Below are 244,445 nucleotides of genomic sequence, written 5' to 3' on the forward strand. Positions count from 1 at the left end.
AACCTCCAGAGCTTGTTTTTGCTGAATGCAAAGGCAAAACTGTAAAATACAACTAAAAGGGTCGTATGAGAGAATACCTCAGATAGCACAGGATGGGCTTTTCTCTCAGCTGAGTGCAGACGCAAAATACAGGGCACTGGAACCTGTAGGTAGATGTAGATCACACAGTTCTTGTCTCCAAAGCAAAAAACAAGCAGAAGGGAACCAAAAACCTTTGCAGAGTTTTACCCAAAAGGCAGCAGGAGCACATCTGAATTTTCTGTTTCATTTGAATGACCTTTTATTTAATTTGAGAGAAAACATATTAGAGATTTAATGTAACAAGAATAAACAGAATACTATTGCATGAAAGCTAGAGAAGAAAACATTCAAAGACCAAGTTTAAATTAATTAGCAAAAATTATCATCTTCAAACCTTCTTTCACTTAGTTCTTGATTCCATAAATAAGTTTTTTCACTTGATTACAAATAAACAAAGTTGTTAGAGAGGTAGAAATCAAGCAAATGCATCTCTTAGCACATTCATAACACTTTGAAAACCACATGTTTTGAACTGAGGAAATTTTTGTCAGGAGCTGCCAGGTAAGCCAGAAGTTATAGCAAACAGCACTAGCAAAAAAAATATCCATAACCTAAGTGGAAAGTAAGATAATGCTTTTAGATGCTAAAGTGTGAAATAACTCTGTGACTTCATATTTAATTTCCATCTACTGACCTTTTCCTGTGAAGGGAATACAATCCAGTTTCTCTTTATCTCAGGAACTATCTTCAGACACTCTATTTTTAGCGTCTGTCTTGTAGAGATCTTTTCCGATTGGAATAATTTCATTAGAGAGGACGTTCAGCTTATAGCCAGGAAACCAAAACGCTACGCCTTAACTTCAGTTTGGTCTTTGGCAAATAATGAAAACTTGACAGCTTCAGTTATCCAGCTGTAAAAAAGAAATTTTTTTTGAGGCCTTAGAGGAGAAGTGCAAGACATTGATTGTGTATATTGATTTACATCAGCCAAAGATAGGATTAGAACCTCTCCATTGAGCAAAATAGCTTGTTTCCCCTACCTACTGAAAGGACCATTACCTTCTCTCCATCAATTCTTTCTTTCCCTCCTTTACCTCTTCATCATCTGGAGCACTCATCCTTTCTCAGTTTTGCTCATTCTTCTGCCCTCCTTTCTGTAATAGTGAACAGTGATGATGACATTTGCCTCTTGAAATGAGTAGCACAGGAAGGTGCCTGCTGGGAATAATCTAGTCCTTGTCTGCATGCATCGTAGTTGTGCCCTCAGTTTTCATCTAAAAATTATTTTGTCTGAAAACTCAGTCATCTTCCAGAGGTGCTGCTGACATTTGTGCCTTCCTCCAGAGCAGAAATATTTATTTTCAAGATACTCAGGCAAACTCATGAAACAACTTGGAACCTGTCATATTTCATAACACAAGACAAATGTATTTTCACTAACTATATGGGAATCTCTGCTTATGGTGCTTGGAGTGAGCCTTCCTAAGGCAAATAGAAAGTGTTGTGGAAAATTAACAAACTGACCTTTAAAATCATATTTAGAAAACAAGACAGCTTTTGAAATAAATTCAGTCTAGTTACACTGTGATTTATTTAGCTGTATAGCCTTGCAGTACTGCTCTCTATCCGCTAGAATTGTCTATATCTTTTCAGATGTAATTGATAGGACATTTCCTTCTCTTCACTGATGAATGTCCACTTTACAGCAGCTCTGCACTAATGCCTTATTGACATAAATCGGGTGGCCTTTTTTTTTTTTAAATAAAATTTTCAAATTCCAGACAACTTTTCTGTAAAAATAGTTGCAAAACAAAGCAAGTTCTCTTATACAAGTCATCTAACATGACTCAGGCTCTCTTAAGTATCTTCAGGTCACCTTCCATAATCCATTCTCCCGAAGTCTGTTTGGCCTCATCCATTGTTTTCACTGTGCCCAGAAATACAGTGGACAGTCAGAGGACTGTCTATTGAAAAAATCTCACCAAAGTTCCCTTTACTCTCAAAACATTACACCACTTCTCTTTTCCTCCAGTCTCAGGCACAAAGCAATGGGAGGAAGCACAACAGCAAAGCCTCCTCAACGGCACAGTGTAAGAATTTGCACTTTGGTATTTGTTGTTCACATAGGTTTTCTGTCATTGTAAAGATGAGCAGGTGTCAGTCAAGAGAGCAGGTGAAGAAAGGGTGGAGCCTCAGAGAAGTGATGTTTTTCCCTTAAACCAAAGATGCTACGGAAATCCTCAGGTTCCATTTCTTTCTACTACTTGTGAAGTAAACTGGAGATGCTGTGGCAGAAACCAGTCCTTCCAGGCTTCACCCAGCTGTAAAGTATGTGGTACTTAAACACCTCTGCAAGCAGCGAAGCACAACAGGTGATACAAAGAGAGAATTAATCTCCACCACTCCTAAAAATGTCCTGTCTTTGTTGCTATGGTTTTAATGCCTCCTCACCTTCTCTAGGAACAGATTTGCCATTATGTATAGTACAGCACTTTTAGTTGTGAGTACAGACTACCTGATTCTTCCACAGTACAGACGTGGTTTCCATACAACAGAGTTAGAGCTGCTGTCTGACCTGTGCTGCAGCTGTGACCTGGTATGCTGTGCAAAGCAAAACTCTCTTCCTAGGCACCCAACCACCATATCAACTCTTCCAAACTCATTGCACTAAGCTCCCCACAGTTTTTGACTTGGACAGTATTGTCTATCAAACTTGTGCATATATGAACAGCAGAAAAATAACCTAATGACCTCAGTAAAATTTCCATTGCTTTTAGAGAGCAAGAGACTGTGCATGTGAGACAGAATAAGCACATTTACAATAATATGTTAAAATATAAGGTGTTTTTGAGAATAGAACTAAAAATACAGATCAGTCAATAAGCTGCAAAAACACCACAGACAGAAGAAATTCCCTAAAAGTCACGATTAATAATAATTGTAATACTTAGTATTTGTAAGACTTCCCTCAAGATCTGAGAGAATTTTAAAATAAGAATTTAGTTTCATTTCATATTGTTATTCCTAAGTGGCAGAGAAATAGGCACCGTATAGATTATCAAATAGGATATAATTAGCAGAGGTAGAAACCTAGTACCACGCCTCAAAATCAAGCTCAGTGGAAACAGTTCACATAAAATTAAGTTGCTTCCCATAATCAAAACCACATTTTACTTCTAACTGATAGGAAAGTTAAGTTTATTTCTGAATTATTTTCTTCAGCCCTACTGACAGAGCCTCTGTGGTAACTGCTGTAAACAGATAATCACATAACATAATCCTATTCATAAATTCAGACTCTGTCTCCACAGTTGGTCCCCATATTCCTGCTCTGGAACCTCAGTCAATGTCTCATTGATTATCTACCTCCCACCATCCCTGTGCCCAGGAGGAGATTTCAGCCATCTCTTCCAGCAGGGTTTTTTTTATTTTGTTTCAGCTGTTCTCCCATCCTGGAACTGAAACTGTTCTGAAACTCTTGAACAGAGCAGTCATAGCCCCACTTCATCCTCACTTGCTATCTAAACAACTTGAAGTCTTTTAGTATAACTCATCAAATACTATCTCTTTTCCTGTAATCCAGTCCCAGTCTGAATGAATCTTTCTTAAGCAACAATTATAAAAGCAGCAGATGTCATTATTATGTATTAACGGACATGTACAACAAACTTCAATATTTCCTTGCCTTCACCAGTAATACTTGCCTTGATATTTCCAAGAAAGACTTGCTTTTTCATGGCTGTATTACATTCTTGGTTGAGTAACTTCATGAGTGAGGAATAGTCAACTTTTCCTTTTCCTCTACCATGAGTGTGTCTGGCTATTCCCACTTTATAGAGGACAATCAAGTACACAAAATTTGCTTTGCTCTATTAGATTTCTTTCTGTCTTTATTATCTCCATGCTAAAGGACAACCAGTTCTTTCATAATATTAGTGCTCTCGTATACATCTTTTATCTCTTTCTGACTTCTCTTGGCTTTCAAAAACAATTTTGAGACATGCATTAAAATAACAGAAATGTGGCAGTAGTTGTCTTAGGCACTTTCTATCTTTCTAGACCACAGTTCATACCTTTGCTATATTTTAGTTCTAGTTTAGCAGATTTATTTGAGAACCAGCAGATGTGCACCTTAACATGCCAGTTTTTCCCGTGTGCTGGGGAAGAGCTGGAATCACTATGCCTTTCCTATAAATGAGCCTAAGATTAGGGTTGGGAGAAAGAGAATATGTAGTTAGAGAGTACAACTCAAAGCAAGCTAAGGGATGATGCTACTATTTCCTCTGAGCACTATTTAATCTCTCAGCAGAATGTGGTCCCTGGCCTGTAAATCAGCTTAGATTTCAGGCTGAAAAAAAAAGGAAAGTCCAGAGCTACATTTGTAATTGGGCATGGAAATGTGCTGCAAAATGAAACTGAGCTGCAAAAGTAATATTGCGAAAAGAGACTGTCTGTTCCCTTTGAATGCATTAGCTCTGTATATCAAATTTATACCTTGCTTCCAGCTGCAGCAGCATCTGTGCTCTTATTTTTGTCTTTCTCAACAACCGCATTCACCCTTTCAGCAGGGCTAAAGTAACTATCCCATCTTTATGAATTATGACCATGCCTAAGTATTAAGTCCCTTAGTCACATCCTAAGTGGATTCAAACAATGCAATTTACTTGGGCATAAAGCCATCACTGTTAGCAAACTCTAGCTAGTACAGGACGCTGCAGCTGATCTCCTCAACAACTGAAGCAATAGCAATCTATTCTTCACAATCTACACTCATTTGTCATAGAACAGAGACACAAATTCTAGACCTGAGCTCTTCTACTCCAGGCACTCGGTTTCCCAAAACAGCACAATTAAAATATCGCTAAATATCTCTGAAAAGATTTTTGAAAACTGTTACTCCAGCTCCTCATTTTAAGATATTCCTTAGAAATAAATGACCCTTTCCTAAGGCCAGTCCGTACCTGGAACCAAAAGCTGTCACAAACCTCACCGTTCCTTACTCCAGTGCAAAGTATACATCTCCAACTCACATTCTCTAAAAAATACTCAGCAAATTTATATTAAAAAACTATAGATATTATCCCTCAAGGGACGGCAGGAGAGAAAGAAAAAATCTACGCAACAGCTTAGCCATTTCATTTAACAAGCTACCAGAAGTATTTGTTTACAGTGGTAGACACCTAATTAGTTACACAGCTAAAGAGAGTCATTGTTCTTCCTCAAAAGGATGTAGCCAAATTTAAGTGCATATGCACAAAATTAGCTTCATCTTTTTGAACAGCAATGGTCCAGTCCAAATCCTTTAAAGCCAATGGAAAGGCTCCCACTCACTTCAGTCAATTTAACTTGTCCCTGGACTTCTCTTCCAGTTTGTAAGTGAGTGGAAAAGAAAAATAGATGAATACAAATCACATGGTTGAACTAAGTAGACTTCCAAGTCTAAAAAAAAAAGCTGTCTGTAATTAAAGAAAAGCAACAGATAAACTGGAACTTTTTTGGAGTGTGGAAGCTCCAAAATAGCAGGACAAAAATGCCTGGGGCATTAGAGAAAGAACAGCCTAAACAGACTTAGGGAAACTGTTCTTTCTGGACCAAGAATACTAGACAGTTTATAAACCTGTCCATGTCATTTTCTCATAGGACTACCAGTGCAGGCTAGGAGTTTTGGTTCGGTTTGGTTTTTTTTTCAACTGCAGGCAGATTAAGAAAAAAGCTTTCTCTCAGTATATTTTATTGAAGAAAAATTAAACAATTCTTCTTAATGCACTAACTTATGGCATTTCATAAACAAATGAGTAATTTTAGAAATAAAGTGAGAAATCTTAGGTCATATTAAAAAAATTCAGAGTAATAAAACTGTGCAGAAGTTCTGGGATACGGTCTTCGTAAAGCCACCTGCTTTCAGAAGCGACTCAACCACAGTGATGTGCTGAATAGATTTTTGTCTCCAGAAACAATCTTGCACAACACAGGTTAAACCCATCCCTTGCCCTAGCCCGTTTCCCCTTCTCGTACCTCCATGTATGACATTATTAATACAGTTACCAAACAACTCGGGCAAGGCAGTGCCCAAATGTTTTGTTTGGATTAGGCAATGGTAAGGTCTGAAAGTTTCAAATATCACGCAGGTTCTCTGCTGGTAATCACGAAAGACTTAAAAATGGACACACAGCACTTTATCCAACTGAGAATTCAGACATGTTAGTTTGCATTTAATCTTCAGAACATGTTTGTTAACAGAAACCTCAAGACAGAAATCAGCCGAGAGCATTGCAAGGAAATCAGGAAACACGAAGTATAGATGTGAAAGAGAACATAGACACAAGTGTGTTATGCTGGATGTTACTGTAACTTACTTCTTCTTTACTTCAGTTAGATTTACTGGAAAGAACCCTGAACTTCATTCAGATAAACATCTGCTGTACCATAATTATCTTCCTTCTTAGGTGACAATAGTAGAGGAGCTGTACACAAAGAAAAAACATTACTGAGCTTGCAAAGCCAACTTCTCAAAAGTTAAGAAATGCCAGATTTAAGGTTGCCTAATGCAGCTTCTGTATTATGATACAAGCTTTAACTATGCAATTCCTTTTTTTTTTTTTTCCAGATTTCATGCACTGCAAAGGAAGGATAGCTCTTCTGTCAGAATTTCTTCAATATTATGTTTTATACATATTTTTTCCAACATCTTACCTCATGACTTTACTTGATTATGAGGCCTTCAAATGTTTCATGAAATAAATAGCCTTTACTGCACTCTAAAAAGAGGTCATTTTACAATGACAGACACATTAAGAAAGGCAAGCAGAAAGGTTAAACAGCAAGAGCCAGACCTGCAAAGTGATTTCACTCATTTAAATAAACTGGAATTTAAGCAAGTAAAGTAGGCAACTCAAAATTAAATTAAGAAATTATTCATTTAAAAAAAAAAACAACCCCCAAAAAATCAGAATATTTGGGGACTTAAAAAATTAAAGTTGAAATCTATGCTGTTACTTAAGGTGATTTATTCTAGCACAGTTCTGGAAGAGAAACCACATTATCTTGTTTTTGAAAGAGGCGTATAAGAGTTGCCTTCCCAGTGCAATTCAGTGCACAGGAGTAACATCATTAGTTTTGTCTGTGGCCTGTCTCTGAGGGCTACTTCCCCTCTGTTTTGTCAGAAAAGTGACAGGTCTGAAGTATCAGGCAAGTTTAACAAGTGTTTTTCAGGCAGACCAAATGGCCCTGTGATAGAAAAGAAATGATGCTACTTTTTAGTTGAGATTTTGAATTTCATTTCTTTCTTTTTCCAATGGTCGAATGTAGCCGTATCTTGAACAATGCTTCGTACCTTCAACATTTAAATCTTTGTGGCCTCTAAAGACAAAGCCCAACGAGGCAGGAAGGGAGTCAGTATTAGCCATTTGTTGATCTAGTGCTTCTGGCTGAGAACAGTCCAGCTGATCAAATGCTGCAGAAAGTGGAGCTAGAGTGAGTGAGGATGAAGCAGCAATACATTTGTCTCCTGAAAAAGCACATTAGACCCTGTCTCCATCCATCATTTTGAGATCCATCTTACTTTTCACTTAAAAAAGCTTATCGGAAGCAATTAAATACTATTATGTTAAGCATTTACGGTGAAAAAAATAAGCCTTCAGAAAGTTATGCCCCCTGCCAAGTTCTGATCTTTTCACTGGTCATGCGAGGTGAAACAATGAAAGAAGTTGGTGTTCTTGGGAAGGTAAACAGTTCATTTGCCTTCTGCAGTAGAGGCTCCCAAGGTAACCACATCTGAATTTTTGCTTTCAGTTCTAAAAGCTTTATATCTTATCAATAAATCAAGGGAATGGAATTAAGCAAGAAAATGTAACTGGGAAAATTCTAACTTGGAAGCATATCAGACAATAATTTGTGGGTATGCTCTGCTCTTCCAGGAATAAAATCAGAGGTAGTTCTGCCATTGCCGTACTGCATGCATGGGGAAAAAAACGAGAAAAATGCCTTCTGTTCTAAACGGTCAGCAGCTCTATTGGTTACTGATTTATATTGACTGATCCGTCCATTGACCGTAAATGAGAGCCAAGAGGGGCTAGAAGGATGCTGCAGCACTGTGCCTGCATACGGCAAGCAATGTACTTTTCAGTCAGAGGTCACAGGGCAGGACAGCAGGCTGTTGACAGCTTTTTCCAGGGTCTGAAGTGTGGTGGGTTGTAATGACCACAGCTCCAGAGGGAAGGAGAAAGATCCACTGAGGATGGGGGGATATTAAACGGCTGTTATACAAAGCATTCTCAAAGCATTCAGGTCCCACCATTTCTACCAAGCTACTGAGATTTTTGATCTGGACTATGGGCAACCTCGACGCCAGAGGTCACTCTTCTTTCTCTACTGCCATATACAGTGATAGTAAAGTAAGACCTTTTTCTTCAACCCAATATTAACCATACTACTAAGCACCACGGTGAAAAGAAAGGCTATCCCAGCCTTCGTTCTGCAGAGCTCCTCCCCACCCATGCAAGCACACTCCGTGCCTTCTCAAGTTCATCGACAAATTCTGCAACGTCTTTCAACCGCCTTATGCTGAAGAACTGGAAGAGGGTTTCCTGAGGGTAATACATCTCCTTAGCGGTCCCACCTCAGTCCCCACCCAGCCGCCCGAAGAGGGGGAGCCGGTGCTGCCGGGGAGCTGCCAGGGCGAGCGCACTCGGTGCTGCGCGCTAGGGCTGCCTGCAGCAGCAGCAGCTCCTCCGGGACGCTGCGGGAGCGAAACGCAGGTGTATCGCAAACATGGCCAAACGGAGACCTTGGCTCTTCCAAGTAAATGAGTTAATCTCATGATAATGATTTCTCACTCTGTACGGGTAAAGACAGATATGAAAACAAATAGCCTGCCTTACACAGACAATGTTGCTTGTCAGTTCATACTGTTTAGAGGGCTAAATGTGACAGCCATTTAGCTTGACTAATTAGCAAAGAGATCTTACCTGAGTACCAAGCTGGAGATTTGCGTGGCCTTGTGCTGCCTTGGAAAAGTTTCAAAACCGTATCTTCATAAAATGCCACGATAACCACCAGTGCAAAGACGATGCTTTTCATCTTTTCTGGTAGCAAAAATAATTTAAAACCATTGAAGCAATGAAGAAAAATAATGTGGTTTTGCCAAGTCTCAGCTAAAAAATAAGAAACCCACTGATAAAAATCCCATTGAAGTAAAGCCCATCCAGTGAGGGCAAGAGGGCCTCAAAGACCTATAAAATAAAATTTTATAACCCTCAATTTACATCCCTCCATTTAGAAATGATCTTCCTGCTGATTGTAGTGAGTCAGCCTATGTACCTCTCTGTGTCACTTTATATTATTTATATTATAAATAATTCTCTTCTTTGCTCTTCAGATAAGTATATTTGCACACCTGACTAAATAGGAAGGTCTGATTTATTGACTTTCTTGCAACATGAATATGTAGCACCATTAGAAGAAGGAACTAAGTTAAGGAAAAAAGAGCTGTAATAAGACCAAGAAAGTTTCAGAGATATAAGCAAGGCCATTTTCTTTATACTAGCAAATTTTGTGCTGTATTTAAAGGATGTGACACCATGATTCAATATCATTGCCAAATTGGAATGATTATGCCTGTGAATCACCCATTGCAAAACATAATTCCTACTTACCTTGAAATGGAAAGAATGGAAAAGCTAAACAAATAAGGGCATGTGGTTTCCTGGTATTTTTCCATAACATGCAATGCATTGGCAAAGACATGACAAAGCACAGGGACACAGAATTTAACACTGCCTAAGAGCACTAAATTTCAAATGAGCGTGGAGGGTGCAGAGTCTGCCGGCTATAACCACTTGGGAGAACACACGTCCTTCACACAAGGCCTCCGCGACCCTGATGTAACGGGATAACAACAAACTATAAGAAAACTCTCTTGCTCTGCAACAGAATAGGCTGTTGTTCAGAGGGAAGGAAAGGCTGATTGTTGTATTACTCAGAAGAGATGGACTAACAGCTTGTAGAGGACTACTTTAAAACAACACCTCTACAGTTGTTGTAAGAATTGTGGAAGTCACCCTGAGACTGTTTCTGCTTTTGCTTAGCAGACCTAACGATGTTGCTCAGCCTGGTGTCAAAAAAAAAAAAAAAAAATCTGCACAGCAAGAGTGGTTGGTTCATCATACATTTCCTCTGACTCTGCTTGGATGTTTTTTAATTATTACTTTATCTACTGGATGTCCAATTTGAAATTTATAAATAGTCCTAGAAGATAAGCCATGACTCCTACTTTCCCCTTGTCAACATCCCTAATCACTGCTGAGATAGACTCTCCTTTTTTTTCCTTAAAATTTGAGAAAAAAATTAATTCAACAATTTTTTTCATAAAACAAGTCACCTTCTAACATAAAAAAAGATTTCTTCAGAAAAAAGAATCCACTCAAAAGAAAAATACATTGAGAGTAACTTTAAGAGACTTGACTTCATTTTTTAAAGACTAATTTCTGCATCTCCTTGATGCACCAGGATGAAATGTTTCATGCTTTTTCAACTTCTTTTTCCACAGTTAACTTTCCATAAGTTACCCTTATATCCACTTGAAAATTCACTTTCAATGCCTTCATGTAATTGAAAATCAACAAGGGGTGGGGGGGGTGGTGGTTGGTTTTGTTTTGTTTTTTTTTTAAAGTTAACTGTAAAAAAATCATGTATCTGGTGCCAGAAGGAAAATCTGCTCAAAACTTCTATTATACCAAAATAAAAAAATTTTGCAAAAATTATTTCTGCTAAATCGAAGCACAGCTGAAGAGAGGGGCAACATGAAGACAAATGAAAGTCAATAATGGTAAATGCAAAGAGCTGTAGGTGAGGAGGAATTCTCCCAATTAGTTCTGCATGTTGTTGAGTTCCACACTGGTCATAAGTGCACAGGCAGATGAGGTAGTCACTGTGCACAGATGAAAACATCTGCTCAGCTTGTACAGGTATAGAAGGCAAAAAAAGTGGGGTTTATAAGAAATGAGATAACAAATACTGTTTTTAATATTATAGTACTGTTATATAAACCCTCTATATTCATTATATACACCACTATGTGAAATAATAGGAGGCATTGTCATCTAGCATCCAAGCTGGGTTGCTCAGATTAGAAGATCAGGTCCTCTAAGTCAGTTCTCTGTTTCAAATAGGTCTGAATAGAAATGAATAGAAATGAATTCTTTCTGTCCAGAAAGAATAGATGTTTACCAAGAGCACAGGAACATACAGAGTAATATAAGACAGGATGGAAAACAGAAAAGATAACAATCCCTCGCATCTTGTTCAAATTGCAGTGAAAGTAATGAACAAAGTTCTTTCTATTTCAGTGACATTGGGACCAAGATGCAAAGCATAGATGACTCGCCACTAATTGACAGAGGACAGGAAGAACACCCCTGACTTGCCCCCAGCCCTGCCTAAAACCAAAGTCACCTGTTGTATATTATTACTTTCTTGTACAAAAGTTATGCATAGCTTTTAAAAAAAAACAAACACAGGGTAAATTATGGGATTTTTCTGATCCAGTAAATCAATACTGTGTTTGACACGACTGATTCTGTCTACTAATAAATAAAAACTTCAACCCCTACTCAAGACTACCTCTTTTATTTGAGCTTGTGGTTAACTAACCATGTTGTTCAGTCTGTCTTTATGTCCTGGGTCTACCCAGAAATAATCTGCAGAAATGCTGTAATAAAGGTTATTCCCATTGATTATCTTTCAATCTAGTTGGTGGAAAATGCAATGTTCTAAGGGGAAAAAAAAAAAAACCAAAACCACCAACCTCTAAGGATTGCCATTTAAAGAATTTCAGTCAAATGTTGACTGCTGCTCCACACCCCCAAAAGAAAGTATATACCCAGGACACATTCACATAGCAGAGCCTCTGCCAGTGTGGTCATGTCAGAAAGTTACCTGGGAAAGACAGAGCATACATGGCCATACCATCTCCCTTAGTGAGCCAAAAATAAAAATCTGAATAACTGCAGCTCCAGCACAAGCAGCAATAACAAAAGATTTCAACCTGATCTTTTCAGTTCTGAACATTATCTGATTGCAGATTGAAATAATTTTTCAGTACCATATAAATCTGCAATGAATATCATGCAATTTTCTTCAAATTTTTGTTCTATCAAAGGTATGAAGTCTGAAAAGGACCAATATGCAGAACTTAAATATTGTGACTCTGGCCTGCTCCATCTAGAAAAAACAAGCAAACCCCAAATCTCCCAAATGAAATCTCCACTCCAGTTAAGAAAAAATTATAATCTGTAAGAAACATAAATGAAATCCAACATTCCTTAATAACTTGTGAACAAATTACTGAGAACAATTTTACTGAACTCTTTCATCTTCCCATGTTTTCTTTTGTTTGTTTTAATGCCTAACATCTTCTATTAAATTCACCTCTGACTGCTGCGCTTTTCATGATAGCATTTGTTTTCACTTGGAGCTAGCTTAAATGAAATCAGCAAATATTAAGTATTTCTAAGCAAACCACATGTGTGACAATCACACTTACTAAGCAAAGGGCCAAGTGGCAGATCCTATAGTCTGGTGCCATTAAAACAGTGACTCAGACATGCTGATCCAGTCTAATTCCAGAACATTTTGCTTTCTAAAATTAGGGATGTTCAATCCACATTTCAGATTGCATCAGCTCACTAAGGAGGCATACAATCATTTTTATTGACTATAAAACTTTCTAAAAGAGGTCAGTAATTGCTTTTTCCTTCTTATTGCCACATAATTGCCTTAAGATGTATGTGCAACATTAAAAAACATTATTATCTGTTGGATTTATTAACTAATTCACATGAACCATGATTTCTAGAAGTCTAAGTCAGGGTTCCTTCTGCTTTTCATTATGAAAACTAGTCACAGTTTGAAGACAGTTCAAAAGATCCATGTTAAAACTTACATACCTTATGTCTGCTAAATAAACTACTTCATTAGATCTACCAGAGACCAGTTGCAAAGCAATCTCTATAAAGGGACAAGAAGATGTCTCTGCACTTATTCTTGTTTGACCCAGAATATTTCTTTTAAAACGTTGGTTTTAAAATCCAATCTTGATTTTAGAATGTAGAAGGGAGAATCCACCAATGTTTTTTATGTCATAAGTGGTTAATTAACTTCAAAACTGCCAAGGTACGTTTTTCTTTGAATCTGAATTGACTTTGATTAACTATTCTTCTCTCATTAAAAATTTTTATGTATGTTTTATCAAAACTAGACCAGCAAATCTCTGTTTTCTTTGGGATCAAATTAAAGGGTCTTCACTTCCTCTTTGATCTGCAGAGTAGGAGTTCCTAAACCTTTTAAACAGAGTAATGGAAGACAGACGCTCTCTTCTCTTCTCAGATATTTGCCAATCTCTAAAGTATTGAGAAAAGTAAACATGTATTCCATGAATAATTTAACATTTCTTTTCAAAAGCTGCTAAAGATTACCTAAATAGAAATAAATTATTCAATGAAAAATTCCTTATAGCCAGCAATTGCAGATATCGCAAACCTACAGCATGTGCAGGCATTTGGTTCTCAGAAAACCTGTGAATTTATGATAACATGAACAGTTAGATCAAAATAGGCAGCATTATACTAAACTCATGAAAAACACACCTCTCGAAGGCCCTCACACTCTGTAGTCTTTATAGGTCATGGATTTACAAGCAACTAGTATAACAACAATCTAAAATCTGTGTGCATTTCATATCACATAAAATGGAAACAACTCGAGCAGTATCATATTTTGTGTGATTCCAGTGTACACAGCAGTTACTTCTGTTGCTTAATTAGGACAGACAAAATGTAAGGGGGAGGTGGGTACTCCAGCACTGGAAGAGGACATCCAGAGGAGCTAGGCAGTTTCAGTGTTACACCGCGCCTGACTTCACAGAACACCACAGGACTGATCTCTCAACCCAGTTCAATAAAATGAAACTGAGACACTGGATGAAAAGTTAATGAAGAGTACGGTCACATAGTCTGCTCTAGGTATGTCAGCACCCAGGGTTAGTAGTCTGCCTCTTTATTTAGGGAGTACGGGCTCCAAGCTTTGGTGTGTACCAAAATTAGCTATGTAAAGCTGCACAATCAAACCAATGACCCCATAAGAAGCAGGCATGGAATAGCTGGACTGTTACATAGTCACGTCTGAGATTATTCCTATATTCTTTACAAGATGTTTATGTTTACATCTAAATAAATGTTACAAAAGAAAATGAGCAGGTAGGGAATGTACCTAATCAAGGATAAAGCCTGTAGTCAGGAATAAAGAAACAGAGCATCTAGTTGCAATAAAACAGAAAGCAGCTGCAGGAAAAAGTAATCTTCATCCGAAGGAATTCAAGGGTGCAGAGAAGACAACAGTCTTCTGGTACTAAAACTGCAAAACAGTGAGCAGGAAGGAAACGGTTTTCTTGCGGGGGGGGAAGAGAATTCCCTCTAGTTTTGAAATGCCTGGCGGCAATGTCTCCTGCACACTGAAACATGTCTAATTCAGAAAGTCTAAGAATAAGCAACTGAGAGTCATTAAGATTAAATATTAGTTCTTAAGGATAAAAATCTTAAGGATATTAGTTCTTAAGGGTAGTTAAGCAGGATAATGCTAATCTTTAAGGATTGCACTACACTGCGCTTGGAGTATCAAATGGAAGATATTTCAAGTAACTAAATTATGTGTATTTTTAACCATTAATTAACCGGTTCTAAATGACATTTCTCCAGTTAAATTGTTTTTAACATTTATTTAGCATAACTGTCTCTTTTCCAAATTTGCCATGGTTTTCTCAGTTTTGAGGAAGTTTCTCTTAATATCATCTTCATTTGAACTCTGCGACTGCATAGCTTTTCTTCTAGTAGCGATCTAGTTTTTATATTCCAATAGAGCAGAGGAATCAAGCAGAGAGGAGCAACAATGCATTAACGAACGGTGAAATATTGTGTACATTTGCATTCTGCTAGATAACCCACAGCAGCAACCTATGCTTTCCCTATGACTTAGCAGTACCTGGAGGTAGTTTGTGCAGGAAGAGCTCACAGCCCAGCAGTTACCATTACTCAGAAATCAGCTGTGTGAAGCTACGCTTGTATTGCCTCGAGTCAAAAAGCGCAATAATCCCACTGACGTGGATTTTCAAAATTGCAAAATTAATCTAGTTATTGCCTTTTTCATTATTGCCTCATACTTGCTCAAGATATATGAGCAACATTAAACACATTATCAGCTCTTAGCCTTACTAACCAATGCAATGCAATAAAATCAAAACGGTTAGGGCCACCATCCCTTTTAGTACAAAAGCTAGAATCACAAAAGAGGACTTGAGAGCTCTCTGTTAAATTGATATGCTTTGGCTCTGCTAAAGAAATAATCCTTTCATGTGACGAAAGTGCACAGACCAACTACTGAGCAATTTTTTGCACAATAGAAGGATAGAACGGATCGCCACAGTCTTCTAGTCTCACCTCCTGAATAAATTGGGCCATAAGACTTTTATGTATTCATCTTGTTTGAATTGGAGCATTTCCTTCAGAAAAACATCCAGTTCAGATGTTAAAATGTCCATTAAGGGGGAATTTATTACAATCTTTATTAAATCATTCCACTGGCAAATCATTCACACTGTTTAATATGTGCCTGCTTGGAATCTAAATCGCCTAGACTTAAGTTTAATTGCACGGATCTCATTATACCTCTCCCAGCCAGACAGGAGAGCTGCTGTTATCAAATGTCTGCTTCACATATGGTCAAGCTGCTCCTTTATCTTCTCCTTAATAAACTTTGCTGGATCCCACTGCAAAGAAAGGTTTCCAAATCTCAGAGTTCCTGTCTTAGACCTCCCTGATTAATAAACTTCCAGACCTGCATCTGATATTCTGGTTACCACTGTACTGCGGGTAATTACAGGTTGAACAATTTCCTATTCCTCTTCTCAGACAGCAAAAAAATCACCTTTATAATGTTGCACCGGGAGTTCCCTCTCCCCCAGAGTCCTTTTCTGAGTCATTGCTTCCCAAGAGAGCCTTCCCTCGTAGAGAAAAAACCCTTCCCTGTTTTGCTTCCAGCTGCACGATTTTAGCTCTAACAGTATTAAAACACATACTGTTTGGCTATACCCAGGGCAAAATGCAATCATCACGTGGCTGTGAGGTAGCAATAGGCCCGGCTGTACAGCCACATACACATCACCCCATATCTGGGAGCACACGTCATGTTGTGCTGTGGAGAAGCTTCCCGGGGAAGCCATGCAAGGACAAAAGCCATGTCACCAAACAGTCCTCACCATCCCAAACACCCGCCTCTTCAGTATTCGTCGCGCTTTCAATCTTTGTGTAACCCCTGCTCAGTATTTGTAATGTTTTCTACCTAATCGCTCCTGAAATGTTAGAACCGAGGACTACGAAGCATCTTTGGACTCAGGCAGCCGCTCGCTGGCAGTAGCCCACCACCAAGCACACGCTGAGAGCAACCAGCCAGCTCTTCGTCTCCCAGTCCGCGCTGTGCTGATTTGTCCTCTTGCTCCTACGGAAGCGTATATTACGTCAATTAGTTTTCCCTTGATCAGATTTAGAGATGTAAATCCACTGCGCAAGAAAAGCAAGGAATGCACCAAAAATGACTTGAGAAGCGTGTCTTCAGCGTGCTGATCCCACCCCGGGTCGGGCTCTGCACCCCGGTGCCCAGCAGCGCGCTCGGGAGAAGCGGGGACTGTAATTCATGACTGAAAACAGTATCTTATACAGCGTTTCCTAAGCAGAATTTATTGTCCTGACAATGTTGTACTGATACAAGATGATTTGGAAACAGCTGCAAAGCATTTACCAAAGATAAAGCCAAAACAAATAGTTAACTAAAGCATGAGCTTACCAAGCTTTGTCTTCACAGTTACAATCTTTAAATTGTAGCAGTCAACCGAAATACATTTGTGCAAATATGGGAAAATTTAGCGGGGGGTGAGAGGAAGGATTTGGAAAGAAATTGAGGTTTCTACAGTACATACTGGCTGGCGTATTTGTTAATTACTTACTAAATCTCAGTTTAACTTACTTATTTCAGAGTTTCGAATGTGTTCTGATTAATGAATTAGCACAAAGAACATAGTCCTGATGCATTTATGAAATAGCTAAATACCCAGTCTTTCCATGTAATTAATGGACAGTATACCCGCTGTTAAAGGTAAAGCTGCACTGCATGTTAATGTATTTATATGTAGTTTTGCCTATTAAGAGATCTTTAAAAAAAGAAGAGGAAAAAAGATTGAAAATAGAAAATACGAGATTTAATGTCTTTAAACATAAAGGAGATATATATAAAACGGGCTTAAGAAGTAATCAGAAATTTCTGCACATTAAAATGCCTGGAACATGAAGAGACTCTCACTCTCCACTGCCATTTAAATTAGCTTTTATATATATTCATTGTGTTGTAGATATCCACAACTTAATTTTAAGGCCTGACAAATACTGAGACCTAAACCACTCTTCATAAGTAATGGAAATCGTTCTGTGGAACAAAAATACAGCTCTAATCATATTTGCAATGTTCTTCAAATTCCTTAAGTGTTGATTCTGAGAGAAATATTTAAAATATTTTAAAAGATTTAAAACCTTTGATCTTTCAAATAATTTCCAGCTTTCACATATATAGTCTTGGGAAAAAAAAACAGGGATATGCATATCTGTGAGTATTTCTTGTGAAGACAGGGAGGGGGGTTCATATCAATAGTAAACAACAGCTATGGCCTCAAAAGGATCACGTGAAAATGTACATCAGGACATACATCCTCCAGCAAAAGACTCTCCGGGTCACAAGGAGGCCGTGCAATAGCTAAGCAGCGCCGTGTTCAAGCGTGCCGCTCTCCAGCTCTCCGCGCTCTCCCTGTGCGCGTCCCCCAGAGGCAGAGCACCGTTTTGGCCCTCCTGCTTTCCTCAGTGCCAGGGGAATAAAGGGGAACATCCAGAATGAGCATCAGTCATTTTTCCCAAGTATAATCTCACAGCCAGCACAAGAGAAGATGAGACCCATTCCCTTTAACTCTTCACAGACATAAACCCTATTTTGCCAGAGAAATGTATTGACTTACAACTATAAACAGAGAGGATCTGAATTTACTCAAGGTAAACTGCTGTTTAGCAGCCACACCGGAGTCAAGATCTTACTCTAAGAATCACTTGGCCGGTTTCCTTCTGATTTTTTTTATTTAGATTGGGATTGTTTTGAGTCGTACATCTGATCTTGTTTTATTTAAACAAGGCCAAGAGCAAAGGCATAATAAAACCATCACAGATGTAGTTAGAAACGTTCATGTCACATGTTCTGTTGAACACAGTTGTAGTTATACTTCTGGGATACACGAACAGGTATACAGAAATGTAAGGCACCACAATAGAAGCACTATTTCCTTTAAATCATGAGACTTACACAAGCTTACGTATGAAGGTCAAGCTGGGGAAGACATTTCTCATAATAGAAAGTGCCAGAAGGAAGCTTACAGTTAGGTCAAGAAATGGCACTTTTGTTTGAGGGTTTTTTTAACTGACGAGAATTGACCCATTAGAGCACCTTACCTGGCAACATAGTAGATCCTTCATCTCCTGAAGCCCTTTATATCACTATTCATACCTTTCAGAAATATGCTAAGAGCTCAGACAGAAATTATGAGAGGGATGCGAGAATTACCGGATCAGTACTAAGGTGTTATGCAAGAGGCTAGAATTGCCCAGCTTTCAAAAATGACTGAAAGCCATTTTATTGCCCTTACTGGATCCTTGATAGTATTTCTGTTAAATTGGCACATTCAACAAACCAAACTGGAAAAACGGACTTTTTTTTTTTCCCATTTCTTTTTTCTTTACATTTTGGTAAGCTCTCTGCTTTAATAAAAACCACACCTTTTTACAAACATTTTTCTATCAGAGGCTAATACAGATTACTCTGTATGGCAGTTGTTCAACTTATCCAGCCCTCTTATTAAATTTGTATGTGGTTCACTTTCACACATTTGGCAGATTGTCCTTTTTCCAGATCATATTTTTCTAATCATGCTTTGTGCTTTTGATGCTTCATATCTTTCTAATCTTTCTCCTATTTTCCTTTCCCTTTGTCAATGGTTTGGATCCAGGCCTTTGTTCCCAAAAGCTGTTTCTCGGAAGATATCCTGATATACTCCTGGGCTTTTGCCCATATAGTCTGCTCACATGGCTTTATAACAAGAGCTGAGTATGAAACCGTCCAAAAAAAGAGAAAGAAAACCAAAATTTTAACAGTATTTCTACTCTAAATTGAAACAACCCCAAGGTCTTATATGGGAGACAATCACATATTCTACCAACTTGCTAGGGGGTATTTGCCAAGGATATGACCAACCTGCCTCCGGACCCTCTTTTCAACGATTATGATTAGGGAACTGAACCTTATTTCTCCACTTCGGTTAAGTGCACATCTTAAGTCATCATGCCTTCTAGGCAGATTGAGCTATTCTGCTTTTTATAAGTAATAAAATATTTATTTCATCAGCTTGACTGTGCACCTTGCAATGAAGTGATTGGCTGTTCCCTGGCTGAAGGAGTGCATAACTCCCTGTACAAACAGAATATCTTCAGCTATCAAACTGAACCAAATGTTTTTAGAAAAAGTTTTGATTCTGACAAATCAGATTTTTCAGCTCAAAAACAAAGAGTCCATCAAGCCAGATTTATCAAAAGAATAAATCTAGGTTACCTGTAACCATCTCAACCGTTACCATTTCAGATAGGGCGTACTGTAGCACTGAAGCATGTTTCAGATAACTCTCTAAATAGGCGTTGCCCCGTCAGAATATGGGGAATTCCACTTACAGTACACAGTAGTTATCTACATGCATTTTAAATATTCTGCTGCCTTAACATTTATAATCCACTTATAACTCCTCTTGTTTTCCTATTTCTAGCAATATATTAATAATTTGGCAGTAAAAATTCATGTTTTACGTGCATAGAGTAAAAGTGGCTTTGCCTCTTGTTCAGTCTGATTGCCTCTGAGATTGTTAATAGGCCATTTACTCCATCACTGTCTCAGCTGCATGATGTGTAGAATAATTATAGTATATACCAAGATTTTATTGCGGGCATCGTTGATGGTTGGACTTCATGATCTTGAAGGTCTTTTCCAACCTAAATGATTCTATGATTCTATAAAAGGACTTTAAGATTTAATAGAGGAAACATTTTAGATGACAAATTGTATGGGGTATGAATTTACATAACCCAATGTTAAATGATGCATTTCTATACAGCATGTAAAATATTTGATTGACACTGCATTCATTCAATGATAAGAGGTGGGTGAGAAAGCATTCCCCACCACAGCAAAAAATGCTTTTTTGAACCCGAGTTGAAAAATCCTGTTCCTCTACTGCTACGCGGCACTGCCAGAGAGCGGACTGCACCAGAAAAGACCGACACGAAGGAGACAGGGAGTACCTCAGCCTTTCCCGCATCCTCCGTCAGCAGGCACTCCCCGCGGCCCTGCCCTCCCTCAGGAGCAAGTGCAAGCCGGCCACTCCAGCGGCACAAGGTACCGTCTCCTGGAGCTCACCATCACCACCGCTGCGCTGAGGCCATCGGCGGGAGGCGCGCTCCCAGCGTGCCTTTTCACATCAGCTGCTGCATTAGCTGCCTAGTCCCCGTTTGCACGCCCCGTGCGCAGCTCTCCGGTGCTGGTGAATAGTAAGGACGCGAGCCTCCTCTCTACCGGTCCCACACCCTGATTGCCTTCCCAGCTGGCTTTCGGTTCCCAGATGCAATAGACTCACCACACGAACGGTGATTTGGCCGCACGCTCCTTCGGCCGGCGCCCTGCCGCTCCAAGCAGGAAATCTAGGCAGAAGCCCCGCGTGGATGCAAAAGACCAACATTCACCCTGGTTTTGCTACATTCACTTTTTCATTCAAAAACATCAAGGAGAATCAAACACATTAAATCTTTTTATCAGAAGCTGGCCCTCCTTGCAGCTCCTCTAAGATCCTTGCAAGAGAGACTGCTTGAATTCACCAAAACAGGAGTTTCTGAAAAAATGCAGACAGCTGCTGTACATATACCCCACCTGCACAACAGCACCTTTCCACAAGTGCTCTGGACAAGACCTCATGCTTCTCAGGCCATGCGACAGCTGAAACCACGTCATTTGGGAGTTTCCTTGCGAAAAAGGAAAAAAGTACTCCAAAAGATCTCCGTTGTGTAGATCAACCTAGTATAGAAGAATCGACTTCTTTTTTTCCCCTCCAGAAAAACAGATGTCATGAAAGACGGCTTTTCAGTTTCATCAGCTATTTTTAAAATAGATTCAGGCAAAGAGGTAAAAAAGTTTTACTCTTGTGAGCATGAACTCTTAAAGAATAAATCCACAGAGAAACTAGGAGCAGGTCTGGTCTCTACAAAAGGCAAGTAAGTGTGAATCAGGACACTGTGGAAGACACTGACGCCTCTTGCACTGAGACTAAAGCTCAGAGGAGACACTCACACGGTGCCATATCTTATTTTAGCCATTTTTGTACTTTGTTGTACAGGCTTGCTTAAACAAGAAAGGCCCACATTTTTTATTTTTTTTATTTGCTTTTAATAATGTTGTTTCACTCCTTTGCTTTGCCTGCAAGCAAGACGGATATTCCACTGTGAAAAAAAGGACCTTAAAAAAAAAAAAAGAGGTGAGATACCAGATCGAGGTTAAAATAAATGAGGCCCAGCGATGTCAGTGGAGATATTAGCCAAGTGATAACTGCAGATCAGCTCTAATGAGCTGAGATTTTTTCCTGCAGGGTATGAGTTACTCTGTGAGTCAAAGGAATATTTTTAAGTGACAAATAAAATGCCACAGAGGAATTAATTGTTGCATTGTTAACTACTGATTACTCATACATATCACAATATGTGGCTGAGTGATGTCATCTTTTAAACTCCCATCCCACATGAACATAATGAGGAGGTAATTACAAGAAGCTGGCTGGAAGTAATCTGAGGGAAGAGGCACAAAGCAGAAACTGCTGAAAAGGTTGGTTTAATCTCGACAGAGAAGGAAATGTCATTCCACTTTTTCCAGGAGAACTTATCTTACCTGCACCTCCGTGAACTCTGACAAAGCAGAGCTCATTTCTTTTTTTCTAGATGTTTGTAAGCAAATATAACGCTTTTTTTCTTATAAGTCATACTGACTAAGAGTTGATCATACAGAGCTGAGGGAAAACAGAGTCTAGGGGAAAAACCACTCAGGGTGAAGGCAGATGTGAGTCGTGCAGCTCGCTCTGTCCAACATGTTCTGTGAGACACAGGCAAAATGTTGAAAATCCTCATTCCCTGAGGCATTTGGAAAAAATCTACCATTAATCTCTAGTTTTCATTTCCCTAGTTATTTTGCATTCTGCTTTTGTCTATACATAGCTAGTCTTGGCTTAGATTATATGCTTTTCAGAACAGATGCTTGAGAGTAGATTTATGTATTTCCTCAGACAGTGGAAACCTGATATGAAAATCCAGGTTTACTACACTACAAACAATAAAGAAGAATTCTTTTGCCAAATAAAGGAAATACATTCCTGTTCCATAAATTGAAGTGTTTAAATAGAAATATTTTTTCTGCTTACTTAACCCTGTCATCTATCATCACCCCTTTACAAATAATTGACAGTGATGGGCTATAGCAAATAAACTTCTCAAATTCATAAAATCTGCATTGTCTGTCCACTTAAATGTATCACAGGACCTGTTTTCTATCTGCACAGTGGCCGTATCAGGTATAAATAATTTCAGTTTGTTTTTTAATGCTTTTGAGCCAGTTGCCATGGATTCTAAAGTACTTTCTGTGATGATTTTCAAGGGTAATGTTTTGAGAACTATTTATGACAGACAAGGATATCTTGCAACAATTCAACACTCCGGTCTAGCTTATTTTTTTGGCAATTTTTTTCAACATGATGAGATTTAAGAAGATAACAATTTCAGAAGATGCATAAAGAAATGGTATGAAATCCTAATTGATTATAATAAACAAATTTCTGTTACCCGCCTCTGTTTCTGTGTAAACTAGCAAACACCTATTTGGTAAACAGGACAGCCAAGAGATCTTGGATGTGAGATCACGGGAGATGGAATGGCAATAGGAAGAAAGAAGATTGCAATCCTGCTATCAAGTTCACAGTCCAAATGGTTCAAGGTTATTCATTGTTTTATTCATTCATTTATTCAAGTGTTCTCAGTAATAGAAGACTCAATTATTTCTGCAGTAAAACAATTCAATAAAAGGAGTCTAGTGCTAAGAGTAAAATGACTGAATTACGCACATAACACTATCTGCCTCATACTAACCTAGCGGGCTTTTTTGCTATTAGGCCTTATTACTTACTCTGGATATGGGAATGAAGATTTAATAAGACTTCCCAAACTCCTGCTTGCCTTAGAGCTGAAGCAGTTAATATAGCAGGATGGTAATTATTTTTTTAATCAGCCAACTTCCATGCTCCAGTATCGAGATGACTTCTGCCGTTGCGTTCGTTATGGTGGAAATATTAATAGATATCAGGCAGTCTATCCTTCACATACAAGGAATAACATCTGTAAAAATAGTGTGATAAGACCATTCTTTCAGACTCATCGGCAGGAACACTGAGGCCCCAAATGCAAGATACGGCTGGAAAGAATAGAAAAAACAAGCTGTAGTGCAAAGTCTGACAAAAGCTAAGCTGGGTGGAATAAGTGACTCCCTTATTGTTCAGTGTTGTCTGGCAAGCTCAGAGGCACAAAGGAGAAGAATGAAAGCTGTAAGCAACCGAAACTGTCAAAGGCATGATTCTGACATGGAGCAGAGATGAAGAAAATAAAGCATGTTGGAGAAAGCTGTTTAGAAACAATGAGCAAAGCAATTACCTCCTGCCCTCAAACCATTGAAATAAACCAGGAATTTACACACTTCACTCATGCCATCAACGTTTCTTTTAAAAATAATGCAGCAAAGCTGTAAATACGCATTCAGGCCCTTCTGTGAACATTAACCACCTTCTTACTAAAACCATCACTGACTACAGACTTGTTCATTTAGCTTATAAAGCCATGTTTTTATGCAATTAAAATTGTCATCATTAAGAAATATTGCAAAGTGGTCAGGCTGATTATCACACATTCCACCTGCAAGTAATAAAGCAGCATGCCTGCAACTCCACTCTCACATTTCCAAATGCCATATAAGAAAGACGTAATAATGATTTACAACAAATCTTGAAAAATATTCTTCCCTATAAATACTATTGAGACGGGCTATTTTCTTGCATATGTATTAATGCATTTAATTGAAAACCCAAGGCAGCTGTTACACTGCTATTCATTTTATTATAGCCATAAAAATAATGGAAGTTCAACACAGAGCTGAATACAGATTACAGCCAAAGCTATTTACTAATTCCTTTTCCCCTGATCATTCAAGAGACTAACCACAAATTTGAAAGACCAGAAATACAGGGGAAGAGCACGCTGTAGTGAGTTTAGCAGGGTACAAATCTCAGACATTTTTGTATTTACTAGGGACTAGAAATGCAGACAATGGAGAAAACAGCATCCTGAGCAACAGCCTACAGCATAACTAATGGACACTGTGTGGTCTGCATCCTTTCTTCATTCAACCATAGCTAGAAGCTAAGCAGAGCTTAGTTCTTCCCCCTCATATGTCCTGGACAATTCAGTGCCTACACCTGAATATTGCTGAAGACCAGAACTTCTCTCAGCTGTTCCTGGGGATAGGCTGAAACATTGCAGGCCCCTTCTCTGCACTCAGAAGTTGTAGTGCTGGCTTTAAGCATAGGTCTAGGACAGCAAAATAACTGTAGTGCACCAAATCCCTACAAAAATCGGGATCCAGCTGCTAACACTGAAGGAAAAGTCAATATGACCAGTAGCTATTGGTGGAAGTGATTCATCCGGAGCCCCAGCAGGAGTAGCAAGCCCAACACTCCAGAGACATCTCCTTCCCTTCCCTGACACTGCTCCCCTTCTTCTGGCACACAGTAGGAAAGCCTTGGCTTAGCCATCTCCCTCCACACCTTCGGAGCAGCAAAATCCAAAATCACCTACCCTGCTGAGAGACCTCAAGCGGACTTTGGCATTGTACTTCTCTTAGAAAGGCAAGTTCCTTCACTCCAGTCTTGAAAGACTCTCTATAATCCTACCTGCCTTTTCTAAATCTGTCCATGTTTAAATGAGCCTGGGAAAGCTCAAAACACCTTGTATTTCAACACAGCCAAAACAATTCTTGTGACTGGAAGGAACCTACTGGAGGATCACATCTTGGTTGCTGGTACTCCAGCAACTACATCATATAACCTCTCTTCATAATGGTTAAAGTTGTGCCCCAAAACCAGCCTGGTTTTTGTACCCGTACTCTTCCATTGCACTGTTCCATTTGCGGTTAGAAATCGTCCTCAGTGTTTCCAGACCGAAGGCAGTTCATGGCCACGTAATATGCACCTGTATTTTTGGCAATGCAGTTGGTTAGCTTGAAGAACTCTTCTCTCCAACATTTTTGCCACCCTAACACACTTTTCTGATGTTTTTACTGTGCCAAAGAATGCAGGTTCTTCAGTGGGATCTTTAAAGATTCTCATGATCACCTTATTAGGCCCTTTTTCTAAATCTGTCCGACGTTTAAACAAAGAAGGGAAGCCTGCACTGAGCACATTGTGGTGGATAAAAATCTCACCATTGCCCTGGCTAACAACATTACCTCCCAGCTTCTCCTGGATTTCCTCCCTGTGATGCACACCACAGTCATTTTTTCCCCAGATGCAGCCCTCTAGTGGCTTACAGTCATTCCATGAATGACTAGTGCATCAAGGTATTTTTCATCTATCATCTTAAATGAAGAACTTCCCTCAGTTATTAGTCCCTGAAGTTATGACCTTTCATTTTAAACTATTAAAATTCTATTAGTCAAGTTTTAAAGGCCATCTTCTTGGATAATATTCCACTATTCTTTTTAGTCCTGTCGTCTTTCCCAGTTTGTGTCATCAGCAATCTCATTAACCTAAGCCTATTCTTTGTGCCAAAGTCTTTTTTTTTTTTTTCTTTTAAAAAAAGAAATCAGTCCCAAGATCAATTCTTGAGAAGGTCTTCAGGTAAACTCTCTAGCTTAATAGTTTGATGATTAGCACAACTCAAGAGAAGACTTGTTTCCCTCTCAGGCAATGCTTTAGCTGCCTCAGGCCTTATGGACCAATGTGAGCTGAGTTTCATGAATCTTCCTTTAGTGGCAATTCACTCCAGCCAAGAACCCTGCCAAGAAAGTTGCACATTCAATAGATAGTACACGGTTCACTATATTTGAACAGGTAAGTAACAATAAAGTTATATTCACTTATCTGTGATATTGAAAGGTAAGTATTACCTTATTCTTTACCAAATGAGAAAGCATTTGTACTGGTATCGTATTTATCTAGAGCTTCACCTCAATTCACAATGCTTCTGGTCCTGAAAAGAGGTCATACTTGTAACTTTATAACATTTGTTTTGATCACAGTTGGTCCCTTTCTTTCCTGGTTCACTTTATAGATAATGAAAACATATCAACCATAAAACAAGATGCTGGTTTTTTTCTGTTAACATAGAAAGGACAAGGTCAACCTCTACTTTTGTAGTCCTACAATTAGAATTTGTTCACTACCAAGTTTGTTCATGCTAATGACAAACATTCATTGAGTACTTCAGGTATTCTTACCAACAGAGCTGAAATTTATGTCATCCTGTTGATCAGTTTCTGTATCTGATAATCAAAAATTTAGCTTACCTAGAGATACTTCAAAAAAGGCTTACTGGTTTCAAAACTTAAGCTCAGCAATTCCAACTATGTGTGTCTGAAGGGTTTTGATAGAGATTTCAGTATTATGAATGCCTGGAGAATATGACTTGAAATGGATTTACCATGCTTTCTTTCCCGTTTCAAGCCAGGAAGAGTTTATATGTATGAACTACAAATTGGTGCCTTTACTGGAAGAGTTGTCAAGTGAAAGGATTAGACAAATCGTTGTTAAATCATCTGTGTTACAAGCACAACTTGTAACTGTAAGTCTGTCATTAAAAGCTTTTTCCACTAAACTAAAAGTTTTCCTCCCTGGCTGTTCACCATTCTGTAAACTTATTTCCTTTTCAAAAGGACAAAGAAAAAGATTTGGGAATACTTAATAAAACAATCTTTTAGTAAGCAGAAACTGCATTCTTAGATACTGCCAAGTTTTGTGGTGCAATATGTTTCTCCAATTAGAACTCATCTGAAATTCAAATACCTTATTTCTTTTAAGTAGTTAATTAAGGCAGTTCATGCTCCAAAAAGAAACATTAATAATAAAATATTTAACTATTCATCCCAAAAGAAGACAGGAAAAAACAAGTCATTATGAAGCATATTTAGTAATCAAAAATTTGAATATTATAGTGAATCTTGTTTTCATTCTCTCTGCCTCCATGAAAAGTTCAGACATGCAATGGCTAGAGAAGCACAACAGAAAAGCTTTGGGGACTGTTGTTTGTAACCTTTAGCTTCAGACAAACCTATCTCCCTCCAAAGAGAAAAAAATTACAGTTAATTTCCAAGATAAAACACCTAGGCTTACAAAACTCATTAGGCATTAATTTATATGCTACATTCACGTGCCTACATTCCTAGTAAACATTAACAGGGCAGGACAGTGGGTGCACCTTGGCAAGCAGTCAAGGAACAACAGAAGCCGGTCTGCTGACCAAAACTGTTGGGGCCACATACCGAACACCCACACAAAACCTGCGTCAGGGCTTTAAACTAGTTCTAGTCCGACCCATAGGCTCAACCCCCCCTCAGCAGTTGGAAAGGTTAGAAACTGAAGTATCCAGCCAGTGCCCTCCCATCTTTACTCACTCATTTATACCCCAGCCAGTCTGGTGGGTGTGTTAGGAAACTGGGGAGAAGGAAGATAGGACCAGTTCCTCACGTGTACCAACAAAGGATTATCGTCGTAACTGCAGTGGCGCAGCACTTGATCCTGTGTGAAGAAGCTCCCTTTCCTTTTCTGATCCGCTACGCTGTCTGCCCTGCTGTGAGCTCCTGTGCTTTGCACGTACTTTTATGTATCAATTTCCAGAGACCGCACTCAGCAAACATGACTAGGATAGCAAGATTAAAGAAAGTGTGGTGAAGATTTGGGAAGAAAAGTTTGGATTTGTTTCCATGGTCAGTCATGCTCTTCAGCCGAGCTTTTGGAAAACTTCTAGCTTATGCCACCAGCAGCGGTTACCTGTTGAGCTTTTGAATACCAGTTACTCTTCTTCCCACAGGATGATTTCCTAATAATTTAGAAAGCATTCTTACTACCTTTTGATTGTTTTGGCATGATTTTCAGACAAAAGATTTTACCAAGTATCATCTTCCCTGTTCCTCTTCAGCATCCCCCACATAGGTCACTGCAGCAGAAGTACTGCAGTAATGACTCTAAAAAGTGGAACTGCCAGATACCCTTTCATTTCAAAGAAAAGTAGACATTTATTTCTTCATGATTTTTTCCTCTTTCAAATACTATATAGTAAAATTAAGTTTACGACAACTTGAAAATCTGCATTAGTTCTCAGGGAACTGGAGTACCCCACAGACTAATGATTCAGCTACAAAACCAACAGCTACGTTTTTCTGAAAGAGCACTGACATAGCAATAGAGATTTAGGTAAGGACTGCCATTATTTAAAGAAAACTGAAAAAGCTGTTCACAACCTCTCTGTTTACAAGCAACAAGAGCTGAAAGACAGGGCAGCCTAAACACATCAGGAGGTTGCTTCTGTTCAATCCACAGACCTTGTGTTGTTCTATTTAAAGCCAGTGCATGTGTTTCAATTAAAAAAAAGATATTTTTCTTTACATTTATGCTGTCTCAATCTTTTTCTTCTTTTTAGTTGTCATTCCCTGAATCTCACACATTGACTATACCTTTTCTGAGGACAAAGTCTGTACTGGAGGCAGCACATTTTTTAATCAGACTGTTACTATGTACAAGTATCTTTAAGAAATGCTGAGGATTTTCCCTATCTTTGACTTCTAAGCCTGTAAATTTGTTCATATTTTCATAAACTAAATCACAGATCTTTCAAAATATAACAACATCTAAAGGCAAAATGCCTTGCAAACATAGGGAGTCAGAGAATTGGAAAAGAAAACAATACTGAATATAAATTTCAGATCAAGCTCCTATTGCCAGAGTTGAGTTCTGAAGTTCATGGCAAACATGCATTTGATTTCAAAAGGGCAAACAGTCAACACCCTGACTTCTAATTGTTCTGAAATATCTCCTGGCAGAAAGAAAACTAAGAGTAATGTATCATTTTACTACAATATTCAGACTTTGGAATAAAAATTCTCTGAGCTGTTTTCATGAAAAACAATATGCAATTTGAAAAGTAGCAAAGTTCACATTAAAAAGCAGGAAAAAAAAATCTACAATTTGCTCTTCTGTCATCACAGATGGCACTTTAAAAACTTTATAACCTGCTTTACATCTTGCCTGATAGCTTTTTCTTAACAAAATATTTTAAATTAGCTCAACTTTAATACTTCAGTCTCAAATACAAAGAACAAGATTTTCAAAGCTTTATATTACATTTATCTCAAAAAAAAAAGAAAAAGGTCATAGACAAATTGTGAAGAAAATCATATACAGAAGTATGAATATATGCAATATTCAAATCAAGGTGCAAATCTGAATAGCAGACGAGATTTTTCCCAAATACACTTGTTATATTAATAGCTATTTGAATAACAACTGCATTATGAATAGGGTTGCATAAAGCCAAATTTAACTGAAGCAACATCTGGCATACTAAAGGTGTCACAAAAGATATATCTGTAATTTGCAAAATTAGTTCCTTTAAAAGTGTGAAATATTCATCGCTCATCATATTTTTAAGATTATGAGCTCAGAACTTTATGAACACCAGATTTCATTAAATCCCCTTGTTGCGTCTAATGACTATTGCTTACAGAGAAAAATAGTGGTGTATTTTCCATCGTCTTGAATATAGCAGTAAGTCTGGAAGTAAAGGCACAAACAATTGCATATACCTGCCAGCTCCTTTCAAACTGTGCACCAAATTATAAGCATATGGAATCAGTTACTTTTAGAATAGCATTCAGGCTGAGTTACTATCTTGTCTCATTCCACCTCAGATTTTGAGAGCACTATTCACCAACATTCACCTCCACCTGCAACACACACTAACAAGATGTTTATAGTCCTACTCTGATCAGCGCTTATATTAACTAGAACTAGTACTTCAGAGGAATTTGGGAGATTTTTGTAGTGATATTTAATGACATTTTCATCCTACAAAGCACGGAAAGGCTGTAGTGTCATTACTGACAAGGTTTTAAAGGGATCTGCAGGCTGTATTTCATTAATAAAACAACATTAATTTACTACGCAAATCATTACAAAGAGTGAGAAGTGTTTATCATACTTTATAAGGTAGTGTGATTTTCATGTGACAAATTATTCATGCATAGCTGGAAAATGTGAATAATCTACTAAATTGGGTAGTGGTACCATTATGTCTTATGTGCTGGAAATAGTGTACGCATAAATGAGAACTCAGAAAAATTATTAAGATATATCAACATACTTTATTGCAGTAAATGCTAGTAAAATTGCAATCACTATTTAAATCGTAGTTCTGAAATAAACTCCACAAAGATAGGCCACTATGACAAGAGACAGCTCTATGCAGAATTAGCTTCAGAGATTATTTTTATCTCCCTATTTTATCAGTGTAATGAGACAAATTATCCTCTGAGGATAAATGATTGAACAACATTAATTTCTCAAAATAAAATGAACAGACAAAACACATGAGTGATTATCTGCTACAGGTAACATTTCATGTAATATTTTACAATAGGACTCTTCCATAGTACTTTTTTTTTTTTTTTTTTGCTGTTTAAGAAGGAATTTTTAACTTCAATTGATTTTATAATCAGTGGCTTGTTGATTACTAACATTAGTGTACATAAACATTTCCACAAAACTTGACATTTAATTTTTATATAAAACAATGTAAACCTGACAGGGAATTCTTGACATTTCATTTTTCCTTTTCACCTAAAAGAAATTTAAAGAATAAATTATATGGCCCACAATACTTTAACTCTTTGTTACCAAGAGTACATTAGTTAAAGTAGCCCTGTGCAAGACAGAGAGTGTGCTCAACGGCAACAGAAGATTGTGGGCTCAGACTTGCAATTATTAAATACAGAGAAACACTATCCACCTTGTGCTCTCTGTCCTAAAATTACACTCCTTTCTCAAAATAATACATCCTCATGGCCCCAGTTGAGCAATGGGATGTATACCACCTCCTTACAAAGTTTCTTTAATTTTATTCTCAAGTTTTACTAAAATTCAGATTTTCTTGTAAAATTATATATTTTTACTTCTCATAACTTGAGAATAGCCTAAGTTTTTGTATCTATATGTATTTCTACGTAGATAAATTGATAATGATCACACCTGTCTATATGAAGATACATATAGATTTCATGCCACACTGGTGATATGAGGCACTAGTACAATTAAGAGAAATTTTGACACTTTTGAACTTCTTAAATACAATAAAATGTATGACCTCCATACCACACTGTACTACTTATTTCATAAAAAGGAATACCTATATTATGTGAAAGCTTGTCCTTAAATCAGAGATATAAGAGCAAAATATTCACAACAGCATTTATAAAATTGGAAATTATCCCCATTGAAAGACCACTGAACAGTATTTATAAGACTTCATGCAATATTTCATAAGTAGAAAAAATATTCACTTATTGTAACATGCAAAAGACTGAAGCGGAGTTTAGGAGCCTTCCTAAATAACATAGTAAAGAGAATGAGGACCTGTTCTCTCAATGATACTTCAAAGCGTCATGGTTTTAGACAAAAAAAATCATTGACATAGAACATGTAAACTTATTGGCATAGTCATTATTTTAAAGACATCTCTGCAAGACAGTGAAAGACACTTTCATCTGAAGTAACTAGGTAGTGATTTAGGAACAACTTTTGCAGTACCTATTATTTTATATGCATATGCAAATATAAAAATACTAAAAAGCTATGACACCTTCCCAGGTCAGGCCCCACATTCTTGTTCAATTTCATTTTCAAGGACACGTATGACGTGTTATTTGGCTATAAAAATCACTTGAAAGTAGCTTTTTCTAAACAAACGAGCAAGTATCTGTCTCGATTAAAACCAAGCACAGTAAAAACTGATAAAGAGTCTCGTTATGAGTAAAAACAAAACTTATTGCATTACTCTTCATTAAATACAGAGCAAACAGGAAGATAAATGCAGGCATAGCAGATGTAGTGAAAGAGACAGTTCATTTTTAATAATCTGAGATTTGTTAGTAAAATATTATCAGTTAAAATAAATGTTTATGTACAATATAATTAGAAATCCTAACATCTAAAATTAGTTTAATGTATTTTTCAGTGTTTAGGCATGCATTTTCATCCAAACTGCAATTGTTTGTGACTTTACAATAATATCTTCCAGGTTTGAACACCTTCAATGTCTCTCCTATGTTGCCATGTTGAGAAAAAAAAAAAAAGATGAGGGGAACTCCATAGGATCTCAGCAGATCATTTAGCATATGCAAAAATCATGTAAGCACTTAGTCATAAACTATAGTCTCCAGTGCCAGATCACAGGTGTTATTTGAATATATGAACAGTAATCAAAATTAATATTTGTTTCTTCCTATGCAGTTCCTATTGCAATAATATGGCACCTGAATAAAGCTGCAGCTTCGTGGTTTAAGCTTTTCTACTACACTTACTCATCTCAGAAATACCCAGACAGTGTGTATTATGACTCAAATGAAAGCAAGTCTTTTTCATTTGAAGATCCTAGTTCTCATGTTTCAGAGGAGTACTTTTTTTCCTGAACGCAGGTTCTTCAGAAACATGGTACCTTCTTCCCAGCTCTGTCTACAGAAAAGACTACGTTCAGGCCAAACTGTAAGAAAACCTAAAGCCTTAGGTTTTCCACAGCTCTTTGTGTATGTAAATACATAAGGACAACAGAAGTCCAGGGAACTGCAGCATGTAGCTAGGTAGTTTTTCAACAAGTTTATAAACCTTTCTAAAGAAGAGATAAAATAATCCAAACTCTTTGTTGCATATGTCTAACACTCTTCAGAATATTGATATCAAAGTGTATGTACAATAAAAAATACCTAATTTTCATAAAATGTCTGTATAAATATAACTCCTTGACACACTCCTCACAGTGACTTCCACATGTAAATTGTTTGTTTTAAATGTGCAGCTGTCAGAACTTCATATTTCTATTAGAAACCTTCCTTTGCAAAAGAAAGTCTCCAGTAAGACTACTTATACAGAGTGCCCTGGATTCATATCAATAAAAGTATTAAAATTCCGATGTACGTATTTGAAAATCATTTTGTATTTTCAAATAGGGATTGATAAACTGCACAGTTCTCATTCCAGTCGTCCTTGCTTAGCATCACCTATTGCTCCCCATACATCAAAGACAAACTCATCTGGAAATGCAAAGTCCCCAAGAGTTTCATCCAATGCCACTGCAAATTCGTCTGGGTTTTTCTTGTCTCTTCCAGCTTCCACCATTGTTGCAGCTAAAAAGCAACAAAACAAAATAATGTAATTACCATGAAAATGACAGCTAACATTTCAGGCCAAGATAGTTTTTGAATGTCTATTTTCAAAATGAAATAAGGTCAGCTTAGGGAGACATAAAGCTTACCTACTGAATTTAGGTTTCAATAGGAATATGTACTTAAATCCCCCCACACTAGCTACATTCTGCTCTGATAAACAGGACAGCTTCCTTGGAGTGCTTGTTATATATTCTTCTATTTGTTTGGCAGAGGTTTAGTTTTTAATTCAACAAACCTTTGTTTTACTTTGATTAAATTATATTCTGTATTCATTACTGAAGGCAGATGAAGCATGGGTCTAACAAGGTTAAGCACAACTCTTCTGCAGTAACAAGACCCATGCCAGTCCATCACCAACTTCAGTGAGTTTGATAGGAGCTCACTGATCTAAACCAGAAGATCAAAAGGCAAACCTGAATGTTTTTCTCCTCTAAACAATGAAGAAAAGATCTCAGCAAGTCAGAGTTTAAAGTGGCCAAGTTCTTCACAGAAAGACAAAAGGCACAGGGTTTGAACATAGAAAACAACATACAGTCTGCATAATAGATACACGCAACCAAGCTAGTATGGGTTTCCTAGCAACAACCCATGTTTTATGAGTTTAAATGTTGAGCATGACCTGCATTTAGAAAGAAGTAATGATAATCGGGCCTAGAGAAAACACTTGAATACCCTACTTCAGGAAACAAGAATTCAAATACTAGGCTCAACTAATGTGTTGTGTAAAATACAGAGAAAATTAAAATTTAGGTTGTTAAGTATTGGACACAGTGTGTTTGCAACTGCCTGAAAGAAGTCGTGTTCTCAAGAAACTACCGTATGACTTCAAACAGATTTGCTTAATTTTTCAGCTTAATTTTATTCAATTTTAATTAACTTTAGCTTAATTTTTTAACCCAAAAAACACCTGCGAGTAGTAAAGGGACTGAGGCATTTATTGTAAGCCACATTATTCTTCTGCTTGGATCTACATTTTTTTTCATACCATCCAAACTAAAGAGTAACTGATTTCAGTGCATGAGTTTGCTTCAGTTATTATTACCTCCAGCTCTGAAAAGCAAATCTTTGATTTATAGGACCCTCAAGGCTGGGAAAGTTTGTGCTTATGCCACTAGGAAGTGAAAAAGATCAAAGTTATTTCTGGAAGTCTCAGCCAGGTGGTTCAAACTGTGCAAAAGCAAAGGAAAGGCCTTGCTGCTGTGCACAATAAACCGGACCCACCAAAGACTAGGAACATCTTGGTACCCAGGAAAGTTAAAGCAGAGAGGTCTGATACAACAGAGGTAGACTGTGATATCTTGTATACCCATGCTGTCTGGCATTTTCTCTTATTTAACACCCAAGTATCAGAATTTACCAAGTTTTAGACTTTAGTTTGGAAATGACTACACTGGGGTCACTGCTTGGGACTCAGTCCTTAGCTGCTGTGCTCATTCCTCACCTTTAGCCACTGCACAGTTTCTCAGATTCTGGAACAAATTACAAGTCTATCCCAAACAACACTGGATGCTGGCAACCCAGGGATATTAGAGCAAATCAAAACTGCGAGGTCTCAAACCTCTCTCGGTCATGGCACCCGCACCTCCATGAAGGATGAAAAATGTCAGCATAGGAGCTTCTTCTGGCTAAGCTAGGCCAGAAGAACTACCAGCAGCAGGCTGTCACGGTTTGAGGGATGCAGAAAACTCTGTAAAGCAGACTCAGCACAAACAGCACTGCTGAATGCAGTTTATTTTATGAGCTATATCTCTGCTCCACAGCCTCTGTTCATATTCACAAGAAATGATGGTATTGTACAATAGATGAAACCCTCAAAGTCTGCTTCGTTTTGTGATTACTTTACACACCTGCCTTAAACAGCAAGACGTCCTCCATTTTTTGTTATACATCAAGTAACCACCACTTTCTTCTTGAGCATATCAAATTCAGGTGTCACACTGAAGGATTTGATAGCTTCTAGCCCTTTCTCAGAGGGATATCTGAGTGGAAAACATGTATTACAGTGCCTGAGAAAGGGATAGAAGTTCCGAAGCCACAGAAGACCATCTTCACTGGGACAGTCTGCCATCTACTGCATGCACTGTGTTATATTGACATGGCAAAATCTCTCTGATAAAAAGGAAAAGAAACTTTCCCTGCTCTTAAGTTTTATTAAATGTATTTATTTTGTTGACCTGAAACTCAGCTCAAGTTTATTGACAGTTATGAACTTCTGGCAAACAGTGTTTGCTGCTATGCAAACTTGTAAGAAGCTGTGAGCAAACTTAAGCCATATTCCACATTGTGGACGTCAGCAACAGTAATTCTGAAGAAATTTGACGTTTTGGTTTTAGCTATGTTCAGACGCAAGGCTCCAAAGAGAATCGCAGTGTGCCAAACTACACAAAGCAGTCCAAGATCTTGACAAACAGACTGCTGTGATTGAGACACTTCAAGTGTAACCCAGCTTCCCGGGCACCACTAGTGGTTCTCAAGGACTCTCAAGATCTGTTTCCCTGTCAGCAGAAACCCTATCCCTGCTGTGTTGATCCTTTCTGTGTCCCCTGTGAAGTTCCTGGGATGCTGACTCAGAGGAGTCTGGATGGGAAACAGGCATTAAATAAAGGACTCTTGTTCCTGACAAGCGGAAGACAAATATTTGTCCTATCAATGCCAGCCTATATCCCCTGACAACGTGGCATAAGAAAGTACTTACAGAGGAACAACCCTGGAGGTAACGACATGAAGGCTGTAATTTAAACTTCACAGATTTCTGGATATGAACCAGGATATGAAGTTTCTCTATATAGACACTGGGAGAGGGTTGGAGGGAGAAGAGCTGTGCAAGGTGACACAAGAGCAAATGTGTCTAGATATAGTTACTCAAGATATTAAAAAAAGTTCCCATCAATGGAGTGAGGATCTAGACAAGTATTCCAGGAGAAAGAGTAGGAGCAAGGAATTCAGCCAGTTTTAAGATAAATTGGTCAAGATATACAAGAGCCATATGACACAGAGTGATAAAACAACACAGCATTGTATCACAGTCCAACTGTCCTTGCTGAAACCTCAGAATTACGCAGTAATAAACTCTGTCATTAACAGAAAATGCTATGTCAAACACAATTTTCTTCAAAGGCTGAGCTTCCCAAATTATGAAATAGAACCTTAAAAATAGTTTATTATAGGTTTACCAAACTTGAAAACAAAATCCATTAAACTTAGATAATCAAGAAAACCTTCAACCCAGTCAAGCAGGAGTCAGAATGTTACCACCGTGCGAAAGCAGCAGCCTCAAAAAAAAGTGTTTTCATCTGTCTTGAGCAACTGTAATCAGCACTACCAGGGCGCATTTAATGTACTCTATTTATTAAAGCACATTCCCCTTCCCAGATTCACCTAAGGTAATGAAATACGCTTCGGTGGGAAGAGTGCCGGATCGTCACTGCTGGGGTGTCCCTTTTCGGTAGCTTGGTGCTGACCTCTGGTGCCCGCAGGCTGGTATTACCGTACAGCAAACCCCAAGGCACGATGCAAGCCATCATCCTTCCTCATTTTCACAAACAACTTGTACCACCGATGTCTACGAATGCGCAAGGCTGAACCCTGCCTCCTTAGTGTCATACTTACAGAAACGCCAAAGCTGACCAGTCTCCTCTGCCACCCAATGTACAAATTCTTATTTCCCCAAGCAGTAAACACAGACATGGGATGGCACCCCCTGGGCGGCACAGCTGTGCAGAACATGCATGTTTACACAATGACATTTGCAATGCGTAATTCCCAAGGCAAATAACAAACTACTGATTGCCAAGGCATTTAGCAGATACTTGCCAACTTGAAGAAAACTTTGCTGGTTCTCAGAGGGTGACAGCTCTGGGCCAAATTGCCTCCACTCCCCTCCCTTTCTCCCACTGCTTCTTGTAACAGCTGCACAATAAGTGATTACAGGAATTTTATTCCAATAGAATATTTTTCCACACTCCAGATAGCCCCAATTGTTTTCACATTTTTATTTTTTTTAAATCTCACTTCAGGCAACACTCATACCTGAGAAATTTTTACATAAAACGTGAAAAGTTCTGCAAACTTAAAACTGATGAAAGGAATTCGACGTCTTCTCAACTTCAACTGAGAAGCTCCACGTCAGGCTTCCCAGATTATGAACAAAGAGGTTTGTTGGCTTTTAAAACCTAGACCCTTTAAAATAACTTCAAAGATCTTTCATAAAAATCCTTATTTTCACTTTTGATAGACACATGTGGCACAAGTCACTAAAGGTACAATCTGGCTGCCATTGTTATTATCTACCTTACATAATGGTTTTGCTACCTGTATCGTACCTTGTAATGTCTAAAAAAACTTCTTCAGAAGTCTTAACAGAAGCTTCAATATTTATTTAGCTGTAATGCTATCAGAAGCTTTGCCTTCATCAAAAGGTAACAAATATTATTATTCTGGCATGACACTTTAAAAGAGCTAAAATTCGCATTCAGCTTCCTTACATCACAGAAAATGAAGCATGTCATTGCAGTTTCCAGTGTTTAACATTACTTGGCTTTAGTTTCATGTTGAACGTCGTCAGATCTAGCACTCAAGAAACCGTTAGAAATATCCTTTTTTCTTGTTTCTTTTTATTCTCATTCTCCTTGAAGTGGAGAAGTTTTCTTGTTTAACCAGACTTGCTACCTTTCCCTTTTTCACAAAACTCCCATTATTCTCCCAGAGTAAATGAACAGTCATAAACAATATACCCCAGTGTGTATACAATAAAATCCTTTGGGAAAGGAAGTCTGGTGACAGAAGAGGCAGAAAACAACAGATTCAGGGAGAGTATCATTTTAGTCAAAGTGTTTCAAGATAAAAACATCTTTCCAATATTACTGGGTTGGATTAGTGAGCCAAGAGAAGAAGCTTGGGTGACAAAAAGTTTAAAACTGTTAGGACATTCTGACTAGATGGTGTGTGGATTGTCCGGCTCATCGTTCACAAACGAGTTTCACCATGACTAGTGCACAGAGGCGACTCATGGGGGGTTACAAAAGTGACCCAGCCTTGGGTTGCCTTGAGGCCCTGTCTCTCTGCAGAGACAACTCACGGGGAGCTGTGTAGACAGCTTAGCCCTGGGTTGTCTGATAAACCCTAAAGTAAACAGGGCAGTGGCTGCACCATTCAAAGAACCAAAACCTGAACTGAGCCTTGAAATCCCTTAACAGATAGTATGCCCTGAGTCTCAATCCAACCACTATCCAGTTGCTGAGGAAGCAAGGTAAAAAAAAAAAACAAAACCTGGAGGGTTTCAGCTTCAGTTTCAAATGACAACCTTGTGTATTCAAACAATCACAGACCAATGAAGGAAAGATAAGGGGAAACTCCACTCAGATATACATAATCTATTTAGGCATATATCATAATCCACTCAGACATAGTCATACACACCATTCCACAAGTCAGGAGATAAAAACCTCTAAGATTCAGGTTGGAAATGGGGGGAGTCACTTCTCTAACCATGCAGTTGGCTTGCAAAGGAAACCCTTCCCCCCCCTTGATCGGGATGCCGGTCAAGGTAACTTCCCTGGGATTGAGAGCCCTTACCTGGAGGGGTAAGTGAATATTGTTTATGCTTTAAGTTTGTAAATGCATTTGTGGTTGTCTGTGAATCACTTGTGGTTGTAATAATGTACTACTCTTGCCTTAAAAAATTGCAATAGTGCATTCCTCCATTGTATCTGTAAAACCTGCAATAGTGGCATGTTAAGTCTGTAAGTGAAGTTCAAATAAGTTGTTTGCTTGAACCTCGCAGTTAAGTCTGCGAGTGAAGTTCAAGTCGTTTGCTTGAACCTCGCAGCTAAGTCCTTTTCCATCACAGATGGTAAGTTTGAAAAATAAAGTCAAGAGTGGAGAAGAAGATTTGAAATTCTTCTAAACAGAGATAGAGAATATGCAAAGATACGTAATGTCTGACAATATTACAGGGAACAACAAAAAGGAAATAATCATCCAAAAGCATAAACACAGAACAAAATATCAGTGGATGAAGAGGTAGCCAAAAGATACTGACAGAAAAAATTTGGACGGGAAGCCCTTTTTGCCATCATTTTTCTATCAGTACCATTCTGGGGTTGGATCCCAGAGATCCAGGCTTCCTCCCACCCAGAATCTTTGGGATCAAATACAGTCCATAACAGTTCAAGCCTCCCTGATTTAAAAAATAAATGCTACCAGTATTTTTTCACTAACACTGCTTCCTGAGCCCCTCCTATTAATCAACTGTTCACATTCCCTTACCAGAAAGCTCTGACAGGATTTAAAATAACCTGAATTATCTCTCAATGGTGCACTTATGTTTTAAAGAAGGCTGAAGTCAAGCCTTGGCCCAATTTCTAATGTGCTCATAAAATGGCTGAGTAATACATTGCCAAAGCCAAATGTCCCTTCTGCAGATTAAGTCCAGTTTTCAGTAAAATAAAGAGGTAAAAAGGTAAAAGTGCATTCAAAAGGCAGGCATGTAAATCTCAACATCATCTAGATCTCTGAAAATAAAAAACTGTGCCAAAAAAAAAAAAAAGTGTATGCATTTCCATTAAATGATTTCCAAGCATTTTGCTGCAACTTAGGGATTTGTGTGTAGATTTAGTCAGCCATTCTTGAAACTGTCAAGATACTTAACTATGCAAAAATTAAGGGCTTTATCTCATCTTTAATTCTGTCTGTAATTTTACATTATTTTTTTCTTTCCTTTCTTTCTAACTTCTGGCTTGAAACTGGGGCACTGTTTTAGAATTCAATCACACCATGGAAGTGTCATTTTAATGGAGCTGAAAGAGCAATATTAACTGACAACCAAAGCTTCTGACAAACAGAACTGCATGGGAATGAGCAATGATTGAGATCTTAATCACTTGTCGGCTGTCGCATTGTGATGACTTGCATTTTCAACTAATCTGGCTTGAGTAATGAGTGAAATTTCTAGCTGAGTGGTGATTGGCATTCTCTGAATGAATCCTTTCCTCATATTTCATTTTCATGGGTGACTGATCACATCCAGTATATGAAAAACTGACATGTGTTAATTGAACAGATTTGTGACAGGTGATTAGCTCTCCTTTCCTAAAGAGTCCTAGAGCTGTTTAATTGTTTAAAAATGATAAAACTTTTTTTTTTTTCATTACCGTTGGCTCTCAACTCTAAGATTTGAACTTTAGGAAATGGCTTCAAAGGTGCAAACTAAAGCTACATGAACCCTGTAGTCTTTGATTCCTGACAGTTTCTCTTTGTTTCACTGCCTTTTTGGGAGGAAGAGAAGGAAGAGGCGAAGGGCAAAACAACAAACCAGTTGGGAAGAAGAGACTGTCTCTGAGGACAAAGACTTCTTCCTTCTTTGAGTATTCTTTTAAGGCATTCTTTGAAACTTTCCACACTATATACTGAAAGATGTAAGATCTTTTTTTTTTTTTGGGGGGGGGGATCAAGGAATTAAAGGGAAAACTCTACCAGGTGCTTGGCAATCAGCTCAGCCATATGTGCTGAAAGCTGAATTCCTCAGTCTACTATACAAGACCCATCCTGTTATGGGACTGAGAGCCAAAAAACACAGGGAACACCAGTTCCCATGGGAACTTTCTGCCCTGCCCCAGAGCAGAGCATAGCACACCTCAACATCCCAAGAAACGATGCTCTAGCCTAGGATCTCAGGGTTCTGGGCTATGGACACCAAAACCAGAACACCTATAGCTGCTTATTCCTGTAGGGCCAGGAGCCTGGGGACCTTGGAGGTAACCTGCAAGGACAACAGTCTCCAGGAGCCCAGCCTGAGCCGGGACTGCAACAGCTGCAGGACAAAAACATCTCCCAGACGGATGGCTGGCACGAGACTCAGAGCTTTGAAGCCTGAGCCAGAGATGGAACAAGCAGTGGAGGCTGCAGGACAGCGACAGGACATGGGATCCTCCCCAACCTAAACAGAGGGTCAGCACTACACATGGCTCCTGGGAGCATATTACATGGCAGGGGCACCACATATCAGAGTTGCTGGGAACAGAATTTTTGATACTTTTTAGTTTTCTGGGAAATGGAAAGTTTGGATATTACCTACAAAACAGAATTCACAAGTTTTGGGCAGCTTTGCTCTCTATTCTATGCCAGGAAGTCCACCTCTACCTTAGGCTGGGGGACAAATAATACTTTACCTACAATTTTTCCTGTGATTAAACTAGTAGAAGCAGCCAATCAAATGCTTCCTGGTAGGAGCAGCCAACAAAAGACTTTTGGCTATTCAGATAATCTCCTATTGTTCTCATTCCGCCCTGCTAACTGCTGCCTGTCCAAGCCTTCTGCTTTGCCCTTAGCTTCATGCCAGACCTACTTTCTCTTCTGCTTTGCCTCCTCCACTTCCCTCTCATGAAAGCTTTCTTTTCAAGATTGCTTTCTGTTTAGCTTATCCTTTCCTAATTCTTGAGTGATTTTTTTAGATATTACCATAACAATAAATACCTTCCTCTTTGTCTTAGTATTAGAAGTTCCACAAGATTATATGAGGACTACACCAGCCACAGCTGGCTACACCAGCACTTCTTACTCAGGCCACAGCTTCTTCCCATAAAAACAGAAGTTCCTATTTAGTTGTTGTCAGATTAACAGAGAGAAGCAACAGCTGCAAGGACAAGTTTGGTGTAGTTTGAAAGAACTCATGACACTGGGGTTGAATAGTTTCTTTCATTACAAACTGATGATTGTGATGGCTAGTAAACATTCTGGAAAATTTCCCCATGTTTTTCAGAACACAGGCTTTAGAGAACTTGATACATTTGTAAAATTACTCTGTCAGTTCCCTTGCTAAATAGCTGCCCTTTCACTGATGAACATCTCAGATTCAAACTTTAGTGATCAACTTTGATGTGTCTAAGCCAAGGGACAAAAGAGCAAAAAAGCAAATAGATATGCTTACCCTTAACAATCCTTAAATGTGGTACACACAAGCTCCACTAGAAAATACATGCCAGAAAGAATACAGTGATGAAAGTTAACAGCAAACAACTAAATAATTCATGCAATAGTGTATAGATAATGTGCAGGAAGAATAGAGGATTAATTAATTACATCATAAGGCCTGTAGTGAGCGATTCTTTCTTTTATCAGACACATATTTGCAGAAATACAAGCAAGCTTTTGAGACTGCATACTGGACAAATTTTGCTTTGCTTACAACCATAGACTAAAGTACTCAAAAAATTTTAGACTACAGAAAATGAGAAATTATTTAATCTTGTATCTGTTAAAAACTCACCTAATTCAATATCTCTTATCCCCATGTATGTTTCAAGAAGCTCATCCACTTTTTTAATTGCTTTTTCTTCAACTTCAGTTGGCTTTGTTGAAATAAAGGGAAAAAAAGAGCAAAAGTATGATTACATCCATGCAGATTTCAAAATAACCAGCAATTCACCGCCGATTATCCTTACTCCCATCATGGCCACCTAGACGTACAAAACCTACAAGTAAAACACATTATTCCACTCTCTCTCTTCTTACAAACCTGAGCCTTCCTCCTAACGTCAAGCCACACAGTTCTCACATTCAGACTAAACAGGGGCCTTACGTCTCCTGACAATACAGATCTTCACCAAATCTACATCAGCTTTAGATGAACCCAGAATAAATAACATTTCTTCTTCCAAACCCTAATCCTGGTTTTACACATATTCATGTCAACATGTTATTAGCCTCTCCTAACAACCACCCTTACACCAGCCCAGTACACTTTGCAGTGTCAAAACAGAACCAACTCTTCAACCACCCCCTCCCCTCTTTTCAACACTCCTTGGTCTAATCTACCTTAAATTCATCCATGTACTCCATGACATCTAAATATAGGCTCTCTGTTTCCAGATTCCTCAGCCCCATTCTATCCCTGTTAGTCTTCAACTTTATATAAGCATTTCTCCCTGCAGAAGGCAGTCATCATCTTAAGTCTTGCAAGCTTTGTAACATCCAGACTTTTCCTTCCTACTTTATCAGCCTTGGGGAAGAACAAATCAGGTGCTAGAGGATTAAACTACTGAAGAGCCCCAAGATAACCATACCATCTCCTCCACAGTAGCAGGGCCTTTGGTTCTCAGCCGAAGTGTCTCTCTCCCTCTGGAGATTTTAGCCTCTGGCAGAGTTCCACCTTTGGACCTTGGTTCCAGCTTTTCTAAAGGCAAAACAAACAACAACAACAAGAAAAGAACACCAAAGGGAACTAAGTATATGGCATGTCAGAACATGATGTATCTGCTTTGGCTGTTACATTACCTTCACTTTTTATTCTAATCAAGATCTAGACATATGTAAAAATTTAATTATAAATTAACTGTATTCTAAGTATAGCTTTGCTGACAATTTCTTGTCCTCAAACTTTAATATCTGCTTGACTGCACTGAAACTAGGACTTCCTTGACCAATATATCTACGCAGGCCTATTGTGCTCGACTTCATATATGTACTTTGTATAATTTTATTCCCCTGTTCTACAGAACAGTAGAAGTATTTATTACTTAATATTAGATAATGGCTGAATTCATCAACCAAATGCTGACTTATCCTGGTCTTTACAGGCAGACTATGTAGCAGGTTTAGTATTGCAACATTTCCATCTTTCACTGATGCAATGGTGCAAACACTATTGCTAAACAGGTCATGATGAGCCACATTGAGCTGAGCTAACGATTACTAGCAGTCACACAGGTGAAATGTTTCTAAGTAGATCTGCAGGAGTTTTTCCACTGGTTTCACTGAGGTAATGATTTCACACCTGATAAATCTCTACCAAGAATATCTGGGTTTACCCAAAGTTTTCTTTACCTGAATTCAGCTTTCCTTGTTTAATCTTGGGTAAGGGCACCCCAGGATAGTAAATGGAGTACAGAATGATTTAAGATTTGGCTTTCTTGTTCTAGGACATAATTTTACATTCAAGAGTGGCAAGGCTTTCATTTACTTACATGGGAGTCACATAGTTAATCTGGAAAATACTAGAAGAAAGGAGATAATTTTGCAGAACTGTTTTTAACTGTGCTGTTTTCTCTACCATATTATTCCTCCTCTTAACAGCAGGCCTTTCTAATAAGCTCTCCTTAAAGGCAAGACTTCAACATGCTATGTTAATTTTGCCCAGGTAGATTCCAACTCGTCATTCTTGCATAAATAGACAAAAATCCAGATTATTCTGCTGAACAAATATTGAAAAGTAAATTTTAATTGCTTTTATTTTAACAAATAGATATGGCACAGTCTCTTACATATATACTTAGGATCAACACTTTTCCTTAAATCCTTTTATAGCTTCAAGGACAGTTTAAAACATCCTTAAGATTGTCATCATTTCTGCTAGACTTGTTTCAAAAAGTCGTTCCTGGTACAACATACATCTTTTTCTAGTTCTGTCACCATTAGCAACTTAAAACTCATGATTTGACATAACCTTTATTTGCAATACTTCAGACCAAAGCTCTCTGGCCATCACAGAAACTATTTTTCATATTCACATAATTTAAATTTAGAGTTTGTGTTAAGCTGCCTTTACTTTGTTTCTATTAATTTTTCACCACTTCACAGAGGACCAGCTTGTGACTGGTAAGGACCAATCTTATTCAGACAAGTCTTTCATTCTGTGCTACAAGCCTTGCCTAGAGTAGCTGAGACAGCCTGTGTGCACGTGGTAGAAAGACATCCAACCAGTAAATTATACTTATTTCACATTCTGCTGAGAGGAAGAAAAATAAAAGTAATTTCACACTGAGGCTTGTCTCTTATTTCTATACCCTCACAAACTTGTGTTGAAACTAACAGGAATTCAGCACCTACTTGTCCAGCAGGATCTGGAACTTGTTTGTCATCTCCTCTGGGGCTATTCTCAGCATGCTGCAGCTTAAACACTGTGTTGAATAAATTTGTGCCTAAAGCCTAACTGCACCTAAACTAAAGTCTAACTGCAGCTAACGCTACAAGTGGGATATTCTAACCTGTTGGACACTACAACTTATAGATTAATTTCTGCAGGGTAAAAAATAACATGCATCTTCCAAAAATCTGTCCAAAAAGCTCTGGTTGTCTCTTAATTCAATGTCAGATAAAAGGTATTGCCATGGAATTAGCAGGTTTCCTTCTCTACATTACAGGCAGACTAAAAGGTATCTTAATCACCTGACTAAAGTAATTACTATTAAACAATGGCTGAAGTCATCAATCAAATGCTGATTCACCCTGGTCTTTACAAACAGACTATGTAACACATTTAGCACTGAATACAAATTATAGACCCATATTAAAAAGGTATTCCTAATCGCATTATACATATGTAATACTACTTTAGCACAATGTATACATCTCAACATATACATTTACTTAACCCAAGTATCAACTTATATCCAAATGCATTAGAGATTAACTCATAACCCTCCTTCTTCACAGAAGCACCAAAAGCAAAAAGAAATTTTCACATTTCTCTCATTTTCAATTTCTGCTGCTATTCTGACACCAAGTGTCAAGACTGGTGTATGACAGCAGTTGTAAACTACTAACAGGTAAAAAAAGATTTGAAAAATAAACATTTCAAACTTTTGCTGCTGTGGTGAAGATGCTGATTTTGAACTTGCTGTTAGTGCAACTGTGCACAAGGACTCACAGGCACTTATAATTTAGCAGTATTTTGAAGTTTTTATTACAGAAGAATGCTACATAGTTCAGGGGGGAATATAAAGAAATTGAGAGAATAAAAATTAAAACTCAGTCTCTATTTTGACTCCCTGAGCTAAACTTACCTTTTTTTATTGTTGTTTACCACATTGATGAAATTAACATACTTAAGGATTAGCAGTAGGTATGCATTCCTCCTGTGTAAGTATCACTTTCTCATAGCATGCAGGTGGTAGGTAGAGACAGAGCTTTGCCACACTGCTCTCTTCCAACTCTGAGTATACCTGCTGTATGATCAGAGAGCCACAAAAAAGTTGGGGAGAGGCAGAGCAGGCAGGCATGCAGCAAAGGAGGTGCTCTAGGGAATCCCAGACAGTGTTTTCTGCAGCATCCTTCTGCATTAGAGACCACAGTCCCAGTAAAGGGTAGAGAAATAGAAAAATCTCACACAAAGATGAACAGGGATTATGTATCAACAGAGAAAAAGAGGAGGTTCGAGGATCAGCACATTAGTGAAGTGATCCACGCTTTAAAACTGTATCTGTGAAACAATTCCTGTACTTATTTTGCATCATCATGTAGTAGCAAAGGAACTGAGCAACTGAGACTCAGGCTGAGGCAGCCCACACCAGGATGACTGCTGGAGAAAGCAAGATGGAAGAAAATCCATTCATAAATTTCCCACTTCAAAGAAAAAAAAAATTTTTTTTTCTTGTAGCAGTTGCGTTACCTTGGGTGAACACCTGGCTGCAGTCTGAAAACAAACTTACAATGCAATGCAATGTGGGGATTTCGATATCCAGTGAACAGGGTGGACAGTCAGGTAACTCACCAAATGCTTTCATAGGCTCTATCAACTCCAGCTTAAACATCTGACCTTTCTCCAGATCTTTTAGCATTTTGGCAACTTCATAATGCCTACGATCTGACACATTTTTTCCATTTATAGTCTCTATGTGATCACCCACGCAGATCATTTTGGTTTGGTCCATAAGGCTACCTTCTTTGATTCGCTATTGTTTAAAAAAAAAAAAAAAAAAAATTCTTTAAAAGGTAAAGAGGTGACACCACAGAGTTTCAAGAATGTCAGTTAACAACATCAATACTATTGAGCTTATTATACCAGCAGTGTGTTTTGTCTATAAGATTTTCATAAAACATATTTTGGAAAACATTATTTTTCAAACAAAGTACTTTAATAAGCATTGAATATAAAATCAACAGGAAAAAAAAAGAATGCAATCACACTTTAGAAATTAAGGCTTCTGAATAAGCTAATTTTTTTGTGCTTTAAAACTAAGCCCAAACGTGTCAGTAATGTGAATGTTTAATTGAGTTTCGGGTTTTCATTTTGATTTAATAGCTTGACAAGCAGAGGAACAGAACTTTTCTCAAGTATGGTCCAGGGACATAAAAAAATGCGTGTGATATACTAAAAAATGACATACTATAAAGGGCTCGTCTTCATAAGACCCATCTATAGTGATAAGTCTTCTACCATTTTCCTCATCAAGCTGTACAGCTGTATATTAAAGTATTTCCTCTGAAATAACAATAAAGAATAAGACACTCTTCTAAATGCCATCTCCTGGAATACAAATGGTCTAAAGGTCATAAAATCTAACAGAAGTTAGTATTTATAGTTTTTGTGAAGTGGAATTTAAAAAGTAAGGAAAAAAAAAATCTTTAAAACATCTCTATGATTTATCAAGTCAATTAAAGGACACTTAAAATTGCAGTGATTCTGTTTATTGTTGTTATATTCTGTCATATTTGTTTATCATGTCCCTAAGTTATGTAAGCTGTTATCTTATGGCTATTTAATAGAAAAGCTATGACATAGTAAAGTATCTTGTTTTTTGTAGAGATATGAATTTCATTCTAATATCTTCCTGTATAACATACTTTTCAACAAAACTGATGTTGTTCAGGCTAACTTTGAGTGAGATAACAGTGAGACAAGGGAGATAAACATATTACCACCTACTACTATAACACCTAGCCTAGCTGCATAACCTGCTTCTAGTTTATGTGCGCATGTCTGAGCCCACATATGTGCCTCCATCTGAGAGAGTCAGTGGGAAGTGTGATAGTGCTCAGTGTCCTATAATATACTGCAACAATTTTTAGCTTCAGGATGAGCTTAACTCTTTCTAGCACTTTTTTCCTTTAACCCAGATTAAAACCAAAAAGAAGCCTCATGGTGAATGAAGAGGGGGGTATCGTACACACACCAGAAACCAGGTCCCAAATGCATTTCTGTTACCAGGTGCCAGGATTCAAAAGCGTGCCCACCAGACTTCAGTTAATGTTTAGTCTACATGCTGAATTAATTTTCATTTAGCTTTTCTTCTTCACTTGGATCCTAACACCAAAACTGTTTAAGCTGTGTTATTTGTGCCATACCAAACTTTTTTTTTCATATGACTTAGTTTTTCTCATTACTCCAAGTTAACTGACCAGAGACAGTCTAACTACATTGTCACAGTAATTAAGATGCAATTGATATGCCTGTATTTCAAGTGCTCTACAGTCCATTTAGAAGCTAGAATATATATTTCCCATGCAACGCCTAAAATTAATTGCACTACCCCATTTTATAATGTCTCCTTATACACCAGTCAGTCATGCTTCAAGTTGTACTGTTATTCTTTGAATGGCTGATTTGATTCCATAATACATCTTCCCATCTGGCCATATACCCCCCAAAAAAATTTGTGAAAGTAGAATGACACCAAGTTTTGTTCTTAGTAAGATAAATAACATTAGATTTCATAGGAAAACAACCTGCAGTTCAGAGTGTCAGGTTTAAAAACTGGCCGGGTTATATATCAAACCTAAAAACTGCCTTGTTATTCAAAATGCAATAAAATTAGGACAGCACATAGCAGCTTTCAACAACCCAGACAGGTAAATTTAATATTGTTAATTAATAATGGAACATAGTAACAATTTTTCAAGGAAATTAAATACATAACCAAAAAGAATGCTATCAAACTTTAGAGACAGTCTCTGCTTAGTCATTTACCTAGACAACCACGTATAAAAAAAGATGCAGCTTTTACTTTTGCATATGTATTTTCTATGCTGTTTTAAAAAATCCATTAGCTAAATATGCAACAGCAACTAAGTTAGCTTCTAGAAACTCCTTTAAACTGATGCATTCCCACGAAGACTGCACCATTTTCATTATACTGCTTATTATTAGACCAGTACAAGGACAATGACACATTTGTTCAGGCAAGTTTCATACAATTTACTGGAAATTACAGCTTGTCTTGCTAATGTGGTGAGGGTTTTCCAGTCCGCTCCAATTATGCAGTAGTCTGTGTGATGGCTGTTCTCTCTCCATATTACCAACCAAGCAGAGAGAGTAACACTCTGTACAGTGCTGCACACGTAAACTTTAATCACTGAAGCGCTACTTTCAATGCCTTCTTTTAAAATGCCACATAAGCAGCACCATGACTGAATGTTATGGTGTGCATGGATGCTACCACTAGAAATTCAGAGTTCTGCATCTATAAACATAAAAATGAGGCTATGATTTTGCCAAAATGCTTACTGAAACCTCCACTGCATCTCAACTTTCTCAAGTGTTATCTCAATCACATTTTTCCACAACAAAGACAAGCAAACCTATTTGTAAACCATGTCTTGTTTTATATCCATGGTAGCTAAGGAATGAATAGAGGATTGAACCTCTCCACAAAAGAAGCTCTGTTTACAATAGCAATGAGAACAGCGATTGGGACAGCAGTAATCGAAGATAATTGCTAATGCCTCACTAATAATGGATAATTGGAGTAGCTTAGAGCAAAGCATCTAAAAAAGGCAGAAAATGTGATTAAGGTTCCTAATACCTAGCCTAGCAAGAAGGATAGCATGATTTCCTCAGCCTCTACTTGTCTTAAAACATACTGTCTCGAGGTCATATAGAAGATGAGGAGGAAAGCAATTATGATTAATCTGTTGTATGCGTTACTGCCCATAGTTGCTACTCAAGTTAATTGTGGTAAATTGTGTTAATCCATATCCTTAGCACTTTTTAATTCACCCTAGCTAAGGCAACAATACTGGAAAGCTGAAAAACCACTATACCTGCACCTCTTCTTATACAGCACAAAAGCTTCTGCCCTGTGAACAGTCATAAAGACTAAAAGAACATGATCTCATTATCACATGAGTGACAGAAGTTCTATAAGCACCTAATCAATGACATCAGAAAATCACTTAAAAAAAGGAGGGGGCAGATGCAAGCAGTATCTAACACCTACCACCTCAGGGTAGGTCTGAAAATACAATGGTCACATTGTAAAGCTGATGCACATTACAGAAGCAATGAACAAATGAACTAATTTTGAATGACATGCAGTACAGAAATAGGTGAACTAATTTTGAATGATGTACCTCAAGAAAAGCAACTTTATTTTTTATTTACCATATATAGGATAGTAAAAAATGTTGTCGTTCTAAAGGATCATTAAACCAATAATTAACCTGTTATGTTAACAGAAACTTCTATAGAACAAAGTATTTCCCTGGTAATTAAATTTACCTTTATAAACGCACAGCCAGTTCCATTGTCTGTAATGGTAAGCCCAAGCACATCATCAGTTTTAAGAATTTCCACTTCTTTTCGTTGTCCTTTTATGTGGGCAAATATGAAATCTTCAAGGCCAATTTGTGCACCTAAGAGCTTGTCCATATCAGCTTTATGAGTGTTCAAAGTGCAAAACATGATCTGTGCGGGAGGAAAGCAAACACATTAACAGTTTATTAGGTTTGGTGAGCTTGATAGGAAGATAGAAGGAGAGCATAGTTCTGGCCTCTCTAACAGATCCATAGCTGAAATGATGATGACTCTCCTTCTCCAGTTGCCCCAGGAGAGGTGATAGTCTCCATCCACACACATGACAGGAAGCATCAATAGCTCAAACTCCGCAGATAAGAGCTGGCAGGGAGCAAAGGAAAGAAACATATCTATGTGAGCAGCCTCTCATGGCCTGTCTCAGAACACCAACTCTGACACAGGCATCTTGCGCTAGAGCAGAACAGCTTGCTCCAGAGGTTAGAATAAGCAAACCAAAGAGTCACCACCATCTTTTGCTTCATTGTTCACCCACCTCAAATTCCACAGGATTCAAACATCACTAGGGACTGCTTTAAAACATAACTGCTTGAAAGCAGTTTCATGGGAAAAAAGAGAGCTTATCAAAACAAAAGGGTCATGAGAGAGCACTGAAATGTTTTCTATTGCTCCATGTGTTCCCCCATTAGCTCAGAGCACATTGCCTCGAATGGGTTTGCTTAGTTTCCTACCCTTCCTCCAGAATAAGTGGGGGTCATCTCTGTTCCAGCTTAGTAAAAGCAAGGCTTAAGAAAAAGGGCAAATTGGTTCTCTATATATCAGCCTTTCTGAGGGATTTCCCTTCCGCACTGGGTGTTAGGCACTCCTTTTTCTCCCTACATTTATGCTAGTGGTTCTTTAACAGGGAGGTTTACTGTCCTGGGCATAGGCAGGATGAGACTAACCCAGCTATACTCCTCAGGGACAGAGACCATGCTTTTGCCCACCATGGTGCTGCATGGAGGAATTCGGCCAGTCCGAGCAGGCTTTGGGTTTTCTGCTCTTTGAGTACAGGCTGTACTGAACAGCCCAGCCAAAAAAATAAAAATTAAAAAAAAAAAAAAAAAATCCAGTGCTCCCCCTCACAGCTAGAGTAACTACACCTGCCTGCCTCCTTTCCAAGCTGTACGCGGAGAGGAGTGAGGGCTGAGGGAGGCCTCCCCAGCCTCCTCCTGGGTACCACCAGAGAGCACAGGGCAGCAGCCGAAACAGAGAAACTCCGCACTCCAAGAGGAACTTGGGGAATCCCTAAAATCTACTTCAATGAGGCAAAGAGCACCCCTAAAGACCATCTTTCACATGCAGCTGGAAGCAGGGGAAGAGGAGACTTGCCACGCCATTTGGCCCTCCAGCACAGGTGGCAAAGCCACAGCTGCAAACCATCAGACAAAGGCTCTGCTGCCAGCAGTATGCATATGGCTCTGACAGGACGAGAGACAGATAGATACTTTTCTACCCTCCGCCTGTATCTGCTGGACATTATTTTCCTTCACAGCGCAACTTGGACCCCCTTGCAGCCCACTGCCCACACCCACTCCAAATTAGGAAGTGGAAAAAGCAGTGCCAACACATGAAAAGACGTATGAAGTGGGAAGCCAGCCTAGCATTTGAGAAACACAGCAGCAGGGATCTCACTCTGTGTCCTCCATCTTTGTTACCCCTCTAGTAGCAGTCCCTGGGGAGCAGCGGGCCAGGCCAGCCCAGACCTGTGCCCGCGGCCTGCCGAACCCCCCAGTGCTTCGCTGGAAATGGAGGGTCTCCTTCTGCCTTCCTGGCTTCCCTCTCTACACTTGTAAAAGTTAAGGGGGTTTCCGCACCAGAACACTTCAAATGCCTTTTCTTTCCTTCCGGCATCACTGGATGACAGTACAAAAATTGAAATGAAAGTCACCAACCTATTCAAATCTATTCCAGGTCAAATGAGGGGTGAATACTTTTCCTAATGTAATTCACAGAGAGCATTTAAGCTTCTGAAACTTTCTAGAACTTAGATTCTACAACTATGGGGGTTTTGGTTTTAAAAACTGAAAGTTTAGTAGTGAGATGGTGTTTCTTGATGGGGTGGGTCTTGTTTAGTTGTTGTTTTTTGAAAACACCAACCAAACAAAAAACACTAACCAGCCCTACTTCAAAGCTAATTAATTGCTTATCTCATATAATCCATCAAACATCCACTGCAATCTAACACCTTACTTTAACAATGAGAGTCATAACAGCACACACTTAAGAGACATTAGTTTTATTCTCTTGGGTAATGCAAAGTTTTTCAGCTAACCAATACTCGAGCAGTAACATCACCTAGAGAAATTCAGCTGGTTTTAAATAGAAAATTAAAAATTAATTTTATAAATAATAATAATCTCTAATCATCAGCATTTTTTTTTAACCAAGAAGGAAGGTTCAATTCAAACAGACTATATAAAGTTCACGTACACGTTTTCAGCTCTCCCTCAAGCTACATAATAACTTGGCCAGTTTACAACTGCAACTCAGTTCTTGTTCTTCCAATGAACAACAAGAACTATGTCTTTAGATTTTAGACATTAGCATCCTTCATCTGACCTTGTCAAACAGACAATCATCTAGTAACTAGTGTCACACCTTTGAATAGATAAAATTGGCAACAGAGCAGAAATGTGATATTTAGAAACTCGATCCAGAGTTTCTCTTTTTAGACCTTCATCTGGATGGCATTCCTACTACAGCTTATAAGTCTGCAGAATTTTCTGTGAGTCAGTTCTGTGCTAACCACAAGGCTGAGAGAGCATCAGCCAGTCAAAAATAAAACTTAAATCATTCTTTATCCTCTTTAGTGAACAACTGCTTTTTCTCAGAACAGATATATGCAAAGAGTAATGTACTAAAGATGTGTCTACCCAGGATAATATACAGTTACACCACCTATCAGTTACAGCACAGCTTTATTCGTACACGACTGAGACCTGCAAAAAATGGGGAGGGTTTGTAGATTTTACATAAGTTTAGTATAGGTACCTAATAACAGCTTATATACTTAAATACTTAAACAACAGCTACTATAGTACACCTTCCATTCACTCCAAGTTTGGTATATTTTTAATAGTAATTTTCTTACCCAGAAATGAAGCAAGAAAAAAAAATTCAATGTGCAATTTTCATTGTTAAGTCTTCTCTCCCTCTTCATACCCTCAACCTTCATATGCATTTGATCTTTAACTCAGCATACCAGTGCTGTGACATTTCATGCCAACTTTAGCCAGATATTATAAATCATAACTGTTACAACACTCACGAAGTATCTCAGATACCTCCTTCACTGAGAGAGTTCTCTTGTGCAGCACACAGAACAAGGAAATTCCATTCGGCTGGCAGGGACTGGGGGCTTATGCACAACCTTATAAAATAGATTTGTCAGATAAGATTACTAACAGATTATTCCCTGCCTCAGTATTTTCAGCAGTAAGAGACTACATTAGCCAATAAAAACAGGGTTACACTGTGTGTTATATAAAGAAACTGTATTAGCTAAGAAAAAGAGGGTTACACTATGTGTTTTATATAACGTATATATGCAGTAACATATTGCATATCCTATATATTACTTACATTCTCATCTTCTATATTAAGCCTACACGTTGAGAACTCTGAAGTTGAATGATAGAAGACATACTCAGAAGCTATTAAAAGTGCTTTTAAAATCAGTAGATCTCAGATAACTTTACAGAGGAGATCATAATCACTTTAAGAGGTAGAGAAATGGGAATTCTACTTCTGAGCAATATGTAACACCCACTGACATATTTCCCTATATACACAGATGACATTATATCAAGAAATCACCAATGGATTTTCTAGGTACCTTACTCACTTTATCCCCCAAGGAAAACGTGGGAGCTTTGACTAGCTGCAGCAAGGCCTCCAAGATCTAGTGTGCTTTTGGTACTCTTATCAGGTATGCAACTTTGCCTCCCCAAATACATTCAAAGTACTATAAAATAAGCATTCAGTGGTTTATTGTTCTTTTTTTTAAACCCAAAGCACACAAGAATTACAGTGTAAGTTCTTCCACACAGCTTGAAAGTATTTGAAAAACAAATCATTAACACAGCAAGCATCACACGTAATATGGGTGTGAAATTTAAGCACTGCTTAGGAGAACAGCAAGCAAACTATTGTTGCCATAGGGTTGCGAGGAGGTGGTTTGTAGGGAGTGTTACATTTGTTCATTTAAAGTCTTCAATCTGTGGGTGAGATTGTGAACAATTTGTTTCAACAGATAAGCATATACTCTAAAACTTCAAACATTTTTGTGATAAGGATTTCACAAGCTGACCCTTTTCTCTAACCTCCTAAAATACACTCCAGATTTTTTCTTGTTATAAGGTCACTTTTATTCAGAAACCTAAGTTTCAGCAGTGGCTTATTTTTCAGTATTCTTTCATAAAAGTTTAAATTGAACAGGTTTAAATCAAATACTTCTATGAAAGTTTAATGCGGCACAGCCTCACAGTATACTGTCCAGCATGAGGAGGCAAGGCCGTGGAACAATAGCCCAGACACAAGCACAGCAGCTAAACTCTTGTTACTGGAAGAGACAGAGGGAGCTGCGTTCCTGCCCTCGGTGCTACCGGGGCAGTTCTCCCTTTTCCTGTATTCCCCTTATGAAGCAAAATTCCTTCCACCATGAAAGAAACCCCAACCTCCATGGGCTCTTGACAGACACACCCGCTGAGCATTCAACTTACCTCAGCAGCCCCACCTTACTTCACCTTCCAAAGCAAACAAAATAATCAGAAGTGCAAATTACAAGTACACAAGCCAAAAGCCCATATAGCTTCTGTGGTTTACCATTCCCTTCTTGTCTGATCAAGAAATAGCCCTGCTACAGTTGGACTTTAATATCCATGTTCCCAGTGCCCGATTAGCTACTTTGAATACTCTAAAGCCCTACCATGTGCTCTCACAGGAGCACACCACCACCAAATTGCTTTACACAGACCCACATTGTCCTTTGGTCAGTGCTTATTTATTCATCATACAGGCTGCACTTAGCACTTTCACCCTTACAGGGAACACAACATTCCCTGCTACATTTCCAAATAGTCACAGTGGAGTAGCGATCCTAAATAGCCAAGACCATACACAAACACTTTTTCCAACTACTTTTCCTACCTCAGCCTTTATAGAAAAAACAGGGGAGATATTTGTATTATTTACGCAAGTAGAAACATACATGTAACTGTGGATGGGTTGTGGTTTTAGTTAAAAATTGCATCTGTTCATATTTTTTTTTTAGCTCTGTGCTTCCTTGTTGAAACTCTGTTGAAGAAATCCAGTCAAAAGTCAAGAACAATGTGTCTACGTCAAACAGCACTCATATTAATGACACAAGCAATCCATTGCTAGAAGCCATCTTCACTCCTCCTCCCTGTAGAGAACATTCACACTGGACCAGGAAAAGAAGAAATGCTGGTCGTGGTAAAAGCCAGAGAGATAGGCAGAAATGCAGGCTGAATATCAGGTTCAAGAAGGATAACTGAGATATATATTATATATTCACCTAGAAAGATGTATGAAGAATAAAATACCTAGACAGGAAAAGATGAGTACAGGAAAAGCCTCAGAAAGCTGCTGTTATGGCTCACTCCTTTCATAGATGCCTAGCAAACATCATAGGAGTGAAGGAGCGTCCCGTTTGAAGCTAGCTACACCTGTCTTGTTCTGTCCCCATCCTACCCTACTCATGATCCAGGCCTACACAGAAGTTTTTGTCAGTGTCTGTCCAACAAACACTGTGTTTTATACAAGCTTCTCTCCGTCACTGTTGGCAGTCAATCACAGATCCTGGAAAGGATTCTCCAGCAGAAGCTAAACTCAGCTGGTCCTGCGAGATGTGATACAAAGAGGAAATGAGGTGCTGTAACCATGCAGAGCCAAAAGGAGAAGTGGCAGATCGCAAGTATAGCTAGCTCACCCTGAAACGTACTAAAACACTTAAGCAGGAACTTATCCAACAATCCATACCCTTGCCTACACTGCAGTAGACTGGCATACCATATTAAATGTATTCACTTCTGCAACAGTTACCCAAACGCTCTCTACACTGAGCTCTTCCCCACCCCCCACTATTTTCCACCTCAGTCACTACAGGGCAGAGATCTCTGCGATAGTACCTGTTTCCGAAGGCATTCAGGTATCACTCTGCCCACAGGCTTCAGCATAGCTAGGTCACAGAAACCTTCCTAGACAGATAACACCTACAAACAGCATTTGAGTACCTCGGGGTCTTTCGGTTTGATGAGGTGTAGCTTCTGGCGTTATTCTTTACACCAGGTGTCTGTCCAAAAGCAGCTTTAATTAATAGATAATACCATTTAAAATGTCTAGTCTTTCCTTACTTCCAGCAAGCTCAGCAGTTGCTAATAAATTCATGTTTCATGGCACCTCTTGCTATTCACTGATCTATCCTATTTTATCTTGTCCATCCAAAATTTTGTTGCAAGACTCTCTGGTCCAGCTTCTTCACTCTGCTGTACCACCTTTACACCAGGAAATATTTTTGATCACTATTTTCATTTCATACAGCTTAGTTTCTTAAAGCCAATTGAGTTTCTTGAGTAAAAGGTTTTAAGTTCGGTGCCTCCAGCAATAATTCTCTGTCCATTTTTCCCAATAAACCACATTTAAAAAAAAAAAAACAAAACAACAAAACAAAACCAAATAGGAGTAGGACAGTAGAAAGAAAAACAGAAAAGAAGAAACTTCTCTAGTTTAGCACAAGGCTGGCAATAGATGCCCATGAAACTTGTGGTGCTTCCTCTAAAACCTTTGGGGGTGTCAGATTATACATCTAGCAGGAGAAGTGGGAGCACACCATTCATACAGAATTGTATTTCCTGGTGAACGCTGTTCTTTCTCAAGTCGATGGAGCCAAAAGATCAGTAACAAAAGTTCAACGGTGAAAAGAAGGAAACTAAAGTAGAAGATAATCTGGCAATTATGAGAATTTGAGAGTAAAAGGTATAACTGGAGATAGAACAGGGGAAAAAAAAGGAACAGCAGCTCAGTACGGAAAGAAAACAGAAGCAGAAGGTCAGCAAGCAGCTGGGAAGGTCTGGGACATAGGTGCATTGGCCGGCAATGGTACTGGTACTTCTTAATTACTTAATGCAACAGTGACTAGTTAAACTGTATTCACTGCTACTGCCACTTTTCTTTTTACAATTTACTGGTTGAAATGCTGCTAGGTCAGGCTACAGCAAACTCTCAGAACAAAGTCTGTAGTAGCAGTAGACTTTACTACTTTAAAAGAGCCAGCTACAAATAAGAAAACAAGTAAAGTTGTATAGCCACACGCAGGCATAATGAAATGTTAGCACTTTAAATGTGCCACTCAGAGGTTAAGGTTCATAGAACCACGTAGCAAGAACTTGATATGGCCACTACCTTTTAACTGAGAGAAAACAATGCATTTACAAACACAAATGAATCATTGCCCAAACAAATGTTTAAAACTTGGCTCAGAAAAAAAGATCAAAACGGCAGCAGAGTTAAAAAAATTCCTGTTATGGATTTAAACAACCTCACTTAAACAGTGGGCCCTTTAAAAGTAATTACCCAGCAAAGCAGAAAACTTTCCAAGCATCACGTTCAGTTGGAATTTTAAAACGTAGTCAGATTTAAAGCATTTATATACCTCACACTGCCTTCATTCTGGGTATTTACCCTCACGGATCCACTGGGTTTTTTGGTTTGGGGTTTTTGTTGTTTTTTTTTTTTTGAAACTGGAGGGAATCACTACACTGGAAATAATTATTCCAGTCAACTATAATACAAAGGGTTTGACCCAGTGCTTAAGAGCTGTGTTAAAGAGAAGGCTGGCAGCAGGTTAACCAAGACACTAGAGATTTGGGTTAAAAGGACCACTGTTTTTCCGTGCAAAAGTTAAATGTAGTTATGGTTATATCCTTTCCCGTATGGTAATGCTCACTTGGAAAGAGCAAAAGGAATTCCACCGCCTCCCCCAAAAAAAGGAAAACACCCACGTCCACAAAAATTTGCCACAAAATGCCCACCGGCAGTTACAGTCCGGAACTGCCCCCAACTCCTTTTTGCGTCTTCCGGGGCCCCTTCACGACCGGCAGAGCACCGGGCGCAGAGCACCGGGCGCAGAGCACCGGGCGCAGAGCACCGGGCGCAGAGCACCGGGCGCAGAGCACCGGGCGCAGAGCACCGCCGCGCCCGGGCAATGCCCGGCGCCCGGCTCGGCGGGCCCTACCTCGGCGGGGTCGATGCGGAAAGCCTCGCCGATCTTCGCGTAGAGCTCGCGGGCGCTGCCGAAGCCCTCCACGCGGCCCGTGGGGCTGCCGTGCGCCAGCTGCGTGTGGAACTGCAGCCGCGACGCGCTCGCTGCCGGCGCCGGGGCCGCCGCCGCGGGGCCCGGGGCCGCCGCCTCGCTCTCCACCAGCTTGAAGGTCTCCTTGGACTTCTCCTTCTTCTTGCTCCACAGCCCCAGCGGCATCTTCCGCGCCTGTAACGGGCTCCCGCCGCCGCCGGCCACCCGCGCTGGACTCTGCCCCCGGCGCCGCCCCGGCCCCCGCGGCCATGCCGCCGCCAGGTGAGGCCCGGGACCGGCGGCCGCCCCGCCCCGCCCCGCCTGCCCGGCCGCCCGCGGCGAGCTGCCGGCCGCCTGCCCCGGAGCCGGTGGAAGGCGCTCGGCGCGGGAGCGGCCCGGCTGCGGGCCCTCCGCTGCCCGCTCTTTCACCGCTCCCCTGGCAGTTCGGGAGGGTACCGGGGCTCTGCCCTGCCGCGGTCCCCACCCCTTCACCTCGGCCTCGGCGGGGTCGTGCACCGAGGGCCCCCACAGCCCCATCCCGCCCGTCGCCACGACCGGCCACGACTAAAGCAGAGGAACACGGACCCGGGACAGAAGCTAGTCATATAAATAAATGATCCTTCCTGTCCACGATACCGGTTAGGAAGGGTTTGAGGTTTGTTTCCGAAAGGAAACAAAGGGCACTTTGAACGAGACTGCGCCAAGAATGCCGAGTTTGCCAAAGACCGGTCCAGTCCTTTTCCTGACCACTGCAAAGAGAGCTCTTCCACTTTTTTCTAATTGTGTATCATATAAAGTGTATACTGTAAAGTGTATTTATATACCCTTAGTCTTTCCCTAAATGGTACACAAACCCAGGTCGTAAAAAGCTTACAATCTTACCACTCACTAGTTCAGGAGTTTATACTAACAGTGATTTACTAAATATTGATCAGAACGGGGTTAAATCCAGGATATAAAAGAAAACGTGAAGTATACAAGGACTTCAGCCAACTCTTGCTTATTTACCATAATTGTATGTAGTGTACCTCTAAACCTCTAAGGGTTAATAAAGCAATAGCTGTAAGTTTAAGAGGCTTCCTACTGAACTGGACAACACCTTTGAAATACTGAGATTTAACATATAAATATTTGAAAAGTATATTTTCTAACATTTAATAGATTTTAAATGTTTCCTCCTCCACCGTGGAACAGCAAAATGTATTCTATAGAATGAGTTAGATGTTCACACTACAGAAGACATCCTCTGTGCCCAATGTAACTACACTCACCTCAGTGGAATTGCTCCATTTTCACCAGTGTACTGAATCCACACAAGATGTGAAGAGTGCAAATTTCATGAGGCAACATCGAGCACTTCTAAAGGAATCTGCTATAAAGCTGCAGAGAGAAGCAGCATTGCCTTACCGCGTCTTCTGACTCTCAGAATGAAAAAAGACAAACCACTGGGAAGGGGGGGGGGGGGGGGGGGAATTCTAGCACATGGAGTCAGATCAGGTAGGCAGAGAGAAGTGAATTATTAGGAGGCAGCCCAGACTCAAAAGTTCTTAGCATAGCTAATCAGAGAGTACCTAGAGCATCTCAGAAAATACATACAACTTTTAAACTACTTATGTTGTAGGGAAAAAAAGGTTTGAAGCCATTTGGATTTCAGTCTTTCCAGATAGCATGTGGTAGATTTAACTGAAGACTCAAACACACCTAGCTTTTATCCAATTCTAAGACAACTGGATTCAAGATTGTTATTAATTTCCTTGTCATTTCCACCAATAAAAAAACCACCACAGATTAAATTTACCATCACACTTTAATAGTTGACTTTCCAGTCCAGTTTGAAACCAGAAAACTTAAACTGAAGATTTCTTTGAACTTGGAGAACTGTGTGTACTTTTTCCCATTATTGGAATGCAATTAAGACAGCATGTTGGCATAAATTGGGTGAGATTGCAGTGAAATGAAATGAGACATTAAATAACAGTACCAAACTGTTCATGTTCATTCTGGTATTTAGGGGGTTTTGCCATTTTGCAATTTTAAATGGGCAATTTCTTTTAAAACATGCCCTTTCCATTTACTAAAATGTATTACAAAGGAATTGGTGACATAGACGAGTATTTATGTCTTGTCTACACCAATCTTTATGTCTACCAACTTATTCCTTACCTTCTGAAAAGATAATTGAATCAATGTTAAAAAACAGTAAATACTGTTTATGGTCATTATTGATGTTGACAAGTTAGTTAATATGAGTGAAACAGTCAAGTTTCCATATAGTGACATACAGAGGTTGTGCAGATTTTTAAAAACTCATGGACATTGACATAGCCCTAATTTAGATATCTGTTGCAAAACTTTCTTCAATGAAAGTGTTAATGTTTCCATGTTTCATATGGAGATGGATGGAAAAAGACAGCTGAAGTTGTACAAGAACTATGCTGATCCTACTTACAGCTTGGAGCAACAGCATCAGCTTTTTACTATGGAAAGAAAAAACGATGAGACCAACAAAGCTTACCGAATAAACTGAAGATCATATCGTACTGTTTAATACAAACAGTATGGAGCATGTGTATGCTATCATTATTTACATGATTTAACAAGTGAAATTAAACCTTTTTGTTGTCATTTAAATCAGAGGAAGATAACATTGCACATATGCTAAATAATCTCAAAAGCCAGACCTGGAACAGCATCTATATGAAATTGTCATAGCAGCCCCCAGCTTTGGCAAGAAACTGTAAAGAAGTGTTCAACACTCAGTTTCGCTTGTCCATTACTGCTACATGTACTTATTTTTTGCTAAGCTGTAAATGCTATTTATTAATATTGCTGTGATCATGAATTAGCAGTTTCAACCATTTAGATTTAATCAGCATAACATAGTGTTCACTGAGTGATCTGTAGAGCTAGAAATGAGTCAGACTGCTGAGAACCTCAAAGAATAAAAGCCTAAAATGGACACAAGACATTTTCTCTACTACAACCAGTCCTGCTCTCAAGGCTTGGGTGTGTACCCACTAGGGAACTACTTCCCACTAGGGAAGTATCTGCCACATTAATTAATACATAACAAAACTAAATCATGAATCCCAATAAACCTCCAGCAATTCAGGATAGTTAGGATCCAAAAATTACTTAAAGTTCACTTTTTGTAAGTGACATTGCCAGAGAGTTAACCATTTAAATAAAAATGTTAATAACCCATTATTAGCCTTGGTTTTAGAAGGAAAAATAAACCATGTACTAAAAAAAAGAAAAAAAAAAGGAAAAATGGGTTTCAGTTCTTTTATCCTATGAGTATATTGCACACTGCAGTTTATCACATTCTTCAGTTTCTCAGCCATAGTACTCAGGAAGTGAGAATCGCAGCATGCAGCAGCCATAAAGTTTGTGGAGAAAGCATATGGAATAGAACAGTGATATTACTGGATATGAAATGCCACAGTGCTATACTGCAACCTATCAGTATATAAAATTGTTTCACTACACATTATATATATATACACACATATACGTATTTGTGACTTAGGCAGTTCTTACCTGCAGCATATTACATCTTTCTGGTCATCCATGTTCCAAATGAAACAACTACTTAAAAGAATTACTGCTATGACCAGAGAACGAAGAGCTTCTTTTAAGATATTTCATGACCTTATCTTGTAAGACTAAGAAGAAGGATAGCTGGTGTTTGTAAGTATCTATGATAGCATTAAATTGATATAAACTATCTAAACAAAAGAATGTTGATAAAAATAAACCTGAAATCTCCTACTCATAAATAATGTCAAAAACTATTTTTTAAACCATCAGAGGATACTACAAAACAAAGCCTTTCAGTAAGATTGTATTTCCTCCTCTATTTTAAGACAGGAGTTCAAACAGGAGTGCCTGTGACAGAGGGGGACCAAACTCCATTACCAAAACTTACTGATCTTCTGAGAATTTGTCCATACTGCATTAAGTATTCATATTGTGGCTTTGACACATGAAAAACATCAACCAGTAAAACCACCCCCTGAAAGTCCATGCAGCAGCAATAAATTTTACTTTGCACACTGACTTCAATTTTGGAATTGTGACTTGATAGGAAGCAGAAGGGGATCCCAGGGATTTTTGTCCTGCTTCCTATTACCTTTAAAATCAGTTTGTTGGTATATGAGGAAAATAAAAATACGTGGTTTTCCTGGATTGCTCTCAGAAGTGATTCTAGGTCCTTATTACACTTGGCCACAGCTTTTTTTGGCAAGGGCTGCTTCTCATTGAACCCCGTTTATCAACCTTTCTTTGGATATAAATACAAGCAGTTGAGGCACTTTTTTGGAGCATGCCATTCAGGGAAATTTTGTTTTTTTAATTATGTAAGGCAGCAGGAGTTAGAAGATAATTTGTCCTCGATAAAGCAATCAGGCATGACTAACAAGATTGTTGTTGTATAACTCCTCCCTTGGGTAAACCAGTAATTCCAAGGGAACAAAACAAGCGCAGGACAGTTATACCTTCTAGACCCAAGGGGAGCAACAGTAGACCTCTACTTTCACTCTTTACATAATAGAACAATTAATTGGAGGAGCCTGAATGAAACAAATCATTCCATCTAATATTCCATTGCTGAGCAATTTGACAAATGAAGAGCTAAGATTCTGTACTTCATGAGGAGATTAGTACTGCCATTTGCCCAGTTTGCATGCCAAACAGTAAGTGCATATTTTGAATAACCTGGTTCTATAGGATTTGTTCAGTAAGCAGCGTAGTAAGAACTATTAATGCAAAGGAGGACTAACATTTACTGACTGGAAAATTGTCTCTTAATGGTATTTACAGTAGCATGTCCATGTCCCGTATTTTTTAGGTCTAGCATATGAATTCAAGTGCACAGAATTTCATCCTGAATCACAGCAAATCTCACTGGTGGGGTAAAATCTATTCTACCCCCAAAAGTATGTTACCAGTGAGTCAGACTAGCACATAAGATGAGCATGCTAGAAAGGAATAGAGTGCATTTAGTTTGTCAGTTTTCTAGTGACCTTCTAAGAAGGTTCATCAACTATATAAACACAGGGGGCCAGAAGAATCTGTCAGCACAAGAGCTGCCATAACCACTATGACTTGGAGCTCTGTAAGTGGATCCCTATGGGACTGATGCTGTTGAAGTCAAGGGAAGTGACTCTGGATCTGGCAGGGTGTGCTTTTCAAATGCGAGACCGACCAGATCTTCACAAACATACTTCTGTTCTTCTCCACAGTCATCCAAGTTTAGCATCTTTCCCTTCCATTGTGCATTCCACTCTTTCTGCCATTGGATACTACAGATACCATTCAGTGACGCACATCATTCTCTCAAACTCCTCTCTATGAAGTACTTGCTACTGGATAATCCTGTCAGCCAGACACACTGGTCATCATCAAGTAGGCAAATGTCTAAATAATACAGTCTGTCACAACAGGATAAGAGACATTATGATTAACCAGCCTAACACTTCTTAAAATCAGTCAATTGTCCATGAACTGAGCAAAGCCCTTACAAAGGCTACAGACTTCACTCCTTTAGCTCAGTAACACCCCAAATAGACAGTTCCTAGAATCACGTTTTAAGACTGCATCATCACATAGTGAGACCAAGTCACTGAGGAGTGGCAAAAGCATCTTAAGGGCTTAGAGATTTGGGGTTTTTCTAGGACTAAAATATTTTGAAAGACCCAAAGGTTACAGGCTAAGAATAAAAAAAAGATGTAAATATGTCTAGGATCATACACCCTTAACTAAAGGCCGAGGAAAATAAGGTTTGGAAACAACTATTGTTTCCCTCTCTCAACAAAAACTGGGTGCCAGCTGCACCCAGTATGTCTCAAAAAAAAAAATTATTAACACAAAGCATGACTCATTAATAAGGGAAGTTCAGTTTATGCAAGCATAGGGCTAGTGGCACTTACCAAGATGTAGAACTGATTCTTGGCCAAATACAACTCCCTTTCCAGGCTGCTGATTTATTTTGGAACAGGCCCTCCAAAAAAAAAAAAAAAAAATTCCACAACTAATAGCAGATTATCTAGTCAAGACAATGGTCTCCTCCAGTCTCTAAGCAAAACTATGCAAGGTCAAGAATTTCATGGCACACTGACACCTGTGCACAGCTCAACCAGGGTCTTTAAAACCAAACCAGCTATAGGCCTTTTCTTCATCCATGCTTTGGCTCTTTAGCATTTAAGGTACAACCAGTCCAAGACCTTGATTCATTTACTGCACTATTCATCAATCTGATGGATGCCTCCTCCCTATGGTCGGATTTCTGAGAATCACACATGGATGCTGTGTTAAGCATTTACTAAAAATACTGGAACTATCACATCTGAGAATTAGAACACTGATAATTTCATTGACTGATCATAACACATATTGCTCATCTTCAGCACCATTTGTGAGGTTTGGACTGAAGGTCATATTGAAAATAGGGGTGAATACTAGAAGAGGACATACAAATGAAGAGAAAATGAAGAGAAAGCTTCTACCCTATGAAAGGCAAACGGAAGTGAGTACCCACAAAGTTACAAGATGAAGGTGGTAAGAACAACAGTGGAGACCCAACCCCAGCTAAGAGAGTCTGTTACTTCCATAACAAAGTAAACAGGTTAGGACTCAAAACCAACCCAAAAGCACAATATCTGTTCAACACACCACAAATAAGCTTCATTAACTTTTCAGCATATATAATACAAATAAGGCGCAGCGGAAGAGTGGAATACTAATATCCTCATGACATCAGAAAGCCTGCTCTGAAGCAATCACAGAGCACCACTGCATGGCAGAAAGGTGAACAGTTGTAATGTAGCTTGCCCTACTCTTCCAACAGCTTGAGGTTATCCTAAAACTTGATGTTGGGAAGATTAAAAAAAGGTTCTTCAGAAGTAGAGGTTTTCATAGACTTGTTGAATGAACTCCTCCAAAGTAACCAAATGACTTTTACTTTCTATGACATGTAAGCAGCCTTCAGGAGATGAAAATATCCTTCTCATCCCAACTTCATGAACGTCCATTTTATTTCCATGTACTTCAGTAGTTAGAGATATAGTAGGTGACTGAGTATTTGCCTCCTTCTCCCAAGTAGCCTTTATTAAATAATCAATTGGTTTTTAAAACATAGCTTTTAAGCACATTTTTTGATTAGAAAAATATTAATTTTTTGTGAATCCTGGATTAGATAGATATTAATGCTCCCTCTCATATTTTGAAGTAATTCCACATGCTATTTTCTGAAACATATACTTTGTTACCTCTCCATAAGAAAAGAAATACAAGCATTTCATACCACTCCTACAGTTCTGTATTTTGAGCATGAAAACAGCTGGAAAAGTTTAGTTTGCTATACATATATATATATATATATATATACACCTCTAAATACACAAGATACTGCAATTCCTCAATTTAACACTACTCCTCTTACCTGAAGATGGTTACAAAAAATAGTGCTAGTTGCTGTAACTTTTTTTTTTTTTTTTTTTTTTTTTTTTACAAGTTGGACTATGGTTACAAGATCCTGGATTACAAAATGCTCAATTCCATTAGCTTTTAAACTGACAAACAGGTATTTTAGGATGATACGTTTTTAAAGTCATGTAGCTTATAGCATCTGCCATCATAACAAAAGATAAAAGAAAGTTAAAAACCAACTTTACACTTTTTACTTAAAAACCACATAAGAAATGTGATACGGAACATACTGAAATGGGAATTTTCTGAACAAACAATATATAGTGTTAACAATATGCATAAGCACTAAGCAGCAAATTTTTTCCCTTTGTGATACTGCTCCAGCAATTTAGTTCCTTGTAGATATAGGACTACAACTAACTGACATTGTGTGAAGAGATCTGCAGTTGAAAAATTAACTCGAACAGTATCTCCCAGAAGTTCTATTCCTTTCAGTAACAGAAATGGGATTCTCCTTGTGCTCATTAAAATGTTATTGTAAATTAAATCCCAACTTTCCCGCAGAAAATCACATATATGAAGATAACATTGCTATTTCTTAAGGTACCTAACAGAGCAGGTAGCTACTAAATTTCCACAGGCAAAAGGCTGAGAGCAAATCTTACGTATTTTCTTATGAAGAAAAAAAACCCAAAAAACCCTTTGAAAATATTGTTAAAGCACTGTATTATGGTTTTAAACTCAAGTAATAAAGCACGCCCACAAGGCATTTCTTTCACCAAAATCATGCCGCAATCAAGGGAACCAGCCCTATCACTGTATTATAAAACTAGACTATTACAGAGGGCTCTCCATTTCCCTATGCACCTTTTAACTCTAAAGACAAGCAACTCATTTGTATTCAAAAAAGACTCAATTCAAGCATATGAAAGTTTATGGGCAACCCCTATCCCACCTTGTGTCTTAAACAAACTTTCCTTTAGCTAGGACCTGGGCTTTTCCTTCTTCTTCAAGGGAATAAAGTTCAGCCTTTGAAAATAATGACTACTTGAGATCAGCATGATCTTTAAATACCTGTACTAGCCAAATGCTTTTACAGTGTTCTTTGTGCATCCTTCCACTCAAGCACAGACCTACTCCCTAGGGATTCAAGCCGTCACATCAGTACTGCTCATTTTTGGGCTAAGCCTCATGTGCAGAACATGGCCCATAACACTGTCTAGTGGAAGGTGCTAACTCCAAGTTCACAGAATCATTTAGGTTGGAAGGAACCTCTTGGGACCATGTAATCCAACACCCCTGCTCAAGCATGGTCAGCTACAGCAGGCTGCCCAGGACCATGTCCAGTCAGGTTTTGACTATCTCCAGGGATAGCGACTCCTCAACCTCTCTGGGCAACCTGTTCTAGTATTTGATCACCCTCACAGTAAAAAGGTGCTTCCTTGTGTTCAAATGGAATCCCCTGTGTTTTAACTTGCATCCACTGTCTCTTAGTCCTGTCACTGAGAGCTACTGAGAAGAGCCTGGCTCCCCCATCTTCATTCCCTCCCATCAGGTATTTATACGCAGTGATAAGATCTTCCCAAGCCTTTTCTTCCCCAGGCCGAAGAGCTCCAGCTCTCTCAGCCTCTCATACAAGGCCCTGTGCTAAATCTGCTCCAGTAAGTTTGTATCTTTATTTTACTGGGGAGCCCAGAACTGGACAAAGTACTCCAGATGCATCCTCATCAGTGCTGACAGCAGAGAGAGGAAGGATCATCTCCTGCAGCCTGCTAGCAAAGCTTTGGCCTTTGTTGCCACAAGGGTGCATTGCTGGCTCACAGTCAGTTTGCTGTCCACCAGGACCCTAAGGTCTTTCTCAGCAAAGCTGCTTTCCAGCTAGTCAGCGACCAGTGTGTACTAGTGCCTTGGGTTACTCCTCAGGGAGGCAAGACTTTGCATTCCCCCTTGTTGAACTTTGTGAGAATCCTCTGTCCAGTTCTCCAGCCTGCAGAGGTCCCTTTGAAAGGTGGTACATCATCTGGTGTTAGCAGCCACTCCTCCCAGTTTTATACGATTTGCAAACTTGCTGAAAACGCACTCCATCCCATATTCCAGGTCATTAATGAAGATGTTGAATAGTACTGGCCCCAGTATTGAGCCACAGGGTACACCACTACTGACTTGCCTCCAACTGGACTCTGTGCCACTGATTACACCCCCCTGTGCCCACTCGTTTGGCCAGTTTTAATCCACCTCACCTTCCACTTATCTAACCTGTACTTTATCAGTCTGCCTACAAAAGTCAAGGTAAACAACATGGACTGTTCCCTTGTCATCGACAAAGCTAGTCACCTCACTGCAGAAGGCAATGAGGTAAATCTCCTTTGTAAATATATGCTGACTACTCCTGATCACCTTCTTGTCCTACATGTGTTTGGAAATGCTTTCCAGGAGGATTTTCCCCATCACCTTCCCAAGGATTGAGGTGAAGCTGACTGGCCTATAGCTCCCCAAATCTTCCTTCTTATTTTTTCTTGAAGATAGGAGTGATGCTTGCTCTTTTCCAGTCTACCGGCACATCTCCCAATCTCCATGACCATTCAAAGATAATAAAGAGTGGCCTTGCAATGGCATTAGCCAGCTCCCTCAACACTTACGGGTGCAACCTGTCAGGCTCACAGCCTTCTAGTTTAAGTGCACCCTAATCTGGTCCTCGACCACCGAGGTTCCAGACTTTCCCTCTGGTCTCAGGGGCCTGGAATTCCTGAAGGCTTGTTTTACTGGTAGAGACTGATGCAAAGAAGGCACTGAGTACCTCAGCCTTCTCCGTGTCATTTGTCACTAGCTTCCCTGCCCCATTCGACAGCAAGCCGACCATTTGCTGTTTCTGTACTTGTAGAATCCCTTCTTGCTGTTCTGCCTGAGGCTGAGGAACTGTCCCACAGCAAATAGCTACTCTTGCTCCTCAAGCCACATGCCCTTTGCTAGCCTTGCAGTGCAGTCCTCACGCATTCTGGGGCAATAAAGAAAACGCTTTCATTCCACTGGGGGGCAGTTCAGGAGTCCAAGCTGATTTTCCCAGCCTATGCTTTGTGCGGTAGAAGGCAACATACCAAAATGATATCTTTCATGTTTTGCTCTTTAAAATATTTATACATTTGTGTATTTCTACTACTATCTCCAATTTCTTTATAAATGGGTAATGTTATAGATAGGGTAGGAATATAAGAAATAAAGTACTTGGAGGCTCAAGTACTGTATCAGAAATATGCGCCGACTTTGTAAAAACCAACTACATTTTACATTAGGCAAAATAATGAATAAACTTTTCTGATTAGGAAGATGTAAAATAAAATAAGTGGTTTTCCCTGTAAATTTTACTGCAGAAGTCACCTGTATGACTTGTACTTAACCCTTTTCTTCTCATGCAGCATTACAGTATTCCCCCCCCCATCCCACAAAAACAAAAAAACAAATATTCCACTAGTTGTTACAGATTGCACTTTTAAAGCACAGACTTGCCAGTCTTCTGCATTTCCAGTGTCCTATTTAAACAGTTGACATATAAAGTCTTCGTTTTATGAAACTGGAAGATTTCGCCTAAGTACTTCTTTTGATGCTGGAGAAATGTTATCTGGGAAAATTACTTCAAACTCTATAATTAAGTCTCCACGTTGGTCAGGATTTTTGGGAAACGGCAAACCATATCCTATAATTCTTCTTCTCATCCCAGGCTTTACAACTTCATTTACTGTCATGGGTATGGTTCTTCCTTCTATCGTTGGCACATTGATAGAGCTGCCACACAAAGCCTAAAGGAAGATTGTATAATGAGAAAAAGAAATTGGTCAGAACTTTATTTGTACCTACAACTGAATTTGCATTACTTAGAAGAGACTAGCATTCTAAACAGTATTTCCACTGTGCACTACTAAGATGTCAAAATTCAAATACAGTGTTTCTCTTAAAAAGGGAAAGCTTCAATTTGTCATTGAATATCACAGAATTTACCAATCTTATGCAATGGCCACTGAGGGGTAATTGAGCTTATATATCCTTCAAAGACTTTATCAAATAATAAGGTAATTGAGCACAAAGTGAACACTCATATTCTCTAGAAATGTCCAGCTTCTCAGTTTCCATTGGAAATTTAGAGTCCTGTTCCATTTTTTGTTTGTTTACATTGCACAGGAGTTAACACACTATCAACCTATATTATATCAAATTGCAGAACAACATTTAAGTGTCTATAAGCAGAGGCATATCAAATTTCACAGCCACCTTAGGTGAGCATTTGTGATTCTCAAAGAAAAGCAAATAACTGTTTTGGTGCATCAAAATTAAAACATCACAGGCCTTCTCCTGTTTATCCAATAGTTTGTTTTCATTGCTAGGATCTCTGATAATAACATTTTGATTCCTCCAACTTCACCTAACTCAGCACACTTAGTCTATACTGATAACGTCCAATTTACATAACAATGCAATGAGTCTAAATAGGCTTTTATCTATGAAGGAACCATATTACCCCACATCAACATTAAATACTGTCTTTTGTCCCTCCCTCATCCTATTTTAGGTGCTTTACCTCACTTCAGATGTATTTTTAGTTAAGAAGCCTTCAAGAAGGGAGCTCATAATGTACACAAAGAACTTATAATGCAAGCAAGATTTTATTTCTCCACCTAATGCTAATTAAGAAAAAACACATCACAAACACTCAGCTACATTATTTTTTAAATCATGACCATGTCAAGGCTTCAGACCCTTAAGAACTCTGCTTAGTTGTCTTTCGGATTTTTCCTTTTGAAAGCCAACGTGCTTTGACTTGGAACGGCATTTAAAAAAGCTATACCATTTTTGTTGTTATATATAGCTCCTATAACACCTGTTCACAATAATTTATCCTCATGAAATCAATCTCTATGTACTTTGAAATCACACTGAAATAACTTATGACATAAAAAGGCAGACTTAGAATTTGTTGGCAGTGAAAATATTTAAGACATTTCTACTTTGTCCTACAGAAGTAGCAATCATATCACAGCAGTAAGAAGCATACTATATGGAATGTGTTTGTTAATTGTATTTGTGTTTCTTACTTCAGCCTAATACATATTTAGCTAGAAAGGTAAAGTATGAAGATTTAAGACATATCAACCTTTACTCTTACCCTTGCACCCCTCATTCTGTTCCACCTCTATAGTAAACAACTTGAAATAACACTCCATTTTTATCAAAACAGCTATTGCTTCCATTATAAAAAACTGTGCTCTGCAGCCACATGTTGACTTTACAAGACTGAAACTCTATTTAAAAAAAAAAAAAAACCAACCAGAAAACAACTCCACTGCTACCATACAGCTAGTGCAGCATAGCCACTGTATCGTACTGTAACAGGTTTAAACATTTAGAGTTCTACCAAAAGAGAAACTTACCTCCCTTAAGCTGATCTTAAGAGGATAGATAATATTTGATCCATCTCTCTTGAAGTGAGAGTGAGGTTTATCTTTAATGATAAAAACAATATCAGCTGGAATTGTGTTGGGTGTTTCATCACCTTCTTTTGGAAAAGTGATTTTGGTGCCTTCTTTCCATCCTCTTTTTATCTCAATAGTAAGAATTTTGTCCTCTGTTCGGACACTTCTACCATCTGGGTTAAGCCTTTTACGTGAAATCCTCATCCTTTTTGTGCAGCCATGATAGATCTCTTCCAATGACACTTTAAGTTCATGGATCACCGGGGGATCTTGTTTACGACGTAATTGGCTACCAACTGTATTCCTTTCCCTGGGAAAACCATTCATACTAAAACTAGTGAAGGATCCAAATGGATCACCATCCACCTCCATGTCTTCAGTGTCTCTGCCACCAGGCATCCTCCTTCCAAAGAAGATCTCAAAAGGATTTGTGCCACCAAAGAAAGCTGCAAATGTAGCATGTGGGTCACCATGGAAGGAGTACCGGAAGGTACCACCCTGTCCATCAGGTCCTCCAGCTCCTCCTTTCAGACCTAAATAAGACAAATAAACAAAGTTAAAAACAAATCAAATATTAGTATAAGTGTCCTGGTTTTGGCTGGGATGGAGTTAATTGTCTTCCTAGTAGTTGGTATAGTGTTATGTTTTGGGTTCAATGTGATAAGAATGTTGATAATACACGGATGTTTTCAGTTGTTGCTAAGTAGTGTTTAGACTAAGTCAAGGATTTTTCAGCTTCTCATGCCCAGCCAGCAAGAAGGCTGGAGGGGCACAAGAAGTTGGGAGGGGACACAGCCAGGGCAGCTGACCCAAACTGGCCAACAGGGTTTTCCATACCGTGTGACATCATGTCTAGTATATAAACTGGGGGGAGTGGGGCTGGGAGGGATCACCGCTCGGGAACTAACTGGGCATCAGGCGGCAGGTGGTGAGCAACTGCACTGTGCATCACTTGTATATTCCAATCCTATTATTATTATTATTATTATTATTGTCATGTTATTATTGTTATCATTATTAGTTTCTTCCTTTCTGTTCTATTAAACTGTTCTTATCTTAACCCATGAGTTTTACTTTTTTTCTGAATCTCTCCCCCATCCCACTGTGGGGGTGCGGACAGTGAGTGAGTAGCTGCATGGTGCTTAGTTGCTGGCTGGGGTTAAACCACGACAATAAGCTTTCCTATTGTAGCGTGTAAGGATACCAGAACTGATGAGTCAAAAAGGTCTTTGCAGTAGAGTGAAAGGTCTCCTCTTCACTGAGGACTCACCATCGGACTATGCAGTACCAACTAGTAATTCAATAGCCTGAACAGCAACAAAGTTTCTGAAGCTCTAAAATGACTTCTACTTCAGAAGAACAAATATTCTGACACTGCCAATTTTATTTCATATGATTGAAGCCAGTTATTCAAAGAATTAGCATCTTAAAACAGAAGACAGGTCTGCTTTACTGGATCTTTTCTTGTTCTGCAAAGTCTTTTAGGAGTTGCATCCCTCTTCAAGATCACTTCTGGAGAAAATTATGCGGTATCATATGCAACATTTTCCATAGTCTCCGTAGCTCAGCTTTAACTCAGTACTGATTAGCTTTACCTCTGTTTTCCTGCAATTCAGTTTGAGTAAAAGGTAACATGCCAATAGTCAAGCAGCCATGTGCTTCCTTAATGTTCAATTTAGAATCCCACACTTATCACAGCTTGTGTTTCTATGATATAAAACAGGTAAGAAACCTGGGAACTCTTCAATGCAGCCACAAATAAAAATAGCTTGGAAATTCCCAAGACCCATTTGGGTACAAAAATCTTGTATATACTGTCGCTGTCTCTGTGCAAAAAATCAGAATGTTCTCAAATAGCTTTGTTCCTTCTCTTCCATCTTCCACAAGGAGAAATCTACATCTCATTTATTCCTGATAAGATCTCCCTTACAATTCTCACTGGGCAGTCCCTTGTACTTCCTGCTCTCTCATTCCAAACCCAGCTAAAATCAATTTTCTTAAATGCCTCTTTCTCAATAGGTAATCTCTAAGTATTTTCTCGTAATAGTTAGTGCTCTCCTGTACTGACCATTTCAAGATACCTTCTCTAACCTTCAAGATGAAAGGCTAAAAGTCTTCTTAGGAGACTTTTATTTCTAGACTTATGTTTGGTTATTTTATTTTATTTTTTTTCAATCTTACAGCAGCTCAGCACTACAGCTGCTATCCTACTTCCATAGCCATAAAAATGTGAAGACTTACATTAATGAAGCATGTATTCCCTAAATTTGAAAGAGGGGGGTTTTTTCTTGGCTCAGTATTTTAGACCTTCTATGCATAAGCTTAATACTGGTTATCAACAGTAACCAAGTAAAACATTAGAATGAGAATGCTTCCCCCATCTCAATACCAGACCATATTAAAAGTACTTAGCAACATGCACTACATCCTTCTGTTACAGTACTGTTAATGCCAAACAAGCAGATCAGTGGATTCAATCTGTGATAGTAGAAGGACATCTCCTGGAATAGCTAGCCAAAAGTTATTGAAAGTACATCAAGTTCCTGGCTGTACAAACACTAAGGTTTCCTCCTTCCTCCCACCCCACCCCACACCTTTCCCTCACAACTACTAGTTACACTCTCAGATGCAACTGAAGAGCTTAGAGAGCAAGCGAGGCATCAGGGGGTATTTCCAGATTCACCGTTCTAAAAATTCATACTTTGGTTTAATATTATGCCCCAAATAAATAGAAATCTACATTTTGAACCTCTGTCTTCAAGTATGCAATACCAGGATGCCGAAGGCTGCATTGCTTTATATGCTTTACTTCAAGCTCTTTGGTAAAAGTGACTACAATGGTATTTTTGGGAAAGTGGTTAGGATGAGCTGCTGCACAGGAATCTAAAATGCAAATGAATCCACAAAGTAAATGGGTTTATAATGACATATAGAAAGGAGGCAGAGAGTGAGAAGGAAGAAATGCAAGATGGCAAGAGACCCAAGAGGCAACAAAGGCCTCTGGTATCTACGTAAACACTTTTTTCCTAGAATGTTTCAGTAACAGCACTGAGGCTTTGAACATGCGCAATGGAACAAAAGACCAAAAAACCTGCATCCTCTGTAGAAGCTGCAGGTCTTCTACATAAATTTATGGATGTTAACAATGGTATTAAGTCCTACAGATGACAGAGGACCAAATTTTATTATGCATTCATAAGAACCTACACTTTTCCCCAAAGTACTACTATTTAAGTGTCCTCCTTTATATTAGTAAAAAACAGGGCCCTGAGTGGACCTACTTGTCACTGCAGAAGTAATTATTTCATGTGGAATTTCTGATACCATACATTTAAGGGGAGGGATGTTAATGACTCCCTCTGTTCCCCAATCATAAGACTGAAAGTCATGCTGGTCAAAAATAAAAAAAAGTCATCCTCTCCAGATAACCATTTTAGGATAAATATGACATTTCTGAGGCCTCATTCTCTTGGCATGTTATCACTGTTTACAATTAAAGCTAAAAAATTGTTCTGGTATTTCATGACATCAGCCAAATTCTTTCCTTTCCAGGCAAGAAGCCAAGGACAACTACAGACTGGACACCTGGGCTTCAGCTCAGAAGGACTGCCCTGCCCAGATCAAGCAGACTGCCCTTTAGCAAAAATTTAAGAAAAGAATACATCTCTTTTCAACTGCACCTCAAAAAGTGCTATGGCAAGGGAAGACAGCAGTAAGAGATCCCAGAAAAATATTTATGGGTCATACGAACTTTTTCAATTCAGTAACTTTCTGCCTGTCAAATATTTGGGATTTTTTAAAAAACATAAAAACACATTAAAATAAGAAATTAAAACTAGATCAGCATTAAAACTCTGCAATGCACTTTACATTAAAAAAGCTGATGAGTCAAACATCCAAGCAGTACAAATACATTGCCTAAATATCAACACATATCATGTTTTCGTGCATCATCTATGCTTATTTTGCTTCATTCAACATAATGAAAGCGACCAATCAGCGTATAATAGAGCCATACATACCTTCCTCCCCAAACTGATCATAAATGTCTCTCTTTTTGGGATCACTCAGCACTTCATAAGCTTCTGCAATCTCTTTGAATTTTTCCTCTGCGTGGGGAGATTTGTTCTTATCTGGATGCCATTTAAGCGCTTGTTTTCTGTAAGCCTTTTTGATATCCTCTTCAGAAGCCCCTTTTTCAATTCCCAGGATAGAATAATAATCTTTCCCCATCCTGAGTGTTGGAGGAATTCAGATTTTTCTTGCTATAAAGAAAGCAGTGTCCAGTGTCTTAGCAACGTAGAGATGCTAGAGAAAGAAAAATAAAAATCAAATTTGGAATTGAAACAAACAGAACTGTTACAAATCAAGAAACTCTCCAATACATTAAAGAAACACTAGACAGCTTCTCCGTATTTCACTCCTTCCCCCGTTGCTCATTTATAAATAATTATACACACTGAACAAGATACAGCCCTCTTTAGAGTCCTCCCATCTACAGTACGTGTCTCCGTTCTTTCTAGAACGACAAATAATACAGGACGTCACTTCCCCGACTGCCCCAGCTGAACAGTCTGCACAGCTTTCACTCTCTCTCCCACACACACGCATGCGCACACACACACACACAGAGAAAATGCTGAACTTCTATTTCCTCCCTTCTCAAGCAACTAGAAAGTTTAAAGGTTCAATAGTGTGATATAGTGTCTTTCACCACCAGGACTGAATCTAGTCAGCTCTAAAGACGTAACTGACCCAACAAAAATGCAGTAGCCCATATAAAGTAATTATAGCATTTTACTTCACAGTTTCTATAGAGACAGCTGTACATACAACTGTTCCAAATGTATCAACATGGATTTGTACCCCTTCCAGCAAAGACTATGAAGTATTGTACACCCAAGTTAACTACAAAGCTTCACAAAGTGTAACCTCATTTCTTTAAAAATAAAATTAAGCCACCCTAAACCACAGTCAACTGCAGCCATGTACTATTTAGTAAGAAATCAAATCTGAGCAAAAAATACCACTCAGTTTACCACAACTCAAGCCACTCAAAGCAGACAAAAACTGTTACCCCTCACCCCAGCCTCCTCCTACACAAGAGGCAATATCAAGACTATTATACACATACAGCAATACATCAAGCAAATAGCTTTCCTCTGATAAGATGTTAATAACAGAAGAATACCTGGTTCCTATAAATTTGTTTTACAATACATAGTGCAAATTTTACTACTGAAGTATTTCTCATGCTCTGCAGAGGCAATGGTATGAAGCTTCAGCCTGCAAGATTTCTTTTGGATCTTAGTTACGAGCTATAGGTCAAGAAATTACCCCTACTTATCAGTACGGCAATAAATTTCAAGACTGATTAGCATAGCTTGAAAAAGAACTCCTCCCTGGAACAAGTATTAAAATACACCAGTTTTGGTCATATCTAGAAGTTACCTGTATGAAGACATTTCTAGGCTCAATTATGAAGTTACTTGTATGAAGACAATTAGGCTCAATTGCCTTCCTTCTACTGATAAAAAAAGTTTAAGAAAGGCAGCGTATAGCAGCCAAGGGACCATCAAACTCAAGTGGAGAACACTAACCTTCTGATTCAGGAAGCATTATATTTGAAGCTGTTTTCCAGAACCTGTTCTAACTTAAAAGGGGGCTGATCAGAAGACAGAAAATTTCTCCTTAACCAGAGTACTACAAAAAGATTTGGGACTTCCCCCCCCCCCCCCCCCCCTTTTTTTTTTGAAACATGTTGTCCCCCTATTCCTCACATTGTATCTATTCTTTTCCAATTTCTGCAATAGAATTGACTAGATTCCCTCAATGTATCCAGGATTTGCTTAATATATATATATTTTCTTTACATGCCCCTTGGAATAGGGGTAGAAAGATGAAGACAGAATAAAGATGAGATTTCATCACAATGTTTGAAAAAGCAAGAACCTTTGCATATCTGTAGTTATTATTTCAAATGTAACAGAGGCCAAAGGGTATTGAAAGAAGGAATCAGCTCCCCTTGCCACCAAATCTCTCAGGATTTACTTGCATTTTTGGAACACTGGGAGCCACAAGGTTACAGAATCAATTACTTTTACAGGTGAAGGAGGAAGCTGTTGATGAGCTCCACATGAAATAAAGCTAGTCTTTTACTAACCAGCCTTTTCTTCTTACCTTTCTTTAGAAAGTGCTACTTTTGTTAATTTACAATTAGCATTTCAGATAAATTCTTGTAGACCTGTATCCTAAATTCAGCATTTTCTCCACTATGGAGTTCTGAAAGCAGTAGGTACAACAGCTTGAATTAAAACAGGACTTCAATTGATTTCATGTAAGATGTAATACCACTAAGAAGCTACTTCACTTACACATTTTAGGAGGCAGTTTTAACCTTACTGTGCTCAAGAAGTGGTTGCAAATATGACAAATCACCATCCAAACCCTGCAGTTACGATCCAAACTACAACAGCAAACAAATTTCATCACTATCAACAGTATAAGATTTAGAGTAGCCTTAAATTCTCTTGCAAAACTAGAAGTACAAGTAGCTGTTATGCTCAGCTGTGCTCCCATGGTATGGTTTGAGCAACCTCTGGTGGGGTGATAACTTACATCACTTGAAGTATTCCCACCAGTGATAGTCCAAGAAGGACCCCATGATATTTGTGTCATTGTGTTGTCATACAATAGAATTGTCAGAACAGCAACAGCTCAGTAGTTTCAGGACTATTTTTCATTATGTTTTTCAAAACCTCTGGTCAATCAAAGAGGCAGAGGGTACATACGCTAGTTTAAAAAAACAAGGTGTAAGAAATTTTCCCCTTGGAGAATATTACATTAAACACTTATCTCTCCTTTTAAATATCAAAAGAATATTCAAGGAGCTGCAATTAGCAAGGCTTAGCACACCCCTCCTCCCCCCTCTTTTTGTAAAACACAGTAATTAATTTCCCAGGTTTCATTAAAAGACCCAATAGTCAGGATTTCTTCTTAAATCAAAAGTTTCTTCCCCTCGAATGTCAAAACTTACAGAACAAATTCTGGTAACAACAGAAGTTACACTGGGACTTTTTGCTGACAATCACAGTAAGTGTTCAGGCATCCTTTCTCTCCCTACAGAAGGGAACATGCTATTCTGGCATAAGTGCCAAGTTATACCCTAATTAGATAAATTATTCCCTAAAAATGAAATTACTTAAGATTCTGAGCGAGATGTACAGCAATGACTATACTTCTGCTTCCTGCCCTTCATGATCTTCAGATCTTCATGTCAGGATTAATTTAGGCTGGAATCTCCTATCTTCAAAGACATGATGGGGTAACTGAAGCACCTCCCTCCAGAAAGCATGTTCCTTCTTTTTCTCCATGTTGAGACCTTCCTTTTATCATATAATCAGACATCTTTTGGAAACACAGGTAGGCTACAGTTCCTCTCACAAGCTTATCGAGTTCTTTAAACAATTTGTAATAGATTGAGAGATATGACTCTTTTAGACTCAGTGAAAACTATTATTATTATTATTAAAAGACTAGCATGCACAAGCTGAACATCTAGTGATCATGCTAATGATCACTTGGGTACATCTGATCATACTAGCACTTCTTCAGAAAGTGAAATCCATCTGGTAAGCGTGGCAAGTTTTTACATCTTCCAATCTTGTAGTATTAGAGCAGTTTCAAGGACAGATAATAAATCACAGCTGCCAGATTTTTAGAACTCTGAATATCTGATCTTTGCAATTCTTTATTGTTCATTTTGTTATTTTATCCCACATTCCTCTTCAGAGTTATTAACAAAAGAAAAGAAAGGAAAATCCTTCATGCACTCTCCACAACAAGGACTTCGGGCATTGCAGTCCCTTCAAAAAAGCACAGATAAACAGAAAACAGAACAGCTTTTAAAAAAAACACCAAAAAAACCCCAAAACAAACCAAAACCCTACATCTTTAATTTTACTGCTACAGTCCTATCTTCTCTGTTACCACATACATCTAGAAGTGGAAGTATTTAAAAAACTCTTCTAGACTATGAAAAGATTCCACTTCCAATATGTTTGAGTAAGATTTTTGGGGTTTGTTTAAATGCCTGAATAAGTGTCCCCTATGAAAACACATAAGGTCATCACCCAGTGTGCGACAGATGAACTTATTTATGGGACTATTTTGTTCTTTACAAGTTACACATTTCTACCTTGAGGTCTTCCTCTTTCATAGTAGAGCTTAGAAACATCACAGGGCATTTTGTCAGTAAACTCATTTCCCAGAGTCCTTGCATTTCAGTCACATCTTTCTTCAGAGATTGATACCTTGTGTCCAAGTACCATGAGGCACCTGCACTGTATGCACACCTGCTCACACACAGTTCTAACTGTAGTATGCTGGGATGCGTGCTCACTCTCTACCTGGACTTTCACCTTTTACTTAAAGGAGAGGTGGTTGCTATGATTTGATTTGTTTAGGGAACATTTAACAGCACAGAACCCAATAGATCCTATGTAGCCAAGGCTGGCCTCAGCTGTGACAAGCCAGCAGTAGTGCATCCTGCAACCTACTCAAGCCTCCCAGAAGCAAGGCACTAAACTACATATGTATAAGATTAGTAAGGCCATAATCTAAGACTTTGATTAAGAGTGCTCCTGAATGAGTGCTAAGCAACTTCTCAGACATACAATCCAGTAAGGCACTTCACTGTGACACCACCTCAAAAACATAATAGATAAAAAAAACCCACCATCAGTTAGCTACCTTTCTTCCTCATTCTACCACATCAACATTTCTCTCACTGATATATCACATGATGAATCAATTAACCATTTATATCATCAGTTCTTTGTTTATACAATCTTCAGATACAACAGCTGCATTCCATTTCAGGCATACAGAGAAAAAAGTTTTTATCATCACTGTAGTATCAAATGCTATATATGAAGCTTTTGCTTACAGTCAATTCTGTAAACCAATTTTCTGCCGAACTAGGTAGTCTCAGATGTGTCTTCCTGTTCTCCTAAGCTACTTCAGGGTACTCTTATTATGCACGGAAAAAGTTAGCAGCCTATATTTGTTCAGCGCTTCTTTACATCAGTATTATTTGTTACAGTCCAAATTAAAAACCAAATACATAAAATGGAAATTTCAGTTCAAGCTTTTTAAAGTTGACTGGGGAAAAAAATTGGTGTCTTCAACTGTAACATATTACTAAAAAGCCAAATAAACTATTAAAAAAATTTATTAATTCTCAGGAAAACTGAATAGAATTTTGAAACCGTACAGAACCTGCCTAATATAAGCCCACTCTTATCTACAGAGGATTTTCTATGTTCTTTGATCAAAAACAAGAAAGTGGCATTCACTTTTGTAATACAAGACTTCCTTTTTTAATCTAAAAATTAATCTAGAAACACTAGGAAGCTGAAAATTGTTCCTTCAACAGTTCACTTCTGAGACTGAGTTTGACTACTCATATTCAGCATTCCACTTGAGCTAGTATTTCAGTGAAATAATTGTTGCTTTAAAATATCTTTCCCATTATTCTCGCTGAACAACCATAGTTTAACTCACATACATATGGACAAGTGCTATACATAATAAGTTTGGCAGAACACTGGGAGCAAGGTCATACCACTTCCAGGTCTTAGAATAGTCACACTGATAAATATTAACTTTGAATTAGTTGCTTTCTTTAAAGAAATCTTCATAAGAACAAATGAAATAAATTAAGGAAACATTCACAATAATAGTTACACCAAACTCAAATTCTAGATTAATCATAAATTAGCACCAGTATAAGGTTATTTTAAGGAAAAGCTTCCAAGCAGAACAGCGTCATTATTCCCTGAAGTATCTTTAGTTGAATAAAAATGCTCATTATTTCCTTTACATTAAGCCATTTCTTCTGCATTCCTCACCTATTAAACCTCAGAAACAAAACTGAAAGACAGGACTAGATCACAGAACAAGTTAAAGAGCAAACAAAACCACAAAGGCAAATTCCAGACAGATCACAACTATAAATACACATGTGCACGTAAATGTCAAGGGAGAGGAGCCAAATCCTTCCCCGGAAAAAGCTCTTTCACAATTAAGTATCACAATATTTGCAAACCCACATTAATTAATGTAATAAATTGGCATTTGTCTACAATGGTTTGAAGAAAGCACATCCATATACAATAGGAAAATTTCTTATAAAATCATCCATTATTTTCCCAGAGAATAAAATTTTGACAATGCCTTTTCTCCCCACCATCTTTAACTGTATGTAGTTGTTGACTGAGCTACATTTATACTTTCGGACTATGAATAAGACCTTGTACATGCAAACCCCACTCATGAATTCATTAAATAGTTTCACTACAGAACTATTCAGTAGCTGGTCTCATACACACAAATAAATTTTAGAGTTTACAACAGAAGCAACAAATAGTTGAATTTTTTTTATATATCTAACAGAAAATGCAAAGTGAAACCTGCAAAGCCTGACAGTTCTTTCTAACCAGTCAACGGCCCTAAAAGCTTAGCTTCATTTAGTCACGCACTTCATACCAAAGTAACTACCCAAATTTATCAAATTTTTACTTCAGTTCTCTGCAGAAACATGCTGCTACTGTGACAGAAGTAAAAAGCTCATTGTACATAAGGATTGTGGGGCTGATTTTACATCTAAATAAATAATCACAAAAGAAAGTGAAATACCACATAAAAACTTTTAAAAATTAATAGAATTACAAAGTTACAATAGACAGTGACATTAACTTTGTTAAAGTGCATACTTGAGTAACTAGGCACACTTATTTTATATTTCTATATTGCATACCTTATGTCTTTGAGACACTGTAGTTGTAACAGGTTCAAATTGAAATGCACCTCGAAGTATTTACGAGTTTGCGTACTACATGCATCATAATTTCTTTCCTGAGGCACATGCAACAGTGCAATTTAACGCAATTCACTGACAACTGAAGCTTACATTAAAAAGACTTGTTGACTTTTGGTTTCCTCACAGACGTAAAAGGAAGAGATGTAGTGGGATAGGTATAGTCATGCTTTACAAAAATAACTGGCTGCAATTAGAGATATATCTAAGTCACTATGAAACAGTACTTCATAGGACACATACCCACTATACTTTCCCTATTTAAAAGTCAATAGTATTGTCCAGAAAGATCTGGTCTCATTATTTTTGGTTCAAGAAGAAATACTAAATGAAACCACAGGATACAAAGTTTTCCAAGACAATTAAATTCATTATATTTAAATTATATCAGCCCTAGCATCAGCAAAAATCTTTTCTATTTTATATTGGCAGTATCTGCTTCAAAATAATGTTTATAATATTACTGGAATATACATGAAGTTATGCTCCTGCCAACAGGCCAAAGGACATGTTATTAAGGTCTTCTGTGCGAAAGCTTACTTTAAATACACATTCCAGAGTTGACATGAATTTACAGCTCAAGTTCAAATGTTAAATCTCAAAACACATACTGCTATCGCCCAGAGATATACTGTTACCACTTCTGAACTTTCAAAATGAATTTTTAAGCCTATAATTTATGCAGCCTTCAATTTTATTTGGAAAATCTACATGACAAGACAGCAGGCACTGTTAGCAATTTTTATAATTTTTTAATCAGTTTTATTTTTCTTGTTACTTTTGTAACAATAGACCAAAAGCTAGAAGTGCTATGCACAACTGAAAATGTCCATCATATTTTCACATTAAAGCTTCCTATCATTTACTATATATTAAGTTATAGGGTTGAGTTCTTCTCTTCAGAAAATGATTACTCCCACTGTATATATTATGACCCACGTTGAAGTACATACAATACTAGAAAAAGAAAAAAAAACTGATCTAAATCTCAAGTAGATTTTAATTAAACATGGTTACAACTATCTTCAAAAACGTGACTAGGACACTAGTAACACATCCACACCGATTCTTCATCACAACATAGCAAACATATGTCATTAACATAAAGAACTGCCTTCTCATACCTGATTCCTGGCTACTAAGTCACAATCTCTATTATAGCTGATGAACAAAAATACACTTGGAAGAATTTTCCAAATTTAACTTTCCACCGCTGAGAGGGAGTGAACATCTTCTTGCAAGGAGGTAAAATTCTTAGGACTCAGCTATGATGTACTGCATTGATGAAATCACAACTAACTCCCCCTTACTTCACAACGGTGTGATTAGCTACTTCAGTCAAGTAGCAGACTGCACTTAAAAAAACAAAAGGAAACATCTGAAGTATGGTCACACAAAGTGACAGACACATAAAAGTATTTTCATCTACAGATTAAGGCTTTCCTCTTCTGAAAGAATACAGATTCCACAAGTGCATTTCAATTCCTTACTTAGACTCAGTGTCCATTTCAATTTCCACCCACATAAATTTCTGTAAAAGGACTCTTCAAAACAAGTTGATTGGTCAACCACAAAAAATGCCAATCGTGCAAAACATTTAACAGGTTCCCTCACATTACTTACTACACCTGTTTACCACACTCACTATTGCAAGCTTCAAGTAGTTAGCAACATGTTGCCATACATACTTTTGTAAACATCTATACGGAAAACTGTACTGTGCTGGTAAGGAGAAATATCTTCTCACTGATGTTACTGAAAAAAATCAAATTCATAAGGAAGCTGAAGTTCTGTTTCCTCCAAGAAAATGTCCTGTTTTGAGAAGTTCTGCACAATTTACTATTAAGTTACTGGTTTGGGGCAAAGAAAGCACAAAAATATAGTAGTCAAAGTTCCTTCCTTCAATTTTACATATCATAAGCCTGGATTTTTGTCCTAACTACTCTTGGTTCTGACTGCTATCACTCAGGAATTTATCCACGACTCAAGGAATTCCATCCTGAAACAGCCCATATGCAAATGAAAAGTTAGACTTAATCACAGATTTATCACACTGTACCAGTCAGGTTTCTGACTCCCATGCCACCAACATTCCCACGTTGGTTATATAACAAGATATTAAATATGATGAACAGTTTAAGGTTTCGTAATTGCTCTCTGTTTCCCTCCAACACCAGTTGCTTTTTATTTGATTGTATTAAGTTTTATAGCCTTTCCAGTAATTAAGAAACAACATGCTGCTACAATACAAGTCTTTCAGATTCTCAAGTGCTAACATACTCAGATCCTGAATATGTTTTCAATATTGTCACACAGGAGTATTTTATTGGTTATACATATGGTTTATATGTATGCCACAGGCTTCCATGTTACACTGTTTTCTCAGCATGAAGAGTATACCACATAACAAAATGGATATTGTTTATAAAAGTTAAAAAAAGTACTGATTGTCAAAAAGAATAAAAGATTGCCTGTTAGGCAGGAAAAAAGCAAATGAAGTGTTAGGAGGTACTAGGAAAGAAATAGAGAACAAAACAGAAAACATTATTATAGTATCATATGAACCATAGAGCACATCTACACCACAACACGGTGCAGTTCTGCTACCCTGAAGTCCCTCAAACCAAGTATAATTTTTTTTTTTAAAATGTTCAGAGAAGGACCATAAAAGATGATCAAATATATGCAAATGTCTCCACAAGAGAAACAACTGAGGAGGCTTGAGTTCTACAGTCTGTGAAAGAGACAGAAAGAAGTCACAGAGGTCTACAAGGTCTACAAAAGATGGAGAAAGGAAGAGGAGGCATGAACTGTTCATGGTCTACTCCCATCTAAGCCAGAGCCACTACATGAAACTAGCCGAAGCCAGTTTCAACAATAAAATTAAGAAGTTCTACAAGTGATAGAATTCCCTGTCAAAGTATACCGGAAACTAAAAAATAGTTTCAGTGGGACACTGAAAAAATACTATAGAGGAGATCCACTGCAAGTTTCTTCACAGAGAAGCCAGAGCAGGAATTCCCTGAACTACAGATATTTGGAAGCTAGGAAGGTAGAAAAGAGGACCAAGTGTTTGCTGTATTCTAACTTTCCCTGAAGCATCTACTTATGACCACTTTGAAATGCAAATTACTAGGATAAACAGACCACTTAGTGGACAACCAGTTCAGCAATCTCTAGATGAGCACCTTCATTAGATTCATTAAAATCTCAATATAATGCAATTCAGCCACTACCATGTTTTAAAGAATGAACACTTTCTAACACAGAAGCTTAAAATATGAGCATTGGCACTATGTAACCCACATCAGAGACACACAAATGCCGTCCAAATGTATGGGTTCAGCCAAGCGCTAAAGGTCTGCTCTAACTAACATATTAGAAGAAAAGTGTTTGAGTACTCTTTATTCTAGCACGCTTCCTTGTCATGTAACTGGAGTATTGTTTTGTATAATGTTTTCAAAAAAATATTCAACTCATTAGTACTGCCAAGGAAGGTTGGTGGGATCTTTTTGGTTGGTTGTTGTTTTGTTTTTTGGTTTGTTTTTTTTTGGGGGGGGGGGGGCGGTGTTAAACATACATACGCTAGAGGCATGTTACTTAACTGACTTGAAATTACAATCCAGGGTACCACTTGCAACCATGCTGCCTCCCCCTTCTCTCCTGCCACCTCTCCATCTGTTACTAAGAAACAAAGCACCAGTTGCATATAGGCTCTCAGACAATTCACACATACACACAAAAAAAATTTAAAAGATCTGTAGACCTGTACCCTCATTTTCCTACCTGCACATCTGTTTATTATACAAACCTTGGAAAACAAGCAATGAATATTAAGTATATCTGTATTGTTTTCCATCTAAAGTGAAATAAAGAAGGGTGTTGCTTACAATAAACAGACTTTTTAAAAACAGGTATTTAGTAACACTTGTAAAGATGTTTCTAATATTCTTGTTTTCAGTAAAAGTGAGGCTTAATTTGACATTAACATTCAATAGATTCAGCCCCACTCTTGCAGCAGAGAAGGGGCAGAAATCTCCCTAAAAGTATAGAGACAGAATAGCCAGCTCATACACTACTCCTTGTGCAGTCCCGCATTCTCCACCCCACGGACCAGGGCCAGCTGGCACAAACCAAAGTAACATTTGCTCTGGGGTAGCTGAAACTGGACACAAGGCCAGCCAGCTCAGACCTAGGAACCATGATTGGCTCCCTACCAGTTCTTCCACCAAATGAATCCTGGTATAGAACTTCCGTGACCTAATAGTAGTGCTATGTACTGATTAACAGGAAAAGGACAATGGAAAAATAGTGCTAGTTTCCACAATAACCCTTGCTGACTTTCCTTCAAGAAACTGGAACAGAAAAAGATTTTTTTAAAAGGCATTTTAAATGCATTTATTTCAATACCCTACATAAAGTTAGTTATCACCCAGGAAACATTAGGATGGGCAGACTGTTTCATTTAATATCTATTTCAATGGAAGTAGCGTACAGCAGCTCCTCTTTTAGCCTTTCACCTGTAGAAAAGGGAGGGTATCTGCCATCTATAACAATTTATTGGTGTTTACCTTAACTATAGCAGCAATTCCTTCATTCACAACAAAGGAATCCTAAGGGGTTTCTTCTACCAAACAATATAATTAACAACCTGGTACCTCAGCAAAGAGGCAGCAGCAGAGAATTCAGGGCACCTGTAGAATAAAGATAGTCCCTACAGGTTAGCTGTTGCTAAAAATCTCTGGGAAGTTGGCACTGGCATGACTCAGATGCGACCTGATCTGAACCTTAAGTCTTTCTTTCCAATGGTTCTCAGCCTATCACTACGTATTTGGATTCATTCTAATTTAAAAAAATAGCCCCAACACACTGCCAGTTTGGAACATTCATTAGTGGAACATAACACATTATAGAGGTATTTTCCTAACAGTGAAGATACTCTATAGGTTTATACTGAAGACTGATAGGTGCATCTAGAGTTTTATCACTACTGCAGTCATGTTCCATAATTAAGGAACAGACAGAAGTCATGTCTGCAAGTTATTTTTTCTTCTTTCAAAAGTATTAGATTTTTTTTCTGACATAATTAGAAAGCTACCAGTAAACAGAACAGCTGAGAGGAAAAAAACCTGAATAAACATGATACTGATCATAGTTATGGGTCACATGTAAGAGGGGGAAGGGTAGGTGGAAGATGCCTGCACAGTCCCTATCCATACTCTACTTGGTTATTTTTTTTTCCCATAATAATTACAGAAATTAATAGTTTCCAGTAGAAAATAAACTATTTTCTCAGTCCTGATGAAGAGAGGAACTGCAAAAGAAATAAGCCACTTGGAAAAACGACTCAGCTACATTGTATTGTTTTCAATTGTTGTTATACTCAAACAAGATGAAGGTTATTAATGCATTACCAAATAAGGAACTGCACACATTTTTGCTGTGGACATGTGATCACACTGTTCTTACATAAGCAAAAGGAGATGGTCACACTAGATGCTTTTTCCAGAGTGTGCTCGACAAAATCCCACCCAGCTGCTCTGATTCACACAGCTAGTTTTACATGCAAGGCTGAAAACACACACCCTGAACTGTTGTATAAAGACAGGAATTTGAAAAGATGTCAGAATAACTCTGTTTAACCTGAAAGGAGAACATACGTCAGTAAGAATGTACTACTGTTCACCTACAGAAGACAGAAATACAGGCAGCCCTAGTTATATTTATCAGAATCTGCTGTAATAGAAGTAAAAATAGTTGCTCATTAGCCTTTCAAATGTTTCAAACACATCTCATAGCTCGAATCAGGTTTCTTAGTTTTTTTTTCCCCCTTAGTAAACCTAGACGAGTTTGGGGAAAAAAAGATGGGGGGGGGGTAATAGACCTATTTTGCAGTTAATCTCTTAAATGACTTTATTCCTCCAGATTAAATGGTGCATACCTAGCTAAGAGGTAAAAGAAGGTACAACAGGGAGAAATGAACATTTAAGCAGAAAAATGTCTAGGTGTTCTAAAGCGATAATGCTTTAAAGCGATAGCAAGTTTCAGCATCTATTCTACTAACAGACTGCAGAAATTCTATAGTTTCGTGAAAATTTTCCCTCAAACTCATAATAGAAGTTCAAACTTTGCATGGTAGCCAGTCCTAGAAAGGCATTTTGCTGTAGAAAGTGACATATTTTCTTTTTAACCTTTTTCCTGCCCTTCTGGAAAAAATACAGTACAAAGAACAGTGATGAATTAAAGGACACCTGCAAATAAAATGTCATTTTCATGATTATTTAATGAAAACATTACACAGAATCAGTTCACTCATAGGACAATCCTAACAGACAACAACCTGTACAAAGGAAGTAGAAGATCTCCTCTTTATATTCTCTGCAGAAAATACCAATCCATAGCCAAAAAGTTTACAGGTGCATGTTTTTTTGTTTAAACTAAACTTATGGAACCTCCTATGTTCTCACTCTTCATCAAGTCGTATCATGACATCCACATCACTGATTTTTTTAAGCAATATCAGAGATTAACCCACCAACATTCATCCCTTTCCAAGTCTATGCAGCAGTTATTGAAGGCTCATTTTTAAATACAACTGGGCTTTTGATGATTACACCAAGATACTTTTCACCAATAGATACTGAAGGGGCAATTAGACTACAGCTTTCTCTAAGGTGCCTTTGGATATTAATTTGTGAAAGAAAAAATATCCTTACACATTCACAAACTTCACTGCAAACATTTGTTTTTCCCAAAACATACATGTAACCCTTACAATAAAGTTTAAGGGGATTTTCAGTTTAGGTAAGCTTGTCATAATCATGGTTTTATGGACTGAAGGGATTAGTTATTTACAGCTTCTAAACCATCTCTTCCATCTTTCCTTCCTCACCCTCAGAAGAGATTTACCTTTCTGTGCTAGTTTTTTTTAATTCACACTATGATACATGCACAATTTGGTAAAAATAAGGTGCTCTGACTCACAAATTAACAAGTACAGTCGTTAGCTGTAACTAAACAGTATCAGAAAGAATACTAGGGATCAGGCCTATGTACAGGGAAGTACACCAATCTCTTTAAAGTAATCAACCTTTTCCCACTTCAAGATGAGAATTCTGAACACTACTGCCTTAATTCAACAAAATACGTATTTACACACTTATTAACAGGACTTCAACCCACATTCTTCAGTGCTCTCCTGATACAGGGATACAGTAGACAGTTCTATCCTCTACAGCTACTACTGCATTAATTATTTGTTCTCCTTTTCAAAGTCCCTCAGCCTCCATCTCTGCCTTTCTTAATCCCTATTCATATGCAACTTCCATGCCTAGCTCCATCAATCAACTTATTTCAAGCTAGGCCTTTCACACTTTTTCTCCCCCTCATCGTCCCCCATCTGGGAGGAGTTTTGCAGATGTTAACAGCAAACAAATTCTCTGGGCTCTCCTTCCCATGACATCCACACAAAAAAAAATCCAACCCCCTTGAACAAGTCCGATGCTGAAGACTGATGACCACATTATCATGCTGACTAATATTATCCAGCTGCCTTTTTGCACTACATTCTTTCTATATGGTGATGCATACTGCCTCATTGCATACTTCAGTTGTATTTAAGGAAGAAGTGCATGGTCTCTGATTTATCCTTCTGTATTTGTGACATACCTAATGCAATGGTGGCTTAATGCAATTTGATAGCCTTCCATAAGCTAGTCAAAATTTTAGAGGCTAGGTCATATTAATCTTTTACTGCTCAACTGTTCTCAAGCCCAGAATCAAATTTGCTGGCAGACCTCAACAGAAACCTTGGGGCAAAGACCCCTTCTTCCCTTTTAAGTTTTACTATTAAATTTCCTTTCAGCAGCTCCAACCTACTTCTAGCTTTAAATCAAATATGAAATAAGATTCACAAGGTTAAAATGTGCAAGACAAGTGCTCTAAAGAATCTACAATTTTTACACAGCTTTTCTTCACATACTTAATACAGTAAAACTTCTGCTAAGAAAAGCAGCATGACTAAAGGTAAGCCAAAAATCCCAAAGGTTTGGGGTTTTTTGAAACTCAGGATATAAAAGTTGGTACACAAGGGACCAGATATGGGCTTACAGAGCAAATTCACTCTTGCCCTTCCCCCAGAAGCCAAGAAGAAAGCTGCATTATCACCAAGTGAAGGCAGATGTGACAGCAACTGCAGCAGAGCAGGCTGCCCTTCCTCTTCAACACCCCCATCCTCTCCCACAAATACTTTTTCCTATCCCCTCCAATTCCTCAGTAGCAACCCATGCCTCTGCACTTGTCTGGAACGAAGCACAATAGGAATACTTGCTGACTAGGAAGACACAGCTGGTCACCACTTGGATCATCCTGGGTAGGTGAATTCTGCACAGTAATATTATTTCAGTATTAAAAACTATTCCCCTTCACCCTCATCTCTCTCAAAAGAGAAGATAATTATGAGCATTGTATAGATTTTGTAGACAGTTTAAGTTATACTTTAATGTTACAGTTTTTCCACCAATACATTCTCATTCACATCCAAATCGTGGCTCTGAAATTTATAATTACTACTTCAGTGCACATGTAGCAAAATGAAAGCTCATGACAGATCAACAGTTGTTTGGGTATAGAGCACATGCTGAATCTTCTCTCAGTAGTTATTTAAGGGAGTTTTCTACTGATAATGTTGCAGGTCCCAGATACCCTTTGCCAGTGCAGGAGCACCAGCTGACAGGATCTTAATCAGCAGATCTAAATCTCCCAAAGTGATGAAATCATCAGAAACCAATTGCAGATTTCCCCAAACCGGCTAAGACTTGCAGAAAGCATAGCTGGCAGATGTAAAGCTATCACAATGGTTATCCTTCTCTGATAGTTAGAGACCATGATCACTTTTCCTATATAGGTGTTTAGTGTACTGAGGAAAAGCTAAACAAAACACCCTACCCAAAGAGTTGCAGAGGCAACTTTATAAGAAATGTAATCCTTTAGTTTATGACCCTGTGAGAGGTCTCCTTACCTGTACTAGTAAACCACTTCTTTAAGGACTGTTGTACCCTTTGGTCTGGTCACCACAGATCAAAGGTGAAGTCAATTGTTAAAGGGAAAAAAAAATCCAACAAACCTAACAACCCAACAACAGAACAGAACTCAATGCAAGCATGCACTGAAGTGTCTTAGCTTATGCGGAGGACTGGGGTCAGTTCCATACTTTTAAATCTATGTTTTTGCAATACTTGAACTAGCTAATTCAGAAATACCCCGAGTACCTTTTGGTAGAAGTAAGGATTCCTTCATACACACAATATTGGATTTAAAAAAAAAAAAAAAAAAAAAAAAAAAAAAAAGCGGTTTCTTTGTGGTTTTTTTTCTTCCCAGAACTCTCCATTACTTAAGTCTGTGACAATCCACACGACACATAAAAAGTTTTCCGACTTGTCAGATTTTTCATTTAAACTAGATACTTCTCAGTAATTACATCTACCAGAATGTTCCAGTCTGACAATTACTGAAAAAAATGACTATGGCTTGAAAACCATGAGAGATGTCATTATCTAGTAAGTTTAGTTAAGGGAGACACCTTCCTCCAATCTCCAAAAGAAATACTGAAAAACATTTTAAAACTCTATATTCTCTGTTACTTCTTATGCTGCCTACTATCTAATTACTAAAATTCTGAAAGATAAGTGGTAGATTACTATACATCCTTCTTTAGTAAGGATGAGTTACTGTAGAAGTGAGGCTTATTTTACACAGCAAAACCAAAAGTTCTCATGTGCTAGCAGCAAATATTCGCTTACCTATCTACTACATTTAATTTCTTAGACGGCAGATTTGAAAAAACAGGCAATGAGTAATTGTTGCAAGTGAGAAAGCAGAATAACCTAGTGTATGCTGCTTTAACAAGTCAGCAAAGCACTTGAAAGAATATTGCCGTAAGCACTGTAAAAGGGCTAGATCCTCACCCCACTCCATTAAGAGATTAAAAAGAAGGAATTAATCCCACAGGGATAATTTTCTCAACAGAAGTATCATTTAATAAAGGGAAATGGAGATAGAGTGCTTGAGACATGGGTTTCTAGCAGATAGGTTCTAAGTGCCATCGTGGGAAACATAGATAGAAGCAACTCTTCAACTGTTGATAAAGGTCATTAGATCAACTCAGGAACGGTGAAAATAAGGGCATAATATTTATACAGCATATAATATTTAAGATCTTACTGCTCTGTAATTTGCTAAATTTCATGTTCTAACTATCTGAAAGGCCTAAAAAATACAGTGACTTCAAGAAACTGGAAGATTGAGGAATCATATATACTAAATATCTCAGCTTTCAAATGAAGCATCACCCCAAACAATAGTAAAAAGCTGATAAAAATTCCAAAATTAACATTCACTTATCACCAGTTGTTTATGAATGCAACTAGAACGCTTACAGTACCAGACAAAAGCATTTTCATTAGCCCACGGCATTGTAACTGCTTCAAAACCAGTGTTATAACCAGTGTTATACAGCTGCTGGCTTGTCTCACAGAACTTAGCAAAGAATCATTAGCCCATTTTGCAACAATAAAAAGCAAAGTACATAGATGCTCCTCCACATTTTCTAGTAAATGAAGAGCTATAAAAGACATAGCCAGTAGCCAGTATTAGCTTCAATGCATCATAGTCAGCCACTGTTGCTCAACTTATTTATTTGCATAGCATTGGCTAGTATACATAGCCCTATTCCCAATAACAAAGGAAATGAAAAAATAGTTCAAGGTCAAATTATTGTTTAGAAATAGCAGAGTTAAGCATAAAAATGAAGTTCCCACTTTCCAAAGCTATTTTTGCTTTCCCCTCTGCCCCCCGCTAGCAACACTATATTAATAGTAAGTATATGCTAATTCTTCAGAACAGGCTTTTTCAGCAGAAGTATTTCAACAGCAAGTTTCACCTAGCTCTAATTATACACTGTAAGCTGCCTAGAAGCATGTAAGAATTTTAATTTTGTGGAATATACTAATCTTAAAACCCTTTTGAGCTATATTCAAAAGTTTTATAGAAGGAAAAAAATCTAGCCCATATTTTCAGCTTCCTTTGGTGAAGTTATCCGGACTGGAGATGCAGGATAATCTGACCTCAGCAGCCCTGCTCTTGTCTTAAGGTCTACTAAAATGATCCCATTTATAAACAGCCAGAACTGAAGGGACCAATGAGAAACCAGGAACTTCTTAAGGCAGCATGGAACTACAAGGCTAGCCAAAAGAGAAGACAGCAAGACGCATTTTCTTACACGTCTTCAGCAGAGTTGTTCCCGCCCTGCATGTAGCCCAAAACTAGGCAAAGTCCAAAACAACAGTTCCTTAATTAGAAGTACTGACAACAGAGAAACAGAGACTCATTTAGGTTGGAAGAGACCTCCCACACTTCAGTTTAAAAGCACATACACTTAAAAAAAAAAAAAAAGTATTTATGTAACCCAGGCGCCCATGAAGAAGCTACGGTTCAATGCATACAAATAAATTTTTAAAAAATTGCAAAGCATCCCATCAGAACGGTACAGAAAGCAGTTGTACAGCTTAGTTCCCCTTCAGTATTATCTAGTCTCTACTGCTATGATAGCTAAGTAGATACTCTGTGACCTTATCGAGATGCGAAGCCTTTGAAAGACTGTCATCCATATTCAGCATGACAGTTCAGCCCCACCAGGTCACAAGACCTGAACAGGGCCCAGATTAAAGCACTACTAGCTCCAATTTTTCATTAAAGCTTGTGCTTGCGCAGCCAAGAAAAAAATGCCCCCAACTGTAAAAACTGTACAGTAACAACGGCCACTTTCAACTAAGAAATAAACAATCGTAGACACTGCAGGAGAAGACAAGTGAAGCCCCCTGCAAGGTGAAAGGAAAAAGCCCGTCCCGTTTCGCGGGGCGGTGGAACGGCCCAACAGCCGTTCAAAACAAGCGTCGGGCCGCGCCCGAAGGGACCCGACGGGCAGAGAGCAGCGAGGAGCGCGGCGGAAGGAGCAAGCCGCCTCACCGCCCCGAGCGCCGGCTCTGCCCCTCGGCTCAACGGCTCTGCCTCTCCGCGGGGCTCGGGAACAAGCCCCACGAGGCGCCCCTCGCCTCTCCAGCTACCATAAAGCCCGCACCACCAGACGCCTGGGTTTCTCCCCCGCAAACAGAGCTCGTATTATTTGCCCTAGCTGCCCCGCGTCACACGGCGGGCACTCTGACAGCGCCAGGCGGCACCGCGGCACGCCGTTACGAGGAGCCCCTCCACAGGGCACCGCCGCGCTAAGGCGGGAAAAAGGTCCGGCTCCCCCCTCCGCTCAGGGCTTAGGACGGCACCGCTGCTACCCCCACTGCCCGGTCCGCAGCCAGCCCGGCCGCCAGTCGGGAAGGAACAGAGCCAGCAGCGCGCCGACCGCCTCTCCAGGCGCAGTCTGACGCGGGCAGGCGGCCAAGCCGCAGCGCTACCGGCTACCCTCGGGCCCCCTTCCATTACCGCCCTCACGCACTCACCCGACTGACGCCGCCTCAGCCGCCCCCCGGGCTAACCTTGCTCCCGGCAGCCTCCGCGCCTCAGGCGCAGCTCCCACTCGGGCACCCCGGGCTCGAAACCAAATCACGCGAGATCTGCCCGCAGCGCCTCGAGCGCAGCACTGCGCTCCCCCCGCGCCCTCCCCCCGCGCCACGTGACGCTCCCAGCCCTATCACCGGGCGTCTCTGACGGCTCGTGCCGCTATGGAAACATCGCGAGCTCGCCGCCCCCCTTCCGCGCGCGCCCCCCCCCTTCCCCCGCAGCCCCCGCTGGGCGGGGGGAGCGGCGCCGGGCAGAAACGCCGCGAGGTTTCTCCGCCGTTCTCCGGCACGCCTATGAAATCTCGCCCGAGGTCTCGCGAGGTTACGCTGCTTTCCCTCCCCCCTCCCCGAGCACGATGCCGCGCAGGAATGTGAAAGGCTCCCGCCCGCCGCCATTTTCTTTCTTTCTTGGCAGGCAGCGAGTGGGGCAGGAAGCGGTGGCCGAGCGAGTATGGCGGACTATTCCACGGTGCCCCCTCCTGCTTCGGGCGCTCCCGGGGGAGGCGGCGGTGGAGGTGGAGGAGTGAACGATGCCTTTAAAGACGCGCTGCAGAGGGCTAGGCAGGTGTGTGTGTGTAACGTGGCTCTGCCAAATCAATGGGCCCTCGGGTCCCGGGGCCTGGAGGCAGCCGCTGACCAGGCCGCGGTGCCCGAGCCGCGGGAGGAGTTAGCGGGCAGCGCCCTGACGACGCTCGGCTCTGGGGAGAGCTGAGGAGGGGGCCCCTGCGCCAGTATGTGTCTGTGGGGAGGGGGGGTGGGCGCTTTGTCCCGTCCCCTCACCCCCCCTCCGCGCACGCCGTGGCGAGCGCCCGCGCCGCCCGCCCGCCCTTCCTTCTCGGGCGCTGAAAGGATTTTCCAGTCGCTCCGCGGCTCCATCCGCTCCGCCATTGCCCGCTGGCGGACTGGGCGCCCGCAGTGCCGCGGCTCGGCCCGAAGCGATCCGCGCCATCGCGGGGCGGCGGGGGTGAGGGGAGCGGCGCTGCGGGGTCCCTGCTGCCGGCCTGCGGGGAGGCCAAATCTCGGCCGGCGACTAGCGGCGCGCCGCCTTGCTTTATCGGGAGCCCGGCGCCTCGCCGGGCCGCTCGGGCGGCGGAGGGGCAGGAGGGAGGGCGGCTCCGCCGCGCGGCCCGTATTGTGTTCCCCGAGGCGCCCTCGGTGCCCGCTAACCTGCTCAGACCGGTTGGGAAGCGCTGCGGCCTGCGGAGCAAAGGCGGCGAGGGCTGCCTTTTCGGAAGTTCCTTATCCCCGAAGTTTTATTTGTAGCTTTTGCACCACGGGCGATGTTTTTCGTTATTTCTCGGGCAAAATTTTCGCCTCGTCGGGTAATAACCGGCCGCGGGTTTGGCAGTACTTGAAGACCCGGTGTAGTCGGGACTACTAAGGTTTGCAGTAGTTTTAGCGGTCCGGCCTTCTGTGAGATACCGCAGGGTTTTGTGAAGAATGGGTAGGAAAGAAAAAGCCTCCTTTAGAAAAAAGTTTCTGCTGTTTGAAGGGCAGGATTTTTTTTTTTTTTTCCAACCGATGAAGAAAATACAGGAAGCTTTGCTGTTGAAGGATGAGCACAAATGTCTTTCAAGACATTGAAAAACAAAATCTCTGTGAGCAGCACTGTTTCTAGCAGCAGCCTTCTGTTTACTTATTTGAGGTCATTTTAATAGGCGTTGTCTAAATCGCTCAAAATCGTTTAGAAGACCTGGAATAAATGAGGGCTGACTGACTTTTTTTTTTTCCCTCAAAACATCTGCCTTTTGTTTAGATTGCAGCAAAAATTGGAGGAGATGCTGGCACATCAATGAATTCAAACGACTACGGTTATGGAGGACAAAAAAGACCTCTTGAGGATGGAGGTATGCACTCGTTACTGCTGCATTTATTTTTGTTGAGTTTGGCCACGGGGCCAGAAAGATAGCAGGTGGTTTTTTTGTTTGCGGGTTGGTTTTTTTTCCATAGCACAGCATTAAAACATTTTGTTCCCTTTATAGATCATGACATGCTTTTTCATTTTCAGTTTAATGGGGAAATATGTTTTAAACCATTGTGCTCTAACGCGAAGTGAATGTAAGCCTGTTTTAAAGTATTTTAAATGTGGTTTCAATGCCATAAAGAGGAAAACGTGTGCTGGGGAGGGGGGCAGATAAATTCATGGTTGAGAAACGCTTACACAGGTATGTCATTTAAGTCTTTTGTTGTTGTGTAGGACTGATTACAGTTTGTAAGTTACAGTTAGAGTAGGAAGTGCTCACTCCTTAAATTTGTTTCATATACTTGATTACTGCACAGTTTCAAATAAAAGAATTAATGCATTTCATTGTAAAAGCATAGGACTTTAAAAAAAGACAGGAAAGTAAATTTTCTATTTTGTAGACACTTTTGCTTAGTCTAATATTTTAAGTCTATAGCATGTGTGAACCCTGATAAGATCATACTTAAATCTTCTAACTTGTTGCAGCTTTTTGGATTTGCCTTATACTGCAGTAAAGTTTTCTTCTGAAATGTGTGTGTGTCGTCTTCTGTCTCTTACTAAGCAGCCAGTTTGAACTTAACAGGGTTTGATATGTTCAATATACACAAAAAATCCTGGCTAAATTGTGGAAAGAAATCTCTGAACTTGTTGAAATGTTCTCACAGGTCTCACAAAAAAGCAATGCCTTTTTTTCCTTTAAGAGGATTGAAACTCAGGCTACAGAATGTAACTAAGGCTTTATATCAGGAGTTCTTGTGTCCTGTAATAAAGTTTTTTTTTTCTATTAACGGTGAGGTTTTTAATATACAAAAATGAGCTAATGATGCTTCAGATGATATATGTAATGTATTCTTTTTATTTTATGTGTAGATGGCTCTTGGACAAGTCCGAGCAGTACAACACACTGGGAGGGAATGCCCTCTCCTTTTAAAGGCAGGAATTTTTATTTATTACCTGTGTTTAGTATGTAAACATGACATAAACTAGTGGATCTTTCTGGATTGACACAAATATTTCTTGGAATATGTGTCTGAGTTTTTGCTGCACATAAATTATGGTGGTTCATATAACCTTTATTTTGGGGTGGGAAGGAAGCATCTGAAGTCTATCTTTTCAGATATAGGTTAATTATGCCTTTTACTCCTTTACTGTACAGAAAGGATTTGGATGGTAGTGATGTAGTTGCTTTGAATCTGCTTTTTTTTTGAAGTTTTATGCTATGAAATGCTTGATATTTGGATAGGAATTTCATATCGACATTTAGATTGAGATTGCATTGCCATGTGATACTGTTGTATTTTCAGATGTTTGATCTAGATTTGTGGTCATTGTCAGAAATTTTTTTTCTTTAAATCATTGTTGATTTTTGTATGGATTTGATTTTTTTTTCTTCTTTTTTTACTATAGAAGCATCATTAGCTTGAGCAACCAACAGAGCTAAACTTTGTTCCTTGTCTTGGTTAAGTTTCAGTGACTGGGTATCTATGAGCAATCTACAGTGTGTTCTGAAAACTGCCTTTTGTTAAACTACTGAATAGATATATGGAAAAACCTAACATCTTTTCAGCTATACTAACCAAGTGCTGAGTGTTCGTGAGATTCTTTCTTTTATTCAGATGATCAACTCCCTGAAATTGGAGGAAAAAAAAAAAGAAAGAAAAGGAAAAAAAAGGAAAGGGGGACTAAAATACACTGGAAAGTTACAATTCACACTAAAAGGTGTAAACACTTCTTGAATTTCTTGGCAAAAAAAATTTAAAAAATCTTAATTTTGCAGATCAACCAGATGCTAAGAAAGTTGCTCCTCAGAATGACTGTAAGTAACTTTTATTTTGTTGCCAAAAAACCCTAAACAAGTGTAACATTGCCAGAACAAGAAATTGAAAGTGTTCTGGTAGGTGATGCTTGAATCAATAAGATCAAAAGAATGGCTGGGGGTTTATGTCTTATTTTCTTGAAGCAGTGTGAGTCTGCTTTATAAAACTGACAGTGATGTTAGCAACAGTTCAGAATCTTTTTAGCTGTTTAAACCTCTTGATAACACTTCTTGAAAAGTCAACTTGGACACAAGTTGTTACAGTGAAGTTTTATTATCAAGGGAGAAGCTTAGTTGTAAGTTATACTACTTGTTTGAATTTAATTTTAACAATATTTGTTTATAGCTTTTGGAAATCAGCTACCACCGATGCATCAACAACAAAGGTAAGAGTCACGCTACATCTTTGGTAGAGTTTCCTTTTTACTGAAAGACTGAAAGAGTGGTATCAATGCATAAAGCAATTACTCTGTATTTGTGTGATCTGTTGAAATTTAGGTTCAGCAAGTCCCAAACCAAACACTTCAAATGCATCTACATTGCTGTCTCTTTCTTTATCTTCGCAGCCTAGGCTGTGCATCAAGCTTAGGAAATGCGTTGCTTTTTTTTGCTACTTGAGCATAGGTAGCATAACCAGAGGTTGGAAGCAGACTTGAAGGGGGAGGGGGGTTGATGCTGTCTTGTAAACAAAAAGGAAAGCTAATGGATTTAAAAAAATAATAGCTGCTCTGTTAGTTACATTTGCTAAAACTTGGTTTTCTCCACTCATTTCTTCCCTAAACAACCACATCCAACTATTGTTCTTATGCTTTGGCTGGTTTTGGTAGATGAGATGCTTAAATTTGTGTATTTTCAGCATACTTCAGTGGATATACAGATGCAACTTAAAATGCTACACTGGCCTTTTCTGTACCCCACATCTGTTAATAGTAAAGAGGATAAAAGAAAACCTAGATCGATTTATACTATTACACTTGAACTCTTTGTAATTAGTTACTTTTGTATGTTGTCATTTTACTTAGTACTGTGCTTGCATAATGACTTTTAAGGTAAATGGGAAGCAAGTAAGTCAGGGTGATAGTGGGACCACTAGCTTTCTTTAGTTTAATGAGAGTATATATATAAATTTAATGCCAGTTTGGTCTCTGAATGGTTGTTGTCTTCTGTTTGATTTAACATTCTCTGTAGGTCTGTGATGACAGAGGAGTACAAAGTTCCAGATGGGATGGTTGGATTTAGTAAGTAGTGTGGATGTGATGATGTAGTGTAGCGAGGGATGTTAGCAGATACTGTTAATACAAATGATCTTTCTATATATTCTTTCTCCAAGTAATTGGCAGAGGTGGAGAGCAGATCTCACGCATACAGCAAGAGTCTGGCTGTAAAATACAGATTGCACCAGGTAACTATTTGTGAGTTTTTTCTTTGTTTATTTTGCTGGGGTTTTTTGGTAGAAAGTTCAGAAGGCTGTGATCATTGCTTCTAATTGCCTGAACCTTCATTTAAGGTACATTTTAATGTTTTGTGATAATCGTGATTAATATAGTCCGAAGAAATGCAAAGTGTTGGTGATACACTGGTTATTCTACTTCAGTGAAGTTCCAGTCATTTGCGTATTATGTTTAATTTCATAAGCTCTTTCTGACTTAACACTACTGCTAAATTGCTTTTATTTTATGACCATAGATAGTGGAGGCCTGCCCGAAAGATCATGTATGCTAACTGGAACACCAGAGTCTGTTCAGTAAGTAAAACAAATTCTGTGTGTTCATATTTAACTGTGCAACACACTTCATTTTTTAGATCTAAATATAATATCTAGATAGTATGTTTATAATACTATGTTTTTCTTCTATTGAAGAGGCAGTCAAGTGACAATTAAATGTATACATAAGAAAAAAAGTCTTGAACCTGCAGTCAGATCCCTCAGCTTACTTGGAATTTTAAGACAAAAATATGGAACTTCAAATTTTCAAGTCCAAATCTTGTTGTAGATAATACTTATCTAAGCATGCACTGATTTCAGCTTGAGAATGATCTGCGTGAATGTATATTAAAAGAAACGTACGCTGAAAAGAAACTCTTTATTAACCATGAATTGGAAGATCACAGGGAAAATGTGGAAAATCAGTAATGTGTAAGAGTATGAGTTACTCAAAGCCCAGCCCATCAGAGTTCTTAAATGTCTTTGGTATAAATTAATGTATGCCAAAAGTTATGAAGTTGATGTCTATGCAATACCTGTCAGGAAAGTTAACTTTTGCCTTCCTGGGAGGGGAAGAGGATGATAGCAATGAAAATGTTTTTTGGGGTTTTTTTTTTTTGGTTGGTTGTTGGGGTTTTTTTTTACTGGCACAGAGGTTATGTAACTGCATGAAGACCAACTTATCCTGGCTTTGCTAGGAAAGATCTTAAGTGTAGTAGTATATTTGGTATTACCTCATTTGTTAGCTGCTCCCACTTTATGTTTGCAGGTAAGGCCTGCAGCTACATGTTTTCATTCGGGAAAGCTCCTTTTATGTTGCAGCCAAGCAGGCTGCTGTTCATGAGGTTGTTCCTTTATGGGAATTTTCTTTCTAATTATAGTTTATTCTGCTCACATATTAGAGGGAAGAGTTTTTAACTGATGTTACTACTGTAGTCATGATTTTACTCTGATGGTAACTGACTTGCATGTGTGGTGAATAGATACTTGCCATTGTGCACCATTCTGGTAATGGTTACAAGTACAAATGTCCTTACTTTGCATGCTGAATCAAGCAGCAGCTATCATGGTACTTGGTATTAAGGCTAGGTTTTTTTTACAGTTTGAGGTTTTTTGCTTTTTATAAAACTTAACATAAAATAGATCTGCTTTAAGATTGGCTGTTAGTAGATTAAAGAAGAATTATTGTCAAATGAGAGGTTACCCAATTACTGCTGAAATTAAGCAAAGTTAAAAAAGCTTTCTGTCTGGTGATTTTATTTTTTTTTTTTTTTCATGCACTAGAAAAGGTAAACTGTAACAACTTCAAATCTTCTAATTAACACGGATTTTTTTTTTTTTTTTTTATATTTTAATGGACAAGGTTTCCATCTTCTGTTCTGAGTTAAGGGTTGATCAATGTAACTATACTCAGGGATGATGGTCATGTTTGAGGAGGTGACTCACTTTCGTGTGTTTGGTCAGGAACCACCTTTTGTATTCTGACATTGGGGTGGTTTTAGGTCTACCACATTATCTTGTAATTAGTTTCTTAAGTTACTGTTACAGATTTACTGAGTTTGCCTAGTATTTCTTAGTGATGATAATTATATTTCATCTGCAGAAACTTTTCAAATAAAAAAAAAAATTTCCAAGCAGAATAGGTATGGGCAAATGATACTTGTAGGAATAAGTGTATTTATAAATGTATATATTCCTTCACAGATCAGCAAAAAGATTACTTGATCAGATAGTTGAAAAGGGAAGACCTGCACCTGGCTTTCATCATGGTGATGGACCTGGAAATGCAGTCCAAGAAATTATGATTCCAGCAAGTAAAGCAGGATTAGTTATTGGAAAAGGTGGAGAGACAATTAAACAATTACAGGTATATATGTATCATCTTTTAAACATGATGATATTGAATCTGGATTTGAGTGGGTATTGACATTGCTTTTGTTAAATAGGAGCGGGCAGGTGTCAAAATGGTCATGATTCAAGATGGTCCACAGAACACTGGTGCAGACAAGCCCCTTAGGATAACTGGAGACCCTTATAAAGTTCAAGTAAGGAGTCCTTCAGAATTCAGTGCATTTTTAAATACATTGTGATGTTGCAGTACCTAAATGAACTTTCATTCTTCTTTCAGCAAGCCAAGGAAATGGTGCTGGAGTTAATTCGTGATCAAGGTGGCTTTAGAGAGGTGCGCAACGAATATGGGTCAAGAATAGGAGGAAATGAAGGGATAGACGTAAGCATGGTTGAAAAACTTGTTCACTGTATTTTGAGATGTTAACATTAAAATGTTAAGCTGGGTGATACCACTGAAAGCTCTTAACTAAATTCCAGAAGTGGTTGTGGCACGTAAGTATTACTTGATCATTGCTGAAATTATGACTTTAAATGGTGTGCAGCATTCACTTTACATTACCAGCAGTTCTGAACAGTTTCAGCTAGCTGCAGTTTTTTATCAAATAAGCAAATAAGCTTGATGGCTAAGTATATGAAGTCTTTATAGAAATTGGAGTTTGGCTGTTACAGAAGGAAATTTAAGTCCACCTATTATGGAAGTCATGAGCTTATAACTGTTTATCAGAGGTGAGGCTGAAAGTTTCATCTGCTAGAATCTGCATTTTAAGCCCATTAGAACTTTTGTTCCTTGATTGTGAGATGCATAATATCCCCTGGAATTGCTGCCACTATGAGAACTTGTACTGCATAGGATCTTTGGTTTTGATACTTTCATCCAGTATTTGCTAAGCTTGTGGCTTGATACTAAAAAATTCACACTTGAGAAAGCCTGAAATGGTATAGGGCTGGCCCTAGTTTACCATTCTAATATGTGATCCTTTAATTGTGTGAATTTGGTAGGAATATCTGCATCACAGACATCTTGAATTTTTTTTTCTCTTTAAGGTTCCAATACCACGATTTGCTGTAGGTATTGTAATTGGAAGAAATGGAGAGATGATAAAAAAGATACAGAATGATGCTGGTGTTAGGATCCAGTTTAAGCCAGGTTGGTAGTATGTCCATAAGTTTCTGTGAATTGAGTGTAAATTTACTGGATTACATATACTGGAATAGTTCGTTTTTATTCCAGATGATGGAACAACTCCAGATAGAATAGCCCAAATCACAGGGCCTCCTGACAGATGTCAGCATGCTGCAGAAATTATTACAGATCTCCTTCGAAGTGTTCAGGTTGGGTAATATGTTGTTTACCATTTAAAATCTCCTGCCAGACTTTTGGAAAGACTTAAAATTTTAAAAATGACCGTGTAACTAAAGAAAATAATTTAATGGTGCCATTTGAATATACTTCAAAGTTCAGTCTGGAATATGAATGTTTGCTTCTACAGTTACAGTTTTGCAAGTGTCAGGATGATAATGATAATACTGATTCAAAGTCATGGTAGTTCTTGATCTGGCTGGTTTTAGAGCTGCTTCTGTTCTCTTGTATTAATAGCTGATATGCTGTTACTTTTGGTTGTAATCAGTGTTTAAAAGATGGTTTAAATGCTTATTGTGAGATGAGCTCCACTGCTGCATTTACAGAAGGCAGACAGAAATTAGATACTTGTTCATGTGAAACTTTCTGCTTTCTTCTATATCCTTTTCTCCTTCATCTTTCATATGCAGAGCTGTACAGAACATCTTTTAAAATGTAATTTAGGTCTTCTGTAAAAGATATTGTTTTAACTATCAAAACTACCTGAGTAGTAAATCAGTTTTTTTTTTCTTAACAAATGATGTGATGTAACCAGTTCGCATTAATAATTGGTTTGCGGTAATTTTTATAAAGCATGCTAATTTGTTGCGTTTTCTTTTTAGGCTGGTAACCCTGGTGGACCAGGACCTGGTGGTCGAGGAAGGGGTAGAGGCCAAGGCAACTGGAACATGGGGCCTCCTGGTGGATTACAGGAATTCAATTTTATTGTTCCCACTGGCAAAACTGGATTAATCATTGGCAAAGGCAATTTATCTTATATATATGTGTATCTGTATGTGGTTAAAAAAACCTCAGCTTTTCTGTCTGTACAAATAGCCATACTAGAGAGATGTTTCAAGAGAAGCCTTTGCAAATAGTTTCATGTATGGTAGAGCAACTTAATACTGCTAAATCATAGCACTCCTAATATTCTTTTCATATTTTCCTCACCAAAACACATACTTCAGTACTTAAAAGTCAAGAACCAATTAATTTATCTAACCTTTTTTTTTTTTGAGTAGTAAGTACTGAGTTACACTGGTAGTGTTTGGTAGATACTTAAATGATGTATCTTATAATTAACTTGCATTTGATAATGCTTGATGAGCCTAGTGTAACTGCATCTGTAACTCCTAAAACTAGTTTTCACATATTCCAATGAAGATCTTTTACAGTGGAATCCTGGAGTTTCTTGGTGTACGTTTATTAAAATAATTACTTCTGAAAGAATTTTGTTTTAAAAATAATTTACTGTATGCTTCTAAGTGAAACACTTGAGTTATCTTAATCTTTTGTTTGCAGTATGTTTTCCAGACACAAGAAATAGGCTGACATAGTTCAGTTCTTGAGCTGGAAGGTTGATTTTTTTTTTTTTTTTTTTTTTTTTTTTTTAAATGCCTGATGGCGCCTGTTTTGACAACTTTGTGCCTACTAATGATACAAGTAACTTCTCAGTATCCTAAAGAGGAGGAATTAGTTTAGGGAATTTAACTTTCTGGTTTTAGTGCACTGCAAAAAATGTGGACTTTACCATGTGGTCAGCTTCTGGGGGTTTTTTGTCATCTGTGCATGCCTGCTGCTTTATAGGGAGTTTAGGCTTTAAGGTTGTATTTACTGATAACTATTGGTATTGGTTGTTACTCATATCTAATCTTACATCTTTACATGAATGGAAAAACCAGACAATGTAGGAATTCTTTGCTGTTCTGAGTAACAATATTGTGGTCTTTTGCAATCAAAGCTCTATAGTACACAGGAGAGGCTTTTTTTTAGTTGTTGTTAGAATGTTCTTGTATGGCTCAGAAGAATAGGTGTCTTTTCACTTCTCTATCTTCAGCTTCCATGCAGTAGACTTTCTCTGATGTGAATCTTAGTATTTTTGCTTTAATGCATGTCATAAAAGCTGTATGTTGCATTGTAGGTGGTGAAACTATTAAAAGCATAAGCCAGCAGTCTGGTGCTAGAATAGAACTTCAAAGAAATCCTCCACCTAATGCGGATCCAAACATGAAGATGTTTACTATCCGTGGAACACCCCAGCAAATAGATTATGCACGACAACTTATAGAAGAAAAGATTGGCGTGAGTGTATAGCTATGTTTTGGTTTACTATTATAACGAAACAGAATAGGAAGCAAGTCTCATTTGTGGAGACTTCTCTTCCATTTCACTTCCAAGTTCCTTAATCAGATAATAAATCAATAATAATGGTAATCTGGGTTTAAAGTAGTATAAATGTAACTTGATGCACCAAAAGAAGCAAAAACTTGAAATGGAAAGAAACAGTTACTTTCTTCAATGTAATACAGTGTATTTTAATGATGTGTTCTCCAAGATGCACACTTTGTGCCTAATGAAAAATTCAACAACTTCAAAGATATCCTTGATACTCTTAAGCTACTAAACAGTCAGTCTCACTATGTTTAGGTAGAGTTTTAATCCAAGTTTACACTCTGAAATTTCACTGCACTTCTGTTCACGTGTGTATGCATGTAATCAAATTTGCTACCTGTTTTTTGTACCTGATCTTGCAAATATTTAATTAGCAAGATTGGCCACATTTAGATATATCAGTTTATTTTGAAACACTGATAGTCTTGTTTAAGTTTGTGGGGGTTTTTTTAATGCAACTTGCGGAAAAATCCATGTTTATTTGTAAAATTCTTTTATTCCCTCAAGAAAGAACCAAAATAAATGCTTCTTTTTGGTTCCTATTACTGCCATGGCTGCTTTTAACTCTCTTCAACTAGCCATAAGCCTAATTAATCTTCAAAAAGACTGTTTTCTCCAGGGAAATGTCTCTATTTAAAAACAATCAAACCTTTTAGATTACATTCTTAAAGTGTTCAGATTTATCTTCTGAATTGCTGAAAAATGGAGAACTTCAAGGTTTATTTCATCTGCGTGTTACTCTTATTACAGGGTCCAGTAAATCCATTGGGTCCACCTGTTCCCCATGGACCCCATGGTGTTGTTCCTGGCCCACATGGACCTCCTGGGCCACCAGGTCCTGGTGCTCCCATGGGACCGTATAACCCAGCTCCTTATAATCCAGGGCCTCCTGGCCCTGCACCCCAGTAAGTACTGCTTCAGCTAGCTTCCTTTTTTGTAGGGTGACCCTGGGACTGGCTTTCACTGTATGTGTGTGACTTCATCTTTTATAGTGGTCCTCCAGCTCCATATGCTCCACAAGGATGGGGAAATGCTTATCCGCACTGGCAGCCACCAAATCCACCAGATCCAGGTAAGAAGTGTCACAGCTGTACTGTAGTGTGAGTATACTTTGAGTGCATCTGTTTTGTCCTTACAAGTATATACATTTCATAATTCATTTGTGTTACACTGGTATATCTGAAAAAGCTCCTATTCTTCAGGCTTTTCTTTACTGATTGTCCGTTTACGTATGTTTTACGCTTCCTACATGTTGCTTGTGAGATGTTGAAATGCAGTTGTTACAGTTGGAATATGCTTCTTTACTAAACGTTATTGACATTGCATCCCAATTTATGATACTTTTTGCAAGACTTCGTTAACTGATTTTGTCCAAATCAGTTCATTTTTCTTACAATGGATGTTTTTACATGAAGTTCTTTATTGAGGATGTGTTTTCTTTCACTAATAGTCAATGACTTTTTTATTCTAAACAATGCCCTTTACAATCTCACTGATCCTGACTTTGCAGTTTATGCTAAATTATATATTTCTAGCTTTTGTTGAACTATATGAGGATATGCTTCTCGGAGTATGATACAAATGTATTTTGCTCAGTCCTTTTTTGAGGGATAAAACTTTTGTTGAACTGCTGTTGATACACAATCCTAACTGGTTTTACTGTATTTTGAGCTTTTGCTTATAATAGTTTTGTATTTGCTTCTGAAACACATCTTTGTAGAATCTGTTTCTTCTATTTCTGTTTATCTCTGTCAAGACCGGGAATTTTTACTTAATTACAACTTCCCAAAGTTTTAGTATCCTGCTTTTCTTTAAGTTACGTCCTTTGGTTGGACTAGAGCATATGGGGAAACGGAACTGCAGTCACAGAGGCATGGTAAGGCTAGATGCTTGAGTCACTTGTACCTCATTTGTTTGAGGTAGAGCTTCTTCAGAACTTCAGCCAAAAGATCTCAATTTTATTTTTGTTATAAATGGAATAAATATTTTCTGATAGCTACTGGTCCTGACACAAGTTCCATTAGTAAAAAAGGGGAGGGCTTTGGAGGATATTATAATTTACAGAGAATTCTGTTCGTGTTCAAGTCTTTTATATATCCTTTCTGGGCAAAGAACCGTCTCTGGTTTCAGTTCCCAAACTTTTATAAAAAGTAGCTCTGCATGCATTCAGTTTAGATTTAAAAATGCATATTGTCATTATTTAAAAGTCGAACGATTCAAAGTGACTTGACTTGAAGTCTCAACATACCAAAAGTGTCATTGAATCCAAAACCACTGCCAAAAGTTACAGCCTTTTTCATACCACCTTTTCTTTTTTTATAAAGTAATTTATCTACATAAAGATTGGTAAGAAAAATGGCAAATACTCACCTTGTTGTCATCTTGATGATGATTTTATAACCATTCTTTGGATAAATACTCCTTAAAAGTCTAATGAAGCTTTCCTATGTGTGGTTGAAGTTGGTGTTTCTTTCGACTAGCATTTATTTGGATGAGTTTTGTACAGTTTTCCACTTAGTTGCTCATTTCATTGTAACAAATGGGTTATTTTAGTATTTTTTTCAGAGGTGCTTTCTCCAGAACCATGCTTACCTCTTGTCACGTGAAAGTGGAGCTAGTTACTACAGTCAGATTTCTTTGGAAATTTAATGAATACCACTCTGTGTTCTTCTATTCTAGAGAAATAGCTACTAAGGGGAATGAGGGGGGGAACCGAGCAATGGCTTATTTGATATTTGCAGGTAACCTTAGAATATAGTACATGTTAGTTTAAATCCACTATTGTTGATGGAAGCAGTGTAATTTAAAAAGGAAACAGCGTGTTAACATTGTTTTCTGTATGCTGATACTACTGTGTGCATTTTAAGTGGTTACATCTGACTTTAATGCTAAATGAAACACTGCAAGAAATCTTGTGTTGTGGATTTCTTCTCCCTGAATCGCTTTTTCAGGGGATTTCTTTCTCTTCCATTAGTCACTGCTTTACCTATTTTCTCTTTGCGGGGGGGGGGGGGGAATGTACTTCCATTCCTATGTATAGTTATTGTAAAGGATCGGTTGTGTCTATGTCCTTACGTGAAGTTCTCGTCTCAGTTGGCCGCATTTATTTGCAGGTACTTTTATTCTTTAAGGAGGCAAGTAATGTTAAAGGATGCTGGTTGTGTTATAGAATATTATGTTCTCTAATAGTAGATTTGCAGTTTTTGTGGATTGCCAATCTGGTAATGTAATCAATCTTTGTGGTTCAGCAAGAATAAGCCATACCTAAAGGCTATATGTGAAAAACAGAGAAGTAAGGTTCTAGGAAGCAGCACTGTTGGCCTGCTTAAATGTAGTTAAAAATAAGGGAAGCATGGAGATAGCTGTAGAAAATGCAGATGTTGCTATTATATGTTATACTAAAAAGAGCTGTAAGTAGACAGTGGTGATTTATAGCCATGTGTGGGGATTTAGGTTCTTAAAATACTGTGTTTCTGTATCTTACTGTTACCTTAAAGTTTAACTGACAAGCATTGCAAATACCTAGTAAGATTTGTATTCTTCTGTTTCAGAAATACGTATTTGGCATGCCTCCTCCGCCTGTGCCAGTGTCATTAGTGTGAGGTTATAACAGAAATAAAACCACTGAAATTGTTTGGTGCTAGAATGATTCATTGTTGCTACCATTTAGTAACATGACTGTTTAAATAAACTTGAAAATCTGTTTCTGTTTATCACATTTAAAAATTTTAAAATGACATTGTAGTAGTAAGGGTTCTAGAATGATTTTTCTCTCATCAGTCCTATGAAAGTATACTGTGTGCAATACACTTGTCTGACACCTGATTGGAAGCTGAAAGAAAAGATAATTACACAATGTACGCGGTTATTTGGTTTAGATGGATTTTTCCTTGGAGGAAAATGAGTGCTTAGGACAGGGTTAATTGAGGACAGCATTCTGTTCATACTACTTTTATAAATGCTTATGTTTTGTTTTCATAGGTAAGCCAGGAACAGATCCCAATTCAGCAGCGTGGGCAGCTTATTATGCTCACTACTATCAGCAGCAAGCACAGCCACCACCTGCAGCCCCTCCTGGTGGACCAGCTACAACCCAAACTAATGGACAAGGTAGCTGTTTAGTAAAACTGATAAATTTCTTATTGCTGGGGGTGTCGATGCCCCATTATTTTTTATTGTTGTCTTCATATATTTGGTTATTTTATTGTAGGGTAGTTGGTTTTCTTGGAAAACTCTTGCTTACAGCATTCAACATTTGCTTTTCTTAATTTCAGCAGTAGTAAGGGTAACATATTTATCTTGTAGTATACTCCAAAGAGAATTGTGCTGCAACTTGGGCTGACTTAATTATGTCTACATAGTACAGTCAGTCTTAAGTAAAAAGGGAATGAGCCAAACTGTTGATTGTCGTTTGCTTAAACAGTTGCATCACGTCCAGTGGTTTTAGGACAATTACAATTGTAGTATTTAGTTGTATTAATATAATTGTTGTGCCTGGATGAGGCTTACTGCTTAAATTTTGGGTAGTATTTTGTACTCCGAGTGGTGTGCATCTCCTGAATCTTGAAAACATGCTGAACACTTTAAACAATTCTTTGTTTCTTTGTGGTGTCTTTTACTAATTTTTTAGTTTATATTTGTAGTAGCATGTACCACATAGGTTTATAGTGTCAGATTTCAGTGATGTTATTTGGGATTGTTACTGAAAAATTTAGCTGATTATTTGTAAATTGTTCTGTGTATGAAACAAAACCCAGTAGTTTTAATTTGCCTATTTTTAATGTGATGCAGGAGATCAGCCAAATCCAGCACCAGCAGGGCAGGTTGACTATACCAAGGCCTGGGAAGAGTACTACAAAAAAATGGGTACGTGTGCATGTTTTCTTCTGTTGTTGCATATTAGAATTGTTTTCAGAGACTTGCATATCTCTTTTGATGACATGGGGTTTTTACCCCCAAAAAATAACAATGCACACTCCTTGTGTCTTCTGAACCATGTACTGCTAGAGGCCCTGAACCCTGCAGAAAAACAGACTTAAAAATTTGTGTTGTGTTAACTAGTATGAGTACAAGTAAATGCTTTAATTAGCTTTGTGAAAATACTTCATACCTAATGAGATGTCTGTATTTGATCATTGGAAAACAACATCTTTTAAATATTTCAATCTGAGAAATTTTTTTTAAGTATGTTTTTAAAGTATATTTCATAAGTTTCTGAGTTCAACTTTGATCTACTTTATGAAGCTGTTATTTCTCTTGTTTGGTAGTTGTTTCCTAATGCTCTTAAGATTACAGATATTTTTTTTCTTGTAACTTGCTTTCTGTTTTCCAGGTTATTAAGGCATCATGACTAGCTTTCATGTATATTATGCCCTTTTTTAAATAGTATTTGCTTTGCAACACTTCAGCGCTGTGTTTAAACTGCAGGTTATATGTTGTTGCTAGCTTTTTAAAAATATTTTGCTTGAGCTGACTTTTGAAACTGAAATGTATTTGCTTGTTAAGTTGATGATTTCATCACTTAATGAATAAGGAAAAAAATATATGGTCTTGATGCATTGGCAGAAGGTGCTGTTATCTCTTAAATCATGGCAATGTCTTGCAGCTCTATTTTGTCCACAGTGTCCTCCCATGGATGTTGCAGTTGGTGTAGATTTGTATACTGAGGGCTAGCGGGCTTATGAATGCCAGTGCTTTCCCTGGTATCTCTGTTTGACCAGACATATAGCAGCATCTAGTTTGTATTTTTTGTTTGTTTGGGTGAGAGGGTTTGGTTTTTTCCCTCTTCCAACTGCACCCCATTTTCTCATGGAATATCAAAAAGCATTTGGAGTTAAGATTAATAGGATGCTTAATTCCTCTTACAAACAACCTTCTACCAGGTTGATCTCAAATAATTTGCCAAGACATAACTACCTTTATTCTTCTTTATGTTGGCACAGCATAAGTGATGAAATGAAACAGAAAACATATAATGATTATTTACTTCAAGAATTGTATATCAGACTAAGAAAATTGCAACAGAACTCCCAAACATGATTTTTAAGATGTGATGGGCCTTTCATTTTTCCTCTTCTTTTCATTTAACTACTTTTTTTTTTTCAAATTATTGTCTCTGTTAGTTCAGCTCACATTTTTCAACGCAAAGTTGTGGGTTTTTTTCCACTGCCTTTTTAAAGAATAATGTAATTTGTTGGCAGGGGCTCTGCCATCTTTCTAATTTGCTATCTCTGGAAAGCAAAGTCTGGGTTGCACTAGTCTTACGTTTGTTCTAATTAAATAATGGCTAGTTATAAGGTGTTGGGATAGAGTTTCTGGAAGTCCAAAGAGGAGTGTGAACCCAAAAAAGATAGACATTGGGACATGTAAAGAATTCCTCTTAAAATGCAAAATTAAAAAATCCTAAGACAACAATCAAATAAGAGGAAAAACAGAAGGGCAGTTCTGATCTTTGTTTCTTTTTCTACTTCAAATTGAGTTCTTTGCCTGAAGGAGAACTCTTCATGTCTGGACCTGTATAACTTGACTGTGTAAATCGTGAGAGCTTTTTTGCTTCTTCAGCATGTTGAAAATCTTGATATGGAAGATACCGTTTCTCTTGATGTCCACTTAGAAAAGAGGAAGAACTGACCAAGTGAGATTGAAGGGCAGAGAATTCACCTAGAGTTGATTCAGTGCTAAATGGAGGTGGTTTTCCCTACCTCCTTAACAGCAATGTTAAGAAGTAGTAGAAGATCTGATGAACAGGAAGGCTGTCCATCAGCAGGTTCGTGTGGTCTCCTGGCTCTCAAACACAGCTACTACTGTTTGTGCTTCCTGCAGTACTGTAATGCTTCTGTCCCCATTAAGTTGTGCAAAAGGGGAAAGGTAGTAATTACAGGTCACTTGCTCTTAAACCCTTCTTTCAGATTTTTCACAACACAGATAATTACACAAACGCCTGTTCTGGAGAACTGAACTGAAACTTGGGACATGCTGAGCCCAAGCAGTTCTGGTTTTGCTGATGAAGAAAACTACTTTGATAATCCATGTGGCAAGCTTATGAGGGTGACAGTACTGAGCTGAACAAGTTGCATGTGATACTGCAGTTGGTGCTCTGGATTTCCTCATCTAAAGCACTCCTGAATATTCCCATCAAAACCATAATACTGTTTTCCAAAGTGGCATCCTACTGGTGCGATATGACTCGGCTAATCACAGAGAACACTTTCCTATTTTTTTCAGTGTATAGAACGGTGACTTGAAAATAACCTGTTTTCCAACTCACAAATATAGTGGCAAAGTCCATCTCCTTTTTCAGGCTCTTGTTTTGGTCAGGGAATAATTGCCTTGAGTAGCAAATACAATTAAAAATAAGACTGAAAAGCTAGGAAAATACACATGCGCACTGGTAGGTTACTGTATGTGGGCCTTATAGGTGACCCAGACCATCTATTTGCTTGGTAACCTACTTCATAAATTCAGAAAATTTGTTTTGAATTTCCCTTTAGTATTACCAAGTAACAAGACATTAGTTCAGCTTTTGAAGACATAATATTTTTACTTTTCCCTGCAAGAGTTGAAATAAAGATTTGCATAACTAGGCCCTAAAAATCTCCCAACGATAACAGTTCCCTCTAAACGTGAAGTCATATTTTAGTAAATGACCTGTATGTCACCATAGGAGTTTGTAAATTTATCATTTAAAGTCATTCTAATATATTGTGGCTTTGACTTATTATGGAATCCCGCAACTATAAAGTAGTGGAACTGTTCTGTAATGATTCCTGAGCATAGTAGCAGGAAAAAGGACAAAGAACAGTTTTCTCTCACTAGAATCACACTTGATGATTTGAGTAGTGGAAGAACTGTAGAATCATCTGACATTTTCTTTCTTAGCCTTCCTTAACAGGGAGGTATTCTGCATTTATTGTATTTCCTTTGTATGTAGTTTATCAATCTTTTTTGTTAGTGTTCCAGTTGATTCTGGATATTAATGAGCACGTACTGTTTCAGTGCAGTTCTGTACACTGAAAGGAAGTTTTGACTAAACTGCTGAATTCCATGTGTAGGTTCAGAATTACTTGCAGTACTTAATAGTGGAATGATGCAGCTAAAATACTTTGAATTTTTACTAACCTATTTCAGGACAGAAGCCCAGTTTGACATCTTTTAGTAGATGTTAAACTTCCTATATTTGCTTTATTATTTGAATTTCAACACTGCCTTGGGATAGCTGGCTGAATGTCAGAAGATTCTTGGGTCATAATGCACAAAAAATGCCTTAGCTTTGACATTCAGCTGTGCTGACAGCTATGACATAGCTAAATAATTTGTAAGTAGAATTGATATCTCATAAAGTAATAGTGAACTTGCAAAAAATGTATCCTGGGATAATTTGTAACCATATTAAAGATCATTTTGGTTAAAATAATTGATCAGAAGTGTAAATTTTAAGTTTTGGTAAATTATAAATTGTAAGATGTGATTTCAGCTCTTAAGATATGAAGAAATTTAAGTAAGATTTTCTAGGAAAACAATTGCTTTATTGTATAACCCAAAAAGTGATGAAAAGGGTTATTTTAATGTATCTACAGTGTAAGTGGAAAAACTATGTAAGTTGTATAGAGGGTTGGAAAATGGAAGGTTGTATTTTGAAGATGTTCAGGATAGTGCTTTGCCAAATGTTCAGATTCTCTGCTCATGCTTAATGTTTTTGAGAGGATTTGGGGAATACACATATATGTAAGAGGAGTGTGGATAGCTAGTATTCTTCATGTGAATTTTCTGTGTAAAAGTATTTAAAAAACAAACAAACAAACCCAACTTTCTATCTGATACCCTAGAAAACAGTTCAGTAGAATCCTTGATATTCATATTCCCCAGAAGGTTGCTCGGTGCTCTTGTATCCAAATAAAAGGTGACGTGGTTTCAGGTAGGATTGAAAACTTTCAGCCCTTGTCTTGTGGAAGCTGCCCCTTTTTCTTGATAGCTGAACAGAAGATTTGGTGTACGTGGAATTGTACAGGGTGCAGGCTTGCAGTTTGCTTGGATTTATTTGATGTAGTGTGATTGGATATGGTGGTTTGGGTTTGGTTGGTTTTTTGTTTTGGTTTGGTTTTTGGTTTTTTTTTTAGTCCTAGAAAAAACTTGGGGAAATGGTGGTGACTGTTAAACTTTGATTTGAAAAAATAACCCTTTAAGAATGTAGATCACAAAAATGTCATGTTTTGGAAATTAAAGAAACTTAAAATGAAGCACTCCATACAAAACCCTTCTGTCTGGATGCATGCAAGTGTGAGGACAGATGATTGGATAGAGGATAGTGAGTGTTGTTCTGCTTATGGGTCAGGTATGCTCTGCAGTGGTAACTGCAAAAGCACCTTTCAGATAAAAAATTGTGAAGGTGATAGTGGTAATGACTGTGTTTGATCTTTCTGAAATAAGAGCGTAAAGGACGTAAAGATGTCTGCAACAAACCTTCCTTGTAAGAAGAGCATGACTGAGGTCCTAAAAAGTTGGCTGTAATTTTTTTTTTGATACACTAAAGAGTCCTTGTGTATTAGTCTACCACCTTTATAGAATTTTTAAGCTACAAGTTGATTTTGTTGGAAGTACCAGTAGTTCTCAGCTGTAAGTCTGGGAGAGTATGCGTGCGTGTACACGTATGTGTGTACACGCTGTTATTTCTAGAGTATCGGACCTTAAGCGAAGGTTGAAAGGAGAAGTTTCAGGACTATATTCTGTGGTGGAGTAAATGCTTACAAAAATTAATGCTCTTGAGAAATGTAATCTGCAGTAACCTAGCAATTGCATCAAGGAGGCCAAAATTGGGGGAGTGAATGAATTGGCATCTGGTGAACTACATGCAGTCTGTACAATAAGATAAAGTCCATCTAGGTGGATTACAAAAGATATAATCTTGCCTGTTGACCTGTATTTTAATTTAAATGCTACCGGTTGTTCAGGTCAGTTTAGGTCAGTAGGCTTTAAAGACTTTTGCTCTGAAATGTGATTCAAGAGGTAGAAAAAACTGTCCTTACGGTTCCTTAATTTTGCTTTACATGGGAATCATTACATTAAAATAATAGGATGAGTGGTTAGGTAAAAAAAAAGCAGCCACAAGATTATTCAGAAGCCTTGGAGGAATATTGCAAGAAGCTAGGTGATACTTGTTAGGCAGTGAGATTTTTGAAATCTTCTCATTTCTGTTGCAGCAACAAAGCTATATAATTTTCATTACTTGTAGGTCAAGCAGTTCCTGCCCCTGCTGGGGCTCCGCCAGGTGGTCAGCCAGATTACAGTGCAGCATGGGCTGAGTACTACAGGCAACAGGCAGCATATTACGCCCAGACAAGTCCACAGGGAATGCCACAACATCCTCCAGCACCACAGGTATAAAGTTTAAGTGTTTTTTGACTGGCTACTGTTTCAGTGGTTGTAGATATTTTTTTGCATGTCTCCTGCTTTGTTACCTTTGGAGTATGCATCTTTTTTTCTAGCGAAATAACTATCAGAATAATTAATAGACTACTTTGTTTACCTGATAACTTGAGCTCTGTATCTATCCATATGTTTGGTGATTATGGTTTTTTTTAAAAAAAGAAAAACTTTCTCCTCCCAGGGTTTTGAAAACCATGCAAGAAGCCACCACCATTTACATTAACCAATTTTTCTTTCTTAAAGGCTTCACTCCTGAGTTAGCTCGATTTAAAGGATTTTCTTTAACTTTTTGTGTATCTCTTATGTATCTCTTCTGCACAGGGCCAATAATAAGAAGTGGACAATACAGTATTTGCTTCATTGTGTGGGGGAAAAAACCTTTGTTAAATGTATGGATGCAGACGCCTTGATGAAGATCTTAATTTTGTTTGGTTAAAAAAATAGTGTTTTTGAAAATGTACAAAATATCTATCACTACTGATAGGAGGTAATATTTCTGTGTAGAAATGAAAAATGGTTTGTTTTTAGTATTAGTGTAGATGTACACATTCCAGCAAATGTATTTGCAATTATGTGGTCAATGCTTTGTGATATAAATGTACTTTTTCAATGTATACTTTATCACTTTTAAAATGCCTGTTTTGTGCTTTACAATAAATAATATGAAACCTCCTGTGTCGGTAAGTTGGATATGTGGGTATATAAAGAATTATAGGATTGATTTGCAACGATGAATGAAGGTACCTGTACACAAATGAGCTATTTTTTCCCCCCATGAAACCTTGTTGAGTTTAAAAACTTGTTGTTAGCATGTTTTTCCCCTCTTGCAGAATAGTTGTAGATGGAGGATCTCTTTCATTCATTGTATTTTGCTGCCTAGCATCAGTAATCTTGATACCTTAATTTTCTTTCTATTTGATTAAAAATGCATGTGTTTAAGAAGGTGATCTTTTGGCATACTTCCATTGCATTAACAGTGAAATTTCCTTTTATACATGACCACTGTTTCAGACCTGTGCAGCTGCTATAACAGATAACTTTTGTTCTTAATTGAATACTTCAAAACTGTTCCTGCATAACTATTTTATGGATTTTTTCAGACTAGTTACAATACTTATTTTAAGTGTAATGCTTAAGCCTTCAGTTTAAAGTAGTCCACTTCAAAATTCAGTGTAGAAAAGTCAATGTGGTATGCATAGTAGTTACAAAAAATTGCATCTGTCCTTAAAACGCTGTTTTGTTTGAGTGGTGGGGAGTGGTTGAGAACTTCCTGCAGAGCAGATAACTTCTGTTTTTGTAAATACTCAAGTATTTGAATCAATTGATTATTTTTTTATATATACTTGAAACTTCTTATTGCTCTAATGCTCATACTAAAAATCTGATTCTCTTGAAATCCTATGTTTGCTCTTTGCATATTTATTGGCTCTTTGCATATATTAGACTACATGCAATACAGTCTGTCTTGCCATTGTCTGTTGAAGTGCAGGTTTGATCCAGCCAGTATAGAACTAGCTCTATAGGGGTGAGGAGGACTGTGCTGTGTATCATCCTTGATTGTTCCTTCAAGGAGCATTGCACTGTAAGTACATCAGAATGACAAATTGATGAACTGCAACAGTATCTTTTTGTCAATGTTCCACATAATGAAAATGCCATACTTGTGTGACTATTATGTTGGAATACAGTGCTGGTATCTTAGGAAATCATAATTGCTTCTTAATTCAGAAACATAGGTTTGCGTATATATATACATACACATAATATGAGCTTTGTGGGTAAGTATTCCTGAAACGTTTAGCAATAGCTAAAGAAAATCATGTTTCTGTTTATCTAAGTAATAGTTGTTTTTTTTTTTTTTCATTAGTACTCCTGAGACAGCTGTATCATTCAGTGTTTTAAAGTATGCATATCGTAACATTGAAGTCTTTGGAACCACTTGTTAGACAGAAGTTGTCTTTGTCTTCAGATAGTTTGCAGATATGTAGTGATGTAGGTATGTTTTAAATAATTCTATGACTGTTACTTGCTTTATCTTTTGGAACACCATATTGTTGCTTTGAGAATAAATTTTTTTAGGGTGGCTGCACAGAGAAGTAGAAGTTAAGGCTTGAAAATTGAAGTAGTTTATTCAGGTAATTAGCAATGTATGTATTGTGCTGTAGAAATAGAAGGAATTATTTTTATCCCTTTTAAAATTAGGAATTATTTTGGTAGCTTAAAGGCTAGGACGGTATTTGCTATCTTTAGTGTAGGGTATGAAGTTTAATAGTTCAGATATTTTGCATGGTATTTTATAGATAATCGTATAGAATGGTGCATTTACTATGTACTAAACTGAGCAAAATTAAATTCACTGGATTCTTTATCATTCACAAAATGGAGGCTGTTGATTTTGATTCATTTAAGGTATAAAATCTTTATTAATTGCAAACAGTGCAATTATTTATACTTCACAGTGCCTTCCCTGACCTTCCACCTTAGGTTCTGCTGCAAAAAAGCAACAGGTAAGCACAACCTAAGGAAGTATATAAACTAATATATTTCAGTACATTAATGTTGTCCCTGTGAGATCTTTGTGGTTGTGTATTGAAAAGCAATCTGCTGCTTCCCCAAATGCATTGTTACTCACGGTTCCATTTCAGTGGAAAGTCTTTTAAGTTTTTAAACAACTGTTTATATTTCTAGGTAAATATGTTTTTTTATTATTTTTTTTATTTTTTATTTTTTATTATTTTTTAGAAAAGATGAGTAGATTGCAGTAATTAAACTTGATCAGAATACGTAATTTTTGTTATTTTTCCTCAAATAGCTAATTGTTGCAAATAAAGAATCAAAACCTTTAAAATATGCAGGAATTACTTTGGTTAGAAACGTCAACAGCCTTCACAAATGTTTTTTATAATAGGGCACTATTCCCACTCAAACCCATAAGACTTAAATATAAAGAATATGACTTCTTGTTGTTATCACTGAACTTGATAACTTGTCTTACAGTTATAGTGTGTTAGTGGAATTTTTGGATAACTTAGTTTGCTTATTCATACTTGACATGTTAGGAAAACAGATTCTGGAGTTTCAGAGATTAGTATGTTTTAACTGAAAAAGCATGTGCACCAATTAAATGTTAACAGTATAGCGAATAATATTTTTTCTATATAGCAGTCAGCGTATCCTGTTTCTTGATACTTTAACTGAATTGCTGTATATTTTGATAGTTTAAAATGTTTGTATGTCTTACAGATGGTCTGGTACAGGTTTTTGTTTCTGGTTTTTGTTGTGTTTTGTTTTTTGTTTTGTTTTGTTTTTTTTTTTAGCTTAAAGTAAAGCAGCATCTATTTGGTTTTTTGTTGATTATTGTTTCTGAAATGTGCTGCTCCTCTTTCAAAAGTCCTGCTTATCTGTACATCAAAGAAAAATATTCAAAAAATACTGCCTTCATTTTCACACACAGTGCTGAAGATGCTGCAAGCACCAAATCATAGCTCATAGAATCAGGTCCTGAGATAGTTACTACCAGTAAAGAGGAATCCTTTGAGTGTATGCCATTGGTGAGCCGATGAGCATGGACCATAGAAGGGCTCCATGTAGAAGGTAAAATTGGCAAAAACATAACAGATTTGAAATGTATCCCATACATAATGGTGTAGGGTATAATTTTTGTTTTGATCACTTTTCATTCTTTAAAGTATTATTTGTTTGACCATAAATGTTCCATAATCTGTTAAGTTTTTTTAAACTGTGATTTAATAATATAAACCATCTATTTTAACTTCTATTCTTCTAAACAGCCAAGCTTAGCTATATTGAATTTTTGAACTAAATTAATAGTTGTGCTTCAGTTTCTCAAGCCACTTAATATTTCCTGTAGTTTAATATGTAACTTAATTTTTGACGTGAGAAAAGGTTAGGTGTGTACCATTTGGATTTTGATACTGTGAATTTAGTGTTGGGGTGAGTCATTTGTTCACTTCCTTTTACATGATACTTTTTTCTTCAACTCTTGTTCCTAAAATATCTTGCACAGTCTTTCAATTGTAAATTCAGCCAGTGGAAGGAGATAGAGAAGAAAAAGCCAGTTTATTGGAATGTTGCTAGTGTGTGGAAGATGAGGTGTTCTTGTGGGTAGCATTTGAGGTGTATTGACTTCCAGCTTTCTCACTGCTGGGCTTACAGGCATGCTATTTTTGTGCTAAGCATAGTGTTTATTTTTCAACTCTGTCTCAAAACTCAGTAGTTCTTAGGAGAACAGAAAATAGATTATTGGAGGTATCCTGATCCAAAAAGAAAACTGGACTTCCTTAGAAATGTAATGATCTTGTCCAAAAGGTGTGTTAAAATGTTTCCTGCTTCCCCCTGCCCCGCCCCTGCCTTAAGAGTCCCTCAAATTAAATAGAATGTGAAGAGCACAAAAAGTTTAAAAAGAAAGCATAATGTTCAAAGTAGGAAAAGCATTTTCATATCACTTTCTGCAGCCTATACTTCAATAGGACATGAAATAAAATGTCAGGTGGATAATCTTCAGTCTAGCATGATTGTAAGTCATCTCTAAGTTGTCCAGGCAGACAGGATCATTATTCACTTGCACAGCCTATCTTGAAATATTTCATCTTTTTAGTAGTGGTATTTTATTGGATGATAGAAACTGTTTCTCCCCTGTTCTCTTCCAAAGTAATTTTTAAGTTCTCCATTGCATGTTAAAAGCTTTTTATTTTGCTTTTTTCTGGAAGTGGGGGGTGGAAGGGAGGACTGGGCTTTTCAGAAAGCATACAGTTGACAGGATTCCCTCTTCCCTAGTAATAGCTTATAAAACTCTTATGTATGCACAAATATTTCTCTTGCGTGCATGTGAAATGCCTTTTCGTCCTGAGAAAAGTGTTCTCTGCAGAAACTACCCGTGTGTAAAAAGAAGATTGGCTTTAAAAGGCAACTGTGATGGGAACAGTGTCTTAGGGAGATGCAGCTTGGACTTGAGGTAAATTGAATGCTTTACAAAAATGTGGTTTTGAGCTTGCATTGACATTGTATGTAATATGGGTACACGTTAACTGTATAATGGTTTTTGTATGGTTTTTCCTCAATAAATGTAAACTGATGGATAATAATAGCAATGTTTTTGTCTCTTTTTTATGCTCCTATCCCTGCCTTCGTTAGTTTGCAATAACAACTTCAGAGGAAAGATATTGCAGCAACTGGTACTTCTGTGAATGAACATCACCCACATGAAATGAAGTAAAATACATTTATATGGCTATTAGGATAAATATTCATTCAAAACATGCAGTTTATTACCTTTTTTTCCAAGATGTTTCTGAATTTGTAAATATTTTATTGAGGCAAAAGAGTGACTTCCAATAGGTAACTGTACAAAGAGCAGTCAACAGATTCAACCACAGGAAAATTACGTTTTGAAATGGCTGCATAAATCTAATTTGCTGCGGCTTACCTTGTCTTTATGTTAAGGCTTATACACATGTTCTTTAATTTAAAGTGTGACTATTGTTTCTAAAATTACTCCTACAGAAGCTTAAGCTGAACAATTCAGATGGTGTTAGGACAGTGACATTAGTGTTGATATCAAGAGGTCTTAGAGAAAAATGGTACAGTAGCCTTAAGAAGACAATGTTAAAAGCAGCAATAAATTTTGCATTAAGAGAGAACAAAGATTGCGAAGTTAGGCACTTCCTGAAATTATTTTTTTCAAAGCTTGCTTCCTGCCAACTTAGCTATGACAGGCTCATATTTTGTCACCAACTGTTCCTGTATCATTTAAGCAATGAAAAAGAAGTTTTAGAAGCGAGTGTTGGTACTAGAAAGACTACTACAAGCCTTACTGAGATTGTTTTAACTTCTGGATTATCAACTGCATAGGTGATAAGAGCATAACAGTTTAAATGCAAGCCCATTTTAAAACAAAGAACTAATGCTCTTTGGAACAACAACAAAAGTGAGCAGTTAGGTAATCTTTTATTCTTTAAAAATAGTACACTAGGGTTTTTCAAAATCATCAATAAGTATTTCCTTTTGCCAGTTCAATGCTTCTGGGATAAAGTAAAACAGCTTAAATATTCAGTGTTCATGCAAAATACACCAATAGATTTACACTACTACACAAGTTTCCAGATTGAGTATTTAGCTTTATACTATTACACAACAGTTGGCCTTCAAATGCGGGACCACTGTTATCATTCAGCTTTTTCCTTTAGTTGATCTTTCATATGTTGATTCCTTCCTTTTAGCCTTTAATACTCATTTTTTGTATTGAGCAAGGAACCTGGACACTCTCACAATTTGAAGGTTATTCTTATCTGGTGCAGGAATGACAAATCAATGCATATCCTTGCTTTCTTTAGTTGGCCCCATCAGAGAAAGAGATGATGCAATAAGAAAGTTTTGAGGGGAAGAAAGATTCCAGCTAAAGTAGAGCATTAGTAGTCATCAGCTAGAAAATAAAAGGGTTAAGAGAAACAGATAATTAGATTTTCGTAATAGGAAAGATGCAAGAAGAATATTTGAGAATTAAGTGAATTAAAATGTTAACTCTTACTTTCAATGGTGAGAATACAGGTGCTAGCAGATGTGCCTCTGTTATTGACTGCTTTACACATATATTCCCCTTCATCTTCTGGGAAGGTTTCTGGCAAGTAAAGGCAATAGGTTTCTCCTCTTTCAATATATTGATAGTCCTCAGAGTCCTGCAACATTTCCCCTTCAAACCACCATGTAACTTCAGGTTTTGGTTCTCCGGTAATTTTAACTGTAAATCTCACTGGCTCGCCATCAACAACTGATGTGTTTTTCAGTGACTTCTTGAACCAGGGAGCTCCAGATCGAGCTTGATCCTCCTCATCTTCGCAAGTAGAACCATTAATAATGCTTCCCTCTTCTTCTTCTTCCTCTTCCCTTTTCTATTTTAAAATAAGCCGATTTAGAACATTGAAAGTGGCAATAGCACTATAGCTAGTGATACGTATTTGATTATAGAAAAGTTACCATGTTTCTGAGAAGGGAAATGCCGCACCTATCCTCACTAGATAACAACATAATGCACTGAATCTGGATGTGGAACAAGGCAGTAAAATGGATTTTAATGAGGCTGGAATCTTGGGGTAAAATATAGGCATGAATGTAGATTCCATTTTCAGATTATTCAAAGGATATGATGAACTTTCTCTGCAGTATGTCGTACTCTTCAAGAATATGTGAAAACACCAAAAGCAATTTTACCTTATTGCAGCAATTCACAGCGGCTGTTAAAACAAGTATAATGTTCCTTTTATACCTCTGGCAGTGTTGCCATCAGTGGTAATCAGATGCTAAGTTAACAACACTTAGGACTGAAGAAAAGGTACTTTATACCTTCTGTAATGCCGCATCAATTTCTTTTTGTTCAAACTGCATGCGTAGTAATTTCTGTTCTTCAATTCTCCGCTGCTCCTCCTCTTCCCTTGCTCTTGCCATTTGTTCAAAACGGGCCTTCATGTTTACTTTATGAGTAAACGGAGCCTCAGATTTCTTGGCTGGTCTCACATCTACCTCATCATCCTTGGGGGAAGAAAAAAACAAAATAGGACTTAACTCATTTATTACCTTTTAAATGTGTATGATAATAAAACTAGTTTTGTAGAGCAGTAGTTCTTAACTGAGCAAAGCCATCCAGAGTCCTGTTTTTCTCAGAAGTTTGTTTAATGTTGGCTTTAAGATCGAGTCTCATAATAGTTTATCCCAGGGATAGGGCAAAATACTTGCAGAAGTAATTTAAAAAATGTTAGGTAGAAAAGTACTCCTAAAGGTTTATTTTCATATAGAAGTTAAATACTGGCTTGTGGCAATTGTAAATCCTTGGTGACTTGACATTCATGCTGTGATGTTATGGTACCTTATGGTAACCTAACACAGATTGACCTTACAGAAACATAATTACCGTGTCAGTCGTTAATTTGAAAGCTCAAAAATAAATGATAGGCTTTGAGCTGATACTGAAGTGACTGTTGTGGATAGGAACCTCAGAATGAGGCTCAGATCAGGCTTACTACTGTGAAAGGTTTCCTGCACTGCCACATGATTATGCCATGAAAGTTCACATGCGTGTTTTGGGTCACAGAGCATAGTGTTGATCTATTGGTTAGACTGACAGCTTCATTTCTTGTTTTTTCTCCTCTGAAAAAATGTGAGAGGTTCCAGTCTGAAGCATAGATAAGTAGGCATTCTTCTCTGCTCTACCCTGAGAAATGAGTAAAGATGATGAAAAGACTTGAGCTTCGAATTCTTCGGTTTTGTTTGGTTTTTTCTTAATTCATACAGTGGAAAATGAATTAGAGTTCAGAATGAGAAGCAATTCATGTGACAATTAATAGATTAATTCTCAAATATGAATGTTTCAAACTCGCAGGCTGGCAGGTTTCAGGTTGTTAAGATGCTGAATTGAGGACTTTGAGCAGAAAAAGAGATCTCTGCTTGACCAGATGACTGATAATAAACTGGTGTGGTTTCCTTTAGGGATGTTGAGGTGAGACTTCCTCATGCATCCAAAGGAGGGAACACAAAAGAAGGGAGAAAATAATTTCTGAAATATAGCAAACTGGTGAAAGCAGCAGCATTGTCCACTGTTGGATCATTAGCGTGTTAGTTAAGTGTATCATTGACAAATAGAGAATGCAGCTTACCTCTTGAAATTTTTCGGCTTCCCTTTCCCTTATTTCTTCATCCATTGCTCTTCTCTTAGCTCGCTCTTCTTCAATCTTCTTCTGTATTTCTTCTTGAGACAATTGTCCTATTTTTTCAAACTTGCTTTTTAAGTTCTTTGCCTGAATAGAACCACTTCTTTTTAGCTTTATTAATTCTTCATATTCTTTGCTTAGCTCAAAAGTTTCAGACTCTTCTTCCAGCTGTTCAGAAATTACAGAATGTGTAAGATGGAAAATGCCCCAGTTATTTTTACTACCTGTTCTTCCCAGAAATAGGTGTAACAATGCACTTGAACAGTTCTTTTAGTTATTTGAAATCAGCACAGACCTTTTCCCTCTAATTTCTTTTTTTTCCTCACTATTCTCAGGATTACTGCGTTTGTATCGCATCTAAACTAAATACAGATTTTAAAATGTCTTGCTTGAATGTACCCGTTGTTCAAGGATTGCTGTCAATAAACCACCCTTCACAGACTCAGAATACCAGACACCTAGCAATACAAAAAACTCAGTATCCTGGATTTGTAATTTCTCTCTCTTACTTACAATATCATATGAAATATTTTTTTTAAATACAGCTACTTTGTTAAACAGAAAATTAATTACTTTTTTTAATCCAGTAAAAAGCAAATGAGTTTTCAGGGTGTCATGGCTGGAAAAGAAATGGCAATTCTGGATCCTGTAGTCAAACCACATCTGAAGCTGTAATTGTTGATATTTAACTCCCTCCTTTTATGACCTCTGACTGACAGTAGAGATGTGTATGCATTTTAGTTGGATGACCCTGCCTCTCCCTTCTTTCCCAGGATGTAATACAAAATTTACTCGACAAGTTGGCAAGCTAGAGCCTTTATTGCTCACTCCAACTTTGCTTAACATAAATAAATAAATAAATGTAGTCCTCTAACATTCATGAGGGAATAATAAAGACTTGCCACCCACAACCAAATCAAATTGAAGTGTACAGTTCATGAACATGATGTTTTAGACGTTTGGTATGCAAAGCAAATTTTGTGTGTGAATTTTAAAATCAACTGTCACAGTCTTCAAACCCTTGATACACTGATTAGAAATAAGTTAAGGCCACTGTAATTCTTTCCTAATTAGTTAACACAGCATTCTCTTGAAGAAAAGCAAGTATTTTACTCTTTCCTAGTTTCATTTTTGTATTTTCATTTGGGAACTAGATGTTTCTGTTCTCCCAATATTGTAAATATTACATAATTGTTTTAGTAATACTGTAGAATTTTCAGAAGTGGCTGTAAAGTAAAATTACAAATTTGAAATTACATTTCTACTTTAAGGGTGGCAAGGGATAAAAGCATTTTCCTGGTAGATCAGTGATAAAAATATATATCTTATTATTATACACAATGTTATGTTTTAAAAATATGTTTTTCTGTTTTCCATTCTTTTCACATAATGCTGAAAGTACTGATTTTAAATTCCTTTTAAAGGGATTTTCAGTTACAGTCTTAAACTTTGAGGGTTTAGTAATTAACTGAAATGATCTATTATATTTTTCTTCAGAGCATGCTTAACATATCATTTGATATACAAACCTCTCCCATTTCTTGTCTTAACTGTTGAAATTCTTGCTTTTCCATTTCCAACTTTTGCCTACGCTCTTCTTCTGTGCGTCTCTTTTCTTCTTCCATTTTTTGTCTCAGCAACTCCTCAAAATTAATTTCCAGTTTACCAGGTATGAGAGATTCTTGAGAAACTGTTTTAAACATTTCTGGTGATTCATCATCCAGCACCTGCTGGAAATCAGAGCATTAATGATACATCCTGAAGGTACCTGTGATGAAATCACAGCGTTGCTCAGACACTTCTAGTACATAAAGGTAACCAAGTATTTTGCCACATCAGCCACAGTACAGTAAGATGCAGTATGACAACATGGGTATTCCTCTAATGTTTTGGGAGAGAGTGTGTTTGGAGGGTTTTGTATTTGACTTTAGCTCTTTATTGTTACAGTGCTAAACTTTTATAATTAAGATGAAGGTGTTTATTAAAATGTGGTCTTTTTTGCAAGATGATAGAGAGGATGTCCTCTAAATCCAGCTTTGGGACCTGAAACAATTCGTTCCTGTTTACTTCACAGGCTATCATTAGACAAAGTGCTCGTGTTTAAATGTCATTGCTCTTAACACTGAAGTACATCTACCTGTGATCTTTTTCTAAGCAAACTGAATTATATTCCTGCTCTTAAGCAGTATTAGTATTCCCAGTAAGGATAACTGAACAGAATCTTCTACAAGAAACTCTTCTTGTGCACAAATTGATTATACTAAGTTACGTTGCCAATTCATTGCTTTGTACAACCCAAGAGGTTTCCTCCTTTCCCTGTCCTTTTCTCAGGCTTCACAGTGGGGTTGGGCTTTGATGGTCATTCATGAGCAGTTTGCTTATTTTGTAGACTAATTCATAAGAAGATGGTAGGGCCTAGGAAAGGCAATTTTCATTACTTCCAAAAGCAGGAAGTGTAAGAACAAGTACTTTATCAGACTGAATTTGTTGAAGAAAAGCATTACTAAAATATGAAGCTGTATGATACAAAAATGGCCAGGTAGCATGACAGTCTGAGTTACGCAGGAAGATTTTTAAAATAACTTCTTGATAAAACCTATATAAATGTATGTTTGTGCATGTAACTATGTAAACTTATTAACAGAGAGTCTCAACAGGAACGTTCTGTAGATAAACGTGTGAGATGAGGTCAGATACTGATCTAGAACTGTGTGGTGATGTGACTTTTGGCACTGTTTAATCAGCATGTTTGAAAAGCCTTGTGGCAAACATTGAAGAGCATAATATAGCACAATGCCTTAAATTGTAGGCATTCCCAACGGTAGTTATCAGTCAAATGCTAGAAAGAATTAAAGGAGCAAAACTTTCATTTGAGAAAGTGTTTTGACTAGCTTTATAAAGAAACAGATAATAAACATTTGTTTATAAGATTCTTTGGCAGTCCCTTTTCTCTTTATTGCTACTCACTGCCATTGTAACTTACACCTTTCACTGTTGTTTGTGCCATCTTAGTACCACTGTCTTGACCTACTTTGCCCATATCCTTTTTATTTGTCACCGCTCTTTCAATAGCCCAATCCCACTCAAATACTGCTACTCACTATAGATTTCCTTCAGATTTTCCTTCTGAGTAAGCTTACAGTTGGACTTCAGTCCCACCATTCCTTCCATTCTTCATTCGTTTTGCGTAATATGAGCATATTTGTTGAAATTGTGTTATGGAGCAGTGGAGTCAAAAACAAAGCTGTAAACTATTTCCTTTAATGAAAACAATGCATAGCCACATAGTTTCCAGAGGCTAGCCACAGCTAAATTAGCAAAGAAATGTGAAAGTCTCTTGCTTGTGATGCATTAGTTCATATGCTCATCACCTCAAGAAGATACAGAACCTAAGTGAATAGAAGCATTAATTTGAAGTTTACCAACACATGTACGTATAAACTTTAAAAAGCTGTGCATATGAGCAAACACTGGCAGCTGTCTGCTCTGTATTTTTGAATCAGTAAGTTATAAAAAGACAGTAAGCCAACTTATTTCTGGTTAAAAAACACAGGAAAAAAAAGTCAGCTGAATTGTGTGGTTGGTTCAGTAAATATTTTAGCCATATTTTGTGAAGTGAGACTATACTTTTTTTTTCTGCAAAGTGGGAACAGATGGTAGTGAGAAACAGTCCCATTACAACCATAGTTGGCAGCACAGTCAACCAATTTTCAGTGGGCAGTGACTGATAGAAAGTAGAACGCTTTTTATTCATGCTAATGGAAAGAGACTGATGGGTGAAAGATGAATGCTTCAGTCTGAAAGTCATCACGTTGATGGTGGGAAGCATGGAAGTATAAATGTAGCACAAGTAAATGTGAAGTAGGGAGATCCTTCCAAAAGGAGGTGGTGTTTGTGTTTTCCAGCAACAATATTAATACCTCAGTGTGTGTATACTTTCAAAACTAAATGAAAATGAATAAACATGAAAAAGGTTCTAAAAGAACTACTTAATTTAAATGCTTAAATAAAAATTGAATGTGAGGTTGTACTACTTCTGGAAGAGATGAGTAATGTGCCTTTAAACATTTAAAGAACATATCTGCATTGTGGCTACATTGTGTAGCTATGGAAGATAGGGAAAGCACAGGCTTATATTTTCTGTTGTAACAGAAAATGTGGTGTTCATGTTCAGGATGCTAATTAACAGAAAACTGTCAAACATATATGCTGAAAATACATTTTCAGTTAATTTTTTGAATTACTGAATGTTTTCACTGTCTGCAGTTACAGCGCAATCATAGGCTCTGTGCTGCATCTAATGGATTAAACCCTGTTTAATCAGTGAGATTTTTCTGCCTGGACACTTGAGCTTATGTTCTTGCTACACTGAGGCAGAAAAAAGAGATTCTCAAGAAAGCAGGAAAAAGTAGAAGACAGCATTTACTTTCTTTGCTTTCCTTTAGTTGTCTGCTGGCTTTTCATAAAAATTGTAACAGCAGAAGTCCGGTAGCACTCATTTTTTTTTCTAGTGGCTTTAGCTTCTATTTTCTCTCTTTGGAGGTATGGACAGACACTATTTTCCATAATTGCTTACCAGTACAATTTCAAATATAAATTTACATTGTAGTTTCTCTAAGTAGTCTTTCAGCATATAGGTCTTGTCTTTGGCCCAACTTTCAGGCAGAGCACTGCTAGCAATATTAGTAGTCATACAAAGTTTTAATTTGTCTCACAAGCATTGCTTTGAATGATGAAGAAAATTTTATTAGGCATGCAGTTGGGTCTTTCCCAATAAAACCACAGAGGCGAATGTAGGAAGACACTGCCAGATGAGTGGGTTATTCCACAGTTCTGTATGGCATGTCTTGCCCTTCCTTTTGAAACAGTTTTAGTTGGTATTTGTATAATTTAATACTGTATTTCCTAACTTCCACCAATAAGTAACTGGCTTATACCCAAAAGCCTCCTGAAACTTGAAGCTGTCGGAATAAGCATGAAGAATACAGTGAAAAGTTCCACGCTAGTTATCTTTTATAAATAATGTTGTTGCCACCTTCTGAAATCAGGCATCTTTTTCTGCTTTCAGGTAGTGTCAGTATGTCAATCCTAGGTCCCTGAAAATTTGTCTTCAATATAATCTTAACTCAAATTTCAGAAGTCGTTGCATATCAGAGATCTGTGTTTGTCTAAGGAAGTTCCATATTACAAATTGTTCTAATGGTAAATGCCACAAATTACTTTTTCTGTTTCTCTGAACAAGCAATGAAATGCAATAAAACCACCAATTAGCTGAGTTCAGCCTTCTTAATACTTCCTTTCTAAAGAACCACAGATGACTATAACATTTGTACTTGCAGTGAGCATTTTTCTAGTATGCCATTAATTATGCTTTAGCTAGTAAGAGCTGATAGGTGGACACCCTGTAAAGGTAGGGAGATAAACTTGGAGAAGTAAAAGGAGTTGCTCTCCTCCCCCCACCCTACCTCCTCCCCCCCAAAAAAAACCCAAACCAACAAACCTTCCTTGTGAAAACATTTTGCTTTTCTAGTTTGTTGCATCTAGCATAATACCTATTGGACACAAAATCTGGTTTTGACTAAATTATTTGAAATCCTTTCTAGGCTTGCTGTGAGGAGGGATTGTTCTGTGATGATTTTTGGTAAACAAACTTGATCAGTTTACCCCACTACCTTCTAATAAGTAGTGAGGTGAACTAATTAATGAAGTGAAAGAGTTGAAGCATGCATTCCTAACTCTATTTAAAGCTTCTTCCGAGAGTTGCTTTCCCGTTCATTTGAGACTTTAGGTAAAAATTAAACCATACACTCAACAAAGATGCCATACCATGTTCTTCCTTGCTTCAGCAAATGCTCTTTTCTCCTCTTCTATGCGTCTTCTTGCATCTTCTTCTGCTTTCCTCTTCTCCTCTTCTCTCCTCTGTCTTTCTATCTCCTCAAAACTGAGTCTGAGTTTACCAGGACGGAATTCTCTAACAGAATTTTCAGATTCTTCATCGCCACCTTCGTTTATCTTCAGAGAAGAGGGAGAGGGAAAAATAGAAAGGACTTATCCAAACATAAAAATATTCTTTAGAGTAAATAAATACTCCGTTAATTCCTTTCTAATCTTTCATAAATGTTTTTTTCTCCTGGGGGGAAAAAATGTATGAAGAGTTTGGTTTCTACAAGAAACATTTTAGTCTTGGTTTTAGCCAGGGGAGGGAGAAAAGAAATGTATTCCAGTATCCTATATGTAGCTTCTATAATTTTTAAAAAGCTGTTGAGTGTGTAATACAAAGAATGGTGTGTTATCAGGAAAAGACTGAACAATTAAGTACATATTTTATGGTCTCAGGGTTGGATCATTTACTGTAAATCACTCCCTATTCACTTTCTTTACCTCACTTCCATAGACCTTTATACCATCAAGTCTTTTTGTTTGCATACAAATTGTTTTTACCAATGCACTTACCAGTTAAAAAAATGCTGTAGTTTTATAGCAAAACTAAATCAATTAACATTTTGCTACTACTCCAGACTGAGATTTTTGTTTCTTTCCTTTTTAGACATTTAATCATCACTGAAGAAAGGGAATTGAGATGCTCTGATCTCTTCACTATTGCTTGTCTCCAGTGAACATTTATCTGCTAAGAGAAGCCTGTAGTTTGCAAACTGCAGTCAAGAACAGAAGAATGAACCATCTTCAGAAGACATCTCAAAGTACTTTATTTGTTAATGGAGGAAATGGACCGGGAACTGTCAGAGTATTGATAATCCAGATTTCTGTATACTGCAAGCAGCCCTGGGACTGGTATGTGGGGTAGCCGGTTAATGGAATTACAGAAATCTTTTATTTGGAATTCATAGGGGAAAAAGAAAGAATTGAAGGAAATTAACTGTTGAACTCTTCCTTTAAGAAAACCTTTGACTTCAAATTTTGACAACCACTGATACCAGATAAAACTCTGTGTTAGAAAATTTCTTTTGAAGTTGGGAATTTTTAAATTACTTGGTTAATAAATACATATACATAAGGGTGGGAGATGTGAACAAAATTTCAGTTAGAACAGCTAGTGACTCCAGGAGGTTTTATCTCCTTCATTTTCTTCCCTCTTCTCCTTCACTAGTATCCCCTGCCCAACCTCAAATAAAAAGAAAAAAGTGCATTATTGACATAACATCAAGGTTATTGGTGTGGAAAGGTTAAGTGATTTATTGGAGGTGGGGGTGGAGGAGTAAACAACAATTTGGGTATCTGCCTAAACCTAGAACCCTCTCAATTTGGACCAGTTGGGAATTTCAGTGTTCTGGCTTTCTGGAGGTTCTGTGGTTCGTTTTTTTCTGGATAACATCAATTTCTTGAATGTTTTTGAAATACAGTCAATATAGTGATCTTGAGCTGTTTGTCCAAGAATGTTCATTCATAATTATACTCTATTTAAGTTAAAGTTAGCAAACACCTAGAAATAACATTTTCAAAGATTTCATGGAAGGTTGAAATCTCATTTCTCATTAATCTTCATATGTGAATTAACAAAGTCATAATGATCATGACTGTACCGGGGAAAGATATTTAAATACAGAACTTAAAAAATGCTTTTGGAAATGGAGTACGGTAAAGTGAGGAAATACACAACGAAACTATCTGATGTATCGTGTGTTAATACTAAGTGTAGGATTCCTTTAGTATGACTGAAGAACAAACTATAGTGAGGTCTGTTTATAGTTGATCTAAAATAAGTCTGGCTTATGATAAAGAACACATGGAGGCAGTTTTGCAAGTAATACAAAATAGGAATTGTGAGCTACATTTCTGACTATTTGGGGCTTAATCTAGTAATTTCTAGTATATTGTTGTTTATATCAATATATACAAGGGAGCTGATCTGTCTTTTTTTCCCTTTCTTCATAAGAGGAAAGTTGTAATTGATGTATTTATCATATTTATAAATAAATATGGGAATAAGAAATAGCATTCTGTTACTACAGAATGTTTTCCTCAAAAACTGGTTACTGAAACATCTAAAGCACTATTTAAGAAGAAAACAGACAACTAATTATCTTCTTGAGGACTTACAGCTTAAGGTACTACAAAGTGTAGATATAAAACCTGCTAAGATTGCTGGCAAATTTAAAACACATAAATTTCCTGGTTTTACTAAAAGAACATCTAAAGCATTATGCCAGTGTGGTTATTGAGTTAGAGCTAAGGTCAAAAATACCTCTTTCAAAAATTAATTTTCAGACTCTTAACAGCTTGAAATACAGTTAAGGAATAAGAAAAAAGAAGAATCAGATACAGGAAAGAATGTAAAAGCATAGCCTATGTGAAAATTCTGTAACAACATGAACAAAACACGTATTTACCATTTGTTGTCTAGCTTCTTCAAAAGCACGTTTTTCCTCTTCTAAACGCTGTCTTGCTTCTTCCTCTGCTTGCCGCCTTTGATTTTCCTGTCTCTGTCTTTCAAGTTCTTCAAATGTTACTTTCAACTTACCAGGAGACAGAGGCTCTTGTGTTTCATTGTCTTCATTTTCACCCTGCATAAGAAAAATGAAATAGTTATATCTTAAATAATAGATAATTATTTCTTAGGTATTTTTAGGTGAGTGGTTTACCGTGACGAATGAAAGGCACTTGGTTTCCTTAAGGCATTGTTTTTGTTCCTCATGTTTTAGCTTTGTTTCTTCATCCTGTCTCTCTCTTTGTTCTGCTCTCTTCTTTCCTGTGTTCTCAAAGTTTGTTTTCATCTTCCCAGGTGTTTTGGTGGGTTTTACAGGCACTACTGTAACTAGCAGTGAATCATCCCCTTCCTGTCCAAAAAGATATTTATTATATTTTCATAAAGCTTGACTTCTAGATAGGCTCATTTCCTAATGAAACTGCTGCTTTTACCTGTGTGCACCAAAGCTTCCAAAAGAATTACTTGTATTAACCACAAGAATAAACCCATCTGCCTGTGGCAGTCACTAGTTTGCTTGTAATACCTGAAAAGTGTCAAGACTGAATTATATTTTAAACATAACTGCTGGCAAACTCCTTAATTTCTTTACATATTTTCATTAACTGTTAGTTATAAATATTCATGGTTTGGAGAAGAACAGGTGAAATTTTGAATACATGGCAATTGTAGCCACATTCTACTTCAGCCTTACATTTACTATGTAAAGGATATACTGTGGTTGGAATAAGTAGTTCTAGAGAGCAATATGTAATTTGTCAGGCAGAGGAATTTTTTTGAAGGATGTTGCTGCTTCAAAGCTATTTTCACAATTTACTTGCCAAAATACATTCTACCCAGTTTTTTTTTTCACAAAATACCGTGATTAACAGGGATACTGTCAAATAACTTAAAACTAATGTTTCTTGGTTTATTGTTGTGGGGTTTTTTCCTTCCAAAACTGTAGTAGGAATGTGATTTTTTTTGTGTTAGTGAAAGACAATAGGACCTTTGGACCTAGCTTTTTGAAGTTAAACATTTATTTGCAAGACATAAAATCCAAACCCATATGGTAAATTAGTCAATTTTAAAAAAAAAGTTAACTGAGTAAGGTGTTCAAACATCTGTATATTGACAGAATCCCCCTTCAATTTCAAGGTTCAGGCAAAGAGCTTTTAAGATGATACTTTCCATAGACAGAGAAGTTAGAGTATCATTGTCAGTATACCACAAATCATTCTGGTGGCTTTGAATATTTACATTTTAGATGTTTTTAACTACCCACAAAGTATTCACAGTACAGACTCTATTTCAAACTTATATAAATTGACTTAAAGTACCAACATATAGTTCCATATACTTTAAAAATTTGTTAGCTCCTTGGTTGAATTTTAATTAGGTACTTATGTGCTGTTTTCTAAATTTTCCCAGCCCACATTACAATAATAAAACAAAGTGAATAAAAATGTAGGTGAACATTTCTTTAAAAAAATCTGATTACCTCAGCTGCTGAGTCAGTTCCCGTATTGTTAAAGTCATCAATCTATTAAATGAGAATTTCATATGATTACATTACTTTGGCTCTTTGCCTTAGATTTGCAAACATAGAACTGGAAATTCTTTTTGTATCAATGATATGTATGTAGCACTCAAATTCACAGAGATGATAATGATTGAACCTTTGTTGGAATACTTCAGATATATTAGCTTGTTGAGGAAGAGGGAACATGACATAAAACATCATATAGAAAGTATGCTAAAGCATTCTTAACACTTCAGTGAAGAACCGAGTACTTTAGATGTCCATTCTTCATTTAAGCACTCCAGAATTGTTTAAAAAGAAAAAAAGCTAAGGCAAACTCACTGATTATTTCTGATTCCAGTGACATTGTCTTCCTCTCAACTCCTGCAAAAAGCCTATTGCTGTTTTTGCTTTACATGGTGTCTTTATATGTTAGTGTCTAAAACTAACATACTTTCTAAAATTCTACATCATATGTACTTCAGAGTAGATTAGATATATGGTAGATCCAGTTAAAAGTACAGTTTTAACAGTGTTAGAAGTCTTAGTAGAAAATGCCATCCAAGCCCTTGTTGAAAACCGACTCCTCCTAGAGCGCTATTTTTCTTTTCTTACAGCAAAAACAAACCTAAATTAAGTAGTACTATCTTGTGGTTAAATAAAAATTTGTTTATGGTTCTAGTCTATCATTTAGATGTTCACTCTCACTGCAGTATTTGCAGCACTGAAGAAAACTGACAAAAGGAATTAAATATGATACCCCAATGCAAAATTCTACAAAAGACAAAATTTGCTTTATTGGCATCAACAAAAGTTGGAGTCTGTTCATATATATATGCAATAAAGATTCACAAAGTGGCAAAGGAATAAAATATTATCTGGATCTTAATGAATTATGATTTTCACTGCAGTAGTCTTCTCATTTTTGCCTGCTGATGGCATTTTCTTATTTTTTCTTGCTTGCCTTAGTTCGTCTATCACTGAACTGTATTCACTAGTGTATAAGCAAAAATTATCTAAAGTAAGGGTTGGTAAAACATAAAAAACATTTTCACATTAGTTTAGTAAATTCTATAAACTCTTGTATGCATAGGACACCAAAATTTGTGCCTGATTCACATTCCTACCAGGTTTATGCCTGCCCGGTTTCAACTCAAGTTTAATGCTTAAAAAAATTGTTACTGTAAAGAAGTGAAGATTAAGATTCTCTGAACATTATTTCCCGCTTCCATCCCATTGAGCAACTCCCATGTAAATCACTACTATCAGAAATCTTAAGATCGAATCTTCTGATCAATACAAAACTTTTTTCTTGTGTTGATTGTTTACAATCATATCCTGACTATGGTGATCAGATGAACATACCTCCTGTGCTTTTTTTGCTAATTCTCTTTGAATTTTTCTTTTCTCAATCATATCTTGTTCAATTCTGCGCTTTCTTTCTTCTTCCATTCTTTTTCTTTCTTCTTCTTGCCTTTGCTTCTCCATTTCTGCAAACTTGCCTTTAACGGTTCCTGTGAATGTGAAATACGTAGTTCAGTAGTTACATCTAATACTTAGCTAGTGAGTTATGTGGCCTTTAAAATCGGGCCTCTCTTACCTATTAGCTTTGGAACATAACCTTTTTCTATTTTAGATAATTTTGCGTCATCGTCTTCATCAGATCCAAGCAGTTCTTTCATCTAGTTGATGAAACACAAAGTAACCTGTCTTTATAACTTAAATAAAATTCCAAAATTATTGTCTTAAAATAATGTGAAAAGATTTTCATATATAATATTGAATATTGTAATAACACAAAATATTTGCAAAGAAAATGACCTCCTGCTTTCTCCTGTTCCATTCTCTCTCTCTAACATATTGTTCTTTTCTTCTTTGCTTTTCATCTCTAGATCTCCTTTGATTTCTTTCTTCCCTTGCTTTCTGCATAGCTTCAAATTTATCCTTTACATCACCCTTGTGAAGCTTGGGCACATACGATTTTTGGACGGGTTTAGATGAAGCAAGCAGAATCTTGGTGAAGAAATGAAGATAAGAAAAAGAAAGTTGAAACAGATGGACAGAAATATTCGGATAGATTGGATTAGAAAGAATGTAAGAACATAAAACAGAAGTGCATTTGGGATTATGAACTTTGTGCCACTAGCCATCATCAGTTAAGCATCATTGTATTTGTTCATAAATAGTAATAAATACTAAAATATCCAAAACAACATTTAGCATTCTATTAAACTTAGGCTATAAGTACTTGTAATGAATAGCTATGTAACTAAGTATATGAACTATGTGAATGTACATTTTCAATTACTACAGCTTTAAAAATTAGATACAAATTTATATTGTTGCTTTCACTCATAAGCAGTCACCAAAGAGCCTCTCTACCCCTAACGTTTAAAATAGATATCAAGACATAGACATGTAATACAATATGTATGTTTTCTTCTGCGATGCTTCAACAGCCATATATAGTTTTTAAATAAATTGTATAGGAGTTCATTTAAAACTTCCAGTATTTTATACACTTTTTTAATATTTAGAGAAACTCAGAAGTCCAGTGATTTTATGTTATAAAGAAGTGCCAAGAACACTGGGCTTGCAGGACTCTGATGCAGCTAATGGACACTTCTTTGCCAGTGCTTACTCTGCGTGTGTCCAAACAGTAAGTGAAGTTCCCACTTTCAGAACTACAGTGAAGTTTTCTGTCTTTTTCCTGTAATGTCTACAACAGTGCTCTCAACACAGTAATGCTGAGAAAACTGGCTAAAAACATGCCATGTTTCATATTTCCCACCTACACCAATAGTTTTTGTTCCTGCTTTTGTTCCTGTTGCTCAGCGAATCTATGTAGAAGAAATACTTGAAGTAGCCTGATATTAACATTTTAGGATTAGATGTGAATGTTGCCCTGAATTTCCCCCCCAACCATTAAAGTTTCTTCATATTTTGTTACCTTTATTTTGCCTTCCTCCTTCATTTTTAGTAACAGTAAGAACATATTTCACAGACTCCATCACATTAGATAGTTTCCTTAAGCTACTTTAAAGTGCCCTTCCATTGTCTTAAAGTAACAGCAATACCAGCAGACTTCCAGTATAATTGTTTGTCTTTTACAATTGTTTGTAATTACTCTTTTTGCAAGCATCAGTTGTAAATTACTACATTACTTTGATTACTTTAAAATTGATACATACCTCAGTTTTCTGTGCAATGTCATTCATGGCTACTGTATTGTGCTCTGCACCTGGTATGTTTAAGATTGCTTTCAGTTTCTACCTGAAAGAAACAGTTGTAGTTATATTCCTTTCTTTTCCTTTTAAATGATGCTTTAACCATCTTCCAGTAAATAAGTTTGCATAGGCTGAAATCAATGTATCACAATTTCATTTGGTCCTTTGAGGCTTTTGAAGTCTAAGTATGCAACAGTAATTAAAAGAACAAGCTTATGATTCACTATTCATGCTCATAACTCCTCTATGTAGTCCTAGATATTGGTTTTTAATTTCCACTTAAAAAAAACAACCAAAAAACCGAACGTGGAGCCAAGCTCTGGCTGCCCTGGCCGGTATGTTGCGAAACTGTGTTTTTTTCCTCAATACTCATGCTAGCAGAAAGGAATGCGGTTTGCACCTCCGCCGCTCCGCTCCAGTCTGACGTCCGGGCCAGTGAGCTCAGGCTGCGTTAAGTTTGCAGAGTGCTCAGGCCAAAACCCCCCAGCCTCCTGGAGACGCGGCGGAGAGCCGGCCGGGTGGCTGGGGGGGACCTACCTGCATTTCAGAGATGCAGCTGGATCTGCGGCCTGCGTGAATGCTCTTGCTTGAGTCTCGGCCAGGCTCGCAACTCTCCCAGCTCTTTACCCAATATCGGAATACAAAATAATGCTTTCCTTTCTCCTAGGGGTATTCTAGGAAAAACTAGTGCTAAAAACTATGAAATGAGTTAGGTAAGCCACATACATAGCTTAGAGAAAGTATTTATATCATTTAATTGTGGGCTGAAAATTGCACTGCATTTTTCAAGAAAAAAGTGTTACAAATTTTAAATTACACTGTATTTGTTAGGAACCTAACAGAAAGGCACTTCAAGTTCAGGGCAAACTTTTTCTTTTTTTTTTTTTTTTTCCCCTCCCCCCTTTTTTTTTTTTTTCCAAATCATCAGGTCTATCAGAGCTTGTGGGAGGAAGGAAATAATGACGTGACTCCAGTGCCATTGCTGTCTGTACTGTACAGATGCCCTGCGTCCCAGGCAAGCCTAAAAACTCAGTGTGCCAACCATGGTGCAGAGAGACTCAAAGGCTCAAAGTAAAAAGGCTAAGAAAAGCAGGTTACTAATGGAAGGGTCTTCTCACTTGTGGTTTAGAGGAACTGCAGTCAGGGCATTTCATGATAAGGAAAGTTAAGTTCTTAGTAGTTCTTACCCTTTAAGTTCTTGAATTCTTTCTTACAGATTATAAACATGGGAATTTTTATATGGTGTTAAAAATAATGAACGTTAAGAGTTGTTTTCATCTAAGCTCTTCAAAAACACACCAACATCATCAACGCTCACTGGTGCTGTTGTAGCTATACAGATTGAATGAGATTCTTTGATATTTTGGGATGTTTTTCCAAATGAAAGCAGTCACAGCATATGAAACAAGAGCATTTTGCTACCAGTCCCTGCCCTGATTTACAATTTCCAAACTTCAAATTCAGCTTCAACAGAGATGTTCTGGAGAACACTTGGGTGCTCCTTTTCAACAAATGAGTATGGAAAGTCATTCTCCCCCAAATCAGAGTTGACAAATACCTCATTTGTAGACTGATAAGAATCCAAGGCATTTCAGTTTGTCACTTGTGAACACATGGACATAAAATTACTGTGTTAGTTCCTGTTTAGACTGTTTCAGATTAGCAATAGCATGGTAAAATTCTGTTGTGTCTAGAAGGGCAGAGACCACAAGAATGCTAGTGAAGTTCTCAAGGTCCCTATACACTTTAATATGCATTTGTATATTGTGCAGTTGGGTTTGCACATCTTTGTAAGCTTTAGCTTACTTCATGCCTGTAAGTAAAATCCCCATTGTGATCAGTATAACCTTAAAACTAGTTAAAATACTTTGACTTCCTCATTTTTCTAAGCAGGTCTTGGAGAAGTTCTTCTCTGTTCTCTTTTGCTTCTCTGCTTTTTTAATTTCTTCTTCCCTACTTGTGGCTGATAGCCTTTAGCCTTGTACTTAAAATACAGAAGCTGAATAAAAAGTTTACTGCATGAACCCATCAGAAAGCAAAGGAACGTCATGCATTGGTACAATTCATGCATCGAAGTAGCCTGGGACATAGGGACCTTCTAGTCTTCATACAGGGCTGGAGCAGAAAAGTAAGTCCCAAAGATAATCTTTCACAAGGAATTCCATTTCACCTAAACACCTCAAGTGGAGGTTACTGCTAACCTTCACTACAGCAACATACCTCATCTATATGGCTTCATCTTAAAGTCATTTGAAAACTGAGTGTTCCAAAGTCTGATCTGCTTATTATGTGCAATTAATTGTAGGAAGAAGATTGTGTTTACGAGCCTGAGAAGACAATTTAGCTTTTGAGCTAAACCTCTGTCTTGAACCTTTCTGATAGCTCTAATTACCTGAACCTCTTGACAGTGTCACTAAGGGTGCCGACAGCAGTGAGACTAAGCTTCAGATAACAAATCTGAAGTTTTCTTTTAAAGTGCAAATGTTGGAAGAAATTTTCTTTCTTTGCAAATTCCTGCTGTCTGAACTTCCAAAAATGCGCCAGTCCAACAGGTTGTGGGCTTTCAAGATGGCAGATACACTTCTGCCATCTGGAATACTGCCATATCTGCTATTACTTTAGGCTACTTTCCAGTTCTTTGGCATCACTAACTCTTAATATGCTTGAAGGTTAGCCAGCTGGCTCTAGGACATTTTGCATCTGCAAGTCATCCTACCTCCACCTTTGATGCTAAAAGATATGGATATAAAGCAGTAGGGCATTACTAAACATGATACCATCCCTGTTTGCACTTTCATCCCTCTCCGTGGCGGTTAAACCTTGAGCAGGAACAGCAGCAGGACCCTGCCTCAGGCACCCCTCAAGGCAGATGAGTAGTTTCCAACAAAGACAATCCAGAATCTTTAAAAAGAAGCACTCCTTGAGTTTTGGCTTGGGTCTGTGAGGCAGTGACCACTGCTTCAGAAACAACAACAGCGGATTGAAGCTCCTTTGTATCTATCTGCCTTATCACTGGGAAAGGATCCTCACAGTCAACGTATTGTTGCTGAGAAAACAGAAGTGGCTGAGTCAAGAAGTCCTGACACCTACAAATCGTGGAAGAGCAGTGCCTTCATCATCTGCTGATAGCTTTGCACAAAGTATGTGGTAATAGATTTTCCAACCCAAGAAACCTTGACCTACTAATTCCCTTTTGAGATGAACTAGTTATAGTTTTAAGTTGTGTATATATACACACACACATATATATATATATATTTTTTTTTTTCTTGGTTTGTAGTAAGAATTTTCCCACAGAGTTCATCTAATACAAGTAATGCTTATTCTTTGATGCAACAAGAGTCTACTTGTGTATGTACTTACTTCAGAAGAGATTTGTCTTCCTATTATGAAGCTGTCCAATCTTAAGATTAAGTCCCATCTTTTATTTCCTGAGATCAACCTATCTCAGGAAAAGCTGTAAGAGCTCCTCATTGAAGCTTCCCACTCAAAAAAATCCCAGATTATAATGTCGAACATAACCATGATCAAAAAATTAATTCAGCTTGTTACTAGGCTTTTCTTTGCCTATACAGTCTCATCACTCTAGCATTCACCTGACACTAGTCTAATTTATTTTTTTCTTTCTCCATATTTTACCTTTTTTACCTTTCCTATGATTAAACGAAATATCTCAGGAAATGTTAGTCTGGTGTTATAACGCATATACTGAAAGTACTAGACTGCAGTTCCACTTTCAAAGGAGGTCTACACTGAGATTTTTCCTAGAAGAGAAGTTTAACCTCCATCCTTTGGTCAATGGTCTTACCTCTGGAATTGAATAGAAGAGAAAATGCCATTACTAGAATGACTTGACTGGCCATAATGCAGAAAGTGATCTCTAAGAAGTTTCAAGTGAAAATGTAATACAAAACCAATAATGCATAGGAAACTAGGCAATAGATTAGAAATACTCTATAAAAAAAAAAAAAAAAATCAACTGTTTTCAAGCATCTTGTTTGTTTGCTGTAAATGGGTAAGCTATCACCTGTGATATGTCTTGATTTGTTATGATCATAGCAGTTTTTCAACTTTTCACACAGAGTCCCTAAGACCTTACTTTAGGCAAAATAACCAAAGTGAACAAAGAAAACCATTAAGGGGACACAGAATGTTTGATGGCTCACAAGTCCCCAAATCCACCTCCTTAAATTTAATTAATTTCCATTGCTGAAAGGAGGTCAGAGTCCTCAACTGATCAAAAAATGTTGTGCAGCTTTAACCAGACAAAAAAAAAAAAACCTCCCCTAAATAATAAAACTCACCTTCATTATAAAACGTAGAAGTTCTTGATTTTTGGTAGCGTGATTAACATCCTCACATGAGACACAGAAAAATACCAGCCTTTTCCTGAACTGAATACTACTCCTTACAATAGGACTACGAAGCCAGGACTTTAAAAAAAAGTTTAGTTCCTCTGTGATTTCTCCTTTCGGGAGGCCTCCCTGCTGTCCTACGGCTACTGTGAGTTATAAATAAGCCCTTCACGGCACGGTCTAAGTTACGTTTACCATCTGTCTCCTCTTTGTGATCTACTTGTGGGGAAGACTCCATTATATAAGAAAACCATATGGTGAGAGTTGGAAACTCGTTGCTTGCAGCCAAAGCACTTGGGAGAGGAAAACACAGTTCACAGTGTTAAAATATTTAACAAAATATTAAATAGAACTGGAAAGAGAGAGGGAAAGAGAACGATGTTCATCATTTATATCCTTACTGTAACTCGTCTGGAATGACACTACCAGTTGTTGTACTAAATTACAGATACTAAAGTAGGTACTAAAATTATCGTGCACAGGGGAAGATCCTGAACTGGCATAAACCGTCAGCTCCACTGAAGCCAAGGAGTTATGACAATTAATACCAGCTGTCTAAACTTCATATTTTGTAAAATACAAAATACAGAACTACTTCCACTCGCTTGTATTTCCTTCATTAAGTCTTTATAATTAAAGGCTAGAATGCTTACTGACAATTGACCCAGATAATTCAATTTCATATACAATCTTTTCCTCAATCTTTGAATTTATTGCACTTCAGCATTTATTGTCTCATATTATAGTAGAGTAGTCCTTGCAGATATGATGTTATTTATAAAAATGTATTTATTATAAAGGATTTTGTCTATGTCTGTTTATATAACTATAAATAATGTGACAGTGCCATGCAGTCCAACTGCTGTGTTAAAAAAAAAAAATAAATCACCCTTGTCTGTAGAAAAGGTCTGTCTGTTAGTTCCTTACTCTCTTCAGGTACTATTATGGAGTACATAGGCTCCGGGGCAAATGTAGTGGGGGCTGAGAGACTGTTCCGTTATGCGGGAAGCCCTGCTGAGATCTTCTGGCCCATGATTTCATGTTCTGAGATATCTGCTGATCCTTATCATGGGTGGCAGTAAATTGTGAACCGAGGTCCCCAAGAGAAAAATCAGCGTATTCTGCCCCGTGCCATAGTTCCTCCATTCCCCACTGTGTCACAGCAGCTGGAGAAACGGTACGATTGGAGCTCAACTCTTGCTGACTGCACTGGCAGGACTTCAGATATCAGGGTCCCGAAACGTGGGATAAAGTGCTGGGCACGAAGCACTACTGCAGTTTGCCGCTTCCCTTCTCCGACGGCAGGACACAGCCTATCTGCCTCTTCCCCGAAATCCTCGTGGTCAGCTCAGACTGAACACGGAGGCGGTCACTGTGCCCGCGCTACGCCTCTGCCCCGAAGGAGAGTTCTCGGGGCTCCCTGCAGATAAGCTGCTGCTTCCACTTGACCAACCCGACTCTGCTGGTAGTGCTGATGCCACAAAAACCCGATCGTGTGCAGTACCTTTGTCTGAGCGGGTATGGCTGCCGCCAGGGCACAGCAAAGGGTCACTCCTAGCGCTTCCTGAACGGCTCTTCCACCGTCATGGAGCTTCACCTCCGTTTTCCCACAGCTAGCTTCCAGAGGGCTCACCATGGCACTCTTCCTTCTTGAAGGAGTTTCAAAGCTGAATATCCAGGTACGGTAAATGACAGATTGTCTGACTTCTTTCACCGAGGAAACTACTCAGTTAAACTCTTCCAAAGGCGGTTAGAGAAGGTATTTCTTAGGCACGCACGTCTTAAACCACCTACCCAGTTCTTCTATTTCACCAGACTGTGCTTTCTACATACACCACGCATACTCTCATACTTCCGTGTGTTCCTTAACACACTTGGCCCTCTTACAAAACTAATTATTATTTTACAATTTCATTTCATTGGGCATTTTCCTGAGAAATCTAAGGTCTCTTAGGACTGAGATGTAAGTTAAGAGTACGTTTTCTAGCATGCAGCGGCTTGCTGCTTAATTTTTGAGACACAGTGCTTTTTTGGCAGATGTCTGTTGTGTTAGCAGAAGCTCTTAGGCACTTAAAACGAACGTGACAATAAATAGTTTGTAAGCTGTCACGGAAGCCCATTGTTTTCTTCGAAGTCCCGCCGTCTTACGGCCCCTACGTTAGGATGAAGCAGAGCCCGTAAGCTCTGCACTCTCGCTATGCCCTTGCTGCTGAAGACCAGACCGACGCAACCGAACTCCTCTTTATGGAGAGACACGCGGTTTACCAACATAAGGGGGTTTTAAGCAGCTGCTCTTAAACGCACCTCGCCGAGCGGCAGACCCCCCCGTCCCCGCACACACGGCAGCTGCCCGACGGCCGCTTCGGCTCCGAGCTTGCCCCGGGCCGCCTCCGCGGGGCGAGTGGAGCGGGCTAACTCCGGCGGGGCGCCCCGCTGGGCGCAAGCCCTGCCCGCGGCAGTCCCGCGTCACCGCCCGGCCGGCGAGGGGTCCCGCCGCCCCCCGGGGGAGCCCCCGCTGGCGGCCGTGCAAAAGCCTCGCTCGGCACACCCCGCTACCTCGGCCCCGCCGGCGGTCACCCCGACCGCGGGGGCCTCGGCGGCGGCCCTCGCCCACATCGCCCTCCCCGCCCGCCCGTCGCTTCTCCCGGCACACCGGCCCGGCCGCCCCCGGGGCGGGGGTAGGGGGGGGACACCGGCCGCCGGGGCTGCGAGGGGCCGGCCGGCCGGCGGAGCGGGCTCCCTGGCGGCGGGAGGAGGCGCGGCAGGGAGCGGCGCGGGGCGGGGGAGCCGGCCCGAGCCCTCTCTCCCGCCCCGCGGCCGGCGGAGCCGCTCTTACCTGCGAGCGCTGCCCCGCCGCTGCCGCTCGGCGTGGTCCCGGCGGGCGGGCTGGCGGCTGCGGAGCGCCCCTTGGCTGCGGCCGCCGCTCCGGCGCTGCGAGTTTCCATAAAAGTCGCGACGCGCGGCCGGCGCCCGCATTCCAGGCGAGCCCCGCTCCGCGGCAGCTGTCCCGGCCCGGCCCGGCCCCGGCCGCGGCCTCGGCCCCGGCCCCGGCCCCGCGGCGCGGCTCGGCACGCCATGCCCGGCCCCTCGCCGCGACGGGGGGCGCAGCCCGGCCGCGCCGCCAGCCTTCACCCCCCCCCCCCCCCCCGGGACCCCCCCCCCGCTCCGCCGCGGACAGCCGCCCGGGCCAACAGGCTTATTTTGGGCTGGAAGCACCAGGGAGCTATAAATAACCGGGGGAGGGAGGCCGCCTCCCGGCTCGCGCCTTCCCGGCCGCGCCGTCCCTGCCGCAGGGCAGCGAGAGAGGGCTCCGCGGGCCGCGCCGGCTGAGGGGACCGGGGCCGGGGCCGGGACCCGCCGCCCCGCAGCCGCCTCCGCCGCCCGCCCGCTATTGACCCGCCCGCGGCTGAGGCGGCGGCACCGCGGCTTCTTCACGGCCACATCCCCAGAGCTCGCTGCCGCAGGTAACGGCAGGGTTCCGCCACCCCAGCAGCTCGTTTTCACCGCGTACCTACCGCCGCCGCAGCCTCAGCAAACCGCCGGTCTCGCCTCCCGGCCCCGACCCGGAGCTGGCGAGAAGCGCCGGCCACGCAGAGAGCGCTCCCCCGCCGCTGGCTCATGCCCTGCCAGCGGGGAGGTTTTATACCTACGGCGGTGAGGTCCCGGGTCGTTTTATGGCACAGGGAGAGCAATCGACTAATAATAGTAATGTGACAGTTAGCTGATGGAGCGGAGAGGAATCTTAGCCAGTGCCAGACCTGCGAACGGAGAGCGCGCTCGGTTTAAAGCGGCGCCTTTCTCTGGAAACTTTACAAAGCGCAGGCAGAAACATGGTTTTATTACATCTCAATACATTCCTTTTCCTGCTTAAAGACGACTTGTTTCCTACAAGCTCAGTTGCAAGGTCTCCAGTGGCAGGACTTTCTTTCTTTCCTATCTCACTTGTGTCTGCTACACTGGAGCCTAACTTTTAGCTGGATTATAAATATTAGGACGATAACCACGTCCCCTTAGGCTTTGCAAATCTGGACAATGGCCGTCAAAGTTAAAACACAAAACGTGTTTGTCTTTTGAAGGACAGCACAGGAACTTTCCCCCAGTGCCACCCTCACAAAAGCTGCACTAGTGTTTCTGAAGCAAAGGCACAAGATTTCAGTTAAGGTAGGGCTTTCGACTCTCGGTAAAACAACCGTTTTCAGCAGATGAACACATGTAACAGATAAAACAAATTTGGGCAGATCAAAGCATATACAACATCGTTCTTCTACAGCAGTAAGGATTAGACAGTTTAGGTTTTACATTTCATTACTTATATTACCCCACAAAGGAAGTCTTATTCCATGACTGGAGCTCACTACAGCAGTTTGGTTTGGAAACAATCCTGAAAAAGCTCGTCCCCTAAAACCAAGAAAAGAAATAACAGCTTGGCATAGAGAGCGGGACGCAACTACACCATTCTGGTTAGTACCATAGGCAGGGATCTCGCCAGCTGCCCAACCGCTGCCCGTGTCACACCACTTACATCTACTTTGCCTGCATCATGCCTCCAAGGCATGATAGCCATCCTTAGGTTGGGGGTTTCTTCATTTATTAAGGTGTCTGGCTGAATCGCTTTTTGCCTTCCAAGACTAGAAACACCACTGTTTGGCTTTTTGGTGGACCACTGGCCTATGTGTGGAAAATTTACCAATGCTGCGGACCATTTCATAGAAGCAAAATTAAACAGGTTGACAAAATCAGTTTAAACGGGACAGCTCAAAAGCTGTTCCCATTCCATTTTTTTTCATGTATATAACACATTTTGTAGTAGTTGTTTTTTGTTGGATTTTAGGGAGCAAATTCCAATTTCAAGATGAATGACTGGTATCGAAACTCCTGCCATATTAAATAATTTTGCATTAGATTTCAAGAACTGTGCAAATTCAAGTTTTAGATAGTTATATGAGCAACAGTTGTTTCACTGAAATATTTTATTTAATATACACAGCTGCAGTTCATTTAGGCAATAGAAAGTTCACAAATACGCTTACTCTTGACACTTGATTTGACACATTTAGTTTGACAGAAACCAAAGACTACAAAAGTGAAGTATAATAATCATTAAGAACACATTAAAAGTGAGATTATTATTACAACTAAATTACAAATGATATAAATATTTGATTCTTGTATAATCCCTACACAGTCAACATTTCTGATCTTAGGAGTACAGTTATGCAGAAGAGGATGGCTTTTAAATTTAGCTCGTTCTTATTAGCATGGAAAGTGGCATTCAAAACTAAAAATTTAGAGATTATAAACTAAATTCCGATTTTGATTATGAATTCACGAAAGTAGAATTGCATCATACTATCATTGCTTTGGTGCAGATCTGGCACTTGTGTTTTCAAAGACGACGGTGGACTTTTGAAATTCTTAAGCCATACGACTGGTTATCAACAGATATTCTTTATACACCTTCTAGCTAAGGTGTATAAACCTTGGGTTATAAGCACACTGATTCCAGTTCTGTTTTACAAGGAGACAGCTATCTCCCATTGAAATTCATAGCTCTGTCTCCGGCGTTAGGAAGGACACAATATATGAATGCTTTTTGGGAAAAGGTCCAAAAAGACCCAGCGGAGATCAAAAGCCTACCCAGATGCACCTGCACATTTCTCTGTTCCTCGCTCTTTTTCTTTTTCTCCCTTCCTCCTCCTCCTCTCTCTCTTTCTTTCTTCCCTTCTTAACTGTTTCTGAATCAAATATTTGTTGGTGGTATCTTACAGCAACCAGATACTGTAACTCTTATTTATTTTGGATGGGAAATACACCAGTTCAATTTCCAACCTGATTCTATGTACTTTTGAGAGCTCTACGAGTGCACGGAAGTGCTCCTGTTTTAAAGGGATACATTTGTTTAAGCCAGATATTATCAGGTTCTTACCCATTTTCTGAATATTTTGCTGTTTCATTAGCCCTTTTTCACTCGTCTGTTTAAAAAAATCCTTTCAGTTTTGACAGAAGATCGACTTCTAAATTATCTGGAAACATTTATAATCTCATGTGCAACGCTGTTGCACTTTCTTCAAGAGCTTTTTATAAATAAGATGAAAATTGCTCACTTAAATACACATTCACTTCTGTGAAAAAGTACATTTCTGTTTTTCTGTGATGAATGTTAAGGTGTAATTATCTTCATATCATTTTGTTAGACCACACAAACCACAGCAGACAGTTTCCTTTGACACATTGCAACCTCCAGGCAGCGCATTTACTGTGGAATACGCCATTTACTCTGTTACTTCTATTTCCAGCTATTCCTATTGATTCTGAACCCAATGAGACACCTTACTGTGCCATATAGTTTCATTCATAGACTTGCAAAAAGATGCCAAAATACAGATGCTTTTGAGCAGATAAGTGTGTTTAAGCTAAGTGAGATGGGTCAAAAAACTTCACATTCCAGTACCGAAGACGTACTTTGCGGAGAAAAAACTATAGCATGGAGCATGATGCCAAGTTCAGCAACTTGAACAGTGGAAATAGGCCAACAGCAGCATTTGGAGTTTCTGTTTTATTACACATAGAAGTATATATATATATATATATATTTTTAAATAAATTATAGTCAGTTGGCATTTCACACAAGTCATATGACACATTTTCATCATTTTTGTATTTATCAAACGAGTACAACAAAGGAGCAAAATGTCAGCTCCAGTAAAATCTACGGAATTACACAGACCCTCCTTTTCAAATATCATCATTTTGGGTTGTGTTTGCAACAAAAGTTGAAATGTTTCTAATCAAAGTTTGTTTCAATATGCTAGATTTTAACAACATGCTTCTCAAGTATCTGAATATTTAGAATTACTCTCTAATTACTTACTCTGTATTACTTGACACAGGATAGATTCTTGTGGGCTGGCTTTGTATGGCAAAGCATATGTAAGTGTAGTTTAAGAGCTTAAGCTAACTATGAAACTTTGTTTCACCTTACAGAAATCCAAGGATTATAGATCATCAGTTATTTATTACCTCTATCACAGGGAAAAACGTTATGGCAAGTTCCCTCATGCCTTCTTATTGTGCTGTGCTTTCATCTAAAGTTCAGGGTTCCATAACCTGAGCTACAGTTTTGCATTGCACATAGATGGCCACAATTGCTTAAATTTCCTCTTAGACACCTGACTTCCTACAAGGAAGGGAGGAAGACGGAAATGCTTTTAATTATAAAAAACTGCCTTTGATACTGTTTCATGATTAACAAATCTCATCATACATCCTCATTTAAAAATATATTTTGAAATGCAATGAACTGAGAATGGTATTACTTTATTTACCACCACCATATAAAGTAGTAGCAGTTTTAGAAAAAGTAAAAGTTTTAAATTAATTGGTGAAGCTAGCATAGCTTTTTGAATATAAATAAGTGCTCTTGAACACCTTCACGATGTTTAGATATTTTAAAACAAAATAAAGTAAAAAACGCATACTGGAAGTCATTCCTGCCCAAATGGTGCCTGTATTTCCTGCATCGCTCTATTACACTGCAGTGCAAAATGACTGCTTACACCCCCACAAATGTAATTTCAGGGCAGTGGCAATGCGTTCAGTTCTGTGAGTGTGATTACTTTATTGCATGTGTCACGTGAATCAGACTGCAGATACCCCAGTCAAAACACCTAGATCTAGACACACAATGATTTGGAGGCTCTGTAATGAACATTTTGTACTATAAGCCTTTAAAGGAAACAACTCCATCAGCTTCACTTACAAATTATCTGTGCAAAAGTACAGTATTTCATAAATAAACTTTACCCAAATATTACAGAAAAAAGCTTTGGGATACATTAAGTATAAATACAGTGACAGCTGAGCTGCAAATTTAATTTAGGTATAAACAATAATATGCTCACCAGTTCTTTTCGTAGATGTACATTTAACCTCCCTGAGTCCTCTTCCATGCTTAGCGACACGATACATTTTCAGATGCTTGCTCAGTAACAGCAATGGTAGCTTCGGCGTTAGAAAGGTGAGAAGGAGTACGTCAAAGTGCACTACATTTCATCTGTCATGGATTTTAAGCTTACTGTACTTTTGCTTCTAAGAGCCCACTGGTCATGACATGCCCATGACCACTTACGCAAGCACTGACATGTCGTAGTGAATCTGCTCCAAGATAGGCCATTAAAAGTTCAGTGTGTCGAATTAATAATTGCATAAGATCTTCAGCCAAACTCTCCATAGTTGAGTATCTCACCTTTTCAAAATCAAAAATGTCTTTGAGGAAGAAAAGCACTTGATCCTAGTGGGGAAAAAAAAAAAGGAAATACTTCCATTCACTTACAAAAAGAAAAAAAAGAATGCAATGCTAGCTATTTCTTTTACACGTTTCATAAAAACATCCATTTATGTATTCTTTTGGTGCTAAGATAGAAGTGCACTAAAATAGACTTTGCAAAACAGTTCTAGGCTTAAAAAAAAGTTAATATTTTCTTGGTTTCTTACTGTTAGTCTTAATCTTAGGAAAATGCAAATGAATGCCTATAAATAAGATCCTAATTTCTTTTAACCTGGAAGATTATTTTTTTTTAAATTAAGATAAGTGGTAATTAAAAAAAAAGTTTCAAACCTTGAAGAAGCAGCATAGATCATAAAGGGAATTTCTAGGACCCAAAAAGCCCCACGCCAAAACAGGGCTGATATGTTCACATATAGCATAGAAATGTGCAAAAAATCCATCAGGCACCTAGTGATGTAAAAATTGTAGACAAATGTTACACAGTAAATTTAGTTTAGATCTCTTATTACATAAAATTAAGTCTTCAGAAAAGCCTAAAACACCTACTACTTCAGGGCTGTGGTAACTTGAACTCCTTTAAGTTATAGGGCAACTGCACTAAACAAATGTCATGATTTTTTTAGAAAGGGTTTTTACTTCAGTGGTACTTTGTATTTTAAACATTTTAAGATTAATAGGCATAATCCCCAAAAGATCATGAACAATCTATCTGACTCCCGTAAGACAGATCAGATAATTTTATTCAGTTATTCCTGTCTGAGCCCTTATACACTGTGTAGAGCTGAAACTTTCAAAAAAGTAAGCAAACTGCACAGTTCCGAATGGAAAAGAACTACACCTTATAAGAATCCATCTTTAAGTCTAAAGAAAAAACAAAATATCCGTGAATGTCCATCCTGTTGTTACTTTTACAACCTACAGGCACTCATAAAATATAATATAGTATGAATTTATATATCATATATGAACGTACAGTTTATTTTATATACTCATAAACATATATTTATTATTTTACAACATCAATTAATGTATAAAATAATAAAAATAGAAATTAATCATAAATTAAAAGATAGAATACCACATAAAGAACTGTCCATAAGTAAATTTAAGTTCATCAAATTCCTTGTGGCACAGTTAGTCTTTCCCTCACAAAGACTTCCATGGTGCTTAACTTGATCCACTTTTGAATGACTCCAGCAGCACTGATGAAACTAGTCCCAAGGAGTAAAGTTACTCACACATTTACAAACTTATAAATATTGAGACTTCAGTATACAAAGGAACTACAGAGTAAGGCAGTTGTGCATTGAAATAGAGATGAAAATAATAGGTTACTGTAACATCTATTTTGGAGATATAAACCCTTTATATAAAACTAGTGTAGAAAAGGTCTATTTATATAAAATTCCCAACCATACTGACAAAGGGATGTAACATCTCAAATCTGAAGACGTAATGGTAGCTGAGAACCTTTTACAAAATACCAACTGCCATTGGAAGCAACTTTTTTTACAATGAAATATGTCTTTAGCAGTTAGGAGTCACGCAAATAGCTATTCTTAGAATCAGAAAAAAGTGTCAGTACCAATCACTTGAGCAGAGATTCCTCACCTGCGGTATGCAAAACCACTTCTAATGGCTATGGATGTCCTGTAGCAAGCCCCAACTCTGCTTTTGGACTGGCTATTACAGAGATGGGGCATCTGCTTCCTAGGTCTAACAAAATCCTCTAAAGGTGGAAGTAAGGAGCTGCTGGTGCAGAGGAGCTCTACTTCAAAATCTGTAGAGTTCCTTCACTGAGAGGTCAGGATGCAGAAGGGGGCTGAGGGAGGCTGCAACAGAGTTCTTGCTGCTGGCGAGGAAGATGATACTTCAGGTAGGTAAAGGGACAAGACTGAATTTTATTTAGCTGTGGAGATGATGCAGGGAGATGGGGTTGAGAATCCTAGCATAAGCAGGCGAGATACAAGATTAATGGCCTTGGTCTGCAAGAATCCAAGGTACATGTGTGGGGCCATAAGTCAGAGAAATTACTGTCACCACTGTTGACTAGACCTAAACTAGGTTGAAAATCTTTCAGCTAAGACTTTTTGCTAAAAAACTGATATTAGGGCTCCACGAGCTAAACTTCTACAATTGGCAGCCTCTTGGCTAAACTGACATGTCTACAGGATTAAGGGTTGATCTGTAATTCATTTTGCCAAAGCTACAGAACAGAACTTCAAATTCTTTGGAGACGATCAGTAACTTTGGTCCACATAATTTGGAAGGCAACTTACCTTCATTTGCTGTCTTTTCTGCTTCAGTACTGACCAACAGCTTGAAGCCACAGCCTAAATGTAAAAAAAAAAAAAAAAAAAGCCCCAAACCCTACGTAACTTCACTATAAGAGAAATTATTTTTCATCGCAAAAGAAGTGATCTGCAGAATACTGTATTTCTATATTTTGAGGATTTGTATTTTCTTCAGTTTCAATCTTGTGATAACACGAAGTTTAAAACTATAAAATATCAGCTGATACAAATAACTAATTTTATATGTAGTTCATATTTGTTGTTTTCAGATCTTTGCAGCATTTTCTTTAGTTTAATTCAAATGTAATTTGCCATCCTTGACAGATTTTACAGTTGCAACAGTTAGCAACATTCACTGGGTTTAATTGAGGACCAGTCTCTCAATACCAAAGTGTGTCCTCAGACATAAGTAACTATTTTAGATATTAAGTAGCATGTGAACACATTTGAAATGTCTTTTTTCATTTTAGCAAAAACATTCTTGCAATAGCTTCAGATTCAGCTAAGGAGTTTTGTCCAAATATGGACCTGTGAAATACAATATACCGGTATCAGTACTAGGCTCTTTCCTCTCATAGCTTGTAACTATCCTCATCTGATTCTCCTTCAGTACTGCAAGATAATTTACTACCGACAAAACCCAATTTTACCACATAATTACAAAAATAAATATATGCGTGTTACCTTTTCCTCTAGAGGGACTATTTCAATTGAAAGACAAAAATAAAAGGAAAACTGGCAGTTTATAGATATAAAGGGATGAAATGACAGTAGTATCTCTACCAGCTGACCATGGCAGTAGCCTGCATGTCTGTAACAGAGGGATGAGATCTATCTGATAAATAAACAGGCACATCTGAAAAAGCGTGAAATGTTATCAACATCTGAATGCCTGTATTGTATTAACTTACTTTTGTTTGCTTGCAACTTTGTGTCTTATTGCTAAATCTCTGCTGTATGAACCAAAAACTGTATCTAATATTTAAGATGTGGCTAACAGAAACTTCCCTTCTAAAATTCTACCTCCTCAGAGAAAACTCATTTTTGCAGGACAAGTTAAATATTTTCTCCAGTATATTCAATCATTCTACATATTTTGGGCTCAGACTTGTAGCTTTTAAATTGCTATTATGAAAAACCTGATAATACAATCTGTTTATTTTTTCTGAGGTATATTTCAGGTCCATATTCAGTCATATTGGAAGCTGAATTAGACTTTACGGTGAAGGACGGTGTAGTTTCTTTGCTTCAAAATGAATGCTATTATCAAGACAATATACACAGTCTTTATCCTGCAGTTGTTGGTTTTATTCTCATTTTTACATCGTGCTTTAAGAATACAAAGCACAGAGCGCCAGAAAAACAGTTTTGGCATATAGAGAAATTTTATATCAGAATGTTCACACCAATGTTATACTGATCATACCATCTACTTACTGTAACATACTACAGAATAATGATTATGAAAATTACACATAAATACTTACTGTTTCTTTAAAAGAGGAATTTAGCCAGCGGTTATTTACTACATTCTGTATAGATATTGGCGGATTTTCTAAATCTTCAAATGAATCCATTAATATGAAGTCCAGAACAACATCATAAAAATTCAGGTTTTTCACCTATATTAAATCAGAACATGATCTAAGTTACCTAGTTTCTCTTTCAGCAGTAGAATTCAGCATGCACCGTATTCTAACTCTGTATTAACATGCAGATTTATAATTGTTTTTAATGAATATTAAAGATACTTTGGCAGTAAAGGAGAAGTTAAAAAAAGTATTACATGCTTTCTGGTGCTAAACTGCAGTGGGGGATGCCATTTCTCTAAATCAGCAATGTAAACAAAAGAGAGTTGCCTTTCCCACAGTTCTGAACTGTAAAAATTTATTTTTAGATGCTATGGTTTGCATAATTAAGGGTAAAAGCACTTTTTAGAAATTCAGACTCACTCCTCTAGCAGCAAGTTCCATTTCAGTATTATCCCAGTGATCTGTTTGTTCCAAAAAATATATCATTTCATCAAAGACATCTTCAAATTTCTTTGGATTCTGTAAAGTAAAAGCAATGAGTATCAAGGAAACTTAACAAGAGAGGTGGTTTATTTACACTGGAAAGTGAATTCTGGTAGAAGTTACATTAACAATAAAACATTACTTTAAAAAGGCTCTTACCTTTCGTGCTCTCACAATTAAAGCAGACAAAATTTTTCTTCCACTTTCAGCAAGAAATATTCTGTTTGCTGTTTCTGAAAGAATTATCTAGAAAAGGTTTCAGAAAATATAGACATATTAATTCACAGGTTATACTAAGTGACCTTAAATACCTCAATCAAATTTAATATAATTATAACCACTAGTAGAGTAGGCAAGCTCCTAATAAGCCTTTGGTGCAAAGGTTCCAAAGCTAATCACAAAATTGGGACTCCTCTGCAAATACGTCCCATTTTAGAATTATAGAAATGTAAAAGCAACAAGAAAATATTTAATTACAGAATATGTTATAAAAATGCTTGCACAGATAGTGCATTGATAGTTTCAATGCCACATACTTTAGGCTTAACAAGACAGACAGACAGATCACTCTCCTTTACTATTTACCTGAAAAGCTTGTCGAATACAATGAAGTTTAGCAAGGAAGTCACTGTCTCCTAGACATTCAAACATTTCAGTCCTATATAAAACAGAAAAGTTTTCAAAGACCATTAAAGAAAGAAGCACAAGAAAATTCAACTTAGTCTAATTCCTAGGAAAAATACCTAGTACAAGTAACTTCTAAAAAATGAGTTCTATATAGAATATTTGACTTTAATTCTTGCTTTTCTTGCAAATGATTAAGTAGACATAAATCAATACCTTAACACTCGTGAATAAATTTTCCCTTCTTCTGCTAAGTGCATAGCTTCTTCATACAATGGGCAATGGCAAAGGGAATCTAGACCATAGGTATTACGAATCTCTCTGTGTTCTGCAAGCTGAAAAAAAAAATTTTTTTGAAGTTCATTAAAGAGCTTGCTAACATAATTTTTGTAAAGATAAAACAAATTAGTTTTCCTGATACTCTACTGAAAGATGTATCCTCTTCTGCATCTGCTTAAAACAAAGGGGCAACACTCAACTAGTAGACAGAAGAGAAACACCAAACTATTAACAAGACTGTTACTTTGTAAGTTTTAAAATCTGCAAGCTACAGTTTCAGGTTTCAAGTTTCAAAAGTTTAATTAACAAAATCGAGGCAGCTTAGTTTTGTTTTTAATTTACCTAGTCAAGTTGTTAATTTGCCTAGTTAAATATAATGGGTCTCAAAGCTGTTAAAAAAAAATAATTGTCAGGACACAAAGTACAGAATGATTGCATCATGCAAATCTTTAGGAAGCTGGAAATAGTAACGTCCTCCCACCCCTGTTTTTGTTTCGCTGGTAAATATGTCTGCTAGTTACCAAAGCATATTGTATGAAGCATGAGCATCCAGCATTCTACTACAGGCTCCCAAAAAGGTTTTCATTAGTGACAGTTTTAATTCTGTGGTTATCAGATAAATTAACGTGAACTCATAGACATTTTTAGAGCAAGAAAAAACAAAAACAGATTAAGAAATCAAAGCACATAAATAATACAAAGAACTCCTGTTTACAGGATATCATATTTAATCCACAAAACAATGGCTAGCTACAATTTCCACTACAAACATTACATCGTATTATTAATGATCCAAAATAAAAAATCAGAGGCTTACAGATCCTTCAGGTTAGTTAATGACCAGAAAATGAATTATAACCTTTTTTTTTTAAAAAATCCTTTTTTTTTTTTTTTTTAATATCCTGTGTGTGGGAAACAAACCTGTGCTTCTAGGCTATAAAAACAGAGCCTAGAAGCATCTTTAAAAAATAATTCTCACAGTAATTGAACTATATAGTTACCCTATAACTTAGAAAGATTAAAAAAAAATCAGATTAAAATATAACTTTATGTTAAGCTTCCATTAAAATTTTCAAATAAATATATGCTGAAAATTCTTCCTATCAATGAGGATATACAGGCAAGTGCTGGCATGAGACTTCATAAAGACATTAAGAAGTATATCTTCTCCACAGACTTTGTTGAGCCAATTATGGCAACAAGAGTTTGGCCAAGAAGGCTTGTCTGCTAAAGGGAAGAATACAAGCACGTGCCAATACCTATTTTTGTCCATAAAAACATTTAAGCCCATGAATAAGTTACAGAGATTTCAGTACAGAATTGGTGTTCTGACAAGCATTACACATTGTTAGATGGTATATATTTGCTGGAACTTACACTGATTTTTTGAATCACTCATACCAGTATCCTTTTACTGTAAGTAAATACATACAATTCCTTTCATAAAATTGTCAGGTCCCATTTGAAATTGATTTGTTTGGGTAAAAAAAGAAAATCAAATCTGTATTCCTATACAGATTTCTATAGAGTTCTCGAATTGAGACTCAAGGGATGAGACGATAGCTAGGCAATAAGTGAAGGAATAAAAGTTTTAAGGTCAACAAAATGTCATACTTAAATGAGTAATGTATACTTTCAGAATTCATCTACCTTGAAAGTATTTCCATTTTAAAAGTACATATTTGTTTATCAGTTGTTTTACTTGGAAGAACAGAGTAGAAAAAGCTGACTTCCGAAAAAAATATTTACAGCTATTAAGACCAAAGATTTTATTCCAATTTAACAATATTAATTACAGCACCAAACAGTGTTTTGGATTCACTAATTCAAAAAGCCCACCTGAAAATTTACATTCTTATTAAACAAAGGAAGCCACACAGCTTTTAATTGAAAATATATGTGAAAATATATAGGAAGCAATAATTTAACCAACTGGAAGAAACTGGAGTATATTAATTTCTTTCAGATATAAAAAAATCAATATACATACAGACACACACACACATATATGCACATGTATACACAGTATAATAGTTAGAACAGGTATAAATAAGAAAAAGTGAAAAATCTTTACTCCAGAATTTGTGGTTCTACATTATGGTTAAGAAAGTATTAACTGTGGAACAATACATACATGTTTTCTGAAATAAAGACCAAACCAGAACACAAATAAGTATACTAATTTATTTCTTACCTGATCCAGCTATTACTGAAGCCATAAAACATTCCATTTACTTTATTTCATTTGCAAAGCATGAGAAGAAATAGGTTGTGAACACATATGCACTTTGTAAACAGCTGCGCCTCTCTTGGAGGTTATAATTTCTGTGGTAAAAGGGATTATATTAGTTTTCTCTAGTGAACTTCAGGCAAATCCTGTTCTTCAGATATTTAGGCAAACTGACTGACTGTGACTGAATTAGGACTCATATAATTTCTACAGTTAGATCCAGGTAATCTCCATCTGCTGCCAGCAAGCCTGAGATGATAACATCTTTAGCACATGAAGATGTCTGATCATAGCCTTTGTGGTTAAAAATTAGCATAGAATCTGGTACCTGGGAGTTGGGTGAGGCCCTTGATTATATTTAGTTGTTTGTTTGTTCGTTTGTTTTTAAAATTCCTCTCATGCTAGCAGATGAAATAAAATAGCTGTGTTACTGTTGTAATGAGTATTATTGAGCTCAAATGAAGAAAGCAGTTAAATCGACTGGCTACTAAGCAGGAGAGAAGGGTATAACTATTCTTCTGCTGAGAAGATGGTTTTGATTACAGACTGTAGTTAGTTCCAACCAGTAACTCTTGGAAAGGGGGTGCAAATTCCTCTGTCACTGATTTCTCTTAGCTTACAAGAAGAGGAGAGGGAAAAAAAACAAAACAAACTGAAAACCAGAAACTAGAACGATCTCTAAGTAACTAGAAACGGTGATTTCCAGACAAGCTCTGAAGCTGCACTGTAATGCTCCTGGAGCCACCATGGATTTTCTTTTGATGCTTTCTAGTATTTAAAAATATATTTATATAGAAATATTTTATATGTAGCTATATAAACAATATATAGATATGTAACATACAGTATTGTATTTTAAACAGTCTTGCAAACATTCAGGAATGGCCATTCTTTTTGATATGAAATAAGGTGAAAGCTTGCCTATATAAACATCCTGGTTCAAAATAAAATTAGTTGAAGATGCTCTGAACTCACATCCACATTTCAAACATAGCAGAGTTCAGCTGTTAGAAGAATGGACAAATCATATACAATGTTTAACAACATGCAGAGCATACAACATTTTCTAGTAAGAACTTCCCAAGCTGACATCAAAAGAAAAATCAACCCTTTGTTTTAAAAGTCTCCAAGGACTTGTTACATTGAGGACAAAGGTGGAGAAAGTTTAGTTTTAAATGAAATGTCTCACTATAACTACCTTACATGAATTGGCATGGATTCATGATGGGTATTCAGGTACCTGCTTTTTACCCCACTATGTATCCCTATACACTGCATAACTTTCCCCAACAGTGGTTCAGTATTTATCAGAAGTTAGCAGAAAGCCCCAGCATCCCACATCTTGTCATCACAGGTTAAGTTGGACTCCGGAAAGCTCCTTGAGTCCTTTCTTGCCAATCTGTAGTGAACACTTCTTTGCACAGCCACTGCCATTTTGAAACTCTTAACACACCAAGGATGAAAAAGTACTCCATGAACAGCTACCAAAAGTGCTGGTAGTTGTGAGTAACACTGAGGCTTGTGATGATGGATCTGACATGCCAGCCTCTAAATGTCTGCTATTTCCTCAGTATCATGTGAGGTTACATGAAGAAGAATATGAAAATGCAAAGAAGAGATGAAGATATGAATTACCCTATAGCAGCTATGTAATCTTGTAATGCTTTACTTCTATCCATTCGAGGCTCAAGAAAGAGATAGTTATTGTTGGTGATCACTGCACAGGACACTTATGATGACCTGCAGTGAATACCTAACTTCATTAACGTTGAAATAACACGTACATCTTCAAAACTCCAAAGCCTGTAGTAACAACTTGCGTCTCTACACACAGCACTGTAAAGCAGCCTCTGAAGATTACAACATGGATCATTTCTGTTCAGACACTAATCAGTTTTTGCTGGACAGTTCAACTTTATGGCTGCATCTACTAGTAAGGAGATGCTGAAACCATTGTTGTAAAGCATCAAACCTCTGGAACTTGCAATAGTTTTTAAGCCTGGGATTCCCTGACAGCTTTGGTCTAATGAACAGACTAAGTACTCTTATTTGCTACCCACAAGTTGTTTCTTAATAAATAGAAAAAATTCTCAGCTGTGCATCAAGACCTTGTTGACTACCAAAATAACCACCTACATGAATGTAACAAAAATATACAATGTTAGACCTTTTAGGAATTCTTGCTTCCTCCCCCTAATAAAAAGGTCAATTTACTCGCATAGTCAGCATTCATTAACATTCTGAGAAACTATGCTTATCCTATATTAAATGATGATGATGATGATCTCTTTCTCCAGATATCTTTACCTCTTAAAAGATTTTTTTTTTTTTTCAAAAAACATAAGTAGCTGCAGGATGAGTGTGAAACATGTTTTGGGAGTTGGAAGATGTGATGGTGATTACTAACTAAAACATTTGAGATGGTACTTCAATAAACTGAAATGATGAAGTGGTGCGTTCTTCTTAATATCTGGAAGAAAGCAGGAAGTTCATGTATTTTCAGGAACTCCTTCTATACTTGTATATGTTACAAGACATCTAATACATTTTCTTTGAGGAAAACACATTCAGAACATGATTTTATCTGAATTATTGCTGTAACTTCATTAATTTCAAGCATAATGAAGAATGTGAATTCACTATGTTGTGTGCATCAGTGGTAGTACTACTCCTTGCCAGGAGGAATAAACCTAGGTTGTGCTGTGTCTGGTACATAGGCTTTTGCCTACATAATACCTACATGGAGGTATTATGGTACAAAAATTAGTTCAGTGCTAATATGGGATTTTTGTTACAAATGTTACATGTATTTTCTAAGAATTAAAAACTGTATAGTATGAGCAGTCAGTGTACTGGAACACACTGGCTATTAGATGAAACTCCTCCTTGTCCTAGAAATGAAAACATTCAATATACTATGCAAATACCATACACAGCTAAGGTGGTTTCTGTTAGAAGACAGATTTTTAAATTTTTTTATTATTATTTTTAAAGCTTTTAGAACACCATTTAATGACTTGTTGGACTAAGTTTTCCTATTCATAGCCATACAGCAAGCAACCACAGTTGTCCTTGGAGGGAATCAAAGGAATCTGGTTCCCATTGACCACTCTTCCTTACTACATGGAAAACTTTTCCCCACAATGGAATCTTTTTTACTGGGGCTACATCTATTAGGACGCAAAAGACAAATAATGGAAAAAAACCCCAAACCAACACAAATGAAGCATGAAGTTTGAGGAATTTGTTAGAAAGGACATAGGAACGGGAGGCGTTTCTCAAAGTGGAACATAAGTTTTCTGTTGCCTACACCACCACCAACATTTACAGGGAGGTGGAAAGCTTCTGCTGATGATATGAATAGACAAGCTTTATTACTGGATATCATGCTTCACTGGACACCATGAAATCTTTTGAGTTTGCCCAAAGTAGTAGGCAGTGGTTAGTGGCATTTCAGGTACAGGTTCTTCAAAGAAATAGTATTACTGTTAGCAGAATGAAAGACTTCAGGGACTAATTCTTTCCTCTCTTTCTCCACGTCTTAAGACTATAAATATGAGGCACCTCCACACCTCATTAAAGTTGTTAGAATAGAGAGCTCCTTACAGTTTGCTACCCAGGGCATGCTAGACTACAGGACTGCAGTACTACATTTGTTTTTGAAGTAAGACAATAACCCACATCAAACTGGCAGATGACATGAGCATGGAGGAAGTGACGGGATGAGAATAATAGGGCCTGAGAAGATCAGATTAGTGATTATGGTCACACTTCTGAAGGCAGTCAGAACACAGGAGGGCACGTCTCTGATTTTTGTGATGAAACAAGAATAAAACCAAATCAAACATCTCACTTATAAATGCCGTAGGAATACACCTTACTATTACTTGCCAACATTATTCACTCTGGCATTCCCCATTTCAGGAAAGGAATAAAACATCTATCTGGAAACCATGAAAAAGGTAACCCTACCTTTCAGTGACAGGACTCTTTTTGAGCACTTTCTGAATCTAAAATTCAATTTCAGTCACTTTGAAGATTTTGGTGCCATATACTAATAATTACAGGCATATGGAAACTGGTGTTCTTTCCCTGTTATCAAAGCCTGCTCCTTTCTGCACTCTTTTGTTTTAAAAGATTTGAACAGAGAAAAACAACAACCTTAGTAAAGGAATTACTGATAAAAAAAGAGGAGCTAAGGCTTTATTCATAAGTCTGAAAAATCTCCTAAGCTTTGGACTGAGTTAACATTTTAATAAAGAACGCAAAGTTTATTTGATAATAGAACTACAGATTCAGTTTTAGTCAAGCTACAAAAGTAAGACATGATAAATGCATGTGCACTGACAATGGAGAGGCAGCAACGAAGCTCACTGTCAGGGAGAGCAGGAAAGAGCTTCTATTGGAAAGATGGAAAAGAAGCCAGGAAAGAGAGGGTGGAGACCTTTGTCTGGCACACTCACTGTTGTATTCTTGCCAAAGGTGGTAGTTATTTTGATCACGCAGTAAGTGAGATAGCAAGAAAAAAGGATACTAACCCTCATAAACACAAGCCGATGGCAGACAGTCTCAAATGGGGAAGAAAATACCATTATTTATCACAGTATATAGTATCAATAACTTAATTAGGCCAAATGGTTGTGCTAACCATCCCTTCTGCAGTGCTTCTCAGTACCTACGTGTGTTTAGGAAGAGAAGTCTGTCTGGGCTTGGGGATGGCAACTGGCTGTCTAAATCATCTTTATAGGGATTTGGGCACATGTGCATTGTAGGTGTCCAGACTGGCACAATTCTGTATGAGAAGTCATCAAGTGCACGATCCTCAGCATCCTCTTGATTATCAGCCATACCCAAGATGAAGTTTTCACATACCCTACTGCTATCCTGTAGAGCTCATCAAAAGGGCATGTGATTTAAACTCTGCCAACTGTCCCAGTTTTGTACAGTTCTTTTCTTGAAGGCCATCTTCCTATGCATTCTCCTAACATAACACAGCACAACATTCTTGTTGCCTCCTAAGCCATATCCCTGTCTATTTCCATCAAAACATCTACGGATGCCTTGTTTTAGGATTCCCTGTATCTTTGCTGTTACCTCTCCTGAGGGCAGTGAATTAAATTTGACTTGATTGTGTGTCAGCACTGAAACATGAAAATAGCTTCTAGTCTCTAAAACCACAGTCACACAAAATACTTAGTCCTTCTCCTTGGGACAGGATGCAACGTAGAAGGAAGATGAATAACTGTCAACATACAGCTTGTAGCATGATGTGACCACAAAATATGCTGCTACTTTGTAATTTCCCAGAAGGTGAAATCACTAATGATTCCTGTAGGGCAAAAATGACACAGGAGTATACACACATAGATGAATTTCAGATTTTAAAACTTTGCCAAACATTTCTATCAACACACACAGTTTAGGACAGTTACTAAAATTGCAATCAGGGAACACAGGATGAAAGAACTACCTATTTGCCCATTAGCTGAGACAAATCCAAAGCCGGAAAAGCCTCAGACTTCTTAGCCTGAAACACTCCACTTTTATGCAAGTGCAAGAAAGAAAAAAATGGAAGAAGTATATAAGCAAGAAGCTGCTACCTGACATCATCATATCTAGAATAAAAAAATCTGGTATGTCAATTCTAATCCAGTTACATCAAAGTGATTACCATTCTCTACTAATAGCTGAAATATACTGGGAAGTAGTTATTCTCATTGCCATCGTTGTTTGCAGTACTAATTTAAAGCATTTTTCCCCTCAGAGGATGGACAAAACTTTACCTCAAGGTAAAGCTATATTCATAAGAGAAGACCAATTCACAGCTTTATTTTACCTGCACCACACAATGATGTCCCAGTAGCTACTACTAGAGAGCTAACTGGCCCTGTAGTTTAAGCCTAGTGGCTCATATTTAATCCAGAATTTTGATGGTGTTCTGGTTTGAACACCAAACTGCAAGTTGTTTATGGCTTTGTTAATCTTCAGGACTCGTTTCATCAGCTGAGAATTTTAATAAATTCTTCAATAAAATCTGAGAAAGGACATCAGAGAGCTTGTTCTATTGGCAAAGGCTAGAACAGCTGGAAAGGAAGAGGAAATCTTCATAACTTCATTCTGGAAGAAAGAGTTGACAGAAGTGGCTTTGAGGTATCAAAATGGGGAGAATATTTTCAGGATATGTAAAGACAATTCCATCGCCAAGTTTGACCCAAACATTTCTTTGGCAAATACTGAGACATTTAGCTTCTGGATAGGATGGTTATTCCACTGAGGTGATACATCGCGAGGTTTGTGTTTTTGGGGTTTGGTTTTTTGTTGTTGTTGTTGTTGTTGTTTGTTGTGGTTTTTTTGGTTTGGTGGTTGTTTTTTTTTAAAGCCAGACAACACAAATGAGCATAATGGATTGTTCCCATCCTCACATACTTGCAAAAACACTAGGAAAGTTCATGCCGGGGGTGGGGAGATAAAAAGTGTACAAACTATAATGGTTTACAGCTCCTCTCAAGAGCTGATAGAGTTGAAGCAAGCTTGAATTGTGATCTTGCCCAAATTACAGGAAAGGGTAACCAGTCTCTACAGACACAAACTTTGTTAGGAATGAATGCTAGGCATACCATCACAATTTCATGTGAATTACTAAATCAAGGTAATTGTGTTCTAGAAAAACAAACCATACAATAGACAGTCAAAATGATAATTGCAAAGAACGTGTATGCAATTCTCTCTTTTTACAACTGTCTGAGTTTAGTAGCTTAGTTGTAGTGCAAATATGATAGCAATATCTAACACAGAATGTATCTATTGAGACCAATTCTCTTTCCTGTAATTTGGAAAAGAGTGCTATTCAAGATCACTGCAGCTCCTGAGAGACTATAAAAGGACATATTCCTCATTTAAATAAGTGTGTTGCTGTATATAAAATTATTTCAAATACTTCAAGGGAGCTGTAGCAGATTTCAGCTAATAAACAATGCCCTGTTATCCAAAGATTATTTCTTCATGTATCCTTTGTGGTCTTATCCAAGAAGATTAGGGAAAGTTAGATGAAGGGTATTATATTGTGCATGGAATGTACTAAAATAGGTAGCTGTCAATTTCTAGTAATTTCCTCTCCAAAAAAACCCCAACTCCAAAAAAGAAAAAGTCTTCTTCACACATCTTTATATCATGGTAAGGGAATAGGGAAAAAAAAAAAAGAATAGAAAAATGCAATTCATGGTGAAAGGAACTACCATAACCTCAACTGATTGTGCTTCTTCACTCATGAAAATCTGAAATATTTTTCAAAAGCAACTTCTTTTTAGAAGGAGTTGGGGAAACATTCTGCCAGTGCACAAAAGAAAAAAAAAAAAAGAAAGAAAGATAATAAGCAAATTGATCCCAACTTCATTACTTGAACTGCTAGGAAGCTGCTTACAACTAAGCAAGGAAAGCTTCTTTTTTTCCCCATAAGAGAAATACATTTTGCTTACAATAATTAGAAAAAAAATTAAGATTCTTCTGTTCACTTTTCAAGTAGATGAATGAATCTTTAAAGAAGAAATCTTTAAGAGTCTTACCTCAGCTGTGGAAACAAAGGAGTCCGTTGATGCAATGCTTAATGTATCTCGAAGGCAGAAATCATCTGTATTATCCTTTACAGTAACGTCTGTATTTTTATCTTTAAAATAAAAAAATAAAAAACCACCAAAAACTTGAGTATTAGACTATCAGAAAACTCCATTTAAGTCTTGAAAGTGTGTTTCATATACACTTTAATGTAGTACTTCATTCAGAAGGCACAACACTGTACTACTATAAGAGCAAATTCTCCTATAACCCACTAACATATATAATAGTGACCACATTTTTCTGTCTTTAAAGTGGACTTACAAACATCATCTGCAATGAACAGAGGGAAGAAAAAATATTTCCCAAGGGGTTTTGCCTTTTCTTTGATAGACTTCTGAAGATCTCTCTATCTAAAGATATTACTTTGCTATATTGATCTAAACCCTCTGTTAAGTTTTTAACTTGGCTGTGTTATATAACAAATGCTCAACATAACAAATGCTCAGCATTTTAGTAACCAAGAAATACTGTTCTAAATAAAAGTCCATTAATAAAAAACAGGTTTTGGCTTCATTTGAATTCGTTTCATTTTCTACTTCTCATGCCTTTTTTTCACTTGCTGGTTCTTCAGGAGAGCAAATGAAGTTTTTAATCTTCACTGTATCCTCTTTCCCCAGAAAGCTTTTCCATAGAAATAACACATCCAGAAGCCATTCCTATAGTACTAGAATTCTTAAAGCCTTTAAAAGAACTGATATTTTTTGCTTAAAATCATCTGCAATCCAGTTTCTCTCAGTTTTCCTTTATTTTTTTCCTCAGATTTCAACTGTTGCATATATTACTAGCATACGTGGATTCGTTTTCACTGTACAGAAACACTTTCACAGAAGGATTAAATTCATAAGTCAGTAAGTCAGACTTTGGCTTGATGTGCCCCATACTATGCTCTCAGTAGAGCACAGGCATTTATTTTGGGTTACTTTACCTTCAGACATTACACATGTTGCTAAAAGTCTGGTTTATTTCCAACAGTCAGCAGCAACCAGCTACCCAATGTCATCCAGATCTGTTGCTATGGCAATACTTCATAAAAAACACTATTACATAGCAAAGTGGCCAAGTGCCAATATACCGGAATGGTTTACTCATCAATTGAAAGGCTACAAATCCACATAACTTACCTATTATTTCGGTGGTTGTTATGGTTTTATTAGTTACGGACTTGGAATGACAGCTTAAAAATTGCACACAACAATAAGTATCTGTCTTTGAGACTATTCACTGAGGGAAAAAATTATTAAAAGTTTGGACAAATATTTTACTAGATTGAGTTAGGCAGATTCCTACTTATAATCACAACTTCACCAATATTCATATGAAAGTGTATGATTTTTTTCAGATCATTCTTAATAGTTTGTTCTTTCTTTTGACCTCTTAAAACCAAGAGGAAAAGTACAGCAGCATCCAAGCTGGTTGAGAAACAATCACATACTGGAATCTGAAGAGCTGGAACAGAAAACCAAACTGTGGTTTGTAAAGCATTTGCTTGAGGTCTGGTAAAAGTAGGCAGGTAACATGTTTCCTTCTTAGTTCTAGCTCATAATTTGCATTAATCACCTTCTAATATTACATTAAATGCTTTTCTAATATGACTTTTTCACATAAGCAGTTGCTGAAACTGCAATAATACTGTTAAACATAGGGTGGTACAGAGATGTATAGCCTGGTTGCAGATTTTTCCACTGAACCTCTCCTTTTGGGTAAGTTGTTTTCCATAATAAATTTGCAATTAAAGCAAAAGTTTCTACTTCTCACAGTTAGAAAAGCCCTCTAGCACCTGATTCAAGTGCAATCCAAATAAATTATTTTCCTGATTGTCCCGGTCTGTAGGTAACATGCAACACTTACTTCATGAGAAGTAAACGGCTATATTCACAAGTAGCAATACAAATTATAAACTCCTTGGAAAGTAAAGTGTGGGCCATACTTACAAAGATCTTACTGATGGCTTTAGTGAAGATGTTAAGGTAAGGACCCAAGTCTTATGTACACAAAGTGCAGCTGTCAGAGTGTCTCATATATCAACTTATTCATAATCCAAGAACGTCTCTACCACCCTCACAGGAAAGTCCCAACTATACCACTTACTGAAGACTCAAAGACTTTGAATATTATCTGATAATTACTGTACTGTTGCTGTTACATGTGAGTTTATAGCTCAGTGACAACATATCCCCAAACTGACACTGAAGTATTTAACACTGGGCTATGTGATTCATTACATATAAATAGGAATAATGCTATTTAACTAAAATTTATTCTGCATATCTGTAAAAAAATAATTGGTGTAAATGAAGGAACCACAGAGTTTCCAGCCCAGAATACCACAGAATCAGGGGTTCTTCTGTAGAGTTTGCATTCAGCCTGCTACAGATTACATGAATCTCTGGAGATAATAAGATTTTGAATACATCTATATTTGCTGAAGAAGTCATAATTCCAAGTTTTCTAATATGGGCCTAAAACTGTCACCTAGCCAGTACGTTTTTAACATGTTAGTTGAATATGGAATATCTGTGTTTTCACTCAAAGAAAATTCTCACTACCACAAAAAAAAGGCACAAAATTTGCACGTTATGACAAAAAAATTGATTAAAAAAAGGCTAGTAATGCCGAGTGAAATAATGCCTTTGGCTAGTGGTATGTGCACACAAAGCACAGCTTCCCCAAAGAAAACAAAACAGCCTTGACAGCTATTTTTGACTTTCTGGCCACTACCATCCTAATACCCTAAAATACCCTTAGCCAAGCAGGTGCTTATCAATACCCACACTGTGCAGAGAGCACACTATTATGAAAACATTAGGGTGAAAATCAAGTTACAGCTGGAGTACATACCATGCAAGTACCAGGAGAACATTCTTAGACACAAGAACATGAAAAAAAAAAGCGACAGCAGCACAATGAGACTCCGGGAATGAACAGCTGCACGAGGAACCCACCCACCAGCGGCTGCAACTGCTCATACAGTCATCCCTAGCTCTTATGTAGTCTAATACCTTCAGGAAAGGAATACTAGCGAGTATGTGAGCTTCAAATATACTTTACTTATTTGAGAAGCCAGGGAGTTATTTTGGGTTCATTTATATTTGTAAAGAGGATGAAGTAGAGTTTCAGAAGGCAATTACTGCTGTCAGTATCACATCAAGACTCTTGGTTGTAGTGCCTTAAAATGCATATGTGGTTCTAAAGTTAGATTAAGGGTATTAAAAAATGGAAGAATATGGAGTATTGCTAAAGCTTGCAAAACAAATCCTAGCTTAGTAAGATTTTGCAAACAACTATCTGTTTGAAAATAAGCAACCAAAAAAAAAAACCCATACCAGAACAAAGCTACTTTCACACCTATTCACAGATTACCAGTCTAGAATATTTATTTGTCTTTGCTCTGGTAGCTTCATGTAGTAAGACAGACCACAAAACTAACCCACTAAGCTCTCAGAGCAAAATCTGACCTTAGAGATGGAACTCCATCCAAATTAGTTTTTTAGCATTCAATTGGGGAGTATTCACAGTCACATAATGTTTTAGAATTCTGAAAACTGTTTATATGTTATCTTCCCTCCAACCCTCAATGAAACAAGGCATAAGTTCGCAAGTGAGTTTGGCACTTACGTGCAGTAGTTAAAAAAGGAAAGCACTTACCCACTGGCAAAGAACTCACTAGGAGTTAAGGAATTTAGTTCTGAGTGTCACCGTTAAAGCCACGGTTGCCTATTCTCCCCAGCCCTCCCACTTCAGTGGAACATTAGTGCAGTAATACATCATGAGCAGGAAAGCAAGATGAGAAAGGAGAGACTTGATAGACTCTGAAGAGAAGAAAACCCTGCAAAGGAATCCACTTATGAAAAGTCAGGGTACCCCAAGAGCAGCAGGGTCCCAGTATTCTGCCAGGCTACTGCACAGCCAGCCACTGTGTTGTGTGCTAGTTAGGCCCCTTAGATGTGTGGCTTCATGCCTAGACAAATGAATTACAATAATCAAGTTCAGAGAGCGTAGAAGCATGAACTACTACATAATTCAGTTTCAAGAGAATGTGTCACAGTCTTCTAGCTAGTCACAAGCAGCACAGTGGTTTGTCACCACTGTTGCTGAAGCATCCAAAAGCAGCTTTATTTACGTTTATAAATAGTCATAACTCTGAGAGTGTTGACTGAATATTCATTAAAAAGTCATCAGTCCTACCAAGTAGCTACTAATGTATTACATGAAGTCTTACAGGATGCACCCAGAAAGCAATGAATTTTACTTATGTCATATTTATAAAAACAAAACAATCCCAACCTTCAGATGGCACCTTCTGATGACTGAGTCTTACAGCCAGAGGTTAAAAAAGGCAAGCCAAGAATGGAGCAGGGTGTCCACACAGACTATTCTGGATTTAACAGCTATTGTTAAATTTGTGTTTACATTCTCCAATAACACAAATACCTGGGTTCAAGAAAGTGCCTATAGCTGGAGGTATCTCACCTCACTGTATATAAACAAAGCTGCTATTGACTTCAGCATAAAAATGTATTTCAGGTCAGGGTCTTTAAAAAATATCTGACCAACTCTTGTACTCTACCCGTACACCAGCATGTATCACAGGTTAAACAAGTCTCATGGTTCTTTGCTGGGATTGCTCTGATGCAAACTGAAGTGACAGATTCCTTTAAAAAAAGCAAACCAAAACTCCTCCCACCCCCACCAAACCAACAAAAAGATACTCCAGTGCTGTAGGATCATCCAGCCTGGCTGTCAGTATGTGCTTACACCTCCCACAGGCCCTTGTTGTGAACACACAGCTTCTGCTCACCAGTATTTGACTAGGAACTCGGCAACTAAAGCAGTGGTCTAATGGAAAGGAACTGGGGAAAACAGTATAGGACAGCACTGAGTACTTAGTATTTGCAATTTCACTTTCCTCCTAGCACACTCAGACCTTTTTCAAAGTAAGCTTTGGCTGAGCTAACTGCTGAGCCTCCAAATTACATCTTTAACAAATACCTTAGTAGTTTTAATGCACAGAATAATCTTCTGGTTTTGTGCAAATAGAAGGCCAAATCTTACTTCCTCAGTAAAAGCTGAAACAGAGCTTTCATAATTGTTTCCAAGTACAGCTATAACCTTCAAAGGTCCACATAAAAGCCTTCCACTACAATACTCTCACACAGGTATAAAAAAGCCATTTTCCAAGACACTGGATGCTCACCTAATTATCATTATGCAAAAAACCCAAGATATTCTTCATTCACACTGTGTTCTGCATTTATTACTTTGATGTTATTATTAAGACAAAAGGAGTCCAGCTGCGTAAAAGCTGAATTACAAGCATGTGTATAGATGACAGTAATAGATTCTTCATGCTTAAATATAAATAAATAGAGAATGCATATAAAAATTGAATAGTACAATCCATTAAGCTTACACACATAAGCAGTAAAATCCACCTGAAAACTGCGATGTACTGATTTGCAATATTTGTCATCTGGAAAAAGATGCAACTTGCCTAAAATAACCTTATAATCTTCAAGAGATTTTCCACATATTTTGGAAAGAAATAATAGCAATTTCTGGGATGTTTATAATAATTTGGTTATTTTAAGACCTTCAAGATACATGAAGTTATATTATCTGCTGAGCACCACATGTTTAATGATGTATAAAACAAAACAACATGGCTACTGCTGTTATATTCTAAAACAGTAAAATTAAGCACCTTGAATGTGCTTATCTAGCAAAGGTAAAGACAGCACAAAATGCTCGTGCATAAATAATCATTTTAGTCTTGCCAAGTAAAAAATCAAAAATACTTAAGAAAGGAATTTAAGTATAATTTACTTACTGTAATCTATAGACACAGGTATGTTAAATAAGTCAAGAGTATTAGGAAATATTACATAGCTTTGATATTCCGTCATGGTGATAAATCAGATGATTCTTTCAAGATTTAAATCTGCTAAACAACTCTTCCATAAATTTGATAACTGAATTGGAATATTTTCTGATAGTTGCAAAATTTTTTTAAGCAAAGAAATTATCAAAAGGCTAGAAATATAATTTTGTTATAGAGAATGCGACCTGTGAAAGCTGTCCCTGAATCATTGTGGCACAATTTATCGTAAAACCAAAATCTCAAAATAGAAAGACCTCACCATGAGGAACTGCAATTCAAAAGTCAAAGAAGAGGCAGAGTAAACACACATGGTGCTAGATTGCTGAAATCTGAATTTTAAGAAAATAAAGCAGCATCTAACGTGTATTTTATAACCTGAACTAACATATCATATGTGCTGACAGCTGAGAAATCAGCTTAGTAAACAGAAAATAAATGTATGCATATGTTCGCTTCTCTGGTTTACTGCTCTCACTCTCTGCTTCATGCAGACATATGATCCTGAAACAGATTTGAGATGTATATCTTGTGTAAACTATGTGTCACTGTTAGGTCTCTCCCTATCATACATCCCTATCTCCCTTTTTGTTTCTTTGAAAATGTAAACTTTGATTATTCGTAACTGCACATTATAAGGTTCTACATTTACACAGGGTTACAATTTTCTGCAACTTCTTTTCTTTACCCTGAAGCTAAAAATCAGTGGATCTTCCCTGATTTTAAGGGTTAAATCCCTATCCTTTACAGAAGAATTTGATTTCTGTCCACCCTCCTGTTTTCAAGTCTAATAGTTTAGATGCACTTTCTGTACTTTGATTTGATTTGAAAGAGATCTGGCAATCAAATTTGCTCAGCTGTCTAATCTGTGCAGAGTCTATTGAGATGGATGTGCAACACAAAGTTGTCACTGTTTCCTCTTCATAGGGGTACTCCATTCTCCTATAGTTCAGAAAGCATCACATCTATTTTGTCCAGAGCAAAGTCTAGTTTGAATTCCAGTGCTGCATATTTTAAAACACAGGCTGTCCACTGGGGATTTATAGCACAGCACTGTGAAGACTGCCAGATACCTTAGTCATCAGATTTGAACGTCACTGCCTTTTCTTAGTTCTTCACATCCTAAAAACAAGTGTAACCTACCGCTATTTTTGCACAGACACTTTCTAGTGACAATGGAATGGTCTGTTCAACCACATTCAATGTGATAGTACATTAACTCATTGTGATGCAGCGCAGATTCAAAATGCAATGTCATATTTACAGGACAAGGAAGTACAAAAAGTTAACTTTGAGACTTACACATCTAGAATTAGCTCCTTTAATACCTTTCCTACGCCAGAAGCCTCCATAAGCAGGTTAGGCAGAAAAGTCTTCTCACCAGACTTGAGAGAGGAGTCTCAAAAGTAAGTGAACTTATCCCTTTGGCCTCAGTTCTACTACACCTGTGTAAATTTATTGAAGTTAGCGGGTACTTAAAGCAAGATGTTTACACAAACGCATTACTAGCAGTATCCCTTGCCTCATTCCAAGGCAGTTCACTGCCACCTTTTTGGCTTTCCCACCATGCACCTCTTCATAGAAGACCAGATAGTAGCATATGCAGTGATGAAGAAGGACAAGAATAACCAGCAACTGTTGCTCAGCTCCTGAAACTTGTTGCTTTATAAAAGTTTCCTAATTTGTTATATAAAAAAAGGAAAGAGTAACCAGTTTAGTATGCTAGCATATAGACTATTTTGCTGGACACAGCACAAGGGTATAGGACCATCCAACATGTTCTCTTCAAAGTAAGACTTTAAACACAAGACTGCTGGAAAGGCTTTTCTTTAGCCAGTATATTATGCTTCAGGGATGCTGACATTTCAAAGCAAGTGAGACATACTGACAAAAGGAACCCACATATTAGTTTGTTCTTCCATTAAAGAAAAATATACTGTCTAGCAGTTGGTAATTCTGCTTACATGTATAAAGAAAGTATCAGAAAAGAAAGACTGATACCTTTCTATCCCTGGAATTTAAAGATAGAAAGACGGAACCAGCTACATAACTGGTGACTCTCAGTGAAATAAACATCAAAAGATACAAATATATATATTTGAATTGGACTAACATTTAGATTCTGTGTTCAGAATGGAGACTCTAGCACATCTGACACAGGCAAACTCTGTGGGAACAGCATAATAATCCTAGTCTTCACTTGAATTTCAGGGCTGAACTGTCTTACAGAATTCTGCACACTCTGGTGAAACTGCTCAGGAATGTGACTGGCTTCTGCAAACCCAGCTGTACACAGCATACAGTTTAAGAACCTAAATTAGCAAGACACATGCTTAACTTTAAACAATAAGACTTAAAGAATATCTTAAGTGCCCTACTGATTGGAGCCTGCTTGCATTCCACTTGGCACTGAAAGTAGGAAAGAATGAGATAAGAATCCTTAAAAAGTTGTACTAAATGAAGAGTTCTTCCTCTGGACCTTTAGTTTACTAAATAACACCAGTTACCAAACTTAAATTACAAAACAAATTAGTAACACTATAAGGTTGCTAAATGCATTAGTAACAACATATTAACACTTGAATCATAATGTAAGTAATGATTAGTGCAACCTGACCCTGGAAGATAGCTTGACACTCATTAGCAGCTACTCAAACAGATGTAGTTAAAGCTGCTATCTAGTCAATATATTAGTTATCTGTGGTAAATTAAAGTAAAATAAAGCAAAGCTTGAATAAGAAAGAATGTACATAATTCAGGCTATTTGGAAATATGTATATGTTTACCTTTAAATACTTGCAGCATATCTACATGTAGAACAAGGGCAGCTTTAAATAGCAGAAGAGAGAATAAAGCCTGGTGTGATCGACATGTGCTCTTGAATCAGCTACCCTACAGCACTTTGCTACAAAAAGGATTATTAGGTAAGGTGGGACATAGTGCACAGACGAGATATCCCACAAAGAATTAAAGAATTGACAGTAATTTATTAAAAAAAGAAATTACCTTGAGCAATCAAAAGGGAAGTAAAACACATCTCAAACCCAGTTAATTTTTTGTAACAGTTTTAGTAATTACTGCATAAATATCTGCGTGAGAGAAAAATGACACATAAATAATAAATTTTACTCCCTCTGTTGTTATTGTTCACAGAACCTTTTGCTATACCTTTCCACAAAAATGGATTTACTCCCACATACAGGTTCAACTTTGAAATATTGCAAGCTGAAACAAAAGTTTAAGAAAATTATAAGATATAAAAAGGCCTTTAGGAATTAAATACTTACACAAGCTACTTCAGCCTCCCACCTATAGGGTAAGCAATTAAAAAAAAAAAAAAACAACCACAAACTGTATGTCTGGTAAATAAATCTGTATTGCTGTACCGATGGAGTATGGCTAGTGCTAAATAACAAGCCCAGTGAACAGCAATCACTGAAGACTCTGCTGTGTGGATATGCTACAACCATTTATGCCAGGCTGATGGTCAGAGCCTTTGACTTAAACAGCAGCAAGATTTAAATGTAGTAGACACGTCAGTTAAGAAAAGTTGTTAGCTTTTGCATGTGTGCACAAAGACACAATGTTTTCATTTTAAGCCCTTGAAAATAAATTGCAGACAGAAGTTTATCTATTTTAGTCCTAACTGAACTATTGAATTAATAAAGGAACTATAGTGCAGAGAGCTACATTTGCTGATTTTATATGATTCTGTCAATATTCCATTTTGATATTGTGCTGAAAAGCAATTGGAAAAGCTCAAAATGTTGTTTCTGCACTTTCAAGATTAAGCTACCAAGCTGAGAGAGCTGATTACCTCTGAAGTCTTTTCAAACTCTAAACTATCACTGTCTGTATCTCCCCCACCTCATTCTGGCTCTCCTTCCTTCATTTTGCCCATGAATGTTTCAGACAAGCCTATCTTAAAAATAGACTTTAATGCAAGAATAAATTGTTTTAGTAGAAGTTCTAAAAAGGAATTAGCCCTATGGGCCAAAACATGTTCTCGATCATCAGTTTATATAACCTCACACTGCGATACTCCAGCCAGAAAAATAAACACTTATCCCGCCCTCACAACTTGCCATCTGTCTGGTATGATTTTTTTCCTGCCTCTGGAACATTTATACCCACAATGTATATAAACACATAGAAGTTAAGTGTATATACATCCATTTTAGTAAGAAAAAGAATTTGTAAATTATGACTTGTTAAGAATATACCACAAGAACATGTGAGAGGAAGGGAAGAAAAAAAAAAAAGCAACTTCCTGCCTTTGGAAGGCTGTTGCCACTTATTCCATACACCACTTTTGAAAAGTGTTCAAAATGAATGCAAGTGTTATTAAATCAAGCCCTGATGTGTGGGGAAAATGACCACTTTTCTTTAAACAAAAAGGTGGTAAATGTGTACTTTTTTTAAAAGGTTTAAAAAAAAAAAATGGAGAAACTATTGACTAAAACTAAGCACTAGAATGGCCAACAAAAAAAGATGTGAAAGGAACGCTCAAAAAATTTGCCTTTAAAGCAGTGTTAAAGAGGTAGGTGATGAACACACAGATAATACAGCATGTGTTAACTAGTCCTACTTGAGTAGTACTGTGGGGCAGTAACTGCATACAAATGTAAGGATCCTTACTCTTGTAAGGAACTAGAACAGCTTCATTATATTTTTTTATCAGGGATTTAAAATTGACAGGCAGAGAAGAAAGGAAAAAGAGGGAGAAAGTAATTAGAGTTTGCCTGGCTAACTACGTGGAACCAGGAAGCTCATGCTAAGAAGAGATCTGGGGAAAGAGACAATTGCAGCTGCTCACATGTTGTAAGGACTGAGGAGAAACAGTTGAGAAATAGCAGACGGATTTTGCATTAGGAGGACTGAGCAGGGAAGCACAGGAACAGCTAACTGAACAAAGTTTGGGAAATTAAATCAGGTAGGTGGATTGTGGCTCAGTTATGAGCAGCCTTCATAGCTAAAAGGAGGAATAGCTTGTATTTCATTTGAAGAGAAGCTCCTGAGGGGGAGAGACAGCTTAAGGGAAAGGAATAATCTGGTCAGAAAAATGAGCAAAGGTTTTTATAAACACCAGTTAAGTCCATGTGAGAGAAGCAAGTTTTAAATGGACAAGGCAAGACAAGAACATGGCAGGAGTCAAGAAGTGAGAAAGACAAGGGCTTAAACAGGAGTTTTAGTGTGGACAGAAAGAAGACAGGTTTCAGGAATGCCATTTAAGGAAAAGCAACAAGGTGTATAAATAGCCTGCATAGTTGGATCCAAGAGCAAAGCTGTTGGGCAAATGGTAACAAGGGTCCTCAAAAATCAGAAACAGACTCTCCTTCTGATCTTACTGCAAGTGGGTTTGGAAACTTCTATCCGTATCTCCACCCAAGCTAACATACAATAAGTGACCTTGAGTTCTCCAGTGTTGGTTCAGTGTACAGTAAAGTATATTATATTACCTTGAGCCACTGCTGAAAAGATTTCAGCTAATCTGTTTCACTATGCAATGAAATGGCACTTAAGTTTCAGCTTTTAAGATAAACACAAACATACACTCCAGGTTATCAAATACCAACATGAAGATACAGATTATCAAATACTAATCTTTTTCAGTACTAGTAACTTCACTGCAGGTCCATGCAAAGCTATTTTGCATTTTTCGTATAGTATTGCCAAAATTAAGAGTATCACTGAGAAAGCCAAGCATTATAATCTTTTGATAGACACAACAATTGCAGAAATATTTTTAACTACCAATCTTACTATTCAACATTGTGCTTATGTGCTTTCTGGTAAAGAATTTTGCTGAAGGTGATGTAGAAAGGAAGTGTTATCAATATTGCACAAATATGCCTTTAAAGGAAAGTCGTAAATATTATTGATAGCAGAAGACATACTATCCAATTCAAACATCTGCCCTTTGAGTATCTATTGTGAGTCAGAAATAAGGAGTTGCAGCAGTAAGTTGCAATACAAGACACCTCACAGTAAAACGCTGTAAGCTTCAGCAGTTACTGAACTTCTGTAAACTGTAATAGCTAAATTATTATTTTTAAAAAAAAATGGATTGGAATAACTTTTCTGGCCTTTTCCTCAGACTCAGTAATATTGTTTTCTTTCCTTTATGAAAGCATTTCTTGGGATTAATATATTTCCACACTTTAAAAAGAAAAAGCTACTGTTTTCTTTTGTTTCAATTTCAATTCTGTTTCAGCCACTAGAAAAATGTTTCATCCTTCTCCAAGAAATGAAGGAACCATTTAATCTAAATTTATCTTCAAGGAACACAAAGCAAGCAAAAGTTTTCAAGCTATGATAAAAAGTTACGCAGCTTTAAATTTGTTTTATAGTTTGTACTACTAGAGCGCACCTAAGTGAATTACTACAAATTGCTCACCTCCTCATTGGAGCCTGAGAATTATAAACAGAAACATTTCTTGTGCATAACCAAATAAAACATAATATTCTCAAACTAGAATTTTTCCATTAATATTTCAGAGGCAGGAAGGAAAACACAGGCCGTAGATATTCATCCATGAACAGTAAAACATTATAGAAGTCTGTGTTAACAAAATACATAAAATGAGCTTTCAACCGCTTCATTGATTATGCAAAGATATTTTTGTTTTGTTTTGTTTTAAGAGCAGCTGGAGAAAAGGTTTCTAATATGTAAATATGTTGTCGAAAGAGTTTTGTCACTAGGTTAAAGACTGTGCTTAGTCTGTCCAAAATGCCAGTCATATCTTTGAGTGAGAGAAGAAAATTAAAAAAAGAAACAGACAAACCTTCCAACAAAACCATCCAACACAGACCTTTGTGAGATCTTTTACTGCAGTAGCTCAAACAATTAATTTGTTTTAAATTGTATAATTAATATAAAATATTTTAAAAATAAAAATGTAATCAATGCATAGGTTTTAATATTATTATCAAAAAGTTGGAGTGCCAGTGTACACAAGTCACCATTAGTTTGAGTGCCAGCATTCCTTTTTGCAGTAGAAATCAGAATAACAATATGACATATTAGGAATTCAGTACTGACAAGGAGCCCTACAATTTGAGAGTTTTCCCCTCTGACCTGCAATTCTGCTCATAAGTAAAACTATTGTTTCTCTCCTAACTCTTTGCATTCCTCCCAAGTTAGCTTGACTAACATTTCAGTCTGCTAGAAAAGATCTAAAAAGGAAAAAAAAAAAGAAAAAAAAAAGTTAACTTTCTTCAAGGACAGACTACAGAAAGTATTAGAAGCTTTTAACCCTCTACCCCCCCACATTCACCACTCAGAAATAACAAGATGAATATTTTTCACAGTTTTCTGCCAATTGTCTCCTTCCTGATTCAGTCTAGCTTATGCCTGCCTCAAGAAAGCCTGTTTCTAGGCTTCCCACGTTGTTTCACAGTCTTAAGAGGATGAGCATAAAAACAACAGCAGTTCAGCCCTACGTATTTGTTTTAATTTCATGTCCAGAAATATTTCTGCTATAGAAATCCTATTTTAGCTTGCTGGTTTATATGATAATTCTGAAAGTCCAGTAGAGAATGCAACAACAATGAACATAATTGCATTCCATTATTTCATCTATTTAAAATGCAAGTCTTTTCCAGGGCTGTATTCGTTGTTTGTAACTCCACAATAGCTTACAGAGCTGAAAATGATTATTTGCAATTATTATTATTATTGCTATTAATAGAATTCTACCCACAGGCAGAAAAGGTATTTATTTACACCTGTATCTTCTGCACTGCTAGAAGTTGAATATTTGTAAATATCAGGAAGAGAAAATATTTAATTTACATATAACTAGGAAAAAAAAAAGGCATTTGGAGGTGCTAATTTACACAACAAGAAGCAAACAAAAGGCAATTAGATTACAGCATGCAACCACTTCAAGTGATGATTGCCTGCTCTTACAAGTCACCTTTTACCTGTCATAGCAGACAGAAGAAAAGCACTTCAGGCCACATCATGAAAGACAGTGGTTGCAGCGACAAGCTATTGTATTCCAGCAGGGTCCCAGGTAACTCATTCCTGACTCTCCCATGTAGCATGTTATCATAGTCTCCTGAAGGCATTTTCTCAAAGCTGGTTGGCAAATTGTTTATCATGTCAACAAACTTCAACTAGTAAGTGGGATCACAAAATGAAAAGCAAGTCCACGGTAGGATTGATCAACGGCAGCACTAAGATCTTAATTTGATTAGGTAGAGGGAATGATGACCGGGGAAGAATAACCTTTAAAGGTTTTGGGAAGGAGCAACATTTGTGACTAGTAGACAAGTAGGGGAGAGAGTGGTTTCAGGAGCCCCAGAAGTCTGACAGAAGATTTTACAGAGAAAGCTGAAAACCAGAAATTGATGGAAATTTTTACCTTTGTAAGTTTCCTTCCTGACCAAATTTGGAGCTTGTTACAACCCAGGGTTTCTGAATAAGAAGTGCTAGTCAGACATTCATGCAGCAAGTCTTTTGATAACACTTGATAGATTTGTCTGACTGTCAGAGCCCTGTCTCCAGCTGTGGCTAATCACAAGTGCTTCAGATGGAGAAAATAGAAGAAATATCCACAAACTATATCTAACCATTATGTGTATCAGAGAAAAAACAAAGCAAAACATTTTCTGATTACCATTGTGGATCAACAGTTGAAACCCTGAAGCATAAAAGCTTGTTATAAGCATTCTAACTACAAGCTGCAAGTGTTCTGAATCTATTAAGGACAACAAAAGCTTTTTCTTGGTCACTCCAAGGCCCACGAAAGAAGAAAAAAAAGCAGTAGTAAGGGGAAACACTTAAATGCCAGAAAGGCCACAATGACCATTTACCCCCAAGTCCATCTCTTCCTCTCAAAGAGAAATAAAAACATCCCTCAAAAGAGCATTAAAAAAAAAAACAAACAAAAAAACCCTTTAGTCTAAAACACTGGAATACCCTCAACACGCTTCAGAGGCAACTTACTTCAGAACTTAACTGGTTTCACTTGAACAACCAGACATTGGATCTAGTTATGACTTTGACATCAAGGTCTACAAATCCCCCAGCAGCACATACCTTTTCCATGTGTAAGGAGCTATTCAGAACAAGTAAGTCACCTCTCAGTATTTTCTTCAATAAGAAGCTGGACATACACAACTTAAACCACATATTAGCTTGTTTTTCCAAAACATGGATCATTTTTATGGCTTGTTTTGAGCTGTCTAGTATTTCCATATCTTCTGAAATATGAACAACAGAACTGGACACAGTATTCTAAAACCATACAAAACCAAGATCATATCTCTGCCTCTATGCTGATGCTGTCCTTTTCACATAGCCAAAGATTAGTAATGGTCTTTTTTCTACAGCACTGTGCTGAAAACTTACACTGACTGTGATGCAAAAGTTTCCTAATGCATTCCAAGAGTGTTTCTTTATTATTTTTCTTTTAAAATCTCTCATATATATGTACAATCCATACTTGCCTGGATTCAAATGTAATTTGTTAGATTGTAACCATTTAAACAGATAATTCAGATCAGTATTACTAATCTTTCCTTTTCATTAATTCAAAGCTTTTAATGCCCTAAATGATCATTTTTTATCAACTTCCAGCTCTACAAATTATTTTATCAGCTACATAGTTGATAAAATTACAGCATTTAACCAAACATCTTCCCTAGAAAGCAAACCTTTCCCTTAACAGTAGACAGAAGTATAAACAAAAGTTCATGTCAGTGAGCTAATTATTATCAACTAATGTATGCTATATCAATCCCCCAAATTGCAGATCTCTCAAAAACCTACAGTCTAAGAAAAAACACTGACCATGAAACTGTATCAACTGGCACTAATTACACCTTTTATTATGTTGTCTGTGGTAACAGAACTGTAAATTAGTAACTCTATTATTTCATAGGCATGACGCTTAACTTAGGTATTGGAGTTTTGGGGTAGTTTGTTTTTTAAGATTTGGAACTAAATTGGCCATTTCCCAATCATTTGGAACATTTTCCACTTTCCAAGATTAGTGAATAGTAAATGATGGATTAGGGTGCTTTCTTCATCTAGCTTCTTTAAGAAGTTTTGGGTATAAATCATCCAGGACTACTGATTCAGATTTAGCAGTTGCTGCCTCGCTTGCCACAAATGATATACATTCCTACAGAGCAGAGGCACCTTCATTTCTGTTTCTGAACTGTCATTTGTATTTTGCAGTAGGATATTATTCTTATTTTTAGTAAAGAATGCTGTACTGTATTTCTTTTGGCCACTGGAATTTCATAATTTTCTTGGACTTGCTTATTCTTGTGGCTCTTGAACACTTCCATCCCTGTTGTTGTTAATAGACATACATGTGCGCACACAAACGAAAAGGAAAAAAAGTGATCAATGTTTATACCAGCAAAGAGTAATACAAAACTTTGAATAGAAGTGAAACAAAATAAGTACATGTTAACATGCACATTTTGGGGTAGTAAAGGAAAGTCTGTTGACAGCAGCTTTCATTTTCTTTCACTAGATTACCAAATACAAAAAAAAGAACAAAAAAAAAAAAAAAAAATGGAAAAAAAAGAAAAAAAAAAAGGAGGGGGGAAATAAACCCATAAGAGAGCCTCTAGGATTCTCCCAAACATACTTTTCTGTCTCTCCCAGGAAAGCTACCAAAAAACTGTCGATCTCAAAAACATCCTACTTCAAACATTCATACACTACACTCAGTGTCATATCCTACAGGAAAGTAAATTATCTAAAAAATTTTGAGTGATGAAATATTTTTATATCAAATATTGAACAAAAACATCCTCTGTATTAAATCTTCCAAGCACCAGTGCTTGGAAACAGATAATGTTCTTCTGGTTTGCTTCTAAAACATTCTGAAAAAGTGAAGCATTCTTTAGTATATTCCTTGCTGTTCAAGCCACAAATTCAAGATAATGACGAAAAAGCCCCAAATCCTGAACAGTGAAAACACTATTCACTAAACCACTTCATTACTTGTTTTCCTCACTCATCTGGACTGGCATAAATAAAATTCATAATAAAGTAACAGACATCTACTCAAGAGATCACAAATGATTTCTACAAAGAACATTTGAAATGAATTCAATTCTCAGAACATTCTTGGTAAACAAGAATTCAGTTATCACATCTAAAAAAATAAAATATCGATTTAAAATACTTCCAGGGTAATCAAGCAAGACAAGAACTAAACACATTGAACATTACATTGAGTCCTTTGAATACCATTTTATTAATTTTGCCTGAAGACAGAAATTACAAATAAACTTCTAATTTAATAATGGATATACAAGGCAAGTTTATTTAGGGCTTACTGTTTCAGACACCAAAATAAAATATTCAAATGCTCTTCTGCTTTAAGAATTACATTAACAGGTGTATGCAGGTATGTTAGAAAGCCAACTCTGACCTAAATTTAATTCCCACCTTACTCAGAGCTGTATTTAGTAGTTGCAGGATAACATGAGGGTTAAGAGATGAGAGCACTGCCACCTCGTGCCAGTCAAGCTGAAGCCTAACAAACAAGACTACTGACTAAAACTAATCCCAGAACATGTTCTGCCTTTTAAGTCTGACAGTTATCTGAGATCAGATGCTTGACTTATGAAAAGGTATAATAGTACCAGTCTTTAATAACATCTTAAACCAATTCTTTAAATAAAAATAATCAAACTATCTGTACTTAATCAGCACATCTGGCAGCAACTGCTCATTATATTTGCCATTTTAACATCCTGGTTTTAGTCACTCATAACTGTGATAAGTTTCAATCACCACGGATAAGAGCATTGGTAATGGATATCTGTTTCAGACTAAGTCTTTCTGGTTGTTGGTTTGGGGTTTATTTTGCAAAAAATTATGACAAACAAAAAAAAAAAAAAAGAAAAAGTACATGCATACACAGTTTGACAGTTTAAAAGATGTATAAAACTTCTTTTGAAATGGTCCAATACACCCATGCTATAAAAAGGGTCATATATTCTTACTGCATAAATATTTAAATACCCAAGTCAACATAAACTTCAGAAAGCTGAGAAGTATTATGAAAATTCTCAAGTATACTGACAAGCCACAAAGAAAAACATTTCCTCTCAGTCCATTCTTAATCTAAAATACACGCACTACATCAAATATTACATAATAAAGAACCTGATTTTTTTTCTGTTTATTTACAGATAAATATAATTCTGCTCAGTGGATATTTCAGTAACTTCCCCCACAAGAGTCATTATTACAAGCAATAAAAATGTAAAATAGGAGTACTCACCAATATCATTAGCTAAAGAAGCAGGATCAGAGGCCCCAAGTGTGGCTTCAAACTCCTCCTGAAGACGATAAGCTCTTTGAAGAAGGGATTCAAGCTTATGAATGAATTCAGCACTAATGATATCCTGCAAGAAGATAGACATTAGAAGATTCTTCTATTTGTTTACAGTCTGTAAGATTCCTTTGTAAGATCTAAGAATATTAAGCCTTCAAAGAGCAGACCGTGCCACATTAATTTCCTACGAACTGCACAAGGACACTGTCAGATGAATACTTCAACATCCAAAATATACACACTTTTCTAAACATATATATTTTATTTAGTGTAATAAAACTAAAATGTAAATTCTAAAACACTTTAAAATTATCTGTGATGTTTACTGCACTAGAAATAATGAAAGACACACAGGTGGATGTTTATTTCAAAATATTTTTAGCATTTAGCTCATAAAAAAAAAAAGGAATACAAATAAAGTTCAAGCACATTATTTGTGAATATTCGTAAATTGATCATCTTTCCCAATACCTTTATCTTTGCTAAGCAGATATCCTCTCAAATAGTCAGAAAAGAAAGGGATGACCCAAGGGATTTTGTGCAGAGAACTAGTGTGCTTGGTAGCATGATAATACCATCCAGAAGCAAACACTGATGCAACAGCAATTGCAAAAAAAATAAATAACGTTAATTCCCTCCCCCTGCCCTCCTCCAAATAACCAGCCAAAAAATCAAAAGGAACAAAGTTAGATGTCCTTTAAATGCAATACCACTAAATTGGAAATTTGAATTAATTCTCAGTTTTGGTAGTTGAATTAGAAGTTGAAAAGATTCAGGTAACAAAATGCAATGAATTGTCAGGGCAGCAACAGAAGATTATACATTGAATATACTCACTTCTACACTTTCTTCTGCAATTGCATCTCCTGCTCCCAGCTTAATGGGACCACAACTTGCTTCATCTTCAACTTGCCTGTTACGAAAAGTTAGTGCCTGCTCCCATCGACGCAGTGCTTCTTCAAAAAGCTCCATACCTAGGGGAGATCAGGAATACCTCCATTCCATCAAATGCGCAGCTTCCATATGAATTCACATTTTAGAGTTGCAGGACATTATATAGCTAATAAGCATGGTTGTAACAGAGATGTAAGTTTTTGAAACAACAGCATTTCCCAGTCTCAAAAGAAAGATATCTACCTTTTTAATATGATAAAGAAGTTCACAATATGATTAAAGCAACAATTTTCAATGTATTTTTTTCCTATTTACATTTTAAAATAATTTTATGGATTACTACTACAAATACAGGAATAAAAAATATGTATTTTGAAAAACTAACTCTAGATCAAGTAAGATTTCATTATTTTATGGAAATGTTCTTAGACACATCCCAACGGGACACTGCGAAAGAACACCACAATAATATTGTGTGTCACTTTGCCATAAAAACAAGAATTTATTTACATTCATTGTTGGTAGATGCTGATTATTCTTATTATAACTTACCCATCAAATATAAATTTTCAGGTGTGGTCACTGGAATATTGACAAGCTTCATATCATCTTCATCTCCTTTATCCCAGGAATTAGAATTGGCACAAGCACAACTGTGACAAGAGGTGGCACTCTGAACCTTAAAAAAAGTAAACAAATTTTGAAGTGTTGTTATACAGAGTATCCTTAAAACTATGTTCTTGCCAGAGTACATTACATCCAAGCTTTCTGCCTAGAAACTGTTTTTACTATGTAGTTGTCCTTCCCAGCTTCTCTAGCCTTCCACACAGCTTGTTCAGGAAAGTTGTTTCAGCTCAGTGAAACCATTAGGTGCACATTCAGTGCAAGTTAACACACATTCAAGAGCCTTAAAGCACTTTTACTTACGGAGGCCAGGCTTTGAACTGAACCAGAGTATTTACTGAAAAGTCCTCCATTTGCATAGATGCAAGACTGAGATCCTTTTTCCTTGGCAGAGCTCAGAGAAAGAGTCAAGTTTTGCCGACTACTGGAACAGCTAGAACCTAAGAGATACACTGATTTTAAAGCTGCTGCAAACTCAAAACATTGTATCTTTTGTTAGCAAGATCTATCACGAATTGCGTTTACTCTTTTCGATAAAATCCACTTTAGAAGCATACAACAAATATTCCTTTATTTACAGTTTTACATGAGAAACTACAAATTAGAACAGTCAATATCTATAACAATAACCATGCATTTGAGGATTGTTATTTTCCCATCTCATAAAAAATTAAATCTGCTTTTCTCAGTATGGAGATCTGTCCACAAGAACAGTAAACCCCATTGTTAATATACTATTGATAAAAGAAAGTTTTAATCCAAAGTCATGATTGAAACTTCACCTTTGAGAACAAGACCAGTTTATTTATAATACATTGTAATTTTCTTCCTAATTTGCACAACTTCTACTTCAACAATTCAAACCTACTCAGCATTAAAGGAAAATACTTTGTTTTACTGCTACACAGTTATGCACACCCAACCCCTCACACCCATTTTCTTCCTGTCCAAGAAAACAAAAAAAACCTCAGGGATTCCTTCATGTACCTTTTTCTGATGCAGCTGCTTTGGTACACTCTAATACTAGATGACTTGGTTCCCATGGTGGCACTTTCTTGTTTTTCTTTCCACGTCTTCTTTTAAAGTGATTGGCCAGAAAAAGAACAGATATTGCACTCACTGCTGTTACTGTGAAAAGCTTCTTTAACCCAGGGGAAAGCTTTATCTGAAAATAAAAGAGTGTGACTTCATTGGAAGTATATGCTCCTTAACTCCCACCTTTCCTCCTGTCCTTCTTTTGCTGTGTTCAACCTAGGCTATAGCTTGTCTGAGGGAGATAAGAGATGCTGCTCTCACATAGCCTGAGAAACAACCAACTCTGAGCAAGGACACAGACTAACTGCTTCTCAAAATTTGTGATGGCCAGTAGGTGAGAGAGTTTACAAAGGGGCTGGTGCAACAAAGTGAGTGGCTGCACTAAGAGACATATTGCAGCACCAAGAACTATAAGGTATATTGCAAATCCACAAACTACGGGGATCTATGTAAATGACTTTCAGACAAACTTCTTTTTATTTTATTTCTTTTTAATACCAGCTCAATGCAGGGCTTCAATTAATTCTCTAACAGCAAAAAAATTCTGAGAAGAAACTCACCCTTCACAAATAGACTATTTCTTGCACTGTGAAAGAGTGGAGGATCCAAAAGCTAACATTTGCATCGTGTTTCAATTTGGGAAGAACATGTATTTAAACATATTTCTCTAAATAAACCTTTTTTTTTCATTGTTACATTTTATTTTGGATATAGATCAGTCATAGGTTTACAGACGTTTAAATTAGCAAATAAGAACCACATATACAAGCAACTGGAATTAAAAGCCATTAACAAAGTTTATAACATTCAAAGTGACAAGATATACAAAGAAGATAAGAGCCACTTAACTGGAAACTAGAGTCCACATTCACAAAATCTTTAGGAAATCTATGCTGCTTGAGAAACAGACTGCTGGGAGAAAACCAGATCTACAGTCCTTGGGGCTAATATGGTGTTTCTGTAACATGTTTCCTCACACAAGAGAGAGCTGGCCACACAGAGTACCGCTGCACTCTCGCAGTCCCTGGTTGCTGCGTAGTTGGTTAATACTATCAGAGTTGTGTAATTTAAAGAAGCACTGAAAGCTTTGCTCTGCATTGATTTTGCAATCAACAAGTCAAACACCTTTGACTTGAGAACCATGTCCTTAGTGGTACTGTATCTTGACTGAGGCCAAAAACCTAGCACTGTACTCTGCAAGGAAAAGGAAATCCCTGAAACACAGCACAAGCACATACTTAGAAAAGACTACTGTATTTCACAGAAAAGAGTTAATAACCAAATAACTGAGATTAAAACCTTGAAGCTCACAGAATTAAATGCTAGAACTAAAGTTTCAAAGAACTGTAAGTGGATTTTTTTAAATTTGTCTGTGCCTACAAACATGATCATAAATAAACTAACAGTGAAATGAAAACCTCTAGGAGAGGAAAGTTAATAGTTGCACATGATGGAGTTGCACATGGTATTTAAAAAGGATGTGAACATGCTGCAATGTAAAAAAGAAATCAGTGATCTTGCAGTAAGAATTTTAAAGTATTCTAAATACAGAAAAAATGTGAAAATAATCAGATGCAGCTAAGACTGAGACTATCTCATTCTGGTTTTATATGCAGTAAAACTTTGAAAAGCATTTACATGCAAATATGAAAAATTACATCACTTTTGCTGACAAGCATCTAATTCAATAAAAATAAAATACTGTCATATTAAAGACATGGGTTTTAAAAGCAGAACTTTATTAGGACCTGCTAATATCTGTTTTTTAAAAAACACTATTGGCATTCCTAACAATAAACAATTTTTTTCTTCTAGTTATCCTTGTCAATGATTCAGCATACACAGAATGGAAAAAAATCATATTTTGTACAGCCAACTAGAAACTCTTTTTTTTCCTCCTGTGTATTATGGCATCAGAATATGGCTCACCCTTCAAGAAATGTATTCTCTGAGGGATATGATTGAAGCCTTAATATTTTCTCAAGTAATTCTGACTTATTTCACTATTTCACTCTATCATTTATCACATATGTAGTTACAAGGAACTAACACCTGTCTTCTCTGAATCTCTACAACACAATTACAGCTCCTCCTCCCTTTGACATGAAGGTGCTCTAGGGACAAATCTTATGATTCCCTGCAGACAAGGGGTATCAGCTTCACAATACTTCCAGCTTTTGTCAACCTGAAAACTAAGATCAAAATGTATTCTTTGTCCAGATTTGAGTGACTGCTATCAATGTTGCTAGTGAAAACTAGCCTATAGTGTCAATGAAAGAAAATAAAAATAAATCACTCCAGGGCCATCTGTAAAAGGAAATACTGTGATTAATAGAGCCTTAAGATTTTCTTTGAAGATCTTTCTGCAAGTAAAACAAACAAACAAAACCAGCAAAAAGAACTGAACGGGTTTAAAAAACGGCCTGCTTTCAAAGAATCAATACCTTGTTTTAGTCATATGCCACTTACTTAATCAAACAGAAGTGACTCCAAAACTAGAACAAGGATTTTTGATTTACATTAATGAATTATCATTCAGGTTAATTTGGATAGTGGTACTGGCAATCTAGAAAGTATTTCAGACCACACTCAATACTACTATTCAAAATTTACTGACAGTTATGTTTAGTTTTTAAATACCTGAAAAATTCTACAAAAAAAAAAAAGACAACTTGAGGGTTTTGATATTTGATGAGAATCATTGTGCTGTTGCAAATGAAGACATATAGACATTGCAGATAAAGCAATCTCTTCAGTCAGATATATGATGATGCACTACGCATTTATTAGCAGAAAAAGACAAGAAAACCCTACTTATTTTAGTTCAATGTTCTAAATAAAACAAAAATCAAGGTGTTCTGTATAAATTTAATTCATACTAAGCACAGAAGAGTGAGAACAACATTGCAGTTCAACTTCTAAACATATATCAAAAGTGACAATGTTTAGATAACGTATAAATTACCTGGTTAAGAGAATAATACCAAGAAATGGGAAGATGAAATACCCGTAAAGCTACCGTCTTCAGAGAAAATCGTGCCTCAGTAGCAGCTTCTTCTGACATGGCTCCCTCTCTCCCATAACCTCATTAAGTGGAACTATCTTGAAAACAGTCACAGATGGTCTCTGGAATACTCTGTCAAATGAAGCATACGTGCTGAATTATGCAATAGAAGCCCAGGACAGCTTTCTTCTACGAGCTCAAATCTCTTATATAACAGGTACATGACTTGTTTGATTGATGTTTCTGAGTAGAGAAGACGTGCTTAATGAGAAGACAGCACATTTGCTGGCTCAGCTTAGGCCCCATTCCTTCCAACTGCTCTGAGCAGAGCCCTGTGTATGTATAACCAGGATCCACAGAGGACTCGGTCTGCTTCGATTACCTGGCAGTTCACTTACTATATCCTCTAAATCATACACGGCAACAACCCTGTTTCTAAGATCACTGCTGTTGGAAGAGTGTAACTGCCAGCTCAGAGTTAAAAGATTTGAGAGCAGCCAGAAAAAGTTCATCTCATTCAGAGCTTCAGGATTTTTGGAGACACACGGTGAGGAATAAATAATACAGCCTGACGCAATCTCCCCTGTTAAAGGGAACATCCCCCTCACGCGCCGATGCTAAACACAAGGCGAAGCCTCTGGCACCTGACATCCAGGACCGCAACCGGGGCAGGGAGCGAGGTGACAGAAAAGGGCGGGCCCGCGCGCCGAGGGAGCCCTCAGCTTTAATCGCCGGCTGTTTTCCCGCCGCCGCCGTCTCCGGCCGCAGGCGGGCCGTGCCGCCCCGGAGGCGTTTCCTCAGGGCAGGCGCCTCTCCCCGCCGCGGGACACGGAGCGGGGCGCGGCCGGCCTCGGCGGGGCGGCGAACCCCGTCCCCGTAGCTGGCCCCGTTGGGGGCAGAAGCCACCGCCGTCCGGCCCTGCCGAGCCCTCCCCAGGCAAGGTAGCCCCGGCGTCGCGGTCAGGGGTGCCCGAGCGTCGGGACAGAGCCGGGGTGGCGGCTCCGCGCGCCCCTCAGCCCCCGTCCCCGCAGCCGCCCAGGCAAAGGCGGGCGCGCCTCGGGCCAGGTCCTCGCTGCGCGGTGGCCCGACGGTTGCCGCCCTCGGTTACCTGCCGAGCACCGGAGCGGGCGCCACGGGCAGCAGCCAGGGCCCCTCGCGGGCGGTTCCCTCCCCGCACCGGTGGCTGCTAGGAGACCGGCGGGGGATCCGCTTCCGGGCCAGTGAGAAGCGGCCGAGGTCGGCCGGGAGGCAGCCCCTGTCGCTGCCACGTGAGGGTGACCCGCTCCGTTAGGAGTCCGCGTCGGCCATCTTTACGCAGGGCAACCGCCTCCCGCGGACGGCCGGGTGAGGTGGGGTAAGAGCCTGGCGCCGCCATCTTTGTGCGGGGCAGTGCTCACGTGAGCGGCGGAGACGCTCCGCGCGGCCATCTTTGTGCGGGGCGCGTCCCGCGGCCGGGGTTGCCGCAGCCGCGGCCGGTGGGCGTCTGTCTGCGTGAGGAGGCGCCGGCGGAGCCGCGGTCTGGGCGCGCGCGCCTTCCCCGCCACGGCGGCCCTCTGCGCCGCCGCCGTCGTCCCGGGCGGGGGAGCGCTGCCCGCCCGCCAGGGCCGCCGTCCCCGGAGGCTGGGGTTCGCCATCGGTGGAAGCCGCGGGGCTGGCCGAGGCCCGACTTAGCTCCGGGCCCCGCCGCACGGTGCGTCCTCCCGGCTGCTCCGGTAAGAGGGGGAGAGTCCCGCCGGCGGCGGGGAGGGCGGGTCGGGTCCGGCGTCCGTGAGGGGGGACAGGAGCGCGGCGGGCGGTGTCTCCGGCCGGTCTCAAAGTCCAGGGCGGCTCGGCCCGCCGGGCGCATTGGCACGGTGATGGCCGCCCGCGGCGGCGGCGGGAGCCGTCTCGGCGGCCGGGGCGCCGTGGTCCCGGAGGGCCGGGGCCGAGGCCGGTGCGCGGCCTGCCTCCCCCGCCGGGCCGCTGAGCTGAGCTGCGGGGCGATGGGTCGGCGGTGCCCGGGCCGCCCGCTCCGGGTCAGCGGGTCGCCGTGCGAGGCGGTCGGCAGGCGGGCTGGGTACGCCCGCCTGCCCGCTGGAAGCGGCCAAAGAGCTTTGACTCGACCTCCGCAAATACCTGCTAAATTTGAAGCCATGCGGCGACGGTGTTGTAGGTACGATGCTATTCCTAAAAACAATAATTTACCTGTAAATTACTCTGTTCGTTCCCTGAGGTATCTACACGCTTAGGTCGCCGTGTACGAGGGATGAAATAGGCTGGAGAAAAAGGTCTGGTGTAGCACCTAGTGGAAAATCACCGTAGACGACTTCTGTGCACAGGCAAAGCCTGAGTTAGGGAAATCCTCTTAGAAACATAAAGGTCAGCTAATGGGTTTCAGAGTTAGGATTTAAAGTGGTGGAAGAAAGAAACGAATGGACGGTCTATATACCCGAAAAGGCAACATAAAATGAAAAATGTCTAAGCCTGTACAAGGATATGCCCTCAACTCAAGCATTCTTTTTAATGTCCTTTCTCTTCGGAAACAATACTTCATGGCAGAAAAATAAAATTTTAATGAAAGTGATCTCACTTGAGTGGATAGCTCTTGGTGCCTGAAAAGAAGGACCAGGTATCTTTCATCATTTTACTGAGCATGCTTTTGTCATTTACTGGGGAAGTACCAGGTTTTATTCTAAATAGATAAAGTAAGTTTTCTACCAGAGTTAGGATTGGTGTCATAATTTTTTCAAAAAAACAGGATACTCTTGTTTTAGAGTTGATAGATTAAAAAAAGGTAGAAATAGGGAGGGATGAGAGGTGAAAATCAAAACCACCTACCGATCAACAGAATATAAAGGAACTTAATGTGTGAAATTAAGGTTAATCTTCCCTATTTCTTGACCTAAGACGACTATTCTTAAGTTTGGTAACGATATTATTCATGTGCATTTTTATGCTGAAGTAATTTCTGTAATAAATTGTCAATGAAACCAGTAAAATTTTTGAAGAGCGGCACAGTTCTTTAGAAGACCGATAGAAAAATGTACATCTTAAAAATCTGAATATGTATGTCCAAGGCTGTAGCTTCAACGGGCACGTATGGTTTGGAGTGAATGCTGATGGTTTTTTTCTGAAGCGTGAAGAATATCTATATGACAAGTAATTACTGAAGTTCCAGAGCTCTTTAGTATTCTACATAATTAAATGTTCAGATACAAAATTGCCCCCCCATGTCGCTCTTACTTTGTTGTGATAAAATGAAAATAAATGTTAAATGCGATTGTTCCAGTGCATCACTTATAAAATAACTGTGAGTGCAAATAAGAAGCCTGAACTTAGAGCTTACTGGTTTGTCACACTGTTATTCAGAGCTGTACCAGCAAAAATAATAAAAGCCTGTAATGAAGATACAATTACTGCTTCAGGTAATTGCTGTCTTCAGAATAATCCTTTTATTCTTAAAATCTTCTACCAGCATTCCCTTACTGAACCCTGTAAAAAGATCTGATGAAATGGCTCCATATTTAGGGACGTCAAAGGAATAAGGATACGTATTTGTTTATTTCAACATCTGTTGAGGTGTCAACTACTATAACTAGGAAAATTAAAACATTAACATTAATTAAAAAAAATTTTGAGAGAATTTAAAATCTATTATCTTTCTGCTGGAAATATTAGGCTCCCTCCATGGGCCTAAGATAATTTTCAAGATCAGTTGAATTCTCTTAGTGTTTGATGGGATTTTTCTGTGTGTGTGATAGGCCTTCATGGTAGGCACCACACAAGTCTGTGATGCCATGGAATTCTGCTGAATAATAAATAGGTTGCTGGTCATGATGCTTTAAATTATGGTTCTGACGGCTCACGTGAGCAAATGTTTTTTTCTTAGTGAATGCAAAGAATAAACAGGAACACAAAAAAAAAAAGGCAGCGAGTTCAAGATAAGTGTTGCAGGCTTTTTTTTTTTTTTTCCTTTGAAGTGTGACTCTCTATGCATGCACTAAGCAAAAATGTGTTAATAAGTCCTTCTTTTGACCAGTAAGTGGTTCACTTAGTTGAATGATATAGTATGATGCATTGAGATAGGTGGGCTGTAACAAACCTTTCAGTGGAAACAGTGGAGAGAGCTAGCAATAGACTGCAAAGTTCTCTCCCAAATATGTGGGAAGCATTTGATGAGAATCTTATTGCATGAATGTGATCATGCACAGTTAGTGTTAAAACTTGAGCTCTATTCCCAGTTAAGTTTTACTTCATTCGTAACCTCATAGTGAAACAAAGATGCTTCTTGCATCCCATATGTGTAGGTCCGTGCTTTTCAGCTTGTGATTTTTCTAAGGTTCCTGTGAGACCATGGAATATTTCTGAAGGGTCCATGAAAGGTGACAGAAATAGTCTTTTTACCACTGGACACATGATTGCTGTCTAAGAATTCCTGTCTCAGTAACAATTTTTTAGAGTTCTGCAGCATGAGGAAGGCTGAAATTACTGATATAGATCCTTTTCAGAGCCTTTCTCAGTTTTTCTAATGTATAAGCTTTTCTTTCAGGAAGCATCAGAGCTGTAAAGGATTCAGGGAAGCTATATATTCTTGTACAATTTTTTTTCTTCTGTGGATGTCTTCTTTTGGTCAGTGGTAGGAACAGGATACTGAGCTAAATGGACCTTTTTGACCCAGTAGAGCTGTTCATATGAGATATCTAGGTACTTTCCCAGTACAAATTATCACATATCATTGCGGGTATGAAGTGGAGATACACTCCAGCTTCAGAACAGGGGTATAAAATGGAATGTAAGAGAAAGTACAAAAGTAGATTTTTATTTTTTTGTAATTACTGAAAATGCGACGAAGCGACTTCTGGATGAGGTTAATGCAATGCAGAAGCTTGTGAAAAAGCAGATGTGATAATGAGATACATCAGTAGAGAAAGATAAGCAATCTTTTCAGATAGAGTAGGAAGTAGTGAAATTGAGGAAGGGCAGTGAGCGAGGGAGGGGCTATCCTGGGCTTGCTAGGACTTAGGGAGCTGAAGGATGAGTCATGGTTTTGAAATTAATTTTCCAGTTCTGAACTTAAACATAAAATTTTACAAAATGTGTTACCACAGCTAAATATATTAAGCTACCAAGGTTATGGCAGTACAGTGAGTTATCACTGTTGCTACAGGATGGAAGGAGGTGTGTAAGAATTTTGTGAACAAAAGGTGAAAGAAAGGCCATTCAGCTTTGCCCATATAATAACATGTAAAGAATCTATAACATTAACTAGACTTCTACAAGGAATGCTCTCCGTATGGACAGCAGTAGGGACCACATCCATAGGGACATGAGTTTCAACATGTGTTGGTCTTTCTGATCTGAGAAGAGGGATGCAGACTGCACCAAGAAACAGAATCTGGTGTGAGCAGAACTCCTGGGTTTGGGTTTGTTCAGGACTGTGGGTCTGGATTTGCATGGTTCCAGGTGTGAAAAGTAGCTGTTAAATACAAATCTGATAGCATGAGATGAAGTCTCCACTTCATTCATTGGTTTGTATTACTTGGAATAATGCATTCAGAAAGCTTCTTCCATTAAAAAATTAAGCCTAAAGCTTTACTAATCCATTATACCAGTCTTTCTAAAGCATTTGTGTTAAATCAGCATTAATTCACGCTGAATTTTTTTTAGGTTGTCAGGGCTTTATTTGAAACTCATTTGTCCACTTTTAATGTTTTAACAGACCTTGCAAAATGTGCAAGATGAAACATACCTTCGCGTTTCCATTTCTGTTCTGAAAAGGAACTTTACAGTTCAAAGCAGAATTGCTAACATGGCTGAAGTTGAGGAGGTTTGGCCTGAAAAATATCATTTCCATATTTAAAGTGTCTTTGAGCAATACTGCACATAGATTACAAATAGACACTGAACTGAGGAAATACTTCTCCAGCTGCATCTTATATTTGAGAGTACTGCTTTTTAAATGTCATGCCATTGGTCCAGGAAGAGAATTTAGACCTCCTCTTGAAAAAAATCCCAAATTATTAATTTACTGTAGTATTTCCAGTCTTATGAGATAAGTTCTTAAATATTTTATTGAACAGCTGTTAACGTGACATTCAAAAAGACTGAAAGTTACACACACATGCTTGAGTATGTATGCATGTTATATATATATATAAGAAATATCTTGTGAATTATATATAAATACTTGTATATATACATAAAATATATTTAAGTATACATATGCAGGTATATACATGCACATGTATAATAAATTATATAAAGTATTTTATTATTCCTATACAAATAATATAATACTTTAATAGTATTATTTGTATAGGAATGTTTATAGGAATAATACAGTCTATTTATACACATACACACACACATATAAAAAAAACCCCTTAGATAACCAAAGGGAACTGAAATGACTCTTGGTTCAAAGGGATCTTATTGCAAGGCAATGGAAGTAAAGACCAAGTCAAAGATAACAAACTGAAAGTTTACTAGGAAGCGTGTCTGAGATGCCTACTAGGCAAGGTTTGTTTCCCCCACACCATCAAAGCCCCAGGTTACTTAATATTCAAAGGAGTGATTGGTCATATAGCGGAAGGAACAAACCTAAAGCTGCCAAAGCCAACAGGCAAAGTGGAAAGAGATGTTGATAACAGTGCTAAAGGCTGCAAACAAATCAAGGAGTGTGCATCACGGAGTTAGGATGGAAGTTTAGTTGCAAGTCTTGATGAAGGAGTGCTATGTTGGACAGATAATAATTGGGCGAAGAAAGCTTAAGATTTCTTGGGCTGTAGAGAGATTGAGGCATCCATAGTAATTGTTTAAGTGACAAAACTGGAGCAAAGTTCTTGGATGGTTCTTATCTGCATGAATCAGAGTGTTTATATAAAAAGAATGTTACTGAGTTCATTTTTTTATTTGCATTCTGTAAAACATCATAGCTTTCTGTGCAGCCAACAAAATATATAATGACAAAGTGATTGTATTTAGCATTCTTTATTTCTGATAAGTTTCTGTGTCTGCATCAGAGACCTTGGATGGACAGAGAGAACTCAAACAAGAGGAAAGCTCACCGAGTGTTCAGTGCTACATGTAAGTTACAAGTTTCAGTTTGCTTTTGATATATAATATGCCTGAATGTAGACTGTGTCTTTGTAAATAAATAAAACCAAGATAAAGTTTCCTTCTCCTTTGACAAACAAGTCGTGCTCCTGGATTTTAGCCTTCACAGCTTCAGCACACTTTAGCAGTGTTGCATAAGATGCCTTACCAGAATATACAGTCAAAACCACCATCAGTTCTGGGTAGGCTTGAAAACTGTAATTTTTATGTCATTGGGGTGGCATGGTAGAGGCCAGGAGGTTAAATAATTAATCCAAACCAGCTCTGCTCCACTCAGGATTCTGTTAGTTTATGCCCTAAAAGTCAAGAGGATTTCATTTTAGAAGTCAGCTGTGTTTAATTTGGACTATTGGATTCTCTTGCTGTTAATAAATTTATTTATACTAACTTACTTTTAAAAGGCACATTCTTTTAAAAGTTATGTTTATGTTGCATATTAGATACCTAATATTGCTGCCTACTGTAAGGAATTGGGGTTTACTCATTCTTACTTCTGTTGACAAGTGATTCCTTGGTCTTGAAAATCCCAGCTTCTGAAATGTCGTCGCCCGGAAGCAACTGCCCACACTTGGAATCAGTTGGTGAGATAACAAAAGAGGAACTGATACAGAAATCTCATGTGAGTTGGAGCAGCTTACTTTCTTCCTATCACAGTTAACTCTGGTCACTTATTTTAGCTACATATCTTGTCATGTATTATTGGTTATAAGATGCATTTGAGTGTTAAGCATGGGTAAAATCTTCTGTACTGGATTAGTAAGGTTTAAATGAAGTACGGGAAGAATTATAGGCTTGATAAAACTGAAAAACTATTTTTCAGTACTTAAAGAGTAAGTTTCCCAGCAGTGTTTTCCAAAGCAAGTGATGTTTTAATGGAAATATTAGTTAAAAGAGTTAGCATAACAGCAAGCTGAACTTTATTTTCAGACACTGCCATTGTAGCAGTTATTTGGAATGTTAATGTAATATAGTATAACTGACTTGACTTCAAGTAGAAACTGTAACAAAGAAATTTATGCTTAAGTTTTTCCTGGAGAACAGTTCACTTTTTGATGGAGCAGTCACAGTTTGAGAAACTGCCCCTACCTGAAATCTTGGTTTCCAGCTAGTATTAATAAATAGAACAAAGAAAGATCTTGTAACCCATTTTAGTAGCTGGGAGGTGATGAAAAGCCAACCTTTTTCTGTCCGTGGTGCTAAATTTCTTTATCTTAAAACTCTAACAGTTAATTTGCTGCTGATGCTGGGTATAGCATTTCTCTAATGTTGCATCTATTTTTGTAAACCTTTGCGGGTAGTGTTGACTGTCTGCAAATAGGGATAAGCAGTTATTACAAGTTATCACTTTCATTTCTTTTTATGTTAAATTTATAGGAAAGACCAAATTTGAGGATTTTATAATAATGTGATATGATATATGTTTATGCTCTATTTAGAAGAACAATTTTTGGTTTAAGATGAAAACTCAGATCTATCTAATGTTTTACTAGAAAAATATGCTGATCTTAAGATTATGTGAAGCAAAGAAAAATTGGGCTGGTTATCAACACATCCTTTTTTTTGTCTTAAAATTGTACAGCTGATACTGAGCTTTACAGTATTTTTTTCTCATTTTGTCTTGAAGTTGTTGTTTACTGGTGAAAGTAAATGAAATAATACTCTGTGTGTTTACTTTTAATAGGGCACTTGTCAGGACTGTAAAGTCAGAGGACCCAACCTTTGGGCATGCTTAGAGGTAAGTCATTCTGTTATTCCATAGTAGGGTCCTTTTCTAGTAATCTGTAGATAAAGTTGGTAGTGTTTTTTTTAAATAAACAACTGTAATGAAGTTCTTTAAATGAGTTTCTTTAAGTTATTTAAAAGCAAAACATCTTGTACATGAAGTTTTCTATTTTTAAAATTTTTTACCCTCTATCAGGTACATATTTCCTGTAATTTAAGAATACTGTGTTTTAAATGAGATTTTTTGGATATAGCACATTAAGGTTTCTTCTTCAGTTATGGTATTTTTTTAGCTCTTAAAATTTTTTTTTTTAATCTTTTCGCCAGGTCTGTAGATCTTAAAAACAATATATTATTCCTGAATTAAGTTACCTTCTATAAGCCTCTCTTAGCATTTGTAGTAATAACATCTAGCAGTAAATGCTGACTTTTTACAGCATAAAAATACATACTCTGACTTTTTTATTCTTGAGCAGAACAAAGAAAAAAATTTATTTTGAAACTTGCAGAAGCTTGTATAAACATTCTTCAAACTTTGTACGAATTTTGTACAGTCTTTAGCCTGGATATAGTTCTTTCTTAAATATGCTTTTGCCTTACTCTTCTTGCTGTCTACAAAAAACGTAATTTTCAGTGTATTTAAAAAAAAAAAAAGGTTCTGAAAATGTTGCTTCTGATTAATCTATGATACCAAGAGGAAAGTATGTAGCTAATTTAGTTTTTAAAATGTCTCCTGCGTTCTTCGGACATACAGCTGTTTCCAGAGATTGAAATTTTGCTCTATAGGCTTGACTTCATTTCTTGGCAACTTTTGTCTAAGTCCTGTCAGGAAGACACCTAGGCTGAGATGCCAACATTTAGGTGTATGTATGAGTATTTTTAAAAATCTACTTCATTAGTTTCCTTTTAAGTAGATTATGGTAACAATTAAAAGATCAGATTATTTTGCTCCTTCTATCAATAAGAGATAGAAATGAAGGGGGAAAGAAACAGTGTTTAATGTCTTTTTGTTAGATGGCTTGAAGTTTAATTACATATAAAATCCCTCTTGGGAGTTGGAAGAGGTGTTCAGGGATGAATCAACCTGGCAGGTGGGGAAATGCTGTGAAGCTTAAAACATGTTTTTTATTTTTCACTTATAGCTCTTAAACTGTTATTGAAAAACTCGATTTCATACCAACATTTCCATAGGAGAGTTTTGTAATTGCAGTAGGACACTTAGTGTCATGTTGTGATATATCTTCTCTTGGATGAATTGGCATCTTGCCTTCACCTTTTTCAGTAGAAAAACATGGTGAGATCCCAGCATGTTAACCATCTGTAACTTAACAAATGTCTGTGATTATTTAATACAGAAAATCGACTGTGTTCAGCTGCTATTTGATTGTATAAATTAACATGGTTAGAGAGTTATACAGATAACACGCTCTTATGTGATTGTCTTGACTCACGCAAATGAGGAATTAATGAAAATTGCTTGAAGATTGGCAGCTGCAAGATTCCACACTCAACTCAGCCAAATATGCTTTGCAATTAGCACAATTAATATCAACAATTATTTTGCATGTTATAACTAGAATGTAGTAAGTACTCTAACCATATAGTGCTGAAAACTCTTATTTAAAAGTGAAAAAACCTAATTAATTGTGAAGTAATGCTTTTCAATGTAGGCACTGCAGATAGGGACATACAGGCATTTTTTTATAAATGTGTCATGTTCTGAGGCTGTTGCAGTTCAGTATTTTAGACACTGGACTAACTTCATGTTTTCTGTAAAAATCTCTACCAAGTAATGAATTGTAAAAAATACATGTCGACCTTAGTCTGAATAAATATATCAAAATGGCCAAAAAATTATATTCCAAACACATTTAATGTCTAACACTGCCCACCTGTGAGAGGAGTTGAGTTAAATCTTGCAGTGTTCTTATTTGCTTTAGGTGATATTTATTTTAACACTTAACTTTGCATGTCTCTTGGTTTGTGTAGGACTCTGAAAGTTTGAAATTAGAGTAAATTTTAAAGGAACTGGCAGTATATTCCTATTCTGTAAACCTGTTTGACACCACTTTTTAATTCTGTATACTTCTTCATATCTTGTTCAACAGAACAGATGTACATATGTTGGCTGTGGTGAATCCCATGTTGATCACAGTACCACCCATTCCCAGGTATGCATATTTGCTAGTAATACAGTTACTTGAAGCAGTGAAGTAGAGTTAGAGAACTTTTTTTACTCATGTTAATGAAGTCAATAACCTGTGTTAGTATAACTGTTTGGAAGTTTGATTAGCTATGATTGTTTTTCATCTATAGAAGCAGGTCTTACTATTTTAGGATTATGTGAGTATACAGTCTTTGTGCAGCTGCATAATTATTTGTGTAATCCTTACATTATTGTGCTCCTTAAAAGAACATGGTGAAAATTACTGATGATTTTCAAGATGCAATGGACAAAAGATTTCTTGAGTACTTCAGTTTATATGTAGTACTTCACTACTTCAGTCTAACTTTTTAGGATTGCGGCTGCCTGATGGATAAGAGGAGAGAAGTTGGATTAATGAAGATGAGAGCTGAACAGGTGTAAGATAGGAAGTATAAATTATCAGAAACAGGTGCTTTGTTTCTGCATTATGCTCCCTGTTCCAGTGGCTACAGATGAAGAACGTGTAGACTGAGCTGAGCATATCCTTTCCTGCTATGTCCTGATTTTGGATCCAGCTTGGTAGGAGCAGTGGAGTGTGTGCACTATGTTCCCCAGCATGCCAAGTTCTGGCAAGGTTGGACAGCTTGAATGCATCTGTTTGGGTCTTAAACTCACTGTCTGTTCTGTGCACACACATGTACAAGTGGAACGCTTGCCAAAATGAAGCAAATGAGATATATCATTCTCTCTTAACAAATATACTGGGGACAGAGGGATGGCAGTTTTATTAACATGTCATTTCAGAATTGCTGACTATCTGATTAAATGAAATTCTTGCCACCAATTTACAGTTCGTCTGTCAGAAAATACATCTAAGGTTCCACACTGAGCAATTTTTGGTCCCTAAAAATACTAAAAAAAACCCCTGGCGAATATTAAAATGAACAAATAGTATATACCAGGGTTTTACAAGAAGTATGCTTTATGACTGCATTTTACCACCACTCCTGATTTTTTTTTTTTTTTAAGCAAGGCCTTGAGAGCAGTGCATATTTATACAAATTGATAGTGCATTAATATAAATCTATATAAATACAATTTTTTGTTGCCAGCTATTTAAGCTCAATCACAGTTCTAAAGCCTTTACAATAGATATATAAACGAGCAGCTTGTAGTGCAATTGGGGAACAGATGGTCCCTGAATTTCTTGCCTACAATTTTATACCTCTTGGCTTTCTACGGTAGTTTATTCCTGCTTTACATGATGTTTTAGCAATGTTATGTACTTGCCAAGTAAGAGAAAAGGAAAGGATAGTTGCTTGCTGTCCATGACATCCTTGTCTTGATTTTCATGTTACTTAATTTCTGGATTTAAATTTTTTTTTTCAGTAAAAATCTCAATAAACTCACTAAAATGAGAGAAACAAGGTTGATGTGAATCAGTTTATTTCTGCTTACTCTAGTTTCCACCAGCAAGGGTCCCTGTACTGCAAATAATCATGTTCATTGTGTCCACTTGAAGAAAATTCATAAGCCATTCCTCTGGAGACTTGTAATTATTTATGCAGCTGAAGCTGCAGAATCAAGCACATTCTCATGATTAAAATTGTCTGAGATATTTCTGTAATTTGATGTTTTTTAGTAGGGGGAGGGCTGCTTAATGAAATTGTAGCCCACAGTTTATATTAAAAACATTGTTCTTGTACAAAGCCTTATTAAATGAGGGGAGGAGGAACCTGGGCATCCTGCAGCAGTTGTAGTATTTGCCTAATTTCTAGCAAATCTGTCATCTATAAACCTGGCTGGTGCTGACATAATAAGGAAGAAATACAGGAAGGATTGGTGGAAATATTTGGAGGATGATAGCAACTGTGTGCACAATCATACAGTAAGCAAAGAGGTTAAAAAAAGAAAGATGAAGATTAGAACAGTAAAAATATTCTCCATCTGTCAAATTTTTATATTGATTCACAGTATGAAGCTGTCAGCAAAAGAACTGAGTTAAGATGTTTGTTTTGATATGAACACCTCTTACTGTAGCTGAACTGAAAATCTTCCCTTACTCTTCTGATTGTTAAATAGCTTGAATTTCCTACAGCAAACCAGTAGAAATAAACACTGCCCTTACTATAGAGGAGTTAGCTGCCGTTATGACCAATAGCAGACATTCCTGGAAAATTGGTTTGTTGTGAACTGTAACACTTCTGAGAATAGGCTTTCTTCTTACTTTTGTAATTACACCAAGGCATGTCAGATATGACAGTGGCTTAGATTCTGATTGTGCCTTGTTGCTAATTTGAGTGACTTGTACTAAAAATGAGTGTTGGATAGTTTGTGCTAAAATTTCAGTAATTGAATTGCTATTTTTTAATATTCTAACATACATATTTGTTTCATTGTTGAAAGATCTAAAATTTTAATACTTCTGTTCTAGCTTGCATGTAGCAATATTTAATTATTCCAAATTTCTGAATCACAGTTTTGGTTTTTGTTCTGTTTTAGGAGACAAAACACTGTCTAACTGTCAACCTTACTACACTCCGTGTTTGGTGTTATGCCTGTAGTAAGGAGGTATTCCTGGATAGAAAATTAGGATCTCATTCTCCACTACCAAATCCAAGACTGTCTCACCAAGCACAAGAAAATAGTGTGCAGGTATTTTTTTAACCCAGTGAAACAAAGGCAGCTGTAGCTTTGCAGTAAACATTGTGTCTTCTCTCAAGTGAGAGGCTGACTTTTCCTCTTTTCTTGTGGCTGAACTTTCTATTAATTTCTCTCTATTTTTATAAAATTTCTTGAAAAAGACAGTACCCAGCTTCTGTGTTCTGTCTCTGTGTACTGCATGCTTCCTAAGAATGCTTTTTTCATCTTATTGTCTAATTGTTTGTAATCTACAATAAGCTGTAAGATACGGACAAAGCACAGGTTTAAATTTAAGGTTACAAGATTAGAATAGTTCACCTGTGCTTCCCCATTCTGTCAGCTCTTGAAAATGTTATTTACAAAACTCATTACAGTAATTGCTGGCTAACTTTCAGGGAGCAGCAGAATGCCTTAGTATGTGTTTATGGATACTTGCCTGAGATACTGTGCTTGTATAAATGAATTTGTACTTTTAGAGAAATATATGCGAATTGTTAATCTCATTTAGCTAGTAATACAAGACACTTAAAGGGATTCCTATAACTTAGTCTCTGAGGTTTAAACATGTCTAGTTTTCAGTTTTGATAAATGACTGAAAAGATCTTGATTTTTGTGTATGTATATGTGTGGGTGAAAATTTTTCCAGTAGAGTGGTATACACACAAACACTCCTAAACAGGTAAAAATTTAACTACTATGCAAGAATTCACTAAGAAGGCAGTAGTAACTTGTGTATATTGTATGTATATGTTTAATTTTGGGGTAGAATGACAAATATATTGTGTTAGATTAATGTGGAAAAATACATATCAAACTAGAAATCAGGGGAATGCTATTAGTGTTTTATGACACTTAGGATTGCCAAGGAGTATAAATATGCCAAGGAGAAAAATATGGCCAGTATCTGGGAAATTCATATTAGTCAAGTAAAACCAGGCTTAAGATTGTAGTGGTTTATATGATTATAGCATCAAAAACAAGCCTTTATAAAAGTGCTTAGCTGTTCCTAACTCTACATTTGTTAACAATTAATGTAGTAGCTGAAGAGTAAGATAATGAATAAAGCATTAGCTAGTATTGGAGACAAGTTAGAGGAAAAAAATAAGCAAAGCAGACGTTATACAGAGAATTTTGAAATATGCTATTTTCTTGTCTCGTTCTTCTGCAATTTCAACAAGGTTTGTTTAGATTTGTTTTGTTATCTTCTGGTTACATTAGTCTTTGCTGGCATCAGTGCTGTTCACTGATAATATCTTTTCTAGATAAGTGTTGTCTTGGAGAACATTATACTGCAATTTCTTAAGTATAATTTTTTGGTATAATGCCTGTATCTGAAAAAAAGTTGTTATTTCTTTATCGCATATTTAATGTACTTGCATAAAAACGACAGGTAACTTGGTTAAAACTGACACAAGTACAAGTACGGTATTTCTAAATTGTTTTGCTTGAGGCGTAGAGCTATGGAAGAGATACCACGATGCACAGGTTGGACAGAAAAATGGGCAGTTTTTCAATATATGTAGAGAGGAAATATCCTTTAATATTTTCACTTCAAAGTTTAGCATTTAATAGGAACATAATCTGATCATTTTCTCATAAAATGCCAGCAGCTCAATTGGAATAGTACCATTGGAATTTTTTTTTTTTTAAATTTTTGTCGTCCAGAAATTCTGGTGACTTGATATAAAGCTGGGTTCAGACTTCTGAACTTCTGTTATACTTGACCTGTTTTAATCTTCCAAGAAAATGGGTATAATATACAGAAAAATCAGTAGAACTTACAAAGTCTGTCAAACATTTTGTTTAGAATTTTTATTTATGTGCTCTTGCGCTCACAAAAAGAGCTTGTCATGCAATAAATGTCTGCCTGCCTAATACTTTGTTTTTCTATTTGTATATTTTGCTTCCAACAGTTTAATTTGTTAAATGTAGTGAGCCATCTGGTGGCATATCAAAAATATATACACTAAATTTTATGTGATGGCTACTGTGTTAGCTTTTCAGTGCTGGCTTACTGGTTATCCAAGGGAAAGAAATACTATAACTTGCTTTGTTTTGATTCTTCAGCTGTTGTCATAAAATCATGCAATGTTGTCACTGCTAATCTGAAGACAAAAATGTGAGGTTTTTCTTAGTAAACTTTATCAGGGTAGCTGTGGAATCCTATTCTCACTTTGTGCAGTGAGATTTCAAAATTCATTCACATAATTTTCAGTTTCTAGATTTGTTGGTGAAATTATATGTAAGCTTAATTAAGAGGAAAATTGATAAATACAAGTAAATATACTTTTTTTTATTATTCTCCTTACAAGGATTTTAAAATACCTAGTAATCCCACACTGAAGATTCCGCTGGCAGCTGTATTTGATGACTTAGATATAGAAGTGGAAGAAGATGAGTTAAAGACTAGAGGTAATAAAAGCAAAATCCAGTGCTTTATTGCCCTTTATGACATGTGTATGTCTCCAGGTCTGTTCTCCAGTTATGTACTAGTTCTCTTCTAAGTGGAACTGTTTCCTATTCTGCTCCAACTAAGACCTTTATTTTTAGTTTCACCTTATTGCAGCAATCTTTACTTACCTTCAGAGCAGAGACTGCAGTGATAAATGTAGTGCACCCGTGCAAGCAGCAACAAAAATAAGAAAGCATGTTGGAGTAACGTTTAAAGTAACTAGTGTTCTAGCCACTCTGGTAAAAGTAGTTTTTTCTAAAATCTGTTCTAATGTTTTCTCCTGTCCTAAAAGGTTCCTGATTTGAATCCTTATCCTGTATTTTGGGTAACTTTTCTGAGCCTGTAGTATCCCAGTATGGGTTTTTGGTTTTTTGTTTTCTCCTTTTCAGTAATGGATTTTGTGCACTGCCAAACTTCCTGGTATAAAGGGTTACCTCACCCTAATATTAAGCTATTGTAAAGATGAAAATAAGAGTGGATGAAACCCCAAACAGTGAAGCCTCAATTTCTCATTTCATAAGAGAAGATAATAATTATTATTTTTTACAAATCTTAAATTGGTATTGATCATTTAGAAAAGGATATGTGTATTTGTTAGTAAAGAAAGTATTTCTAACTACCATTTTCTCAGAAAAATCTGACCAGCAAATTGTTAAGCTATTGGTTTTGAGATGCCAATGCATATGTCACAGCAGTTTGTTTTCCATTAGTGATTATAAAAGAGTTATTCTAATTTATGGACCTCATTTCTCCTTTACTCATCTACTACCAGCTTTCCCTCTCCTAAGTCTGCTGGCATTGGCCAAAAATCCCTACTTTGCCCCTTCTGTTGTCTGGCATGGTCTTTCTGGATATGTCACCAGCCCACTAGTTTGCCATCTGCCTAGTTAGTTTGTCCTACCAATGTGTGTATTTGTGTATCTTCTTGTCCTACTAATGTTTTTGGGAATGTAACTCGTATAGAAGTAATAGACAAGTAGAATTGCATTAAAGTTCCCAGTGATGTTGATGTGACTGTGTTAATACATTTCTTAAATTTAAAGGAAAAAACTCTTTAGCTCCATTTTAACTTTATTCTTAAAATTTCTTTTGAAATGCTTTTGATGAAGCAAATATTAGAATATATCTTTGCAAGAAAAGAAGTCTATTAAAAAACTTTACCTGCAACACTGCAGGCTGGAAAACTGCAGTGAGAGTATCTTCCTGACAGATCTTCTGCTGTTAAAAAAAAAATTAAAAAAAAAATAATAAAAAATCCTATGACTGTTCTTATTTTCCAATTTCAGTAAGAATGACTGTCCTTTTTGTAGCAGAAATTGGAAGGGCAGAATGCAGGTTTGGATGTGGGAAGCAGGACTATATTTCCATTCAGACAGATAGGAAAACCTTTTAAAACTTGAAAATGAAGTTCTGTGTATTAAAAAATTCAACTGAAATAACCAAACTGGTTTTTAGCTGTGAAAGCATTTTCTTAGGAGGTTTTATTTTTCTGCCACAGACTGAAATAATTGGGGTAGTTCCTATACTTCAAGGATTGCATAGAGCCAATGGTGTTGATTGCTGAATATTTAAAGTTTTCCAGTCTTACTGATTCTTTTCTTATAAATGTTACTGTTTTCTCCTACAAAAGCAATTTTGTTTTGTTATTACTTACTTCGTTAATTTAACACTTCAATAGCTATGAATAGCAGGTGTTTCAGATGAATTTTTTAAAATTGAGCTCATGTGGTAATTATGACTTTTTTGAACAGCCTCTCAAATATTGGAAGAGCATTTTTCATGACTGCATAATCACTGAAAGAATATATGTTAATTGTAACTTTTCTACTATGTAGTAGAAAAACTATATGGACATTAGTAAAGAAAGTAAACAATCTGGGCTTGAAAATAAATTCTGTGGGGAAGTCTAAACTGAGCAGTCTGTATAAAAATAAGGGTGTATAATTGGCATAGAAAAAAGACTGATCATAGGTAATTATAATTCTGATTCTGAGATAATCACATGCTGAGTAGGTTTTGAATGTTTAGCGTAATCTGACTGCTAGCATGAACTTGAGACAGAAGAATGAAATCTTCCTTGAGAAGCTTTTGGTAATATGATTAATGGTTACAAACACAGCATAGCAACAATTTAACTGAACAGGTAAATCTTTAAGTTAAAGTAAAAAAATAATTGATGAATGTATTTTAAATTACAATCTGCAGCTGTCATAAAACATCAAAAGTTAGTAAGATGCAATACAATCTACTTGTCTAAAGTGTTCTAGTCAGCCAAAATCAAAACACTTAATTACTACTTCTAGTTAGATTAGTATTCCTTTAGGAGTCCTATGTTTCTTTTAGTTACAACTCTGCATTATAATTGGCATCAGAACTGTTACATGAGTATTTTAATTAGTACATATTTTTTAGGAAGTATTTTCCTTAATGTGTCTTGTTTTGGATTAACAGACTTGTTGAATATTCATTCTGTTTTTCAGGTCTAACAGGATTAAAAAATATTGGAAACACTTGTTATATGAATGCAGCTTTACAAGCTCTTTCCAACTGGTAAGGAAAATGATTGTAAATGTAATTTTATATTTGCTTATACGTGCATTTTCTGAAGATGGACTTAAGGATTTTGAAGTGCTGCACTACCATGGAAGAAGACGTGTACTTGCTAAATCTTAGTCTTATGTATTACAAACAATTGTGTCACTGATAGGGGAAAAAAAGTATTATGGTATATGGGCTACTCAGCTTTTTCCCTGTTTCATTCTAATTCCTCACTGTCCTAAATAAAAATATATGCAGCTCTAGAAATTAGAGGAAAATCTGATAAAAGCTATTAAATTTGTGTGTTGGGTTTTTTTTTCTGCTACAGAAGAAATCAAAGGAAATGCATAAGAATAAACCCTAATTAAAGAAGAGACACGCTAAGATCAAAAGGTCCAAATTCAGTCATTACAAACAATGCATCTGGAACATTCTATGCTAAATCATCCTAGGAATGGCTAGAATACAAAATCTTGTCATCCTGTGGGGATACCAGACAAGTTCACGAAGGAGAAAGCTACAAAAGCTGAAGAGAGAAAAAAAACTATCCAAGTCTAAAGTTTCTTGCACTAGAAATGGTTTAGGAGGAGACAGTACTTGAGCATATATCATATATGCTTACTGTATGCATCTGCTTTTGGCTGCAATCCAAGACAGGATACAGGGCTAAGTAGACCTCACTGAGATCCTTTCCTGAGGGAGAGGAGAACTGAGGGAAATCTCTCTAGAAGGTAAAGAAGTGGACAAGGCATCTAATCATGAGGAAATTATTCTGTTGAGAAATGCCAAATTTTGAAAGTATGCTGGGATATCTATCTCCTTTCTTGGATAAAACTAGGTCCAATCTGTATGAGGGACTGACTTCAGAAAGGGGGGAGAAGTGAGAGAGTATGTGAGTTGGCAATACTGCATGAAGCAAACAGATAGTAATCATTTAAGTATAAATTATTTACCTACAAACATCATGTGGCACTATTGGATTCTAGAGAAAAGAAGATTTAAGATGCTATTTATGGACTAAGCTTATGGTGGTGGTTGCTGTAGTGGTACATGTGTACTTCTGTGATGGCTAGGAGGAATTGCCTTGAATTTGAATCCCATTAGACAATTCTGGTGCTTTAACAAATGTCAGAGTACGTTTGAGGAGCAATGTTGCTGTACTGCTGAAGTTGTTCTACTAGGAAATGTTTGGTTGCAGCATTTAAGGATGTAGGAGATTTAATTGTTCAATTACATAATAGTATTAGTGTTGTTTTTTTTTTTTTTTAAATAGTGTTGTATGAAATGTGGATTTCCTCTTGTATTTTAACGACCTGAAACAACCCGAAACAAATCCTATTTTCTTCTTTTTAATCAGCCCACCTTTGACGCACTTTTTTCTTGACTGTGGAGGCTTAGCGCGAACAGATAAGAAACCGGCAATTTGTAAAAGTTACCTCAAGCTGATGACAGAACTCTGGCACAAAAGCAGGTATTGCATCATTTTGGTGATGAAATGATTATAAATAAACTCCAGAGTCATGAAGGATGCATTAATCTGTCCTAGGTTTCTAATTTTTATTTTGTCTGTATGACAGAACTACTCTTGTAAATTAAGGAAGGAAAGACTAACTTGCCGGATTTAAACACTTCTTATAAAACACTCTTTCTAGCCTGATCTTTTTCATACTTACCAAAGATGGGACAAATAAGTGATGTAAATTGTAGTAAAGGAAGATCGGACAAGAAATACATGATAAACACTATACAAAGTAACATTAAGCTTTTAAAAATAAGTTTATATCTGCCAGAAATACATCTAAAATGTTTAACTACTTTATCCCCTGTATGTCCTTCATTCGGTATCAATGTTTTATCAATTTCTTTTATTTCATTATGTGGAATTTCTGTTATCTCTGTCTAAGAAAGTACTTCAGAATATAAGTACGAAGGTAAAGAAATGGTAATAGTACGTGGTACCAAGAGTATGTCTGATTTGTCATCTGATTCTCTGACAAGCAATGTGGCATAAAAGGCCTGATACAGTCTCTATTTCTGTTAGATGACAGATTTAAAAAAAATTGTATAGTTAATAATTCAATACCGATATTATGTTTGGTTAAGATTAATATTATTGGTGTTAGATGTGTTATAGGTCAGTTGCAGGTAAAATTATGATCCCAGTAAAGATAGAAAAGTCCACTTAAATGCTTGCTTTTTTATATATATTTCTATATTAACCTTTTTTTTTCTTTAGGCCTGGTTCTGTTGTTCCTACTGGTTTATTTCAAGGAATTAAAACTGTTAATCCAACGTTTCGAGGCTACTCTCAACAGGTAAAACCTTCTGATATCTTTTAAATCTGCCTAAACCATAAAGTTATGTCTTATTTTTAAATCTAATGCTTAAGATACCATGCTTCCTATATTTGTTTAAAGCAAATGCAACATAAACTTTAGTTTATATGTTTCAAATGTAGATCGTCTGGAACGGAACCATCAACAGTTAAGTCGGGTATTATGTTTGTTTATACCAAATTCTCAGAAGTTGAAGGCCTTTCAAGAATAACTCCTTTTCCCTTTTTTCAGGAAAACTAAAATAACATATATCTAAACCTTTTCCTTTTGTGAAATAGTGCTGCTAATATTTGAGCAGTCCCAGAAAACAAAGTAAAGGTGTTCAGAAATAAAAAAGAATATAATAAACTTTTTTATATTCATCTACCAGTTAAGTTTTTTTAAAAAATAAATACATAGTATCCAATTTTCATTTAGTGTCTTTGAAAAAAGCCAAAACAAAACCACTGATGTGTGTTTCATAAGCAGTATTGTGGGAACTGTCAGTTGGTAACTTGTTAAATAGGCATGGATTATTATATAGTAAAGGCATTCTTCAGTTGATCCTTCATACAGTATCTTGCTGAATTTATACAGTTTGCAGTACTTTATTAAAAGCTTTTGGGCTAGAGGAAAAATTTAAACCCTGTAATTAGAAAAGCTTACTAATATCTTCCAGGAATCTGCTGTTATTCAAAGGAATCTTGCTGTTTGAGTTAGCATGTTTCATATTTGTGGAGTTGGAGGATTAGAACACGTTTTAATGTTCAAATGCTGCATGTAGCTATAAAGAAAATGTTTAAATAGTAATCTCAGTGGTTTTTTAATTTACTCATGAATTTCTTAAGAGCCACATGAATTTCTGGAAAAGTAGAAAATCAATCTTGATAACTAAAAAGAAACTGTATGGAAACTTGGTTCTTGCAGCTTTTAACACTGATGGGAATGTCTTTTTCCATGCAGAGCAACATTTATTGAGAACCTTTTTAGGTTCTGCCTGGATCATGCTTCAGTTGTATGTTTAGTAGGTTTCATGGCAACAGTTAAAACAAAGCAGGTCTTTCATGACCAACACTCTCCTATTGCCCAGCCTTGCCAAGTTGGGCAGCCAATTGGGCAGCCATGTCCAATCTTCAGGGAGAAAAAGGAATTCTTTTGCTCTATGACGAATGTTTATCAGTTAATTTGAGTTTTGTTTTTTTTTTTTTAAAGGATTACCAGCAAATAGGCATATTAGATTTTTTCATTACCCAAAACTCAAATCTGATAGTTGTAGTTTTTAAGAAAAAGGATGTTTTCTAGTCAGCAGTTGTGAGCTTAATAACTAATTGCTGTGATGAATGGGAATGTTGAGCAGCAAAAGTTGTTATTACGAACAAACAAAATACAAAAAGGAAACTGGAAGAAAATAGAAGCAGTAGTAGTTGCCAAGAAGAGGCTATTGTTTTCTCCTGTACTTGCTTTGTTAGATATTCTCTATTGCCAGGAACCAACCTGCTGCCTGGATTGTTGAAATTTGGTGGCTTTTAAGATATTTCCAAATATGGATTAGACTTGTAGTAATACTTGACAGCTCTTCGTGGAAACACTGATAGCTGAGGAATCCCGTCCAGGCTTGAGAAGAAGAATTAAAATCTTGTTGACAGTATGATGCAATTGGAACTTCCATACCCAGTGAAAGCAAGGCTCTGGTTGCTTTGCTGAAGATGCTGCGTAACATTTTAAAAGACTGTCCCTGAAGCATTCCATTACCAGCAAAGCTGGATTCTGACCACAGTGTTGGTAGTTGCTTGAGTTACGTTTATCATTCGTGTAAGCTATGGCAATATTTTTGTTAAAGTTGTTGAAATAAGCTTTTTGGGAATTTAAGTGTTTTGGAAGAAACTTGTATGATAACATTACATGTGACATGCAAGAAATGGACTCAGGAAACAAATATGCAGTCTGGAAATGAAATTTCTTTTGAACATTAGATATGGGACAGAGGAATTTATTCTTCTTTAACAGCCAGCTATAGCTTTCCCTTTAGTTATCTGTATCTTTTCCTGATATAACTTTAATATCTTCCAAATATAATGGAATAATATTGTAACATTTGTAAAATCCTAGGATGCACAAGAATTTTTGCGTTGTCTAATGGATTTGCTTCATGAAGAACTTAAAGAACCAGTTGTAGAACTGGAAGATGCCCATCCGATGAGTGTTGAAGAGAGTATGGAAGAAGACAAGAGCCAGTCAGATGTAGGCTTTCAGACCTGTGAATCCTGTGGTACCTGTGATAAAACAGAAAATGACGCTATTTTTAAACCTGTCTTAGAGGATCCTGCAGAGACAACCATGTTAATTCAGGATGATGATAACAACTCAGTCACATCCAAAGACTGGCAGAAAGAAAAAATACCAAGCAACAAGCTTAAACAAACAAATTCTATGGAAGACTTGGAAAAAGACGCAAACACTGCTTCAGAGACCACTGAATGTTTAAATAATCAAGGAACTGTCAAAGTACAGATACACAGCAGATTCTCAGGTAATACATTATTAATGTGTTATTGAAATAGTTGAATTCTTAGCTAGAATATCTGTGTGAGTGGAAATGTGTTGTAGAATACAGTAGAGGCATAGGTCAAATAGGGTAGGTGGATTTACTTGTAAACAATGCACTTTCTTAATTTATTTTTTTTGGTTTAGATTTTCTGAATTCAATTTGAATTCCCTTGAAAAGCTAAAGATTTGTACTGGGTACGGTTTCAGATAACCCAGAAGAGTGGGGTTTTTTGGTTTTGTTCTTAACTTAAAAGGTATGTGAATTGAAATGGTGCTTCATTCCTAAATGTCCAGTGACCTGACAGTGTGGTTAAATAAATTACATGACCATTGTGTCTGTTCATTCTGAAGTAAATTTTTTGGTAGAATTTATGAATAATGCAAATATTAATTGCAGAATACATCAATGATGTCCACATGAATGATATATCTGCAGCTCAAACTTCATCATCAAATGAAGGGATGAACTCACGTTTATCAAACAGTCCTCCAAAATCATTCCCATCGTCCTCTTCACTGGCACCAGTCCACAAAAAAGGTACAGACCCTTTATTTTCTTCCTCCTGGTACTGAATTGCTCTGTATTACAGTTTTCAATTTTGTTGTTTCTTGTGTTTTGCATAGCAATGCAGTATTGTTCTTAAGGGGCTTTTTTATCCCTTATCCCTTGTGAGGAGAGGGAGCATTATGTAAGCTGGATATATGATAAGACTCCCTTTACTTTGTAAAATTTTGATTCTTTTGAAGCATGAATAGTATTTGCCTCTGCTTTGGGAGGATGGAATAATATTTTTAGACAACTTTTTCAATTGCACTGGTTTGGAGAGAGGGGAAACGTGTGAGAAGTTAGTACCCCCGGAAAGTTAATGTTTCAGAGAACAAGTACATTGGTTCTTCAGCAGAAGTTCAGTAAGTCAACATTTTAGTCTATTAAGGTTTAAGGAGCCATGTGTCTATCTATACCGTAGATAGACTTGTAAATGCTAGCTGCTTTCTGGTTGTTACTGTCTCTGCTGCGTAAAGTATTTCTTTTGGCACTTTCCATAGTATGATGCGTTTATCAGCATCCAGAATTTTTAGACTTTTACTGCCTTTAGATACAAGACAGTGCAGCTTTAGGGCACAAGAAACAATATATATATTTTTTTTTTCCCCTTATTTGTCTAACAGTAGACTGTTTTAATAAAAGCTTGTCTTTTGGAACATGCTTTTAAGGCTCGCATTAAACCAAACCAAAACAAAAAGCTCCCACAACTTTAATATTGTGATCCTGTTTCATTCAACAGGCTGTCCAGGGTAAGTTCTGAAAATGCTCATGTTATCCTTTTAATGCTTTAGCACTGACGTTGAATGGCGATTTAATGGATTTAAATCATTGACCTCCTTGGTTCATTTGTTCAAGCATTTTTGATACTGCATCTGTACTACTGCCTCCAGTTTTGGCTTCACCATTACAGGAGGGTTTTAGACAAACTGAAGTGAGTCTATCAGAAGAGGTACTAGGTGGCTGGAGTTGGTCGTGTACAAGGAGAGGTTGAGAGAGCTGGGTTTGTTCAGCCTGGAGAAGGAAAGGCTAAAGGGGAACTGCTGTTGTCATCAGCGTTGTGGGTGGTTATAGAAAAGGCAGAGCCAGACTTTTCTTGAAGCCATGCAGCAAATAGAAATGGAAGCAAGTTGCAGAAAGGAAAATTTCTATTAGATGGAAGGAAAAAAATCTTTCAATGAGTAGGTGAATAATGGAACAGAAGCCGGAGCCCAGAGGTGCCCAGAGGTACCCCAAGGTTCTTGGAGATGGATATTCCAAAGTTCAGCTAGAGCTGCTTTGAACACAGACTGTACCAGATGATATCCAAAGGTCTGTTCCAATCTAGACTACTGTTTTTTGTCACTTCCTAAGAATTTAACTCTTGGTCATCTTTATTGAGTATTGAGGGAACAGATATGTATGCGGAACTGACTAGGAGAGTAGTGTGGCAGCCATTTGCAAGCTCACAAGTTGTTGTTTTTTTTAATTCCCCATAATGCTAGGGGAATTCCCTAGTGTTCTAGGACTTGTGTCTGGGGGCTAATACCTAATTACAACACATGTATTCCCTTTTTTTCCATTTCTCCCTTGCTGAAAGCACATGGTGTCTGTTGGGTGCCACAATTCTAAGATGCCCCTTCTTGTCAGCGTCTTCCATTTCTTCCTACTGTTTGTTAGTGTGGATAAATATAGCACATCCTCCACATCACTGATAAATAAAGACTTTAGAACCATCTTAAAGCAGTTTATTGACAAAATGAGTGATTGAAAGGAACCTTAGAGAATTCTGGGCAAAAAGCTCTATGAGACAGTTTGTGTCTGTGATAAAATATATCTGATATATTGTGGAAAAAGAGGGTTCAGATTACTTCTAGTGGCTGTTCTTTCTGCTGGAGATACTTTTGAATTCAGACTTCTTTATTATTTTAGAAATCTTTCTAGGTATGGGATGATACATAGACAATATATAATACTGCTGGACAGTAAAGAGACAAGAGTACTTGCCTATGGGCAAACACTTTATGTGCAAAGGAGCCTTGGGAGCTTGTGTTCTATGTGAAAGATTTATTGGAGTAATTCAGTTTCCTTCTCACTGTAATTATTTTTATGTTTTGCTGCCTATCTTGTTACTGGCTGTCAGCATTTTGGCAAAGTTTGCCTTTGACTCCTACAAGACTTCCGAGCGGTCTCTTGGGTAATATACTGTTTCCAGAAGAGGTTTTGTGGTCTTCGTTTTAGCCTACCATTCCAGTAATCTGTAGAGCCCAAGAGATTGCTCTGGTGTGTTTACCTAGTTAGTAGTGGATTTGGGTGGGGAGCGCATGTTATTGGCTTGGAGTTTTACTTTATTTTTTTTAATAAGCTGCTGTTAGGCTGGACTCTAGTAGTCCATTTAGTGTACTTCGACCCACTGTCATCAGTGTTGTGATACAGTAAGCTTGTGTAAGAGCTCTTTAGCCCAACATGGTTAAAACTTCCTGGAAAGATGTGATCAAACTAAATGTCAGATAAAATGCGCCTTTTTGAGTTTACACCTTGGGTGATTCCTGCCAAGATTAATCTTGTAGCAGCAGGCTGTAGATTTCAAGACTGGCAGTCTGAGTTTTACTTAAACATGAGGCAAAATTTTCTGCTGTTTTTCCCCCATAAACTACTTGACGAACCTACATGAATTGCCTGGTACTAGCAGTAATCTGGTTCTGTAATTTCTAAGAAATACTTTGTAAATAGAAAACAGGGCTTGACTCAATTTAATCTTAAATATGCGTGATCTCTAATTATATTATGCAAAGTTGAAGGAAATCGGAATCCACTGTATCTTGATTTACTTTCAGCATTTTATTTTTGTCATTTTACAGTTTCAACTGTATCATCACCAAAAAGGAAGAAGCGCAAGAAGTACAGGAGTGTTATTTCTGATATATTTGATGGGACTATAATAAGCTCAGTACAGTGCTTGACTTGTGATCGGGTGAGTAACGAGGGGAAGTTCTAGCTTTTAATATGGTTTTTTTTTTTCCCCCAATACAAATATGTATGGCTTTATGAATACAGTCATTCTCTGGTAACTTTATTCTTTTGTGGCAGATTTCCTCAGAAGGTCAGATTGTTTTGTACTTTTTTACTCAAATAGTAATAGCAGCTACTACCAGCACTTTGTATTTAGACTAGCTTGCATTCATTGAGCTGGATATTTACTCAGAGCTAAAAATAACATTTTGAGAATTGGTTACAGCAAGGATGGAGAAAGGCGTGCTCTTCAATGTCACTTAGGTATGATTAGTTTTTAGTAATGTTCTGAATATCCTAATGCATACCTGCTACTGTCCTAAGTTCTCAGGTACGTAATGTTACAAAGAAAAGTAAAAGACGGTAGTCTAATCATACTGCTATAACAGTCTTATTAGGTAGACTGAGGCTAAGAAAATTTGTGTCTTTCAAAAAATCCAAGTAAAGACACTTATTTTTAAAGGTGATATGAATCATTAACTGCTTTCTGAAGTTACCCTCACAGAATTACTTAGAACAGCACATGTGATCTTTTAAAAAAAGTCAATTATCGAAATATATCTAGTGGACCACTTCAGTTTCAAAGCAATAGTATAAAATATTGGATATCCAAATCTTTGCACTGGGGACAAGTTTCTCAACATAAGGTTTAAACCTAACCCTGATGCAGTTGCATGCCCTTACTGCTTCCATTGTTTTACATCTAAGAATACCGAGACCTCAGGGTAATATCGTGAGCAAGTTCAAAAAACAAATAAGAATTTTTAAAGTTTGCTTGATGTTATACTCTGTGACTATGTGATTGCTAAATCCAGCACGAGAGAAAGGAAATGCACAGATGGGTCTCTTTTGCAGCAAGTCCAGTTACATCAGATCAAGATAATGTCAAAGTAAAATACTGTCAAAACAATGGGCTGAAGCTTTCTGAGACTAGCTTGTATAACAGGAGCCTGAGGCAAAATGGTAGTGCTTTGTATGACTAGTAGGAAGACAAATAATTAATAACAACTTAAAAAAAAGTTTCAGTGATAACAATGTGCAAGATTGCTCTAAAATGTTATTTTTTTCTTCCTCTTTTTTAGAAAATGAATTCTTACATCTCCTTATTTATGATTAATTTGCTACCTAGTGGAATTTTCAACTATACAGTGACTTAGTAGTTACAAGTGAACTTTATAGAATTCAATTTAATTGCTGTTTCCCTTCAAGCTTAACTCTATTTTGTTTCATTTGTTTTCTTCTTTAGCTGTCTGTAACCCTGGAGACCTTTCAGGATCTGTCCTTACCTATTCCAGGTAAGGAAGATCTTGCTAAACTCCATTCTGCGAGTCATCAGACATCTCTAGTCAAGGCAGGGTCATGTGGAGAGGCGTACGCTCCCCAGGGATGGATAGCTTTTTTTATGGAATATTTCAAAAGGTAAATAATATTTACCTTGTTTTATTTATTTATCTATTTTGAAATTCCAGTTTCTGCTCTTCTGGCAGAACATTTGTTGGTTTTCTTTCTTTTCTGTCAATGATGTTTCAGGTTTGTTGTCTCATGTGTTCCTAGCTGGTTTTGGGGTCCAGTTGTAACCTTACAAGATTGTCTTGCTGCCTTTTTCGCCAGAGATGAGCTCAAGGGTAAGAGGTTAATTACACAAACATGTTTCTTCTGGGGTCTTTTCCTCCTGTCACAATAAGATGATTAATATCTTCTTAGCTTCACACAATTAAGCAAAGGCCACCTGTTAGACTGTACTACAGTCATTCCTTGCTCTTATGGGATCATTCATTTCAAAAAGGTAAGCTTCTCACTCAATTGAATATTTGAGGCAAGAAATGCCCATAAAAGCTGCTTTAGAAATGTCAGGTAAATCTGAATTTGGTTTAATGAAATCTTATCCACTGAAGGTTCATAAAAATTTCAGAAACCACTATATTAATACTCATTCTCATAACCTCAATTTGGATTTAGTAAATTATTTCCCTTTTAAATTATGTAGCATTATCTCTTCAGATTATGCTGTACTTTTTCATAGTTGAAAATGTAAAACCTAAGAACCTTCCTATTTAGTTGCTATATCAACACTTTTATGACTGTTAGATATTGAACGCAACCTAAAGATAAATTCCCTTGAAACTTATATATCAAATATATGTGCTTGAAGGATAACTATTTGGATTTAGGGAATGATGGTTGTTTTTCTTCTCCCTGATATTTGCAGGTGATAATATGTACAGCTGTGGAAGGTGTAAGAAGTAAGCTGGCTTTTACCTTTGTTTGTTTTAACTTGTCTTGAGTGCTTTAATGCTTCTGTTAGTCAAGAGGAGGCATTTATTTCTGTTGGATATGTCGTAGTACTATTAATCTTTTGATACTACCTTGTGTTCTGGCTGTCAGAAATTCAGTATTATAAGGGTGCAGGAGTCAGGAAGCACTGACTCACCGTACCATATTGGAAACCAAATGTGCTTAATTCTTTTTCATGTTCCCTACAATTTTAGATCTTTCTAAATTGTTTTTAATTGATAAAATAAAAGCTTTTAGCCCTCTATATTACTAGCAGGTTTTCATTGATATGCCGTAGGTCACCTCAGTGTGTTAAAAATAAATAAATACACTATGGCTTTAAATACTAAAGAACCAAGAAACAGAAGTGGTCTGAAGACTGCTCAAAGCCCTTTATGGAAAAGGAGTGTTATTCCTTGCTATATAACTGGTGATCTGCTGTGGGTAATTTCTTAAGAAACCAACTGAGTTTATTTTTGTTTCTCTTTGCTGAATAATCAGCTTTCATGAAGCTTAAAGTTCTTTCCTTTATGCTAAGAGAAACTGTTAGCTAGATGGAACTTGATTATCTGTACTTGCTGCTTTGAATTTTTCAGCAGTACAGATTGTCTTTTCTTCTGAAGCGTCATTGTTTGTATCATTTTGGCTACTCCATGTCTAGTCTACATTCCAGAAATATTTTGGGTTTAGTAATGTAATGTTCAGCTTAAGACTTTTGCTGATCTAGCACAATAAAATAAAACCTTTTCAGAACTAAGTATTGGTTGTTTTGATTTGTTTTGTTTTGTTTTTTTTTTTTCTTTGCTTAGGTTAAGAAATGGAGTGAAATTCTGCAAAGTGCAAAAATTTCCTGAGGTACTGTTACTATGTGCACTTTAAAGCACTTTTTTGGCATGATTAGGAATGTGGTAAGACTAATGAGTTGCATGGAGTAAATTGTGTTTATAATGTTATATGGTGAAAGCATATCTTCATACTGCCATTTGTTTTAAGAATGTGAGCAATGTTTGATTATTCACCCTGTAAGAAAGCGAATGTTGTACATGAAAACTAAAGTTAGAAGAATGGGGTTTTTCTATGTTGTTACTGTCAGCCTGCAGAACTTATACTGTAGATCATAGAATTAAACACCACAGCCAGACTGGAAATCTTTTGTATAAGTAATGCTTGTAACTTTACATTTTAAAAGTAATCCAATCTTATACTTCAAAACATGAGTTGATAGCTGCAGTAATCAGGAAAAATTAATGTCCCTCGTAACAAGATTGTGCAATAGGTGCATTGAGGAAGAGAAAAGGTATGTTCATTGCTGCGTCAGTGTTAGTAACTGTTCAGGACTGGGTTTTTTATACTGTCAGTAAAATAAGTCTTTGATAATTACAAATTCATTTCTAACTCCTTGAGCTGCAATTGATTTAAAAAAGAAAAAAAATCTGTGGAACACAGCGCTTGTGATAGTTGCCTCAGGCCATAGAGAAAAGTGATCCTTTTGGTACAATAAAAGGAAAAGATGGCATGCACAGTGCAGTTATTAAATATCAAATAGTAGCATGTATAGTTCTTGCGTGAATCTGTCGATCCTTCTTACAGATATTGTGCATTCATCTCAAAAGATTTAGACATGAACTTATGTTTTCCACAAAAATTGGGACCCATGTGTCCTTTCCCTTGGAAGGCCTTGATCTTCAGCCTTTCCTTGCGAAGGACAGTCCAGCTCAAATAGTGACTTATGATCTCCTATCTGTCATCTGCCATCATGGAACTGCCAGCAGTAAGTATGATGTTGATTGTTTTGTCTTTGCAGTTGATATTCACATCAGCACTTCTGTTTAAGGGTGATATCCATATACTGAAGGGTAAATAGAATAACGTTGGTAATTATAATGTGAAAGATAAATGCTGTGATTTTTACTTTGAACCATAAGATGGCTTGCTCTTAAAGAGTTGACACGTCTTTGAAATTGTATGGCATACTTAAATAAAATTGTAGGTCAAAAAAAAATTAACAGATCCTCAAATATTAAGTAAAAAACCTATACGCACTATTGAAAGTGAGCAGTATAAATGTACACATAATGTTACATACCAGTAGATGACCAGTTGGTTGGCTGTTCTACACAGCTGCTGTTTGTCTAGAGTTTTGATGCTTTTTATGCCTCGCTTTTTAGTTCACAAAGCACCACAAAGATGCCAGTAATTTTTTAAAAACATGTTCTCTTGGATGATTGCTACCAATTAACCCCCAAAAAGGCAGTAACTGCTATTTATGGTTAGTGATGAGTAGCTGAATAAAGGTCTTATTGCTATATGTCAAGCTCATTTCTGCCTAGGTGCTTCCAGTATTTGTAACATTTGGAAAATAGGAGAAAGAAAAGTTTGAAGCCAGAAACTTAATAGATTTTTATAGAAGCTACCCACACCCTCATACTCCCCAAACTTGAGGTATCCATTGTTTAGATGAAGTTGTTTCCATTATTTCTGGATGCTTTTTCATATTCCATTTAGTGCTTTCTGATGATGTTTCTCGTAATCAGTTTAGTGTATATTTGATTATTTAAGTATTGGCAGTTGAATATGTATTTTAAAATAGTAATAATTTAAAATACATTATGAATAGTCTTCAAAACAGTTAAGTATGGTCTTGATATCATGTAGCTGTTACACATCTATGCTAATTTCTATTATAAAGCATACAAAATTTGAAGAGTTCATTGTGGAAACTGATTAGGGTAAATTCAGACAGTCTTACTCTGGTTTGACTATCATGGTTCAGGAGTGCATTAGTCAACAAGCTGCTTGAAGAGTTCAAAAGTATGCTGAAAGTGGTGTGCAACTTTCCACTAGCTGATAGAAATTCAGAAAAAAAAGCTGATCCTGAGCTTGAGAGAATATCCAGATCATGTCTGCTAGTGATTTAATATTTCTCCCATTTAAGACTTGATTTTTTTGGACTTATTTCCTTATCATGTATTGCAGAGTAAAATGGGCAGCTCTGGACACTTTTTAATAACTCTTGCTTCTAACACTCTAGGTGGACATTATATAGCTTATTGTCGCAACAATTTAAATAATTTGTGGTATGAATTTGATGACCAGAGTGTCACAGAAGTATCGGAATCAACAGTGCAAAACGCAGAAGCCTATGTTCTCTTCTATAGGTAAGAAATAAAAAGTACGATCATACTCATATAAGTCAGGTACGTAAATAACTTTTTAAGCAGTTGGGGCAGCTTTCAGAAATTAGCTGCCCCACAAGAATTATAATGGAAGATTTGGACCAACCAGAAAAGCCTATACTGGAGAGAGACTTAATCCTTCAGTTATGTCCTTAACACTTGCTCTGTCACTGCTAAAACACGTATGGATCTTAAACTGAAAATTAAATCTGCATAAATAAAGCATAGTAAGATGACTAGAAAGAGAACTTTAAGCAACTGTTAGAACTAGCCACCAATTACCTCATTTTCAATTAGAGGAAAGTAATTCTGCACAAGGGGAGGTTTTGCACACAGACTCTTAACTGTTAGAGCTCTAAAGGGAATTGTGGAAAGTCTTTAGCAGATGGGATGTGTAACAACAGAGGTTTTACTGTGTTGTAATTTAATTTCAGGGAATTTATAGGCTGGTCTTGTCCTGAAAGTTGAAATGAAAGGCGAGAAGTCATGTTGTTGTCATCTTCAGTCTAAGGAATTTTTGTACTTGAAATAACAAAAGTAACTTAACTCAATTTTCAAATTCTAAATTTCTGGTACTAAGATCAAATTTTCACTAGAAGTTGACCGCAAGATAGTTTGTGTCAGAGTTGCACAAGAAATAAGATGTGTTCTGAGAATGTTTTAACTTCCATTAGGAGCACTTGTACCTGCCACTGTCTGAGCTAAGCCTGTGAGTCTGACTCAGTAGGTCTTTTAAAAGGAGTGTGGAAGTCATATTTTATTGCCAAGAAAGAGCACTGTAGTCGATTGTGGGCAAACATATTAAAATAAATTATAAAATAATAGCATTCATAAAATTTGGTTTTAAAAAAGAATATACCCACAAAACACTACCACACACACAAAATAGATGTTCTTTCAGCATTTTAGAAAGCTTAGAGGAGGTGTATGCATTTTTAAATTACAGCTGGAAAGTGAACTTACCTACTTGAATTTCATTTTCAGACCTTAAGGTTTTTGTTAAATAATTTTGATCTGAATTTAAACAGGTAATGTATTTTAATTGGGTTCATAGCATTTGTTTTTTCCTACTCTTTTAGTCTTGTTTTGCTATACTATAAATAGCCTTGTTGCTATAGCCATTGGGTCTACCTGAAACTTTTCTATCAGCTATTTGAGGCAACTTTGAGCCCATAAATTAACTGAGGTGGCCCAGCTTTTGCATGATGCTGAGTCAAGTTTCAGGTCAGAGTTTTGGAGGATGGAATGAATGGTTCAAACCTGCTTTTGGAGAAGAGAGATTCTATTCAATCTAAAAACAGGAGAGCAGAGATACTTCCAGCTGGACAGCAACAACAGGCTCAATGAGAAAAGTAGGGGGATACAGGAAATGTAGGGGAATTACCCAATATACTTACTGTTCAACCTTACTTCTGAAGGTAAGTAAGGAACATCTGCCCAAGGAGTACTGCTTGGAAAACTTTAGCTCAAAAGATGCATAGAGGAAATGGGCAGATGGGCAGACCCTCATCTCCTTCTCCTGTGGTAGTAATCACCTCTGCAGTATAGTCTGCTGTCTCTGTTGCAGTCCAACTATTTGCTTTCTCAGGCTGGTGGGTTGAATGGGAACTGTCAGGGATCTTTTGCCTGCTTTGTTCAACAACTCAAAAGTTTTCTTGTGAGCATGATAACACCTGTGCCATGGCTTGTCAGAACTAAGGACAAGCATAGGTTTAACAGAGCAAGTAGTCTCTGCTGCCCTTCCCTCTCTGTACTAACTGTGCTGACTCTTGTGACACATGGTTCTGTAATGAGATAGTCTAGCTTCCTGCCACACGTTTAGATGGTGGCTCTGGCTGTGCGTAAAAGGTGCAAGTTTTTCACATGTTAAGTCAACTACTTCGTGCTAGTAGAACTTTGAAATATAGACATGGCCCAGGTAATTTACTTGAAAGTACCGCTTTCTTTTCACAAAGTAAATTATCTGCACTGTACACAAGGATATATATTTGTTTAATGATTTCTATTTCGGTAATAGAAAGAGCAGTGAAGAAGCACAGAGAGAGAGACGGAGGATATCAGGTCTACTGAATATGATGGAACCAAGTCTTCTGCAGTTCTATGTTTCCAGACAGTGGTTAAATAAATTCAAGACTTTTGCAGAGCCAGGACCAATTTCAAATAATGACTTTCTCTGTATGCATGGAGGTGAGACTGTAACTGAGTATCATTTAAAAAGGATTTGTCTGTCGACATACAGGGATGTACACTTGTTTTAATTAAAAAGGGATTTGCATATAGTAAGTTCATATTGAAGTTCTATAACTTCTTTGGTAAATTAGAACTATAACTTCTAAGTAAATTATTTCTGTCATTTTAGTAGCTAACTAGTTGGAAATGATGCTGTGTGAAGTTCTCCTAATTTTTTTTTTCTTTTCTCTGCACATTTGATTTTGTTTATAAGCTTTCTTTATTCTTAGCAAGGAACAGTTTGGCTTATCTGCTTGCTTCCTAAACATGTATATTCCCATTTTTAAAAATCCTGTCACTTTATCATCATCCTTAATACTTTGGGGTGCCAATCTAAATCTTTTTCTCAGCTACATGCTAGAAGCAACAAGAAGGTTTGAAAGCTGCGGAACAAGAAATTGGTCTGATACAAAGTATCCAGTGCATAGCAGTGTGAAAATGGAGTAGTAATTCTGTATATTTTGTATAGGAGCATAAAAATTTTGCATTGCGCTAGATGTTAATAAGAATGAGAGAATTACATTAAGCAAAACATATTTGGGGAAATATCCATATTTGAGTGCTAACATTCCAATAAATCATTACTATGTGGTGGTGTTATACCTATTTTCTAATAAAAAATACAGCTGTATTAGATTAGCAGTTAGAGGTGCTGCCCCTGTTGCTGAACCAAACTTTTAATGTGGGAATATTGTGCCCCTGTAGCAATTTGCAGAGTGTATGCATGTGAGCCCTTGTGGCTGTGGCTTTCCTTTTGCAAGGTTACAGCAGATGACTCTTGCACAAGTGCCCAAACTATTATATTTTCCCTGTTCAAAAGAATTCCTGCATAGCACACTGCTGCTTACCATGTGCTTCAACTCAACGCTTCTAATTCTGCAAGCCCCTCTATTTCTGCCTTGCTCAAAATGTCACTACTTTCAAGCGTTCATGTTTGAAGTAATTAAAGAAGGTCTACAGCAAATAATTGAATATTGAATAGACGGTTTGCTAATATGTTTACATGCATAAACAAAATATTTAATCACTCTTTAACATTCTAATTGAATACCTTAAGCATTTTGCGATCAGTACCTAAAAAGGATTCTAGCCCTTTAATCTTTCGTGTAGTTTGCTTCTACTTTTTATGAACTTTTCAGCCTCATAAAAGACTAGAATTAGAGTGGTCTCTTTAAATACAGTAATAGATTATACTGTGGTAAAACTTGTTTCACACAATTTCTCTGAATTCATGGAAAGGTTCTGGTTTTTATTTTTTTATTTGGAGACCTCTAACTATTTTGTTGTTGTTGTTGCTTCTGCAGGTGTTCCTCCACACAAAGCTAACTTCATAGAGGACCTAGTTGTAATGCTACCTCAAAATATATGGGATAATCTGTATAGCAGGTAAGTTTTGTACTGTAACTGGAAAAAAATCCAGTCATTCAGTTTGAGAGCAAACGTGCCAAGCAGCACAGACTTTAGAATTAGTGGCTCAGAAAAAAAAAAAAATACTCTAGGCACAAAGCTAAGTGAAGGGATTGTAAATGGCCAATTTATATAATTTGCTTGTACAAAGTAATGCTAAAAGCCTACAGAAAGTGGTGTGTTACTGGGATAATACTTGAGTATTAAACCAATAAACATGTATGGTATGTACAAAATGACGCAAAGTAGGTCAGCAAAAGTACACTTTGCAAGAGGCATTTTGAAAGACCTCTCTGTAGCAGCTTCCTGTTCTCTTGTTGGCTTGAGACAGCTTTTCTTTTATGTTGGCTTTGAATGCATAGCCTCAGCTGCCAGTACTGCTTCAAAATAACTTATATCTAAGCATTCCGTATAACTACTCCACACTTTTTAATGTAGATCAGGTTTAAGTGCTTGCTTATAAAGGAGGGATTCTTACAAGTTTCTCCTTTTAAAGTAACAAAGAGCTGCATAAGAGCTTTGTTGATGACTTTAAGGACTCTGTATGGCACTTGCATTAAATATTTTTAGCTGTTAATTTTCTGCCACCTAAGCACTATAGCTAAAGGCTTGGAATTTTTTTTCTTTTAAAGTTTCAATGGACACAAATGAAAAATAGAAACAATTTCCAGCTTATTTCCACTTTCCTAGATGTACTGAATTTTTCTTCCAACCAACAAAGACATTATCCGTTTTCTGTATGCAGAGTTTTTTGTTACATCTGAAGGAAAATGTTTTTAAACCTCTCATTAATTTCCCTTCTCTATTAACTTTTTTAACAAGATGTCAAACTTCAATCATTTGATAGAAAAGTATAAGTCCCAGAGATGATGGGGTCCTCCAGATTTTGAGAGTAATCTACTAGGTAGAAAAGAGGTATGAAGTGTTACTGCTAAACATTTGTCTGTTCTGTCTGGCTTCCTCTGGCACATGCACCCTTCAATATAGAGTAGTTCTGAAGCAACCATGTTTTGCTTTTTGTCTTGCTGTTATCTTGGAATTATGGGAGAGTACCGTGGCTGCAGTGGGTAAGAATTTAGGGTGAGAAAGCCAAATATGGTGGAAGCTGACTTTTAATGAGATAGCATTAAGGAAAAGGAGATATTCGTCTGGAACACCAGTTGCCATGTCCCAATTATTTTGCTGCTCATGTGGCACTACTCCTTTTCAATTCCAAATTCAGAGTTGCTTCACAATAATATAGTATAACCCATAGTTGACCTATTTTAGTTAAAAACTTGTGAACTGATCAGTGCAGTCTAAAGACAAAGTGTCATCTTCAGAGGTGCAATTTAAGTGGTAGGTGACCATTTTATGAAACGTATGTCTTTGTTAAGTTGGGATGATTGAGTATATACCAAAAAACTTGTATATCCAAGTGCTGTTGGACTGAAATAATGCTTTAATTTTCAGTTAAAATACAACACTTCTGTATTTGGGGGAGGGGGGGAGCACCCCAAATTATTTTTATGACTGACAAGCATACAAGTCTAAAAGGGAAAAAAAGCAATGCCTTCAATGGCAGAATTTTGTTTAATTTTTTTCACTAAGTAAACATAATTATTTTTAACTCTTGCTTAAGTACTTTCATATTTTGAACTTTAATTCATGTTGCTATACGTAGGAGCACTCTCTTATCTCATTTAATGTAAGGGTTTTTTTAATAAAATCTGAAGTTCTCGAAGAGAAACAAAATTGGAAGAGAACACAGCTCTGACAAAAATAATTATTAAACTAGGAAGTAGAACCTGGAATATCCTTATCTTGATGTATATTTTAACCTGACCTTTCTGTTGTAGTAAATGCATTTCTTAAGGCTGCTAGTCATTCAAGAATATTTTCTTTATCCAGCTTCTAGTTTCCAGGCTGGCAAATGGTGCCCATGTTTATAGTTATACATATATACACACATGCATGCACACCACACACATATATACACACAGACACACATATCTCTCTTTATATATATCTATCTCCTGTGCTTCTCAGTAACAGTGCCCCTGAAGACTTCCATGTATGCTGTTCCATGCAAGGAAAATATGGAGGCGGGGGAGGGTCATGGAGAATAACTTTTAAGAACAAAACAATAAACAAGTTTGGAGGCTGGTGTCAGGGAGGTTGCAAACTGATGAAGAGCCTGCAATGAAATGGAGGAACATGTTTAAGAGAACTGTCTGGAACACTTCCATATTCTGTTTCTTAGAGGTCTTTAATAAAATCACACATGGTGTGTATATAACAGAATACTTGCTCACTGACATGTTCTTCCGGTAGTAACACCTTTTCAAGTATGTGATGCAGCAGAGTTTGAGATAGCTTTAGGCAGTCAGAACTTGGAAGATGGTTGTGTCTTAGGACAGAGTACAAAATATTACTAGGAAAACACATGATGACATTTGTGAATCAGTGAGACTAGTATGTATCAGACTTCTGTTACATATAATGAGAAGCTGACACTTGTGATGTCTACAGGTGCATGATCTTTTTACATGGTATTTTCCCCAAGGTTAATGGTTTTTTACTTTTACTGCAGGTATGGAGGTGGACCAGCTGTTAACCATCTGTATGTTTGTCATACCTGCCAAATAGAGTCTGAAAGAATTGAAAAAAGAAGGAAAAATGAATTGGAAATGTTTATTCGGGTAAAAAAGTAAACACTTATTCATTCTGCTTTTTGACATCACCTGATATTCATGACTTGCCTGAAGGGGTTACCAGAAGTGCATGAGTGATACCTGTAACAAATAGACTTTATTAAATGTCTGTATACCTATATAGAATCCCTTCTTTCCTGTTGGCAACAGTAATGTTCTTGTGATATCCCAGATAACTGTTTATATGGAAATGTACTTGGAGAAAATATTTAATGTGTTTCTTAAATTGCTTTTTTATAGTATGGAAATAGAGTGCAGCCACATGAGCAGTTGTTCTTTCTACACTGCCAGTGATCTGTTATGTGCAATCTGATAAGGTTTAAGTGCAATAATACTGTGCCAGCAAAAGGTTAATCATAATCTTTATCTCTAGTTCTAATTTTAAAGGTATCATTAGAGACATAAACAAACATAAATAATTCAGTGTGAAGTAGATACCTTAGTATTGTAATGGATCTGTAAAATTAGTATCAAGCAGCTACTATATTTTCCATGAGTTAGAGATTTATGTGCATGAGTCTGGTAAAATAACTAGTAGTAATGATTTTGTAATTCTTAAACCAAAAATGTGCTTTGAAGTTTCCAGTGAAAATAGATGCAGAGATACTGGAGTCCCATTTCTGCTATCTTAATTCATGAGAGGGAGAAAAATAGAATTGCAGGTGTTCTTCCAGTTCTATCTGTGCTTTAATCACACTTCAGAGATTGTGTCAGCTTTTCCATGTTTTAACTGCTATTTAAACTTTTTAGTAACTGATTTTTCTTTAGTCTGGGTTACCACTGGATAGTAATTATTATTAACAACATTGAGTGAACCTCATTTGCTTTTATGATCAGTATTTTTCTAGCATAAACAATGATTATATGTGCACCATTGTGCAAGTATTGTTACTGGTTATCAGACAGAAAATTGTTGTCCTCTGTAATGATTGCTTTAGGGAATGATTGCAAAACTTTCTCTTTCTGAAACCTTAGGAAGTTGTGTTGATGCTTTAGGTTCATGGCTTCAGGGTGGAAATATAACTATATTATTACACAGCTAAAAGATAATGGTTTTAAAGGTTTAAGTGACTTTTTGCGTGTTCTTAATAACATTGTGAAAAGATCTGTACTCTCTGAAAAATAATAAAACGTTAAATTTCCGAAAATTTTAATTTAAAAAAAAAATGTTTTTTACAATGATAGAAACAAATTTATTTAAAGATTCTTTACTTAGCTGGTTTTTGTAATTTATAGTCACTTATATTGCCTTGCAACAGAAAACTCAGAAAACCATGATGTGGTGATTTTTTGTTTTGTTTTGTTTTAATTCTAAAATAGTAGGAACAAAAATTATTTCATGTTTTTTGAACTGAAGCAAAGAAAAGTCAAAAAAAAAAAAAAAGTCAAAAAAGAAAAGTCCCAGTGCATTAGTTCACCATGCCTTGCTTGGAATTGTACTGGCATCTGTTCAAAGTATTAGGGCAAAAAACAAACATAGATGAAGATATAGTTCATCACACAAAGAACCTTCCATAAAATTATGGAGCAAATCTTTCAAAACACAGTTTTGTTTTACTTTACAAAAACAAGTTTTCTGCTTGCTTTTGCTACTTGAAAGTTCAGCCTTCACAGTAATTATCCAGTGGTGTCTGATGGGTAAGCACTCGTGCTTAAGAAGAACTTGTTGCTGTTTTCAGGAAAAAATAAGTAAATTCTCAAGTAAAGAATAAATCATCTTTTAATATGAAGACTACCACTACATCAAAATCTCACCTTGGGAATTCACCAGGTGTTTACTGTTCTGATGGTCAGTAGTTCTTTAAAAGGTTCTGTAGCAGTGTAATATTATGCTGTTAATAATTGCAGTGGTTAAAAGAATTCAGTAGTTTAAAGAAAAAAGACAACAGAAAAACACGGCTTCTTTTTCCTTTCAGCTTAATAGAGCATTCCAAGAAGAAGAATCTCCATCAACATTTTACTGCATCAGTATGCAGTGGTTCAGAGAATGGGAAGGATTTGTAAAGGCTAAAGACAGTGGTAAGTTGTGCTCCATTTCAAATTATGGGTAATCTTTTCTTTTTTTGCTGTCATGTAGTGGTACTGTTTCTGCTTTGGTAGAAGGCTGTAGGAAAAACAGATAGAGAAGGCAACAAAAGCTCTTAAAATAAACACGTAAGACACGGGTTTTATAGGTTACTAATATATCCAGGAACCAAATGACAGAATATAGTCAAATAATTCACACAAATGGATAATGGCATAGTTGTGGAAAGTATGTTGCTTGTTTGCAGAGGGTTTGCTGTTAGCAGCAGCAGGAAATTTGGATCTAAGTACAAGGCGGGATAGATTTTGCTGTGCAAACTGACAGATAATGCTACGGCTTCTGGAGGAAAGGTGACCTCACTGTCACAACCTAAACTCATAGATAACTGAGTAACAACTATAATAATATTTCTGTAGCCTACTTTAGGTGCCTCTAAAGTTTTGTAATGGAAACACTGATAAAATGTTCTACAATCTTGTCAGAGTCTGCACTAGGACAATTTTGCTAGGGGTAAGAATTAGGATTAATTTGTGTCTTACATTGCTTGAAGACTTGCTGTAATCATGAATGCTTTGAAAAACTTTCTCTTAATTAAAATTCTGATTATCTTTTAAAAACTTAGAATGTACTGTTAAGCAGTACAATAACAAGCAGTAAACAAACGAACTACTCCTTCCATTTGAAAATAGAACCTCCGACCTGCCACTTGTTTTCAGCTCTCCCAATTTTAATCATATTTCTGTTACACTAGATCCTCCTGGTCCTATTGATAACGCTAAGATTGCAGTAACAAAATGTGGAAATGCAGTTCTAAAACAAGGTAGGTGTCCAATGTTGATGCAGCTTTGGGCTCATATATTTGCTGAAGTTTGGAAAATTTATTATGAATTCTTTTTTTAACTGTTATTGTAAAATGGCAATTCCTAGTGAATCTGTGTTGTGTGCGTTTAGGGGGGACCAGCTTATTCTTAAAATAAGAATTAGTATCTGCAATAGACTAATCCAAGTGCAGATGAGAGTGTAGAAGGAGGTGCAGAGTAACTTCAAAATGGTGAAAGTGTGCTTTGGCTTTGAAACACTTGGATTGATTTGGGTTTTCTTAATTTAAATTGGGAGATGCTTGCCTTTTAGACTGTGTCATATATCTGTATGTATTTATTTGAATCCTGAAACCTAATTTAAGTTGAGTATTTATTTGAATCCTGAAACCTAATTTGAATTGAGAGCTACTTCTGACAGAGGGAAAGAAACCACAGTAAGTAAAAGCTGTTGCTCATTTTTCTGCAAGTTACTTGCCACCGTACATTGCAAAAACTACTCTAGCATGCAAAGATACAGGGGTTTTTATTATTCTTCACAGTCAGATGCTTAATACCATTTATTTGAAATTGGTAGCTATAGAGAAAAATATTCTAATATGGCCTGCTTTATGAAGACTTTAGACATCCTATGAATATTTAAATTTATTGTAGCTTAGCTTAAAAAAAAAAAAATTTGAAGATTAAGATTAACATGTATTTAACTGGATTTTTTCCCAGTTTAACTTAATGCCTCAGCTACAGCGGACCTACCAATGGCAGTTCACTGGAGGCCACTAGGCCCTGCATAAACCTCACCAACTGTAAAATGTGAAGAGTATATTTAAAAAAGAATGAGTTCTTGCACTAATGAGTTTTGCAGTACATTTTAATGATTTAAGCGCTAATGTAGAATTGAAATACAAGGTATAAAGCATCTGACTGATGTGTAGCAAAAAAAATTAATCCTTTTAGAATCAATAGTTGATAGCAAATTAGCCAGTTGTTGACTTACCTTCAGCTACATTGATTCAAATTAGAACTCGGGTAGAAATGATGATGAATAGGCTGTGGAAACTTTGTCTCGTAAGTCATGAGAGAAGAGGTGGGAGTGCCACTAAATAGTGTACATTATTACATATTTCTGTGATCCTGATCCTAGTGCATTAGTTCACGGTGCCTGTTTGGTTAAACCTGACTGTTAGAAGAGCCAGAATCTGGATAAAGGGGTGAAGATCTACTCCTGTGCCTAGAGAGATGGAGTTGTTTTTTGAGAACCTGAACTTAAATAGCTGAGGCATAACATCACTAGTACTGGCGCAGGATCTGCATCATGACTCCCAGATGAAGCTTTGCGTGGTTGAGTTAGTGTAGGTAAACAAACATGCAGCTCTTTGTACCCTTCCTCTTTGGAAACTTTTTATACATAAAGTACAGTAGTAGGCCCACTGGAGCGGGTGGTGAGGACAGAAAAGTATAGGAGGTAGGGGGAGAAGTCCCCTTGTTATGGTGCTGCGGTTTTTTTGTTTGTTTGTTTTTAAGCAGGAAGGTGCTGAAATTAGGCTTAACAAGACAAATTAATAGTATCTAATAAGGATGTTGGTCGATACTTGCTGCGGGGCAGGTTTTTAATGAGTTGCTTAAAGAAGAGGGAGTTTATTTTGGTAGAACAGAAGTTTGTTCTCTCTGCCTAGGTTACTGTGAAGAAATCACTTCAACTGTATCAGACAGGATCCTTGTGTTAAAACCTGGAGGGGCAATGTGCTGATGCTCCCTTGCCCTTTGCCACTATAAAAGGTTATGGAAAATCGGAAATGATTGTTGGATGCTGACTTGAGACAGGAGAGGGTCCTCTAGTCAAAGGAATGGAATGATAAGCAAAGTCTTTAATCGGTGAATGAAAAGAAATCAGGCTGACATACAAGGAACATTAGTGGGGCTGTTAATGTCCTAACAGTGGTTTCAATCTGGGGTTCTGAGAATTTCACTGTGGTTCTCACATTTCTGTTCTTCACTATCAGTATTAATTTATTTGATGAAACAAGAATCTTGAGTCCTTGAACTTTACTGTGTAATTGATGGGACTGCATGTCCTTATAGTAATGTGAATCATTGTTTCCGGTGGACCAAGAGCTACCAGTTGTCATCTTTATTAATAAATATCAGATAAGATGTTTATCATAGAACTTTCATGTGTTTTATGCTTGAGGTATGTTAATTACTGGAAAATTTAGAGCAGGTAGTTGTAAGAATCAAGAAGTATAAAATTAACACAAAATATGTCATTGGGTTTGGCAGTTGGTGCAATATAAAGCACAAATTCAGCTTAAGGTTTTAAATTTGAATCTATATTCTTTTTTCTTTTTGTATCTGTTGTGGATTTCAAAGAAATAATGAAAATTATTCTAAATAGTAATTAAAATTTTAAAAATGTTTTCAGGTGCAGATTCTGGACAAATATCTGAAGAAACATGGAATTTTCTTCAGTCAATCTATGGTGGAGGTCCAGAGATTATACTCAGACCACCTGTTCCTCCAGTGGAACCTGATATCTTGCAAACAGAGGAGAAGATTGAATTAGAAACTCATGGTCTGTAGCTATTGAGAAAAAGATGAACTTGTAAGGAGTCCAGCTTCCTTACAAAATGCCCAAAATACATTCCTAAAAATTTTATTCTCCTATGTCTGGAGGCACAGCTCACTGGGCATTACATTAACTACAGAATAGTAAGTTGAAATATGTATTACAATTTGTTTAAGTAGAGGCTGTTTCTCTGTTTTGGAAGGCATGTGGTTTGTACATTTTGGAGTGTTTGGTCAATGGAAAAAAATGTAATTTCTGAACTTTCTGGTATAAGTCAAAATCCTGTTATATCCTTAGACTTGAAAAATGGGGACAAATTTTAGAGATGTTCGATAACCCTTCTGATTCCTGATTGGGCTTCTGATATCTACAAACTTTTGCCTGTCTTAATTGTACAGTCTTGGCAAGCCTAGGTATATGGGGAGTATATTTTAAATGGATTGCAATCAATGATAAAGAAAAAGGATTTTAATTTCCTAAATGCTCAGGAAAAAAATTCTCACTTATTTTGCACTGTAAGTATATGAAATGTGTAGTATATAACATCCAAATACTTATTGTATTTGAATGGATCAAACATAAGTGTAGACTGAATATTGTTTTAGTCAGCAAATGTCATAACTTATTACCTACTGAATTTTACATCTTATTATAGTCTTCTGTAACTCTCTATAAACCTGGCTAGTGTCTTTAATAGTGTATGTGACAAAAAGATTTAGTCTTCTCTAGGGTAATGTTTGAGAGCATGAAGTGTGAAATGTAAAATGATTATGGACATGAGTGATATAAATTTCAGAAATTAAATTGTCTGGTCTCTTGAATTACATTCATAAACAGTTCCATTTGAAGGATTTTATTGTATTGTTAAAAATTTTCATTGGCATGATGACCTATAATGTCAGAAGCTGGATAAAGTGTATATATTGCAAAATTTTACTGAATGATTCATATTGGAATGCAGAATGGCACTTGCTCTTGTTTTTGCCTGATATTGTTACCAAATAAGCAGCATTATTCAAGGCTGGATCAATAAAAAAAAAAAAAATTAAACTGTGGAAGAGGTGGGGGGGAAAGCTTTCTTAAACGTTTTTCATTTATTACATCAATACAAAAACTTTTGAAGTAATGCTGTGGTACTGCTGTTACACCCACATAACCATATTTCTTGACCACTTTATGTTTAGGCAATGATGTTGACAGTTCTACCTCCAAAGTAAGAAAATGCTGACATAACATTCTTCTGGATAATTTTATATCTAGTATAAAATCAAACTGGTTTTGAACTTTGTAAACCACTTAAAGCCATTCTGGTTAAAAAGTCACCTAAAAGAGTCCTAGAGAAAGTGTTCTCTAACCTTAAGTACTTGCTAATGTGCCATGTAGGAGTCAGTTCTGTCTGAATGTAAATCCCAGTATTTTCCTCAGCCTACCTGAGAAAAACTAGAGCTAAAAACACAGCAGTGCAAATAAAAGGGGTAAAGGGACAGCAGTATGAAGCCAATGATTATAAGTCTGGTACATAAGGAAAACATTTTTAAATTTTAAACTGTATTGCAGGTAACTCTTGGCCAGCCTGTTAAGTTTCTGAACTTTTATGTACGTGTTCTTCTTTAAATTCCAGAGGAGATCATGGGACATTGGCAGCTGAGAAGCCTTGCATGTACATCGGTGTAAATGTAAAGAAACACTGAGCAGAGACTTTTAATGTCTTGACAAGGCATTTGGACAATTTTATATTACTAGATAAGGCAACTTGAAGTTAATATCAAGTTACCCCTGTATCTACAAGGTAAACACATCAGTTACTACTACAGACTTGTCTTACTTATTAAGGTAAAGTTAACTTGCTTATGAACAGTCAATAGTTACTTGCTGACTTTGGCCTGTGTAAGGCTGTTCTAACTTCCCACCTCCAGTTTTGTCCTTTTTTCATATTAGGGTGATGAAACTAAACTTGGATTTATACTGTCTTATTTTAACTTTTTTTTTAATTTTTTTTGCTAAAGTTTTATCTCATTTAAGCTATTCTTAAGGTTCTCTAACATACTAAAGCTAAATAGCAATGAATAGGTCTGCATACTTTAGGAAGAATTTTTCCTACATGATGTTCTTAATTGGAAACCTGGGAAATATTTTTTTTTTTTGTTAAAGCACTGTATGATGGTCAGGTTTACCAATTTATTCAATGTTTTCATTAATAATCTGGATGGTGAAACAGACTGCCCCTGTAAAACTTGCAAGAGAAAAATGGATTGAGTGTTAGGGACATCAGCTTGTTGGGGAAATGAAGCAGTTCTGTGCTAAGTATTCTGGGTATTACAGCAGATCAGACTAAGAGTTAAAATCCAGTGATACCAAAACAAAACCTGTTCTGGGTAATAGTAACAAAAGCATCAGATGTGAGGCACAGGAGGTAATTATTCTGCTCTACTTGGTGCTGTGCTGCTTGTGAGAACTCATCTGTACTGTTCCCAATTTTGGATGCTACATGATGATAAATACAAGTTGAGGTTATTTCAGAGAAGAGCAACAAGACTCAGTGTTGAAAATGAAGTTGTTCTCTCGCTTAAAAGGATGCTGAAGGTGCAACACTTCCAGTGTGGAGATAATTGGTGGATAATACTGAACAATTTTTCCTAAATGAGTAGGGATATTTGCCTCAGCTTTAGCAATGGTGACTTGTGCTGGGTTTAGGTAGCCTATTAGAAATCTAGAAATCTTCTAGCAGTTTTGCCAGTCTTTTCCACCGGGTTTCTGGGAATCCATAGTCAAACATAAACTTTGATGCACATAGATCAGTAACGAGACACTTAAAAACTAGCAGAGTTTGTGAAATGCCTCTGTCACTGCAGTAAAAGGCATCTTCACACTACAACTGTTTGTCATGCTTTAAAAAAAAAAAAAAAAAAAAGAAATCCGGAGTTTGCAGAGATGAAATAGATGTGTTTGTGTTTAAGACAGTTCCAAAGGGATGACTGTCTTGCTTTTAGCCCTTTGAGAGCTCTACAAGGGATTTTATGCCACAGAAATGGAAGTAGCCTTTTAAAGTAAGACAGTGTCGGAGAACTCCCAATGGATGGCTTGTGTCTGCTGGAGGGAAGGCAACAATTCAGAGAATAGGTGAAGGAGAAGGCTTTACTGTGAAGAGCTGTCTGATTTGCAGCAGAGAAAGAATGCATCTCGGCAAGGGACTATGGAAATTATTTTTTTCCATAAGCCTTTCACCAGACTATTTGGATTCTTTGTTCATTTGTTTCCAGTTGAGGAAACACAGCAATGTGTTCGGGTGCCAGGGAAGCTGTCATTTCAAGAAGGGAAAAATCCAGTGGAGTCCTTGTTTTAGGCCTGGGAATCTAGATTTGAGCTGTTAAAAGCCTGCTGTTCAGTCTGGTAACTTTAATCCTCTCTTCTGGAGAAAACTGCATGGGGGATGTGGGAGACTTACCAGCTCAAAGCTTGATTTCTCTAAATTTGTCAAGTTTTTTTGCAAGTAGTATAGCTAATTGTTCATCTGAACCCCCAACATCGAGGAGAGTGCTTCAGATACTGTGTGATGTAGCTGAACAGTGTAAGTGGAGGGAAGAGATTAGTGGAAGAGCTATTGAGTTACTCAGTAGTAAAATAAGGCACTTCTATAATATGCTTCAGAGGTGACAGCTAAGTAGTCCGTCTGCTTAAGAAAGTAAATAAAAATTACCTACTTGTTAGCTGTAAAATTATCCCATGTTATACTTTTACTGACTTAAAGCACAGTCTCTTCCTTTCCTGTGACTGGAACATTAGAATTGTCTTCAGAACTTCCTTCATTTCATGTGATGCAAATTCATTGTTTAACTTGGGTAGTCCAGAAAGCTGTTTCTGCGAGTATAATCTAAATTAATCCTGTGTCTAGGGATAGATATATATAGAGATATATATAAATGCACATAATCTATTTCTCCAGTCTCTTAATTGAACTGTGGCTGGAGGCACTACAGTAATTATTTTTGGTTCTATGTTGGAATAGTGATCTTGAGTAGATACATCCAGTAAAGGTTGTTTTCTGTTTTCAAATAGATAAATGACACTCAACTGACTGCTGTAATGAGTGTCAACCTTCCCATCAGTAATGGCCTGAAAGTTTGCTAGGTAAGTTAGAGACTTCATACACTGTTCAAAAGCTCTATGAATATAAGATGAAAAAGGGTAAAAGCTATTTTTATTAATTCATATCAGACAGACTCAGAACCATTTTGATAACTCTATTTTATTTGAATACGATTGTCATTGTCAGCTGTTGAGCTGCCTGAATGCAGCAAAAACATGTTTTAAGATATCCTCTAATATCTATTTGACAAAAACTGCTGTAGGGTAAGCCCTCTGTGGTGAGACACTATAGACCTGCCAAATCTGAATTCAAGGGAGAACAGCCACACCCGTTTTTGCTACCCATCCCTGACAGCAGTAAAGAGATCTTGCGTTTGAATCTGCTCTGTCTAGATATTGTACTATGGCTTACAAAACTACTGTATGCAGCTGGGTCAATGGAAGCTAATTTATTTAGGGTTTTTTACGTAATTAATCTATTTCTTCTCCCTGGCAGTATCATATTTGATGTGGAAGTTCTAGTCTGTTTGGCTTTGCTCAGGAGTCACAGTCATGTGGGAATGCTTACCATTCTATCAATAGAGCTGTGCTGATAGGAATTAACTTCTGACTAAGCTATCCAAGTAGAGATGTCAAGATTGGAGCTAACAAGTAGTAGTGCTTTAGTCCCTACTCTGGAGGCTAGATGATAATGTACTCGTAGAAATCCATCCTTCCAGCAGAGTGCAACACTCAGTGACATCTGAAAGAATTTATATTTAGAGCCTTTTGTAAATTCGTATGGTCCCATATTTTGGTAAAGAGCCCCAAAGCAGGGTAATTTCATGTCAGTATCTGTTGAGTTAGTGGTATGTCCCACTGACAGTGGGATATCAGCATGAAGTGTTAGAAACATGTTTGGCTATAAAAATATATTATGTGGATGAAGCAGTTTTCATTGGTGGAGCAAAAGTTAAATATGCCCATTGAGGCCTGAATTTTTGCTATGAAATCTGGTGTAATTTGATGTGCTATGCTAATGCATTATATAAGAATCCTGCTTCTCAGATTCAAAACTTATATAGTGATTGCTTTTTCTAACACAAGATATCCTAGGTTTTCTTAAAAGGACTAAAGCCAAGATGCTTTTTTCAAGTTAGTATTATAGGCATTTATTTATAATGATACTGCTAACATTTGATTTTTTTTTTTTTTTGATTGATAGATTATCTTGTTATTCATCATGTAAGGTCATTTGGAAAAGCAAACCTGAGATTTGGAAAATTTACAGGAAAACTTACAGACTATCTGCTTAAAGGGGCAAGTGGTTGCTTCATATTTGCCATACAACTATTTTATACTGAAATAAGAAAATTCTGTTCCATTTATTCCTTTTGAATTCCCTACATACATCTGGCTTAGTGCAGTCTAAGCAGTTTTCTCACTGAAAACCTTTCAGCTCTTCATTTTGCCCAGGAAATGAGTAAAACAACTAGGCTTTTTCATTCTTCCAAACAGATGGCTTTTCTGGCTTCCTTCTCTACTTAAGCCATCCAGAGCTGACAATTAGTAGCAGGAAGCAAAATAAGAGTTCTAGATTTCTGAAGTGTCACAAAGACAGACAAATCACTTTCAGCATTATTTCACAGAAATTACCTGGTTGCAAACAAACTTGGCTTATATTAGCTTTCAAAATCTAAGCAGATTAGAAAACAGCCTTGTTCAGTAAGAAATTTGAAAGTGCTATTCTCATTAATGGTGAAAAGTATAACTTGTTTTCTTGAATATATTCTATAATATATATATCTGTTTAAAACATGTGACTTGTCTTAAGATAAGAATAGCTTCAGCCTAGCTTTCAGCCATTCAACAAAGCGACAAGGCTATTTCTCCATAAAAAGCAGTGTGAACACTGCCACACAGTAAGATAAAATGTCATCTGTTTATAATACATTTAATATTACAGATGTTTGCTTACAACAGCAGTCATGTTTTTCATAGAAAAGCTGGTATTATTTACTCTATCACGAAAGTTTTCTCTCTTCTAAATGCGCGTCAGCTGAGACATGCAGCTAGAAAAAGAAGGTCCATTTGTGAGAAACATAGGTTTTATGGGTTGTTAGTGATACTACATGCCAAATCACTTGATGACAAGTTTCCTTATAAGGGTCGTAGATGGGTATATGTTTGGACTTAAGAAAATGCAATAGGAACTTGATCACTCAAGTAGGACATTTATAAGATGAATAAGCAAGAAATTTCATTTTCTGACTTGTTCAAGATTGAGTTGATTAGCTAAAATGTACAAGTTCTGGTTGTTGAAATGAGTGGACATGAGGAAATACAGTTGACATTTACTGATTATATACTATTATAAAATGAACTGTCAGTGAAAAAGTAAAGTTGGATTAATAGGAATACACTGGTGGTTTATGCAGTTTTGATATGCCTTTATGCAATGCTAGTGAATCTCAAATCACTTCTGTTTCTCACTAGTCATTTGTTCAGCAGCATAGGAGGTGCAAAAATAAAGCAGTCACCATCCACAAAATGCTTCCATAATATAAATGAAGTTGAGAAGATTTCATTTCCAGATATGTTCCTTTTTCTCACTTGGAACTCACAAAGAACTTATTATACATTAAGTGCTTTAGTAAGATCGATTTTTTGGAATAACTTACCACATGAGAAAGTAAATCTTAAAGTACTTTGTTGAGAAGAATAAGGAGGGCAGAGGAGAGGAAGGATTTGATTCTTACAAGTAAGAAAAAACTTAGCTCAAAATAAATTGTCAGCTGTCAAAAATAGCAATTTTTGTCTCTTATCTCATAGGACAATGCCAAGACCTTTTCATTTTCATTGTTCTTGAATAGTTTTGCCCAGAAATGAATATTTTTCTAGGTGACTAATTTTGTTCTGTCCAGTGTGGTTTTTAATGTACACGCTAAAACAAGATGTCCTGGTTACCATGGTGATACATTGCTTTCCCCCCCCTCCCCACTTCCCCCGGGTGTCTGTTAAAATGCCAAACCCAAATGAACAGAGATGCAGCACTTGCTCATGCTGTGAATGCATGTTTGTTTCCACCAATGCGCACACCTTCTCTTTAGGACCAGAAGTAAGACTACTTTGAGATTTTCAGCTATAACAAAAGAAATGCACTTGTACATGCCAAATTGCTAATTGATTGGCAGCTATTAATTCAGTTAGACAATATTTTCAATTAAATTTCTAGTCCAGTACTGAGATTTTTATATTTAGACTGACTTTACAATTAAACTATAGAAGCAAGAAATATGACATTTATTTAGCTATGAACACTTCTTTGGTGTCCCATCTTCTGAATAATTTTTGGTAAGGGAAATGTATTCTTTCCTACCTTGTTTGTTTGTAGTATAATTAATTGGTTTTCCAACCAAGCAGGGTAGTGGAGGTAATTTATCTCTTAAACTAGATCAGTAGCAATCTGAACTTCATGTGTGACCTTGACTTCACATGCTCAAGTGCAGAGGCTAGTCTTCCTGGGCTCTTTCTGTAAATACTGAAAAAGATACAGGTAATGGAGGCACTTTCTGGGCTTCTGGTCTGCAAGCTGCCTCCAGAAGGTGTAAGTTTCCTGACCGCACTGTCAACCTAAATCTGAAAAGTGCCTACCCTCCATTCTGGATTTGAGCCCTGAACAGGGATCTCTCCTTCTTAAACTGTTAGTGGTGCTGGTGTCCACTCCTGTGTGATGGCAATTAGGTTTAAATAAAAATTCAACCTTTCACATCCTGTGTGAGAGGGCCCTAATCACAAGCTAGGCTTGTCTTTAAAAAACTTTCCTGTTTGGAAAAAAAACATGCCTAAAGGCTAGGCAGAAATGTGCCAGGTCTCTTATTTTTATTTTTTTTTTATTTTTTCTAGATCTTACTTGAAAACTTATAATCTGTGTTTTTCTGGTTTACATTGACATACTACATGCTGTTCAGTTTGAGTAACAAGAGCCCTTTACTGGGGTCTAGGACCTGAAGGAATATGCAAGGTAGTCAAAACAGTAACAGGGATATTCCATGACCTGACACATCTTTATGTAGGTTGTACATAATTCAAAGTATTAGTGCAGAACCACTAATACCTGAGAGTGCTCCAAACATGAAACAAAGGGAAGTTTCTAAAGGAGAGGGGAAAGATAAAAGTGATTGTTTGGATACGCTGTAAGGGGTAAAACTCCTAGAGTAAGCTAACTAACTCTAAAAGTCAGTGCTGATGTGAACACTCCAGTAAGGTAACTATTAATATGGACTCCAATTTTTCAGTAGCCTTAGGCAGAAACACCTGTGCCCATATAGGCCCAGCTCCCATTCTAATCTGATTTAGTCAAAACTTCCCCGTCTCATATACATGAAATCTTCCAGAACCTGGAAGTCTCTGGACTGTTGTTTTCTCGAAGCCTGAGTCAAAGTTTATACACTAGAATAACAAGATGCTCAAAGGAACTGAAATAAAGCAAATAAGAGAATAGAGTTGATTTAAAATATTTTAGACACCAATATTTCAGTTTTGAAATATAAAACCTCACTCATGAGCAATAAAAACTAAGAAGTAGAATACATTCCGAAAAACAAGAAGCTTCCTTCTTGGTATACTGCTTTTATGTTTAATGAGTTCCAATCTGGAATTCTTTTTTTAATAATGCACTACAGTCTAGCTATCATTTCATATCTACCTGACTTTGAAATCCCTGCTGAAATTAGAAAAAGCCATCTAAATGGGAATATCTCATGTGTGAGGAGTGGTTATACATTGTACTAAATATAGTCTAATTAATTTAATTATTAAAAATAAGTATCAGATCTACTTAACTGCAACTTTTTAGACCAATTTGGATTAGATTGCCCCTAATTTAAATATACAGGCATAAAATGGAAATAAACTAATAACTTCCTAAATGCGTTTAACTTTTGTAATTAGCAACTTGCTTTTTCAACACGGACTATGACATCTTTCAGTAACAGAAGTCAACTCTGCAGTAGTCTGTGTGGGTTGTAAGACTCTTAAATTGCCTAATGTACATATCCTTTATCAATGACTGGAGATCATTCTGTATAATAAAGAGTTAAAACTTTGATTTCCCCCTGCCTTGTTCGCACAAAAAAAACCAAGTGTCATAAAAACAGGCATTCTAAATTTATGGCTGGAGTGGATTTATTTTGAGTAGTTATTAGACCAGATGACCGCTTATAATTGTGTGCAATTTACCACAATTGCATTTTTTTCAATTATGATTTTAGTGATTTTTTTATTATTACTTTTGGCATGCCGACTCCCATACCTACTGTAAAGTCTTTGTCCAAGTAGTATTTGAAGTAGTGAAAAATATTAAAGACATGCATTTTGTTACTATGTTACTGAATTGATAATATTGTAAATTTTAATAAAAGTTGTGGCAAAAAGCCTGTACAGTCTCTGATGAAAACTGGCTACTGAAGCCACACCAAAATGAGTCAGTACTTTTTTTTTTTTTTTTTTTTTAAGTTTAGACACAGAACAATTTTGTTTATCTAAAGCATTTTGCTTCAGGTAAAACCACTGAAAATGCTTTGTTGTTGATGATGATATTAAGAGAAATGTAGCCTTTCTCATATTTGTTCTTTACATATGGTAGCATGAATGAAAAAAAAAAATTTAGAATTTTGGGCTCTCCAGGGAATACAGCAGGCAGAACTGAGCGGCAGAAAGAGGACCTGTAACAAAACATGAAGTGATTCTGTGTAAGGTTGCATATTAAAGCAGAAAATGGTCTTAACACTGTTAAAAATGGTGGGTCTTTTCCTTTTAGCTCAATAAAAACTTCCCTTTTATAATTTTAAGTTATTTTCTGTAACTATTGTTGGTATTTTCTTCTCAAGAAT

The 244,445-nt window shown here is 37.3% G+C and overlaps 7 protein-coding genes across 36 annotated transcripts; 2 read left to right on the forward strand and 5 right to left on the reverse strand.

Moving 5' to 3' along the window:
• Window positions 1–30,670: 30,670 nt before the first annotated feature.
• On the reverse strand, window positions 30,671–59,660 carry GIPC2 (GIPC PDZ domain containing family member 2). 4 transcript variants are annotated; one of them, XM_030033669.1, is made up of 6 exons: window positions 59,310–59,660; window positions 50,981–51,166; window positions 47,255–47,435; window positions 43,830–43,939; window positions 43,034–43,115; window positions 30,671–33,726 (listed from the first exon to the last, which is right to left on the reverse strand). In XM_030033669.1, the coding sequence occupies exons 1-6, from the start codon at window positions 59,550–59,552 to the stop codon at window positions 33,572–33,574; spliced, it is 957 nt and encodes a 318-aa protein (XP_029889529.1). In that variant the 5' UTR covers window positions 59,553–59,660; the 3' UTR covers window positions 30,671–33,571. The 4 variants fall into 4 exon arrangements, with proteins under 4 accessions (XP_029889529.1, XP_029889533.1, XP_029889530.1 ...); XM_030033673.2 differs by lacking the exon at window positions 59,310–59,660 and adding an exon at window positions 59,107–59,198; XM_030033670.2 differs by lacking the exon at window positions 59,310–59,660 and adding an exon at window positions 57,205–59,036.
• A 1,494-nt stretch (window positions 59,661–61,154) lies between these two features.
• DNAJB4 (DnaJ heat shock protein family (Hsp40) member B4) lies at window positions 61,155–95,785 on the reverse strand. 2 transcript variants are annotated; one of them, XM_030034007.2, is made up of 4 exons: window positions 95,645–95,785; window positions 76,279–76,564; window positions 72,215–72,789; window positions 61,155–70,588 (listed from the first exon to the last, which is right to left on the reverse strand). In XM_030034007.2, the coding sequence occupies exons 2-4, from the start codon at window positions 76,487–76,489 to the stop codon at window positions 70,355–70,357; spliced, it is 1,020 nt and encodes a 339-aa protein (XP_029889867.1). In that variant the 5' UTR covers window positions 76,490–76,564; window positions 95,645–95,785; the 3' UTR covers window positions 61,155–70,354. The 2 variants fall into 2 exon arrangements, with proteins under 2 accessions (XP_029889867.1, XP_029889869.1); XM_030034009.2 differs by lacking the exon at window positions 95,645–95,785 and adding an exon at window positions 86,745–86,767.
• A 238-nt stretch (window positions 95,786–96,023) lies between these two features.
• FUBP1 (far upstream element binding protein 1) lies at window positions 96,024–139,156 on the forward strand. 17 transcript variants are annotated; one of them, XR_003926147.2, is made up of 24 exons: window positions 96,024–96,269; window positions 97,461–97,551; window positions 98,538–98,600; window positions 99,445–99,483; window positions 99,830–99,869; window positions 100,672–100,721; window positions 100,814–100,885; window positions 101,170–101,227; window positions 102,893–103,055; window positions 103,135–103,233; window positions 103,317–103,418; window positions 104,084–104,186; window positions 104,271–104,371; window positions 105,002–105,143; window positions 106,300–106,460; window positions 107,301–107,455; window positions 107,543–107,622; window positions 110,532–110,660; window positions 111,342–111,416; window positions 116,779–116,924; window positions 118,457–118,554; window positions 119,432–119,479; window positions 132,240–132,484; window positions 137,529–139,156. XR_003926147.2 is itself a non-coding variant. In XM_030033997.2 (21 exons), exons 1-21 carry the CDS (start codon window positions 96,156–96,158, stop codon window positions 118,493–118,495), a joined length of 2,022 nt encoding a protein of 673 aa, XP_029889857.1. In that variant the 5' UTR covers window positions 96,024–96,155; the 3' UTR covers window positions 118,496–122,077. The 17 variants fall into 17 exon arrangements, 7 of the variants coding, with proteins under 7 accessions (XP_029889857.1, XP_029889860.1, XP_029889861.1 ...); XR_003926145.2 differs by lacking the exons at window positions 132,240–132,484; window positions 137,529–139,156 and adding exons at window positions 120,427–120,566; window positions 121,861–122,077; XR_005933614.1 differs by having other exon boundaries at window positions 118,457–120,566.
• On the reverse strand, window positions 122,921–146,856 carry NEXN (nexilin F-actin binding protein). Of its 3 annotated transcripts, XM_030033986.2 has the most exons (15): window positions 146,730–146,856; window positions 139,264–139,271; window positions 138,828–138,905; window positions 137,458–137,649; window positions 137,237–137,318; window positions 137,002–137,150; window positions 135,616–135,657; window positions 134,293–134,487; window positions 134,035–134,214; window positions 131,519–131,698; window positions 127,222–127,422; window positions 125,639–125,860; window positions 124,332–124,517; window positions 123,520–123,880; window positions 122,921–123,414 (listed from the first exon to the last, which is right to left on the reverse strand). In XM_030033986.2, exons 1-15 carry the CDS (start codon window positions 146,836–146,838, stop codon window positions 123,401–123,403), a joined length of 2,199 nt encoding a protein of 732 aa, XP_029889846.1. In that variant the 5' UTR covers window positions 146,839–146,856; the 3' UTR covers window positions 122,921–123,400. The 3 variants fall into 3 exon arrangements, with proteins under 3 accessions (XP_029889846.1, XP_029889848.1, XP_029889855.1); XM_030033988.2 differs by lacking the exon at window positions 139,264–139,271 and having other exon boundaries at window positions 131,519–131,704; window positions 134,041–134,214; window positions 146,734–146,855; XM_030033995.2 differs by lacking the exons at window positions 137,458–137,649; window positions 139,264–139,271; window positions 146,730–146,856 and adding an exon at window positions 146,055–146,087 and having other exon boundaries at window positions 131,519–131,704; window positions 134,041–134,214; window positions 138,828–138,909.
• Window positions 146,857–148,170: 1,314 nt separating this feature from the next.
• MIGA1 (mitoguardin 1) lies at window positions 148,171–192,604 on the reverse strand. 2 transcript variants are annotated; one of them, XM_030034006.2, is made up of 16 exons: window positions 192,492–192,604; window positions 190,269–190,439; window positions 187,256–187,433; window positions 186,572–186,708; window positions 186,197–186,323; window positions 185,588–185,724; window positions 184,697–184,820; window positions 166,510–166,610; window positions 156,655–156,773; window positions 156,400–156,472; window positions 155,974–156,060; window positions 155,752–155,850; window positions 155,287–155,421; window positions 153,785–153,838; window positions 151,836–151,952; window positions 148,171–151,508 (listed from the first exon to the last, which is right to left on the reverse strand). In XM_030034006.2, exons 2-16 carry the CDS (start codon window positions 190,365–190,367, stop codon window positions 151,290–151,292), a joined length of 1,806 nt encoding a protein of 601 aa, XP_029889866.1. In that variant the 5' UTR covers window positions 190,368–190,439; window positions 192,492–192,604; the 3' UTR covers window positions 148,171–151,289. The 2 variants fall into 2 exon arrangements, with proteins under 2 accessions (XP_029889866.1, XP_029889865.1); XM_030034005.2 differs by lacking the exon at window positions 192,492–192,604 and adding an exon at window positions 191,416–191,602.
• LOC115349640 (putative uncharacterized protein encoded by LINC00612) lies at window positions 191,701–192,441 on the reverse strand. The gene has a single exon (XM_030034179.1). The coding sequence runs from the start codon at window positions 192,439–192,441 to the stop codon at window positions 191,701–191,703; it is 741 nt and encodes a 246-aa protein (XP_029890039.1).
• USP33 (ubiquitin specific peptidase 33) lies at window positions 191,750–235,290 on the forward strand. Of its 7 annotated transcripts, none has more exons than XM_030033981.2 (25): window positions 191,750–192,019; window positions 197,309–197,372; window positions 197,933–198,021; window positions 199,084–199,137; window positions 201,233–201,295; window positions 203,773–203,925; window positions 206,226–206,325; window positions 208,846–208,915; window positions 210,261–210,374; window positions 211,140–211,218; window positions 213,328–213,748; window positions 214,163–214,303; window positions 217,150–217,262; window positions 218,547–218,719; window positions 218,822–218,925; window positions 219,510–219,543; window positions 220,384–220,429; window positions 221,165–221,345; window positions 222,606–222,732; window positions 224,768–224,937; window positions 226,284–226,365; window positions 228,959–229,067; window positions 230,996–231,098; window positions 231,857–231,925; window positions 234,343–235,290. In XM_030033981.2, the coding sequence occupies exons 2-25, from the start codon at window positions 197,318–197,320 to the stop codon at window positions 234,498–234,500; spliced, it is 2,808 nt and encodes a 935-aa protein (XP_029889841.1). In that variant the 5' UTR covers window positions 191,750–192,019; window positions 197,309–197,317; the 3' UTR covers window positions 234,501–235,290. The 7 variants fall into 7 exon arrangements, 6 of the variants coding, with proteins under 6 accessions (XP_029889841.1, XP_029889839.1, XP_029889840.1 ...); XR_003926140.1 differs by lacking the exon at window positions 191,750–192,019 and adding an exon at window positions 192,555–192,665 and having other exon boundaries at window positions 197,906–198,021; window positions 228,959–229,075; window positions 234,343–234,514; XM_030033979.2 differs by lacking the exon at window positions 191,750–192,019 and adding an exon at window positions 192,555–192,665 and having other exon boundaries at window positions 197,906–198,021.
• The last annotated feature ends 9,155 nt before the right edge of the window (window positions 235,291–244,445 follow it).

The sequence above is a fragment of the Aquila chrysaetos genome, chromosome 12 (genome assembly GCF_900496995.4).
Source record: "Aquila chrysaetos chrysaetos chromosome 12, bAquChr1.4, whole genome shotgun sequence".
Lineage (NCBI taxonomy): Eukaryota > Metazoa > Chordata > Aves > Accipitriformes > Accipitridae > Aquila > Aquila chrysaetos.

Bases quoted from the DNA above. Each gene is read 5' to 3' on its own strand.
- GIPC2 (XM_030033669.1), bottom strand. From the start codon at position 59,552: ATGCCGCTGGGGCTGTGGAGCAAGAAGAAGGAGAAGTCCAAGGAGACC. The intron at 51,167-59,309 runs GTAGGGCCCGCC...CCTCCCGCACAG, and splicing joins TCCGCATCGACCCCGCCGAG to ATCATGTTTTGCACTTTGAA. The intron at 47,436-50,980 runs GTAAATTTAATT...TTTAAACAATAG, and splicing joins CTGGCTGTGCGTTTATAAAG to CGAATCAAAGAAGGTAGCCT.
- DNAJB4 (XM_030034007.2), bottom strand. From the start codon at position 76,489: ATGGGGAAAGATTATTATTCTATCCTGGGAATTGAAAAAGGGGCTTCT. The intron at 72,790-76,278 runs GTATGTATGGCT...TGTCTTATTTAG, and splicing joins TGATCAGTTTGGGGAGGAAG to GTCTGAAAGGAGGAGCTGGA. The intron at 70,589-72,214 runs GTAAGTTTCTCT...ATCTTCCTTTAG, and splicing joins TTAAGATCAGCTTAAGGGAG to GCTTTGTGTGGCAGCTCTAT.
- FUBP1 (XM_030033997.2), top strand. From the start codon at position 96,156: ATGGCGGACTATTCCACGGTGCCCCCTCCTGCTTCGGGCGCTCCCGGG. The intron at 103,056-103,134 runs GTATATATGTAT...TTTGTTAAATAG, and splicing joins AGACAATTAAACAATTACAG to GAGCGGGCAGGTGTCAAAAT. The intron at 107,623-110,531 runs GTAAGAAGTGTC...TTGTTTTCATAG, and splicing joins ACCAAATCCACCAGATCCAG to GTAAGCCAGGAACAGATCCC.
- NEXN (XM_030033986.2), bottom strand. From the start codon at position 146,838: ATGAGCCAGCGGCGGGGGAGCGCTCTCTGCGTGGCCGGCGCTTCTCGC. The intron at 134,215-134,292 runs GTAAACCACTCA...TTTCTTATGCAG, and splicing joins AGTGCCTTTCATTCGTCACG to GGTGAAAATGAAGACAATGA. The intron at 124,518-125,638 runs GTAAGCTGCATT...TCTTCCCCCAAG, and splicing joins AAGCCGAAAAATTTCAAGAG to GATGATGAGGTAGATGTGAG.
- MIGA1 (XM_030034006.2), bottom strand. From the start codon at position 190,367: ATGTCAGAAGAAGCTGCTACTGAGGCACGATTTTCTCTGAAGACGGTA. The intron at 184,821-185,587 runs GTGAGTATATTC...ATCTTCTTGCAG, and splicing joins TTGCAGAAGAAAGTGTAGAA to GATATCATTAGTGCTGAATT. The intron at 156,061-156,399 runs GTAAATAGTAAA...AACCTTTTCTAG, and splicing joins GTATTCGACAAGCTTTTCAG to ATAATTCTTTCAGAAACAGC.
- LOC115349640 (XM_030034179.1), bottom strand. From the start codon at position 192,441: ATGGCTTCAAATTTAGCAGGTATTTGCGGAGGTCGAGTCAAAGCTCTT.
- USP33 (XM_030033979.2), top strand. From the start codon at position 197,318: ATGGACAGAGAGAACTCAAACAAGAGGAAAGCTCACCGAGTGTTCAGT. The intron at 218,926-219,509 runs GTAAGAGGTTAA...TGATATTTGCAG, and splicing joins CGCCAGAGATGAGCTCAAGG to GTGATAATATGTACAGCTGT. The intron at 231,099-231,856 runs GTAAGTTGTGCT...CTGTTACACTAG, and splicing joins TGTAAAGGCTAAAGACAGTG to ATCCTCCTGGTCCTATTGAT.